The sequence below is a fragment of the Eschrichtius robustus genome, chromosome 16 (assembly GCF_028021215.1).
Source record: "Eschrichtius robustus isolate mEscRob2 chromosome 16, mEscRob2.pri, whole genome shotgun sequence".
NCBI classification, from domain to species: domain Eukaryota; kingdom Metazoa; phylum Chordata; class Mammalia; order Artiodactyla; family Eschrichtiidae; genus Eschrichtius; species Eschrichtius robustus.
In genome coordinates this window covers 62,900,445-63,188,802 of record NC_090839.1, presented here as the reverse complement: position 1 = coordinate 63,188,802, position 288,358 = coordinate 62,900,445, and the positions used below count along the sequence as shown (strand labels likewise).

The 288,358-nt window shown below is 43.8% G+C and overlaps 3 protein-coding genes, 1 long non-coding RNA gene and 1 other non-coding gene across 9 annotated transcripts; 2 read left to right on the top strand and 3 right to left on the bottom strand.

The window, feature by feature from the left end:
- The first annotated feature begins 2,869 nt into the window (after positions 1-2,869).
- On the top strand, positions 2,870-37,745 carry TEKT5 (tektin 5). Its single transcript, XM_068524879.1, has 7 exons — positions 2,870-3,445; positions 6,271-6,354; positions 7,003-7,073; positions 12,865-13,008; positions 16,850-17,072; positions 33,350-33,504; positions 37,529-37,745. The coding sequence occupies exons 1-7, from the start codon at positions 2,870-2,872 to the stop codon at positions 37,743-37,745; spliced, it is 1,470 nt and encodes a 489-aa protein (XP_068380980.1).
- Positions 37,746-85,622: 47,877 nt separating this feature from the next.
- EMP2 (epithelial membrane protein 2) lies at positions 85,623-124,310 on the top strand. The gene is made up of 5 exons (XM_068523919.1): positions 85,623-85,736; positions 113,089-113,220; positions 115,389-115,479; positions 119,647-119,793; positions 121,281-124,310. The coding sequence occupies exons 2-5, from the start codon at positions 113,143-113,145 to the stop codon at positions 121,466-121,468; spliced, it is 504 nt and encodes a 167-aa protein (XP_068380020.1). The 5' UTR covers positions 85,623-85,736; positions 113,089-113,142; the 3' UTR covers positions 121,469-124,310.
- Positions 98,047-98,124, bottom strand: LOC137750786 (small nucleolar RNA SNORD66). Its single transcript, XR_011070572.1, has one exon. It is a non-coding gene; the product is annotated as a small nucleolar RNA SNORD66 (small nucleolar RNA).
- Positions 124,311-146,521: 22,211 nt separating the features above from the next.
- ATF7IP2 (activating transcription factor 7 interacting protein 2) lies at positions 146,522-206,385 on the bottom strand. Of its 4 annotated transcripts, none has more exons than XM_068566089.1 (12): positions 206,270-206,302; positions 204,785-204,900; positions 193,654-194,510; positions 192,506-192,630; positions 188,541-188,675; positions 187,881-187,979; positions 184,402-184,562; positions 165,123-165,193; positions 163,963-164,024; positions 163,456-163,525; positions 147,742-147,827; positions 146,522-147,139 (listed from the first exon to the last, which is right to left on the bottom strand). In XM_068566089.1, exons 3-12 carry the CDS (start codon positions 194,498-194,500, stop codon positions 146,726-146,728), a joined length of 2,070 nt encoding a protein of 689 aa, XP_068422190.1. In that variant the 5' UTR covers positions 194,501-194,510; positions 204,785-204,900; positions 206,270-206,302; the 3' UTR covers positions 146,522-146,725. The 4 variants fall into 4 exon arrangements, with proteins under 4 accessions (XP_068422190.1, XP_068422188.1, XP_068422189.1 ...); XM_068566087.1 differs by lacking the exon at positions 206,270-206,302 and adding an exon at positions 204,988-205,060; XM_068566088.1 differs by lacking the exon at positions 204,785-204,900 and having other exon boundaries at positions 206,270-206,385.
- Positions 206,386-210,519: 4,134 nt separating this feature from the next.
- On the bottom strand, positions 210,520-286,410 carry LOC137749851 (uncharacterized). Of its 2 annotated transcripts, XR_011070300.1 has the most exons (4): positions 285,983-286,410; positions 279,577-279,686; positions 254,377-254,433; positions 210,520-210,723 (listed from the first exon to the last, which is right to left on the bottom strand). It is a non-coding gene; the product is annotated as an uncharacterized lncRNA (long non-coding RNA). The 2 variants fall into 2 exon arrangements; XR_011070301.1 differs by lacking the exons at positions 210,520-210,723; positions 254,377-254,433 and adding an exon at positions 267,508-267,790.
- Between the last annotated feature and the right edge of the window lie 1,948 nt (positions 286,411-288,358).

Sequence of the window (288,358 nt, the reverse complement as noted above, 5' to 3'; positions counted from 1 at the left end):
TTTGGGGTCTCCTTTTCGCAGGCTGCAGGTTTGTAGTTCCCATTGTTTTTGGTGTCTGCCCCGAGTGGGTATGGTTGGTTCAGTGGGTTGTGTAGGCTTCCTGGTAGAGGGGACTGGTGTCTGTGTTCTGGTGGATGAGGCTGGATCTTGTCTTTCTGGTGGGCAGGACCACATCCAGTGGTATGTTTCGAGGTGTCTGTGAACTTATTATGATTTTAGGCAGCCTCTCTGCTAATGGGTGGGGTTGTGTTCCTGTCTTGCTAGTTGTTTGGCATGGGGTGTCCAGCACTGTAACTTGCTGGTCGTTGAGTGGAGCTGGATCTTAGCGTTGAGACGGAGATCTCTGGGAGAGCTCTTGCCAATTGATATTATGTGAGGCCTGGAGGTCTCTGGTGGTCCAATGTCCTGAACTTGACTCTACCAATAACAGGAGTTTCTGACTGATGTCCGTTGGTGTCTGAATCGGAGGCCATGGCCTCAGAGCCCCACGGTTGGGAAAATCTTCAGGACAATATACATGCATATAAATAATATATATAAAGTATATATCCAGAGGCCCACGGGAGGCGGAAAGCCTTCAAGACAATATATATTCAAGTAAAAAAATGGATGCTCTTCCATCCTGTAACTTCTTCTAGAAGTTATGCTCAGACATGCCCAGAAATATATGTGGAAAGATGCTGATTGCATTTATGCAGAACTACTAAGGGAGAGAGGTCGGGCTTAAAGGACTGTATTCTACGTGACCTTGTTTGTATGGCATTCTGTGGGGACAGAGGGCCCGCTGGTGGTTGCCGGGTTAGAGGCAGAGGGAAGAGCACAGAGGTCTTCCTGGGTGATGGGGATGATCTCATCCTGGTGGTGGCGGCGGGCCTGTGTGCCTTCATCAGCACGCACAGGACTGCACTGAGAGGGTTAATTCCACTGTGTGAAAATTGTACCTCTGCGAACCTGACTTAAATAAATGCAAGTGGCAAGACATTTATTGCAGCGATGTTTGTACTAACAAAAGACTGGAAACAACTTAAATGCCCAGTCGTAGAGAATGATCAAATAAATAATACACCTCCATATAATGCAGCACTGCACAGCTACTAAATGGAAGAGAGAGATGTTTATGGACCGTAATGAGATGATCTCCAAGAGTTACAGTTATGTGGAAAATGGTGAGTATAGTGTTTACCGTTTATGTAAAAAAGATATAGATTGATATAAGCTTGTATGTGCATAGAATGTCTCTAGAAAAATACAAAAACCTGTTCATTGGAGTTATGTCTGGGAAGACTGGAAGTAGCTAGGAGTAATGAGAAAATCTAAATTTTACTTTATACCCTTAGATACCACATTAATATTTTTACTATGAACATTTAGTGCTTAAGAAATACCCTGAGTCTTTCCAGACCATTTCTTGGCTGCTCCAATGTGCAAGCACTTCCTGTGTAGGATGTCCCATCTTCAATGATCCAGCAAGGTGAGCATTGTAGGTACAGAGGGGCCCAGAGCCCACCCTATAAGGTGGGGAGGTCAAGCTTTCTTTATAGGTTTGCTGTGGAAATTAAATAGATGAGTATAGGTAAAGCCTCGGGTATACAGAAGGTGCTTAATACATGTTATTTCTCTCTGCCTTATTCCCCTCATACCCACTCCATTTTGCAGCCCTGGTTTTAGGCAATTGGGGAGAAAATTCACATTAGCCATCTTGCTCCACTAACAAGGACCATTTGAGGGTTAGAGTATTTTCTTTGCCATTTCAAAAAGGGGGAAAGGAGCCCACAAATCAAGCATCCCACTTGTTGAATACCTTGAGACTTTGTTGCCACTCCCACCAGCCAAGGAGGGGAGGAAGTTTCTTGTTGGGTTAAAAATATTGGTATAGAATAGAGGGTTGAACACTTTTTTCTGGAATAATGAAACCCTCAGTCTGGACACCCGTTCACCCCTTCAGTACTGTGCCGGGTGCTGGGACTTAGCGGTGAAGCCAAATGGACACAGTGGAGCCCCACATGGAGCTCACAATTCCCCCACCCTGCTTCCTTATTATGTTCAGCTTCATTGAAGTATGGTTTATGTACAGTAAATGTCCCCCTTTTAGTGGACAGTTCTATGGGTTTTGACAAATACAGATAGCTGTGTAACCCCTGCAACCATCAAGACACAGAGCAGTGCTGTCGCCATTCCCAAATTATCTCCTGCTCCTTTGTGGTCAATCTTTCCCCTACCCCCAGCCCTGGCAACCACTGACCTGCCTTCTGGCCATATGGATCTGCCTGAAAGTCATCCAGATGACATCCAGAATGTCATCTAGATGGACTCATACAGGATGTACGAGTCTAGGTGCTTCCATTTAGCTTAATGCATTTGAGATTCATTCCTGCTGTTTCGCGTGCCAAGAGCTCATTCTTCTTTACTGCTGAGTAGTAGCCCATGCTGTGCATGGACCACTTGGGTGCCATCCTGGGGACAAAGAGAGAAGGAAAACAACTAACCTTGACCAAATTGGCCCTGAGCTGATTGGGTTTACTGCAGTGGACCACATTAAATTTTCTCCCACAGGCAGAGTTAAGTTTGGAAAGGCAGATTCGATTATTATGAGAAATACATAAATGCCATTTCTTGCACCTCCAGCTCTGTAGATTGAAAAACTCATTCATTCTGTTGATTTTTTTGGTCTGTGTTTTGATTGTGATGCTATGGCCCCAGCTGGGGCAAGTGAGCAGGGGTCCCAGTAAGGCCCCACTTCCCCAGGCTTTATGACAACAGTGCCGAGTCATAGAGGTCCTGCCCGTCCCTCAGAGAAGCCCCTTCCCCTTCCTGTGGTGCCTTGGCCCCCTTAGGCACAGTTTTGCCCTAGCGGAGCTGACAGGGGAAGATGGAGTTTCTTGGAACCACTCAGACTGCCAGTTACTGTGGCCCCAAGAAAGCCTGTGACATCAGCGCGCTGCCCCCGGTTGCGCCGGCCCCGGTGATCCAGGAGTGTTACCAGCCCTATTACCTGCCTGGGTACCGCTACCTGAACTCATGGAGACCCAGCCTCTTCTACAAGGTCTCCAACACCCAGACCTGCCTGGACGAGGGAGCCACGTGCCGCAGTGCCCTGCGGCCGCCCACCATCCTGCCGGCCGTCCGCTCAGCGCTCTTCTGTCGCTACAGCCCCCATGACTGGGACCAGTCCAACCAGCTGCAGATCCGCGCAGCCGAGGCCTCGCGGCTGTGGGCTGGCCGGCTGATGGGCGACTCCATGCGGCTCATGCAGGACAAGGACCAGCTGACGCGCCAGATGCAGGAGGGGACCCGCCGGAACCTGGGCCAGAGGCTGTCGGACATCGGCTTCTGGAAGTCGGAGCTGAGCTATGAGCTGGAGAGGCTTCTGAACGAGAACCACAGCCTGGACGCAGTCAAGAGGCGGCTGGAGTGCATGGCTGAGGAACTGAACTGTCCACTGCAGGTGAGGGTGGCGTGCGGAGGGGGGGCCCGACGGCCGCTGGGATACCACCCCTGCAGCGCAGCCCCCCACACTCCCCTTGAGTGAAGGTCAAGGTGACGGGCGCCGTGCAGCTCAGTTTGAGCTGCATCATCATCTATAATCAGCTTTAAGCTTAAAAAAAAAATATATATATATATATATATATATAACTTAGTCAATTGACAATAATCCCAGTCCAATCAGGGTTCCTCAGACTGAATGGAATTTCCTTTTCTCCTTGGGGTTACATCGAAATCACAGGGATTTCATAAAGACATCACAAGCGTGTGTGTGCATGTGATGGTCTTTAGAAGATGTGCTTCAAATAACTGCTCTATTTTTCTCTGTAGCCCTCAAGACCTGCTAACATACTGTACAATTTACTTATTGTTTTGCTCCACACACTAGAATATAGGCACCATGAGGGCAGGGATTTCTGTCTGCTTTTTCACCAAGGACTGCTATGCAGCTGTGGGGACCGGTATGTCTATGCTGGTCCTCAGCGAGCAGTGTCTGTGCTGATTGCCTGTCATCTAGACCAATGTTCTGAGTGTCTCCCCATCCTGGCACAGTGTGTGGCACACAGCAGGCACTCAAGAAGTATTTGTTGAATAAATGAATAAATATCTGGACGTGGACATCCTCGACACTTTGGTTTCCCAGTCTCCAGCCATATCCTGGAGCAATTAGGATAGCTTTAGGCTGCATGTAAACAGCTATCTGACTACAGCAGCTCAGCCAAATAGGAGTTTCATTTTCTGTTATGAGAATTCCAGAGGAAAAGAGAGGAGGACGCTGCAGCCTCCACGTGATACCAGAAGGGACCCAGCCTCCTGTCTGCTTGGCCATCCTTAACACGGGGCTTTTGTCCTACTACTTTCAAGGATGTTTCGGATCTCATATTGCAAACTCCCGCTTGCCAGGAGCATTTGGATATTCTCAGTCGAGGCAGGAGGATGGGGTAGGGAAGGGGCAAAATGCCAACTGTGTCTGTCCCTTTTTATCAGGGAATATCACTTTTCCAGAAGGTCCGTTATGTGAGTCCATTTTTAGCCCATTTGCTAGAACTCACGTGGGCTCCCTGGGTGCAACGGAGTCTGGGTAAGTGAGCATTTATCACTGGGTCCTGGAGTGGACACTGGCTGAGGAACTGGCATTATCTGCCTTTGCTGTGGGAGATCATCGTGGCCACACAACATGATGTTCTGCTGCTCTCTGGAGTGTGTGCGAATGCAGAAACCCTGCCTGCAAACCTCCTGCAGCCGTGCCTGCTCCGTGGCAGGCGTGGGGGCTTCTGTAGGAGAGGCCCTGCCTCCATGTTTCCCCTGGAGACAAGGCACAGGTTCTGACCACTATGGGATGGGGGTCCCTACTGTTTCCCTATGTCCCCAGGTTCCCCCCCGGCAGGACAGTGGGCAGGGCTGCTGCTCAGAGACCCAAAGCAGAATCTGAAATCTAGTGCTCCTCCCCTCTCCCAGACTCTCTCCTCACTCCCCCAGCCTGTCTGGAAAGCCCAGCTCTGCCCCATCACGTGGCCCCCCTGTGACAGACACATGGGGGCACAGGGACCAGAGGCATCTCACTTCCATCCACTTGTCTCCAACTCCAAGGTTACCACCTCAGTCCAGGTGCCTCTCAGTGGACAACGGTGACGGCCTCCTTCCTGGCCTCCTGACCTCTGGCCCCTCCAACGCATTTTCCAGACAGCAGCCAGAGGGATGGTTTTAAATATTAAACTAGATCTCTGCACCTCCCCGCTAAAACCCCCTCAATGGCTTCCTAATGCATCCTAGTTGACATCTGAGTTCCTTGTCACAGGCCCAATGGCTTCCTGTCTGCTGCTCCTCCTACCCCAGGGCCTTTGCACTGGCTGTTCCCTCTTCCTGGTGCATTATTCCCATTCATTTCTGCTGCTTCTCATAATTCAGGTCTCGGTCTGCCACGTCCTTAGAGAAGTCCTCCCTGACCACCCTGCTGGTTATTCCCCACCCACCCACAGCTCGCTATTTTCATCACAGCCCTTATCACAGTCAGAAACGATTGAGTTTCTTTCTATGTTCATTTGTTTGTGTTCTCTCTCTTCTGTTAGAACTCCGTAAGAGCAGGGACCGTTTAGTTCACTGCAGTGTCCCCAGTGCCTTGATGGAGTGTGACACAGAGAAGGGGGCAGTGAATTCTTGTGGCATCAAGTGCTCCCCCTCCTTTCTGAGTTCCCGGATACATTTGCGTCCCAACACCAGGTGCCGTGCTCCCCTGCCTCCTTCTCACTGCCGCTGCTCCTTGTGACATCACAGGCCAGTGACCCATCACAATTCTTTGACAGTCTGCTGCTGCAGGAGCTCCACTGAGCAGCCGCTCCCCTGGCTTCTGTTCTGCTCTGTTCATGTCCCCATGACGGTTGTAAGGTCCATGTGGCAGGGTTGCCTGGGTCTCACTTGGCCTATGTCACTTTCCAAAGCTCTTCCCCCATTTAGAGATCTCCAAAAAAGGGTGTTCATATATATTCACAGGTAATTCTTATAGACAGTATTCTAAGCGCTTTACACTTGTCAAACTGACTTAACCAGCATGGCCAGCTTGAGATGTGCACCGATTTTGCACCCATCTACCATCTCAGCATCCCACAGCCCTCACTGATGGAGAAGGGGAGGCAGAAGCCCACCCAAACGCACAGTGATGGGGCCACATGAAGCATCCAGGTTTCCCAGGAATGAAACAGACCACGGCAAAGGTAGATGTGAGTCAGTTCTGCTCAGGGTCTACATACAGCTGCAGGGAGAATACATGATTCCCCACGCCCCCTACAGGTGGCCCTGGAGTGTCAGTACCAGCGAGAGAAAAGGATCGGGATTGACTTGGTCCATGACAACGTGGAGAAAAATCTTATCCGGGTAAGATGCCCCCTGGGTCTGGCCAGCCCCCTGAGGGAGGAGGGAAGTCCAGCTGGTCAGAGAGGTTTCTGAGCTGCCTGTCAGGAGCAGAAGCCACATGCGTCACCCGATGCAAAATTAGGGCTCAGAAAGCGTGGGTGGGGGCCTAGGTTGCAATTTAGAAACAGTGAGAAAGGAGATCATTTGACCCTCAGTCTTTTCCTCTCCAAAATGGGCATCATAATAGTAATACCAATAAATAACAAAAGTAACAGCCAGTGTTTATTGAGCACCTGCTATATGCCACACACTGTATCACTTCATATGCATTATTTAATTCAATGATAAAATATGAATGTATCATATTTTATGATAAAGGGTCTATGAATGAACCCTTGGTGCATAGTAGGTGCTGCATTTTCTTTCACTCTGGAAGTATATAAAAAGAAAGGACAGTAGGGCAAAGAATATGCAGCTTCCACAGTCGACCCTCAGGTGCCTGGCCCGGGGATCATGCTGGTCGAGTCAGGAAATGGACCCCACCCTGACATTTCACCTTGTGGGATGGAGGTTGGGCAGTGAGAGGTGAGGGGTGGAGCTCTGGCCTGGGAGACAGGAGGCTGTGAGTTTCTAAGGGGCCCACGCTCTTTCCGACATCTTTCATTGCAGGAAGTAGATTTGCTAAAATGTTGCCAAGAACAGATGAGAAAACTAGCTCAAAGGATTGACATCCAGATGAGGTAAGAGCTGCTTTCTCTCCCTTTTCTTGGAGTTTGTTTTGGGTCTCCCAGGTTTCAGGGGTCCCGTGTCTCCAGGTGGTTCTTTTGATCAGTGGTGTACTGGTAAGCTTTTAACAACCAGCTCTCCAGGAAAAGAAAGAAGTCCTGATCTGTCGCGTTTGTCAGTTTCAGCGATGTAAGTGCTACCACCATGGCTGATCTCAGTCTATCAGTATGATGTTACTGACATGCACACGATTGATTTCCATGAGTCAGCACAGCATCAGTGGTTCTTGTTTGCAGTGAGAGCCTTGGCAAAAGAAATTGGCCTCACTGAGGCTCCTCTTAGCCTGTGGCTTCCCCATGCGAGTCCTGAACTTTGGGACATGGCAGAGAGTGGGTGGCATTGGGCATCAAGGTGAGAGGCCCGGGCCTCTCCAGAGGGGAGCTAGTGGACACCTTGAGCCACTGTTCCTTTTAGTCTTCAAAGGAATCAGCTTTTTGTTCTTGGAAGATTATGTAACTGGTATCATGACAAGGCAGGAGGCTCCCCCATAATTAAAGGGAGGCTTGAGTTTTACCGGGCTTGGGACCCATAGATAAGCCCTTGGCACCCAGCTCCCCCGGTGGCAACAGCCTTCCCGCCTGGCCCTTGAGCTGGGCACTTGCCTTTAACTCTTGCAGGCAGGCTGCTCTGCTGGTTACTCCTTCTTGTTTACTCAGATATAGCTAACAAGAGACGGGCTGGCAACCTGGCCAGGGCTGCCCCTTCCCGCTGTGTGGAGGACGTAGGCAGCTTGCATGGGATGCTAAGGGGTGAGGAAGCTTGCAGAGAGGGTCTGGGGGCTTGGTGCCCTGGTTTGTTCTACCCCAGAAACAGCAGTCGCCCCTACTTCACACACACACACACACAAACACACACACACACACACACACACACACACACACACACAGCAGCCCCTCAACTCCACTGGGGCTGTAAGAATGGGTGGCAGAGGTAGGAGAGAATTATCCTGTAAAAATAAAATAAATAGCATCCAGGACAGTGTTGAAAAGCTGCCTGCAGATCTAAGGGTGTGGTCAGAGGCAGACGAGTTGGGAAAACCCAGGGAGACATCAGAGGTGGAGAAAAGTCGAAATGAGATGCAAATACAGCAGTGACTGAGGTGACAGTTGAATGGATGAAAGCACGGTTGAATTCCGTCATTATGTGCCTCTGGCTTGACTTCTGACATTTCGACCTACCACTTGGACTATGTTTGCCTAATATTCGTCTATACATTAATCCACTTTAAAAAACCCTTCAATACTTGTACTTAAACAGGAACGTTTTAACAAAGGGAGTTCTTCGGGCAGGCAAAGGCCTTTATTGTATTTTTCTTGCCCTATGTTTACAATCACCTATTTTTTGGCAAAAGAACATGGTTTTCCATTTGTGGTTGACATGGGGCTGTGACAAAACTTGGTGTTAGAGTGACGGGAGGGCTGAGGTTTGGGAAATCGGACAGTTTGAGCTGGAAGAGTGAACAAAAGCCCAGACTTGGAATTGGGGAGCTGGACCCCGGAAGGGAAATCTTGAAACTGGGGTGGGTGGAGCGCTGCTTGTGCAGGGAAAGTAGAAAGACCAAGACGGTCTCATCGACTGGGAGACACAGAATGAAAGACACAGTGAACTCTGATGTCAGAGGGAAAAAGAGACAGAAAGAGAAAGACCCGAAGCCGTAAACAGAGAGAGATGAGCAGAGAGACAGAGGGACAGAGAGGGACACAGACATGCCAGACAGAGAGAGAAATCAAGAGGTGAGAGAGATGAAGAGATGGAAAGGGACAGACACAGAGAAAGAGGAAAAGAGAGCAGGAGAGGCTGGGAGGAAAGCAGCGGAGGCAGTGTGGGTGGGGAGGGGATGAGAGCGGGTGGGAGGGACTCTCCTCTTTGCCAGGACCAGAGGCCCAGTCACCCTGGAGAGAGGCCCTTTGACCTTGGGCAGCGGCCCCTTTTCAGAGGACACCTGTCATCTTGCAGGGAGGAAGCCGGGGTAGGCTAATTAACCTAGAATTGGCCAGAGCCTCATCAACAGGGCAGAACTCAGTGCGACCTTGCCCTTGGGGAAGCTCTGCCGCTCACCTGCTAGGGTGGCCGCCCCGGCCCCGGGCAGCTGATGGGCTGTTGACTCGAGGTTTTCTGGGTGAGGCTTGAGGCCTGCATCTGCGCAGAGCCGAGTCCTCACCTCACCAGGTGCCCCAGCAAAGCAGAAAAGGCTTTCCTGACTGTGCAGGAGCCAGGTTCAGGATTTTCCTTGTGGGCTGACAGCTGGGCGAGTCTTGACACTGGCCAGGCTCTCCATCTGGGGGAGATGGGGCTGTCGTCTCCCTCCCCGGGCCTCATTAGCCAGGGCCAGGAGGCTGGACCAGCTGCCCCGGGATTCTGAGGCCCCAGGTTCCCCTCTGATGCTCTGGCATGTTTCTCTTCTGCATTCTGGTCTTTCTTCACACTCCACCTCATGAGGCAGGATGGGGCCCCATTTCCCCATGGCTCTGCCAATTCCAAAGGCCATAAGGGCCCCGGGATGGCTCTTCTTGCTCCAACATGACCCTCTGTGCATCCTGATGGGTGCAGACCCAGCATGAGGATTTAATTTCTTTGCTCCTGGCCTGTTTGAAAACTCTCACCAGCTTTCAGTATCCATAGCAGAAAAAGAACGTGGCAGAAAGATAGAGACAGGCAAGGGAGAGGTAGAGAGAGACACACTGAGGCCCCGAGACAGAGAGAAACCAAGCAAGAGGAGGCAGAAGGAGATAAAGATGAGAGAGACAGAGGGACAGAGACAGGGAGAGGAAGGGAGAGAAAGGGAGGGAGAAAATTAGATGCAGGAGGGGAAAGAGAGAGACCGACGTGAGACGTGCACCAATCACTTTAGTTGCGTCTGGACATCAAACTGCTCAAAGTTATTCCCTTCTCCAGTCTCTTTCAATTCCTTTAAGACATCAAGGGAATCTAAAAAAATGGTACAGGACTTCCCTGGTGGCGCAATGGTTAAGAATCCTCCTGCCAATGCAAGGGACATGGGTTAGAGCCCTGGTCCGGGAAGATCCCACATGCCGCAGAGCAACTAAGCCCGTGCGCCACAACTACTGAGCCTGCGTGCCACAACTATGAAAGCCCCTGCACCTACAGCCCATGCTCTGCAACAAGAGAAGCCCCTGCAGTGAGAAGCCTGCATACCGCAACGAAGAGTAGCCCCCGCTCGCCACAACTAGAGAAAGCTCGCGCGTAGCAGTGAAGACCCAATGCAGCCAAAAATAAAATAAATTAAAGAATTAAAAAATTTTTAAAAAAGAAAGTAAGAGAGAAACTAGAGCCTAATAAAAATAAATAAATAAATAAATGGTACAAATGAAATTATTTACAAAACAGAAGTAGAGTCACAGATGAAAAACAAACTTATGGTTACCAGGGGGGAAAGGGAGGGAGGGATAAATTGGGAAATTGGGACTGACATATACACACTACTATATATAAACTAGATAACTAGTAAAGACCTACTGTATAGCACAGGGAACTCTGCTCAATACTCTGTAATGACCTGTATGGGAAAAGAATTTAAAAAAGAGTGGATATATCTATATGTTTAACTGATTCACTTTGCTGTATAGCAGAAACTAATACAACATTGTAAATCATCTACACTCGAATAAAAATTTTAAAAAAATAATAAATTTTTTAAAAAAGAAAAAAAGAAGACATCAAGGCAAAACTCTCAATCAATGCTTACGCGTCTTTAATTTCCTTTTTTCAACCAAAAAAGAAACAGAAAAAGTTTCAGGCTTAGAACCTGCTGGAGACAACAGATTCTAGCTAGCATTCTGTTAGTGTTTACTTTGCATTTAGGTTGGGAAACAGTTACTGGTTTTCTTTTAAAGACAGTGATGTAGATTTTTCCTTTTGAAATACATTTATTTATTTATTTATTTATTTTTAAACATCTTTATTGGAGTATAATTGCTTTACAATGGTGTGTTAGGTTCTGCTTTATAACAAAGTGAATCAGCTATGCATATGCATATATCCCCATATCTCCTCCCTCTTTCGTCTCCCTCCCACCCTCCCTATCCCACCCCTCTAGGTGGTCACAAAGCACCGAACTGATCTCCCTGTGCTATGTGGCTGCTAGCTAGCTGTTTTACATTTGGTAGTGTGTATATGTCCATGCCACTCTCTCACTTCGTCCCAGCTTACCCTTTCCCCTCCCCATGTCCTCAAGTCCATTCTCTACGTCTGTGTCTTTATTCCTGTCCTGCCCCTAGGTTCTTCAGAACCATTTTTTGTTTTTAGATTCCATATATATGTGTTAGCATACGGTATTTGTTTTTCTCTTTCTGACTTAACTTCACTCTGTATGACAGACTCTAGGTCCATCCACCTCACTACAAATAACTCAATTTTGTTTCTTTTTATGGCTGAGTAATATTCCATTGTATATATGTGCCACATCTTCTTTATCCATTCATCTGTTGACGGACACTTAGGTTGGTTCCATGTCCTGGTTATTGTAAATAGAGCTGCAATGAGCATTGTGGTACATGACTCTTTTTGAATTAGAAATGCATTTATTTATGTATTTTATTTATTTATGATTGAAAAAAGAAAATTAGCAGGTAAATAATAATACAGGTACTTTGGGAATATGGCAAGAATCATGAAAGTGGGTCTCCAATGTCTGGAGTCTTGGCAAACAGTGACATTTAAGTCTAAACTTCTCAGCCAAATACCAGCCCTTCAGGCTCAAGTCCTGGCCCTGCCCCATTGTGTTCTCCTCACCTGGCTTAGTCCCAGACTCCACCCACTCCCTGGCTCCGCCCACTCCTTGACCCTGCCCAGGCCGTGACTCTGCCCAGTCTCTGTCTCCACCCATTCCCTGATTCTGCCAGCCTTTTGAGCTGCTTATGGGTCCCTAAATACCTGGATGTCTCTAGTTTCTCTGCTTTTGCACATGTGGTATCCTCAGCTTGGAATTCTCATCCCCCGCAACCCAACTTTGTCCATAATATCTACTCCTATTGTTATGAAAACCCAGCTCAGACACTTTCTGGGGAAGCCTTCCCTGACCACCCCTCACCCAGCGTTAATGGCTTCCTCCTCTGTGTTACTGTGTAGCCTTTCTGAACCTGCACTGTTGCTCTTTTCATTCTTTCTTTATTTTTTACTGTATTTATTTACACAAATCTGTGAGCAACTTGAAGGTAGTGACTGAGGCTTATTCATGTCTTTTCCCTCTGTGCCTGGCATAGCATCAGACACAAGGATTTGTGAACCAATTTAAATTGAAACCTGGCTTTGTCCAAAGTGTGAATTCATATCTACTATATTAGGTCAGCAAACTACAGCTGGAGGGCCAAATCTGGCCCACCACCTGTTTTTGTAAATAAAGTTTTATTGGAACACAGCCACACCATTCATTTACACATTATCTATGCTTGTTTTCCTACGTAGTTGAGTAGTTGCAAGAGAGACAATATGACCCACAAAACCTAAAATATGTAGTATCTGACCCTTTACAGTAAATGTTTTCTAAGTGACAACAGGTCTGCTTGGATTGCGGGGAGGGTGGGGTAGTGTAGGGAGGCCCTGGGTGTGTGTGGGGGGGCATCAAGGTGGGAAGAGGGCTGGAAGCCACGGGGGGTGGGCAGAGCACCCTCCTGGGGGTCCAGAGACTTGGCTTCCAGCAGTGGCTCTGCACCGACCTCCCCTGTGACCTTGGGTGAGGGACGCTGGGTGCGTGCACAATTCGGGGACATGTCCTTGCCCCCACAGGGATAACCGGGATGCTCAGCATGCCCTGGAGAGGGACCTCGAGGACAAAAACTCAGCCGAGTTCATCGATGGGAAGTGCCTTAACCTACGGAACACATCAGATTGCATCAGCTTCTTCCACGGCGTGGAGAAAATGGATGGCACGTAAGTACCGGGCTGTCAGTCCTCGCCTGGCCGTGCCCGAGGGCGGCAGGGGTTTCGGGGTCTGATCCTGCTAAGGAAACGTAAAGGGGCGTCGTGCGCCAGTCAAGTGTGAGGCCATGTGGTTGAGTGGGGATCCTGGGTTGCAAGCTACAGAATCCGATTCTGGCTAACTTAAGGTGGAATTTACTGGAAGGCTGTTGGGCAGCCACAGGCTCCAGGGGAAGGCTGGAGGGGAGGTTCTGGCAGCCTGAAGGAGCCAGCGAGAGAGAGCTCATCGGCCTTGTTGTTGGAGCGCCACTGCCTTTCCACGCTGGCCCCGCTTCACCCAAGATCCAAATTCCAGCAAGATATTGGCTTGTGAGGGTCCCACAGCTGCTGCTGCTGAGGCACCTGGATTGGCAAGTCCACCAAACAAATTCCAGAACAAAATGGCTGTAGCCAGAAGGAGGAGGAATTCAAGTTTGGCTGGGAGAGCCAACTGATGCCTGCCCATGCTGGCAGTGGCTTAAGAGTGGATTCTGGAGCCAGGCTGTCTGGCTTCCAATCCAGCCTCCACATTAACCCTCGGGACAAAGGACTTAATTTCTCTGGGCCCCGTTTCGTCACCTCTACCACTGGGATAAAAATAGCACCCACCTCCCAGAGTTGCTGTGAGTGTGGAAAGGTGGGCGTGTGAAGTGCTAGGCACAGAGCCTCGTGTCGGGGAATGACGACGGCTAACATTTATTGAGTGCTTGCTGTGTGACCTCATTTTCTCGTCACAACAGCTATGAGGATGGCACCTCCTGTCTGCCTGGCACTGCCATGGGCACGTCCTAGCATCACGGAATTGCGTGCAGAACGAAGGCATGCTTTCCCCATCGGCAGTCTGAGGTCTGGGATAATGAGGGCTGGAGAGAGATGCTCTGGGTACATGCAGAGGGTGGGGTCTATCTTGGTCCCTTTAAAAAAAATCGCTAGCGCATAGCATTGTGCTTGGTACATAGTAGGTGTGCAATAAATATTTCTTGAATGAAAGAATGAATGAAAGGGGGAAGGGAGGGAGAAGAGAGAAGGAAAGGGAAGGTCTTCTTGGCCCACACCAGGGTCACTTTCTGGATCGTAGTAAATATGCAGGTGTTGAAAGGACCCTTTGGGGTTTCCTTCAGTGACCGCTCCTGGGGACCCTTCTCCTCCTCCTGACAAGGTTGACTGCCCACGGCGCTGGCGAAGTGAGCAAGACCTCCAGGGGGCCTAGTCCTCTCAGCCACGGCTGCCCACCTGGACAGGGAGTCTGGAAGCTTCCCTTCCCAAACAGATGCCTTTCTGAAAGCCGGGCAGCCAGGCTGGCTGGCATAGACTCCGATTTCTGTGCCTAGGAGGGGTCTGCAGTTTACAGTCCTCAATCCAGCGACTCCAGCTGGAAAGCCAGAGCTGCCATTTGTGACTAATTGCTCCCCAGATGTGCTAGCTCAGGGCTTTGTATGTGAGGTTTTCTTAAAGCGGGGCCATGGCTGGGCAGGTAACAGGACGTTTGGAGACTGCGTTGCCGTATCTCTGTTCACCGAAGGTCTCATTGCCACGGATTAACCACTGATGATGAGGATGAGGATGAGAGCTGATGCCTTTTACCTGCCGTTTGCTATAGGCTGGGCACTGTGCTGAGTGTTTCCACGGTCTCGTGAATAATAAACATTTATCAAGTGCTTACTATTGTCAGGTGCCGCGATAGGGGTTTCACAGTTGGTCAACAACCCTGGGGGTAGGTACCATTTTTAGCCCCATTTTACAGAGGAGACTAAGACTCAGAGAGGTGCAGTGACTGGTCCAAGCTCACACAGCGAGTGGCAGAGCCACAATCTGAGCCCACGTTGGACACTGGGCCTGTGTTTTACCATAGCGCCTTCCTGCCTCCCCAGCAAAGCCTGCTGGGTCCTATGTTTTTAGAGGACACAGGCTCCAGAAAGCACGTTCCCCCTACTGAGGCACATCACCTGCGAGGAGACAGGCTGCCTCGGCAAATTCCCCCAGGGAGAGTGTGATGAAGCAGGTTATTTTCCCTGGGGAGCTCAGCTGTCTGCTCCAGGGGAGGGCTTAGCGGCTGCTGCCCTTGACACTGACAGTGTCCCATTGAGCAGTGGGAGGTACCCTCAGAGTAAATCTGCAGGTCACTCTCTGCTGTCCTTGGTGCTTCCTCCTTCCTCTATTGATGGTGAGTAGCTGTGTGACCTTGGAAAAGAAGACACTTCACCTCCCTGAGCCTCAGGTCTTCGTTGGATGAAAGCTCTGGATCAGACTCAGTGCCCTCTCACATCTTTAGAAGCCCAAGACCTCTCCAGAGGCTTGATTTTAACTCCTGCAAAAGCCAGACAAAACAACCACATTTTGTATGTTTTTAAAAATATTTCTATTCACTATGCAATCTCAGTGTGCTTTAAAATGTCCTAAAAGAGACTTCTATTGCAGATGATTGAATCTCTTTTTTTCCTACTGCCTGAGAATAAAAATCTGCTTTATTTTAAGAACTGGAGACTTCCCGGCTAGAAAAGACCTTGAAAAGTTATCTAATCTGGTTTATCCGGAGACTGAAGTCAGCTCAGAGAAGCATGTGTCTCTGTTTCTCAAAGGGTTCCCAGAGGAGAAGACTCCTGTCCAATAGTTGATTGCTTATTGCCTGAATTTACATACGCGGCCAGGAAGAACTTTCTGTTCCCTAAACTGAATCCCTTATGTGTCACTGCCTCCAAGAAGCCTTCCCAGTCTGCCCTTTCCCTCGGTTGCCCTTTCCAATATAGCCTGAGCTCCATTTGCCCTCCCAGATCCATTCTGTAGCTGCCCTGCTGTGAGTCCCATAGAGGAGGCTGCCCTCTACAAACTGCCCCTCCTGGGTCTTTGCCATCTGGTTCCCAGGTGGGTTCAGCCAATAGGAGGGTCACCAACAGGAGATGGAGGAGAAAGACGTTGGGGATTTATTCGACATGGCTCCCTCTCTTGCCTTTCACACCTGGGGTGGTGACAACTTCGTGCATTTGCTAGTCTATGAGCACCTCGGCGCTATCTGAGAATAAATTCCATTTATTTCCTTTTATGGCCCTGACTGACACGTAATGACCCACTCCATTTGTCTCTCTTCCAACATCCTGCGTCTAAATTCTTTCATAGAACATAACACAATGTGTGAACATCTTCTTTATTTATTGTCTATCTCCCCCGCCTCCCCTGGAAATTTATCACTGTGAGGACGGGGATGTTGCCGGCTCCATCCCAAGTGCCTAGGACAAGGCTCGGCATGTGGCAGGTGTTCAGAGAACATTTGTTGAAGGAATAAGTCAGTGCAAGCAGCATGGCCACAGGCTCGTCCCTGAATTGAAGGAACCCTGCGGCCAGCATCATGCCCGATGCCCGCTTCTTGGCCTGTCTCTGTGTTTTTGGTGATGGTGGAGGGAGTGTTAGAGAAAAGAGCTCTTTTGGGGAATCTCTCCTCTCCTACAACTCAGCAAGTGCCCTTTCGGGAAACCAGCTAGTCTGCAGTTGCCTCATCTGTAAATGGGGTGTTTGGATCAGCTCAGTGGCTCTCAACTGGGGGCAATTGTGCCCCCTCCCCCAAGGGACATTTGGTAACGTCTAGAGACATTTTTGATTGTCACAACTGGAGAAGCGTTACTACTGGCATCTAGTGGGTAGAGGCCAGGGATGCTGTTAAACATCCTACAGTGCACAGGACAGCCCCGTCCAACAGAGAATTATCCTGACCCAAATGTCAGAAGTGCCAAGGTTGGGAACCCCTGGATTCAGAGATCTCCAAGCCTGCCAGAGACCCCCGACTCCTCGCCTGGTAAGTTCGCTCTTGTGCCTCTTGCAGGATCTCCGTGCCCGAGACATGGGCCAAGTTCAGTAACGACAACATCAGGCACTCGCAGAACATGCGGGCCAACTCTGTCCGGCTGCGGGAGGAGGCCCAGAACCTCTTCGACGTGTTGTTGGATCAGATGTGGAAGCAGTTTACCAACACCAATCTGGCCTTCAATGCCCGCATCGCCGAGGTGACAGACGTGAAGAACAAGCTGCAGACGCAGCTGGCTAAGGTAAGCGAGGTGCCTGTGGGGACCACCGTCCATGAGGCCCCCAGCCCTCGCCCTTGGGTCTCAGCAGCTTCTGGTCAAGCTGCCCGCCCCGCTGCTGCTGCTGAAATGGTCCCAGCAACCCACGGTCTATGAGCCTGTCCACCCAAAAGGGGGCAGAGGCTGTGAGCTTCCTTTGGGGGATTCCAGCGTCTTGGGGGTAAATCTTCCTTGCTCACTGGATGATGGAGCTTGGAGCTTGGCCTGGTTGTCACAGCAACACCCAAAGGTGTTGCCGATGGCCCGCAGGTCTCTTTTCTCCATCTGAGCGCATGTGGCCAAGCGTGACCGACGAGGGTAGGTGCCAATATCAGAGCCCCAGGAAACGGGTCTGAGCAGGTCTTATGTGCCCACATCAGCATCTTTGGAAATGTAACCTCTTGACCTTCAAAGGCTTCAAGAGCATCAGGAGGGGTGGGGTGCTTTTTGAATTTGAGGAGCGGGAAGGACAGACTAATCCTGCCACCAAATCCTGCTGTTCCCACACTGACGTGCCCTTTTCCTGCTCCTGTATTTGAACACGTCATGCTGTTTCCCACCCCTGGGGGAGTCCTCTCTGCATGCAATTTATGCTCTCTGCTCAATTTAGAGCACCTACTGGGTGCCGGATGCTGTGCTAGGGACTGGAATGAAAAGAGGAGTCACACAAACAGTCCCCTGGTCCCTGTCCTCAGGGGATTTATGTTCTGGTCGGGGAGCAGTGGTGGCTGCAAAATTTATATGCAGGAAGGACGTAGGGATGACAATCTGGTTGGAAGGGGGTGGGGAGACAGGGGACTAGTCTTGAACCTGAACTTGCAAAACAGTACCCCTTTTTACTGTATATATATTTGGGGAGGTTTAGTGGGCTGCAGGCAGGGTTTAATGGAAGTTACAGGGGCAGTCTAAGCCCACCCACATAGGCCACCCTTTGGCCTGGGGTATGGAGAAACAGAAAAGGCAGAAGTTTCTCTAAAATAATTGCAAGGTTGTGATAAGTGTTAATGAGAGAGGAAGCAAGGAGATTCGCCAGAGATCCTCCTGGAGTTCTTACACCAGGTAGATCAGACAGGCAGTTGACATTTACATTAAGAGCTGATGGATAAGGAGTTAGGCAGCCAGAGGATGGGGTGGGGCGAGTGTTCCCAAGAGGATGAATGTGGGAGGAGGCTGGAGGAAGGAGCAAGCACAGGGACCTCCAGCGGGTTCTTTCTTTCTTCCCTCCTTCCTTCCTTCCTTCCTTTCTCTCTCTCTCCCTCCCTGCCTCCCTCCCTCCCTTCCTTCCTTTCCTTCCTTCCATCCTTTCCTCCCTTCCCTTCCCTCCTTCCCTTTCCTTCCTTCCTTCTTTCTTTCTTCCTTTCCTTGAAAAAATCATTCTATTATTGTGATAAAATATACATAACAAAACATTTGCCATTTCTTAGTCCGTTTGCACTGCTATAACAAAAATACCATAGACTGGGTGACTTATAAACAACGGAAATTTATTTCTCACACTTCTGAGGACTGGGAAGTCCAGGATCGAGGTGCTGGGAGATGTGGTGTCTGGTGAGAACCGCTTCTTGGTTCATGGATGCTGGCTGTCCTCTCCCTGTGTCCTCACATGGCAGAGAGGTGTGGGAGATCTCTGAGGTCTCTTTCATAAGGGCACTAATCCCATTGATGAGCTGATGACCTAATCACCTCCCTTAGACCCCCACCTCCTAATACTGTCACAGTGGGGGCTGGGTGTCAGTATCTGAATTTGGGGGGACACGGACATTCAGTCCATAGCAACCATTATTAAGTGTAGAGTTCTGTGTTATGTATCTTCACATGTGGCGCAAATGTCACCACCATCCATCTCTAGAACAATTTTTCATCTTCCCAAAGTGAAAAGAACCCTGTGTTTAAACTTTGTACCCATTAAACAATGACTCCCCATTCCCCTCTCCCCTGGCAACCACCAGTTCTACTTTCATTCCCCTCTCCCCTGGCAACCACCAGTTCTACTTTCTGTCTCTATGAATTGACTAGGTACCTCATATAAGTGGAATCATACAGTATTTGTCCTTTTGTGTCTGGCTTATTTTACTTAGCACAATGTCTTTAAGGTTCATCCGTGTTGTAGATTGCATCAGAATGTCCTTCCTTTGTAAGGCTGAACGATATTCCGTGGATGTATATACCGTGTATCCATTCATTCCTCGATGGACGCTTGGATTGCTTTCGCCTTTTGGCTGTTGTGCAAGTGTTTTCTTTTAATGAGGCATTTCCTATAGTGGATCAAATACAGTTCATTGTCAGGTTTTACCACATGAGTCTGAGGCCTGGAGGTGACTTGGGAACTCCTTTGCGAGCCCTTTGGTGGGACTTGGTGGCTGGTTTCTCATCCGTGAAACAAGGAGTAAGAATTCCTACTTGGTGACGATAGTGTAAGGATTAGTGAGTTGATCTCTGTGGAGTGCTTGGCACACAGTAAACACTCAGTAAAAGGTAACTAAGTATTAATATTACTGATGGAGAGAAAACGGATCTTCTGGGTGGGGTGGGGCGCATACCCTTTTCCCTATCCACATTTCTCCGCGGAAGTTTTGAATTATTACTACCAGCTTCATCACTGCTGATCACAGAGTTTTTGCTACCACGTGGATTTTTATTAATAGTCATTATTTAATAACCAGCTGCTTTGCAAATAAGTGAGCACCCACTTGAAATACACCAGACCCCAACATGACACGACTGACATTTCACTTGTCTTCTGGTTGGTGACCATCTCACATAGTCTTTTTCTAAGATAGTAAAGGAAAGAGTTGATATAATGAAAATAAATATACAGCAACCATTTCACCTTTCAACAGTTTGCTTTAGCTGGAGGATTTGAAATGCTCTCTTTAAAATTTCAACTGTTAATTGTTGAGCTTGGCCTGATTCCCCTTGGCAAGAGGCATTTCTGGAAAATTCTCGGCCCCCATCCCTACCTGTGCTGCAAAGCAATTATTGCCCAGGTGGTCATAGGAATCCACTTTGAAAGGCCAGGTCTCCACAGTTCCCCATGCAGACTTTGAATGCCCCAGTGGTTTAGGGCTGCGTAGACAGCCTTGGCTGTCTTGGTCATGTTCACCATGATCCTGGGGTTCTATCCCCAAGGCCATGCCCCAAGCCTTGTAACTTGTCCTGTGTCCTCACACTTTGGGGCCTTGGGGTATCGACCAGTCATATTGACCACCGCTTAAAGAAGGGCTGGTGACCTCTTTGGGCTGAAGCAGTTGATGGCCACAGAGTGGGTGGCTCCTGAGAACCAGGGGCCCAGTGGGGGGGTGGGAGGTGGGGGACGGACGTGTCTCCAGATAAGCATAAGCACCCTGCATCCAATTGCCCAGTCCAAGGTGCCTTTTAGCGGAAGACTCAATGTGGAGGGCAAGATGCAAGGACCTGGGGGGAGGGGGCATGGGGGCAGGGACGCTGCTATAGCACAGCGCTTATTCTACACTTGTGGGAACGAGGCCCCAGCAGGGGAAATGACAGTAGGTGTGTTACACGGACGCAGCGTTAATATCAACGAATCACACAGTGAGAAAGTTATTCCTTCTTCAGTCCTTTTTCAATCCTTGTGATGCTCTCAAGAGGAAAGTCTTGATCGGATACTAGACTGCCTTCCTCACCTCTTTAACCCTGTCTGCTCTCCCTTTTAAACAGAGAGCGCCGGCCTCAGGCTGAGAGCTTTGGGCAGGCAGCTGTATCCAGCCAGAGTTTCAATCACATGGTTTTACTTTCATCTTGTTCGTGCATTTTTATGGTTATTTCCATTATGGCAAATGATGCTGATTTTCCACTGATAATAGTGATATAAAGTTTTATTTTTAAACAAATGCATTTAAGGTTTTTTTTTTGTTTTTTAAAAAGCCAATTGACTTGAAAAGATTGTTAATCATGTCACAAGTGGTGTGAGGGGATATGGCCATAATGGTAAGGATGGTAGGTGAAAACCTGACTGTTGGAGAAGAGCAAAGTAGACCTCTGCATCTCAAATATTACTTTGTGTGCAGTAATCACCCATGTTACCTGGAGATTGCATCGAAATGCAGATTCTGATTGAGCAGGTCTGGGGTTGGGCCTGAGCATATGCATGTTGAACAGCCTCAGGAAGTTGCCAATACCACCGGTGAGAGGTAAGGCAGAGTGCAGGTTGTAAAGCGAGTTGGCTTTGACAAAGAAGCTGTCTCCTTCTCTTCTTTCCCTCCTTCTTCCTGCCTCTGTCTTCCAAACTCAAAATACTGGGGGAAACAAATCCTTCAAAAAGGCAAGCCACAGTCATCCAATTCTAATCAGATTTTCTCTAATTGCATTTTGCTTCCAAGCTTCCCAGCCAAGCCCAGCCATTCCTCCCTCGAGGGATCAGGCCCGCTCGGCCCATTGCACAGATCTTCCCCCGACTTCGAAGATGCAAACACCCCTCTGGGATTTCTGCCGCCCCTCCCGGATGCGTGCCCATGAATCAAAGTCTCATTTTTCCATCTTGGTTATTAATGTGGTCGGGGCAAATGACGTTAGGAGCTGGGGAGGATAAGCCAGAAGCGTGGCCTCGACTGGGTTGTTGGAGAGATGAGTCGGATTTCTCTGTTTCCTCTCAACAGCACACCGCCCCCTGCAAGCTGTAGTCTTTCTTGTAACAAACAGGAGCCAACTTTCACCCTCCTGCCTCCTCCACCTGGAGCTCCACCCCCATCTCAGTTGGTGGCTCTCACTTCCAGATGCTTCCAGAAGCTTCCAGGGGCTCAATCCCAAATTCTGGCGTCCACTTGGATGTTCCTCTTTCTCTCCCACCTCACATCCCCTCCACCAGCAAATCCTGTTGGTTCTTTCAGAATCTCCTCACTCCCCATTCCCTCCTCTGCTTCTGCCCTGCCCCAGGCCTCCACCGTCTCTTGCCTGGACCATTGCTGTGTTCTCCTAATGGCTCTGTTTGCTTTTGATGTAGCCAACTGTTTAGCTGGCAGCTTGTTGAGAGGGCATTCGATACTTGAATAGGCCGACTAGATTGACAGAGAGAAAAAGTTCAATTGCTTTAGATTTTTCAGAAAACCTTGAGAGTTTAGCTGGAGAATGCAGGTGACAGGCTCTCTCTGCTGGTGTCCCTGGGTCACCATCTTCACCGTGGCCAGGCCTGTCTGCACCACTGCTGTCATGAGAATTTCTCGGCACCCCTCACCTTTACAGTGGCAGCGCCTCCCGAAATGCATGGTGCTCAGTGAAGTCTAAGGTAATGCAGACGGACTGGTTTTTAAGTCAGGGGATAAACGCTTGTAGTCCAGGGGTTAAACTTGACCCACATATTATTTGGCCTCTCACATTTGTCTTTTAACAGCTCTGTTTTTACTTGACACATAATTAACTGTACGTATTTCAAGCGTAGAATCTGAGAAGCTTTAACACATATATGTCGTGAAGCCACCACCTCAATCAAGGTAGTGAACATATGAAAAGGTTTCCTTATGTCTTTCGTCATCTCTCCCTCCCTCGTTTCCAACACAGCCGCTGATCTGCTGTCACTGCAGATTAGTTTGCATTTTCTAGAATAATTACATAAAGGGCACCATACCCTAGCCATTCTTTTTTCATTAGTCTTCTTTCACTCAGCGTAGCCGAGATTCCTAGTTCGTTCCTTCTTATTCCTGTGTCTTGTATGTCTTGTATGGACCCCGCATTGTACGTATACACCCCTGGTATGTATCCTGTCCACACACCACCATTTATTTATCCATTCACTTGTCGATGGACATTAGGGTTGTTTCCAGTTTGGGGCTGTTACCAATAAAGCTACTATGAACATTCACGTACGTACCTCTCTATGCATTCTCAGGGTTTTTTTTTTTTCTTAATATCTTGGTAAAAAATGGAGATTTTATGTAGAAGTTCAGATTTCTAGAATCTCTGGAAACATGGGTGGCTCTAGCAACTCCGAGCCCACTTTCCTACAGGGGAGCAGCAAACAGGAGTTGAATGGCCACAGCCCCTCGTTGGACAGGGCCCGGGCTCTCCGATTGGCTCAGTCCCCACCGGCTTGCCTCACGGCCCCCTTTGCACATTTGCATCACCTGCCTGGTCCCAGCAGGCTTGTACCTTGGCACGTTCTGCTCTGTGCATCGGAGGAAATGCAAGAAAGCAGCCAGGCCTGGAAAGGATTGTAGAGAACCCAGAGGGGCTCTGAGTTTTCCCCTTGAAAGGTTTTGCTTTTACTCTGAAGTTTCTTTGGGGTTTCGACTTCCAATTGGTCATTAACACCAGCAGAACCTCTCCTGCCCCAGGAGGCAGCGCCAGGGCAGGAAGGCGTGTGTCTGTGGGGTGAGGGCCCGCGGTCGCCATCTGAGGGCCCCAGCGCCTGCCGCCAGCCCCTCTGTTTGTCCAACGAGGCCTGGAACCCGTGGTGGAGTGGGAAAAGCTTTTGTGCTTTGCAAGCAGCCGGATCCCTTCCAGCACCAGTGCCCGCAGACAAGCTCCTGACGGCTCGTTTCTAAAACCAGCCCAGCCCAGGGGATGTGGAGCCAGCCCGCCTGCCTCTGGTGAGGAGGGGCCGGGCCAGGGCTTAAACACCATTGCATCCTAGTGAGAAAGTTCTCGTTTCAAGTTCCCTCCATCAATCCTTCCACTGGTGTCGAGGAACAAGGCTTGATGTGACGCTAATCTGACTTTGCCATCTCTCTTTTGTTTGGGAATCCCCCTTTCCGGCCAGGCCTCAAGCCTCAAGCCGGCACTGAACCTTTGAAATACAACAGAACTTAGAATCAAGGTCTTTCTTTCCATCTTCTCTACTGTGATGGTACTTTCTATCAATGGCAAGAGATACTCATTTTCCACGTGTGGCAATGATATAAAGATGCCATTTCAAATACATTTGTTCAAGGCTGAAAAGGGAGTTGATTTAAAGAAGTAGACTAAATAATTGTTCAGACATGCTTGGGTATGTGGCTATGTAGAGGGTTTCCAAGGTAACCCTCAGGAAAGGCCTCGGGGCTGTGTTCAGTAGGTCTCTCTGCCTGATGCTCACCTTAGTACCAAGAGGAATCAAAGGCTCCCTGGTGTCATGTGGGCTCAGGTCTCATCACTGTACCTGGGAGGTATGGGCCTGGGGACACCCGGTTGAGGGGTCCACGAGAGCTCAGACACAGGCAGTTCTGAGGGCTGTGAAATGGCGAGATGATGGGGCGGGGGTGCTGGGTCACCGCTGTCTGTCCGCGGTGACGCTGTGCCAAGTGAGAGAGGAACGGCTGGGATCAGGGAAACAGGGCCAAGGTCCAGAGCTGGGAAGGCAGCCAACAAATGCAGGATGCTGGAGGGACCAGACAGCAGAGGGGGCCGAAAATGAGCATGGGTCAGCATGGCCTGGGTAGGAGCTGAGGACAGTGTAAATGAGGTAGTTTTGAGCTCACTTTGTGAACCACTGATACTCAAGGAAGCTATTACTGCCCTCTGCAGTTGGTGTTAGCCAATCATATGCTTTGGAAGCCCTGGGTGGGGCAATCACCGGGATTGGTTGCTGCTGAGACAAGAAGAATATAAGATGCAAGCCTGGCGGAGGCAGAGGGTTGCCTTGGCACCTCCTGGGTATGGGTGTGTCCCAGCAGTCTCCTAGTTTCTTCCAATTTGTGACTTGTTCACTTTTGGGTCCTCAGCTCCTTGCCTACTCAGGACCTGCTGCCCAGCCTCACCTGTACTCCTGGCTTTCACATATGCTTGCCTCATCCTGGTCCAGATTCCTCTTCCATCTTGACACTCTTCTCCCACATGTGAGCCCCATAGTGCAGTGCAGATGGCTGGGTTCAATTCTGGCTCTAGCATTTCCTGGCCATGTGACCAAGATCAGATTGCCCCACCTCTCTGTACCTCAGTTTCTCCCTCTGTCAAATGGGAGCAATAATGGTTGGCAAATATTTGCTCTGAGAATAAGAGCATCCACACTGGACTGGTCACCTTGTAAGTGCTCAATGACTATAAAAATGGTAAAAAAAACAAAAACAAAAACAAAAAAAACCAACAACAACCCAAAAAACAAAACTGTGGTCTGATTTATAACCTGCTGATGGGGAGGGACAAGCAAAGTGACTGAAAGAATATGGCCTCTGGAATCAAAAGACCAGGGTTGAATTTGGTAAAGTAACTCCTCTGATTCTCGGTTTCCTAATCTCTGAGAGAGGAATAATCCTGCGAGGATTGAAAGAAAAGGTACAGCTAAGCAGTTCTCGACCCTCGCACATTGGAATCACCCCGATCTCTAGGGATTCTGATTTAATTGGTTGGGGTGTGGCCTGGGCATCCAACCTTTTAAACTCCCCAGCCAAGGTTGAGAACTAAAGGTTCAGCGTTCAGACCAGTGGTTCTCGAGGTGTGGTCCCTGGTCTCAAGCAGGGTCAGCACCACCTGGGAACTTGTTAGAAGTGCACGTTCTTGGGCCCCATCCTGGACCTTCTGAATCAGAAACCCTGGGGTCCAGCCATCCGAATTTTAACCAGTTCTCCGGATGTGCCTCCCAGGCGTAGACGTGCAACAAATGTTTTCTAATCTCCTCCCTCCTCCCTCCCTCCCTGAGAGGTATTTACTAAGCACATCCTGTGTGCTAGACTCTGAATTAGGAGCTGGGGGTACAATGATCCCTGCCCTCAGGGGGGCTTATGTTCTAGTGGGAGAGACCAATTAAAAAAAAAATAAGTAAATACATGATTAATTAAAAATTGTGATAAGCATTTAGAAGAAGAGCCCCGGGGGCCTGAGCTAGTGGATTTCCATGAATTTTCACAGAATCATACAAGTGTCCTCTCTAGCAGGGAGCCCCCACCCCTCAAGGACTTTCCAGAGCCCTCCAGGACTTTCAGGACCCCTGACCCCAGATGGCCTCTGAGTGGCTGATGTTTGTATTGGCCCTGCCTTGTCTGAAGGCAGCTGGCCGCCTCTAGATGGAAACAACTGCGAGCAGGCTTGACTCAACATCTCTCCTCCAGAGCTGTAATCCTCACCCGGGCTGAATTTACTCCCCAGTGGCACTTGCCGATGTCTGGAGACATTTTGTTTGTTACAACTTGCGGGGGGCAGCGTGCTGCTACCAGATAGATAGTGGGTAGAGCCCGGGGACGCTGCTGAACACCGCAATGCATGAGACAGCTTCCCGCAACAAAGAAGTTGTGGCCCCAAATGTCAGGAGTGCCGAGTTTGACTATTAACTATAAAAATGGTAAAAAAAAAATGCTCTGGCACTCGCACGCCCTGCATTTCTGGCCAAGTCCCTCTGGAGCCCTCCTCAACTAGTTCTTGCCCCTGGGCTTGGCTGGGCTTGAAAATCTTCCACCGTTTGACCAAAAAAAAGGATTCCAAGCTGCCTTCCTAAGCTGGGGGAGCCTCACTGAGCCAGGCGTCTCCTTGGAAACCCCTTGGCTTCATGCAATTTGGAAAACAATAAATTTGCAAGGTTGCACAAAGCATCCAGAAGCCCAAAGCCGGCTGGAACTGCTAAATCTGTTTTTTCCCTCCACATCAAAAATAATTTCCTGGCCCTAGAGAAAGCCTAGAAGCTTTCTCTACTGTCACAAGACAAGATGCAGGCAGATAGTTTTACACGGCCAACAACTCTGCCAAACACATTCCCCCTTTCAAAGGCTTTGGGTGGATTTCTTCTCCAGCCAGGAATATCAGTGCCCTTTTCCACTGAGCCGAGGTTGGTTTCGTCCGAGGCAGATCTGGCAAGTGCTTTTCACACCCAATTCAAGACCAGAGACCATTTCCAGCTCAGACCCTACCCTTTCCCCACACTGGGGACCCCAACAAGGTCTGAGGGTGGATGATCACGGTCTAGTTTGCCATCCGATTACAAGTAGCAGGAGAGAGGAAAAAAATTCGCCATCACCACAAAAGACACATTAACCTTACTCTGTGCAGGCAGAGTTCTAAGTGCTTTTCTAACATTAACTCTTCCCTCCTACAACCCCATGAAGAAGGGATTACTATTAGCCCCATTTTACAGATGAGGAAACTGAAGACAAGTATTTTCCTAAAGCCCCCCACCCCCACCCACCGCAGCAAGTAAATGGCAGAACCAGGATTTGAATCTAGGTGTTCTGCTCTAGAGTTCATTCTTTAAGTTAATGTGAACATCTCCCCCATTCCCACCACCACAGCCTAACAACAACAACAATAATAATAACCACTAGATCGGTGGCCTTCCAATGGGCAGTTTTATACCCCGAGGACATCTGATAACGTCTATAGACATTTTTGGTTATTACAGCTTGGTAGGGGGTGCTACTGGCATCTAGTGGGTAGAGGCCAGGGATGCAGCTAAACATCCTACAGTGCATGGGACAGCCCCACAGTAGAGAATAACCCAGCCCCAAATGTCAATAGTGCCAAGACTGAGAAGCCTTGGTCTCCTGGCATTAAGGTTTGACTTAAAAAAAAAAAAAGAAAGGATAAAAGGTAGAAGATAGGTAGATGGATGGATACATGGATACATGGATGGAGGCATGGATGCATGGATGGATGGATGGGTATATGGATGGATGGATGGATGGATGGATGGATGGATGGATGGACAGATGGATGGACAGAAAGTGCTGAGGTCTATAGAGTGCCTGTTAGGTGCCAGCCAGTGTGCTAAACATGGGGTACCTAAATCAATCCTTGCAGTCACCCTCTGAGGTAGATACTGTTATTATCTCCATTATACAGATGGGGAAACTGAGGCTCTGAGAGGCTTGGCAATTTGCCAAGGCCACGTGCTCAGTCCTGTGGTGCTGGCACTTGAGCACAGGCTGGAGGCTCCTCCTGATTTTAGGGGCTGGCCCCTCCTCCCTTGGCACACTCCAGCCGTTACCAGTGCTCCCCACTTTGCCATCTGTATACTCCTGTGAACTCGTTCCTTCTGTGTCTCTCCATCCTGCCTTGGTGTGGGCCCTCTTGCCTCTCAGGTCCTCACTGGCCATCTTCTTCCCTCCTCTGTCCCCTCTGTCCACCCTCCAAATGGCAGCCGGAGAGATTTGCCTCAAACTACAAACATGACCATGTCCTTCTGCTTTAAAACTTTAATGTGCCTGTGATCACTTGAGCGTTTTGTTAAAATGCACAGGACCTTCGTAGGTCTGGAGTAGGGCCTGGGAGTCTGCATTTCTGCCAAGCGCTCAGAATCCAGTGATGCTGGTCTACAGACCACACCCTGTGTAGCAAGGAGCTAGAGAAACTGTTCTCTCTGAACGTGGGAAAGCTTGGAGGAGCTGCAGCCTTGTGTGCGATGGGCTGCTTAGCGGGGTCAGGACTTCCTCTGTGAGGGACTACAGCAGGGGCGCCAAACTACCAGCCCCAGAGCCAAATCCGCACCCTGCCCCCGCCTGTTTTTGTAAATAAAGTTTTACTGAAACACAGATCCCCCCATACATTTATGTATTGTCCGGGGCTACTTCTGCACTGCAGTGGCCAAGTTGAGCCGCTGTGACAGAAACCATATGGCTCCTAAAGCCTAAATCTCTACCACCCAGATCTTTACAGAAAGACGTGTCCACTGTCTACAGCATGTTCAAAAGGCTCCGGAAGGCTGCGTGTTTGGGACTCCCAGCCATCGGAGGGGGGTTGACTTGAAGACTTAAAAACAAAATCACACACACACACACACACACACACAGACACACACAGCCATACCTGCGGCTGACAGCTCTCAGGCTGGATCTCAGAGGCAGTGGCTCCGGGCACGCGGGGCTGATGGGTGATGGGTTAGAGCACGTACGTGGTCCGGGAGCACTTGCAGTGCCCTAGCCAGTGAGGAAGACAGGCCTCGAGTCCTCATTCACTGGATGAGGAAGTTGGGCCCCTCCCCACAGCCCAGGGCTCTGAGTGGGGTGTGAGCGCCACAGCTGGTTTGCACTGGGGCTTAGACAGGACCCTAGTCTCCTGACTTCCTGCCTGGGGCTCTTACCTCCAAGAGCCTGCGTGGAGGCCGCTGTGGCTGGGAATCTGCCTGGAGCAGAGCGGGTAGGGGTTGTTAACAGAAAGACCTTTGGTTCCCCAGGCCGGTGGGGGGGTGGGGGGATGTGGCCCACCTTCTGCCTTGAGCTGACTCCCCTCTGAGCCCCATTCCAGAGGCTGAGAAAGAGGACGCTCCTTCTCGATTGCACAGGTGACCCCTGCCTTGACCCCTTACGCCCAGAGAAGTGGGTTGATGGAGGTTGACCCTGAGCCCTGGACGGGAGGTCTGAGGGAACTGAAGCTGCCTGCAAAGACAAATTCTGTCAAACGAAACTGAGTTTCTTCAGATTGCCTGATGTTAAAAAGAAAAAAAAGACCAACGATCATAGAGGAAAAATCTCCTAACAGACTGAACATTGCAGGATGGGAGTTGGGGGTAGGGTGGGGAGGCAGGACAGCCCATGGCATATGCCAGCACCGGACTAAGCACTTCATACACGTTATTTCATTTAATCCGCACAGCAACCTGGGTGAGTTGTTATTGTCGTACTGGCTTTACAGACACGAGAACAAGCGCCCTGCACAGTGTCTGGCCCCATAGAAGGGGCTACTGAGTGAAGGGCTCAGTGGATATTGAATGCGTGATTGCATGAGGCACAGAGAGGTTAAGTGACCCATTGAAGGTCACACAGCGGGGAAAAGCACGAGCTGGAATTTGAACCTAGATCTGTGCGATCACGGAGGGACTCAGTGAGCTGAAGTGACCTGCCCTCCCCGCCCCCCCATGCACGGCATGTGGGAGGCTGAGAACAGTCTCACAGCCTTGACTGGCAGGCAGCCTGCAGCACACAGGGCCCAGAGCTAGGGCCTGGGGAGGGGAGTGAGGTGACCCTTCCACTCCCACCCCCTCCTTCCCAACTGAGTTCCAGCTTCCGGCCAAGGCTGCTGACACTCCTCCCATGGGGTGACCCCCCTGGGCCAATCCCACAGCGGCCCGCCCAGCTGCTCCGGTGAGCCAGCCTGCGTCCTGCCCCAGGAGCCGCTTTCCCCCTACTTCCTTAGTTTTGTGGGAGCAGAAAGGCTAACATCCCTGGGGACTCTGGGAGAGGGGGCTTCTGGGGCTCAGGGTAGCCCTTCCCCAGCTTAGGGACTGGGGAGAGAGGAAGAGAGGGAAGGAGGGAAAGAGATCTCCAGCTGGCCAAGGAAAGATGGGAGAAGGGGCAGGATGACTTCCTCGTGGCACTTTCCAGGGTGTGTTTGTGGGAGAAACACACACACACACAGGTACACGCTTGCTTTGGGAAGAGCAGGACTTGGTACCAATGCTTTTCAAGTTACTGCAAATGAGTGTGAGTGTCACCAGCTTTGTGTGCCCGCAGTGAAGGGGTTTATACACTTGCTAAGAGCTCCTTCTCCCAGGCCTGGCACTAATGGCCTCACCTCTACTCTATGGAGTGGGAATGGCTATGATCTCCGTTTTATTAGAAAGGCTCAGAGAGCCTAGGACACGCCTAAGGTCACCCAGCTTGGATGTGCTGGGGCTGGGATTTGGAGAGACTCAGGCCGTCTAGTGCCAACGTCTGTGCTCTCTTCTTAACCAAACACCCCGTGGTGTGTACTGGTCCATCCAGGGAAGAAGTGTTCATTAAGCACCTACTAATTGGTCGATATTCGCAAAGCCCTTAGCAAAATGCCTGGCACACAGTAAACACTATTTGAAGTGTTAGATGATATTGTTGTTGTTGTTGCTATTATTATTATTATTATTACTGTGTCCCAGGCATTGATAGGTTTAGGCACTGGGGATTCAGCAGTGAGTAAAACAAAAATCCCTCCCCACGTGGAGCTTACTCTCTGGTGGGGGATGATGAACAACATTAATGAGCAAAGCTCAGTATGTCAGAAGGTGTAAGGACTATAAAGAAAATAAAGCAGGGTTTGGACAATTGGGAGTGCTGGCCGGTTTGGGGGTTGTAATTTTAGGGTTTTTTTTTGGCCGCGCCACGAGGCTTGTGGGATCTTACTTCCCCAACCAGGGATTAAACCCGGGCCCTTGGGAGTGAAAGCGTGGAGTCCTAACCACTGGACTGCCAGGGAATTCCTGGGGGTTATAATTTTAAAGGAAATGATCAGGGAAGGCCTTCTGAGCATTTTAGCCACAACCGGAAGGGAGTGAAAGAATGAGCCTGACACCCAGGCTGCACCCCAGACCAATGAAATCTGAACCTTTTGCAGGGGGCGGGCATCCACAGTTTTAAAAACTCTCAGGGTAATGCTAATGCGCAAACAAATTTAAGAATTAATACCCTTTACTATTAGATAGTATTTTGTCCTTAATTGAATTTCTCCCTTAAAAAAAACTTAAAAAGTTATTTTAAAAGGAAACCTTAGATCTGGTAGGATTGTGGGGATTTTCTTCCCTTTTGACCCTGTTGAAGAGAGGTGAGCTTATCATACTCCTTGGTTCCTGGCACATATGTTTGTACAAAGCCCCTCGTTTCTTTACTCCCTTTTATCCCCACTCTTTGTGGTCACTCCCTTTCTCCCATAGATGACTTTCCATAGATGACCATTTTAATGAATGGTCATTAAAGGAGTGAATATGACCTCTTTAATTGAATGAATATGGACCTGTTGATTTAAATGTGTTCTTACAAAATGTGAATGACCGTTGTATGTGCATGGATTTTTAGTTTTCTCAAAAGGGATTGTATAAAATAGCTCATTGTTTCCTGGCTTTCTCACCTTGCATCATTTTAAAGACCCACCGTTGTTCCCATGTGAGGCTAATGCTCTCCATCTGTTGGCTGCCGAAATCCTCCATCTGTTCATTTGCCGTTTTATAATGTGTCTGTCTCCATGGTCATGGGCACCCAGATGCTGCCCGCTCACTGAACCTTCTTGACATGTGTATTCTTTAGTGGTCCTGGGCTCCTACAGTATATACCGGGAGTGGACATGCTGGGATGTGTGGGTCACCCTCAGACTTCAGGCTGTTCTCCTAGGGGCTATCATGGAATTTGGGGTCTAGGGACCAGGCTGTCCTGGAGCTCAGAGCTCGGTGTTGGCACTTCAGCTTCCTCCTGAGCATGAAGGTCAAGGCTATTCTGTCTCCAGCCCCTGCCTCTGGTCAGCCCATGTGGTCTCTGCCTCCTGGCCCTTGGGGGTCACACTCCTCAAACTTCTGGAGTGAGTCACTGCCCCCAGGGCTTTTGGAGGTTCACAGGCTGGCAGGACTGAGGTGGGCATCAGGGGCTGCCGCCATGACGGAGTGTGTGTGTGTGCGTGTGTGTGTGTGTGTGTGTGTGCGTCTTTTTTCTCCCTTCCAATGAAGAGGACCCTGGACAGCATGCCCAACCCAGCTAATATAGGCATCCCAGTACCTGTTATGATTTGTGAATATTTCATAGCCCATGGCAAAGAGAAAAACAACATGACTGTAAAGTCCCTGAAGGTGAGACAGGGTCTTAGACTTGCAGTGCCCACTCCATTCAGGAGCGCTGGCATACTCACGTGTAAGTACTGCTCCCCGTATTAAAATCTGAGATGGACAGGACCATTTAAGTTTCAGGGCACACTGTTCCCAAACTTCAGTGTGCATAAGGACCATTGGGGAGCTAGCTAAAAATCTAGACTTCTGGATCCCACTGTGTTTCATTCATTCATTCAATGAATATTTATTGAGCTCCTACTATGAGTTGCCAGATTTAGCAAATAAAAATGCAGGATGTCCAGCTAAACTTGAATTTCAAATCAACGACAAATGATTTTTTAGTGTAACTATGTCTCAGGCAGTAGTTGAGACATACGATAAAAACGCTTTGTTGTGAGTCTGAAATTCACATTTAATTGGGCGTCCTGTATTTTATCTGATAGCCCTCACTCTACACCAAGCTCTGTTCCTGGCAATGGGGGATACAGCAATGGACGAGGCAAAGCCCCTGACCTCTGGGAGCTTACATGCTAGTGAGGGAAATAGACAGCAAACGAATAGATTAGCCAAAGGAAGGATGTTGGGGGGCACCATGGCAGGGTACAGCTTCTAGGCTTGTCAGGAACAGAGCACAGGTTCTGCTGAGATTGGGCCCTGCCACTGGGCCCTGCTGAGTCTGAGAGGGGTGTTAACACAGCCCACCCACAAAGAGTCTTCTCTCAGGGGAGGGGCACCATGAAAACTAGAACTGCTCACAGATCTAGGGCGTCCAGTGATGAGAGGGAGGAGAACGCATGTTTCACCCACAGCGAGGTGACATCTATTGAGAACACTCGGCCCTGGGGGTACATATGGCTGGCTGAGTTCAAGATCAGGTTCCTTCTGATACCGCAAATGTTCTCTGCAGACGCTGCAGGAGATCTTCCAGACGGAGAACACCATCATGCTGCTGGAAAGGTCCATCATGGCCAAGGAGTGCCCACTGAAGGTGGCGCAGACAAGGCTGGAGTGCCGGACCCGGCGGCCCAGCGTGGAGCTGTGCAGGGACATGCCCCAGTTCAAGTGAGTGGTGGAGGCCGGCGGGGGAGGGGTGGGTCTCTGGAGCTGCCAGGAAGCCTGGGTCTGGAAAACGGACCCTCCACCAATCAGGACGTCCAGACCCACAACTCCACAGGGCACTGGGTGGGGGTCTGGGGCTCTGGGGGTGCCCTTGATGGCCTCCCCACCGCGGAGACCACCCCCCTGCACTGCAGCCCTCTCATCTAAGTGAGGATGGTTTCGTAGCTCTGTTCTGCTCCGGGAACCCTCCAGCTGTCCCCTAAAAGCCAGCAAGAGGGAGCCGCCCAGCCCAGAGATGTGGCCCTTGCCCTTGCGGGCGTCACCCTCTCTCTCTCCAGGCTCCCATGAAAGCGCGCCCAGCCCACACCTCAGTCAGCCTCCACCGCCCTTTCTGTGACGTTCTCAGCTGAGAGCCCTCAGAATAGCCTAACCCTGCCTGTCCTGCTTAGCTAAGGAGGGCTGCTTCTGTTGACAAAGGGCCTCCTCACAGGAGAGGGGCAAAACACTCACGCAGCCCCAGAGGCAGGATTTGTGAGTCTGGGGGAGGGGTTTGGAATGGGATGGTGACCGGGCAAGGAAGAAGTGGTCGTTGGACATGGGGGATTAGCTTCCCATGAACATGCTGTGTGACTTGGGGCTGGTCACTTGGCTGCTCTGTTCCCTCCATGCTGGGGGCACTGTCTTCATTCACTCTTGCTGCATAACAAATCCCCCCGCAACTCAGTGGCTTGTCTTCCTTCTGAGCTGAGATGTGGAGAAGAGCGCTGGAGAAGTAAGGAGGAGGGAAAGTATTTGGAGAGAAGACGCCAGGTGGTTCCACGCGCTGAGGTTTGCACGGCCTTGGTTACTGCCTGAGATAACCTTGTGGGACACAGAAAAGCCGGCTGTGTCGGGGGTGGGGTGCAAAGCGACGCCTGGCTTCGAGCTTGAAGGCCTGGCTACCTGCTCAGCCCGCTGCTGCCCTGGAAGGTCTTCACCCCAGAAGTGGGTGCCGTGTGGCCAGGGTCCTGCCCCACGTGGGCTGGGTGGGGTCCAGGTCCTGGGTGAGGGGTTGGGGAAGCTCTCCTGACCCCTCCTCCACCTGCCCCTGCGTCTTAGATGCTCAGGTTGGGCTCCAGCAACCCTGGGGCAGAGGCTCTGATCACCCATTTGTCCACCCCAGGGAGGCTTACACACAACCGAGCTTTAAGGGGAGGAACCAGATGTTGTCCCGGGGAACTTCCTGCTCTGGGACGCGCTCCCTGCCTCCCCGTCCACCAACTGCGCCACCAAGGGGTGCAGACAGAGAGCATGGGTGAGGCGTGTTTGGCTCAAGAGTCCTGGGCAGTGTATGTGTATGTGTGTGTGTGCACATGTGTGTGTACTATGTGTGTGTATGTGTGCACAACTATACGTACGTGTGTTGGGAAACGAGCAGACAACAGCACTCAAGCTGTCTGCCTTCTGCAGCAGCTGAATTGCCCCGTCCACGCATTACGTTCTTTGTCCCTCCATCCCCTCCCTTACCACCTCTGGGTCCTTCTCCTCTTCCTCCTACAGGTGGCCCCTCTTCTCCTGACCCTCTCTGAGCATGCAGGTCCCTTCCATGTCCAGTCCTCCATTCCTCAGAATGAAAGTCCCTTTAGATTTGCATTTAAATTAGTTCAAATGAAATAAAATTTAAAATTCAGGTCCTAACTCGCACAAACTGCATATCAAGTGGTCAGGAGCCATGTGGTGGCTGGGGGCACGGAACAGAATATTTCCATCGCTGGACAGCGCGGCTCAAGAGAGCCCCGAGGAAAGAAGGGTCTCCAGGCTGCTTCTGTTGCCTCTCTCTAGCTCAGGCGTGTCGTGGGGATGCTCATCCTTGGGATATCAACCCAAGTCCTCCCAGCAGCATGTCCTCCAGTCCTGAGCACAGTTTCACTGTCCCTCCCCACCACCCCCCCAGGTGGGTCCCAGGGCACAGCCCCAAAACCAACCCACCGTCACAGCTCACCAGGTATACTCCTGTCTTAGGGCTGCTGTGACCAATTACCAAAACTGGGTGGCTTACAGCAACAGAAATTTATTCTCTCAAACTTGCGGAGGCCAAGCATCTGAAATCAAGGTACCAACAGGGTTGGTTCTCTCTGGGGGCTCTGAGAGAGCCTTTCCCGGCCCCTCTCCTGGCTTCTGCTGGTGGCTGGCGGTCCTTGGCTTGTAGCTGCACCACTGCATCTGCCTCCGTCTTCACATGGCCTTCGTCCCTGTGTGTCTCTGTGTCTCAAATCTCCCCCTCCTTTCTCTTACAAGACCAGTCGTTGGATTTAGGGCCCATCCTAAATCGAGGATCATTTCTTCTCAAGATCCTTAACTCAGTTACATCTACAAAAACCCCTTCTTCCAAAGAGCATCACGTTCACAGGTACTGGGGTTCAGACTTGGACATATCTTTTGGGGGACACTCTTCAACCCACTCAATCTGGATATTGAAATAACCTTAATCTCTCTCCCGCCTCCACTCTTATCCCCGTCCAATCTAATCTTTACCCAGCAGCCTGGAGGTTATCCCAAATCTGAATCAGCACATCGTTCCCCATTTCAGCGCCCACCGCCCCACCAACGCCTTGCCATCGCACTGAGAACAAAATCCAGACCAATCGATTTTGCATGTGCTCTTCTCTGTAGAGCCACAGTGTCCAATTCAGTAGCCATCAGCTGGGGGTGGCTCTTCCATTTACATTTAAATGATTTCAAATGAAAAACGATGAAAAATCCAGCTCCTCAGTTGATCTTGCTGCATTGCAATTACTCATGAGCTCCGCGTGGCTAGTGGCCGCCGGATCCAACAGTGCAGATCTAGAACGTTACCAGCATCGCACAGAGTTCTCCAGATCACCGGCTGTAGAGTGCTTCCCTCTTGATCTTTACACAGCCAGCTCATTCGCATCTTTTTTCTCCGTTCGAACGGTCCCTCCTCAGAAAGGCTTTTCCTGGTGCCTGGGGAAGGTCCCACAGAAGCAGAGCTTCAGGATAGGGGAGCCCTGCTTCAGCCTGATCCCACAGGGAACTCTGGAGCATGAATTACACCACGGAGCTGGTTCCGCCCTGTGGCAGGGGATGGCCTTTTGTACCCACCCCCCTTGGTGAGCCATTGGCTTCCCTGGAGACGTGTGGCCCTAGCAGCCATTAGCAGCCAACACTCCCAGCAGCCGGGGCACAGGTGGGACCTGAGACGGGTGCCAAGAGCAGACATCACACCTGACCATCTTAGCTACATGAGGCGGGCCCTGTTATCTGGGTTTTTAAAAAAAAATTGTGATAAAATACGTACAACATAAAATCACATACCATTAGTGACACCTCGTGCATTTACAATGTGCAGCTAGCTCCAGAACATTTTCATTCATTTGACCCAAAAGGAAGTCCTATCCTCATTAGCAGTCACTCCCTATCCCTCTCCCTTCAGCCCCTGGCAACCCCTAATCTACTACCTCTTTTTATGGATTTGCCTGTTCTGGACATTTCATATAAATGGGATCGGACAATATATAAGCTTTGGTGTCGGTGTCTTTCACTCAGCATCGTGTCTTCAAGGTCCATCCATGTTGGAGCACGTACCACTGCTCCATTCCTTTTCATTACATCTCAGTAATACCCTAGCGTGGGGATAGACCATATTTTGTGTATCCATTCATCTGTCGATGGACATTTGGGCTGTGTCTACCTGTTGACTCTTGTTATTAGTGCCCCACGAGTATTTGTGCAAGTATTTGAGTGTCTGTTTTTAGTTCTTGTGGGTACCTACCCAGGAGTGGAATTGCTGGGTCCTTTGGCGAGTCCATGTTTAACTGAGGAACTGCCAGATTGTTTTCCTGAACATCGCCTCTACTTCTCCCTTTGCACTCATCGCCCTCAGCAGCTCTGCTGTGTGTTCACCTGTCTGCTTGCTCCACCTCTGTCTTCCCTGCCAGCCGAGCCCCGCCCACCCGGCTCCTGGCACAAGGGAGACCTGTGCTGCGCGGCTGGCTGAACCGTGCCTTCCCCTCTGCTCTCTCCCCAGGCTCGTGAACGAGGTGGTCACCATCGACGACACCCTGCAGACCCTCAAGCTGAGGCTGCGGGAGACGCAGGACACGCTGCAGCTGCTGGTCATGACCAAGTGCCGACTGGAGCACGAGCTGGCCGTGAAGGCCAACACCCTGTGCATTGACAAGGAGAAGTGCATGGGCATGAGGAAGACCTTCCCCAGCACCGCCTGCCTGGGGACCTGCCCCTGAGCCGCCGCTGCCCCTGGTGCCCCTGGTGCCCTGCTCCATGCACGTTCCTTACACAGCATAGAATTTGCAAAGTCAGAAAAACAAAATAAAAGAGGCATTTTCTTCCTTTCCTCCTATCATGGAAAAAATATATATATACATATATATCTATATAAAGAGCTTAAATAAATGTGCCATACCAGAGATCCTGGAGCTCGTTCCTTGTTGCAGAACCAGCTTCCTGGCTGATCCCAGGAGGAGACAGACTGTGACCCCTCTCGGTGACGGAGCATCGTAAGGGTGTCAGCCTCCCCAGGAATGGAAGAGGCCACCTTTTCTAAACCTGTTGTCCATTTAGGAGCACAGTAGAAACCATGGTGTCCAAAGATTGGACATCGGAGCTGAGAGTCCAGAGACCAGCTGTCACTCAGGAGCCGAGTGGCCTTGAACAAGCTCCCAGCCTGAACCTGTTCTATAAAACGTGGTCAGTCTGAGGTGGAAGTGACTGTCAGCCATGTGGGGCAGTGCAACAAAAATAGGATTTGGAGTCAAAAGTCCTGGGTTTGAATCCTGGCCTTGCTAGACATTTTTAGAAATTGTAGTGGGAGAAGGGGGCAGCAAAATTCATTCCGTGGTGGGGCAGGAGGAAGCAGGTCAGGGTTGAGGGAAAGCTCTGTGAAGAAGGGACATTGCTTCAGAAAGTTAAACACCATACGACCCAGCAATTCTACTCCTGGTTATACAACCAAGAGCATTGAAAACAGATAAATACTTGTCCACGAAAGTTCATAGCAGCACTAATCACAATAGTTACAAGGCAGAAACAACCCAAATGTCCATCAGTGGGTTCATAGATAGACAAAATGTGGTCTACCCACACAATAGAATGTTATTCAGCCATTAAAAATGAACAAAGCACTGATACCTGCTACAACCCGGATAAACCCTGAAGACATCATACTCAGTGAAAGAAACCAGACGCAAAAGGCCACATATTGTATGATTCCATTGATATGAAATGCCCAGAATAGGCACCTCCATAGAAACAGCAGATGGACGGTTGCCAGGGAGAGGGGATTGAAGTGACTGCTTAGCGGGTACAGAGTTTTATTTTGGGGTGGCGAGAAAGTTTGGGACTAGGTAGAAGTGGCTGGACAACATTGTCAATGGGCTAAATGCCATAGAAGGGTTCACTTTAGGTGGTTAACTTTATGTTACGTGAAATTCATCTCAAACAACAGAAAAAAGAACTTACTATTAGAGCTGAGTCCTGAATGATAAGGTTGAGGCAGAAGAGGGCAGTATTTCCGGTGAGAGGAATAGCGCGGGTTAAGGCAGGAAGTTTCGCCCTGGATGGAGAAGCCCTTGGAGAGGCTGTGAATCGTCTAGAAGGACTGCATGAGGCCAGATCGTGAAGGACAAATAGATTTGACTTTTTGCTGAGGTCAGTGTTTCCCAGGCTTCACTCTTCACATCGGTGCTTCCCAACCCTTAAAAAGCATGTGCGGATCACCTGGCGATCCTGTTAAAATGCGGATTCTGAGTCAGTAGGTCTCGGGTGGAGCCTGAGATTCTGAACTTCTAACAAGCTCCCTGACGATGCTGATAGTCTAGGGACCAGACTCTGAGCAGCAAGTAACACCTCCACAACTTTTGCCATGACCAAGTACAGGCATCCCTTGTTTTATTACACTTTGCTTTATTGTGGTTCGCCGATAATACGTTTTTTATAAATCGAGGGTTTGTGGCCACCCTGCATTGAGCAAGTCTATTGGTGCCATTTTTCCAATAGCATTTGCTCACTTTGTGTCTCTGTGTCACATTGTAGTAATTCTCACAATACTTCAAACTTTTTCATTATTATTATATTTGTTATGGTGACCTGTGATCAGTGATCTTTGACGTTACTACTACGGCTTGCTGAAGGCTCAGACGATGGTTAGCATTTTTTAGCAACAAGGTGTTTTTAAAATAAGGTATATACTTTTTAAAAGACATAGCACTCACACACTTAATAAACTACAGTATAATGTGAACATAACTTTGATATGCACTGGGAAACCAAAAAAATTCACATGACTCGCTTTATTGTGATATTGGCTTTATTGCAATGGTCTGGAACTGAACCCATGGTATCTCCGAGGTATGTCTGTACCATCTTTACTATTATTCACTCAATCTTTTAGATTGTTGCACTTTAAAAAAAAGACAAATTTATTTTAAAAGGCAGATTCATAGCGTGACTGCAAACAGGAAACCTGCTTTGCCAGGATTTGAAAAAAAAAAAAATATTGCTAATGGTGTCTGTTTTGGTAATATTGTCTGCCCAAGGTAATATTGTCTGAAGTCTTCTTTGGTTCAAAAGGGAGATCAGAGAGTCTTAAAGAGGTGTTAAAGGCTACTTAGCATCCAATAGAAACTCTGTGCTTGAGGAAATTTCGCTTGAAAGAGGATAGAAGAGTCAGTTTTCCTACAAATGAGTGGCAATGCTATTGGGTGACTTGAATGCATTGCACCCAAGGAGTCATGCCGATGGGCAGTAGGGATCCCATAGGATCTTTAAAGTGGGGATGTGAAAATGACCAGGTTAGTGTTTCAGAAATAATGCCTCATGAGGAGCAGAGGGATGCTGGAGGGAGGTGGGGAGACCAAGCTGTTAGAATTTCAGGCACAGGATGCAGAGGGTCTGGATCAGGACAGGCGCGTGAGGAACACTCATGTGGTTGAGGCCCAAATCCTTCGAGTATGGACTGAAAAGGGCAAGTGGGAGACTGGGATGGGGCAGAGATGGCTGGCTTGAGTGGCTGATGCTTGGGGATGCTGTGCCCTTGAGCAGTGGAGCGAGGGGGGTGATGGATAGAGGCAGAGGAAATGTAGACAACTTCCCTTTCGTGCGTGGAGTTTGAATCATCGCCTAAGGGATGTCCTGGTGGAACTATCTGAAAGGAGAGTGGAAATGTGAACTGAGAGCTCAAGAGAGAGGCTAGTGAGGCTGTGCCTGGGGATGCAGGAGATATCCGAAGCCTCAGGAATAGATGGACTGGTGCAGAAGATGCTGAAGCATGAAAGAGGTTCACCGGAGGAATGTGATGCTGGGGTGAACAGAGGACCCAGGAGGGAACAGAGAGAGCACAGAGAGAGGCAAACAGCCCAGAAGAAGCAACGTCAAGGGGACTGCAGAAAGAGGTGCAAGAGTGAGGATATTCAGATGAAGAATAAGGAAAGCCCTTTGGAAGCAGACATCCTAAACACACCACGGACCTGGATACCCATGGGTGTACACTTTTGGAAAGCAAATTGGCAATAAGTGTCAAGAGCCTTAAAAATATCCACACCCTTCAACTTATAAATGCCTTCCTTAAGACTCTATCATTAGAAAACTATCCCAAACGCAGACTCAGATTAAGCACTAAAGAGTTAGTTATCAAAGGAAACCTCTGAAAGTTATGTCCAACAGCAGGGAGAGCAGCTAAGTAAAATATAGCACGACCAAGTCATGGAATATTAAGTAGCTACCAAAATGATGCTTGCCAAATGCTTGAGTGCTGAAGGAATATGCTCGTGAGGCTAAAAGTGCAGAGTACATCAGGCATAAAAGAGAACGAAATAATGCCATTTGCAGCAACATGGATGGAAGTAGAGATTATCATACTACGTGAAGTAAGTCAGAAAGAGAAAGACAAATACCATATGATATCACTTATATGTGGAATCTAAAATATGGCACAGATGAACTTATCTACAAAACAGAAACTGACTCACATAGAGAAAACAGACCTGTGGTTGTCAAGGGGTAGGGGGATGGAGGAGGGATGGAGTGGGAATTTGGGGTTAGCAGATGCAAACTAGTATATATAGAATGGATAAACAACAAGGTCCTACTGTATATTCCATATGTTGTGATAAACCATAATGGAAAAGACTATTAAAAAGAATGTACATACGTGTATAACTGAATCACTTTGCTGTACAACAGAAATTAGCACCACATTGTAAATCAACTACACTTCAATTAAAAAAAAAAAGTGCAGAGAACAAAATTGTGCACAGGAAAGAAGACTGCATTGAAATACACCGGAATGTTAACAGAGTTGATGGTAAGTAACTGCTGGTTTCTTATTTGTTTATATTATGAATTATCTACAGTGAACCTGTGTTCCTTTTTAATCAGGAGGAAATGCTTTGTTAAATAGACTTTTTATTGTGCAATAGGTTTAGATTACAGAAAAGCTGCAAAGACAACACGGAGAGTTCCCATGTACCCTTCACCCACCTCCCCCTAATGTTAACATCTGATATAACTGCTTGTTATGGTGCATTTGTCAAAACTAAGAAATTAACATTTGTGCATTACTATTAGCTGAACTCCAGAATTTGTTTGTTTTTCCTGTTTATCTGTTCTAAGATCCAATCCAGGGTACCACGCTGCACTTAGCGATCAGCCTCCTCTGTCTATGACCATTTCTCCATCTTCCCTTGTTTTTCATGACCTTGACAGTTTTGAAGAGTCCCTGTATTTGCTGGTGTTTGTTAAATGTCCCTGAACTTGGGTTTGTCTGATGTTTTTCTCATGACTAGTCTGAGGTTACAGTTTTGTCAGGGAAGACCAGAGGTGCAGTATCCTTCTCGTCCCTTCCTATGAGGGCATTCATGATGTCTGCATGACATCCCTGCTGGTGTAAAACTGATCACGTGGTTAAGGTGGCATCTGCCAGGCTTCTCCTTTGTACAGTTATTGCTCTTCCCTTTCCATACTCCATTCTTCAGAAGTGAGTCATTAGTCCAGCCCACACTCAAGGATGGGGGGATTAAGCTCCACCTCTTAGAAGGGGAGTATTTTGTAATTCTTCTCTAAGAAAAATACGTCTCTTCACCCTTATTTATTCTATCATTTATTTGCATCAATATTACTCATGGATATATATTTTATACTTTGGATTATAATCCAATACTACTTTATTTATTGTGTTACTCAAATTGTTCCAGCTTTGGGCATTGGGAGCTCTTTTGGGTTGGTTCCTGTGTCTCTTTGACACCCCCCATCCTTTTATTTTTTGAGTATTTCCTTACTTTCTGGCCCTATAAGATGCCAGATAAAATTCAAGCCTCATCTTGAATTTTTTTTTCTGCTCCAGCCTTAGAATCAGCCATTTCTCCAAAGAGCCCTGTTTCCTTTCATTGGAGAATGGTATTTAGAAACCGAAGTCTGGGTGCTGGGGGTGCTCATTATTAAGATTTATTTTCAGTTTTTCTTATTGTGGTAAAATCCACGTAATGTAAAACTTATCATCTTAACCATTTTTAGGTGTACAGTTCATTGGTAATAAATACATTCATAATATTGTGCAGCCATCACCACCATCCATCGCCATAATTCTTTTCATCTTATAAAACTAAAAGTCTGTATCCATTAAACAATAACTCCCCATATTTCCACATGCCAACTCCATTCTACTTTCTGTCTCTATGATTTTTGAGTATTCTAAGTACCTCATATAAGTGGAATCACACAGTATTTGTCTCTTCTCTTTGTGACTGGCTTATTTCACTTACCATAATGTCCTCAAGGCTCATCCATGTTGTAGTATATTGCAAAACTCTTTCCCTTTTTAAAGCTGAATAATATTCCATTGTACTGCATTTTGCTTATCCATTCACCTATCAATGGGCACTCAGTTTGCTTCCACATTTTAGCTATTATGAATAATGCTACAATGAACACAGGCATACAAATATCTCGAGACCCTACTTTCAAATATTTTGAGCATATACCCAGAAGAGGAATTACTAGATAATACGATAATTCTGTTTGTAATTTTTTGAGGAACCACCATACTATTCCCACCAAAAAGGGGTCCTATTTCTTTATATGCTCGTCAAAACTTGTTATTTTCTGTTTTTTCTTTTTTATAGTAGCCATCCTAATGGGTGTGAGATGGTGTCTGTGAGATGGTAGTTTTGATTTGCATTTCCCTAATGATATTGGATGTGCTCATTGTTAAGAAAAAATTTTAATAAGAAAAACAGATTATTGGGTTTAGTGCCCAGGAGGCTTTGGATGAACTGTAAGAATAGGTTTTGGCAGAGTGATGGGGGAAGAAAGCAAAGTGGAGGGAATGGGGATGCCCTGAGATTTTAGTCAGCTCTGTACCCTCAGTCCCTGTACACAGTGGGTGTCCCATAAACTCTTTATTGGGCACATAGTAAATAGACAAACAAATATATACAAATGCATGTATATCCATCTTGGACAGGAGGGATGATTTCTGAGTTTTAGGAGGAAAAGGGTGTAGTTGCGTTATGATGTGGGGAAGGTAAGCCTCCTATCTGCTGTTTACAACTGAGGGACCAGTGTGTGATTCCCACTGTGGCTCTCAGAAGCTGGCACGCTGACCACAGCCTTACAGGATGTCTCCCCTGCTGCAGCCCAGGCAGGAAATCCTAGAGACAACCCCAAGTGCTGGTTCCCTGCCAGGCCTGAGAACAAATTGGGGGAAGTTGGAGGATCTCCCAGTTGACTTGCTTTCCCTGTGGGCTCACGAGGGATGCTGTCCAGCTGGCTCCAGGGAACACACCACGCCCTAAGCAGGGTGCGTGCGTGTGTGTGTGTGTGTGTGTGTGTGTGTGTGCGTGCGCACAAGCATGTGCTCACACTTGTATCCTTTCCTGCCTCCATGGCCTCACCCAGCATTTTAGCATTTCTCAGAAGACCAGACCTGTGCTAGAAATCCAGCAGGCTTTGGAGAAAAAGTGAGAAACCACAAGAAAGGAGATAGAGTTGAAAATGTAAGGCTGATGGGCATGGACCTGAGTCTTGACTAGTAGGAAGCCTTCAAAAATGTATTGAATTGAATTAATTGCTAACAACTAAATAATACATTCTGTGCCCACACACACAGTTGGCTTCTCTTAAAGACGGGATTATCTGGCTACCCTGCATGCACACTCCCCCTATAGCTGATATACTGAGCTTGCAGCATTCATTTTGCCACAGTCCCCACCACTCCCTATTGTCTCACACTAGTCCTGCTTCATTCACAAATAACGCCTGCTGACCCTTTAGGCAGCTGATTTTGTCACTCTGCCTTGTTGAGGCTCCTGAAAGACCCTCTAGAAGATCCAGCCTAGAAAATTGAGGCCCAGGGGTTGCGGAGGAGAAGGGGTCGCATTTCAAGTGGGGTCACATGACTACAGAGCAGGCAGATTTGGGGTGGGGACCAGTTTGCTTGACTCCTCTCTGGCTGACTTCCTATGACCCCAGGCTTCTCCTTGTGTGAATTGTTCAGAATTTATTATCATACCTAACACCAAAAGTGACTCTCTGACCTTGCTGTCAGTCTACTCCCCAGTAGGGGAGCACTAAAACAAGGGGCAAAAACAAAAAATTAAAAATTTAAAAATTTAAAAAAAAATAAAAGAAGGGGCATAGGGTCTGAGACATAAAGGCTGGAGCCATCGGGGGCCAGGACACTTATTAATTTGAATGCTATTGTATTCTCTTTCCCAATTCCATTTCACTAATTCAGCAAAACTGAGTCCAGGAAAAGTATAGTAAAACCTCAACAGCAATGCTCTAGGAATGTGAAAGCATTGGGGATTTTTTACTTTCTGGTTAACAAGGGTGATCTGGAGGTCCCTCTTTTTTGGTTTTAACCTTTAGAATCACAGGATGTTTCTTGAGTGAATGGATGAAGGAATAGATGGAGCTCATGAGGGCCTCAGGAGGTGATACTTTCAACCCCCCATTTTTTCAGAAGAGAAGGCCCAGAGAGGCACAGTGACTTGCTCACAGTCACACAGCAAGTTAGAGGTGGAGCCGGTGCCCTGTTCTCTTCAGAACTTCCAGATCTGTTGCAGGAAACCCTCAGCCCACTTTCTCCCCCTGGTTAAGGAGAGCTGAGGGGTCACACTGAACCTGTCTTTGCTGTTGATGACTTTGAAGGGCCGAGAGTCGTACGATCTGGTCTGGGAATGAAGGCGGCTATGGATTAGGACACACTGGAGGGTTGCCCTTTGAAGTTGTCTTACTCGATATAAGCTTTCATTCATTCATTCATGTCTTCATTTGAAATATTCACCGAGCACCGGGCACATGCCAACACCTGTGCTGGGCACTGTGGCCCCAGCAGGGACTCTGCCTGACTGAGTCCTGCCTTCACGGAACTCACAGCCACAGCTGTCTGTCAGACAACCCAGGGAAAACAATTCTGTTTCACTGAGGAGTGAAATGAGATTTTAATAAATGGGCTTCAAATGTTTACTCATCTCTTGAAAAGGTGAATTTGCAAGGTCTTCTTTTACTCAACAGCTGGATCAGAAGAGGTACCGGGGTCTGAAATTCCCTGAAGCTGAGCTCCGCCTGCTCCACGGGGACCCCTCCACCCTCCTCTCTACCTGAGCAGCTTCCCCAGGCCCTGCTGCAGCCCAGGCTTCTGCCCCAGGTCTGTTCGCTGAACCACATCATGTCCCCTCACCGCTGAAATCCACTAGCGGCTTCCCAAATCTTTCCCAGCTTCACTGACATGTAAGCGACATATCTAAGAAGTATGGTATGATCAGTTTTAACATTTGTGTCCACCCAAGAAACCACAGCCACCAATCAAGATAGTGAATGAATCCATCACCCCCAAAATTTCCTCGCCCCCTTGGTCATCCCTCCCTCAACCAGGCAAACACTGATTAGTTCGTGGTTTCTAGAATTTCATATAAATGGAATCATACACCATGCACCCCTTTTTTTGTCTTGCTTCTTACACTCAGCATATTTGTTCTGAGACTCGTCCATGTTGTCGCGTGCATCAATAGTTGGTTCCTTTGTATTGTTGAGTAGCCCACTGTCTTTCCCATTGTGATCTGAATAAAACCCAGGCCTCTGACTGGCGTTGCACAAGCCTGCACCGTCTGCCCTCTGCTCCCCTCCACAGCCTCAGCTCCTCCTCATTTCTCCACTCACTATGCGCTGACCGTCCTCTATTTTTCTCCATTCCTCAACACACCAAGCTCTGCCTGCCCCAGGGCCTTTGCACTCACTGTCCCCACTTCCTGGAATGCTCTGTGTGTGTGTGGCTCCAGCTTGTCGTTCAGGTCTGAACCCAAATACCACCTCCTCCGTGAAGCCTGCCGTGACTACTCTACCTCACCTCCCATCTCTGTGACTGTCCCGTTACCTTGTTTTACATACTTCACAGAACTTATCACCACCTGAAATCCACAAGAGCAGGATGAATGAATGAATGAAACTATAAACAACCCATTTCTGTCATGATGCTTAGGTGTAGGTTAAAAACTCCAGACAAAGACAAAATTATCCATCAACTACAGAGTTTGAAGAAACCTCAGAACATCTACTTAGATGTCCAGACTTGAGCCAGGTAGTGCATTTAATTCCCACTTCAGGAAGCAATAACAAAAGAGCAGAACCCTCCCCAGACTCAAACCCAGCTCTAGGGCTTTATTCACTCCTACTGCTTGCCGTCTTATACTCCGAAGGCCTGGCTTCATTCCATTGAGATGATCCCAGAAGTGCGACCCTTGTGCCTCCAGGATCCGTTTCCTTGGACCCTCACCCCCCCCAACTCTCCCTCAGCTGTAGGTTTGATGATGCCCACCTCGTGGCCCACACAGGTATCAATCAACGTGAAAAGACTCACTGCCCACTCTGGGGGCCGAAGCCAACCACTTGGGGAACAGGGACCCCAGATATTTAGAGTCTGTTCAGACACTTTCCCAGCCTCTGACAGCAGCAGGCCCTGGGGCTGCCGTCTCCTCCCTCTTACGCACCTTTTCTGTGGCAATCTCACCTAGATCCCTCCTTTAATTCCATTCACCCCCTACTGACCCCCAGAATTCACCCCCTACTGACCCCCAGATTCCTGTCTCCCAACCCCAGACTCCTGTGTCCCTGCCTGACAACATCTGCAGGTTCATTTGTCCGGAAATAGTGCCACCACCTGTCCTTCCCTAAGTAAACCACCCCCACTCACTGCCCCCAACCTGGGGGTCATCTTTGGCTCCTCCTCTCTCACACCCTACATTTAATCCATCAGCAAGTCCCCCCACCCCCCTCAGGGTAGTCTAAAGGAACAGAGGACTCCATAGCCTTACTCACCAAGCAGCTGACCTGGGGGGACAGCACTTCTCTGTTCTCTGCTAACAAATAGCAATACTACTACTACTACTACTAATAATAATAATAGGAGATAACATCTTGAAAGCTTGTGAGATGCCAAGTGCTTTACCCTCTTTCTCAGGTGATCCCACACTCCTCCTTTGAAGTAGCTGCTGTGCCTATCCCCATTTTACAGATGAGGAAGCTGAGGCACGGGGAGGCTTAGGAGGCTGTCCGAGGTTACAGAGATGGTGGAACCAGGATTCACACCCAGGCAGTAGGCTCAGAGTTCATGCTTCCAACCACACTGTTACGGAGTGTCCACAGTGGCACAGCTAGGATGAGCTGGCATTGACCCCCAGGTGGCTCCCCCCCATCCCCCCCCCCTCCCCCAGCCAGCGTCAGGCCACAAGGCGCTGGGAGGGAGGCGGCTGCATTTTTTGCCTTGCCCAGAAATGTCAGTGCGTCACCATCACACAAAGTCCTGGCTGTTTGCTCCTGTGGTTCCCGGGCGCTCTTGACAAGTGTCCCCTCACACAGGCTGAGGGGGGTGGGGCAGGAATGGGAGGCAGGTTCAAGGCATACAATTCAAATTCCTAAGGAACTATGAAGAGTCCTTCTATTCCTCCCCTGAAAACACAAAAAAACATTCTTGGTCTCTATATTGGGCTGGGGGCTGGGCTTTGAGCCTTTTGCTGCACCTTCTTTGGTCCCTTGTGACCGCAGACAGGCTCCGTGGAGGAATTCTCTGTGTCCCAGAGACAGCTGGTCCTTCCCTCCTCCCCGCCCAACTATGCTGCTTGGGATTCCTGGCGCTCCTCCGCGGGCAGGCCCGGGTGTGGGCACCCATGGGGAGTAGAGCCCAGGATAGCCTGGGTTGGGGGTGTCCGAGAGGCTGCTGGCATGGCCCCTCCCCTGCCACATGCCTAGTGGGTTTGAGCCTGGCAGTGTGTGTGTGCGTGTGCGCGTGTGTGTGTCTTGGGAGGGGGTCTCTGCAGCGCCCACAGCTCAGCCCCAGACTGCTGGTGGTCTCAGAAGATGAGGGAGACCCATCAGCGGAGGATGTGAGTCAGGGAACTGGCCTTTCCAAGGGGTGTCTGGCCTCCTGTCCTGATAAGGGGTCATCCTGATAGGGAACCGCAAGCAGGCAGTGAGCCCTCATGCCCTAGCAGGACGGGAGTATAAGGAGGTGCACCCGCTCAGGTTCACCTTACTTTGTAAAGGTCCGGGGGGAGGAGGGGATGCGGAGTGAGTGAGTGCTTAATGGGTATATGATCTCCTTTTTGAAACTAGAAAAGTGATGGCTGCACAACATTGTAAATGTACTAAACACCACTGAATTGTACACCTTTAAATGGTTAATTTTATGTTATGTGGATTTCACCTCAATTTAAAAAAGGAAAAGAAAAGAAAAGAAAAAGCAAATCAGCTACAACTGGCATGGCCCAACCCATTCCCTCCTTCTTCCAACCTTATTCTCGTACCTAAGTAAATATCTGTGTGGACTCTGGAACATTTCCTTTATATACAAGAAAACATATTAATTGAAAAATTGGAAAATATCTTGAAATCTTACATAATAAATCAATACACAGACATGTAAGGGGGCCCTCCCGCTCAGGTGCCTGCAAGTACAGGGCCCACACTCCCAGGAGCCCAAGGGCTTCCTCATGTTTGCTCCTTGCTTGCCTTACTTGTCCTGGTCCCGCCCCCAGTCACTTCCTGAGGTGCTCTGGGCTTCTGTCTCCTGTCACCACTTTTCCCTTTGGGTACAGGTGAGGAGGACAACTTTCACCTTCTCTGTGGGTCAGCATGAGGGTTAAAATCACCCATTTTGAGGGGTCTGAAGCCTCTCTGCAGGGGTTTAAATCCAGGCACTGCAGCTCACTCTCTAGGTGACTGTGGACAACTCACTTAACTATTCTGAGCCTCAGTTTCCTCATCTGTAAAATGGGAACAACAATAATAGTTTCTACTTACGGGGGGCTTAGTGAGTTATCTGGGGTAACGTCTATGAAATGCAGGCCACAGAGAGTGGAGCACAGCAGGGACACCTAGCTGGTGGGGATTGTTAATGGGGTCCTGCTTGCCCAGTATCTGTTAGGGACCTCAGCCAGGCAGAGAGCTGCAGGCCAGGGAGACCCTTCAGAGGCCTGGCTAGCCTAGGACTCGCTGATCCACACGCCGACTTAGTAAATCGTGGAGTGAGCTTGGTGACTGGGGTCCTCATGCTGCCCCAGAACAAAGGAGGGGGAGAGAGTTTGAGGCCCCCAGGAGGGAAATGAAGGGGATGCATCACCCTTGGAATGGAAGGATGCAGAAAAGGCTGGTTCAGCCTCACCCTGCCTCCCCATCCTGGTTTCTCATAAACCCCAGTGGGCTCAGTTTTTCCCAGAAATCTTCCCAGGAGCATTTTCATCAGTTTGAAGGATGTGCGTCTTTTCTCCCCTCCACCCTCCCTGGATACCAGGAACTGGTCCAGGAGCTTTAAATCCAGTCAAAGAGGAGATAAAGACACTGGGTGTGTGGGTGACAGTGTCCCCCAGGTTATGGGGGCGGTGGGCCTGGCCACTGTGGAGGTGGGGAGATGGCATCAAGAATTATGCCAGCTGCCTGGCCCCACCCCTCATGGTTGTATGCAACTAAGACCCAGCTTGTAGCCCTGCCCCATGAGCCGTGCCCCGCCCCCCAAGCCCCTGAGCTGATGTCAGGGCACCAAGGCAACTCCGTGCCAAGCGTGATTGGCAGCTCAACCTCCGTGGGCACTGCCTACCTTCTCCCACTGCCTCCTACCCACAACCTCTGCGGGACTGAGGAGAGGCTGAGAACCCTCCTCTCCTCCTCTGCCAGCCAGACTTCAGAGCGTGTGGGTGGTGGGAGAATGGCTCGCTCAGGTGCTGGGGAGGGGAGGAGAGTCCCCTGAGGGCCTGAATGTCTGCTCTTCTGCACTCTCTTGCTCCCATCTGTTAGCACCTTGGCAGGTGACCCCAGAGGGCAGAGGAGGTGGGTGGAATGGTGGGGAGGGGGGAAGAATGGGTCCTGGTGCCGCATTCTGAAGGGCAAGGAAGCCAGAGGTGGATCTTGGCAGTGGGGCTGGAAAACAGCTTCCCTCCCCCCGGAGCTGCCCCTGGCTGCTGGGCCCTAGGGGATGCAGAGGTGGGCACAGCTCATGAGAGCAGAAACCAAGTCCAGAGCCTCCTGTCTGCTGAGGTGGGCCTCCAGGCTACCTGTGCTCCTTCTCCTCCCTCTACCGGGGCCCCAGCAAGGAGGCAGCTGGGTGAGAAGCCTGATTCTGCCAGAAGCTGGATGGACCTGTAAGGCTCAGTGGATGTATCTGAAGAATGAAAAATCTTTTCAAAGCAGCAATCATGACAGCCCCTCTTGCACAAAACCCTTCCAGGGCTCCGCAGGGCCCTGGCTCCTAGGGCAGCCTCCACCCCGGCTTTAGCTCTGACCCACCTCTGCAGCTCCCTTCCCTCCTGTGCTCCAGCCACACTGGACTTTCACTTCCCACTGCAGGACCTTTGCACGTGCTGTTCTTGTTCCAGGAACATGAGTCCCTTCTGCACCCAGTGAACAGCCGTGTGCTTTAGTTCACAGCTCTCAGTCAGTTCCCTAGGAAGGCCTTACCTGATCTCTCTGAAGGGTCCTATCAGCTTCCTTTCCTTCCCAGCTCTGGGTATAAATCCTATTCCTTAGGGCAATGTTTCCAAACTCCCTTGATAATAAGAACCATATGACGTTCTTTTTAAAAATGCAGGTTCCTGGGCACTTCCCAGCCTTAGAGTCAGAAAGCCCAGGAGAGGGGGCTGGGCCCTGTTTAATGAGCCCCTCAGGTGATTCTTCCCTCACCACGGGTGGGTGGGCGGCTGATAGATGTGCACCCACCCCTGCTCGGCTCTGAGTGCCTGGAAGTGGGCACCATCCTCTTTACTCTTGCGACCCTACCTCCGGCACGGCATCTGGCACACGATAGGCCTCAAGAAATATTTATTAAATGAATGGATGACTATAGAATGAATAGAATTAGTTCCAGTGACTAACTTTAATTCAATTCCAAGTGTATTTATTTCCCTGCCTACACAAGACCAGCACACCAGGAGAATCCCAAGATGGATTGACATGTCCCTGAACTGAGTGAACAGGATAAGAATAAAGCCAAGGTGGGGACCCTGCCTGTGCTGTGAGCCCCGAGCAGAGGACAGAAGTGTCCTGGAGACCATCCTAAGGCAGCTAAACCCACCCCCTTCTCTGGGAAGGCAACGTCCCCCCAGTACAGGTGGAGGCAGAGACACTGTGTACACCTGTGGGGAACTGAGGCCCCAGAGAGAGGACAGGGTGACAACAAGAACAGCAGCAATAATAATAATAATAAGTAAGATACGCATTTTTGGCATCCCTGTAATGCTAGCCCTGCTCTGAGATTACACAAGTTAGCTCATGCAATCTGGTAGCTGTTTGGGCAGAGCCCGTACCTTGATTTCCCACCCTGCACCCTCTTCCTCTCCCTTTCCTCCCCCTCAACTCCCACCAAGTGTTAAGCTCTGAATTGGAAGAGATCCATCATCCCTCCTTCCACCCTGCCGGGTCCTGGATTTCAAACAGCCCCCCTCCCCCACCCCCATCTCTCCATGCAAGTATGACTGCTTCTAACACCACGCTCTTGCTTTCGGGTTCTGGAAACATCGCCACCGCCCTAGAATCGGGGTGTGGGTCGTGGTGGGGAGAGAGGCAAGAGTGGAGAGTGTAGGGGTTAGGGGAGGGGGGATCGGGTGCCGCAGAGGGAGCCAGCCTCACCCCAGCTCTTCCCATCCCGAAACCGGGCACCCACGAGGCAGCGGCTTGCGTTTCAAGATTTTGAGTTTGGCAGGACGCCTGCGAGGTTCATTTCTGAGGGGGCAGGAGATGGAAAGAGAGGGTGGGAGGAGCCAGAGGCTTTCCCCAGGCCCTGCCCAGGCTGCGATGGACAGGATCTTTGAGATAAAGAACCAGCTGGCCTGCACCCAGGTCTGCGGGGAATCCCTCCCCCTTGATGAAGCAGAGGATGGATGGGTATGTAAACTAGGGCTGGGAGGTGGCGGGTACCCTCCAGTCACTGGGCCCTGAGGGGTTACTATCAGGCCCCACCCCCAGAAGACAGAAAGACGTGTTTCAGAGCTGGGTGGGCTGTGCTGACACTGAAGGCTTGTTTGCCTGCTGCCCACGCTGGCTGGGAGTCGCCTGCATGACTGGCCACCACGGGGCTGCCGCTTACGCACTGCCTGTGCCAGTGGCTCCCCCTCCCCTGCCCGGCCTGTACCCCTGCATCTCTGGGGGCAGCTCCAAGTGCCCCAGAGGGCAAGGGCCTCTGGGTGGTGACCCTGGGGGCAGGGTAGGCAAGGACCAGAGTGCGCTGGAGCCCATGGACTTTACCAGGCCTGGTAAACAGAGCCCCTGAGAGGCCGAAATCTCCGAAGTCTCCACCAGCCTCACCCCCCCTGGAGAGGGCAGGGGGCTGTGCATGTCCAACTGGGTGACTGGGGGGTGGGGAGTGCGTGGACAGGCCAGGACGTGTTCCTTCCCAGGGCTCCCTGGAGCAGGCGTCCCCCTGAAACCAGGAACACTCAGCCCACCCCTGAGCAAGGCTTCCCAGAATCAGTATTAGCTCCCCAGTCCCCCTTCCCAAACCTGGGCCCCAGCTCTGCTCCGGTGGGCCTAGGAAGGAGGCCCCTTAGGAATCCTGGGTTTAGGATTCCAAAAGAAAGCAGGCAGCAAAGTGTTTCTTTGGCAAGGAGCACATCTGGGCCAGGGTTCCATCGGTCTGGAGGAGTGAGGTGCTCACAGCCAGGAGGTCACAGTGTTTCTGACCTGTCAGGGGGAGCAGGCTGGGGCAGGGGAGGGGGAGGGGCGGCATGGTTGGCCTCCCGGATTCTGACCTAGCCCTCTCGGTCTGTGGATCTTCAGCAGAGCCAGCTTCATGGGCGTGAGGCCTGTGCGGTCACACAGAAGTGCCCTGCCTTTGATTTAATGCTCTGCCAGGACCTACTTGGAGTTCTTAAATATTTTGAATAGGGGGTCCTGCACTTTCATTTTGCACTGGACCTTGAAAATTATGTAGGTGATCTTGGCTTAAAACTCAAGGAAAAAGTGGTGGTTCTAGAGTTTCTATTTAGGGAAAGCTTGGAAGTGAAAAGCTGATTGGAAGTTAAGAGCTGAGCAACTTGTCCTGAAGCTACACTTGATAACAACAACAACAACAACAACAACAAAAACAGCGTGCTCTTATTGTGCTTACTGTGTGCCAGTCACTATTCTAAATGCTTTATATGAATTAACTCATTGAATTCTCACAACACCTCTACACAATCATAACTAATACTGTCCCCATTTTACAGAAGGAAAAACTGAGTCTCAGCAAGTTTAAAGCAGCAGCCCAATCAATCCTGGGCAGTTTGGCTCCACGGCCTTTCACCTTCTGCTAGAGCTCCCACTCGTTCATATTTAAAGTGGGTTTCTTGTGGACATGTGGTTGAGTCTTGTTTTTTCATTCTACTCTGACAGTCTCTGTTTTTTCATTGGTGTATTTATACCATTCACATTTAATATAATGATATAGTTGCATTGATATCTACCATGTTTATAACTGTATTCAGCATACTTGTTCCTTTTTAAAAAACATCTTCCCCTCTCTTTATGCCTTCTGCTTTTAAATGTTTTATATGATTCTATTTCTTCTCCTCTGTTAGTCGATCAATTATATTTTAAAAAAATTTAGTGGTTGCCCTTGAGGCTTTACAGTATCCATCACAACTAATCTAAGTCCACTTTCAAATAGCACTACACAACTTCAGAGAGTTTTCCCAATTTCTCCCTCCTCTCCTTTACAATGTGGCTGCCACTCATTTCCTTGATCCAGGTGCTACAATCACTGAACACGTTGCTGCTGTTATTGGGCATTTATTGCAGTTATTTGTTTCTTGAATCCTCGTAATGACTTTGTAAGGTGTGGGGAGGAGTGTCCTCAGCCACATTATACAGAGGTGTTGACAAAGGCACGAATGTTTAACGTTGCCCAGGTCACAGCCAGTGAGCGGCAGAGCTGAGCTTTGAACACAGCCGTCCTCGCTGTATGTGGCAAGCAGCCTGCTTTCCTTTAGTTGTTCTATTCCATGTCGAACAATGCAGCCAAGTTTTCTAAAGAGACATTTATTCTTGTTTGCTATGGTGTTTTCATTTACTATTGTTCTGGTCAGTGTATTATTATTATGGGGGGCTTTGGAAGGGCTGATGGAGATGGGGAGCCACCAAAAGAGAACTGGGGTTCAGGCCTCGTCCACTGACTCCACCACAAATCACACCCCGCTCCCCGCAGGCTTAGAGCGAGAGGGAGGGGCTTGCAGTGCCGCCTTGTGGCTGAGGTGCGAGGGCTGGGGCGCCTTATGTAGAAACATGGTCATCAGCTCCCCAAGGTCAATATTCTGGTTTGTGCTGCAAAACCTCTTCACAGAAGAGCCTAGTCTCTGGATTCTCAGGCTGTTCCCTCGTGGCCTTCGGAGGGAGGCCAGAAGAGGCATTTTGGGGACCCTCCCTGCAGGAGCTCCATTGTCCGAGCCAGCCCAGACAGCCCCATTCTCAGGGGCGGGCAGGAAGGAGCACTTTCTGTTTGTAAACAGCAGCTACGTCCCGCGGGCATCCTTCCTTCCTCCTCCAACCCCACCCCCCAGCTCTCCCTCCTTTGGCAGGGAGGTGAAATCTGGCCAAGGGTCCTGGGGTAGGAGTGGGCAGGACAGTCCTCCCCAGCCTTGCTGGGCTGATTTCCCAGGCCACCGGGAATCCCCCTACAAGGGCACCTGGAGTCAGATCTGAATTCCTGGGGCAGACACAACCCTAGCTGGTCTTTTGAAGGGGAAGCAGGCTAGAACAGAGGGGATTGAGGACCCCTCTTCCCAAATGCCTACAGAGCTGGAGCAGTGGGTCACCCAGGGACAGGCTAGGAGGGTATACACTATGGTAGACAACTGTTTGTCTGACCAGCATTCCAATTTCCCTTTGAGGAAACGCCCTCCCCACTTTCTCAAGTGACCGTACCCCCCTCTTCCAGAAGGAGACAAGTGGGTCAGCCCTGGCCAGTCAGCGCACTCCCCGCTGCCGTGCTGGTTCAAGCTGCCCACTGAGAGTCAGCCCTGGGGTTTTCCTGGGACAGGTGGAGAAGAGGAGACCTCTATTTACTGAGCTTCTTTTTTTTTTTTTTAATTTTTTAATTTAATTTTATTTATTTTTTTATACATCAGATTCTTATTAGTCATCAATTTTATACACATCAGTGTATACGTGTCAATCCCAATCGCCCAATACTGATTTTCTTGAGCTGGTCAGATGTAAGTTTGGACCTGCTGGTGGCTGAGTTGTCAGGCAACAGAGGGAAAACAGAGCCTAAAGATGATTTTTTAAATGGCATTTCAAAGTGGTGGGGAAAGAATGAATTGTTCACTAAATGGGACAATTGGCTACACATTTAGGGGAAAACTAAATCAGATCCCTTCCACATATCACAGACAGAAACAGATACCAGTTGGATGAAATAAGAAAGTATTAAAAAGTGAATGTAGTGGAAGAAAATGCAAGAAAATACTTTTTCAGACATTTGGGAGTGGGCAAAATCTTCCTTAGTGTGACACAAAATCCAGAAACCCCAAAAGGAAACTGTTTGTGGATTGGCTGCATGAAAACAGAGCCTGTATAGTCAAAGATACAACAGAAAAAGTTGAAAGACTGACAATGACGGGGAGAAAATATTTGCAACATTGCAACAAGTATATATAAATACCTCTAATTACAAAGAGGTCTGACAGTGGGACAAAAGGAAAAACCACTCAAACCCAAACCCGGCAAAGGACGCGAACGAGCAAATCACAGGAGAACAGTCAGCCAGACAGTGTTCACTCCTAGAAGCACTGATCAAAAGGGGCACCTCCTGGAAGGGGTTAGAAATGACGTCATGCGTGAACGGTTGAAGGCAGGGAGAATATTTAGCCCAGAAGGAAATAGGTGAGGGCAGCACTGTCCAATAAAATATAATGCCAGCCGCATACGAAATTTAAAATTTTCGATAGCCACTTTTAAAAAAGCAAAAAGAAACAGGTGAAATTATTTTAATAATGTATTTTTCTTAACCAAAATAGTGTCATTTCAACATGTAATCAAGGTAAAAATTATTTATTGATTTTTGGTACTAAGCCTTAGAAATCTGGTGTGTATTTTACACTTATAGGCATACCTCATTTTATTGTGCTTTGCAGTTATTGCGTGTGTGTGTGTGTGTGTGTGTTTAACAGATTGAAGGGTTGGGGCCACCCTGCGGTAAGCAAATTTGGTGCCACTTTTCCAACAGCATTTGCTCACTTTTTGTCTCTTTGTCACATTTTGGTAATTCTTACAATGCTTCAAACTTTTTCATTACAATTTTATTTGTTATGGTGATCTGTGATGGATGATCTTTGATGTTACTCCCACAATTCACTGAAGGCTCAGATGATGGTTAACATTTTTTTTAGCAATAAAGTGTGTTTTAAACTAAGGTATTAAATTGCTTTTTTAGACATATGCCATTGCACACTTCACAGAGTACAGTGTCGTGTAAATATAATTTTTACATGCACTAGGAAACCAAAAATTTGTGTGACTCGCTTTATTGTGATGGTCTGGAACTGAACCTGCCACATCTCTGAGGGATGCTTGTGCAGTGCACCTCTGCTCCAGCCAGCTACATTTCAAGTGCTCAATAGTTACAAATGGTTGGCAGCTACCATATTGAACAGCACGGTGTTAGAGGCTGAGAGAATGGACCGCAGGCTTCGGGCCACGTCCTGGTTTTCTCATTTGCTGGCTGTGTGAACTTTTTGATCTCCCCTGTCTTCGTTTGAAGAATGGCACTACGGGCTGTGTGGGTTTTAAACGGAATCCACATAAGGCATTCGGCTCACTGGCTGGCACAGAGTTAAGAGCATAGCAAAGTTGTTTATTTGTCGTTACTAATTATTGTTTTTCTTTTTTTTTTTAACATCTTTATTGGAGTATAATTGCTTTACAATGGTGTGTTAGTTTCTGCTTTATAACATAGTGGATCAGCTATATATTTATATATATATCCCCATATCTCCTCCCTCTTGCGGCTCCCTTGTAGTTACTAATTATTAACCAATAGCTGATAACTCTGTAAGCACGGTGGACAAGACAAAAGCCAATGTGTAAAAATGGCAGGGTGGGGACTTCTCTGGTGGCGCAGTGGTTAAGAATCCGCCTGCCAAGGCAGGGGACACGGTTCGAGCCCTGGTCCGGGAAGATCCCACATGCCTCGGAGCAACTAAGCCCGTGTACCACAGCTACTGAGCCTGCGCTCTAGAGCCTGCGAGCCACAACTACTGAAGCCCACGTGCCTAGAGCCCATGCCCCGCAAAAAGAGAAGCCACCGTAATGAGAAGCCCGCGCACCGCAACGAAGACCCAACGCAGACAAAAATAAAATAAATAAATAAATAAAATAGTAATAAATAAATAAATAAAAAATGGCAGGGTGTTGGATTTGAATTCAGCATAAGAAAAAACTCCAGGGTTGAGAGCTGCACTGTCCAGTCCTATAGCCACTAGCCCCACGTGGCCATGGAGCATGGAAGTAGCTAGTCCGACCGAGAAATGGTGAAGTGTAAAATACACACTGGATTTCCAGGACTTGGTGCAAAACAAAAAAAGAATATGAAACATCTCACTAAATTGTTTAATGTTGATTACATGCTGATATCATATTTGGATGTATTGAGTTAAAGGAAATATATGGTTAAAATTATTATTATTATTATTATTGCTTTTAAAAATAATATGAATGTACTCATGTTATATTTCTGTTGGATAGCACTGATTTAGAACTCTGCAACAGTGGGATACAATGCTTGGTCGAGTGGTGAGTTTCCCATCCTGAGAGGGATTCAAGCTGAGGATGAGTGATGGGGAAGTAGGGGCGGCACACGATAACTTCAGAGTTGGGGACTTGAGGGTTTCTGCAGCCTGAGTCTCCTAGTCACCGAGGGGCTTCTGGGGCTGCAGCTGGGCGCCTGGCTGGCAGGCAGCTGACTGTCTGTCTGGAGGTGGCCTGGAAAGCAGCTGTCACTCCCACACTGCAGGGCTCAGCTCTTGCAAACAGGAGGCCAGCAGGACACTCTGTTGGCTCAGGGGCAGCCACTGGCCGGAGGAAGGACGGGGCCCTGCCTGCCTTCTGCATCCTTGTGGCTTGGACCAGCTCAAGGTCAGCCCATGAGGTCCCCTTTTCTCCCTGCTCCCAGACACTGTCTAGAGGGAGGCCCCCTCAGGCTCTCAGCTCAGCCCCAGATCCTGGGCAAAGCTCCCATGTGAGCGGGAGCTCTTGGTTCCTGGATGCATGGAGAGGCCCTTGGAGTAAGTATCTTAGCAGATGCGAAGCTGGGAGCAGCTGTTTCCTTTGCCCCAGTGGCCAGACAGCTTCCTCCTCAAGGCCTGTGTCTCATCGGGGAAGAGTCAACCCTGTACCCCAGAGTGGGCTTGCCTGATGCAAGCCCAGCAACCAAGAACTGGCGTGAATTTTGCTTAATAATTGAAACCTACAACCAGCAGGACAGTGTAGCCTGGAGGCTCTGTTCTAGTCATGATGCTCTCCCATTACCATGAGACCTTAGGCAAGTTCCTTCTCTCTTTGGGGTTTCCTTATTCATCAAACAAGGGAGGGGGACACCAAGTGGCCTTTCCAGATTTTTAAATTCAGGGATCCTTTGGTTCTCCCTGGCTATGGCATCCTCCTGTTTCTCACTGCTAAGTCCTGTCTGTCCCGACTGGATGATGATGGTGATAGCAACAATAAACAAGCTAGCATTTGTCGATTTCTGCTTCACGTGCATTTAATTTATTCAGTCCTCCCAACTACCTTATGAGGTAGGGACCATTATTATCTCCATTTTATGAAGGCAGAAGCAGAACTATAAGCCCCTTGTATTAGTCTGTTCGAGCTGCCGCAACAAAGAATCACAGGCTGGGAGGCTTAAATAAAAGAAATTTATCTTCTCAAGTTCTGGAGGCTGGAAGTGCAAGATCAAGGGTCGTCAGGGTTGGTTTCTTCTGAGGCCTCTCTCCTTGACTTGCAGGTGGCTGTCTTCTCCCTGTGTCTTCACATGGTCTTCCCTCTGTGTGTGTCTGTGTCCTAACTTCCTCTTCTCATAAAGACACTAGTCATATTGGAATTAGGACCCACCCACATGACCTCATTTTAACTTAATCACCTCTTCAAAGACCCCATCTCCAAATACAGTCACACTTTGAGGTACTGGGGGTTAGGAATTCGGGGGGCCACAATTCAGCTCATAACACCCCTCAAAGGCAGGAAGAGCCTCTTTCCCCCGTACCTCTCACAGGCTTGGCTCACAACAGAGACCCTCAGATAACCTTTGGTAAAGGGGGATGACTGGGGAGTAGAGGACAGAAGATGCCCCTCAGGGCCCTCCAGGTCCACCCTGACAGTACCCCATGTAGTGCTGATGGCCGAGATGGGGGAAACGGCCATGTGAACAGAAACTGTCCCCTCATCATAGAAGAGTGCTGACCTCACTGGGGAGGGTCAGGAAGGCTTCCTGGAGGAGGCATGGTAAGGAGGACAAGAATCCTAGCCAGGTGGAGAGGTTGGGGAAGAGCTTTCCAAGCAGAGAGAACAGGAGGTGCAAGCTGGTGGGCATCATGAGATGCGGTGTCTTGTGATGGGGGCTCTAAGTGTCAAGTTCAAAGCCGGGGGACAGAAGTGGCAAGGGAAAGGAGACAGCAGTCCAAGAAGGTCCTGAATGCTAAGGAATGTGGACTTAACCTGAGCGCTCCAGGAGTTACTGAATGATGTCAAGCAAGGGAGTGGAAGGATGATTTTCCTATATTCACCACAATGGCCAGTGGGCTCCAGGCCAAGCCCACTCTCTGGTCCCTGCCATGCCTCTAACTCACTCACAGTCCTTTCTTCCCTTCCTCTAGGAAGCCAGGGGCCCTCTCATCTATTGTTTAGCCTGAACCACGCTGAACAGTTCAGCCTCCCAATCATTAGTCTTGAACAATCGCTTTGCAAACACGACTTTTGGGCACAGAGTCTGGGAAGGCTGTGTCCTGACCACACCGAAAGCTGGATGTAATCTCTATCTTTACAAGGACTGTGCATGCCTTGCTGGGCTCCCCACAAATGCTACTGTGGCGGTGGGTCAGGAAGAAGGGTCTCCTCTCGCTGAGCCTCCAGATGGGGGTGGGTGGGTGGGTGGAGGAAAACCCAGGGACTCAGAGTGGGCTAAATTGGCCACATCCGGAGACACAGACATCCCCTCCTTCAAGCTGCTAGCGACAACAACAACAATAATAATAGAGCAAGTATTTACCAAGTGCCTACTCCATGCACACTTTACAAGATTCACTCATTTAATGTTCACAGCAACCCTTGAGGTAGGAACTATTATCTCTATTTTACAGATGAGGAAACTGAGGCACAAAGCGGCTAAGTCACTTGCCCGAGGTCACAGGTTGAACTGCTCAAATAAAAGAGAAAGGGGGCCTTTTGCTCGGTACAGATGAGGAAAGCTCCCTACGGCTTGGAAACAGTCATACCATCAATTTTGGGCCAAATGCTTCATAAAAATTCAAGAGTGCAAACTAGCATCTCCAGTTTTTCCACACTAAGCTTTAAAATTTAGAAATTGGATGCAGTATTACAATGGAGAGATTTCTAGAAAAATCTGGCTCCTGGCTCCCTCTCGGAAAATTGGAAGTGCTGGCACCCTGGGCCCACATTCCCGCATGGCAGCTGTTGTCAGGCAGAACAGCTGCTGGAAAGGTCTTCCCCCACTGGCTGCACGCTGTCTGGTCCCATACTCAGGGTGGCTGCCTACCCCGGGGCGGGGGGGGGCGTTGAGTTTCCCTCCCCACCCCCCCAACAAATGTAGCCATAAAAAGTAGTATTAGAAAGACCTTCAGAAATTGCCTTCAACACCTTTGTTTTACATACATGGAAACTGAGTCGCTGGAAGGCAACCACCCATGGTCACATAGCAAATTACACAGAATCTAAAAGACATACAGATGGCCAACAGGCACGTGAAAAGATGCTCAACATTCCTAATCATCAGGGAAATGCAAATCAAAACCTCAATGAGATATCACCTCACACCTTCAGAATGGCTATTATCAAAAAAACAAGAAATAATAAGTGTTAGTAATGATGTGGAGAAAAGGGAGCCCTCATGTACTGTTGGTAGGAATGTAACTTGGTGCAGCCACTATGGAAAACAGTATGCAGGTTTCTCAAAATATTAAAACTAGAACTACCATATGACCCAGCAATCCCGCTCCTGGTTATTTATCTGAAGAAAATGAAAATACTCATTCTTAAAGATATATGCATCCCAATGGCCATAGCAGCGTTATTTACAATAGCCAAGATACGGAAACCACCCAAGTGTCCATCAGCAGATGAATGGATAAAGAAGATATGGTTTATATACACAATGGAATATTACTCAGTCATAAAAAAAGAATGAAGTTTTGCCATTTGTGACAACTAGAATCAACCTGGAGGGTATTATGCTTAGTCATATAAGTCAGACAGAGAAAGATAAATACTGTATGCTTTCACTTACATGTGGAATCTAAAAAAACAAAACAAATGAATATAACAAAACAGAAATAGACCCACAGGTACAGAGAACAAACTAGTGGTTACCAGATGGGAGAGAGGTGGAGGAGGGGCACAATAGGTGAAAGGAATTAAGAGGTACAAACTCCTGGGTATAAAATAAGTGACAAGGATGTAGTGTACAGCACAGGGAATGAAGTCAATATTTTGTAATAACTTTGTATGGAGAATATTCTATAAAAATATCAAATTACTATGTTTTACATCTGAAACTAATATAATATTGTACATCAACTATACTTCCTTTTTAAAAAAAAAATGACACAGAATCTATGCATTTTCGTATGTGAACTGTCATTGTCTATAAAAATCACTTGGGGAAGTATTAAAATGCAGATTCCTCCTCAGCCACTTCCCCGGAGGTTGTGATTCATTAAGTCTTCCGGGAGGTCCAGGAATCTACGTTCTAACAAGCAGCACCCACGCCACCCCTGCCACACACTGAGGGATTCCCTCAAGGGTGATCCTGGGACCATACTTAGAGAAACGTTGCTTTAGTCCCTGGGCACTCGGAATTACTGGATGGCACGCTAGCATACAGGAGTCCAAAGGCTCAGGTTTTATCCTGAGTGACCATGGACAAATCCACCTTCAGCTTACTCAATGAAAAATGTCTTCTAACACCAAGGCCGTACATGGGGCTTCTCTTCATGGACCGTCCCGTCCAGGCTCCCACACTTGCATTTTCGGGCTTTAAGGGCTCCTCAGCCCCTCCCTGTCCTCCCACCTACAGCTGAAGGTGCCAGGTCCCTGTGGATCCTATTCCCCTTCTCATTGTGCAGGTTTGGATGAAACAGGCTTTGGGGTGGGATGGATTTTAGAGGAGGGGGCCTGGCTACAGAGCGCTCCAACGTCTAACGACACAAAGGGCTGGTGTGTGATCACGTACAAAGGCTCGCAGGTAAGCAGTCACACTTACCAGGCGGCCCCCCCCCCCCCAACCCCCCCCCCCCCCCCCCCGGTAGCTGGGGTGATCGCATAGACAAGCAATGGGTAAGGGAATTGTCCCATTCACCCCTGGACAAAACACACTGCGTTTACAACAAGGAATCAAATTGAGCCCAAGGGATCGCGTACTGCCAACTCCCTGAGAGGCCGGGCAGGGTTCTCACACACAATGTGCTCCCTAAAGGTCCAGATCAGCCCTCCGCATCAAGGTCCCAGCATGCGGTCACCACCCGTCACCAAGAGAAAAGCCTCTGTGGATGAGGAAGTGCTCTCTCGGGCGTGTGTTTTGGCCACCAGCTGCGAAGGAGAATGACAGTATCACAGGGCCACATCTCCTTAGCGCTTCTCTTGCTCTGGCTGCTCCGCATGGTCAGGCATAAATCCCACCGCAAATAAACCACATGTGTTCTGCTCCTTAGTGCTCAATACCCAAGTTCCACCTAATCCTAATCCCCACGTAAGCATCCCGAGAGAGTGCAATTAGCCTCGTCTCAGGACGAGGAAGTGGAGGCTCAGAGCTCACCAGAGGCCCCGCAGCGGGTGGCGCTGGCTCTTTAATTAAAGGAATGGAGACTCTTTTGTGTCTCAGTGAGACTCATTCTCCTCCTGGACACCCAGAATTGGTCAAACCACCCTGTATGTCTCAGCAGGTGTGAGTAACATTGAACTTAACAAGATGGTAGCTGCACTGTCCAATACAGGGCCACAGGCCAGAGGCGGCCACTGAGCGCCTGAAGTGTGGCTGGTGGGAACTGAGATGGGCTCTAAATGTAAAATACACACCAGGTTGCTTTTTATTATTTATTTATTTATTTAATTGGGGTATAGTTGTTTTACAATGTTGTGTTAGTTTCTACTGTACAGTGAAGTGGAGTTCCCTGTGCTATACAGCAGGTTCTTATTAGTTATCTGTGTTATACATATTAGCGTATATATGTCAATCCCAATCTCCCCATTCATCCCTCCCCACTACCCCCACCCCCGCTTTCCCCCCTTGGTGTCCATACGTTACACACCAGGTTTTGAAGATGTAATGCAAAAGGGGGGGGGGTGTGTGTAAAATATCTTTATTCATCTGTTTTATCTTGACTGCATGCTGCAATGATAATATTTGAAATACTAGGTTAAAGAAAATATTATTAAGATTACACTCATCTGTTTCTCCATTTTTTAACTATGTGGCTACTAGACAATATAAAAGTATATATATGACTCCCGTTTTATTTTCACTGGGCAGTGTCTCAATTGCTTCCCGTTCAGAAGACCCCTGCGTCTCTTATCAAAATTTCCTAACTGTATCCTAGCCACCTTTCAATTACAATCACCATGGGAGGAAGAGATGGGTGACATCTTCATTTGCCTACAGAGCCCAAGTCCGAAAAATATCACTAGCACTCTCTCTCTCATCCCCTCTTTTCTGCTCATAACCATATTAATAAAAAAAGGAACCGTATTAGTCTCCTAAGGCTACCATAACAAGTTATCACAATCTGGGTGGCTTAAAGCTACAGCAATTTATTGTCCCATTAGAAGAGAATAAAGGTGGAAGTCAGAAATCAAGGTGTCTGCAGGGGTGGTTTCCTTTGAGGCTCTGAGGGAGAATCTGTTCCCAGCCTCTGGGGGTGGCCAGCTTCCTTGGCATTCCTCAGCTTGCAGCTGCATCACTCCAATCTGCTTTCATCATCACATGGCCTTCCCCCTTCTGTGTGTGTGTCCAAACTTTCCCTTTTCTTATAAGGACACCAGCCATTGGATTGGGGCTCACCTTACTTCAGAGTGACCTCGTCTTAAATACTAACTACTTACAACTGCAAAGACCCTATTTCCTAATGAGATTACATTCTGAGGTTCCAGGTAGACCTGAATTGGAGGTGTGGGTGCTGTTCATTCCAGTACAGGGACCTACTCGATTGGGCAAAAGAGGTCTTCTTCGAGGTGACCTGTCTTGATGACTAAAGTAGGCAAAAGGGGGGGCAAATGAGACGGCATCATGGGTACAGCCCCTGATGTGGGTTTGCACCAAGTCTTTGAGCGACCAATAGGTTACTCTCAGGATGCTGGGGAAGCCAGCCCTGCCCCAGAGTGGCTGGGCGGGGGCAGCTCCCCATGAGTGGAAAGTTGGGAGACGTTAGTTCTGGGATTGCAAGGCAGTGGGTTCTGAGACCTGCCCCCACCAATCCCCCAACGGCTGAGCTTGCTGAGCCGGGGAAGTGACCCAGGGCATGGGAACCACAGCTAGGACTGGCTGAGTCACTAACTAGCTGGGACCCAGGGATCCCAGGTCTACTCCAGGATTACTAGTCAGCTGTTTCAGGGGCTGGGGACATGCCCCTGGGTCAGGAGCCTCCATGCCGCCCAACTTCCATCAAACTCCCCACGGGGACAGGGGTTGCTCCCGGCTGCAGGAGTCCCAGTATCCCTGTGGTAGACCTGTCATATTTCAATGCTGGACTCAGAGTGGGACCCTGGGGCATGTGGGTCAGACATCCAGGTTTTATCTCTGGGAGGTGAGTGTAGCTCAGAATGACCCTGGGACCTGGTGTGTTTCTTGGGTTTCTGAAGGGAGAGGAAAGGCTCGGGCTGGGGAAACCAGCTCGTCTGTGAGGAAGGTGTGCTTGGGGACACAGGCATAGCACACTGTCCCCAAACCATGGAGCTGGACACCCCAGATACAAGGAAGACACTCAAGTTGCTGGGCTGGTTTCCTCTGGAATTCCCACCAAGGCTGCAGGGGTATTTAATCCTCACAGCAACCCTCTGAGCTAGCTGTTAATATTACCCCATGAACTTATTAAAGGTCTTGGTTGCATAAAACAGAATCTACTCTGGCTAACTTAACTAGAAAATCTTTTTCTTAAAAAAATATTAGGTAGATAAACAACAAGGACCTACTGTATAGCACAGGGAACTATACTCAATATTTTGTAATAACCTGTAAGGAAAAAGAATTTGAAAAAGAATAGATATATATATATACATGTATAACTGAATCACTGTGCTGTACACCTGAAACTAACACATTGTAAATCAACTATACTTCAATAAAATGTACAGAATCTGCATTGTTAAATCAATAAAGTGTTGACAAAAAAAATATTAGGTTGTTCTCTATATTCAGGGTGGGAAACAAAACCGGGTTTGTACGGTAGATGGCTACAGATAACACATACTATGGAGGGAGGCATGCTTTAACAAACACGCAACTGCCCTGATACCAGAACTCCTGCAGACACAAGAGCCCTGCCATTGCATCTCCAAAGATCCAGTTGCCATTGCCACCATGAGCATCGAAAGCAGACAGTGCCTGCGTTGAACACCCCCATTCACATGGAAATCTTACATGGCTGCATCTGGTTTATAATCCAGGGCTTGGGTCCTAGATACAAGGGGCTGCAAAACTGAGTTTTTCGGGTTTTTTTTTTTTTGGTTTGTTTGTTTGTTTGTTTGCAAAACTGAGTTCTATTCCTACATTAACGAGTGTGGCTCATACCATGTGTACGTCTCCAAAGACAAGGTAATTGGAAGACGACGGGCAGCCACAAATGTGAAAAATGCCCCCAATACTCCACTTTACAGATGAGAAAACAGAGGCACAGAGAAGTTGAGTGACTCCCCCAAGGTAACACAGCTAAGAAATTGTAGCGGTCCGATTCACATCCAAGCTGTCTAACTATAGGGCTGAGCTCTCATACGGACAGGGAGGGTTTGGACAGGTGAAGATGGGCCGTGGAAGAGGTCATGTCCGATGCAGAGACCTGTGTGATCAAAGGCACAGAGGAGAGGGCTGCTCCTTGGAGGAGGACCCATCGTTCCTCATATCCTGCTGAAAAAGGCAACGAGAGAGGGGCTGGGAGTCTAGGTAGAGAGCTCTGAGGACCCGTGGAACTCCCGCTGCCTGACACCCATCAGGTTACTTGATACCAGGGCCCAGAGTGGCCACATGCCTGTGTTGGGGTCTCCAACACAGGGGACTGTGAAGGGGGCCTGGGGCTCCATGTGTGGCCTGCTCCCATCACTCAGCCCTGTGCCCCCCGCCCCGTCCCCGCCCCCCTCCCCCTTCCCTAGAGCCAGCAGGCCTCTCGGAGCTGGATGGTCTCCGAGCCAGGTTGACATTGATGGTAAACAGAGACATTCCAAACCTGGAGGAATCGTAACAATGTGTCACCAGGGGCTGAGAGCAGGGAGGTGACAGGAACCGGGCAGGGTGCCATCCAGGCCCAGCTGCAGTGGCCTTCGCAAATACTCCAAGTGCCTACTGTGTGCAAGACCTGGGGGGGGGCGCATTCCTGAGCTCCCTGCCCAGAAACCGCGGCAGCCGGCCCATGGGCGCAGGGTCAGCCTATGCTCGAAGGAGTGGGGAGAGTTTCTGTCTGGCCTCTCCTCTGCCTCTCCGGCTCCTGGAGAGCTCGGAGAGGGGCAGGGTGGGGCCGTCGGAGCTGCCGTCTCCTCGGAGGCTGGGCCGGGACTGCATCTCCTGCCACCCAACGTTGGCAGCAGGGCCTGCCGCCTGCGGACCGGAGCCAGCTGTCCCTCGACCCTATCGTTACTGTGCATTCTTCTCGGGCTGGCATCTGAGCCAGAAGGTATAAAACGAATATCTCGAGAGAAGTGTAAGGACCCCAGACCAAGGTGGTGTGGTGATGACGAGCGCAGAGCTGGGCAAAACTCTTCTCTCCCCCTGCAGAAAGTTCCCCTGAACTGTGGGAGGGCCCAGGAGATAGATCCTGGCCTGGGGGAGTCCTCCCCACCCCTGCCGTCCTTGCTGCTGGGGTTTTCTCCTGGTGCCCACCCCGGCTCTCTTCTGTCGGGGACACAGACTGTGTATGCCAGGGTCTCACCTGGCTGGCCCCCCATCACCCTAACACCGAGTCCCTGGTGGGTCTCCGGGGCCTTAGAACAGCCAACAGCCACCCACGCATCCCGTCCTCAGTGCGTCCAGAGCCACGCAGCTCAGAGTGTGGTCCGAAACGTGTTCCCGCCGCCCTTGCATTGCTGAGCCCAACACGGGGAATGAGGGTTTAGAGACCTTTCCAGACACAGCTGCAACCTGCAGGCATGTGATGATTATTGTCTCACGTTATGAAAGTATTGGCCCAGGATGAATCTGCAATCCAAAATAAGCCATCAAACTGGTCCCTCGCCGCGAATTTGACAAGCACCCAGTTCCGGGAACTGCAGAGCAGGAGAAAGCCTCCCTGGGCGCCAGCAGGACCATGAGCGTCACGCTCCTTCCCTTTGTCTCTCTGAGCTCAGACCCCTGAGGGCATCGGGGCCATCAGAGCTTCCCCCAGGGGGCAGGCAGTGGGCAGGGCTCGGCTAAAGTCTGGGGGAGCCAGGCTGAGCTGTGGGGGCCTGGGGCAGGACGCAGAGGGGACGTCCAGGAAGGCAGTTAGCTATGGGGTCTCCTCCTTACCAGTAGCCCCTTCCCCTCCCTCTGGAGCCTCATGGGGGCTCTCCCTGTAACGCCATCATTCAGTCCCACAGCTTTGCCCCAGGAGCTGCATCAGGCACCAGATTGATAAGGCCCCAGCCGTCACAGCTGCAGGAGGTGTTGGTGGCACTGACAGTGAACAAACCAGTAGATAAACCAGGCAATTTCAGGTGGAAATAAAACAGGACGATGTGATAGGGAGTGGATGGGGTGGGCTTGGGGGCGGTGCAGTATGTTAAATGGGGTGGTGGGATTGTAGACAGCTTAACCAGGCACAAGGAGTCATCCTAGAAACCCTCAAGGAAAGAGAGAAGAACAGAAGGGAGGAGCTGAGTGCTGGGGGCTTTGCCCTGCCCAAGTTCAAGGTCAGCCTGGCCTCTCTGCTTGCTCACAGGCTGGAGGGGCCCAGCCGCCTCTGTCAGGAGGGCTGCAGGCAGGGCAAGCAAGCACCCCCTCTACCTGCTCCCACCTTCGAAGTGCAAGAGGAGGCGACGTTCTGCCCGAAGGGGGTTACATTTCCAGGGTCCCCAGATCTCTCCAAGGCCTTGGGGGGGTTCTATGGAATGGTATTGATCTGTCCCAAACCCCACGCCATCCCCTCCTACCTGCAGATCATGGCATTCCTGAGCGCGTGCCCACGTGAGTTCTGAGATGCGCTGAACCGGGGATGGGCCAGCAGGGCCGTGCTCCCTGCCCACCTGTCGCACCATCTCCCTGGCTGCTCTGTCTGCCTGGCCTCTTGGGCAACAGACCTCCAACCTCATCCTCACTCTCTTCTTGGAGTTTCCGGTGTTCCTGGTGCTTTGGGGGAAGCCTGGCTGTGAGGGTCAGGACTCAGCCAGTGCTGGGAAGCACAGAATTGGAAACTTTCTAAAGTGGAGGTTCTCAACCCTGGTGACACATTAGGATCCCCAGTGCCCAGGCCCCAACCCAGAGCCTAACTGAATTGGTTGGAGGTGGGGTCCTGGCAGCTGCATCTTTTAAAATCTCCCCAGGGGTTGCCAAGTGCAGGCACGCGATTGTAATTTCCAACATCCTGTCTTCTCCCCCTTTACACTGGATGGGATGGAGGTGAGAAAATGCCAGAATGAAGGTGGAATGAGGGACAGGGAGGGGAAACCTGCATTCTGGGTCAGCCCCGAAGACCCCTCCTTGGGATCGTGATTTCCTCCTGAGCCCCCTTCACAGGATTGAGGGTTAAAAAGCCATCATGTCCCTGGTTGCTGAGCACAGTTGCTCCAAAAATGGTAATAATGAAAACTCCTGGGGGCTCCATGGGGCAAGGTGGAGCAGGTGCCTGACCGAATCAGACCTCCCCCGCCCCGGGAAGGCCTCCCGATTCCTCTGCCACTAGAATCTCAGCGCTTGTGCTCTCAGCTCAGCCCTGGAAGCAGGCCCCAACCCTATTTTCAGGGTGGCCACTGCCTCATTCTGCACCATTTCCTTCTAAACAAACAGCTTCCCCTTCGCAGAGGTCATCAGGGCATGTCCAGGGTGGGCAGGGCCGGATTTCTGCCCTGGGCACTCCCCGGAGGTGGGAAGGACCAGAGGATGCGGCCCTTGCAGGGCTGACTGGCCCTGGGCTGATTCAGGACCAGAGTTCCAGGCAGGGCTGCTGTAGGTCTAGCTGTCTGCTCAGGGCACCCGGGATGTAGGGAGCTCTCTTTCAGTCTTGGAATAACGCAGCCTTGTAAATAAGGACAAGCCTGCTGGCCGGTGAGCCGTGCTCTTCGACGGCGGCTGCCCAGGTACCTGTCTAAATGCTCTGCAGGGACCTGAGGATGGGTCCCTCAACAAAAGCCTCACAACTGGTCTCTCCCCTTCCAACCTGGCCCCTGCAATTTACCTTCCTCGCAGGGGCTAGAAGATCTTTGGAAAACATGGGTGGGATCAATCACTCTCCTGCTGAAACTTTTCATGGGTTTCCTGTCGCCCCGAAGAGCAAATTCAAACTCCTACCGTGTCCTGTGAGAGCTGATCAGTGTGGTCCCTGCCTCTCTGATCCCGCCCCCCCCCCACCCCCTCCCCACTCATTCCGGTCTCAACAGCCGCTCCTTTACTCAGACACACTCAGCGTTTTCCTCCCCGGGGCCTTTGCACTTACTCTTTATTCCCGTGGCTGGTCGGTCTTCTCTTCTACCTGTTACCCTTCACAGAGACCTTCCCCGATCACCCTGCCTAAAACAGCCCTCCCATCACTGTCTCTGTCACTCTGTTTTATTTCTCCCCAACATATATCACTATTAAAAGTGTCTTCTTTATTGAGTTGGTTTTTTTCTTCATGGTCTATCTCTGCCCCCAGAAAGTAAGTTCCTCAAGGACAGGGACCTTGTCTGGTCTGTTTGCTGTGAGTTCCTGGGCCTGGCAAATGCTCAGTAAGTGTTGGCTGAATGAATGAATGAAAGAAATTGACAAAGAGTTTCAAAGCACATAGTGGTTTAGAAATGAATACATCACCATCCCAAATGGAATACACGCCAAGGATTGTTCTACATGCTTTAAGTATATGAACTCACTTATCTTTCAACAACTCTATGAGGTAGGTAGTAGAAGTGTTATTCACATTTTACAGATGAGAAAATGAAGGCACAGAGATGTTAAGTGACGTGCCCAAGGTCACACAGCTGGTCAAACCCAGGCACATAACCAGCTCTCTATGCCTTACCATCTATGGGGTAACATGAGGTGTGATGCAAATTGCTTAGATGGGTTGCACAAGACAGAGAAAATCCATTTCGCTACATGTGGCCACCCCCACGTGGGTGTAATCCGGCTGCAGAGGGCAGGGGGCAGGGGAATGAGGGATTCCCTAAAAGAAGCAGAAGAATCCTATAGTGGGGTAAATCAGAAGCCCCACTGCTTCCTGCCACCCCAGACGTAGTTTCCCCATTTCCAAAGTGCAAAGAGGATGGGACAGGCGGGGGAGATGACAGTGAGTGGGGCGCAGGAGGCAGGGACAAGCATGAGGATCTAGGTCAGAACCTGGGAGGTGGAGTGCAGCGCACACCTGCAGTTTTTGCCTGCGCAGTGTTCAGGCCCCCTTCCTCTGCTAGCAGCACCCATTCTCTTTTGGGAACCACGCCCTGGCCCGGGGGAGGGGGCTGTCCAACAAGGTGCACGGGCTTCTCCTGGCCATGGGGTGGGCATGTGACGCAACTGAAGCCAATCAAATCCCGTCTCCAACCTGGGGAGTCCCAGCTCAGGGAAGCAGGAGGGAAGGAGGAAGGCGATGCCCATTCCAGACTCTGCCCAAAGCGTGCACATCCTCCGTGGCTGGGGAGCCCCTGCCACACTCATATTCCTCGGAAACCCCTGCCTGTCCGTCTGACCTCATTTCCTACCACTTCCGCAACACTTGCCACATTCCTGCGACACCATCACTTTTCTGTTCCCCAGACAAGGCAAACTCCTTCTCACCCCAGGACATTTGCACTTGCTGTTCCCTCTGCTTGGAACATTCAGCTCCAGACCTTCCTCTGCACGATTGGCTTCTTTTCATCATTTCAGCCTCCATCAGAAGTGTCCTCAGAGAGGCCTTCCAAGAACACCTGGCTGAACCCTGACCCACACAGCTGGCCAGTGTCTACCACATCCTCCTGTTGTGTTTTCTTCATGACGCACACCATCATAGCTCAGGTTATTTTGCTGATTTACCTGTTGGCTTATTTCTCTCTGCCTCCCCTCACTTGACATAAGCCCCACGAGAGCCCTTCTCTGAGTGTCTCACCTCCCACTGCCTCCCCCCTGGCAGAGCCCCAGGCACTTGGTTGGTGCTCAGTAAATAACATTTAAATGAACGAATGGGACAATGGATTAAGTCTAACCCCAGGGAATCCTCACAAGAATAATAATACTTCAAGGAGAGAGACAGTGAGGGAATTCTTTGTCCTATTTTCAAAGGGGAAAACTGGGGCACAGCAGGAGAAGAGGTGGCCACGTCAGAACTCACTCAACTTGTTCTCCCTTCCCTGTGGGAGCAGAATTTCTCCACCTCAATCCTTGGGCTTTGAGGTCACTTCCCACAATTACAAGCAGAGTCACCCGAGGGCAGGGAATCCCCATGTGGCCCGAGGAACCTTTGAACACCTGGACTTGAGGCACCTGGGAGGCGGGAGGATGGGAGGACAGGAGGCGGACAGGCTGGGTCCTGCCCTGTGCCCGTCCTAACGCATCGGCTGGCATGTGGGCCGTGTGGTCTGACTGGTTGGGCGAGGGTAGGGTGTGGGCCGGTGAGGGTGCCAGCCAGTAAACTCTAGGGAGACAGCTCGTCTCCCAGTCTCTCCAGCACCACGTCAGCACTGACTCTCGGTTTGGGACTCTCAACTCAAGAAGCCTCAAGATTCCTTGGCATCCTTCCAGGAGCCAGGGAGGTGCTGGGCCAAGGGCTATTACACTGTCATCTGTAGGGTAGCAGAATTTGCCCCCATAAAATATGTCTCTTTGGCATATTAATTATTTTAAGCTGGTTATTTTCTGTGAAAACGCAAACATGGGGGAAACTCTGAAAAGTAAGTGTTACCCTTTTGCAAGAAACGTTTATATTTGTAAGGGGAATTTTCGTTTGTAAGGGTGTCTCCCTCTCTGCATCTCGAAGAGGAGGATGACCAAATCTCTAGAAACTCTTACCAGTGGAGAAAGCAATGACTTGGATTTGCATAACAACCGTACTCTTGTCTGCTGTGCTTTTCCTGGTCACCTCCCAGCACTGACTCTCCCCACCTTAAACATCTTCTTTTGTCTTTAGCTGAAAACAGTATTTCAAGTGAGGGCTTTGGCCATTTTGGGGAGTAACACGGTTTTTCTGGGTCTCTCCCATGTATACATGTTATTAAACATTTGTTTGATTTTTTTCCTGTTGATCTGTCTCATGTCAGTTTAATTCTTAGACCAGCAAAAAGAATGTAGAAGGATAGAGCAAAATTTCCTCTTCCCTGACACATTCATGCAACAGATAATTGTTGAATCTTTCCTTGTGGGGCCTACTTGGTGCCAACTATTGTTCTAAGCATTTCATGTGCACTAATTTGTTCAACTCTCTCTATAGCCTATAAGGTGGGTACCATCATCCTCTTTTATAGGCAAACTGAGGTACAGAGAGGTTGAGAAATTTGTGAAAATTCCACAAGTAGCTAAATTGTATTCCCCCCAAATTCATATAGGTTAGGTTGAAGTCTTAATCCCCAGTACCTCAGAATGTGACTATTTGGAGATGGGGTCTTAAGAGAGGTAATTAAAATTAAAATGAGGTCTTTCGGGTTTCTTAGAAGAAGAGAAGATTAGGACACACATACAGAGGGAAGATGGTATGAGTACACAGGGAGAAGATGTCCATCTAAAAGCCAAGGAGAAAAGCCTCACAAGAGACTAACACTGCCGACACCTCGATCTTGGACTTCCAGCTTCCAGAATTGTGAGACAGTCAATTTCTGTTGTGTAAGCTGCCCATCTGTGTTCCTTTGTTATGGCAGCCTGAGAGCCTGGAAGTGGATCCAGGCAGCCTGGAATGCTTATCAATCACCAAGCTCCATCCAGAGGTGCTGCAGGCATCCTAGCACCCACATGAGCCTTTCTCCTTGTGATCATCAGAGAGACTGAATGGGACTTGGAAAGAGAAGAGCATCCTTAATCCATGATTTAGTGTTACTAATTACATGCCCATGTATCCGCTGAAACCATCTCCAGGACTGCCAGGGTGTATGTCCCTCACTTTGGGGAGTATAAACTGGACCAGTTAGGACCAGCCTGGGTCCCTGACAACCCATAGGCCCTAGTTGCCCACGGTCAGCTCTCCCAGGCCTTTGCAGGATAGCTGAGCATCCTCAGATTCTCCAGGCCAGCAATTAGCTCTACTGCTCTGCGTGGACTTGACCACCGTTAAGTCGTCTTCTGGGAGCCCAACATGCGGACAGACCCCTCTGTGACCCCATGGTGTAGGGCCAGGCTTCTCAGTTTAATGTTCATGCGCACCTTCTGGGGATCCTGTTAAAATGCAGATTCTGATTCAGTAGGTCTGGGCTGGGCCTAAGATGCTGCATTTCTAGCAAGCTGCCAGGCAATGCTGATGCTGCTGGAAGGGAGGGAGGGTGACTCAGGAGCTGGGGTCAGGGGAAGACTTCAACAGACGCTGTGGTCCCCGCCATGCATAGGAAGCCAGTGGTTGGAGAGGTGGTTAGTTTTCCTGACAGCAGGAATGTTTAGAGCCCATTTCAGGAAAAACCAAAATATCTCCCTACTTAATCTTTAGCCAAAGGCTCATTTGCCAGTTTTCTGGCCTCCAAATCTGGGATCTGCCCTGAAGGAGGTCCTGGGATAACTGTTTCTAAGCCATTGGACCAGTGTCTGGTAGACTTTCATGATCCTGGAGCAAAGAGTAAGCCCGGGAGCCTTGGCTTAGGCTCTGCAGTGCGATGCGGAATTGGGGTGAGTTGGGGAGGCCCCTATAGCTGCGTGGGGAGGGGGTGAACCAACTGATGAATGGTCAATGCCTTCTCCTTCTCCAGGGATCTTACAACCTGAGCTCTGACATTCTAGCCTCCAATTCACCATGTGATTCCGGACAAGACTTGGGCATTCTAAAATCTTCCAGCTCCTTTCTCAAGGATCATTTACCTTCCAAGCTCAAAAGATACCTCTTCAGAGAGGCCTTCCTCTTTTGAGCCCTGTGACTATTCTGTCTGCTACAACTCCCTCCCCCAGTCTGTTTTCAGACTGTCTTACAACATTTTTATACCGTGATCACTGATATTTTTTCACTTCCTTAATAGCCATTGCCACAACTTGTAATTATATGTTTGTTTGTTTCTTTACTTATTTATCTCATACCTCCTCCACCAAATTGTACCCTCCACTGGGTTGGGGACCATGTCATTTTCATTCATCTGTATTTCATTCATCTCCCAGCACTGCATAGATCCTGGCGCTTGGGAGGCCCTCGATAAATAGTTGTTGAAGAAACAAGGAGACCAGTGCTTCTGAACTTTAACATGCATGTGATTCACCTGGGGCTTTTTGTTAAAATGCAGATTCTGATTCAGTAAGTCTGGGTAGGGGGGAGCTAAGAGTCTGCATTTTTCACAGAAGATGTCAGGATGCTGAGAATGCTGGTCTGTGGACCAGCCCTAAGTAGCAATGACCTAGGGAAAGTCTGTCCTAATCAGCCAACCAGCCCAGCATCCACTGTCCCCTTCCTCATTGCTCAGTACCCAAGGAGAGGTCTCAAACATTTGAGAAGCTGGAAGGGGCTACCGAAACCCAAGAAAGGATTGATAAAGAAGTAGGAGAAATTGCAAGAAACACAGAACTAATGGTGCTGCAGAAGCTTAGCTGAGCATAGCACACTGGGCTTGCAGAGGTGTTGCAGCCTACATGACCCAGTTTGTCTAGACCTGGGGGAGCTAGACAAGGATGGTCCCACTCTGCCTGCCCAGGATCACTCCCAGCAAGGAGCTAGGCTGTTCCAGGGCTGGAAAACTTAAACCTTTCCTCACCAGCTTGTCAACATTCTCAAAGCCAAGTTCACCATGTATATCCCAGCAGTATCACACCCCTGGCCTGGGTATTCCAGTGGTGGGTACTCCACATTGTCTCGGTGACGATATCTGTCCCCCACCCACCCAAGCACTCTCACAAAGTGCTCTCTAGCAGCAGACAGATGCAACTGCAGGACACAGTGGTTCAAATGACGCTCTCCTGGGGCCCACCTCTGTGGGAAGATAAGATGGCCCTCCATCAGCCAAGAAAACCTTTCTCAAAAGGATGTCAACTCACACGTGCCTAGGGTGTCAGGAAATCCAATGTTAAATTAGGTGTTCAATGACTATAATCACGTTTGGTTAAAGGACTAACGCAGTGTTTCTCAAAACGTGGTCCGCGCACCACCGGCATCAGAAACACTTGGCAGTTGGGGGCTGGGGAAAGAGCTTGTTAAATATGCAGATTCCTAGAAAAATGGTACAGATGAACTTATTTGCAAAGCAGAAATAGAGTCACATATGTAGACAACAAACTTATGGTTACCAAGGGGGGAAGGGGGGGTAGGATGTGTTGGGAGATTGGGATTGACATATATACACTGCTGTGTATAAAACAGGTAACTAATGATAACCTACTGTACAGCACAGGGAACTCCATTCAGTGTTCTGTGGTGGTCTAAACGGGAAGGAAATCTAAAAAAGAGAGGATATATGTATCTGTATAATTGATTCACTTTGCTGCACAGCAGAAACTAACACAACATTGTAAAGCAACTAGACTCCAATAAAAAATTATTAAAAAATTAAAAAAATAAAAATAAATTAAATACTTGAAAAAACATGCAGATTCTTGGGTTCCACCCCAGACCTACTGTTCCAGCACTTCTGGCTCATATATTTGCTTCCTTGTCAGTCTGTGTAGTTTTTATTTCCTTTTGTGTCAGCTCTATTGTGTGCATGTCTTCGATGGTCAGCTGCCTTAAATCCCTTTGGGAGTCAGATAGTAAAGTAAATACTTGAGGCTTCAAATGTTACTGGGTGTCCTAGGGAAGCACACTGCCCCTTTGATGCTCTTCTTGTCATTGAATCCACCATCAAAGCACAGCTCACACAGAAGCTGCCCAATGACCCTTCCTTAATACATGAATTGAGCCAACTGGTCCCTGTATCTTTAGGAAACATCCCCAGCTCTTTAGGAAACATTGGCACCCTCGGACACACCAATGGACCAAATCAAGCCCTTCACAATGGGTCAAGAAAGGTGTCCATTACAAGTGAGCCCCAGAGCCCTCAGACCTCTGTATAAGGTTATTTCCTTTACACCTCTCCCTGAAGGGACTTCTGAGTCTCTTTTGGGTTATTCTTCTCCCAGACCCAGCATCATTCTAAAGTGTGAGTAGAATCTTGAATTCCAAGTTACTATTATTTCTCACCTCCTAATTTCTCTGCCTGAGCCCACGCTCACCCTCCCCAACCTTCCCACATGACGGTCTATCAGACCATGTCACTACGGCCTTAAAACTTCAACTGTGCTCCATCACTCTTGGAATGAAGTCCCCAACCTAACTTAGCCCAACTGCCTTCCCCAACTTCGTCCTCACGCTTCCCTTCCCAGCCACACTGGCTTCTTTCAGACCTTCCTACCTACCATGTTCCCACCCACAGGGCCTTTGAACATGCTGCTTCCTCCCTCCCCTTTTGCCAAGCCAACTCTTAGCTATCCTTCAGCACCATCTCCTCAGGGAAGCCCTCCCTGATGTCTCTGCCTGGGTCAAATCCCGTTACTGCAGGCTCAAAGAGCACCGGCTTCCTTGTCCTTCGTAGCACACTTGTCACATTTGGCTGAATGATTACTTAATTCATTAATTCACTATTGTTAGGGTGCTTGTGCACCCCAGTTTCCCCGGGACAGTTCCTATTTATGATTATTTTCCCACTGCAACTATTAATAGCACCCCTTTCACTCTTAAAAATGTCTTACTTTGGATGATAAATTATATGGCCATCCGCATGATAACCCACCCCACCAGGCTGTAAACCCCACGAGGACGCTGCTCATCTTTGCATTCCCAGCACCTGGCTCCAGAGAATGAGGCTGATCCTGCTTGGCTATTGATGACCTACCCTTGAAAGTGACATAGCATCACTTCCACCGTTTCCTGCTGGTCGACGGGACACCAGTTGATGAGCGCAAGCTCTCAGTGGGCTGAGTATCAAAGAATTTGCAGACATGTCTTAAAAAACCCACATATCCTCAAAGACTTGAATTTCATTCGTTAATTCATTCATCAAATATTTATTGATTCCTGTGCTCCTGCCTCTTGTCACATAGTTTGGGCACAAGAGTTCCCAGCTGAGAGGTAAGGGGTGACATCCAGCCATACGCCTGGCTTGGGGTTGTGTCTGCTTGGAGGAAGGGGCATTTTTTTTCCTTTGCAGGAAGGTGCCATCTTTATACCAAGCTGTATGCACTAAAAGGATGCTTTTCTTCTGAATAACAAGTTCGGAAGGGGTATTTTTTTTCTAATTTTCATAAAGGCACCCTAAAGACTAACAGACACCCTGACTGATCACCTGCTATGGCTCAGACGTGGATGAAAAAGTCCCGGCGAGACAGAGGCAGCCTCTGCTCTTGGGGACCTTGTGTTCTACTGGGGAGTGAAGACAATGAGTGAGAAAGCACACACATAAAAAATTAACAAATATAATTACAGATTGTAAATAACATGATGGGAGAAAAGGCCTGCCTCCGAGCACCTCCTCTGTGCTGGTCGCTGGAGGCTGAGGCTGCCTTATCCAGGGCTACCACCTCTCAGGGGCTGTCGTGCAGGGGAGCAAACAGAAATGGGCTGTGTCCAAAAGGATTCTAATCCCATATAAGGAGGGAGTTCCAGACTGTTCAGGTATTATAAGGACTTTAAGATCAAGAAATGCCCAGAATGGTTTAAATACCTTCTTGCCCAGAAGCACAGAACAGACAGGAATTTCTGGGTCTCCTGCCCCGTCACTCTTTGAATTTTAAACTGCGAGACCATGAGTGTAGTGTGTGTGTGTGTGTGTGTGTGTGTGTGTGTGTGTGTGTGTGTGTGTGTGTGTGTGTGTCTTCCATTGGAAATAGAAGACATCCGTATTTCCCTATACCCAAAGATTCTAAGGGTTTGTGAGTCTGGCCTGAGTCCTGAGGCTGGGGCTGCCTGGCTGGGCTGAGAGTTTACTCAGCTTAGGGGGTTGTTTCCCTGGTTTTATAGCCTAAGAGACAACCCACATACACAAACATATCCAGGAATCTTAGAAAGCAAAGCAAAACAAAACCTGTATCAGTATCAAGCAGGATAATGAGTAGAACTGACCAGTGGTGGCTGGTAAGTTCCAGAGAGCAAAGGTTTTTTCACTGCTGTTTTCCCAGTGCCTGGCACCCAGAAGAGTCCCAGTAAGTATACTTTAAGTGAATGATTGGAAAATTATTATTTCCCTGAGCAATTGTTTGGCAGAAAGGAAGGAAGGAAAGGATCTTTCTTTGAAAAAGTTAAAATATTTAGAAAAGTACAAAGGATGCTCTCATAGACTGGAGGAATAATATTTATGATTGTGCTTAAGATCCCAGGAAAACAAGAGCGCACCCCGGGACACTATTAACAACAGGAATTTTTTCTTCTCCTTCTCCTCCTCGGTGCCAAACTGTACTCCATCTTTTCAGAAGACGGGCCAAGAGAACTGGCCTCTACCCACCTTGCGTGCTGGGAGACACCTGGGGACTTTCTTCTGTGACTTGCCAAGAACATCCCATGGGCCATCCTGGGCGCCAGACGTTTGGGTGGTAATGACATTGGTGGTAGGAGCAAACTTCCCCGCTTCCTGTTACTCTTTCTGACTGTATTTCAGGGAGATTCAAATCTGGGAGTGCTCTGAAGCTCTGTCCCTGTGGTGCCAAAACTCCTGATGCAAACTGAGAACTGCAGTCAAGCAGCCAGATGTGTTGGGTCTCGATGCCAAACATTTCTATAATGGGAAAAACCCAGACTCACCCCTCAGGCTCTGCTCACGGTACACTTGTGTCATTACCTGGGCGGGGGGGAGGCGGGGGGAGGAAAAAAAGAAGTGAAAGCCCCAAACAGCATGGGCGTGGCTGGAATCTCCAGAGGTTTGGAAATTCTGTGGCTGTTGTCTTTGGTGATCAGTCATAAGTCAAATGGACAATATTTGTGCTGTGAATTCTTCTTGCACTGGCAGGAAATTCTGTGACAAAGAGAAGCGGTGATACCCCGAGCTCCAAGCATTAAGTGGGAGGACACGAGGGCTCGTTTCTCTGCTGGAAACCATTGTCTCCATCCTGCACCCCGACCCCATCTGTGGAGGTGGGCGACAGGGAGGAAATGGTCTCAAGAGAGCATATTTCTCAGCTCCCACTCTGGGAATTCAGATTTCTTGACTCTCCATACAGGAGGCGCTAAGGGCTCTCCCAGATGTCTCTCGATGGCAGGACGGGAAACCAGCTAAGCCCCGTCTCGACTTTAGATGTCCTTGCTATATCCCTACACCCAGAAGCACTTAGCACGGTAAGCAAAATGCAAAGATAGTGTTGGCCCCTGAGAGGTGAAGTGACTTGCCAAGATAACATGGCTAGTGGGCAATGTTTTTGCTGCTTGGCTTCATGACTTGCTTTGCCAATGAAATGGGAGCAAAGAGGCTTTTAATAGCCAGTGAGTGGTTCATCATCTTATCTTCCTAATTCCCTGAGACCAGCAATGGTCCATATAGAGTCTGCTCCACTAGCCTGCCTCCTGAAGTAAAGATGATATGGACACATGGTCAAAATCAACCCATAATGGACATATATTGTGAGCAAGATATATCAATACTTGTGTTGCAAGCCACAAAGGTCGTGGGATCATTTGTTATCATGCCATAACCTAGCCTATCCTGACTGATACAAAGTCTACAGTAGAACCAACCCCACCCCCCTCAAATTTAGCAGCTTAAAGCAACACACATTTAACACAGATTTTGTGAGTCAGGAAGCTGGGCATGGCTTAACTAGGCCCTCTGCTTCAGAGGGTGTGGCCATCAAGGTGTCGGCCACAGCTGGGGAAGGATCAACTGGGGAAGGATCTGCTTCCAAGATCACATGGTGGTTGGCAGCATTCTGGTCCTTGGGGGCTGTTGGACTGAAGATCTCTGTACCTGGCCAGCTGTTGGCCAGAATTTCCCTTGGTCCTTTGCCATGTGGGTCTCTCTAACATGGTAGTGTACTTCATGAAAGCATGCAAGCCTAGAGGGCCACAGAATGTGCTGGTGACACAGAAGTCATAGTTTTTAGCGCCTAACCATGGAAGTGACATCCCATCATTTTTTCATTTTGTTCTAGTCATGAAAAGTCATTACGTCCCACCCACTCTCAAGGGAGGAGGAGCGTACACAAGACTGTGAACACCAGGTGGCAGATCCCACGGGGCCATCTTATCTACCAGTTTGTTTTCAAAGGAAATGTTATTAAATGGAAGTTAGTAAAACCCTTGTCATCTGTGAAACTGACCCACCAACCAAAAGCAGTTTTTGCTGGTTGAATCACGTTCATATTTGATCCACTCCCATCATCGCTCTATGAATTTAGGTCACATTTTCTTTTAGATCTCCATCCTTTTTGACCAGAGCCCACATATTCTTCTCCATCAGCTCTTCTGCTACAACTCCAAGTTCTACTGGGCTGCCTTGAGGTTGGGGATCAGATTTGCCCCCAGGCATGGACATCCCAAGTCATTCCTTCTGAGAACAGAAAAGAGTCAACAGGAATAGGTTATAAGAAACTGGCAGAACCTTAAAACATTCAATCCAGAAAGGACACACAAGAGATCACTGAGTTCTCAACCAACTTCTCTTTCCAACCCTGAACGAACGCCCCAGCCTTCTCCATGGCCTCCCATGCCTTCAGATGCCTTCCTTACAGTTCTCTCTCCCCATATGAGATGATCCTTTTATCGACCAGCTACAGGTGTGAAACAGACAACCGTGATGCCTCAGTGACGCGCAAGAATAGACATCATTTCTTATTCATGTGTCTGCAGCTTGGCTGGAGCAGTCTGAGCCCCATATGGAAGTTCCGTGGGTCATGTAGGGAAGCTCTGCTCCCATGTCTCATTTTTTTTTTTTTTTTTTTAATTTATTTATTTATTTATTTTTAGTTGTGTTTGGTCTTCGTTTCTGTGCGGGGGCTTTCTCTAGTTGTGGCGAGCGGGGGCCACTCTTCATTGCGGTGCACGGGCCTCTCACTATCAGGGCCTCTCTTGCTGCGGAGCACAGGCTCCAGATGCGCAGGCTCAGTAGTTGTGGCTCACGGGCCCAGTTGCTCCACGGCATGTGGGATCTTCCCAGACCAGGGCTCGAACCCGTGTCCTCTGCATTGGCAGGCAGATTCTCAACCACTGCACCACCAGGGAAGCCCCCGTGTCTCATTTTTCTGGGGCCAATGGACTAGTGGAGGTTTATTCTGCTTATACAAGTGGCAAAAGCACGAGAGGGCAAGCCCTACCGCTCAAGCACATTCCCAGCCTTTGCATGGGTCAAGTCTGCTAATATCTCATTGGCCAAAACCAGTCACATGGCTTAACTCAAGGCCAAGGGGGTAAGTATGCTCTCCTAGCCAGGAGATTATAGTTGCAGTGTGGATATATACTACTATATAGTGGGGTGAAGAATTGGGACCCAGAACTCAGTTGAACACACTCTTACTTTTCCCCCACACCATGTTGAGGATTCAAACTTATTACTGAAACACCAGGAGTGGGGATACAGTGGGTATAAGGCAGGTTTCTGCCTCCAATCTTCCTGGAGAGACAGGTGTATATTTGAAGAGAGAAAACTAAGAGGTGCAAGTAGCAGGTGAATTGCACAGGTAGGTGGGGCTCCGGAGAAGGTTTGGAAACAAATGAGAGATGCAATCAATCATTCCTTTCTCTGGGTCCTAGAGAGGCATCTTGGTGTCTGGCCAGGTTCTTCCTCGTGTGAGGCATGCCCCACCAGAAGGCAAATGGGAGGTGATTTTTGGAGAAGGAGGCATTGCCCAGCCTTGAATCATGGAGTGAGAACGTAATTCCCTTTTCCAATGATCTTGCAATAGTTCTGATTAGAAGAAGGAGAAAGTCTCCTTCTGTGCTAGCGTGAGTCTAACACCCATCTTACACTGGCTGCTCTCCCTTTTTAATAGATCCTAAACCTCAGGTTCATGGACTCTTTCGAGCAACAGTATCTGGTTAGAATGTACTCACACTGTTTTCTCTGGGTAGTGTTTATATTTGTAAGTTTGTCTTCTATTTTTGGTGGTTGGAATTGGTTTCCTGTTTACCGTGATGATATAGGGCTTCCTTTTTAAAAATAAATATAGTTAAATAAATAGAGTTGATTTAAAGAAAAATATTAAGTGAATACTAGTTCAGGTGGCTGGTGGGTATGGTAGAAATTATGGCTTGACCCTGGTGAGCATTTTGTAAATAGGGATATAGTGGGAGGAGGAGAGCAGGGTTTGCTACAGTCAGTCTGACTTCGAATCCACACTCCATCCCTTGAATAGGGCCTTTGGGCGAGTTACTTAGGTAGCTTCTCTGAAACTTAGTTCCTTCATGAACTGTTGTGTTATATTGATGACAGTATTTGTAAACTAACTGGCACAGAGTGAGGGCTCAGCAAACGGCAGAAATCTACCTGCTCCAGCCTCTACCTGGACTGTCCATTCTGGGATAGCCTTTTGGGTTTTCTCTGTCTTCCAGGTGGCCATGGGACAGGCAGGCGTCACCATCCCTGCTGGTGGGTGGGCCCTGCATGGCCCTCCTCGGCAGCAGCCAGACCCCACTCTCCTCCCCTTTTATGTGGGACCTCAGTTCAAATGAACACCTTCCTACCCCCTCTCCAGCCCTACAAAGAATCTCTTGCTTGGGAGATGAAAGTCTTGATTAGCCATAGAATTTCAAAATTAAAAGAGATGTGGCAGGTCAGACACTAGGCCAGCTGGGGAACCTCAAGATGGGGCGTGGGGTGGCCCTTTGGAAGGGGCCTCAAATCGCCTAAGGATTTCTAATTTAGACCCAAGGAGGCTCTCCCCTTGCAGACTTCCCCAACAGGATTGAAAAAAGACGCATCAGAAAGTTTAAGCATGGCGTCCCAGCCAGACCAGCTACTGCACAATAAGTTAGCATTTCTTAAAAGGGTTTCTAATTCTTTTGTTAGTGTCACAAGTCCATTGCCTTACATTTCGGGGTGTGTGCAAATAACATTAATGTGTTCAGTTAAAAGCTTAAAATATACTGTAACACGCTGTGGTCCTGTTTTGGAATTGCTTCAGTGTTTCAATACAGTAAATCCTCCCTCCCTACTCCACAGCCCCACAGATGGGGCTCCGGCCCCTCTGGCCTTTTTCCCCATCACATAAGAACCTCCAGGGCAGAGCAGCCCTCTCAGTTCCCAGATGGGGAAACTGAGGCTGGAGAGAAAGACAGTTCCTTGTCTTTTGATGTCATTGCCAGGGACAGTAAATTCCAGGACTGCGGGGTCAAAAGATATGGGTGGTGGTTTGTGCGAGGCAGACTCTGGAGGAGTCCTAAGACTGCGTCCCTGGTTGCCCTGCCACCTCCTACCAGGGCCAGGGACTCTATGTCAGAAAATAAAAATAACCATAGCTAAGATTAACTGAGCACTTACTATGTACCAGGCACTGCGCAGGTATGACACTTTCAGGTCTTACAACAACCCAAGGAAAGAGGTCCTATTGTGACTTCCACTTCCAGAAGGGGATATTGAGGCAGGCAAAATTAAGGAGATCACTAAGTTAAGAAAAGCGCCAGGGAAGGGGTTCTAAAGTAGGGAGTCGGATTCCAGAACACTCGTCCTTAACCCTTACCGGAAGGGAAGAGAAGAACGGGGGAGAAGAAGGGCAGGAGAGGAGGGGGAGCTGGAAACCCGTAAGGGCGAGCGCAGCGCGGAGAGCCTTCCAGCTGCGAGGAAGCTCGGATTTCTCCCTCTTTCCCCCGAACTGCGCTACCAGCTCTGCCCTAAACTTGGCCAAAGTAGCGCAGGGAGGCGGGCTGGGGCTGGGGGCGCTCCCCAGGCTCCGGCCTTTCTCCCCAGTGTCCCCCACCCGCTTCCCGCGGTCCCTCCCACTCTGCTCTCCGGGCTCCTGACATCACGACCCGGGAGGCGGGGTCGGGGAAGGAGGGGGGGACGTGGGGAGGCGGCTCGGCGCCACGGAGAGGGAGGAGGGAGGGCGCGCAGTCCCAGCCCAGAGCTTCAAAACAGTCCGGCGGCCTCGCCTCGCGCCCCAGCCCGACTGTCTGTCCAGCCGCCAGCGTTCGGTGAGTCGGGGTCTCGCCCGGGAGCCGCGCGCAGGTAGCGGGGGGCTCCGGGCTGCGGGCGACGGGGCAGCGGGGTCGCCAGCCCCTGCACGTACCGGACCCAGAGAGGTCCCTGCAATTGGTGGGGGACAGGGAGGGGCCGAGGCCCCTCCCTGCCGAAAATCCACTGTTCCTCTGCCAGATTGCGAGGGCGCGGACTTCCCGCCTGCGCCGAGCTCGCTCGGGACCCCGAATTCCACCTCCCCACCCCCGGACTGCTTCCTTTGCCTTTTGCGTCGAGGCGGGCGGGAAAAGTTTGGGGAGGAGTCAGGGCGACTCCCCTCGCCCCCGCCAGCTCCACTCCCAGGGTTCTCGGAGTCCCGGGCAGCCCCCCTCTCGTCGTGTGAAGGCCCCCGGCGCCTTGGCGCACGGTCCCCCGCCTCACGGAGCGCGCGGGACCCGCTGCGCCCTGGCTGGGTCATTGGGGCCCCTCTCGGCCCCGGCGGCGGCTCCGTTGCGCCCCCCAGCGGCAGGGAGCAACTGCCTTAGGTTGGACGAGTGGAGGAGCTGGAGGCACTGCTTGCATGACGCCTGTCCCCTCTCCACTCCGGTTGGGCTTGGGGGGCTACGAGGGCCCCACCCATGGGTCCGGAGAAGGGGGAGCCTAGAGCTCGTATACAGGAGGACTATACACTCTCCCCAAATCCAGCGTCCTAAATATACCCCAGGGAGGCCCTAATTTGGGACTGACATGGGAAGCTCGTAAATGGGGGTTAGTTGGGGGCACCTGTGCCTGAGCGAGACTACAGGGAGCAAAGCCCTCCCTCCAGACCACAGGACCCACCTCTTGCTTTGGAACAAGAATGACAGCCCCGTTTCAGGTTTGGGAAAAGGGGCAGTGCCCCCTCCCGAGCTGCAAAGATGTGTATGTGGGGTGAGGTGGGGCGATCTTTTAACTGAGTTGTGTCTGAACTGCAGAGGCCAGTCTAAAAAGTGCCAGGCAGAGTGAGGTGTAAGGTGACGGGCTTGGAGAGGGTCTTAAGAAGCCGGTAGCCCCGATATTGTATGATTTCACTGACAGGAAGCACTTAGAATAGGCAAATTCAGAGGGACAGAAAGTGGAGCAGAGGTACCCGGGGCTGGCAGAGAGGGATGGGGAGTTATTGCTAATGGGTACAGGGCTGGGGAGGATGGAAACATTTTGGGTATAGGGAGTGGTGATGGTTCCACGACACTGTAAGTGTATTTAATGCCACTGGATTCTACACTTAAAAGTGGTTAAAATGATCAATATCCTGTGATGTATATTTTACCACAATTAAACAGAGAGTCTGCAGCCTCCTCTGTGCTTCAGTGTCATTCAGTTAGAAATTCCAGAATCCGCTCACGGTTGCTGGCCACCTCTCCCCAGAATTTGGCCTCAGTAAGGAAGTGGACGGCGGATGAGGAAGGGACACGAGCCGGGTTTCCCCAGGAGCCTGGAAGGGACAAGGAAGGGAAGAGAAGCTGATGGAGCCTCTGATGGAGCTGCCGCAGCTGCTGGAGCTGCCACAGGGGCCTGTGGCCGCTGATTGTAAATACAGGGCACAACCATGCAGCCCTCCCCGCCACTCCCCTGCACGCACAGGTAATGTCTAAGGCCCTTTGTTTCTGGAATGGAAGTGAGTGTTTCACCTAGATTTCCTTTCTCTGCCCTGCGCATGATATCTGCAGGGCAGGAGCTGAAACCACAAGCGTGTGCGCACAGACTCTCCATTTTCCAGCAACAGGTGATTCACGGGGAGGCTCAACTGGCCAATTTCTCTTCCCAGGCCCGTGCTGACTCTCCGTCAGCCTCTGATGGAGCGCGCTGCCCCGTGCCCTCCAGGGCTCCTGGAAGCCTCCCCCTGCGCCGGCCCATCCCCACTCCTGGGCTGCAGGTGGGGAGAGCCAGGTCAGAGACCTTAGGTCAGTTTCTCAAGGTCCCTGAGCGAGTTAAGTGCCAAGAGCCAGGCTCTGAACCTCCGTCCGCTTCCCTGCAAGCCCTCCCCTTTTTTCCACCCGGAGATGCCCTGGTGGGTTTTGGAGAGTCAGGGGGAGACCCTCCTGGGGAAATCAGGGCCCAGACACCCACGGGGGCCTTGGCAGATACCAAGGCCACAGCAGAGGGAGGGGCGTGGGGAACCTGTTTTCCCACTGAGGGTTTTTGGATCAGCTGCCTCCAGCCCCGCCGGGAATGGGGGAGGGGAGGCCGGGCGTGGGCCGCATAGCCTGTAGCCGCCTCTGTCCCTCCAGTGGGGAAACTGAGATTCACCTGAAATCTGGGGACAGGTGTTCGTGTTGGAAGCCGCAGAGGTGTCCCACGGTGGGGGGTGGTGAGGGCAGGGCCAGCCGGGTGGGGCTGACGCTGCACTGCCCCACCCAGAGGGGAGGGGCCGAGCCCTATTCTGGCTTCCCGGCCCCAGTTTAGGGCACAGCTCTTGAGGGGCTGAGGGGTCTGTGGCCGCTGATTGTAAATACAGGGCACAACCATGCAGCCCTCCCCGCCACTCCCCTGCACACACAAGTAATGTCTAAGGCCCTTTGTTTCTGGAATGGAAGTGAGTGTTTCACCTAGATTTCCTTTCTCTGCCTTGTGCATAATATCTGCAGGGCAGGAGCTGAAACCACGAGCGTGTGCGCACGGACTCTCCATTTTCCAGCAACAGGTGATTCACGGGGAGGCTCAACAGGCTAATTTCTCATCCCAGGCCCGTGCTGACTCTCCTGCCCTCTGCGGCCTTCCTGGTTGACGGGGGCACAGCTGAGGCCGCCTCTTTGTCATAGTAAACTCTGCCAGACGTGACCAGGAAGGGAAGTCTGTCGAGACAAAAATACATGAATGCCTTCCCAGGCCAGATGGGGTGGCGGTAGATTGCTGGCTGCTTGGCGGGATTTGTCTGGAAGGCAGGAGTGCAGCCACTGTCCTGTGGAGGTGCAGATAGCTGTGTGTGTGTGTGTGTGTGTGTGTGTGTGTGTGTGTGTGTGTCGCAACATGCGGCCGCTGCCCAGCTCTGTGGACAAGTGAGGCCTCTGACATGGGCTTCGGGGGCTAAGGCGGGATGGGGGTGGGCTCTCCAGCCACGGGGTGGTGGCAGCCATCCCCCAAAGGTGGGGTGCGGTCCCAGGCGTTGGGGACTGCGGAGCAGAGTCCTTCCAGAAGAGGCAGTTAAAGGTCGGCGACAGGACTCCAGTGCAGGAGGATGGGCTCCGGGGACGTCTTACTGGGCGTAGGCGATTGGCAGCAGCAGCTGGAACAGGGAGCGAGGGCAGCTGGCACCTTAGACAGAACTGGGGCCTGACCCTTGAATGTTGGCTTCATCTTGTCCAGGGAAGGATGGGGGTAGGGGTAGGGGTGGTGGGAAGAGGAGGCTCCCTTTCTCACCCCAGGAGCGATGGAGTCTGGCTCCCTGCAGGAGTGACCCAAAAGTGCAGTTTTGGCAGGACTGACCCATGGGGCGAATTGTCAGATGTATCTGGCTCTTGTTAGGGACAGGCTGAGGGGGGAGTCTAAAAATATCCGAGGCAGAGCTGCTACCCAGGGAGAGTGCCGGCCTGGTAACCCAACACCCATGGCAGCACTAGCTCTGCTCTGCTCCAGTCACTGGGACTCTTCCAGGCAGCCAAGCCTTGGGCAGAGGGTGGGAGGGGTGAGAGCGCTCTGCATTCAGGGCAGCCATGGACTAAGACTTTCAGGGACCTAAGGGCCTTAGAAAGTCCCAGTTTGCCAGCTAAGGATGCTCAGAGAGGTGGAGTGACTCACCCGAGGTCACTCAGCAAGTTGGCGGCAGTACCTGGACGAGATCTGGGTCTGGGGACTCACTGCTGAGGCGCTTGATGGCTGGGAGTGGTCAGTGGGTTTCCAGGCCAGGTCCCCAGGGTCAGGGACCCTTATGGCGTGTGTCATCCATCTGGGATGCTGATCGGAGGAAGGTGGGTCAGGAGCCATGCTCAGGCAGTGGGTCACTTCCCACTGGCATTGGGTCGCTCCCGGCCACAGCTGTCGGGCTCTGGGGATGTCGTCCATCCTGGGGGTGGGGGTGAGTAGGAAGACGGAGGCTGGAGGAGGACCGTCTTCCCATCTGAAGACACTTGGTTTGTTCACATGGTATCTCAAGGGTTTAACAAGGAGTTGTTGACCTGAATAGTTGAATTTCTAGGGCTCTCACTTTCCTGGGGAGGCTGGGTTTCTGTTGATCCAAAAGGGAACTGAGGGTGAAGAGATTGCCCAGCTTCCTGCCCTCCTCGGACAGGTTGGATGACATCAGCTTCTAGAAGCTTCCTAGCACTCCTGGGTCTAGAGCTGAGGGAGCGGTCGCCGGTGTGATGTTTGGCGTCAAGATTGTTCTGAGAAATTTGGATGTGAAACATCTATCACCCTGCAGGATGCAGAGAGGGACAAGTTAAGTCCCTCAGTGAAAACTGCTTGTAGCCTAAGACCAAGTAAGTTTGCCTGATAGAGAACTCTCTTTGAAGATTTCTCTTTCTGGTGCTTCTGATCACAAACTTCTCTGGAGGGCTCTCTTTCCTTAAAATGAAATTAGTTTAAAAATTTTGCAGTGAATAAATATGACCCAAAGTCTCATTCATCTTATTCTAATGAACGTTTCCCAAAGCGTGTTATCACTGGCGGTAACCAAGATCGTTTTTAAAAGTTCACAGCTGAACATGAAACGAAAAAGAGTAATTATGTCTTTTTCTCAGTTGGTAGTTGGGAAAAAAACACAAACAGCACACAGACCCATAGTTTCAGTACTGTGCAGGGTGAAACTTAAGTTGATATTTTAAACTTTAAAGCATTTTTTTAAATAATGGAAGGATATAATTAATAAGCACAGGTGATCCTTGGATTTGGCACAAATCTTAGTGCAGGAGTGACTGCCTTTTGGGAGATCGCATAACTGGGGCTGAGATGTTCATCCTTTTGACATGACTAAACCTGAAATAACTGTAAGCTCCCCACCCAAGCTCGTCTTCTGCAAAGAGGCCCCGATGTTCAGCTTCAGACCAAACCCGCCACTCAGTTTCCAAGGGGGTCCTCCCCATCTTTGATGAGGGTCATCGTGCCGCCTGGATGACCTTGGCCGGTTGTTGCAGGGACTGGAGGAGTCGGTATATTGATGTATTATACATGGAAGTGGCTTGAGATGTTTGTGGTTTGCTTGAACCAAAGGAAAGCCGAGGGAGGGGCTGGCTTGCCCACTTTCATCTTGATGGCTCTTGTTAAGTGACTCTGGGCAGTGAGCTGTGTAGGCAAAGGGGGATTGCCCTCTCTTCAAAGCAGGTTACAGTCTAGCGAAGAGGATGGTGGGTCCAAGGGTGTACGCGCCAGGACTGGGGTCACGAGATGGGGTTTCAGGGAAGCTCATGTCGTGGTGTTCAAGAGTTTCCTTAAGGCTGTAGGACTGGAGATGGACTCGGAAGAGTCCCTAGAATTTCCCTGGGCACTGATGATTCCGGGTTTGCAGAAGGGAGGGAAAGAAAAGGCAGAGGTTGCAGGCAGGAGCCCTGCTTGAGAAGCCTTGAGCGTCCAGTTAGCCTGCAGTGCGAGGTGCGGGAAGGGAGGGCAGGGCTGGGGGGTAGAGCTGGGAGGGCGAAGGTGAAGGGGGCTTCCCTCCACATCCCAATGAACCTGGCTAGGGAGGCAGGCATGATGATGTTCCCACAGCAATGTTGGGATGAAAAAGAGAGAGAGAAAAAGGAAAAAAGTGGAAATAACCTAGAAGCAACTAAATATCCATCAGTCATGTTACAGAAGTTTAAAAGAACAAGGTTCAAGGTGGGTGGGAGGGGCAAAATAGGTGAAGGGGATTAAGAGGTACAAACCTCCAGTTATTAAATAAGCCATGGGATGTAATATATTGAACTACTAGACTTATGGAGATTATTTCAAAATGTGTGCAAATGTCAAATCACTATGTAGCACACCTGAAACTAACATATCGTATGTCAACTATATTTTCAATAAAAATTTTTTTAAAAATTTGGATCGCAGAGAAAAAAATCTCGAGGTTCATCTCTGTGTACCAATATAGAAAAATCTATAAGACACTATTGAGCTAAAAAAAAAAAAAAAAGAGCAAGTAGCAAAACAATATGTGGAAAAATAGGCTATTTATAAATGTCGCTGCATTCTTATGGCCTCATACCTATTACGTGTATGCAAGAAAAGTGTCTGGAAGGATACATCCGAATCGATCAGTGTGGCTGGCGTGGGGAGAGGGGAGAGGAAGGAATGGGCCACGGGACTCCGGTCTTGTCTGTAACAGAGAGAATATATTCATGGGTTACGTGTGTACATGAAGTTCAATAATGATGAAATAGTCTTCCCTGAATTCAGTAAGCAGTGCGAGCTTTGTAGGTTTTGGGGTGGGGAACTTTAGGAGATGGGGGGGCATGGTAGACAGACTAGGTGGCAGCAGTGCAGTAATTCAGGGGCAAGGTAACCGGGACGTGTGCCATCCAGCCCCCATGGAACATGCCCCTTGAAACATCCCTCTGTGGCCCCCTCACAGGCGTGATGGGTTTCCCGTCTGGGTGCTGTTAACAGACAAGTGGTGGTTTGGGGAGGGAGCAACGTGGTACATTTAAGGTGTGCTAATAGGGCCATTATGAGATCCCTGGAAAGGTATCGAGGAGACCATTGGGAATGGGAGTCTGGGCCTTTGAAGAGAATTCAGAGAGACACATAAAGACCTGGGTCGGGAACTGTGCTTTAGGTTGGTGTTTGAGAATAGGAGAAAATGACTTTCATTTTGCCAGTCTTAGTAGCAATAATTTACCATTGCTATTAGTATAGCATTTATAGGGTGCAGGGTAGCTTGGGCCATGTGCATTACATCCTCTATCTCATTTAAGATGAACAACAACCCTATGAGGTAAGGACTATCCCTGCCCTATAGATGAAGAAATGGAGTCTTAAAAATTCGGGGTTAGGATTGAACCCAAGTCTCATGGACCCCACAGACCCTGCTCTATTGGATGGATATATCCCATCAACATCCCTCTTTTTCAGTACAGATGTATGCGTCCTCTTGAAACAATCCTGCCCCTTTGGGCCAACAAAGTGCCTTTGCTGCAGATGTGCCGGTGGGTGTCTTGGACACCAGTGTTCTTCCTCCAAAGTCAGCTTTGTCAGTCCTAAGGGTGCTGGACCACATGAGGGTCCTGTGCCCTTAACAGCCTGGTCACAGAGAACAGAACTCACGCCCACCCCTCCCCTGGGCAAAACCATTTTGATTCCTGTATTTCACATGTGTGTGGAATGGAGAAGGGTGTTCTGGGAACCCTGCTTTGGACAGGAACCCTCTGTCTAATCGGTAATCACTTCCATTACTTCTGATGGTCTTTGTTTGAGGGACCAGATCTGTTGAGTTCCCTGGGATGACACCAGCATCCAGCACAGAGCTAAGTGCGCCGTAGGTGCTCAATAAATCTGTTGCATGAATAGCTGAGAGAGGGTGTCCTCCCGGCCTCCTGCTTTTTAGCCCACCCCAGGGACGGGTGGCAGGGGTGGAGTGGGGGACGAGAGGGGCTCAGGGCTCGGGCAGCGGCTCCCTCCCCCTCCTGCAGTTGGTCTTGCCTGGAGGGCATCAGACCCAAGTGGCATGGTCAGCGTCCCTTTATGTCAGCGTGACACGGGGTCACATTCTTCTAGGCTGGAGCCCAAAAGAGACTTAATCATCCTCCCGCCCAGAGTGTGGTCTGCACGCCCACAGGCATTTGGAGATGATTTCTGTAGCATACAGGCAAGGTTACAAACTGTAATACGCTCATATTTTTTTTAAAGTGTATTAGTAAAATGTCAGTTGCTTGGCAAGTGATACTGATTTTCCATTTATGGTATAATACACATTGAAAAACTAATCAAGTGAGACTCGTGGTTTTTTTTTTTTTTGGCTGCATTGGGTCTCCGTTGCTGCGCCTGGGCTTTCTCTAGTTGCGGCCAGCGGGGGCTACTCTTCGTTGCGGTGCGCGGGCTTCTCATTGCGGTGGCTTCTCTTGTTGCGAAGCACGGGCTCTAGGCACTCGGGCTTCAGCAGTTGCGGCACACGGGCTCAGTTGCTCCACGCATGGGATCTTCCCAGACCAGGGATCGAACCCGTGTCCCCCGCATTGGCAGGCAGATTCTTAACCACTGTGCCACCAGGAAAGTCCGAGACTCGTGTTTTAAAGACAGTGTGGGTCATGAATAGTACAGGTGGGACGCAGGGCAGAATGATGGTGGTGGTGTTGACACCATTGGTGACCCATCCAGGTCCCCTTTCCTGGGTGATGTGCCCACCCCCAGCTGCGGTGAGTATTGGCTGCTAAGGACTCGCAGCTTCCCCTTCTCCCCAGGAATTTCGAGAAGTCTGGAGATGCCTGGCAAGTTATGCTCCCCATTCCCTGGGCTCATGGCCCCAGGTGTGTCCCGGAGCCTGGCCTGAGCCCCTCTCAACCTCACCTGTGTTGTCCCAGGTGCTTTTTCTGCAGTTTCCAGGCAGGGGAAGAGGAGCCTTGGAATTTTCGTGCTCCTGCGCTCAGAGGCGAGCAGGAGGCCGTGACAATCCCAAGGGATAGGAGGATGCTGAGCTGTCATCACCAGTGAGGGCCCCGCACCGGACACTCTCCCGGTCGTCACCTCCTCGCTGCTCTGGGCGTTCCGGGTGAGGCCTGAGTTGGGAGGAGAGCGCCTGACAGGTCACCATCCCTCGAGCCACCGTGTGACAGGCACTGTCCTGGGCACTGGGGACACAGCAGGGACAAAACAGACATAAGCCCCTGCCTGCAGTCTAGAGGGACGAGACAGAACAAAAGAAGGGACTAGAGGTCAAGAAGAAAACAGCAGATGATGTGCAGTGATTTAAGGAAAATAAAACAGGGTCACTTATCTTGGATGGTCTCGGAAGGCTTCTCTGAGGACGGGTCTTTGGAGTTGAGGCTGAATAAAGGGAAGGAGCCATTCACCCCCAGATCTAAGAACTTTCTAGACAGGGAATGGCTCGTGCAAACATCCTGGTGCCCTGGGTGCGGGGGGGGGGAAGCAAGCTCAGTCTTCTTCCCCCCGCCCCTCGCCTTGGGGAAGGAAGGGCACAGCTTGGGGTCCTGACTCATCCCGCTGGTTCTTTGGGGCGCTCTGTGAGGGTCAGGACTGAGTGAGTGGTCCATGTCCTCATGTCCTCGAGTAGCACCTACTGTATGCTCGGGACAGATGGCTGGGAAATGGGGTCACATGCTCCCCACCTCTTGGGGTGTCCTGGAAAGTGAGGGGCTGGCTCAGTTCCAGCCCTAGGGGGTGGGTGGTCAGTTGTAGGTGTGGGATGGTCACCTTTGGGCGCCATGGTGGGTGGGGCGGGACTTCTCGCTCAGACCAACTCAAGGCCTGGGGTCCTGACCCATGGTTTCTACCCTCCCTCCCACCTCAGGGGCCACCGAGGGCTCTTAGGTGTCCTTGTATCAGACCCAGGGGGTTGGGGGTGTTGAGATACCAGCCTCCAGTGAACTCAGAGCTCTCTCATTGTATTTTTTAAAATCGCTTTCTTAATGAGTTTTTAAAAGTGTACAGTTCAGTGTATATTAGTATATCCACAGATATGTGCAACCATCACCACGGTCAATTTTGGAACATTTCACCACGGCCAAAAGAACCCCCCCATACCCTTTAGAGATCACCCTCCTATTTTCCCATCCCCCTCAGCCCTAATTAACCACAAATCTGCTTTCTGTCTCTATTGATTTGCCTATTCTGGACATTTTGTATAAATGGAATCGTACTCTGTGTGATCTTTTGGGTCTGGTTTCTTCGACTTCGCATAATGTCTTCAAGGTTCATCCATGTTGTGGAGTCTATCAGTACTTCATTTCTTTTTATGGCCTAATAATACTCTGTTGTGTGGATATAACCCGTTTGGTTTATCCATTCATGAGTTGATGGACATTTTGGTGGTTTCCACCCCTTGGCTATTGTGAATAACGCTGCTGTAAACCTTCCTGTACGTTTCTGTTGCTCATGTGTTTTCATTTCCTTTTTAAAACATTTTTATTGAAATACAGTTGATTTACAATGTTGTGTTAGTTTCAGGTGTATAGCAAAGTGATTCAGTTACTGTGTGTATATATATGTGTGTGTGTGTGTGTGTGTGTGTGTGTGTGTGTGTGTATATATATATATATTATTTTTTAGATTCTTTTCCATTATAGGTTATTACAAGATAGTGAGTATAGTTCTCTGTGCGAGTGTTTTCATTTCTCTTGGGTATTTACCCAGGAGTGGAATTGCTGGCTCCTATGATAACTCTATGTTTAATCGTTTGAGGACCGGCCAGACTGTTTCGCAAAGTGGGTGCACCGTTTTACACTCCCAGCAGCGGTGGATGAGGGCTCCAGTTTCTCTGCTTCCCCAGGTTTGAATTCAGTGTCCAGTCCTGTCCTAGTTTCTGGCTCCTAAGAAACTTCCACTGGTGAAATTCCTATGGATCTGGAGCAGGTTGCTGGGGGCCAGGGCCCCTGGGGCTAAGCGAGGCTTCTAGGTCTGGGACAGGCTGGGCCCACCTGAGTAGGCTGGGGGATGGTGGGAAGGACTGAAGGGCACACGGGGACCACCTGAGAGAGAATTGGAATCCGTGGAAGGCAGAGCCCTCCGTAAGGCTGTTTTCTGCACGATGCTAGAGTGATTTTAGGTGCTGCTGGATAGGACATTAAATGACATTAAATCACTCAATGACAAAGTGGTTCCCTTTTCAATGGTCTTTCAGCTCTTGTGATTCCATCAAGGGGAAGATACCTCTTCAACTCTAGTTTTCCTTTTTCTTTTTTTTTTTTTAAAGCTATATTTTTTATTATAAGTCACAATGTCACAGGCAGTATGCACTCTGTGTGTCTGGCGTCTTTCACTCAGCATAAGGTTTTATGAATCATCCATGGCGTTGTACATGTAGTATGTTGTTCCTTTTGTTCCTTTTTCATTGCTGAGTAGTATTCCATCTTACGGCTGTCACACTGTGTTGTTTTTTTTCCTTTTTCTTGTGGGGGCAGGGGCATGCCACATGGCTTGTGGGATCTTAGTTCCCTGACCAGGGATCGAACCCAGGTCCATGGCAGTGAAAACACTGAGTCCTAACCACTGGCCGCCAGGGATTCCATCAAGGAGAAGACATCTCTTCAACTCTAGTTTTCCTCCTTTAACCAGACAGAGCAGGTCTTCACTCAGCCCTTTGGTGGACAACAGCATTGAACCGGAACTTGTGAACTTTTTTGCGGGGGGTGGCTCTTAATTTTCACGATCAGTCTCTGTGGCAGGTCATGCTGATTCTCCATTCCCAGGAGCAAAATATTTCTTCCTGAAATACATGTATTTCTGTTAGAGAGTGGGTTTATTTAATGACCAATATGAAGTAAAATCTCACGGTGGTACTCAGGAAGGAGGTAAGCCAGTGACTGAAGTTTGGGAAACCTTCTTCTAATGTTTAGGGCCCAATTATCAGGTGCCGTGTCAGGAAGTGGTGAGGTCTCCATTCCTGGGGCCCATACAAATGGAAACTGGTTGCTATAAAAATAATCCAGGCAGAGGCTGGGGCAGGGGTGGTTCTGCATGATCACACAGCGCCTTTCAGCTAAGACTGCATGAGTCTGCAGTTCTCATTGTGTGGGGTCTGTTTCCCAGCTCCACGGCTGGACTGTGTCATAGCTGCAGGCGCACGTCATCAGAGGTTCCCCACTCGGAAGGGCAAGAGGTTTGGGGGCCTGCCTTTCTTTCCAGCAGGGCAACCTCACAGTCCCCCGGGTCATGCTGGTGGGGAAATGTTAGAGTGTCATTTCAAGTTCATGGGGATGGCTCCCCAGCTGGCTCAGCATCTGCCTGATCTTGGGTGTTTAATAGAGGGCATCCCTTCCTGTTATTGCCCCCAAACCCCTAGTTAAAGGATATGACCTGCCAGCTCTCAGGTTAGTGAGTCTGTATGGGCTGGGTACCCCAATGGAGAGATGCTGTGTTAGGCAGGGTTCTCCCAGAAATAGAACCAATAGGATGTGTGTGTGTGTGTGTGTGTGTGTGTGTGTGTGTGTGTGTGTGTTTATAGAGAGAGAGAGAGAGGTTTATTTTAAGGAATTGGCTCATGCAGTTACGAAGGCTAACAAGTCCAAAATCAGCAGGCTAGGCTGGTAGGCTGGGGACCCAGGGAAGAGGTGATGGTGCAATTCAAGTCCGAAGGCTGCTCACGGGTGAGGGGGATGTCAGTGTTTTGTTCTATTTGGACCTTCACCCGATCAGATGAGGCCCACCCACATTATGGAGGGCAATCTGCTTTACTCAAAGCCCACTGATTTAAATCTTCATCTCATCCACAAAGGCACCCTCACAGAAACTCTGTGGCCCAGCCAAGCTGACACAGAAAATTAATGATCACAGATACTTCAGGTGGACTAGATACACAGCATTAAATAAGATAGAATCCCTTTTAAGTCATCCTCTATTAAATTCCCTCCCAACCCTCCAAGGAGAAAATCTCAGTTTTGTGCTAATATGTCTTTAATAAAACTTCCCAAACACACGTGACATCCTGCTTCAGCAAAGGGAAAGGAAGCTGGCCTTGGACTCAGAGTCTTGAGCAGCAACAGTTTCTAGCTGGAATTGAATAATATTGTTCTGTTTTCCTTGTATTTCTTTCTTCCCAGCACCCTCTATTTATGGCAGGCGACTGCTAACTTTCCATTTCGGTTGTGATATAAGGTTTCTTTTTATAAAAATGTAAGTTTAAAAAGTGAGTAGGCTACTAGTAACACAGGTGGTACACGGATATACCTGAGATTCTGCAGGTGGTGCAGGAATGGCTGATTGGGGGAACATTGACGCAAGCACAGTGAGGGTGGTGCCTGAAATATCCCCTAACTGTCCACATGCCTTGAGCTGCCTGTTGTCTGTTTGCCCTTCTTCCCCTCTGGAGACAGCTGGGTGGTTTATTTCCACTTGATGACTGCCACCTGAAAGTGGCAGTGGACAAGGAGAGAACTCTGTGGGGAGGGGAAAGGTCTGGGGGTGGCAGTTCTAAGAAACTCCTTGACCGTGTTGCTGGTCGTGATCGGTGCATGTACAAAGCACTTGCTTTGTGCCAGATGCTGTTCTAAGCACTTTCACTCTGTTATCTCCCAATGGTCCTAGGAGGTGGGCATACCATGGTCATCCCCATTGTACAGATGAGGAAACTGAGGCACTGAGTTGTTAGGCTGCTAGACTGCAGTCCAGTCTGGCTCTGTCTGTGCTCTTCTGTGTTTTGCACGTATTACTTCCTGTTGGTCTTCTCGCCTTTGTCCCCTTCATGGGTTAACTTACCTGGAGGTGGAGGCCTGGCTTCCTGGTCCTGGGGCTCCTTGGGTCTGGCTGAGTTGTAGGCAATGATTCCCAGTCGCTAACTTGCTGGCAAAATTCACCCACAGAAATGACAGTTTAGGAAAGATGAAAAGGCTGCTGAAGTGAGTGCCACTGATCTCCTGAGGGTTACTTGAAAGTCACTAATACGAGATGCTCTGTGAAGGGAAGAACATTCCTAACCTAATGGCTGTGAGGACGGCAAACACCCTGAGTCTGACACCTGCCTCACCTCAGCCACCTAATCTGAATGACATGTTGAGTGCCTGCAGGTCCCAGCCTTCTCTGGGCCTGGGGTTTAGTGGGTTTAGTGGGTGGCATAATTATCGGGAGCTCCTTGGATGACAGCAGCCGGCAGGGAGCTCTTTAATTGAGGGGGTCAGACAGCAGTCATTGGCAGAATGGCGGTTATTAGGTCTTCCGCCAAAGCCGTGCAAACTAGCAGACATTCACCAAGTGTTTGCTGAGTAACCTTGGGCACTGGGGATGAGTAAGACATGGTTTCTGTCTTTGAGGAACTCTGAATCTAACAATGCAGAGTTTCCCCTGTATCAGTTAGCTCTTGCTGTGTAACAAACCATCCTGAAATGCACAGGCACATTTTGTTTTATTGCCCTTCTCTTGATTGCACTTTGCAGATACTGCGTTTTTTACAAATTAAAGGTTGTGGCCACTCTGCGTTGAGCAAGTCTACTGGCACCATTTTTCTGACAGCATTTGCTCACTTTATGTCTGTCACATTTTGGTAATTCTCACAATATTTCAAACTTTTTCATTATTATTATATTTGTTATGTGATCTGTGGTCTTTGATGTTACTACTGCAATTCGCTGAAGGCTCAGATGACGGTTAGCAATTTTTATAGTAAAGTATTTTAAAATTAAGGTATGTACATTGTTTTTTTAGACATAATGCTATTGCACACTTCATAGACTACAGTGTAGTGTAAACATAACTTTTATATGCACTGGGAAACCAAAAAAGTCACATGACTCACTTTATTGTGATATTCGCTTTATTGCAGTGGTCTGGAACTGAGCCTGCAGTATCTCCGAGGCTGTAATGGCTTAAAAGAGAAAACATTTAGTTCATGATTCTGTAGGTGGGCAATATGGGCTGGGCTCAGCTGGTCTCTCTCACGTCTCTGTGGCCAGCAGGTGGGTTAGCTGGGGGCTGGCTGGTCTTAGGTGGCCCTTGCTGGAGAAAAGCTCGTCTATGCTCCATGTAATCTCCTACCATCCAGCAGGCCAGGCTGGGCTCATTTGCGTGGTAGCCGAGCAGACAGGAAGTGTGTGAGGCGTCCTGAGGCCTGGGCTCAGAATTGGCACTTTTGCTGCCTTCTATTGATAAAAAGAAATCACAAGGGCAGCCAGGTTCAGTGGGTGGGGAAATAGATTCCATTTCTTAATAAGAGGATTCGATTTGCTGATAACACTTTGTTAAAACCTTTTGCATGTATGAATATAAGAAATACTGGTCTGTATTTTTCCTGTCTTTGGAATGCCGTGCCTGGTTTGGGGATCAGGGTGATCGTAGGATGATCATAGGATCATAGGATGGGTTGGGAGCCATTCCCTCCTCTTCGATTTTCTGGAAGAGTGTGTGTAGAGTTGGTATTATTCTTCCTTAAATGTTTGGCAGAATTCACCAGTGAGGCCATCTGGGCCTGGAGTTCTCTCTTTGGGAAGGGACTCCAGAGCCTTGATAAATATTTCTTTCTTCTTGTATTGCCAAACTGGAAGGAAAAGTCTGGCTCCATTTCTTGACTCCTTTTTAATTTATTTTTCAATATTTTTAAAAAATGAAGTATAGTTGATTTACAATGTTCGTTAACATTTCTTGACTTCTTAGCGCTTTAGCCCCTTGAAATCTGGCTCTTTTCCTCCCTCCCTCCCTTCTTTCCTTCCTTCCTTCTTTGCTTCATTCATTCAGCACATTTGTTGAGCACCATCTATAAACTAGACACTGTTGTAAGTGCTGAGACTACCGACCTGCAGAACCTGCCAGGTGCCTGACACTGTGGCCGGGGGGAAAGTTAACCCCCAAATGACAACTACAACATAACATCGGCGAAAGAGGAGAAATATAAAGAAGGGCTTTAGTTTACTTCACTAAAATTGTTATTACCAAGTTTGCCAGTGAGCGAATTTTCCATCCTGATTCCGTTTTCCTACTCTGTCTCTCTCTCTCTCGGCTTTGGGGTCCCACCATCCGCTCTTGGTTTTCCCCCGACCCCTCCTCTCTCCCAGCCCTTTCTCCCTGGTGCTGTTTCATAGTTACTAGCGGCTGTATCTCCCATCCACACACCCACGACACAGGGATTTCTGTGCCCAGCTCCTGTCTCCTCCTGGGTGACAGTGCCACCCATGTTTCCAGTTGCCCGGGAGCATCTCCGCCGTTGGTAACCAGACATTTCTAACACCGGTGAACTGTTTCCCTCACCCTTCAAATGTGCTTCTCCTGCTCTAAGCCAAGCACGTGAGCGGAACCAGCGGCCACTCTGAGCCCCCAGAATCCTTTGCCCGACGCCCCACCCGTCCCCGGGTCCTGCTGATTCTCCTTCTGCAGAGTCTCCCTCCCTCCCTCCTGCTCACCTCCCAGTTTTTACCTTCATCTGGACCCTCTCCTTTTCTCACCAGGGCTTCTCTGACAGCTTCCCCCAATTCGTCTCCTTCTAATCCGTCCCCCTGATTGTGGGATGTTTTTCTTCTAGAGGCAGATCTTATTCCTTTCCTGCTTCAAAGCCTTCCCCCTCTCCCCACTGCCCCCAGGATAACACTCAAACTTCCAAGCCCCATCGAGCTTCTCACCCGGCGTAGAGTTCTGGCTCAGCCCCGGGCCCTGCCCAGCTCACCCCCTGCTCACACTGGTAATGCTTCTGTACCTCGGAGCGTCCCGTTCCCTTTGCCTGCAACACCCTGTCCCCACGGCTCTGCCTGGCAAACCGCCCATCGTTTGAGACCCAGCCCAGATGTCGCTTCCTCTGTGAAGCCTCTGATGCTTCCCCGACCCCAGCACGGGGCTAGTCACACTTTCCTTTACGTTCTCATAGCACGCATGTCATCACGTCATGTTTATTTATGTATACGCCCTTGTTCTTTATGTACCTGGCAGCTCCCACGGGACGTGGAGCCTGCCTTACTCACCCGCGTGTCACCAGGGACCAGTAAGCGGTGGGTGCTCAATGAACGCTTGTTGCCTGACATGTAACGATGGCCAGCATCCAAAGCCACACGTGGCCCCAGGACTTTGGACCCATCTCCTGATCAGGCTGGAGGATGACAGGATCACAAAAGGGAAGAGAAATTCAGATTTAAGGTGGGCAACATGGTGGCTTCTCAGATGGCAGATTGTCTAACTTCAAATCCCAGCTCCAGCCTTTACTAGCTGTGTGATCTTAGAGAAGTTGCTTAACCTCTCTGAGCCTCATTTTCTTTACCTATAAAATGAGGCTAACTATAGCACCTATAGCACAGTGTTTTTGTGAGGAATGCATAAGTTAATACATGTGCCTGGCACATACTAGGCAATAAATGTTGGCTATCATTCTTGCTGATATAGTAGTTATTATTATTACAGTGGATTGAAAGACTCAGGCAGAATCGTCCTCAGTGGCTTCTGCCCTGGAGCACTGCCAAATCCCAGTGTTCATTTCCGGACAGAGGCAAGCGTTGGCTCTGTGCCTAGAAGCCCCAGACCCAGTGAGCACAAAGCTGGGCCACCCAGGGCGAAGGGCTTCCATCATCCCCAGGGCATCTTGGACGCCTGGCCGTTCGGGCTGGTTGGTGTCCAGATACCAGGGCAGGAAGGAGGCTGAGCTGACCTCTGCCTTCCTGAAAACAGGCCAAAGCCACTGTCCCTTCTGAGTGCTGTGGGTGGTATGTGGGGGAGGGGCGGGGTCTCAGCCAGCCTGGGGCAGAACCGCCAGCTCCAGAGTGGGCCTTGGAGTCCCTCTGGCCGTGGGGCCCGGGAGACTGCTTACCAGCTGGCCTTCCCCGGGGCCCAGCGCCCAGAGCCTCCCTGGCCTTCTGAGCGGGGCCCGTGGGTGGAGCCCTTCTGGGCTGGGGAAACCTCAGACACCAAACATCTCAGGTCTGTTTTGAAAGGTTCTAGACCTCAGGATTGTCCTTTCGCTTACAATTCCGGGAAGAGGCTCCGACTCAGCTGAGAATGGGCCGTGGTTTAAGTTGTAGGGAGAACTCCCGAGGGTGGGGTTAGAATCAGGTGGTCGAGTGGTCATCCTAACAGCCGCGGGTAGCCGCTGGCTCACTCTCTCGCTCCCCTGCACGTAATGGAACGTGGCCAAAGCAGCTTCCTTTTCGCAACAGCAGGCGGGGGCCGGGGCTCCCTGTGGTGGGGATTTGTGTTTTTCTGAAGGGAAGGAGAGGAGGGGACACTCACATCACCCGTGGGAAGGTCCCTTGGCCTTCTCTTCACCTGGAAGACCCTGCTGGTGATGTCCCACCATCAACGACAGATCAAAAGTTGCTTCTGGGGGAAGGAGGGCCGGTGAGTCACCAGCAGGACTTTCTCCACACCCAGTGCTAGATGTGCAGCACACACACGCACACGCACACACGCGCACACACATTTCAAGCAAACATTGGACCAAGGTGTAGTAGGACGGCACCGCTACTTAGGAGGCCGCGAGGAGATGCCAGTTCTTGGCATATCCTATTTGTCATCGGAGGTCTGGATGGACATTTCTGGGAGTACCATCCCTTATCCCAAACCATCAGCCTTTAGAACTTGAAGTTCACTGAACCACGAACACTGCATTCTGTGTGCAGAATTTCCATAGCCCCACCGACACCTCCCAGTGCCTCGCCCCCTCCTCCCCCCCTCCCTACTCGCTCCAGGTCTGAGCCCCAGGGGATTCTTGCTCCTGCGCAAGGAAACCCATTTGTTGCTCCTTCTATTCCAGCTACTGATTCTTCTGCCTTAAAAAGAAATCTTAAGTTCTAATATTCTGTGTTCTCTATTATTTTATGTGATTATTGTTATGGGTATTTTATAGAATAGGGAGTATTTAGGCCTTCAGTCTGAAAATGCTTTACCATGATTCCTACAATGCACCTAAATCAAGGTGGCGAGATCCACCTGAGTTTCTGGGTGGAAAGGGGGCTCATTGTGATAAATTTAGAAAACAGAACTGAGTTCATTCTACTGTGTCTGAATAAATCCTTTTAGTGATCAGGGAAAAACTCTATCCAAAGTCCAAACCAATCTCAGAGTAAATAAAGACAACACATGCTTCAGCTGGGCCGGTGAGCTAATAGGATTAAAAATGCAAGAAATTCTATTTTTAGTACAAATGATGACTAAAGCATAGATTTTAATGAAGTCCTCTCTTAATTAGCCCAGTCATATCTCAACTTTAGCTAATGGCCAGGGCAGAGAGACGCTGCCTTCCCAAATGCCCCCTGCCTGGTGCAAAGCTTGAGGGAAATCCAGCCAAAGGTGAAGCATACAAAGATGACTTGATGCTGCCTGTGCCCTCTCGCCTGATTTTCATTAGGCTCTAAGCATGGGAGCAGGAAGGTGGGTAGTATAAAAATGTCCTGGATTTGGAGTTGGAAAACCAGAGGTTAGAGTCCCAACTCTGTGAACTTTGGCAAATCATGTGATGCCTTTGTGAGCCTCAGTTTTTCATCTGTAAAATGGGGATAAGGATACCTTGCCCTGCCAGCTTCACAGGGTTGACACGAAGCTCCAACACAAGATACGCTGTGTAAACTGCAACTCGACCTTTAATCATGAGGAGTCTCATTTCATGTGGGATGACCCCCTCTGAGCACACCCCCTCCCCAGGGATCTGCTTTGTCTCCTACATGTCTTGAGGTTATGCTGGCATCCTGTGCCCCGGTCACAGTTAGGAGCAGACTTGCTGGTCTTGCCTGAAGAATATTTGTCTTGCTTGTCCTGTGACAGCAGCAGTTGCTGAGGCTGCGCCTGGCAGAGAGCAGGGGAGGACAGAGTTGGAAGAGAGGGACTGGCTTGAGACAGTACACTGCAAAGGAGGAGTCTAATTACAGACTTGCAACTGAAACTGTGCATTGCTTTGCATCTGGGGTTCTGCAGTAGAAGTCTTGGAGTGATAAGAAGTTTGGAAAGAACTGAAGAAATGGGGAAAATAGACAGAGCCGCAGAGAGAGCAGGGAAAAGACAATTAGTAATGCTAGGGAAGAGAAGAGTTTTTAAGAAAAAAGTGCAATCATAGGACACTATTTGGCCCTGCAGTGTGCAACATTTGCATGGTCATAGCGTAAAGGAGAATTATCGATGTGTGATAAGACTGTAATGGGGTGGTGGGAGTAGGGAGATGACACTGATGATGGTGAAAGAAACTCTTCCTTAGGCAGGAAGTCAGTAATGTTTATAACAGATGAATCAGGGAAGAGAAATGTATGAATATTGTTTGGACATATGGCACTATGGGGAAAATAAACAGCTGAAAGTGTTAAGAGAGGTTGCTTCCGGGGATCGGGACTGGGGTAGGGCAGAGGCTGTGGTTTTCATCATATGCCTTTGATTCTATTACCTTCTTTTTTCTTAATCATCACATGTATTATGTAGATCAAAACATATTTTTAAAAGAGAAGTTCTGCAAATCATAAGACTTTGATTTCTCGACAGGAACTTAAAGCTCATCTAGTACAGTCTCCCACCTTCAGACAGGTAAACACCCCAGCCCAGGTGGCCTCTCAGAATGTCCTGCTCAGCCCCTGAAGAAATCACCAAAGGAAAAACAACGTGATTTGGACTGCTCGGTGAAAGTTGTGCTTGAAAGTGACAGAGGCTTTTGGGAAATGGTTGTTGACTATTGAAAGGTTGCTGTGCACCCTGTGAGGGGTCTCCCACTGAGGTCAAAAGGGCAACTGGAGTGGGGGCCAGGAGACCCCCTAGTCCTTCTCTTGCTCCCGCTTTGCTGTGGGATCTGAGCGTGTCATGGCCGTTTCTGGCCTCAGTTCCTGCCTCTGGACAATCAGGGCTTTGAGTTTTCCCAGAGCCTTTATAGTTCTACATTCCTAGAACTAGAAATGACAGCAAATAGCTTTCTGTGCACCCAGCACAGCAGAGAAAGAGGGGGAATGGATAATAATCAAGTGAACAAATAAGATGCTTTCTGACAGTGAAAATCTTCCAGAGGAAATAAGCCAGGGGGATGGGATAGATACTGATGGGATACACAGTACCGGAGGGGCGCGGCTACTGGGTGATCAGGGCCGCTTCTCTGAGGAGGGGATGGATGCTCGAGTCAAGACCCGGGCAGCGCGCGAGAGAGCCGGCTGAGGGTGCTCCGGAAGCTCTGCTCCAAGGAGCTGAGGCCGGACCTGGCTGGCAGAGCGCTGAAGCCCACAGGGACAAGGGGAGGCCAGAGGGATCAGCGTCCAGTATGACATTTTTGGAAGGGAAAATAAATTTCTGTGAATGGCAAAGACGAATGTGATGCCACCCTGGGTTTGTTGGGCTGGCCTTCATGCAACATCTATAGCCCAGGGAACTGTCTGTTCTTCAGTGTCTCCAGAGAGGGAGAGTCCCAGAGTCCCAGTGCAGGAGAAAACATGGGAAGGAGAGAGCACCGCTGGGAAGAGCCTCGGGGACGGCAGAGGCTAGTCTGTATAGGCCAGGATTATACTTCTGGGGGAACTAAGGGATGTTATTAACTCAAAAAACATGACATCAAGGCTTGTCTACCTACCCAGTCCGTACATAACAGTTGGTCCAGTACTTTATACCCTTTGAAAACCCTCTGCAGATCAAGGCTGGCACAGCACTAACGGTGTCCAGTATGCTTTGCAGTAAATTAAGTTTGAATTGAAGTGAAAAATTAAAAGTAAAGTAAATTAAATGTACTTATCCTTTGACCCAGCACCTCTACTTCTTGGAATCTGCCCCTCAGAAATACTAACACAGGGCTTCTTCCCTGGTGGCGCAGTGGTTGAGAGTTTGCCTGCCAATGCAGGGGACATGGGTTCGAGCCCTGGTCTGGGAAGATCCCACATGCCGCGGAGCAACTGGGCCCGTGAGCCACAATTACTGAGCCCGCGCGTCTGGAGCCTGTGCTCCGCAACAAGAGAGGCCGCGATGGTGAGAGGCCCGCGCACCGCGACGAAGAGTGGCCCCAGCTTGCCGCAACTAGAGAAAGCCCTCGCGCAGAAACGAAGACGCAACACACCCATAAATTTAAAAAAAAAAGAAAAAGAAATACTAGCACAAGCGTGCAAAGAAATAAGTGCAAGGATGCTCACTGCAGTGCAGTTTGGAGTAGCAAAAAGTCTGGAAACGCCCTAAATGGCCATCAGTGGGGACCTAGTGGAGTAGATGGTGGCATAGCCACCCAACCGAACACCAGGCGACCATTGCGAGAATGAGGTGGATCCATATGCTGGAAAAGAATGATCTCTAGGGATATTATCAAGTGAGAAAAGCTGGGTTGGAGGATGGGCTCTTAGCTCCACACCCCTGCCCCCCATGAGCCCCTGGACCCCTAAGCCAAGGGAAATTGGGGCTCTGGGGGACAGACACACCCACTCACTGTCTAGGGAGGAGGTGTGGGGAAGGACAAAGAAAAAGCGCTGCAAGGTGGCCTCTCAGTGATTGAGCTCCACCAATCCAGAAAGTGGACACTGATGCACCCTCCAATCAGGATCAAAGGAGTGAGTGAGGGGCGGGACCTGAGGCCAGGAGTGTTCCCCTGGGGCAGCTCCCTCCACATGGAAACCTGAAGAGTGTGGAGTAAGTGTTCCCACCTAACAAATATTTCTGGAAAAACGCACAGGAAGCTGGGAAGAGTGGGTCACTAAGGGAAAGGAACTTGAAGAGTGAGTCAGGGATAGTGATGAAAGGGAACTTCTTTCGGTATAGAGATGCAAGGGTAGAGGATCATTTTTAGTCTCTTAAAAGTTCATGGGGTCTTCTCTATTTGTGAATAATTGACTCCAAAGCCTCTGGTGAGGTTACCAAGCAATGCCTTAGGTCTGAAAGTTCTGTCACTGATTTACCTCATTTTGTTTTTCACTGGGGATCTGAATTCCAGACACCAACATGGGAGAGTACTAAGTAGGTGACATGTCTGTTTTCCCTAATTTTCCTGGACTCCTAATGGTTCAAACCAAGCCATAGCCACCCTTGTATGCCTCCAGACTTTTCTCTTACACTGGGCTCAAGACCTTACTTGACCTCTTGTAAAAACTTACTCTTTTCTCTGCAGGAGTTTATTTCTAATGCCTGGAATTCCAACTGAAATCACTCCCAGGTGTGAAAGCAGTGTTGCCCAGACACTAGGCACTTGAGAACCACCTTCAGGATTTTTGCTGACCTTGAAGACCACCTGCCCTTTTATTTACATAATATTTTCCTTAAATGACTTTTAAAACCTCAATAAAGTTGTTTTAAAAGGCGACTTTCTATCACTACTATAAATGGTATTACTTCTTATAAAAAGAAAGAACCTCAAAAAGAAATATAATAAAATCTAAACAACGTTGTTAAATTCTGGCTATGCACTGTGGCCCATCCAGAGTTCTGCTTTTTCTTTTTGTTTGAAAGAAAATTGCTAAGTGTTAGAGACAGTCGAGCACCCCAGGGTCTTTTTCCTTGATGGACTTGGAAGGATTAGGATGGGGACTTTCTTACTACATGGTTCACTGTTCAGTGGTTCACTTATTTAATGCCATAGCAATGCACCATCCAAAATCATGCCCTATAACATTTGAATTCCACACTTTAGGAAAGAGTTAGTTAAAGCCTTTCTTTCCTTTTCTAGAAAGTTTTAGTTATGTGTCCTTACGTATTTGTGTCATCTGAGCTGGACAATATGTAAAGCTATTATCACCCTGTAGTTATTGGCACTGCCTGTGATGCTGGCACTTTGGCATTCCAGCTGATATTAAAGTAACGTGGCATTCAGTGTGGTAATGCACCTTTTTTTGTGAGGGTCAGAAACGCATCGATTTGGAGGCAGCATGGCATGGAAGCTAAGAATGATGCAGGCCTAAACAAAGGGGAATTTGTCCTTTTTAAAAGAATTGGAAGAATCTCTGAGCTGATTCACTGGGTTCTTCCAAATGATGCGCAGAATTGCGGCTGGGACCGCCCAGGCTGAGCTCTGAAGCCACATGGCTCCTGGCTCATTGTTAATGAGTCCCGGGTCTCAAAGAGGGCCCCCTGTGTGAGCTCACGAGCCTTGTTCAGTCTCACGAGGGAATAATGCGTCCCACGAGTGAGACTGAGCCTGGTCAGAGAAAGGGTGGAGGGTTTGGAGGGTTTTGTGCAGTGCAGCTCTCTAAGTGGGAGAGTTGGTATCAGAAAAAGGCTATTTTATTCTTTTTTTAAAAAATGTATTGAAGTATAGTTGATTTACAATGCTGTGTGAATTTCTGCTGTACAGCAAAGTGATTCAGTTATACATACACATATATGTTCTTTTTCATATTCTTTTCCACTATGGTTTATCACAGGATATTGAATATAGTTCCCTGTGCTATACAGCAGGACCTTGTTGTTTATCCATTCTGTACATTATAGTTTGCACCTGCTAATCCCAAACTCCCAATCCGTCCCTCCCCCACCAACCCCCTTGGCAACCACAAGTCTGTTCTCTATGTCTGTGAGTCTGTTTCTGTTTCATAGATATGTTCATTTGTGTCATATTTTGGATTCCACATATAAGTGGTATCATATGGTATTTGTCCAAAAAGTCTATTTTTAAATGATTCTATTTCAGAAATATCAGTGGATGCTCAAACTATTGGGGTGACATTTTGATGAGAGATTAGATCTTTACATCATCTCAAAATATCTCCCTACATGTGCTGAACCTTGAAAACACTGCTAAATAAAAGAAGGCAGACACAGAAGGACAAATCTTGTGTTGTTCCATTTCTATGAAATATCCAGAATACGCAAATCCATAGAAGGAAAGCAGATTAGTGGTTGCCAGGGGCCGAGTGGAGGGAGGAATGGGGAGCTTAATGAGTACAAGGTTTCCTTTCAAGGTGAGGAAGTGTTCTGGAACTAGATAGTGGTGATGGATGTACAACATTGTGAATGTACTAATTGTCATTAATAGTACATTTTAAAATTATGTGCATTTTATCACACTTTAAAAAATACCTCCCCAGAGATTACTCTTTAATTACAAAGGAAAAATGCACAATGGAGAAATCTGGTGAACCTTAAACCCTTAATCAAAGTTAACATCACCAATAATGGACAACCTGACATCCTATGCCCCCTGGTGGGACACACTAAGGACACATGAGTATTGAGTATTCTTGCCAAGAAAGCATACCCTGAATCTAATCGTTAGGAAGCATTAAACAAATGGAGGGACTTTCTACAAAATAAATGGTCAGTACTCTTACATAATATCAATGCCAGGAAAGGCCAAGAAAGGCTAAGGAACCATTCTAGATTAGATTAGATTAGATTAGAATCTAATATGATGTGATAACAAAATGCAATGCATTATCTTGGATTTTTCCTGGACCAAAAACATAGCTAAGGCCGTTACTGAGATTATTGGAGAAATTTGAATATGGACTGTAGGTGAGATAAAATATTGTAAAATGTGAAATTTTTGTGATTATCATGCTGTGGTTATGTACGGGAATGTCCTTGTTTTTCAGAGATGCATACAGAAATATTTAGACATAAATTATGGCATAGGCAACTTACTCTCAAATGGTTCAGAAAAAATGTGTGTGGGGGAGTGGAGTATTTGGAGGGAGAGAAAGAGACTGTTAACAAATAAAATCAATCCACTTAAAACTGGTGCTATAATGTTATCATAAATAGTGAAAACAAGGTCTGATTTGGTTTTTAAAAGTGAAACTAAAACTTAATTTTATGTTACACAAAATTTTAGTAATAGTAACTGGTCACAAATTATTGGAATGAAAGAAGAATGAATCAAGTGTTGATTTGGGGAGTTAGTAGCATTCACTCGTCCAACAGGATTGGTTGATGTGACATTTTTGCTTGACATTTGCGTGTCGTTTGACCAAGACGATGGTCATTTTTGCAAAAATGTTCAAAGACTTCATCAGTTTTCCCAAGTGTCGCTGTTTATCCTTTGATATTCAAAGCATTCTTTTGAATGCTTTCTTTCTTTGCTTTCTTCCTCTTCTTCTTCTCCTCCTCCTTCTTCTTCACTCCTCCTTCTCCTTTTTCTTCTTCTTCCACATCATTCAAGTTTATCTTTTTCCTCTTTTATTGCTAACTAGTTCAGCTTGGACAGGTCTTCATGTATTAACCCCTTTGGTGCCTTTTGACCAGTTCTTCAGTGTCACTTTCATCAACTTGATACAACCCTAGTTCTTTTGCAAGATTTCCAATGTCACTTTGTCATTGCTTTCTGTTTTCTATGATTAAGACTGTCCAACCATAGTAAAAAAAGTTTACCCTGGAATCTCAGTGGTTTAACTTCCAAAGGCTTATTTCCCAATCACAGTATCTGTCCAAAGTGTGAGGCTTCAACATATCACGGCTCCACCATCCCAGCTACTTTATCAAGGAGATGGAGCATGGAGAACTCACACCTGCTCTTCAGCCCGGAAATGCTTCAGCCTGGATATGACATAAGCCAATGTTGCTTACAGCCCATTGGCCAGAATTAGTCACAAGGCTCCGACCTAACTGCAGGCGAGGCTGGGAAATGCAGTCTTTTCATGTGCAGAGAGAGGAAAATGAAACTGCGGCTGTCGGCCACACATTGTGTTTGCCTTTTGTGGTTGGATGTTATTCAGATGGGGTTAGATATTGAGGGGTGTTTGAGTGGGGATTAATTTTTTAATTTTTTATTGAAGTATAGTTGATTTACAGTGTTGTGCTAGTTTCTGGTGTACAGCAAAGTGATTCAGTTTTTTATATATATATATATATATATATATACACACACATATACATATATTTTCTTTTTCATATTCTTTTCCACTATGGTTTATTACAGGATAATGAATGTAGTTCCCTGTGCTATACCTTGTTGTTTATCTATTTTATATGTAGTAGTTTGTATCTGCTAATCTCAAACTCCTAATTTATCCCTCCCCCACCCTCTTTCCCCTTTGGTAACCATAAGTTTGTTTTCTGTGTCTGTGAGTCTTTCTGTTTTGTAAATAAATTCATTTGTGTCATATTTTAGATTCCACATTGAGTGATAGCATATGATATTTGTCTTTGACTTACTTCACTCAGTATGTTAATCTCTAGGTCCATCCATGTTGCTGCAAATGGCATTATTTCATTCTTTTTTATGGCTGAGTAGTATTCCATTATGTATACATATATACCACAACTTCTTTATCCGTTCATCTGTCAGTGGACATTTAGGTTGATTCTATGTCTTGGCTATTGTGAATAGTGCTGCTATGAACATTGGGGTGCATGTATCTTTTCAAATTAGAATTTTCTGTGGATATATGCCCAGGGCTGGGATTGCTGGATCATATGGCAATTCTATTTTTAGTTTTTTCAGGAACCTCCATACTGTTTTCCATAGTGGCTGCACCAACTTACATTGGGATTAATTTTATAAATGGTCAGATCCTTAGGAAATATTTTCCTGTTTGATCACGTTTGCTTTGTTACGCGGCAGGGCAGCAGGGACTGTGTTAATGACTACTCAGACATTGGGCTTACTCTGGTGCTGTGAAATCCCCAGGGCACTGCCTGGTGGCTGGGGGATCCGGAACAGCATTTTAGCACACACACAGCTACTCTTTCCTGCCCTGGTGCCCGCCGTGTGCTGCTTCGAAGACTTGCCATGCTTTTCTAAATGAGGGATTTTAATTGGTCCTCACCCCTCCTCCTCCACAAAGGATATCTGGCATCTGGATGCAACAGAGAAGAGCTTCTCCTGCCAGACTTTGTCCAGTAAAGTCTCTAGGCAAAGGAAAGATGGGGAGAGCTGTTTAAGATTTTCTAAAACCCCATGAAAAGTTGCTTATTTTTCATTTTCCTCGTGCTTTGTCACTGACAAATTTGAATTTCTTTCACCCTCTTTAGCACATCTCCTCTGGGCTTTAAACGCTACTCCGTGCGCCACCGTGCCCCGTGAAAATGTTGGTGCTTCTGGCTTTCATCATCCTCTTCCACATCACGTCTGCGGCGTTGCTTTTCATTGCCACCATCGACAACGTAAGTTCCCTTTCCTTTTGACCATCCCAGAACCCCTGGATCCTAAGAGTCGGTAGAAGTAGGATTGAGAACTCCCCCAAGGTGATTATAACTTGGGGTTCTCCTCCCTACCAAGAACACCCATCCCCTCAGCCCGGGCCCAAGGACTCTTGGCCTAAGTGTGGCGGTTCGAAGCATCACATGTGTCTGGACGGGCAGGGACCTTGGTCCTCTCATCCCTGAGTGCCCCACAGAGCCTGGCAAGATGCCTTGGCTGTAGGAAGCCCTATGAGGATGTGGCTTAAATTCAGCTCTCTGCAGGTCATTTTCTTAACCATGGCGCGGTTGTCATTTGGGGCTGGATCATTCTTTTTGTAGATGTTTAGCAGCATCCTCGGTCTCTACCCACGTGATGCCAGCAGCACTCTAGCCCCTAGTTGTAATGCCCAAAAATGTCTTCAGATATTGCCAAGTGTCCCATGAGAGGCAAAATCACCCTTGGTTGAGGACCATTGCCCTAGATCTCCCAGATGACCCATCCCAGGTGATCTTTGCCCCCTCCTGTCTCTGACATCTCCTTACTGACAGGATCCCTTGTTGCCAGCCCACCCGGCCATGCCCTTCCCAGCAGAGCTCATGCTTGGAACTTTCCCCATTCTGCCCATGAGCCCATGGAAAATTTAGTTCTTTCCTTGAGTGTCCAGCTCACAGCCGTATAGCATTTGATAAATAACCTATGGGCATAGATTAACATCCCTCCTGGCAGGAAATGAAGCTTTTTACCAGAGATGCCCTATGGCCCACACCCTGATCCAAAGGCCTGGCTTCAATCCTGATGGTTTCAGACTGTGGAGACATTTAGAGTCAGAAAGTCTGCTCAGAAAGCCAAAAAGTGCACCTACAAGCAACCATCCAGTCTGGCTGCATATAGACTCCTGTCAATTAATCATCAAAATAACAACAGCACGGACCAGGACAACACCTGTCACTTAGGGAGTACTTACTCTGGCAGCGCGTATGCGCGGCCCTTTTATGTGCGTCACCTCATCTGATCCCCCCCTCAGGTCTACAAGGTAGGTCCTCTCCTGGCACTATTTTATGATGAGGAAACTGGGCCTCAGGGCGTTTAGGGAGCCTGCTGGAATTGACATGGCAGGAAGTGGCAGAGCTGGGATTTGAAGCGTTCCAGAGGCTCCTGGCTCTACATCCTGTAAGGATCCTGTAAGGAGTGCAGTGATTGGGTTTGGGTTCCTGGAGGTTCTGGAAGAGCTGTCATGAGTGGCCAGGGCAGGGACCACATTGATGCTGTAAGTTAAAGTCCCGGGGACCTACCATTATTAAGTGGTTTTGCATGTGCTTTTAGAATCTTTTTCTATTGCTTTCATCTAGTCCCTCGGGATCCTGAAAAGGTCCCCGACATAGTGAAAGGGATAGATTAACATTAAGGGCAGAAAAGCCATCAGCCACAGCACCAGGTAATCCTGTGGGTGTTTCTGTTACCATGGCCCTTACTGAGAAGACACAGGTGGGCATTCTGGCCAGTCGGTGAGTCATGCGGTTCTTCGTTGTGAGTTAGGAATTGCGCTTGGCACTGTCCTTAGGCACGTAGTGGGAGCTCAGTGACCGACTGTTGCCTGAATGGGCGTGGGGTGGGGGGGAGATTCCAGTCTTCTGGTGGACGGAAAGCAGAAGCAGGCCCATCTGGGGGCAAAAGAGCGGCAGGAACACAGAGAGAAACGGAAGTCTTTGGATGGGAAGCAGGAGGGTCTTTTGTCTGATTATTTCACCCGTAACAGGCTCTCCCCCCTAGATCTCATCCTTTCCCTCCTCCCCTCCGGCATCGCCCCTGCAGTTCTGGTGGAATTCACCACCGGCTGCTCTTATCACCACCAGCTGAGCCTCACCTCCTCGCCCACATCCTGGGAGGGCCTGGACCTTCCCTTTCAGCAGACTAGTGGAGTGGGTGTCACCTGGGAGCCTGTTAGAAATGCAGACTCTCAAGCCCCACCCCAGACCTCTTGAATCAGAATCCGCATTCTAACCAGATCCCCAGGTGACCTGCGTGCACACCGCAGGTTGAGAAGCACCGGTCCCGAATTTTCATTTACTCCTGTGCCTCACCTGATTAGGGGCTCGTGTTTTCATAATGAACGAACAGCCTTTCCCTGTGTTTCCATTTCGTGTTACAGGCCTGGTGGGTAGGAGAGGAGTTTTTTGCAGATATCTGGAGAGTATGCGTCAACAACACGAATTGTACAGAAATCGATGACTCCATTCAAGGTGGGTGTGAAGCTGATGGGAAAGCACTGAGTGACAAAAGATCCCTTGGGAGAAAGGCTTCCCTGTTGTCTGACTCCTCACCCCTCCTTCAACACAGCCTGTGCAGAGAGGGGCCTGGCTGCTGCTCAGGGCATGCTGAGCAGGGGTCAGCATAAGCTGGGGACAGGAGGGGGTGGGGAAGCCAGAGGCCAGAGGGCACCAACTCCAGGAATGCTGGGCCCCACCCTTCTCTTCTCTCTTTCTTGGCCAAGCAGAGCTTCCCTCCCTCACCCCTTCTCAGCTTCTGCCCTCATCTAAAATCTCCCCACACATTTAAATAGGCTCAGAGACATCTGTGTTACTTCTCTGCATCTGAGCAGCCTAATGGGCAGAAACCTGAGAGCTGGCTCCTTTAAGAGCTGTGTGACCTTACCTTGGGCAGGTCACATGAGTGCTCAGACTCTCAATTGCCTCAGCTGTACATGCAGGTGACAGCAATGCACCTGCCATGCCTGCCCCTGTACAGGAGCCACAGTAGACAAAAGGGCTTTGCAAATACAGAAAATCGCACCTAAAAACATGCCAACCCCTCTCCTTCACTGTGGAGTGAATGGGTTGGTTTTCTGTTGTAGAACTGATAGAAGACGCATTTTGGCTCCCAGTGCCTGATAAAATACTGGATGCCCAGTTAAATTTGATATCTCACATAAACAACTAATAATTTAGTATAAGTATGTCCCAAATATTACGTAGGACATACTTACACTAAAAAAAATTGTTTTTGTTTACCTGATAGTCAAATTTAACGAGCATCCTGTTTTTATGGTTTTTTCCTGGAATCCTATTTAGAGAGCAAGGGACCTTGATCACTGGGTCCTAAAGTCTCGCTATTCCATCAATAACAATGTCAACATTCATAATAAAAGCAAAAATACCAATAGAAGGCATCATTTATTGAAGGTTTACTGGGAGGCATTGGGCTAAGTCCTTTACATAAGTGACTGTTGGCCCTGTTTTAAGATGGGGAAACTGAGACACAGAGAAGAAACCCAAGTTCACAGAGTCAGGAGTAAATGATGGAGTTAGGATTCCAGTCTAGACATGACCAACTCTGAAGCCTGCATTCTAAAACACATAATGCAATCCACGCCACCTCCGCTCTGGGTCTGTTTCTCTGCTGTGCTAACCCTTGACCCTGGAAACAGCCATTCTTCCCTGTTGGAGCCCCATCGTTGCCAGGGTGCCTGGTCAGCTGGGGGCACTGGCTGTGCTCTGAGGCCATGTTTCCAAGCTTCTGTCATTTGCATACAACATCCCCTATGTGCATTTCTTACCTCTTATTTTTCTTTATTTTTTTAAATTGAAAAAATTTTTTTTTGGCTGCGCCATGCGGCTTGCAGTTCCCTGACCAGGGGTTGAACCTGGGCCCCCTGCAGTGGAAGCGCGGAGTCCTAACCACTGGACCACCAGGGAATTCCCTTATTTTCCTTTAAAATAACTAGCTGGCAAACTACCAGCCAGATTCAGTCCAATGAGCTAAGAATGGTTTTTATATTTTTAAAGCATTGTAAAAAGAAACAAGCAAAAAACCCCCAAAATAAGACAATGAACAAGGGACTGTATGGCCACAAAGCCTAGAATATTTACTGTCTGGCCTTTACAGAAAAACCATGCCAACACCTGCTTTCAAACAGTTCACTTTTTCCCTACATAAATTTATTTTAAAGGGAACTTTATCTGCCTATTGTAAGTGATACACTGGTATGACTTACCATAAAAGAAAGAAAACATTAAAAAAAAAAAAACACTACATTGAAAACCAAATGATGTTATTAAATTCTGAACAGATGCACTTGCCTTTTGATGCCTTTGAATCTGTTTCTGATTCTTTCCTGGTTAAAAACCAAAACCACCACCAACACCCAGATACTGGCAGGTGTTACAAAAGTGCAAAAGCACCAGGTATAGAGCTCCTCCTCCTCCTTGGGGTCCTTGGACGAATTTAAACACGAGCAAAGGGAACATTCCTCTCTTTAGGTGAGGTTTGGTTGTTCGGTGACCTGGTTAGGTTCCACCTACGTTCATCTCATCAGCCAACAGTGGTACATGCTGCACCCACCCCCCAGCTTTAAGAAACTCTGCTCTAAAAAAAATGAATCCATCTTTTTCTCTAAAGCCTTTGTCTTAGTCCATTCGGGCTGCTAAGACAATACCATAGATGGGGTGGCTTGAACAACAGATACTTATTTCTCACAAGGTGCCAGCAGATCCAGTGTCTTGTGAGGCCTCCCTTCCTGGTTTGCACACAGCCACCTTCTTGTTGTGTCCTCACCATGCAGAGAGCAGAGAGCAAGACAAGCTATTGTGTCTCTTATAAGGGCACTCATCCCATTAATGAGGGCTCCACCCTCATGACCTAATCACCTCCCAAAGGCCCCCACCTCCTAATACCATCCCATTGGGGGTTAGGATTTCAACATATGAATTTGGGGGGGGGATACAAACATTCAGTCTACAGCAGCAGCCATGTTTTCCATATTTGCCCCATCACCTGGGGTACTTGCTAAAAATACAGATTCCTGGTGCCCATCCCAGAATGACTGTATCATAATCTCAGAGGAAGAGGCCCAGGAATCTATTTTAAGAAGCCCCTAGGTGATTCCTGGGATTGGGCAAAGTTGGGAAGCTCTGCTCTAAGCCAGAGGGTCACAACCTTGGCCCCACGTTGGAATTCCCTGGAGGACTTTACATGCCCTGTCCCCCTTCTTGTCTGATCCCAACACCAGAGATTCTGATGTATTTCACCTCAGGGTAGCCTGCAGGACTTTTATTTTTAATGGAGCTATAATTTACAAACAAGGAAATGCACACTTGTTAAGGGCTCAATTCAAAGTTTTGACAATTATATATACACCCATGTAACTATCATCCAAAGCAAGATAGAGAACATTCCCATCACCTCAGAAAGTTTCCTCGAGCCCTTTTCCACTCACTTCCCACCACCCCCTGCCCCAAGGAGCAGGGTTTCTGACTTCTGTCACCATGGTTCTCTCTCTCCTGCTCGTGGGCTTCATATGAAATCATATGGGGTGTGTGTGTGTCGGGGGGGTGGGTCTGGCTTCTGTTCTCACCGTAGGGAATGGCGAGGGGGCTAGATGCTCTCTGAGAGATCCAATGGACCAGGATCCATTGCTGTAAATGTTGGATTAAGTACTTACAAATCATGCTTCCCTCCAGTCAGTTTCAGGTAAAATTGAAAAAAGAAAAAAAAGGATTTGTCCTTAGGTTTTCCTCTGCAGCTTTGGGCGCTGTTCCCTCACCTGTCTTAGCTGCATCCTGGCGATAACATCCAGCCCTTACACAGGACTCCCTTTTTGCTAGCACTGCCTGAAATCCTTACATAGTTGAGTTCATTCCATGTTCCCCCACCGATGAGGTGGGAGCTATTACTATCCCCATTTTACAGGTGAGGAAACTGAGACCCACACAAGGTGGCTCCAGTCCCTGCACTTGACCCCTTCATAGCCTCACCTGTGTCCTTCCCACATGCAGTGCCCTCCACCCAAGACCAGCTCCTTTCTTCCCTGAAAATTCCCGGTGCTGAGCCCCAAGCTCTCATGCCCCACTCACTAAAGCTAATCTGAAAAAGCCCTCACTTTCCCTTTTCCTAAATAACAATCACAAGGCTCACTCTCTTAGAGGGTATTTTGTGTCCACAGAACACTTCCAGAAGGTCCCTCAGCCCCGTGAGCCCTGTATCTCCAAGAATCCCTTTGGAGGTCTTTATACGGTGCAGACCCCCAATCCTGACGCAACCCATCCCATTCCAGCCTCTTGATCCAGAATCTGCCAGGTTGGAACCTGAGGATTTGTACTTTAAATAAAAAACCTGACCATGAGCCAGGCACTTGGGGGCAATACCCAAACCAGGAAGACTGCAGAGTGGGTGGTTCTTGCTCCATTTTCTAGATAAGGATGTTGGAGATCATCTGGTCAATTGCACAAGTGGACACTGGAGGGAGGGGGTGTCAGGAAGACTCCTTGGCTGCCCTTGTGCTCATTCTGTGCAGATGAAAGCCTGGTGCCCTTTTGCTTCCCATCATCCCTGCTCTGGAGCTGTCACTGTGCACCCCAGGGGCCCGGGTGGTCTGTGGTCCTCAGTCATGAGCTCTTGCCCTTTCCCCACAGAATTCTCCACGGTGCAGGCGGTCCAGGCCACCATGATCCTGTCCACCATTCTCTGCTGCATTGCCTTTCTGATCTTCGTGCTCCAGCTCTTCCGCCTCAAGCAGGGAGAGAGATTTGTTTTAACCTCCATCATCCAGCTTATGTCATGTAAGTAAAATGATGGACTTCCTGGAGTAAACACTCTCTTCCCAGCCAATCATGAGTAGAAGCCGGGAGGAGTGTGGCAGGTGAGGACTTGGAAAGGAGAGGTTGGCAGCTGTGCCACGGTGGGATGTTTTATACTTCAGACTTCAGATTTAGTTAGGGGGTCAAGAAAGGCGTCCTGAAGACATGACGCCTGAGCTGGGATCTCTAGGGTAAGTAGGAGTTGCTGTCTTGGTACAGAGAAGCATAGGTCCCCCAAGGAAAATCTGGGTACTTAACCTCATCCTACCACTAATATCTGTGAGTGTTGGTGATTCAGTGAGGATGCTTTTGGCTGCAAGTAAGAGAAAAATCCAATAACAATGACTTCTGCCACAAAAACCTTTACTTTTTTTATATAACAAATCGCTTAAAGGTGGAAGGTGTCAGAGTTGGTTTGGCAGCTCAGCATCATCATCAAGAAGCCCCACTCCTTCCATCCTTCCATGCTGTCATCTTCAGAGTGTCAGTGATGACCTCATGGCCCCCAAAAGGCTGCTGCAGCTCCAGACATTCATCCTGGCCTAACAGTTTCTAAAACAGTAAGCAAGGGAAAATACAGCAACAAAAAAAATGCTTTCTCCTCCCACATCTCCCTCTTTTCAGGGTATTATATTTTTCTTTTTTTTTTTTTTAGATTTTTAGAAATTTCACGTAATGTCTGAAACATTTATATTAACATATTTCCATACAAATAACCCAATGAAAGTTTAGTATTAGTTGTTTTGTTTGTTTGTTTTTTTATACTGCAGGTTCTTATTAGGCATCAATTTTATACACATCAGTGTATACATGTCAATCCCAATCGCCCAATTCAGCACACCACCATCCCCACCCCACCGCGGTTTTCCCCCCTTGGTGTCCATGGACATATGGACACCAAGGGTATTATATTTTTCACTGAAGGATTTTCTGTGGCCAGAACTGGGACACATGGAACCATAAACTATAGCAAGTAAACAGGAACAGGATTGCCAAGAGGGGTTGGCAGACTATGGCCCATGGGCCAAATCTGGCCCACTGCCTGTTTTCGCAAATAAAATGTTATTGAAACACAGCCCCGCCCACTCATTTATGTATCACCCATAGCTGCTTTCACGCTGCGACAGCAGAGTTGAGTAGTTGCAACAGAGACCGTACGTGGCCTGCAAAGCAGACTACTTCCTGCCTGGCTGACCGATGGCTTGGACCAATTATGACCCTCTGGGCTGGGTAGCTGGCTGCCCAAACAACATTGAGTTCAGCTAGCAAGAATGGGAAGCAAAATGGCTACAGGGTGGGCAGCAATATTCTGCTACAAAATATTAGTTGTAATCTTTCCAAGAGACTAAAATAAATACCTACTAATAACAAAAACTGAAGTTTGTCTTCAGCTCTGACCATAGTCCCCTCAGGTCCCTGGTGCATGCTGTGGTCTGTGATTTATTTGGACCCTGGCTTTCTTCCGACAGGCCTGTGTGTCATGATTGCAGCTTCCATTTATACAGACCGGCGCGAAGACATTCACAAGAACAACTCAAGACTGTACGCCCTGACCTCGGACGGCAGCTACGGCTACTCCTTCGTCCTGGCCTGGGTGGCATTTGCTTTCACCTTCATCAGCGGCCTCATGTACCTGATACTGAGGAAGCGCAAATAGAGCCCAGGAGCTGGCTTGCTTTCGCTGCAGTACAGAATCCACGTTCAGATAACCGTTTTGTATATAATCAATTTTTTTTGTGGTTTTTCTAGCAAACACATTGTTTCCTTTAAAAGCCAAAAGAAGAGAAGAATTTTTGCATTCTTGAGATCAGAGAATAGACTATGAAGGCTGGAATTCAGAAATCCTGCCCATCCGAAAGACTCAACACAACAAAGCCAAAAATCCAGCAATGCTCAAATCCAAAAGTGTTCAGCAGGATCTTTCTTAACCATGGGGATGTCATGTGATGTGACAAGAGGCCAAGAAAGCCAGGTCTCGGGGGACATCTTCCCCTAGGTTTGGGCTACGCTGAGCCCCCCTCACCTCAGCTTCCCTTCCTGAATCTCTCTGTGTTAGTGGTAGAAGGTGGAGTGAGGGGGGTCAGGTAAGGGAGGAAACCTCCTCAGATGTTTAGCCACGTTCTACATGAGAAACAGGTATAGCCCCTGGTGTTCTGTCTACATCCAGACCAGAGCCCCGACCCTCCTGTAATGGGCTGGGTCCAGAAAGTGCCACCAGATTTGCTGACAAAGTCACCTGCTTGCCTTAGGGAAGGTGAGTTTTAACCTGGGTTTCAGATTTAGGCTCACCCTAATCTCAGCATGTGACCCCTAGGGCACCTTGTAAAATGCAGGCTATCACGGTCCCTCCCTAGACCTACAGAATCAGTCTTCAGGGATGGGGCCGGGGAACCTGCATTTCTAACAAGCTCCTTGGTGATGCTCAGGTGCCTTAAGATTGAAGACCACGGTCCCAGGGCCAGGTGAGCAGAGCTGCCCCACAAATGTTAAAGATCTCATCATGTCGAGATGGGGAGGTGGGTCTAGACGCCACTGGAGGCCCAAACCTTGGCCTCCATCAGCTATTCATTCTTCACTGTCTCTTGCACCGCTGCTCACATCTGGACCACCCAAACTCCAGTCCCAGGCCTTGATCCCGATAGCCAGACACCCTGGGATGGGGGTGCAGCCTCCTCCCTACCCGAATTCAGAAGGCCTTTTCCTTCTCTCCCTGGCCTGCCTTCAAGACTGCCTGGCCTCTACTAACCCCCATTTCTGGAGCCTCAGAGGACCATTCACCATTCCTTCGTTCATCCGTCAACATAAATGATGGGATGCTTGTGCCAGGCACAGGGGAAACCATGTCGAGACAGTCTCTCTCCTCGTGGGGCTCATTGTCTAGCGGAGGAGACAGATTAAAAACCAATTAGGAAAACGAATTACAAAGAGCAGTCAAGGCTGCAGAGGACACAACCAAGGATTCAGAAGAGAGGCCCGTGGGGTGGGCGGGAGGGAACCTGCCCTCTGCCTGCCTGTTAAAAGCATTTAGGATTTAGATCAGCCTAAATATCACTCCACTCAGCCCGAGCAAGGTGGCACTGATGGGGCGGTGCTGTGTGCGTTACACCTGGAGAACACTTCCTTCCCTGGAGGGGCCCAGGGTCCTGACAGCGAACGAAGCCCTGGGAGGGTCCCAGATTGCCGTGGTTCTCAAACTTCAGTGGGTACAAGTGCCTTTCGGGAGATGCTGCCTGCTAGGGTCTGGGTAAGTGCTGCCAGGGATTCAGAGACTGTACTGAGGGGTAGGGCTCTGGGGAGCTGGTCCTCAGTGCTGTGAGGTGTGTGGCCATGCGGGGACCTCGGGAAGTGCCTACGGGAGAAGCTCTTTGCACCTCACTGTCTTTTCCCTTGTGTGTCGTGAGCCTGCTGCGGGGAGGTGCGCCTGGGACCCGTCTGCGCATGTCAGCACTGGCACCATGTAAATGACCTTCTGCTACGTGGGGCAGTGGTTTGCCCTCAGTGCAGTTCCAGTGGAGCTGGGGAAATGCCTGCTTTGAGTCGTTTAGGGCCACCGTGGATACCTCTTTAGTGCAGGATTGGGTTTTCTCTCCATCTACCCATTCACTCATTCATTCATTCGGCTTCAACAGAATATTAAATGCTTACTGTGTTCCAAGCACTGTGCAAGGCTCTGAAAACACAGGGGCAAGCAAATCCAGACATCTTGCCTGAGACAGGGCCCCTCCCACAGGGAGGCCACCAGCACAGTACAGGGGGACATGGGGCCAGAGGCAGGACAAATGGTCACTTCTTGCCTCAATGGAAAACTGTCATTAGTCCTGTTTTGGGTAGGAGTGCGGGTCACACCCCTGGGGTTGGCAGGATGCTTCGTATACCTCGTGGAGGAAGGTGGGTCCAAGTGCCCCAAGCTTTCTGCTCAGGCGGCTTTTCTATAATTCCCTGGTAGTCACAATGGAAACAAACAAAACCCCTTAGAACCAGAAATCTGGAAAGCCTTATCCCCAAGCAATGCATGAATTTCCTTCCCCAAAAAACTTCAGGACTGGGTATCTGAAATGACCCATGGATTTTCCTGGCTGGTCTCCACTACTGTTTAGCATTCAGCGCCCACGTCCATCTGTGATGCCGGGGCTTTTTGCGAAACAGGAGTGCTGCCTTTCCCCCTGTGGTGTGACGTGCCCTGGGGAGGTGGGAAAGAGGGGATGGCATGAGTGAGAAAGTACCCAGCCTTCTTACCCGTCAGTAGGTTCAGCCCTTACTTGGTGCTTATGATCAGTTATTCACAGACAACAACAAAGACAATTAGCTAAGATATCCAAGAAGCGAATATTAGGACCAAATATATTACTGGTAACAACTGCATTTGAGGGAACTATAGTTTGCATATTTTAGGACATTTTTATAAAGTACTGTAATTCGTTCATTGAGGGGCTATGGATGGAGACAGACTAACTCATTTTTGTTACTTGCATTAAAATTACTTCGGGTCTCTGTTCAAATGAGTTTGGAGAATGCTTGATTTGTTGCTCTGCGTGAATGTTGCGCATACCCGAATACAGGGAAATTGGAGACATCCCCCCACCCTGCCACACACTCTGTGCTATGGGTTGTGTGCCTGTGCGCATCCCTAATCAGGCTGAAGTCCTAGGATGCTCTATATTCACTGGTGATGAAGAAACCTAGACCCCCAAACCCATACGTAAGCACACTAAACACGGTAGCTTGAATAGAAGCTGTAGCATCATTTAAAATCTGCCTGGGTGGGAATTACTAAACTTGCTAATAGTTGAAAGGTTACTTGCAATACAGCAAGTTGGATAGTTTTGTATATTGGGGGGCAGTGGTGATGGGGAGATGCTAGGGAAAGGCGTAGAGATTAAGTTTGAATCTTGGTCGGGGGACAAATGTGATTTTAGGGTAGTTAGATATTTTCTACTTAATGTGCCTTTAAAGTAGTCCATTTTCTATGTTTCGTATAATCTGAAACTGTACATTGAAAAATAAAGTTTAAAACCAAATTGCCCGGAGCAACAGACTCTAATGTTCCCAGCGGTGCCAGTATCTAGAGGAATAAGCTGCTGTCTGGAGTGGCAAGGGGTCATTTGATTTCTCCTCAAGATCATAACATGTGGCTTTTACAGTGAGCCAGGGATGTCTGACGATTGGTCATAGGACAATTTCCCACTCCCTCTGCGGTTTTCATGGGCCAGCTTCCTGGACGAATGAGTGGCAGTGGCACAGGAGCCAACACCTTGAAGGGCCCCCATGCTTGGTTAATGATCTGCTAGCCCTGTCTTAAAATTCTTAATGATATTTGGACAAAAACAGCCCCACATTTTCATTTTGTGATGGTCTCCGCACGTTATGTAGCCGGTCCTGTTCTTCAGTTTGTATTTAATAAGACTTTTGCTTTAAAGAGTTTGGTGATGATGAAAATAAGACTATTGTAATAGCGCACTCTCCAGAAAAAAGAAAGAGAGAGAGAGGAAGGAAGGAAGGAAGGAAGGAAGGAAGGAAGGAAGGAAGGAAGGAAGGAAGGAAGGAAGGAAGAAAAATTCAACCAGAGAGAGAGCGCTTTCATTTTAACCTAAGGAATGCCCAAAGTAGTAAAAGCGCTCTATCTCGGGAACCCACATTTCCTTGTCTCCACACAGGGGTTGCTGTCTATATTCTTCGTGTTTCTAGATTTTTTTGTTTTTTTTCCATGTGGCAAGTGGATAGTGTTCACCCCAGAGCACTCAGTTTTATGTTTCTTCCAGTCGGGAAATCAACCTATCATTCATTCACCAAATATTCGTGGCATAACATATGGTTTACCCAGGAGAATGTTCCATGTACACTCGAGAGGAAAGTGTATCCTGCTGCTGTGGGATGGAATGTTCTATCAGGTCCATTTGCTCTCAAGTGTAGCTCAAATCCAATGTTTCCATATTGATTTTCTGTCTAGATGATCTATCCATTGTTGAAAGTGGGGTATGGAAGTCCCCTACTGTTACTGTATTGCTGTCTAATTTCTCCCTTCACATCTATTAATATTGGCTTTGTATAGGTGCTTCGATGTTGGGTACATAAATATTTATAATGATAAAGGGGTCAATTCATCACAAGGATTTTGTAAATATTTATTCACCAAACATTTGTGTACAAATTATGGCATAAGCACTGGGCTAGTTGTCAGGTACATCATGATAAACTTAGTCCCTGCTCTGATCTAGACTATTTTAGTCCCAATTTCCCCCCCAAAAAAGTGACAAGAAAAATAGTAGTTGGTGACACATGAAAATTATATGCAATTGAAATGTCAGTGTCCATAAAGAAGGTTTTGTTGGAACACAGACGCGCCTGTTTAGATACTGGGTATGGATGCCTTCAAGCTATAGTGGCAGAGTTACCACACAATTCACATGGCCTGCAAAGCCTTCAGTACTCTCTGGCTAGTAGAAAATGTTGCCATCCATCCCCTGGTTTAATCAGGTAAGAAGGAACTGTCTTTTTTCTAGGTCTTTTTTTAGGAACAAGAAGAGATTTCCCAGAAGCCCTTTAGCAAACTCTCCCTGGTGTCATTGGCTTGAGGAGTCCGGTTTTCACGCTTAACCCAATCACTGGCAGAGGTAATTAAATTACCACGCTTAGCATTGGCCTCCGAGCTGGGGGTCAGATTCCTTCAGTGAGGGATAGACTTACGAACCACACTATTAGGAAAGAAAAGAGGGGATTGACTGTGAGCTGGGCAACCAAATTATCTGCTCAAGTCCATCCCTTTGCTGTCTAAATCCATGCACAACGTTATAAGAGGTTTAAAAATTCTTATACATTCATGAAATGAACCAACCCCTTCCTGGGAGGTACACACCCTGAAGTCACAAGCACTCCAGGGTCACTTGGTGATGTGCTAATATCCTCTCATCAGGCCCAGTGTGTCTCCTCATGGCCCAGCAACCTCTGAGTAAAAGTTGTCATATACTCCCAAAGGCACCCAATATAGAATGGAGGAAAAGGACCAGGATCCCTACCATAAATGTCCCCCTTTGGAAACCGGATGAGCAGAATGAACATCAATGCCCAGTGGCGCACATTTAGTGCTGGTTACCAACACCAAGAACGCCCTTCCCTGGTGGGGAGTAAGATCCGGGTGTGGTCAATGCAGGGCCCTTGGTTCCGCTCAGAGGGACCATCTCTCTAGTCCGCAGTCCTCCAGGGTTGTATCTAAGACGGGCAGTGGGGAGGACGCCCTTCCCTCCTTCCTGTGGGCATGAAGCCTAGGGTCTCAGAAGCACCTCAGGGTTGGATAGTCACAGGAGGTTCTCGGTTCCTTTGGCCATGGAAGGCCAAGCCAGCCAGAGCTCTTATCTGGACTTTTTTTTTGTTAAAACAACAAACATTTATTTTCACACGAATTTTTTTTTTTTTTAAAGATTGATTGATTGATTGATTGATTGCTATGTTGGGTCTTCATTTCTGTGCGAGGGCTTTCTCTAGTTGCGGCAAGCGGGGGCCACTCTTCATTGCGGTGCGCGGGCCTCTCTCCATCGTGGCCTCTCTTGTTGTGGAGCACAGGTTCCAGACGCGCAGGCTCAGTAATTGTGGCTCACGGGCCTAGTTGCTCCGCGGCACGTGGGATCTTCCCAGACCAGGGCGCGAACCCGTGTCCCCTGCATTGGCAGGCAGATTCTCAACCACTGCGCCACCAGGGAAGCCCCTTCACACGAATTTTGACAGTCAGGAATCCAGTAGCAGTGTATTAGGGTGGTTTTGCTTTACAGTCTTATATGAATGAGGTGGACCTCATCTTTGAGCCTGAGAATTCCTGCCTCCCAGTCTTTTTTTTTTTTTTTTAATTTATTTTATTGAAGTATAGTTGATTTACAATGTTGTGTTAATTCCTGCTGTACAGCAAAGTGATTTAGTTATACATATATATACGTTCCTTTTCATATTCTTTTCCATTATGATTTATCACGGAGTATTGCATATAGTTCCATGTGCTACAGGGTAGGACCTTGTTGTTTATCCGTCCTATATATACTATTTGCATCTGCTAATCCCAAACTCCCACTCCACCCCTCCCCCACCCACCCCTCTCCCTTGGTAACCACAAGTCTGTTCTCTCTGTCTGCCTCCCAGTCTTATGACTCTGTCTCTTCAAGCCCTCGATCCAAGCTATGTCCCCAGGCTTGTCCTTTGTCTGGTGAAGAATGCTTGAGGATCTGGCATATCTTTTCCTGTCATCCCATATGTCTTTGCTAAGCTTTTTGCCTCCACACCATGGACCCTTAGTCTAGAGCAGGGCTTAGCAAACTCCTGGCTTGCTAGCCAAAGCCCTGCCTTTTTTATGGCCCTCAAGCCAAGAATGCTTTTTCATTCTTTAAGAGTTATTTTTAAAAATGCAAAGAAGAATATGCAACAAAAACCTTATGTGGCCTGTAACAGTTAAAATATTTACTGTCTGGCCCTCTACAAATAAAGTTTACCAGCCCCTGCTTCAGAATTTGACTTGCTTACCCCTGCAAATCTCCAAATCATTGGATTCTCCACCAATTTAGATTGCAGGCCTCAGGCAGAAAGAGTTTCAATAAAGCCATATTTTCTTCCATTTTTGTTGTTAAATGGACCATCTTTGACCCAAGATTGACTTTTTCTTGTAGGAACTTACTCAAGGCTCTAAGGAGCTGAACATGGCAACATCCTGATGTGTTTCTACAAGTTTTTCTGATGCTTACAACATCCATGCGTACATGGTTGGTGTAAAACAGGTGACAGTTTAAACCAGGGTTAAACCATGGCCCAAGGGCCAAACCCAGCCCACCACCTGATTTTGTAAACAAAGGTTTATTGGCACACAGCCACAACCACTGATTTATATATTGTTCAAGGCTGCTTTCAAAGGCAGAGCTGAGTAGCGGCAGAAGAGACCATATGACCTAAGCATGAAACATTTACTAGCTGAACCTTTACAGAAAGTTTGCCAAACCTTGGTGTAAATCAAAAGTTTTGCAATAGCAATGTCAGGGCCACTGCTTCCCAGCATGGGAAGCGGGTCACAGCTGCCCTCTGCTCTGCCACCTGTGTCTGTTGCTCGTAGCACCACATTCTGTATAAATCAGGGTTCTTAGTTGCAAGCAATAGCGACTGGTCGATTTAAATAGAAAAGGAATTCATTAAAAGGAAATCAGGTAGCCATCCCCCCGACAGAGCACAGTTTGCTGAGGAAACCACTGCTGTCACCACAACATGACACCAAGTTCTTGCACCAAGAACTTGATCTTATGGAAAGTATCTGTGCTACCCCTACTTCTTTAGATTCGGAGCCGGATATGGTGCATCTGATTGGTGAAGGCTGGGTCACGTGACCATGGCTTTACTGCAAGGGAGGCTGGGAATGATTAGCAAGCATCTTCAGTTTCTACAGTGGGAGGTAAGTTCTGCAGCCCACCGAGACTCAGAAGGAAGGGAATGCCCCAAACGAAGGAAGGAAACTCAGATACTGGGCAAACAGAAAGGCCAATGCTTGCTAAATCCCATCAGAAGCCCAGTTCCCTATTGACCCACAGCCAAGCTAGTGCTTCCCAAACTTTATTGATCCATATCCCATCCACATGCTCTTTGCTCATATGTATGTATGTACATACTACATTATTATTCGCTGAACATTTTTCCTTAAATCAACTCTTTTTATGTAAATACATTTATTCAGAAGAAAAACTAAATTTATGATTTTTTGAAATTTCAGAGTTCTAGAGTAAGTTGGAGATTAGCATCCGTTGTCATTAGTGACCCAGTTTAAAAATGAGATACGATTAAAGACAAGAATGTTATTAAATGCATATTGTAAATGGTTGTTTGCAGGATTTTTTGAGCCTGAGGACTGCTCTTTCTTAATTCAGAAAGGAGGTTAGTAGCAGATGTGTAGGTGTTAAAAATGCTCAGGACCATACGTACTTGACCTAATCAGAAAGCTAGTCAGAGAACGGAGAAGACGATCACTTCCTCATTTTTTTTTTAATTGAAGTATAATTGCTTTACAATGTTGTGTTAGTTTCTGCGGTACAATGAAGTGAATCAGCTATATGTATACCTATATCCCCTCCCTCTTGCACCTCCCTCCCACGCCCCCTGCCATCCCACCCATCTAGGTTGTCACAGAGCACCGAGCTGAGCTTCCTATGCTTTATAGCAGGTTCCCACTAGCTAGCTATTTTACACATGGTAGTGTATAAATGTCAACCCTACTCTCCCAATTCGTCCCACCCTCCCCTTCCCCACCACGTCCACATGTCTGTTCTCTACATCTACGTCTCTATTCCTGTCCTGCAAATAGATTCATCTGTACCATTTTTCTAGATTCCACATATATGCGTTAATACGCAATATTTGTTTTTCTCTTGCTGGCTTACTTCACTCTGTATGACAGACTCTAGGTCCATCCACATCTCTACAAATGACCCAATTTCATTCCTTTTTATGGCTAATATTCCTCTTACGTGATATGACTTCAGGTACCACGTGAATCAGTTGTGTACCACTGGGAGTATTTGCCTTGCAGTTTACTTTTAACCCTGTAGTAGTTTCCTGATGCTGCTTTAAGAGATGACCACAAACTCAGTGGCTTAAAACAACGTGAATTTATTATCTCACATTTCTTCAGGTTGGAAGTCTCAGATTAGTTTCACTGGGCTTTGGCAGGGCTGGTTCCTTCTACAGGCTCCAGGAGAAGAATTCATTTCTTTCCTTTGGGAGTATGTGCCTTTTCCACCTACATTCCTTGGTGTATGGTCCCTCCTTCCATCTTCAAAGCATCTTCTCTCTGACTTCCCGCCTCCCTGTTAGAAGGGCCCTGTGATTACACTGGGCTCACCATGATGATCCAGGATAATCTTCCCATCTCAAGATTCTTAACTTAATCACATCTTCAAAGTCCTTTTGCCATGTAGAGTAACACATCACAGCTTCTGGGGATGAGAATATGGACATCTCGGGGGGCCGTGATTCCACTTACCACAACCCCCGCCAATCTTGTCTTTCTTATATGGGTGCATTGGGGGAGGATATATGTAATACAAGAAAGCGTGAACGCTGATGTCCTCACTGGTGCAAGGGAATTCACATGTGTGCTTCGTTCCTCCCGTGTCAGATTTCCCCTGAGTCTCCTCTCTCTGAACTGGGTTTCCTCTCTCAAGATGACCTTGTAGGACATCCCAATCCAACAGGAGATTAGAAATATATACTTTGGTTTAGCCACACCTGGGTGTATCATCAGATGCTTCCAGCTTCCAAGAAAGCCCATCATGCCCCATCCTCTCACCCCGTTCTGAGCACAATTCCCACTTGAGCTTCTGGGCTTGCAGGGACCCGGGTGGAAGGGGCTGGATGAGGTGCGTTGTGTAACCCCACACAGCGGCGTCTCTGCCAGGTGTCTGGATCACGCTAATTACAGAGCCTGCCTGGCTTTAAGAAGCTGAGGTTTCTGACTCATCGCCCAGGGGGAAGGAGCTTTCATTTGCCTTTTTCTGTTCTGATCGCTGCTTTTCTTGCCCCCACCCAAGGCCGTGACCCAGGACTTCTGCGACCAACCAAACCCTCCCTGGGAGGCAGTGTAAACCACAGTTCCAATCCAACTCTGCAATTAGGAGCCAAGAGGCTTGAGTAAGCTACTTAGACTCTTTAAACGTCGTGTCCTAGTCTGCAAAACCAGGGTCATGCTTACTCCATTGGTCTCCCCTTCACCCAATGTTTGTTGAGCACCTACTATGTGCCACACATTGGGCTAGGCACCAGAGACACAAAGATGTACCAGACAGAAGAGTCCCATGTGCTCACGGAGCTTACATTATAGTGGGGGAGAGGAGCAGACAATAGGCAAGAAAAAAGATAAATAAAATTACAAATTGGCATATAATCTGCGAAGGAAATACTGTCATGTAAAGAGAGCAACCTAGGCCATGTGGGACAGAGTCACTGATGAAATGACGTTTAAGCTAAGACCTGTATCAGGAGGGCTGAGGGCAGGAAGGACTGGGCAGCAGGGCCAGTTAGGATACACGGTTGTAAGGATTAAATAAGGTAATGCATATACAGGACCTGGCACCACGTAGGGAACATTGTGCTTCCAGAGATACCCAGAACTCCAGTTTACAAAGCACCTTCATATGAATTGTATCATTGAATTTGATTCTCATGACCACTCACCAAATAGAGAGAGCAGACACTGGTGTGCCCAGTTTATTGGTGGGAATGTGATGGGAAGAACGGTTAAGTAGAGCAAGGAGGCAAAGCCTTTTCCTTTGGTATCTCGGATCCCCAAAAGTTGCCTCCTTTGATCTACAGTGGATGCTTGCAAGACAGCACCTGGTGAGTTAGCTACTGCTGGGTAACAAATAGCCACAATGCATGGTGGCATACAACAATCAGTGTTCATTGTTCATGTGTTTGGGATCAGCTGGAGTTTGGATGGGCAGCCCTGCTGACCTTGGCTGGATGTGCTCACAGGTCTGGGTGTTGGCTGATAATGCCCTTGACTGAAGTGGCTGGGGCAACTCAACCTTGTTCATATGTCTCCTGTCCTGTATCAGACTGACTCAGGTATAGTCTCATATGATGGCAGAGATGCAGGAGAGCAAGCGGAAACATAAGGCCTCTTAAGGGCTAGGCTTGCAATTAAGATACCATTACTTCTCTGCCTTCTACTGGCCAAGCAGTTTACAAATCTTACCCAGGTTCACAGGAGGGGAAATCAACTCCCTCCTTCAGTGAGAGGAATACAAGGATGAGGATGGGGAGGTGAGGGTGGGAGCAGATTGGGGCCATTGATGTAATCTATTACTGCAGGCTTCCAATTAGGGCCATGCAATAGAGAACAGTGTGTGTGTGTACATGTGTGTGTGAAACAGTTGAACCATTTAGGGCACAGATGGAATACTTGTGAAAGTGCAGATTTTAAACCTGTTAAATCTCTAAGGGCATGACCCAGAATCTGAATTTTATAAGCCTTTCAGTTTATTCTGATGATCACAAAAGTTTGCAAACCATTTTTAAGGGATCAGACCTATGTACAGATGGGTTTTCATTTTACATTTGGAGGTAAACACTGGAACAAGAAGTATATTATGTATAGACATGAATATGAATCTCTACTCCTCCCTCCAAAACATATGTGTCCAAAAATTATCCTGCTTCCAATGCATTTGCTTTACGGGCATCGACAGGCCAAGTGGCCAGGGAGTGAAATAGAAGGTAATACTACCACCTCCTAGTGGTGGTGTGTGGCAACACAACAGAGCAATAAAGCACCGTAGCAAAGATTTTTTTCTTTCACATACAATTCAGCCAAATACAAGACAGCTGATAAAAGCCAATGTGAGTTATTCCTCACTGCTTTACAGTTTAATCTATTACTACCAGACATGGCTATGTAGCTATTTTCATTGAGCTCAATTTATTAATTTTCAGCTCAGTTTTAAAATTTGTACTCTTGTTTTCAGCTAGTAGAATATTACAACATTGAGAGGGATTTACAGTTTGCAGCTGGATGTCAGCGTAGAATTTACTATTCTTGCCTGAGAAGAAGAATATATTTTAAGTGCAAAACCACTTTGAAGGCATTTTGAATAATTGTATTATGAAAAGTACTTGTGAACGTTTTTTCTCAAAATTTTTCCTTGAAAGAGCTTCATATTATCTGTCAGGGTTTCTCAACGCTGCCACAATTGACACGGGGGGGCAGATAGTTTTCAGCTGTGGGGGCCCGTCCTGTGCACTGCAGGATGTTTAGCAGCATCCTGGCCTCCACCCACTAGATGCCAACTGCACCCCTCGAGTGTGACAACCCAAAATGTCTCTAGGCATTGCCAAATGTCCCCTGGGGAGGGGAGGCAAAATTGCCCCCAGCTGGGAACCTCCACTGGTAGGGCTTTATATACCAGGAAATACAGTGATTGGCAACCATGAGGAGGCCACCAGGGTCCAGAGCAGGTCAGGCCACTGGGAGAGGAAACAGGGAGAAGCCAGTGCCAGCCCACCCCACCGTGGCCCCTGGCCCGTCTCTGAACAGCACAGGATGTTCCTGGTCCAAAGCTTAAACTGCATATTAGCTCAATATTTGTCATCAGCTAGAACAAACAGAGACCGGAGGAACCAGGAAAGACTTGCCTCTCCGCGTTTGTAGAAGGACAACAGTGTAATTTCACGGGGGACTTGGACACATGTGAGGAAAGAGAGGTGTGACTTGACCTTGGCACAGGGTTCCCTTAAATAACAGCTTTCTTTTTTTTTTTTTTTCTTTTTTGCCAGGAGGGGAAGTCAAATTGCGGTGACGTGCTGCTGCCTCGTCCGGAGATGAGTGCTGCTGGAGAGGAGAGCCCGGCCAGGAAAGCATCCACATGCCTAGTCTGACGCTGAGATGGTGATGGGGAACGGGGTGTAACAAGGTGGCCGCCATGCCTCTGTCCTCTTAGTTGTGCTTAGGTGTGCATTTTCCTGAAGCCCGCTTTCCTTCTTTGTTACCCTCTGTCTCCTGGGGTGGATGGTCTTTTGTCCTGAGAAAAAGGACCCTGAAAGGTCCCCAGACATTCTCAGAATAAGGTGTGATGTCTGGAAATATCTCACTAGGACCAATGAGACCTGCACGCCAGGGCTAACTCTGTTGCTGTATGACCTCAGGCAAGCTGCTTGATTTCTCTGGGCCTCTGCTGCCTATAAAATGGGAACAGCTGTGACAGCAACAGCAGGGGGCCTACACCCAGCGCTCGGTGAGGGCTATTCATCTTTTATTATCATCAAGTCACTGGGCCCAGCCCACCTACCAAATAAGCGGCAAACTTGAGGATTAAAATTAGATTTTCTGACTCCAAATCTTGGGTTCTCAACCTTGCCACATGCTGGAATCACTTGGGAGGCTTCTGAAGGCTGGATCCTGCAGAGGTTGCCATCTCCTTGGTCTGGGGAGCAGCCAGGTGTGGAGATTGTTGAGGGTCTCCAGGTGATTCTAATGTGCCGCCTTATAACTCAGGTGAACGACACTCAGGCTCAGGCAGAAGTTGACCTGCCAGGGCTGGCTTCTCTCACTGAACATAATGTCCATCCACGTTGTAGCGTGCAACAGGATTTCCTTCTTCTTCGTGCCTGAATAATATCCCATCCTATGTACGTATCACGTTTTCTTTCTCCACTCATCTGTCATTTCTTTCTCCACATCATCTGATACCGCTTACATGAGGTATTTAAAGTGGTCAAATTCATAGGAACAGAAAGTAGAAGGATGGTTGCCAGGGGCTTGGGGAGGGGGGATGGGAGTTGCTGTTCAATGGGTTCAGCATTTCAGTCCTGCAAGATGGAAAAGTTCTAGAGAGGCTGTGCAACATAGTCCTTATAAGTAACGGTATAGTTCCATACACTTAAACTTTGTTAAGAGGGTAATCTCATGTTATGTCATGAAAAAAATAAAATTTTTTACCACAACTTAAAAAAAAAAAAAAAAAAGACAGGCTCAAACGGGTGGTTCAGGGAAGTGCTGAAGGCTCCAGGGTGGGCAGAGGCTGAAAACAGGGGGACTGACTCAGAAGGGCTTCCTGGAGGAGGAGCCTCCAGGCTCTTCCAGGAAGAGGCGGAAAGTGTGGACCCAACATGCAGAGCAGCTGCTGGAGCGGAAGGCTTTCCCAAGGGATTAATGGGAGAGATGGGCTGATAGGAGTTCCAAGCCGGGATCTGGAGCCTTCAGTGTGAACTGCAGACAGCCAGCCTCGGAGAATTGCCTCCGCTTGTTAGCAAGGTGTGGCCTGCAGCCTCCCTGCCCCTGGCTGAGTTGACGCAGTAACCAGAGTGCTTATTTAAAGGATGGATGACTCAGCCTCCAGTTCCAGCCTCCGTCTTGCTTGGCTTGTTTTCTGGCAAAGGAGGCAGAGAGCCAGTGAGCAAAATGTGTGATTTGCCAGATTTTGCCAGCAGCTCAACTGATTTCAAATTCAGCCTAAATTTCTGTCTCCTTGTACGTGAAAAAGTCTTTATAATTTGCTGGTGGGGAAGGGGTGGGGTAGGGGGCTGATTCTTAAAGTCTAGTCCAAGGACTTGCTGCCTTGGAATTCCCTGGGCAGCATGTTGAGAATACAGATTCCTGGGTCACACCCCAGACTTGTGGAGTGGGACCCTCAAGGGGTGGGGCCCTGGAATCGGCCATCTTATCGAGCTCTCCAGGGATTTGGACCAAACGATGTTGGTGGATCACAGCTGGGAGTATTTCATGGGATGCTTAACACTGAAAACCAGGCCAGACAGCCCAAATTAAGAGGTGGTCCTGGCCCATCCAACCTGAACTTCCTTTCTTCTCTGCTGGTTCTCTTCTTTGTCTCACTGAGCAGGATAAACAGACCTCAGAGGTGGTTTGGAAATGCAGTGACCTGCAGTCCAATCAAAAATGATAAATTTTAAAAAGAAAGGAAATCTCACTTCATGGTCTACGGGTTTTCAAAATACCTGTGAATCATGTTCACACGATTGCTTTCTTTCTGGTCACCTAATATGCAGTTCCCCTTGCTTTGGTAGCAACACCCCAAATTCCTTTTGGAATCATCTCTCCCTCCCAGTGGGTGGGCAGGTCGATCCATCAGGGTGTCTGGTGGCACGTGACCCAAACCAAGTCAATCAACATTTCTCTCCTAGGCTTGTGAGGGTAGAAAACCCAGCCCTCAAGCAGCTGCATCTTATTCTCTCCATTAGCTCCTGTCCCTTTGATTATTCTCTGTGCCCCTTTCTGAGCCTTCTCTAGCCTACATCACAATTCTGTGGGCTACCCCAGGCCCCTCCCATAAACCCCCCTGCTGCTAAAATTCTGGTCCACTAGACAACTCTGGGAACTAAGGTTCTCTCTCTTTTTTTTTTTAAACAGATGCTAATATTTTGCCTTCTTTTCTTTTTAAATTATTTTTGGCTGCATTGGGTCTTTGTTGCTGTGCACGGGCTTTCTCTCGTTGCGGCGAGCGGGGGCTACTTCTCGTTGCGGTGCGCAGGCTTCTCATTGCGGTGGCTTCTCTTGTTGCGGAGCACGGGCTCTAGGCGCGCGGGCTTCAGTAGTTGTGGCTCACGAGCTTAGTTGCTCCGCAGCATGTGGGATCTTCCCGGACCAGGGCTCGAACCCACGTCCCCTGCATTGGCAGGTGGATTCTTAACCATTGTGCCACCAGGGAAGTCCCAGGCTCTCTCTTAATCTATGTCCGCATGCTGCTGCAGAGTTCTGGAAAGCTTTGTCCTGTTTTGACTTGTCATGGGGAGAGGGGAGGAGCGGAGATGGGGCGGTAATGTGAGTCGTTTCTATGCTATACATTTTGCCACTTTCAATCCAGTCCCTCAGAAAAGCTTTACATTTTCATCACAGACAACTAAGGGTAAGTTGCTTCCAAAGTCTCATTGAGATCTGAGTCTTTTTTGACTTGCATTGGATTTTCAGCTTAAACTAATTGCCTCTAATCTACATCAATTCCAATTTGATGAAATGAAGTGAGGATGATAAAATCCACCTGCAAGGGCTTTTGTTTCTAAATGGAACTGAAGCTCTGGAGCAGAGAACACAGTCAAGGAAGAGCTTCTGACTCAAAGTTTAGAGAAGCAATTCCAGTTAAAAATTTTGACTCAAGACTCAAAATCAACTGAGAATCAATGTGGAGGTCTGGGAAGAAAGGACTGTGCTATACCTAAATATTAGCTAAAGTCTCACTACACTGGCACCGTATTTCAAATATGTTGTTTGGTAGTTTTGTGACAATCGATTGGTTTCAACACCAAACATGACAAAAAGCAGGTTTATTTTCAATTTCAGAAAGGTGGAGAATGGGCATTACTGCCACCTGGTGGCCAATTTTCCAAACTGTTCGTTCAGGTCTTGTAGGGATGAGATTTGTGACGTTGAAGGCAGGCAGTAAACCGCAAACATTCCAAAGCCTCAACATTTGGCTACTGACCTGGATATTATACATTTCTATATTCAATTACAATCCCAATCATAAACCAAAACAATTTGGTTTGGTCTGGTCAGATAAAATTTCCATCTTTTTTTTTTTTTTTTTTCCAAATCGGATATTCCCCAAAGAAGAGAAATCATTACAGTGATTCCTTTTGTGGTCATTCTACACTTCCTTCTGCCATGTTATTTTTTTCCCCGGAGGAAGAAGGGTGTGCACATTTATTCTGGCTTCCTTAGTGGCATCGGGACAGAATAACTGGACCTTGGGGTCTGGGGCTGGTATGTGCATTGATGTTTCCCTGGAAAGGATTTGTTCTTCAGTTCCCCTGACTCTGGACATGACTTCCACAAACCCAGTCCCAGCTGCTGTTGTGTCACCCTGACCATTGCGATGGACTTGTAATTTGTCATCCTGGTTCCCCCCTACCCATCGCCCCCACCCCAGCCCCCAGCCCATTTTCTACGTGGCAGCCAGAGTGACCACAGCCTCCACTCTGGTCCTGTCACCCATCGGGCCTGAAGGCTTCAATGGCTCTCTGTTACTCCCAAGATGATGACCAAACTTCCTAACATGGACAACAGTCTCTAGCAGTGTCCCAGGTGCTGTTGTTGCCTCATAAACAAACCCCAAACATAGTGGCTTAAAATAACTTATTTTGCCTACAGTTTTGTGGGTCCAGATCTGGGTAGGACTCAGTTGGGCTATTCGTCTGCTCCACGTGGCTTCAGCTGGGGCATTTGCAATTCAGGATCTGCTCCAAAGATGGTTTCTTCACTCACGGGTCTGCCATCTTAGTGCTCCCTGGCCTGTCTCTTTCTTTCTCCCTCTCTCCATGTGGCATCTTGTCCTCCAGGGTCTCATGGCCTGGGCTTCCCACAGCCTGGTAATCTCAGGGTGGCTGCACTTCTTAAGTGGTGGCTGGTGTCCAAGAGGCAGGAAGTAGAAGCCGCCTGGCCGGCTCCCAGAGCTGGCCCAGCATTGCTTTCATTGTATTCTATTGGTCAAAGCAATCATAGATCTCCCCAGAATCAAGGAGGTGGAGAGAGAGACTCCACCTCCAGGCAGGGGAGAGAGGCAAGTGGCCTGGGAGGTACTAGGAGGTCTAGCCTCCTCCCACAGGCCCCAAACCAGACTGTCCAGAACCACCTGCCTCTTGCAAGTGTCCTTCCCTGTGTACTTAACCTGGTGAGTTCTACCCATTCTGCAGATTTCAGCTAAATCAGGATTTCTAGAGGGTAGTCTCACCTGACCCTACATGGACTCTAAGAGTCCATGATCCATTGTTTTGTCCCCCCACTGCTTATTTTGAAAATTTTCAACCTGCAGAAATGTTGCAAGAATAACATTACTTAGATTCACTGACTATTAACATTTTTGTCACATTTGCTTTTATCTCTTTGTATGTGTGTATGTGTATAAATATTTTATGAGCCATTTGCGTGTCAGCTGCAGACATCAAGACACTTTGCCTCCAAGGACGTTGGCAGTATCTCCTAAGAACAAGACTGTCCTCCCACGTAAGCCCAATGCGATGAATATGATGATCACTTTCAGGTGATTTAACACTATTATCCATAGAGTTCACCAAGGTCCAAATAATATCCTCTAAATCCAGGATCCACTGTGGGTCATGCATTGCATTTCATTGTCCTGTGGGATCCGCTCTTACACCCAAATCCTTTTCCTTCAGAGGACTTTCCCCATGTGCATTAAGCTTCTTGGTCAGGCACAAGTCCTTCCCCCAGGCACTCTCATGCCTTTCTCTTTATCATCCCTCAGCTTAAGTGCTTCCTCGTCCAGGAAGCTCTTCTTAGCCGGCCTGTCTCACATAACCCCACTGCCCCCATCATGCCCCATCATATCTCCCTCCTTATTTTCATATGGACCACATCACATTGCTCCCTGAAAATCTCATGTGTGTACTTTCCATTTGTCTCCTGTGCCCCCAACTAGGTCAGCTCCAAGAGGGCAGAGACAGTGATAAGCCTTGTTCTCCATGTTAGCACCTGGCCCGGTGTGTGGAATCTGGTAGATCCCTTGATGAATGAACACATGAATATTTCACTGTGAAATTGTAACCAATGGGTGAAAATAGAGTTTTGGGTTGCCGGGGCTGATGTCTTTACCAAACTTTTACCATGTCGTAAACCTCTTAACACAGCTGCTAAGAATTTCTCCTGTGTCTTGGGGCTACAATCCAGCCTACCTAAGCTTGGCCTCTGTTTCGCTCAGACGAATAACCCCTGCCCACAAATTTACCAAATTGCATTTATACAGAGCCTATGTGGCCTGAAACAGGGCCCTCAATCTTACTACTTAAACTACCCCAAATCTCTCTGCTTGCTGCACATGGGTCCCAGTCTGTGAGCAAGACATGGGTGAGTATCCCCAGGCTAAGGGATAATTTTTTTTCATGGAGAGAGAAGTGGTAGATAAGTACAATTAGCTCAAAAGGAACTGACCTCAAGCTGTGGAGGTGATGGGGGCAATTTGTGGGTAGTTCACACTCCCCATGATCCTTACCACCATGTGTGGTTTCCATGGTGGCAGAGTTTGCCATGGCCAGAATTGGCCGTTTGCTATCTTTACAGAACCAGCTGTGCTGCATCTGTATCCTTCCTTCACAGGCACTCTGGACATCCATCCCACAGATTACTCAGATCTTTAGGAACCCCCCAAAACTCAATACTCTCTTTAATGTGAATAGTTAAAACTCTGTATGGCAAAAATCAAATATGATCTGCCTTTTGTACTATCTTGGCCCAAATTCCATCCGAACCTGTCCAACTGCATTTAATATATTCCTCTACAGCCAAAATCCAGGGAAACATAATTGGGTTAGAAATCGTTTTAAATAAATCTTGAGTGTAGAAATATTTTCTTCATACATCAGACGTCACTTCCCTCTATCAAAGTAAGGAAAAGAAACTTCAGGTGTCTTTGCCCCTGTGGTCAGTCATAGCATCTACAGATATGTTTTCTGATATCATCTTTATTGATCCAACTTACTGCAATCTTTAAGGTGTTTTATTTCACTGGCATTGACAAACAGTTGTCCATCTTGTTACTGAACTGAACTCGGGTTCACTTGCCAGACACACAGCAAAGCCAATCTACCGACACCAGGTTGTGGTGCATTGCACAGTGCCAAGCAAGAAGAACAGGCAGCTTATGCTCAAAAGACCTAAGCTCTTCGATGGCTTTTAGTGAAGGATTTTTAAAGGCAACGTTAGGGGTGAGGGTTGCAGGGTACATGATCAGCTCATGGATGTTCTTCTGATTAGTCGGTGGTGAGGTAACAGGGAGGTGTTTGGGCAATCTTAACCATCAGCCTTCTGACTCCAACCAATCTGGGGTCTACGTGTTTGTGGTCAGCAATTTCTATCCAGTGAGGCCCTGGTTTCTGTAAAACAACTCAAGGATATGTGTCCGATTGTTATCTATATCCCTTGAGGAGGAACTGGGGTCCTGTGACTCTGTTTTATGGCTGACCTATCGTTTAAACTATCATTACTTTTCTTGCTGGACTGCTTTTCCTTTGTTTCTGCATTCCCTTACTTCTCTAATTAGTAACTGCTTGAGTCTGCTTTTTGGATCCTGGGGAAGGCCTAGGAGACTGAAGCCTTTCTCCTACAAACAAGAAACAGGGGACACAGAGGGATCTGCCACCAGGAAGGCCCTGCAGGGTCCTGCTCGCTTTCAATCTCACAAAACCCTGGCCCTAGTTTTAAAATTATAAGAAATTTTCCTTTCAAAGAAATTTGAGAAAAACATCCTGGTATATGGATGATTAATTCATTGTCTATGTATAAGAGTTGTTGCTTGTTGACCAGTGATGGTGTGAGTTTTAACTAATGTTTGTTCTTTTCCACCATCTAAATAGCTAATCTATTAAGCTCTCCCACCACCCATCGTAATTCCCGTGGTCTCTGTCGTCTCAGACTTTGCTTGTGCATTTGGAGGATTAGATCCCAGTGGGTGGGACTCTTTACCCCAACACAGTTCTACCACCCATAGTTCACATTGTAGAGGAAGAAAACTTCCTCTTCCCTTCTAGGGGCTATGAATGGAGCCTGTGAATTAAACTGACAAAAGACAGATTAACAGGAGAAAAGGAATACAAATTTTAATATTTTTACATGCACAGAGGTTTCAGAGAAAACATGTGAAACCCCAAAGAAGTGGTTAGACCTGGAGGGCTTTAACAAAGGGCGATTAAATTATGGGGAAGTGACAAAGGAAAGGGATTTGGGGCTCCTAGAGGTGGTAAATTGTGGGAAGTTGACTAGGAAATATATAGCAGATAAAGGTTTGCTTAATAGGGTTTGTTATGCAGATTCATCTCAGGTCTTCCAGGTACTGGAGAGGGAAACCCCTTTACAGAGGGAAATTTAGGTCACCTTTACAAGTGGAAATTTATGCCTTGATTTTAGGCAGAAAGGGGGAGTGAAGCGAGCTCTTCCTGTGTCTTCGGTTTTCTCAAATGCGTTCAGCTCAACATAATCCTTACGCCAAAGTGGCATATTTTGTGGTGGCATGTTTTGATCCCTTTCAACACGGATAAAAAAAATCAAATAGCCACATCCTCCCCGAGAAAATCTCAGGAGGCTGAAAGGTAGGAACTGACTGAATTAGATTTGTCTGCATTATAGGACTCCTGATTTTTAAAATTCAATGATTTAACTCTATCCTCTGGATTTGTGGTAACAGGTAATGTAAGTCTATCTATCTCTGAGCATTTGCCACTTCAGCTGTGTCAAAGGAAAATAAGATGGAGTGAGTATTGCTAAGAGAGCTCTCTGAAAAGGAGCCAGGAGGCTGTTGAGGAAGTGGGACTCACGCACGTCTCATTCCGGGTGGAATCTGACCTTTGACCACTTAGTATCTTAACGCGGGCATCCAGAACATCTGCACAATGTTCCAGAAGCTCAAGATACCTATTAGACCCTTACCCTAAATAACTCGTTTCAGCCTATCCCTTAAAGACAAATATTTCCTTTTTGCGTCAGTCATAATTCTCGCCAGACAATAATCTAGTGGCTTTTGCCTTTATAAGCCCCTGACTCCCTCTTCCCCAGAACAGTCTTTTGGTTTTACCTGAATCTGTGACTCCCGAATTGCAATCCTTAGGACCCCAAATAAGGCTCTTTGTTCTCTGAAGCCTTGATACTGATTATTCTTCAACAGCTGCCATCTACCAGTTAAAGCCACCATCTGATTTCACGATGTCGGGCACATCTCACTGACAGAAGACATTGTGAAATGATTGGCAGAGGCTTTGCATCTTCCATGTTGGGGGCATAAAACCACCCCCCGGCCAACATGAGTGTCTAGGAACACACAGGAGGCCCCACCTCCGCAGCATATGGGGTAAGGGCCAGGTGTCCACGTTTTGAACAAATCGTGGTCCCAGGGAAGAGTGCTTGTGTTAGTTTCCCTAGGGCTGTTGTAACAAATTACCACAAACTTGGTGGCTCAGAACAACAGAAATGTATTTTCTCATAGCTCTAGAGACGTCTGAAATCCAGGTGTTGGCCGGGCTGTGCTCCCTCCAGAGGCTCTTCCAGCTTCTGGTGGCTCCGGTGTTCCTTGGCTTGTGGCTGCTTCACTCCAATCTCTGCCTCTATCTCCATATTGGAAACGTGTTCACATTATGATTTTTAGAAGAATTTTCTTCTATCTCCATGGCCACCTCTGAGTGACATGCCATCTCCTGCTGACCCTTTGGCCCAGTAAATTAGCAGTTACCTCGGAAACAAGGTATTTCTAATTTACCCATCCCCAGCAAAGGTTTTATGTTTTCGCTTTCTACCATTTACTAATAAAGGACTTGCTTCATCCTAGGTATTCTATGTTACATCGTTAACTCCTTACAATGACCCTGAATCAGGGCTCTTGAGCTCAGGCAGCAGAACCAGTTAAACAAGGAAAGAGAGGGAGAAAGAGGCAGAAGGAAGGAGTCAGCACTGCATTCTACACATTGAGAAAAAGGAGGCTCAGAGAGATGCCGACCTCACAGTAAGTGTTGGAACTGGCTTTCAGACTCAGGGTCTGTCTGTGAATTCCTTATCCCACGAGAACAACATATGAGACATTCAGTGTCCAGGACAGTTGGACAAGCTACTGCCCTGATACTCAACTCCCGGGGTGAGTATGCGCCTCCTCTGTCTGGGGGCCCTGTGGTCTTGGTGAGGAAGCCATCAAAACTATAGAACTTGGAACTGATTAGAGGGGCTAGACTTGGCCCAGTGTGGGAGAGCTGGTGGAGAAGCCTATGCAAACTGTTCCCTCTGGGTCTAGTGTTGAGTCTGGAGTCGCGCGAGGTCAGCCAGGTGGCCGTCAGGAAGGAAGGAAGGAAGCGGACAAGAGCAAGTACAAACTGGAAGCACGTCTGTGTGTGACTACCTCCAGCCTCGAAGCCACAGGAAACATGGCCTATAGGAAAGGCACAGAGCAGCAAACAGAGGTGCCCTTCACTTAGCCAGGAACTTGGCAGGAGCTGTGGGTCTATGAGCCAGCAGAGCATGGAAGCCTCCACGCTCTGATGCCCTGTATCTATCTTCAGAACATAAAACACAGAACTGATCTTTTGCTTCTGCTCCAAATTGCATGCAGTGTCTCGTGACCAACGCTAAACTCTAACCAGCCAGGGAAGGACATCCTGGGAAAGGTAGTTCCAGCTTGGCGACATGGACATCATCCAAAGCCACTACACCTACCCTGAGTGTCAAGAGTAGCGGAGTATACCTCTCACTGACCAAAAATGCCAGAGGTTTGCTTTCTTGTTCACCTTGCAGCTTTGACACATGCCCTAGGATAAGCCAATCTGATGTCGGGGTTTTGATTCTGGAACCACAAGGCAGCAAGGACAGTGGGGAAGGCTTTCTGTTCTGCCCATTGTCCCCACGAGGCCGCACAGCCTGTGTGTACAGCCGGAACCCAGGACCAGGGTGCCGTGTGTGAATGGGCTGGGTCTCTGTGACTCGGGCAAGCCAACCAAGCTCCCTGGACCTGTTTCCACATCTTTAAAATGGGCAGAAAATATCTTAACATATCATTATGGGGTATAAATTGCATAAACTGTCCCAGGTTTGAATCCTCATGGGAATTTGTTGCAAAGTATCTTTTTTTCCCCTTTCCTGTTTTCCAAGCCAGAGTCTCTCAGCTCCCTGCTGATTCCAGGCACCGCCCCACAGCCTTTTCTCAATATATTCAATTTTAGCTCATCAATCAAGAGTTTGGTTCTGTTGCTTAAAGGAGGCATAAAGGTTTCCCACCAAAAGCGCATGAAACGTTTCCTGGGTGGAGGTGGGGGGTTCACCTTGTACTATGTAACTGTACAGTCCTGGGTCTTGTTCTCAGGCCGCTTCTCTTCTGGTGTCCCTGACAGTTAACAGTTGAAGACCTTGCTCCTGCCCCTCCAAAAGGCAAGAAACATTAATGCTTTCTGGGCCACCAGCTGTGAGATGCTTGCTCGCTATCAGCATTCCTCCTCATTCTACTATTGTGAAGAGCTCTTTTGCTTAAGACTTGTGTACCTACCAACATTCCAGAAGATCTGCTGGTTGGGATGCAGTTTCGCTCTGCTGATGCACACCGAAGTCTTGTTGTGGCGTCAAGGCTTTGGGCTTCGCTTAGTGAGTGAATGGCTAGTTGACGGCAGCCCACGGGTGCAGGTGTCCTCAAGTGACGCCTCGTCCTGTGCTGCAGAACACGCTCCACGGCTCCGAGCCTGAAACAGGGCCTCACAGAGGGCGGCTCATCTCTGCAAATTCAGCTCAGAATTTGGCTCTTTCAGTCATAGTGTTTTAAAAGGTAGACACAGGAGACTGAAAAATAACATCTTCATTGATGACTGAAGATGTGACAGCATTCACAAAATGCCAAGGAAAGCCATTCCTGTTCAATTTTTTAAATCTCAGAGCCTCTGAGGCCTGAACTTTCACTATATACCAGAAAAGAATGCCTCTCTTGAACAGACGTTCACACTAACAGTTATTTTTCTGTTTTCTCAGTGTCCTAGTATTACTTATCCACGGTTTGTCCCATCAGGGCCTGACTTACACTTACCCAGTCTGCTCACCCGTCAAGTTTCTTGGGCTACTTGTAGGAGCCACAGCTCACATCAGTGTTCCCTCAGACAGAGGTAAGCAGGACATCTATGGGAGCCCCTTAGTGTTATGTTGTAAGTAATGATGGTAGCCAGGAAATAAGCAAAGGGTCTCATTAGGGAATCAGCAAATTAAAGCCTTAAATCTAAGGCAGACAACTCCATTTTCCTCAACTGAAATAGCAGGTTGGGTAATTTTTTATTTTACAAGAGATACTGAATTATTTGTGTACACAGCACACAACGTTTAACTAGTTTTATTATGTATGTAAGTATACAAACCGATTTCGGGAAAACCTAGACTATTTCCCTAAATGATTGACATGGCCTAAAAAAAAGGGGAGTAGGGAGGGGCACAAATTAATAGCCCTTAGAATTTGAACAGAATGGGAAGACATCTATTTTCATAAAATCTTGGTGGAGATGCACCCCAAGGATGATCTGGCCTCAGTAAAGAGCTGAATTTTCCCGTACCTATACTGACCACAAGCAGGTCACCAAAAGCTGATTTTCAAGAGAGGAAATGGTGGTTGCTTACATCCTAGGGCTTCTGATAGAAGCAGTAGCTCCACAGTCACCAAACGTATTGTACCTAACACAGCTTAGCGACATGGGTCCATGATAGTGTATTTCTTAGAACATATCCATTGGAAGTATTTATTGAATGCAAATCAGAAATTCATGAAACTACAGGCCACTTACAACATAGGGAAGAGGACTGTCCCCGTATAAAGGGTTCACAATCTGAACTGGCCCTTTAAGACATCGAATAGCGTTAGAGAAACATTGTAAACAACTGAAGTATGAAAAAACAAAATGTAGTACAATATATAATTATCAAATACTTTTCATACTTTTAGGTAAGATTTTCAGAAAACCCAGGAACAGATTTTATATCACAAAATGGTCCATATCGCCCAAAAATGTCTTTTGACTGGACAGTAAAATAATATTTGTTGGAAGCTAAAAACTGAGATAAAGTACAGGCCATTGGGAGTGGAAAAGCTTTAATTTCTCCAATTTTCTTCCAGATCAGCTTATTATTAGGGTTCTCATGGCACAGGAAGAGGTGGTAGCTTTCCACGGGGGCACACTTGGGATTGATTTTGGTTATGTTCCAAGTCAGGGCAATGCCCCTGGGTCTCAGCACCCGTTTTACTCTGAGCTCAGGCTTCTGGGGAGGAAGTGTGTCTCGGATTTTGTCTACCAGTTCGGGTAGTAGTGGTGGTGGTTCTGGGAGAGGTGGCAGGTGCTCAAAGGACTCAAGAACCTAAAACACATTTATAAAAAGTTTAGCAAGCTGAATCGGTGGGGTCTGATTTTTTTTAAGTGGTCAACTGCAGTTCTACAATGTATATTTCCCATTCCTCAATCCATTTATCAAAATCATAAGAACAAAAGGATGCTTCAAGGACACGTGAGGCTGGATCCAGTTTCTTTCAAGCATAAGCTTCTTTTAGAGTTAAGATCTCTACACTCTGGAATATCACTAATCCAGAATGGGTTAGGCCCCAGACATTCTGGAGAAATATTCCATCTCATTTCCAAACCTGTGTTCCCAAACATGAAAAGTGTGAGTGTAGGAGAACACCCATTTCCATCCACCTTCATCAACAATGGTTATTACTCTTAAAAATCTTTTCCAATTTGTTGGCCTAAAAAAATGTAGTTGTTTTAATTCTGTAGCTTCTGGAAAATTCAATTAAATTAGTTTAATTGAGTAAATAAGTAGACTCACAATAGCACATTTAAAAAAGCATATTATAGTGCTTTCTAAGATGAAATGTAACCCAAATGTTTCTTTATTAGTAAAATGGGTACTTCCACTCAATTTGGAATGAATATCCCTTACAGAACATTTCATATCAGTACCTGGGCTGCATTTTGTGCCACTGGGGTTGTCTCTTTTGAGATTGAAATAGCTTTCGTAGGTAACTCAAGCGTGGATACTGGACTTTCTGTGAACAACAGAAGGTTTAAAAGTAAAATGTATCTGCAATAATCAATCCCATAGCCTTTACAGCAAACAGTAGTTTACATCTTGGGTAGTAATTAAATGTGAACTAAAATTATAAAACTGTGAAATAAGAAGACAACTTTTGATATGCAAATGTATCAAATATAGAGAATTTTTCTTTAATGTGACAAAAATTCCTCACTTAAGGTAAACACTAATGTCATGATGCAACTGGGAACTAGGAAAAATTACCCATGGGAGAGGGAATTCCTGCTTAGCAGTCTCAGAGGCAGATTTTGTTCTGTTAGGTCAACAAGGATGTTTGCAAACACAGAACTGTTTACAATCCTATAAGAATGTGTGATACCAACAAGGCCTGGGCATTCAAACTAAAACTCATGCAGGCTGGGGTTGGAGGTATCTCATGGTAGCCTAGAGGGAATTAGACATCAATTGTGGACTGTTGAAAGGGAGGGGGAGGGAGGAGAGACAGAAGAGAGAATGGAAGAAAGAGAGATGGTTAGAAGAAGAAAAGGAGGAAAATAGAGAAAATGTGGGTGTGAGGGAGAGAAAGAAGGTTTAGTAGGTGCAAGAATGGTTTGAGGACAACTGGGGAAAGTATCATGGGGGTGGTAAGAAAAGGGGCTCCATGTTGGAAAGTAATAGGGCCAGACAGCTAAAAATTTCAGAAGTTTGAACATATCTAACAAGCAGCAAAAATCATTTTTAATCCACTGTGTGTGCAGTGATATAACTGTTTAACATACTTTATGAATCTCCCCCAATAAAATTTTTTATTTGTATTTTTCTTTTAACTGACAAGGATAATTAAATTCTGCACTGTGTTTCAAAGATAACTTATTAATCGCTTTATTTACTGGTGTTAAAAAACATTTTTGTAAAGGTAATGATTTTACGCTTTTAATTGTAAGAGAATCGATGCATGAGAGATTGGTTCAAGATGGCAGGGTAGAAGGATGTGTGCTCACTCCCTCTTGCGAGAGCAGCGGAATCACAACTAACTGCTGAACACTCATCGACAGAGAGACACTGGAACTCACCAAAAAAGATACCCCACATCCAAAGACAAAGGAGAAGCCACAATGAGACGGTAGGAGGGGCGCGATCACAATAAAATCAAATCTCATAACCGCTGGGTGGGTGACTCACAAACTGGAGGACAATTATACCACAGGAGACCACCCACTGGAGTGAAGGTTCTGAGCCCCACGTCAGGCTTCCCAACCTGGGGGTCCGGCAATGGGAGGAGGAATTCCTAGAGAATCAGACTTTGAAGGCTAGTGGGATTTGACTGCAGAACTTCAACAGGACTGGGGGAAACAGAGACTCCCCTCTTGGAGGGCACACACAAAGTAGTGTGCACATCAGGACCCAGGGGAAGGAGCAGTGACCCCACAGAAGACTGAACTAGACCTACCTGCTAGTGTTGAAGGGTCTCCTGGAGAGGCGGGGGGTGGCTGTGGCTCACCGTGGGGACAAGGACACTGGCAGCAGAAGTTCTGGGAAATACTCCTTGGCATGAGCCCTCCCAGAGTCCACCATTAGCCCCATCAAAGAGCCGGGTAGGCTCCAGTGCTGGGTTGCCTCAGGACAAACAACCAACAGTGAGGAAACCCGGCCCCACCCATCAGCAGACAAGCAGATTAAAGTTTTACTGAGCTCTGCCCACCAGAGCAACACCCAGCTCTACCCACCACCAGCCCCTTCCATCAGGAAGCTTGCACAAGCCTCTTAGATAGCCTCATCCACCAGAGGGCAGACAGCAGAAGAAAGAAGAATTACAATTCAGCAGCCTGTGGAACGAAAACCATATTCACAGAAAGACAGACAAAACGAAAAGGCAGAGGACTATGTACCAGATGAAGAAACAAGATAAAACCCCAGAAAAACAACTAAATGAAGTGGAGATAGGCAACCTTCCAGAAAAAGAATTCAGAATAATGAGAGTGAAGATGATCCAGGACCTCGGAATAAGAATGGAGGCAAAGATCGAGAAGATGCAAGAAACGTTTAACAAAGACCTAGAAGAATTAAAGAACAAACAAACAGAGATGAACAATACAATAAGTGAAATGAAAAATAAACTAGAAAGAATCAATAGCAGAATAACTGAGGCAGAAGAACAGATAAGTGACCTGGGAGACGAATGGTGGAATTCACTGCCATGGAACAAAATAAAGAAAAAAGAATGAAAAGAAATGAAGACAGCCTAAGAGACCTCTGGGACAACATTAAATGCACCAACATTCGCATTATAGGGGTCCCAGAAGGAGAAGACAGAAAGGACCCGAGAAACTGTTTGAAGAGATTACATTCGAAAACTTCCCTAACATGGGAAAGGAAATAGCCACCCAAGTCCAGGAAGCACAGAGAGTCCCAGGCAGGATAGACCCAAGGAGAAACATGCTGAGACACATAGTAATCAAACTGACAAAAATTAAAGACAAAGAAAAATTATTGAAAGCAACAAGGGAAAAATGACAAATAACATACAAGGGAACTCCCATAAGGTTAACAGCTGATTTCTCAGCAGAAACTCTACAAGCCAAAAGGGAGTGGCATGATATATTTAAAGTGATGAAAGGGAAGAACCTACAACCAAGATTACTCTACCCGGCTAGGATCTCTTTCAGATTCGATGGAGAAATCAAAAGCTTTACAGACAAGCAAAAGCTAAGAGAATTCAGCACCACCAAACCAGCTCTACAACAAATGCTAAAGGAACTTCTCTAAGTGGGAAACACAAGAGAAGAAAAGGACCTACAAAAACAAACCCATAACAATTAAGAAAATGGTAATAGGAACATACATATCAATAATTACCTTAAACGTGAATGGATTAAATGCTCCAACCAAAAGACACAGGGTCACTGAATGGATACAAAAACAAGACCCATATATATGCTGTCTACAAGAGACCCACTTCAGACCTAGGGACACATACAGACTGAAAGTGAGGGGATGGAAAAAGATATTCCATGCAAATGGAAATCAAAAGAAAGCTGGAGCAGCAATACTCATATCAGATAAAACAGACTTTAAAATAAAGAATGTTACAAGCGACAAGGAAGGACACTACATAACGATCAAGGGATTAATCCAAGAAGAAGATATAACAATTATAAATATATATGCACCCAACATAGGAGCACCTCAATACATAAGGCAACTGCTAACACCTATAAAAGAGGAAATTGACAGTAACACAATAATAGTGAGGGACTTTAACACCTCACTTACACCAATGGACAGATAATCCAGACAGAAAATTAATAAGGAAACACAAGCTTTACATGACACATTAGACCAGATAGATTTAATTGATATTTATAGGACATTCCATCCAAAAACAGCAGATTACACTTTCTTCTCAAGTGCGCACGGAACATTCTCCAGGATAGATCACATCTTGGGTCACAAATCAAGGCTCGGTAAATTTAAGAAAACTGAAATCATACCAAACATCTTTTCCAACCACAATGCTTTGAGATTAGAAATAAATTACAGGGAAAAAAACGTAAAATAACACAAACACATGGAGGCTAAACAATACGTTACTAAATAACCAAGAGATCACTGAAGAAATCAAAGAGGAAATCAAAAAATACCTAGAGACAAATGACAATGAAAACATGACGATCCAAAACCTATGGGATGCAGCAAAAGCAGTTCTAAGAGGGAAGTTTATAGCAATACAATCCTACCTCAAGAAACAAGAAAAAATCTCAATCTAACCTTACACCTAAAGGAACTAGAGAAAGAAGAACAAACAAAACACAAAATTAGTAGAAGGAAAGAAATCATAAAGATCAGAGCAGAAATAAATGAAATAGAAACAAAGAAAACAATAGCAAAGATCAATAAAACTAAAAGCTGGTTCTTTGAGAAGATAAATAAAATTGATAAACCTTTAGCCAGACTCAACAAGAAAAAGAGGGAGAGGACTCAAATCAATAAAATTAGAAATGAAAAAGGAGAAGTTACAACGGACATCGCAGAAATATAAAGCATCATAAGCGACTATTACAAGCAACTCTATGCCAATAAAATGGACAACGTGGAAGAAATGGACAAATTCTTAGAAAGATATAACCTTCCACAACCGAACCAGGAAGAACTAGAAAATATGAACAGACCAATCACAAGTAATGAAATTGAAACTGTGATTAAAACTCTTCCAACAAACCAAAGTCCAGGACTGTCCAGGACCAGATGGCTTCACAGGTGAATTCTATCCAACATTTAGAGAAGAGCTAAGACCCATCCTTCTCAAACTCTTCCAAAAAACTGCAGGGGAAGGAACACTCCCAAACTCATTCTACAAGGCCACCATCACCCTGATACCAAAACCAGAGATACTACAAAAAAGGAAAATTACAGACCAATATCACTGATGAACACAGATGCAAAAATCCTCAACAAAACACTAGCAAACAGAATCCAACAACAAATTAAAAGGATCATACACCACGATCAAGTGGGATTTATCGCAGGGATGCAAGGATTCTTCAATATAGGCATATCAACCAGTGTGATACACCATATTAACAAATTGAATAAAAACCATATGATCTCAATAGATGCAGAAAAAGCTTTTGACAAAATTCAACACCCATTTATGATAAAAACTCTCCAGAAAGTGGGCATAGAAGGAAACTCAACATAATAAAGGCCATATACAACAAACCCACAGCAAACGTCATTCTCAGTGGTGAAAAACTGAAAGCATTTCCTCTAAGATGAGGAACAAGAAATGTATGTCCACTCTTGCCACTATTATTCAACATAGTTTTGGAAGTCCTAGACACAGCAATCAGAGAAGAAAAATAAATAAAAGGAATACAAATTGGAAGAAAAAAGTAAAACTGTCACTGCCTGCAGATGACATGATACTAACATAGAGAATCCTAATGATGCCACCAGAAAACTACTAGAGCTAATCAATGAATTTGGTAAAGTTGCAGGATACAAAATTAATGCAAAGAAATCTCTTGCATTCCTATACACTAACAACAAGAGATCAGAAAGAGAAATTAAGGAAACAATCCCGTTCACCATTGCAACAAAAAGGATAAAATACCTAGGAATAAACCTACCTAAGGAGGTAAAAGACCTGTACTCAGAAAACTATAAGACACTGATGAAAGAAATCAAAGATGACACAAACAGATGGAGAGCTATATACCATGTGCTTGGATTGGAAGAATCAATAGTGTGAAAATGACTATACTACTCAAAGCAATCTACAGAATCAATGCAATCCCTATCAAATTACCAGTGACATTTTTTACAGAACTAGAACAAAAAATCTTAAAATGTGTATGGAGACACAAAGGACCCTGAATAGCCAAAGCAGTCTTGAGGGAATAAAATGTAGCAGGAGGAATCAGACTCCCTGACTTCAGATTATACTACAAAGCTACAGTAATCAAGACAATATGGTACTGGCACAAAAACAGAAATATAGTTCAATGGAACAGGATAGAAAGCCCAGAGATAAACCCACGCACCGATGGTCAACTCATCTATGACAAAGGAGGCAAGGATATACAACTGAGAAAAGACAGCCTCTTCAATAAGTGGTGCTGGGAAAACTGGACAGCTACATGTAAAAGAATGAAATTAGAACACTGCCTAACACCATACACAAAAATAAACTCAAAATGGATTAAAGACCTAAATGTAAGACTGGACACTATAAAACTCTTAGAGGAAAACATAGGAAGAACACTCTTTGACATAAATCACGGCAAGATCTTTTTTGACCCACTTCCTAGAGTAATGGAAATAAAAACAAAAATAAACAAATGGGACCTAATGAAACTTAAAAGCTTTTGCACAGCAAAGGGAACTATAAACAAAATGAAAAGACAACCCTCAGAGTAGGAGAAAATATTTGAAAACGAACCAACGGACGAAGGATTAATCTCCAAAATATATAAACAGCTCATGCAGCTCAATGTTAAAAAAACAAACAACCCAATAAAAAAATGGGCAGAAGACCTAAATAGACATCTCTTCAAAGAAGACATACAGATGGCCAAGAGGCACATGAAAAGCTGCTCAACATCACTAATCATTAGAGAAATGCAAATCAAAACTACAGTGAGGTATCACCTCCACCAGTTAGAATGGGCATCATCAGAAAATCTACGAACAACAAATGCTGGAGAGGGTGTGGAGGAAAGGGAACCCTCTTGCACTGTTGGTGGGAATGTAAATTGATAGAGCCACTATGGAGAACAATATGGAGGTTCCTTAAAAAACTAAAAATAGAATTACCATATGACCCAGCAATCCCAGGTCACAGAAGCAACCTAAATGCCCATCAACAGATGAATGGATAAAGAAGATGTGGTACATATATACAATGGAATATTACTCAGCCATAAAAAGGAATGAAATTGGGTCATTTGTAGAGACATGGATGGACCTAGAGACTGTCATACAGAGTGAAGTAAGTCAGAAAGAGAAAAACAAATATCATATATTAACGCATATATGTGGAATCTAGAAAAATGGTACAGATGAACCTGTTTGCAAGACAGAAATAGAGACACAGATGTAGAGAACAAACCTATGGACACCAAGGGGGGAAAGTGGGGGGGGTGCTGGTGGGATGAACTGGGAGATTGGGATTGACATATATACACTAACATGTATAAAACAGATAACTAATAAGAACCTGCTGTATAAAAAATAAATTTTAAAAATTACAAATTATAAGAGAATCTATACACCCTTTTAAACTGGTTTGTTAATTAGACCTAGATTTGTGAAATCATAATCTGCAGGTTAATCAATGCACAAGAGCTGATACAAATAACCTCCTTTAAATTTTCAAGTGAACAGTTTCATACAAAAAAAATTCTAATAGATATAACTTCCCATAACTAACATTCCTTCTTTCAAGGTAGTAAGTCAACAAGCCCTTGGCAAATTAAAACAGGCTAAGACAGAAACTCAACTTTATGATGAGAGACAAAACAGGACTTTTATCCCAAACCAGTTTACGTTTAGATCCTTTGTGTCACCAATGTTAATGTCTTGTAAATACTCTGCAGCTTTTATCCTTATCTATATAAAAATGAGTAATTGTTACATTTTTAAAATTTTTATTTTTTTGGCTGTGTTGGGTCTTGGTTGCTGCACGCAGGCTTTCTCTAGCTGCAGCGAGTGGGGGCTACTCTTTGTTGTGGTGCGCGGGCTTCTCATTACGGTGGCTTCTCTTGTTGTGAAGCACAGGCTCTAGGCGCGCAGGCTTCAGTAGCTGCAGCACGTGGGCTCAGTAGTTGTGACACACGGGCTCTAGAACACAGGCTCAGTAGTTGTGGTGCACAGGCTTAGTTGCTCCGCGGCAATGTGGGATCTTCCCGGACCAGGGATCAAACCCGTGTCCCCAGCATTGGCAGGTGGATTCTTAACCACTGCACCACCAGGGAAGTCCCAGGAATGGTTACTTTAGCACTTTGTATTCTCAAAGCAACAGGAGCCAGTACCCGATTATTTTAAGGTTCCTCCTCATTAAACTGCTATGTGAGAATTGTGGCCTCTGGTCTCAACTTACCACTTCGGTGTTTGACCTTTCAGATCCTTTGCTGCATGTATATGCACATGTAGACGCACGTTCACTTATGTAAATACTTACATTATAGACATGATTTTTAAAGTTTGTATTTAAAAATTAACTATTCAGATATAACTTACATACAATAAAATGTACCCATTTTATTTTTTTAGATTTTTTTGGTGTGGACCTTTTTTTTTTTAAACATCTTTATTGGAGTATAATTGCTTTACAATGGTGTGTTAGTTTCTGCTGTATAACAAAGTGAGTCAGCTATACATATACATATATCCCCATATCTCCTCCCTCTTTTGTCTCCCTCCCACCCTCCCTATCCCAGCCCTCTAGGTGGACACAAAGCAACGAGCTGATCTCCCTGTGCTATGTGGCTGCTTCCCACTAGCTAGCTATTTTACATTTGGTAGTGTATATATGTCCATGCCACTCTCTCACTTTGTCACAGCTTACCCTTCCCCCTCCCCATGTCCTCAAGTTCACTCTCTACGTCTGCATCTTTATTCCTGTCTTGCCCCTAATTTCTTCAGAACCATTTTTTGTTTTTTTTTAGATTCCATATATATGTGTTAGCATGCGGTATTTGTTTTTCTCTTTCTGACTTACTTCACTCTGTATCAGACTCTAGGTCCATCCACCTCACTACAAATAACTCAATTTCGTTTCTTTTTATGGCTAATATTCCATTGTATATATGTGCCACATCTTTATCCATTCATCTGTCGATGGACACTTAGGTTGCTTCCATGATGTGGACCATTTTTAAAGTCTTTATTGAATTTGTTACAATATTGCTTCTGTTTTATGTTTTGGTTTTTTGGCCCCAAGGCATGTGGGATCTTAGCTCCCCAACCAGAGATCGAACCCACACCCCCTGCATTGGAAGGTGAAGTCTTAACCACTGGACCACCAGGGAAGTCCCCCAAATGTACCCATTTTAAATGTGCCATTCTTTGGGTTTTGACAAATGTACAGTTGTGATACCACCACCAAAATCAAGACAGAATGTTTTTATTACCCCAAATAGTGTCCCTTCTGGTAATATGGAAGAACAAATCTGACTCCACATTGGATCTGTTTGTTTTACTTTAACCTTTGTATTCTATTGCTTTTGCTACAAGTTAAAAATGTTGCCGGTAGCCTGAAATACACAGGATAGCTCATTCTCAAGGCCCTGACCTTAAAAGGTATAATACTTATCCATTTAAATAGAGATAAAAAGTTGTAGAACAGACAATAACATTTGTCTTGTTGGAGGTTTATAGCAACATTGTGAAATGACCTACGTGGACAGCTAGCTGCCAAGAAAAAAGGATTCCAGCCCCAAGAAGTTTGCAGCAACCACCCACACACCCTTCCTCTTTTAAGTATAAAAGGAGCCTGAATTCTAATTCGGAGAAGATGGTTCTTTGGGACACTAGTCCACCATCTTCTCCATTCCTTGACCCAACAACTCATCTCTCGATTTATTGGCCTGTTGTGCAGCGAGCAGTATGAACTTGGTCTTCGTAACATTCTCAATCCCTCTCTTACCGCTGGCCCCATGAAACCACAGGTCTGTTGTCACTAAAGATTAGATTGGCCTTTTCTAGAATTTGACATAAAGCAAATCACACAGTATGTACAATTCTTTTGCCCAACATTTGTTTCTGAGATTCATCAATGTTGTTGCATATAATAATATTTTGTTCATTTTTATTGTTGAGTAGTACTTAGCTGTAGAGATAGATATGCCACAACCTATTTAGCTATTGATGGACATTTGGACTGTTTATAGTTCAGTGCTATTATGAATAAAGTTGCTATGAACATTTGTGTAAAAGTCTTTGTGTAGATGTAGGTTTTCATTTGTCTTGGATAAATACCTAAAGGTGGAATAATAGTGTCATTTGCTAAGAGTATAGCTAATGTTTTGAGAAACTGCCAGACCACTTCCAAAGTGGTTTCACCATTTTACACTCCTACCAGCAAAACATGAGAATTCCAGGTCACTCCACATCCTCACCGACACTTTGTATATTTTCAGTTGTTTTCATTTTAGCCATTTTAGTGGATGTGTTGTGGTATCTCATTGTGGTCTTAACTTCTCTAATGAATAACAATGTTGAGGATGTCTTGTGTTTATTTGCCATCCCCATATCTTCTCTAGTGAAGTGTCATCTACTTGCTCTGGGTTTAATTTGTTCTTTTTATCCTAGCATCTTAATGCAGAATTTTAGATTATTCATTTTAGACTTTCCATTTTTCCTACTATAAACATTTAATGCTAGCAACTGCCTTCTAAGCGCGGCTTTAGCTGCATTCCTCAGATTTTGATATGCTGTGTTTTCATTTTCATTCAGTTCAAAATATTTTTAAACTTTCCTTTTGATTTCTTCTTTGACTCATGGGTTATCTAGAAATGTAATCTTTAGCTTCCAAATATCTAGGGATTTCCCAACTAGCTTTCTGTTATTACTAATTTAATTGTATCTGTAATCATACAGAGTATGTTCTCTAAACTTTTACATATAGTGAGACTAGTTTTATGGTCCAGAACCTGATATGTTTCATATGCACTTAAAATGAATGTGTATTCTTCTGTGGCTGGGTTTGAGTGTTCTATAAATGTCAAGTAGGTTAAGTTGGTTGATAGTATTGCCCAGGCTTCCAAAACTTTACTGACTACATATTATATCGATTACTGAGAAGGGAGTGTTGGAACCTCCAATTATAATTGTTTGTCCACTTATAATTTCAGTCCGATCAGTTTTTATATCAGGAATTTTGAAGTTCTACTATTATATGCATAAACGTAGGTTTAGTGTGTCTTTCTGATGAAATGATTGCTTTACTGTTATGAAACAGCCTTCTTTATCCCTGGTAATATTTCTTGTTCTGAAGTCTATCTGATAATAATATAGTCACTCTAGCTTTCTTATGATTAGTGTTTGTATGTTTTTGCATGGCTTATCTTCTTACATCCTTTTAACTTTAACCTATCCATATATTTATATTTAACGTACATCATGTAGTTGTCACATAGTTGGGTCTTGTTTTGTTATCCAGTCCAACAATGTGTGCTTATTTTTTTTTTTTAAACTTTGTTCTCATAGAATTTTTTTTTTAATTAATTAATTTATTTTTGGCTGTGTTGGGTCTTCGTTTCTGCGCGAGGGCTTTCTCCAGTTGCGGCGAGCGGGGGCCACTCCTCATCACGGTGTGCGGGCCTCTCACTGTAGCGGCCTCTCCCGTTGCGGAGCACAGGCTCCAGACACGCAGGCTCAGTAATTGTGGCTCATGGGCCCAGCCACTCCGCGACATGCGGGATCTTCCCAGACCAGGGCTCGAACCTGTGTCCCCTGCATTGGCAGGCAGACTCTCAACCACTGTGCCACCAGGAAAGCCCAATGTGTGCTTTTTAATGGAGTGTTTAGACCCTTCTATACTTATTCTAGCTATCAATATGGTTGGGTTTAAATCTACCATCCTGTAATTTGTTCTCTAGTGTCATTTGTTCTTTGCACCTTCTCTTGGATTGAGTATTTTAAAAATTCCATTTTACCTCCACCATTGGTCTATCAGCCATACTTACACTTAAAAAAATATTGCTCTAGGCACTGCCGTATGTACGTATCTAGTATCTTTAATAACGTATAGTCTATCCTCAAGTAACATTATACTACTCATGATGTAACACCCTTATAGCCAGCATACTTCCATTCCTCTGACCATCTTTCACACTACTGTTGGCATACATTAGCGTCTACATAAATTATAAACTCCACAACATACTGTTACATTCCTCTGTGTAGATCCACTTTCCATCTGATATTTTCCCTTTGCTTGAAGAACTTCCTTTATTTTTGACAGTGAAGGTCTGCTGGCAACAACTTTTGTTTATCTTAATAAACAGAAGTCTTAATTTTGCTTTCATGTTTGTAAGATATATTAGCTGGATATAGAATTCTAGGTTGACAGTTATTTCCCCCCAGCCTTTTAATAATGCCATTTGATTTGTTTTGCATAGTTCCAATTGAGAAAACTGTGCATTCCTTGTTCTTCCCTATATATCCTATATATATGGTGTCTTTCTGATTGCTCTAAAGTTGTTGCTGTTAATCACTGGTTTTCAGGAACTGATTATGATGTTCCTTGATATGGTTTTCTTTGTATTTATCCTGCATGCAGAGTACTGAAGTTCTTGGTTATGGTGGGCTCGTACTTTTCATTAAATTTGTAAAACTTTTGACCATACATCTATCTTAGACCACTTGATATTGTCCCACAGTTTACTAAAGGTCTGATTCCTTTTTCCCAGTCTTTTTTCTTTTCTTTTCATATTCTTTCTTTAATTTGTATAGCTTCTTTCCAAATTATATGGTCAGGTACTATTTATCCCAGTATACCAACTTGTTTTTCTTTCTCTGGTGTTTAATAAGCTATTTATTCCATCCACTGAACTTCAAGTATTTTTATTTCATTTGGTTCTCTTTTATATCTTTTATTTCTCTTATTATGTTCATGTTTTCCTTTAAATCTCTGAGTGTACTTCTATCAGTTCTTTTAAGGTCCTTGTCTGTTAATTCTGTCATCTGTCATTTCTAAGTTTGTTTCTTTTGACTGATTTTTCTCCTGGTTATGGATTCCATTTTTCTTCCTCATATCTCGAGTGACTTTTTAAAATTGGATGATGGATATTATGAATTTTACATGGTTGTGAGTTGAATTCTGAGTTCGGTTTTATTAGGGCAATGCTAGAGTTGCCTTTGCTCTAAGATGAGTTTACACCCGTATATTCAGTAAGAATCTACCATGATGGCTGGTCAGACCTGAAACATTTCCCACTGCTGTTTGAGCTCTGGAAATTGTTTAGTGTAAAGGTCCTTGGTCATTCTTTGCCCAGACTCATGCAATTTCACTCTGCATGTGTGACTTAATATTTCAGCAAAGACTCAAAAGGACTCCTATGCTAACCTCTTGGAGCTCTTTCTCTGAGTGGCTTCCTCATCTGATAGTACTCTTCCCCTCATTCCAGTTGCCTCAGCCTCTCTGAATGCCAATCTCTCTTACCTCAGCAAGACAGCCATTCTCTGCTTGGGATCTCCATCAGTGCACCGCAATCTAGGAAGAAAGCTGGGGCAGCCCATAGGGCTCATCTCATGCATTTCCCGTCTCTCAGGGACTGCAGTCCTGTACTGCAATATCTAAAAATTTTTTTCTTATATCTTGTTTAGTCTTCTACTTGTTTACTGAAGAAAAGTTAAGTCTGAGCCCATTTACTCCACCATGACTCTACATATATACTTTTATAACTTCTCTTGTTATATTATTAACATGTTTACATCAATACATATACTTCCTCAACATTATTTTTAATGGTTGAATATGGTTGTACCATATAAATCTAATTTTTGTAATTAATTCCTTATTCCTAGAAATTTAAGGGCTTCCAAAGTTTTATATTTCATGAATAGTACTGCAATAAACATTTTCATATTTCCCCTATACTTTATTTTCTTCAGGTAACTATTCAAAGAATTGAGTCACAAGGCTTGCATATTTGTAAAGTTTTGATATTGACAGAATGTCTTCCAGAAAGGTTAATTTACACTCCCATTCACAGTATATAAATTTACATTTCTTTTAAAACTATTTAGTAGAAAATCTGCATTAATTCAACCTTTTTTTTTTGGAACGTATGTTGTGTGCCAAGCACTGTGCTAAAAAGATGAAAACATACAGATTAATAAAGACATTAATGCTGCTGAAACGAATTTCAAGTCCTTTTAGGAAAACAGACATGTACAGAAACAATAAAATAAAGGTATAATATAGGCATGCACAAAATACCAAGGGTAAGGAGAGCAAAGATGACAATTTCTGCCAGAACAGTTTGTCACAAGTGTCTAAACTGAATATTGAAGGATGAGAAGTTGGGTCATCAGACAAGCCTGGGGAGGTACAGAGGGGAGAGCATTCCTGGCAAAGAGAACAGGATATGTGGTGATGGCAAGGAGAGAAGAAGCACTACCTACTGAGAAGCCATTAAGGAAGAGGTAAGGAATCTGTAGAAGATAAACCTAGAAACGTTTTCAGGGTCTAAGTCATTAAGAATTTTGTATATCTTGTTAAAGAATTTGGATTTTATCCTAAAGACAAAAACATAACCAGATTTCTATAATGAAATCATATTTTAGTGTCAACTTAGAAGATTCATTAAAAGCAGTAAGTTAGGGCTTCCCTGGTGGCGCAGTGGTTGAGAGTCTGCCCGCCAATGCAGGGCACACGGGTTCGAGCCCTGGTCTGGGAGGATCCCACATGCCGCGGAGCAACTAGGCCCGTGAGCCACAATTACTGAGCCTGCGTGTCTGGAGCCTGTGCTCCGCAGCAGGAGGGGCCGCGACGGTGAGAGGCCCGCGCACCGCGATGAAGAGTGGCCCCCGCTTGCCGCAACTGGAGAAAGCCCTCGCACAGAAACGAAGACCCAACACAGCCATAAATAAATAAATAAATAAATAAATAAAATTTTAAAAAAAGCAGTAAGTTAGGGCAGAAATATTAGTTATTAAGTTATGGCAATAGACTAAAGATAACAGAATTCTGAAATAAGGAAATATATGGACTACATCTGTTAGCTTTTTGGGAGACAACTGATGAGCTTGGAAGCTGACTACATAGTGGAATGAGGCATATCTATGAGTCAAAAGTGACTCTTACTTCTGGCTTGAGAAACTGGATGAGTTGGTGATACCATTCATCAAGCCTGGGAATATGAGAAACAGTCCAAGTTTCATCTGACTAACTATACCCTTATTCAGAACTGAACATTTTACAAGACAGATTCACATTCACATTATCGTGAGTTAACATCATGAATTGGCATGATCTACCTTTCCAACTGCTCGATTTCAAAGTGAAGCCCCCCCTCAACCGCATTACAGGTGTAACTTATTTTATCAAGCACTGAATGAATCTGTGTTTTTATTTTACTGCAACTCGAATCCTGTATCGTGTAGTTTAAAAAATATTTAGTAATCTTAATCCTTAAAATTAATGTTAAAATTGTTAATCATTAATGATACTTCATTACGGACTCCAATTTCATTTTTTAATTCATTCTAATCTTCATGAAATTGGAAACTGAAGGGTTTTTTGATTCTATCATGGGGTGCCTAAAGATTCCAGTGGTTCCAACCTTTGTTTGGATCCACAGCTGAGATCGGAGAATGAACTGGACTATATAGTTCCTGTAGTAATCTTTAATAATAGTAATGTAGTAATTTTTAATATTAATTTACTAATGCTAATAAGTGGAATCAAATATTTCATCAAAAGAGTACCATAAACATTCAAGTGCAATTAAGAGATGAAACCTTATGATTGATTACCAGCCCCAGAAGACTCTATTTTACTTCTTTTTGTTTAAATCTGAGAAACAGGGCACTGCTGTCACTCTCCCTCTGCATTTTCATGTTATGCCCTAGCATCCTGTCACAGCCAGTATTGCTATGGTTAAGGAAAAAAGGTGTGTCTCACAGGTAGAAAAGAGATTTCTAATAGTCCCAAGCAACCCAGATGTCTTTCAGTGAGCGAATGGATAAACTATTACACATCCACACCATGGAATGCTACTCAGCAATAAAAAGGAATAGTTACTAAACAACTTGGATGACCCTTGGGGGAAATTAAGCTAAGGGAAAGAAGCCAATATCAGAAGGATACATATTATATCACATTTATATAACATCCATGAAAAAACATATAATTATAATAGTGGAGAACAGATTAGTGGTTGCCAGGGTTTAGGGACTGGGAGCAAACTCTAAAAAACATCCTATAAAGGGGTAGCATGAGGGAACCTTGTAGTGATAGGACAGTTGTATAATTTGAGTGTGGTGGCAGTTACATAAATCTACACACGTGATAAAACTGCATAGAGCTACTAAATACACACACTAACACACACAAAAAAACTTCATAAATGCGTCAAATGTATTTTGAGTTGTTACCCTTCCCTCTTTCTTGAAAAAGACAAATCCTTTACCTGTGTCGCAGTTTGACAGGCCTTCGTTCGTTAGATCAATCACAGAATCAAGTTTCTTCTTCTTTTTAGCCTGAAAAGTTGTTAAAAAAATAAGACTGCCTCAACAGAAAATGTTTTTTAAAAATAAAACACATATCATTTAAAATTACCATTTAGAAGCTAGAGACTGAACATTCTAAAAGTCTTACAGCTTAATTTAACTCTACCATGAAAGAGAAGCTCGTGAAATGCTATATGGTTTCTGTGAATATAACTAAGCAGAGTCTAAATGAGTTAATTTGGTAATAAATATGGTTGTGAAATATGTTTATCATTAGCTGTTTGCTTTTTAATGTTTAAGCTGGACTGGAACCTGGTCACGCTAACTAGGAGACATTAATCTCTCAGAGAATGAATCTCCCAAAGAATGAATGACAAAGATGAGTCATCCAACAGGTAGCAACACTAAAGTTCCTAGAACTAACATATTCAAATAAACAATATTCAGAGACAATATTTAGAACCTACCATAGCTTCAGTTTCAGCATCAGGTGAACTGTTAGAATTTCCTGATGTAATTTTTCCAGTATCTGAAAGAAAATTATTAAAATATGAACATTTGACAAGTTTATTAACTATTAAATATTTATGGACTTTGTAATATGTGAATGCTGAAACAATAATAATGGGGATGCTAATTAACCATTATATAATCATAAAAAATGTAACTCAATCGACTTTACTTATTCCAAAAACCAATGAACCAGTCCAAAAAAAGCAAACTCTAATTTTGGTTCAAAAGATTTTTTCGTTCTGTAACTTTACAGCTATATTAGTAACTCTTTTTTGAGTATCTATCGGTAAACTACTATAGCATTTGAGGAAATAACTTGGAAATTTACACATTTTTTATTCATAGTATCTTTAGACTAGACCACCTGAGATGGCTGAGGAGGATTCTTCACAGAACCAGTAAAAGCCTCAGATAAATGCTTAATATCCCTTAACTATCTGATTTACAATGTTAACAGCCCAAATCATGGCGGCAATTAAGTAGCTATATAAGTGCAGACAAAGCTTTCTGAAATTAAGATGCAAATTAAACTCCCTAGTATATAGTAAAAATGAAAAGGAAATGGGGAACTTTGAAGGAGAAATTATGAGCCAAAAAAGATAGCTATTTTAAGGGAAAGGAAATTTATTGGAAATCTAAGGTTAAAGATTTTTACATTAAGTGTAATGAGAAACTCTAAAGAGTAACAGAAGTATTATTTTTAAAAGTTAAAAAAAATCAAAGATACTAAAGATTAGCCAAACTTTAAATCTTAAGTAGACTTTAACTCGATAAAACAAAAGACAAACAAAAAATAAACCATCACTATCAGCAACAAGACCAGAGTAAACAAGTACAAATAACGGATATGAAAGGTAAGTAGTTTTATAATTTACAAAGCCATTAAACACAGTAAAGAAACAAAAGGCCATAAATTGATAAACACAAGGTTAATAAGAAACCTCAATTTTATTAAGCAATCACTGATTTACTCAGGTAATATTAATCACAGATATAAATTAAACATTTTTGAGAGTAGAATTAAAACTTTTATTAAAAGATAATATTCAATTCTCTATTTTAAACAAATACTGATTTGAGGCTTTCTGATTTGATAGGTCATATTTTAAGATACCTGTTGGATCTGATGTAATTGGAGTTGTCAAATTAGGACCTTCCACAGAAATCAACATGACATCATCATTACTGAAATAAATAAATAAATTAATTAATTAAATAAATGTGATTATGCTGAGACGTGCAATCAATGGTTTTAATTCTTCTAATTTAACATTTCATAACTGATATGTTTTAATCTAACAATGGGGAGGATGTGGAATGAAAATGATAAAACCAAGTACCCAAGAAACCCTGTGTATAGCCAATTATTTATATGACCAAAAGTTCATGATATACAATAAACACAGACCCTTAAAACTTAGTAGAGGGCTTCCCTGGTGGCGCAGTGGTTAAGAATCCACCTGCCAATGCAGGGGACACAGGTTCGAGCCCTGGTCCGGGAAGATTCCACATGCTGCGGAGCAACTAGGCCCATGTGCCACAACTACTGAAGCCTGCACACCTAGAGCCCGTGCTTCACAACAAGAGAAGCCACTGCAATGAGAAGCCCGTGCACTGCAACGAAGAGTAGCCCCCACTCGCCGCAACTAGAGAAAGCCCGCGCACAGCAACGAAAGACCCAATGCAGCCAAAAATAAATTTATTAAAAAAAAACTTAATAGAAATCCATTTACAATAAATCCAAATGTATGAACTGTAAGTATTCAACATATATAAATGTACAAAATATACAAAAGTCACTCTAGCACATATACTTGCCTTCTTGAAAATGAAACAATGTATAAAAGAAACTGATTAAAACTTTGTTACTGATGTAGAACTATAAAAAATAAAGATATTAAAAAATTAATTCTGCCACTACTCTACATTATATCACTATAGTAGCAATATTTACTATGCATTTACTAAACTGAGGCAATGATGATAAATGATGCTGATTATGGTTACAGAATATTCTGAGTCATGAGACCGTCTTTTGCTCCCATTTGACCCCGACTCCACTTTTTTGAATTTGACATTTAAAATCAGAATTTTTGTTAAGAAAACATTGACACAAATTTCAGTAAGCCCATTTAATTTGCTACATGAATTTTCTATACACAGGGTTGTACCATTTTCTTATAGATGTTTTTAATTTTTAGCCTTTGTATTTGGTCTATGATCCATTTCAAGTTATTTTTGTGTATGGTGTAAGAGTTGAGGTTCACTTTTCCCCTCTGGTTATTCCAGCAACAGTTGTTGAAACAACTCTCTCTTCCCCATTAAATTACCTTGGCATCTTTGCTGAAAACCAATGGACTCTATATATACTCTCTAATTTGTCCATTGATTTATATTTCTATCCTTATGCCAACACCATTCTCTTAATTACTATAGCTTTTATAGTAAGTCTTGAACTCAGGTAGTGTATGTCTTCCAACGTTGTTCTTTTATAACACTGTTTTCACCTTCTAGGTCTTTTGCATTTCATACAAGTTTATGATCAGTTTGTTACTTTCTACAGAAAGGATGCCATGATTTTGTTTAAGGGTGCATTAAATATACAAAACAATTTGGGTGAAGTGACATTAACAATGAATTTTCTGATTTGTAAACATGGCATATCTCACCATATATTTGTATCTCCATTAATTTTTCTCAGCAATATTTTGTACTTTTAAAAATTATTAAATAAGTGGGGTTTTTTTTACAGCAGCTTTAGGTTTACAGCAAAATTGACTACAGCGTTTTCCCATATACCCCCTATCCCTCCCACACACAACCTCCCACAAAATCCTTTACCAGTGGGTACTCGTTACAACTGATGAAACTACGTTAACAACATCATTACCCCCAAAGTTCATAGTTTACAATAACATTCACTCTTAGTGTTAGGACATTCTGTGGATTTTGACAAACATGTAATGACATGTATCCACCATTACAGTATAATATAAAATAGTTTCACTGCCTTAAAAATCCCCAGTGCTCTGCCTATTCATCCCTCCCCACCAACCTCTGGCAACATTTGATCTTTTTACTATTTCCACAGTTTTGCCTTTTCTAGAATGTCATATAGTTGAAATCATACAGTATACAGCCTTCTCAGATTGGCTTCTTTCCCTTAATAATATGCACTTAAGTTTCCTCCATGTCTTTTCATAGCTTGATAGCTCATTTCTTTTTTTAGCACTAAACAGTATTCCATTGCCTGAATGTACTGGGTTGGCCAAAACGTTTGTTCGTTTTTTTCTGTAAGATGGATCTAGTAGTGCTTAGCTGTCTTTAACTTCATTCAAAACAATTTTGTTAGACTGTATTGTGTCAGCTGCCATATCAGCATGAATTTTAAAAAACTTATCAAAATTGGTAAATTTATGTGAAGCCATTTTGATATTGAGGATGGAAGAAAAAGCAACATTTTCGACACATTATGCTTTATTATTTGCAACTGAAATGCAAAAAAAGATTTGTGCAGTGTATGGAGAAGGTGCTATGACTGATCGAACACGTCAAAAGTGGTTTGCAAAGTTTCGTGCTGGAGATTTTCTTGCTGCACGATGCTCCACGGTCGGGTAGACCAGTTGAAGTTGATAGAGACCAAATCAAGACATTAATTGAGAATAATTAACATTATGCCAGGCAAGAGATAGCCGACACACTCAAAATATATCAAGCGTTGAAAATCATCTGCACCAGCTTGGTTATGTTAATCGCTTTGATGTTTGGGTTCCACATAAGTTAAGCAAAAAAAAAAACTTCTTGACCGCATTTCCACATGCAATTCTCTACTGAAACATAATGAAAACATTCCATTTTAAAAACAAACTGTGACGGGTGATGAAAAGTGGATACTGTACAACAATGCGGATGGAAGAGATCATGGGGCAAATGAAATGAACCACGACCAACCACACCAAAGGCCAGTCTTCAACCAAAGAATGTGACGTTGTGTATATGGTAGGATTGGAAGGGAGTCCTCTATTGTGAGCTCCTTCCGGAAAACCAAACAATTAATTCCAACAAGTACTGCTCCCAATTAGACCAAATGAAAGCAGCACTCGATGAAAAGCATCCGGAATTAGTCAACAGAAAATGCATAATCTTCCATCAGGGTAACGCAAGTCCACATGTTTCTTTGATGACCAGGCAAAAACTGTTACAGCCTGGCTGGGAAGTTCTGATTCATCTGCTGTATTCACCAGACATTGCACCTTTGGATTTCCATTTATTTCAGTCTTTACAAAATTCTCTTAATGGAAAAAATTTCAATTCCCTGGAAGACTGTAAAAGGCACCTGGAACAGTTCTTTGCTCAAAAAGGTAACAAGTTTTGGGAAGATGGAATTATGAAGTTGCCTGAAAAATGTCAGAAGGTAGTGGAACAAAACGGTGAATATGTTGTTCAACAAAGTTCTTGGTGAATATGAAAAATGTTTCTTTTATTTTTACTTAAAAACCGATGGAAACTTTGGCCAACCCTCTACCACATTTGTTTACCCATTCACTTACTGAAGGACATCCTGGTTGCTTCCAAGTTTTGGCAATTATGAATAAAACTACATTTTATATGATTCCATTTTCTCTCCTTTCTTAGCAAACTATACTTCTGTATTTAGTGGTTGCCCCAGAGTTTGCAATATACATTGATAACTAATCCAAGTCAATTGTCAGATAATACTATACTGCTTCACAAGTAGTACAAGTACCTTATAATAACAAAATATTCCTAACTCCTCTTTCCTGTTCCTTTTCAATCATTGCTACCATTCATTTCACTTATATATAAGTGCGTGAATGCAGCACGCGCACACACACACACACACAAGCATACATAATCAAATACATTGTTGCTATTAATTTGAACAAACTCTTGTCAGTTAAATCAATTAATAATAAGAAAGATAAAACATTCTATTTTATCTTCACTCATTCCTTCTCTGGTGATCTTCCTTTTCTTTATGTAGATCTGATTTTCTGACATACTATTTTCCTTCTCCGTGAAGAATTTTTAACATTTCCTGCAAGGCAGATCTACTGGCAACTAATATCCTAAATTTTTGTTTGCCTGAGAAAGTCTTTATTTTTCCTTCACCTTTGAAAGATAATTTCACAGTGTAAAGAATTTTAGGTTGGTAAGATTTGTTCTCTCAACACTTCAAATATTTCACTCTACTTTCTTCTTGTTTGCATAGTTTCTAAGGAGAAGTTGAATGTAAGTCTTACCTTTGCTCCTCTACAGGTATGGTGTTTTTCCTTGGCTTCTTTCAAGATTTTAGCTTTGATTTTCTGAAGTTTAAATATGATATGTCTAGGTGTACTCTTTTGGGTATTTATCCTGCTTGGTGTTCTCTGAGCTTCCTGGATCTGTGGCTTGGTGTCTAACATTAATTTGGGAGAAATTCTTAGTCACTGTTACTTTAAATATTGCTTTTGTTCCTTTCTTTTTTCTTTCTGGAATTCCCATTATGCATATATAACTCCCTTTGTAGTTGGCCTAAGTTTTTGGATATTCTGGGTTGTTTTTGTTTTGTCTTTTATTTTCTCTTTGCTTTTCCATTTTGGAAGTTTCTATTGTCATATTCTTAAGGTTGGTGATTCTTTCCTCAGCCATGTCTATTCTACTAATGAGCCCATCAAAGGCTTTCTCCATTCTGTTAGTAGTTTTGATCTCAAGCATTTCTTTTTCTTAGAATTTCCATCTCTCTTCTTACATTACCTAACAGTTCTTGCATTCTGTCTACTTTTTCCATTAAAGCATATTAATCATAGTTTAAAAAAATTCCTGGTCTAGTAACTTGAACATTCCTGCCATATCTGACTCTGGTTCTGATGCTTGCTCAGTCTCTTCAAATTGTGTTTTCTGGTTTTTAATATATCTTGTAACATTTTGTTGAAAGGTAGACATGAGGTACTGGGTAAAAGGAACTATGGTAAACAGGCCTTGAGTAATGCAGTGGTAAAATGTGGCAGAAGGGGAAGCATTCTACTAGTCCTATGATTAGGTCTCAGTCTTTTAATGAGCCTGTGCCCCTAGAGCATGAAATTCACTAATGCCTCTCAGTCCCCATACCCCTCTTAGGTGGGACAGGATGGCTAGAGGGGGCTAGAGTTGGGTATTTCTCTTCCTCCAAGTGGGAGGCTGGAGGGCATAGGTATTAGATATTTCCTTTCTCCCAGGTAGGTTAATCTCTGGTAATACTTTCTCCGGAGGACAGGCCTGTTAAGAACACAGTGCTCTGGTGTATTTCAAAAGCTTCTTTTTACCTTGCACCCTCCTGGAAGCATGAGAGGATTTTTCTTCAATATTCACTGTGAAGATCAGTAGAGCTCTAGAGGTAAAACTCACAAAATTGTGCCCTGCCCTTACCTGGACCGCCCCCCACCCCTTGGAGTTTTTGTCTCTGAGATTTATTTACTCTGAGCCTCCAGCAATTACAATTTAGGTTTCCCTACCCCAGCAGTGGTTGCCACGGAGGTTTTTGCTCCACTTCCAGGACGTTTTGATTCTGTTTCCGCCTGTTTCTCTCTCCAATTTGGGTGGCAGTAGTTTGCTCTATGACCTTACTTCTCTGGTGGATCAAAGAAGAGCGGTTTTTTTCAGTCTGTTCAGCTTTTACTTGTTAGTATGGAGTGATGACACCTTACAGGCTGGACCAGAAAACTTAAGTCTACTTTGTAGTTTTGAAGTTAGGTCTTATATGTATTTTGGTAATTTACCCCTATGAATATCATACTCTTTGATATTACTGTAAATGGTATTAATTTAAAATTCCAACTGTTTGTTGCCTGTACACAGAAATACTATAGACAACCAGTGTTATATATATAACATATATATACACACCACATAGTACAAAGGAATAGTGTGATATATACACACATATATTCCCTATATAGAAACAATAAAATATTTTATATTTATCCACATATTTATAATTTCCAGCACCCTTCATAATTTTACCTTTGCATAGATCCAAATTTCCATCTGATATTATTTTCCTTCTACCTGAAGAAACTCCTTTAGCATTCCCTGTAGTGCAAGTTTGCTGCTGATGTATTCTTTCACTTTTTTTGAGTATGAAAAAGTCCGTTTTCTTGTAAACGTCTGAAAGATATTTTCACTGAGTGTAGAACTGCAGAAACTGTAGACAGTTCTTCTTTTAATAATTTAGAGATGTCTCTCCATTTCAGTACTTCAGAGGTGTCTCCTTTTTGACATCTCTAAAGTTTGAATAGTTTACAGTGAGAATTCTCATCTTATTTTTTGTTCCTTTCTATGTAATGTGTCTTTTCTCTCTGGCTGTTTTTAAGATTTTCTTGTCACCATTGATTTTTAGCAATCTGGTTATGATGTGCTTTTCCTTTATGCTTCTTCTGCTTAGCTTTGTTAACCTTTCTTTCTTCCTTTCTATTTATGGGTTTAGAATTGGACAGATTTTAGATATCATATTTTCCTGCCCCCTGCCTAGTGATGACTTCAATGATATATACATATATTAGACTGCTTGATACTGTTCTACAAGTCTCTGATGCTCCATTCATTTTTTTGTTAGTCTTTTTTCTCCCCATGCTTTTGTTTGAACAGTTTCTGCTATGTCACTGATATTTAAAAAGCCAGTAATTATTCTGTTATTAATCCTATCCAACGACTTTTCACTTTATTGTCTTTCTTATCTCTAGAAGTACAATTTGGGTCTTTTTTTTTACATCTTCCATTTCTATCATGTTGACCTTCTCCTCTATGTTGTTGGATATGAAGAATATACTGATAATTGCTATTTTATGTTGTCTGCTAAGTCCAACAACCATATTAATTCTAGGTCTGTTTCTATCATTTTGGTTTTCTCCTTGTTATGGGTTACTTTTCATATTTTGCATGCTTGGTAATTTTTTTTTAGATGTCAGACATTGTAAAATTCACACTGTTGGATGATGTTTCATTCCATCAGAGTGTTGGACTTTGTTCTGGCATACAGTTAAATTACCCATGATTAGTTTTGACTCCTTTGAGTCCTTTTAGCTTTCTGGGGTAGGTCCACTGGAGTCTTTTAGTCCAGAATTAATTTAGCCTCACTACAGCTATACCCATCCAAGGACTCTACCTGTTGGTGCATGCTAAGTCTCTTCATTATAGCCAGTGAGAAAGCAAAATGTTCCCAGCCCTGTGCAACCTCCCCAAAAATGTATGGCCTTCTTCTTTTCAGTGGTTCTTGCCCCAGCCTCTTGTAGTTTCATGCTTTGCACATATAGATCTGTATTCAGCCAATGATTCAAGGGGTTCCCTTTGCAGATCTCCAGAGCTCTACCTTTATGCAATTACCTCTCTTCATTGCTCTGCCTCACAAATTCTAGATAATTCATATTCTCCAATATCTGATCTAAATGCACCAAGACCACCAGGCTGTTTGGGCTCCTCCCACCCCTGCTTTTCAACTTGGGAAATGCCTCCAGGCAGAACTGGCACAATGGTAGGGTGCATTTCTTTTGTTTCTTTTCTCACAGGGATCATAATTGTGTGCTCCCTGTTGAACAATGTCTAAACACAATTTCTTTTCTTTAGTCGTTTTCTGGTTGTTTACAGCAAAAGAACAATTCCTGCGCAGTTAATACTTCATGAGCAGAAGGATACATTTCCCACACACTGATTTCCATTTTGTGAAATCAACTGTTTTTCATGTGCACTTTTAAACAGATTTAATTCAATAATATTTTCCATATCAAATTTATCAATAAAAGATTCTGACAAAAGCTATTATTTCTAAGTTCAATTAACAAAAAAAAGTTCAGATCTAAATTTTATCAATAATATTTTACTCTTCTACTCATTTTTGGCCTTTAACACAACTTACAAAGTTTATTTTGTATATACTTTCTTCTACTAGTATTCAATAAGAGTCATATAGTGGATGAAACACTAATAGCTGTATTTATTTTGTTGCTTAACTACAAGACAACTATAAGCAATTCTTTTCATTACACTATAGTCAAAATCTCTTATCAATCTCAAAATTCTTCATTTAATATTTCTAATGTTTTTAATATATTTGCTGCTACAGTATATCAAATATAATGTTATTAAGGAGTCTAAGACATTAAGCAGAAAGACTTTACAAATCAGAGTGAAATTTTTGGCAATCTCATTGGAACTTTGGGCTGAGGAGGTAACGTAAAGATTTAGAAGCCACCAAGGCAGAGAGGCCCTGGTGAACACTCCAAGCTTTCAGCTGGAATCCATTAAGGGCTACATCTTAAAAGCCAGAGTGAAGTAGATATAGAAGGAGACTTACCAAAATAACAACAGGCCTGAATTTATATCATTACCTGAGCAGATTAGGTGACCAGGCCCTACTCTACCTGCCAGAGAACAGAATAAATCTTGTCTATAGAAAGATATTATTCAGAGCCTCACCAATTCTTCAGAAACTATCAAGCACACTAACAGACAGAATCAAATGACTAGGAACAGAGAAAAACAATAAAAACATATGTACAGATGATTGAGGTACTGGAGTTATAAAACAAGGACATTAAAAAAAAAAAACTATGATGAATAGTTTTAAGAATACTGAGGAAAGATGGAGAAAATAGTCAAAACCAGATGGAACATTCATCAGAAAAGCAAAATCTATGAAAAAAAGATTACACTGAAATTAAGAAGAGTCAATACATATAAAGGCACTATTATGAAAGTGGAAAGACTTGGAATGGGAAAAGATACTTGTGGTCAATATATCTGATAAAAAACTTAAGACAGGCAACTCAAAAGAAAAACATGCAAAAGTCTTAGAGAAACTTTATGAAAGAAGATATCCAAATGACTAACAAATATAAAAAAGGGCTTAATTTCATTGTTAGAAGGAAACAAATTAAAACAAATACAGGCATACCTCAGAGATATTGCAGGTTTGATTCCAGACCGCAACAATATTAAGCGAATATGTCAATAAAGTGAATCACTTGAATTTTTTGATTTCCCAGTGCATATAAAAGTTATGTTTACTATACTATACTGTGCTGTATACTGTACAGTAGTCTATTAAGTGTGCAATAGCATTATGTCTAAAAAACAATACATACCTTAATTTTAAAATATTTCATTGCTAAAAAATGCTAACCATCATCTGAGCCTTCAGTAAGTTGTAATCTTTTTGTTGACGGATGGTCTTGTGTTGATGCTGATGGCTGCTGACTGATCAGGGTGGTGGTTGCTGAAGGCTGGGGTGGCTCTGGTAATTTCTTAAAATAAAACAATGAAATTTGCTGCATGAATTAACTCATCCTTTCACAAGTGATTGGTTTTCTGCAGCATGCAATGCTGTTTGATAGCATTTTACCCACAGTAAAACTTCTTTCAGAGTTGGAGTCAGTCTTCTTAAACCCAACCACTGCTTTATCAACTAAGTTTATGTAATGTTCTAAATCCTCTGTTGTCACTTCAAGTCTTCACAGGATCTTCATCAAGAATAGATTCCATCTCAAGAAACCACTTTCTTTGCTCATCCGTTAAAGTTTATCATGAGATTACAGCAATTCAGTCACCTTCAGGCTCCACTTCTAATTCTAGTTCTCTTGCTATTTCTACCACATCTGCAGTTACTTCCTCCACTGAAGTCTTGAACCTCTCAAAGTCATCCATGAAGGTTGGAGTAAACCTCTTCCAAACTTCTGTTAATGTTTATCTTTTGACCTCTTGCCACAAATCATGAATGTTCTTAATGTATCTAGAATGGTGAATCCTTTCCAGAAGGTTTTCAAATTACTTTGCTCAGATCCATTGAAGCAATCACTATCTATGGCAGCAACAGCTTTACAAAGTATTTAAAATAATAGGCTTGAAAGTTGACATTACTCCTTGATCCATGGGCTGCAGAAAGGATGCTGTGTTAGCAGGCATGAAAACAACAATAATCTCATTGTCTATCTCCATCAGAGCTCTTGGGTGGCCAGGTGCATTGTCAATGAGCAGTAAATTTTTTTTTAAATAAATTTATTTATTTTTGGCTGCACTGGGTCTTTGTTGCTGTGCATGGGCTTTCTCTAGTTGTGGCAAGTGGGGGCTACTCTCCGTTGTGGTGTGCGGTCTTCTCATTTCGGTGGCTTCTTCTGTTGCGGAGCATGGGCTCTGGGCTCTAGGCACGCGGGCTTCAGTAGTTGCGGGACACGAGCTTAGTTGCTCCGCGGCATGTGGGATCTTCCCAGACCAGAGATCGAACCCATGTCCCCTGCACTGGCAGGCGGATTCTTAACCACTGCGCCACCAGGGAAGTCCCGTTTGAGCAGTAAATTTTGAGAGGAATCTTTTTTCTGAGCAGTAGGTCTCAAACATTCAACTGAGTAAAATATTCAGTAATTCAAGCCTGGATATGCTGTCAGCCAGGCATTGTTGTTCTACTTATATAGCACAGGCAAAGTAGATTTAGCATAATTCTTAAGGGCCCTAAGATTTTTGGAATGGTAAATGAGTACTGGCTTCAACCTAAAAGTCACCAGCTGCACTAGCCCTCAAAAAGAGAGTCAGCGTGTTCTTTGAAGTTCTGAAGCCAGGCATTGACTTCTATGTAGCTATGAAAGTCCTAGATGGTATCTTCTTGCTATGTAAGGTTGTTTCTTCTGCACTAAAAATCTTTTGTTTAATGTAACCACTTTCATTAATTATCTTTGGTAGATCTTCTGAATAGCTTGCTGCAGCTTCTACATCAGCATTTGCTGCGTTACATTGCACTTTTATGTTATGGAGATGGCTTTTTACCTTAAACCTCATGAACCAACCTCTGCAAACTTTTTTTTCAGCAGCTTCCTCCTCATCACTCTAAGCCCTCACAGAATTGAAGAGTTAGAGCCTTGCTCTGGATTAAGCTTTGGCTTAAGGGAATGCTGTGCCTGGTTTGACCTTAAACTTCCTCTATATCAATAATAAGGCTATTTCGCTTTCTTATCATTCACATGTTCTGGAGTAGCACTTTTAATTTCCTTCAAGAACTTTTCCTTTGCATTCACAAGTTGGCTAACTATTTGGTGCAAGAGGCCTAGCTTTTGGCCTATCTCAGCTTTCAATATGCCCTCCTCACTAAGCTTAATTTCTAGCTTTTGACTTAAAGTGAGAGACATGTAGGTCTTCTTTCACTTAAACATTTAGAGACCATTGTAAGGTTATTAACTGGCCTAATTTCAATATTGTTATGTCTCAGGGAGTAGGGAGGCCTGAAGAAAGGGAGACACAGATGGGGTCAGTGGAGCAGTCAGAATGCACACATTTATTAAGTTTGCTGTCTTATATGGGTGTGGTTTGTGGCAACCCCCCCAAAATACAATAGTGACATCAAAGATCACTGATCACAGATCACCATGACAAATCATAATGGAAAAGTTTGAAATATTGTGAGGAAAAAAAAATACTGTGAGAATTGCCAAACTGTGACACAAAGTGAGCAAATGCTATTGGAAAAATGGTGCCAACAGAACTGATGCAGGGTTGCCATAAACCTTCAATTTGTATAAAACCACAATATCTGTGAAGCAAAATAAAGCAAAGCACTAAGAAACAAGGCATGCCTGTATGTGATGCTATAAACACGCCAGTGTGGCTAAAGTGAAAAAGGCAGATAACACCAAGTGTTGGCAAGGATACAGAATAACAAAAACCTCATATACTCTCATTGGAAGTGTAACTTGGTACAACTTCTTTGGTAAAGTATTTAGTAGTATCTATTAAACCTGAAAATACACATACCCTATGACCTACCAATTCCACTTCCAGTCAAAGGTCCAACAGAAATGTATCTATGTACATTCACCAACAAACACATAAAGGAATGTTCATAGCAGCACTAATCATAATTTCCCCAATCTGCAAATAACTCAGATGTCCATCAACAGTTGTGAATGGAATAAGTTGTGGTATATTCATATGATGGACATTATATAGCAATGAGAATGATCAAATTATTGTTGCTAAGCAACAGCATGGATGAATCTCTCAACACATAAAGTTGGGCAAAAGAGGCAAGACACCACAGAGTTCATTGAGTATGATTCCATTTATATAAAGGTGAAAAGTAAACAAAAACAACTTACGGTGTTAGAGGTTAGGATGATGTTTACTGAAGTCAGTGTGGTAGGGGTGGGACTCGTGACTGGCATGAGGCAGAACAGATGCCATTGGTGTTGTTTTTTGATCTGTGTGACATTTACAAAATGTGTTTACTTTGTCAAAATTCACCAGACTATACATTTACTGTTTGTGCAGTTTTCAGTAGGTATTATAGGTCAATTGACTTTATTTTAAAAATTATGTGTCTGTGTATGTATGTATGTAAAGCTGCTAATGCTTATCCTGAGAAATTCATTTATACATCTACACACTAAAGATTGGAATTCCACGAGCATTTAATGATACGTAACTTTCATGAAACTGTTCCACTGACTGCTTCCAATGATGGCTCTTTTTTTAATGAACCATATCTGGGAGGAAAACTGAGGACACTGATGATTTTCATGGTCTTCTAGATGCACCTATATTTCTACTTGTATTCTACTTTGGAGAAAAACTTCTGTGTCTAAAATCAGTAATTAAAATTCTCCAGGTAACGTTATAATGTAGTACATAGTTCAATACATGGGATCTGGAGACAAAACTGTCTAGGTCTAAATCCTGGCTCTGCCATTTACTAGCTCAGTGTTTGGGGGGCAGGAAACTTGGTTTCCTGATCTGTTAAAGAGGGATATGTAATAAACATAAGATTAAATAAGTGTTAATAATGAGTAGGAAGGAGCACATGAAAAACAGTGGAAAATTTCTTATAATACTATGGCTGGTAAGTACTTTTTTCTCCTTTGTATCTCTGTAAACATTTCTTCACATGAAATTCAATGCAAGACTTATTTTTCAGACAATATTAATGTTTCATTCCATCAACACTGGTGAAGTGGCCTGTTCTTGGGTGCCTTAGACCTTGATGCTTACTTTTCCTCTTTGGAAAAGATTGCATATGAAAGCATTTTCTTTCTATTTAAGCAAGTTCCTTCTTCATCAAATATGTGTTCTGGTCCACAGGCCTTCTCTTCTATGAGCTTCTTCAGCTCAGCTGTTACTGCCTTTCCCATTTTCTTCACATTCTAAAAAGAAAATGCTTAAACTTCTAAATCGAACCATGACTATAGACATAGAAAGTTAGTAGTGGCACTAATTCCTTCAACACTTGGGGTATCAGAAGACACAATTATAAAGCCTCCTGGCTTTCTCTAGAGTTATAATAATGGAGAGAAAATGGATCCAATGAAAAGAGGAGACTGGAAAATTAAAAAAACTGAAACTAAGAACTAAACACATGAGTTTAACAGCCACTTTGTTACAGTTAAAGAGAGAATAAACTAGAAAATTGTAGAAAATATCCAGACAAAAGCATGGAGAACAAAATAGATGGAGTGTACACAGAAGAGTATAATTGGAATACCAGAAGGGGAGAAGAGAGAGAATGGTGCAGAAGCAATATCTAAAAAGATAATAGCCAAGAATTTTCCAAAGATAATGAAAGACATGAAGTCACAGATTCAAGAAAAACCATGAGCCCCAATTAGGATAAATTAATCCCCCCCACCACCAGCATCATAGAATATACTGATGAAAAACAAAAATATATAGACTATCTTGAAAGCAGCTAGAGAAATAGACACCATCCTCAAAGAAGGAACAAGAAGATGGATATCTAACTTTTCAACAGAAATTGTAAAAGTCAGAAAACAATGTAATGACATCTTGAAAGTGCTAAAAATAACTGCCAACCTATAATTCAATACCCATGTTGAAATATCCTTTAAAAATAAAGACAAAATGAAGTTATTTCCAGACAAATAAAAACAAACAGTTTATCCTGAGCAGAATTTAAAAAATAAATAATAAATGGAATTCTTCAGGCAGATGAAAAATTATCCCAGATGGAAATACAGGAAGAAATAAAGAGCAACAGAAAGGGTAAATACACTTGACCCTTGCACAATGAGGGCATTAGAAAATCCAAGTATAACTTTTGACTCACCCCAAAACTAGTAATAGCCTACTGTTGACCAGAAGGCTTACTGGTAACATAAACAGTCGATTAACACATACTTTGTATGTTATATATATTATATACTGTGTTCTTACAATAAAGGTAGAAAAAAAATTAAGAAAATCATAAGGAAAATACAGTTACAGTAGTGTCCTGTATTTATTGATACTGTAAGTTTATGTTGTCTGTTTACAAGATGAATTGTCTGTCAGTACCTACATCAATATTGTCCTAATGATACAAATACCATAGATGTTATATGTATTACAAACATCAGACATCAAAAATGAAAAGAAAATGTGAAAAAGAAATTATTTGTTTATAGGTACTATATTTATTGAAAAAACTCCATGTATACGAGTAGACTCGAGTAGTTCAAACCCTTGTTGTTCAAGAGTCAACTGTATTTGGGTAACTCTAAATGAATGACTGTACAAAGTAATGATATTGTCTTATGAGATTTAAAATAATGTAAAACTTAAACGCGTGAAACAAACAATGGGAGGGCGCACTAAATGGAGTTAAAAGTGTTCTAAGGTCAAGCATTGCCTATAAAATGGTAAAAGTAGCAATTCATATTAGACTCTAATGTTAGAGTCAAGAATCCATATCATGATCTTTAGGGTAGCTTCAAAAGGTACAATGAAAGATGTATAATTAATGAGGTAATGGGGAATGGGAAAAAGAAATCTAAAAGAAGGCTAAAATAAGTAGAGAAAAAACAGACACAGATAAGGGAAAAGGACCATAAAATAATGCGACAAATAGAAAACAAGTATTAAGATTATAGTTATGAACCCACATATATCAGTAAGATTAATTAAACATAATCTAAAATTTCCAATTAATAATTATTTTCAAATAGGATTAAAAATACATGTTCAGCTTAATAAATAATTATAAAGCTAGCATCCATGTAGCCACTACTCAGATAAATACATTTTAAATTATCAGCACTTCAGAAACCCACATGCCTCCATCCTGAATCATTAATCTCCTTCATAAATAGCATTTGTGGTACTAATCCCCTTGTTTTACTCTTTAGATTTACCATCTAGCTTTGAATGAATAAATAATGTACTTTTTGCTGGCTATTTTTGAACTTCATTTGAATGGAATCATACTATTTCTTGTGTCTGCCTTTCAATGTTTTTTGTGGGAGCAACATACTGTTACATGTGACTGTAGTTCCTTCACTTTCATTAATGTACAAAATTCTACCATATGGATTTACAGCAATTATTTTTCTTTTCAGCTGTAGATGGACTTTTTTCCTTCTGGTTTTTGGCTATTATGGAAAATGCTGCTAATAAACATTCCTCTAGATATGTCCTATTGCACATGTGAACATGTCTCTAGCTAGGGTATATACGAAGGGATAGGACTGCTAGGTAAAAGGATATTCAGATCTTCAATATTTCTAGATAATGCTAAATTTTTTATAAAGTACTATACCAATTTACTCACCCAACAAAATATTAAATAAAACCAATTCCCTTTATTTCAAAACCTCACCAATACCTGGTATTGTCAGATTTTAAAATGTGTTACTTTTCCTTACCTGATATGAAATGGTATCTCATTGTGGTTTTATTTACTATTTATTTTTGCTGTGTTGGGTCTTCGTTTCTGTGCGAGGGCCTTCTCCAGTTGAGGCGAGCGGGGGCCACTCTTCATTGCGGTGCACGGGCCTCTTACCGTCGCGGCCTCTCCTGTTCCGGAGGACAGGCTCCAGACGCGCAGGCTCAGTAGTTGTGGCTCACAGGCTCAGCTGCTCCGCGGCATGTGGGATCCTCCCAGACCAGGGCTCGAACCCGTGTTCCCTGCACTGGCAGGCGGACTCCCAACCACTGCGCCACCAGGGAAGCCCTCATTGTGGTTTTAATTTGCATTTCCCTGATTACTAGTGAAGATGAGCACCTTTTCATATATTTATTGGCCATTTGGAATTCTTCTTTTGTGAAGTAGATGTACAAGTCTTTTGCCCATTTTTCTTTTGCATTATCTGGCTTTTACTCATTGATTTGTTGAAGTTCTTTATATATATTCTGGGTACTAGTGTCCTCTATAGGTTATATGTGCTGCGAGTATCTTCTCCCACTTGATGGCCTGTCTTCTATCTTTATAGTGCCTTTTGAGAAAAGAAGTTTCTAACTTTAATGTGGTAAAATTGATCATTTTTTTCCTTTTATGGCAAGGGTATTTGTGTCTTAAGATATCTTTCCTTATCCGAAGTTCATGAAGACATTTTATGTTACCTTCTAAAAGCTTCATAATTTTCCTTTAGATATTTAGTTCCTTAATTCACTTGAGACTGATGTACAGTGATTGGACTCAGGGATCCAATTTCTTTTATATTTCTCACAATATGAATAGCAATATGAATTTACTAAAGTCAATCATTTCCCAAATGATCTGCCATACAATCTCCAACACAAATCACATATACATATAGGTATAGGTTTCCGGACTCTCTGTTACACAGCTTTATTGTCTAGCATTTGCCAGTATCACATTATCCTAATTACTGCAGTTTCATAATGTCCTGACATCTGATGGCAAATTCCTTCCATTCTGTTTCTCTACTTAAAGGGTATCTTGGCCTCTTAACCCACTGCATTTATATATACATTTTCGAGTGAAATCAGCTTGTCAAGTTCCATAAAATTGCACACTGGGAAAGTGATTGAAACTGTCCTCTATAAATTAATTTGAACAAAAGTAAAAGCATTTTATAATACTGTATTGTCCAAACCATAAACATAGTACATTTCTCCAATGAATTCTTCTTCGATATCTCAAAGTTTCGTAATTTTCTTCAGTTATTACATGCCTCGTTAATTGTATTTCTAGGTACTTGATACGTTTAATACTATTATATGTTTAAAAATTTTTCATTTCCTAATTTTTTATATCTTATAGGAATACAATTGATTTCTTATATGTTTGAATTTAGCAATCTTGCTAAACTCTCATTAATCCTAATAAATTATCTGTAAATTCCTTTGGATTTCCTACATACCCCCAATCATCTAGGAATAGTAATAATATTTATTGTTTCTTCTTTTTGAATCTTTTATATTTTCCTTTCGTTTTTTTGCATTTTTGCATTAGGTAAGATATCCAGTACAACCTTAAAGTGGTAACAGCAGGCATCCTTCTATTTTTATCTCAAAGGGAATATTTCCAATATTTCACTATCAGATTTGTTTTAGGGTTTTTATAGATACTCTTTATCAGATTAAGGAAGGTACCTCCTATCCCAAGTTTTCCAAGAATTTCTTTTTAATCATAAACATATATTTTCTAAAATCCTACATCTATTTTGAGCTAATGATGACTATTCTCCTGGCACATCACGTAAGTTGACTTGCTGTTGTTAAACCAATGTTGCAGCATTCCTGGAACTAATTCAACTTTTATAGACTGTTGAATTTGGTTTACTAGTTTCTGTTTAGGATATCTGCATCTATTTTGTGGGTAAAAGTAAACTGTAATTTTCCATTTCTGTAAAATTTTTAAATTGATTTTATTATCAAAGTATCAGAGTTATATCAAATTTCAGCATCTAGTCTCATAAAATGAAGAATATTCCCTCTTTTTTTTATTCTTTGGGATAGTTTGTTTAAAACTGGTATTCTTTCTTAAATGTTTTATAAAATTCACCACTGAACCTACTCATCAGGGTCAAGTTACACAATTGTTACACCTATTCTCACACTCACCATCGGCTGACAGTGCTGCCTGAAACAGTTTCTTAATTGCACATTCTTCCTTCATTATAGAGCATGAGGTGAATTGTTCATATCATGGGTATAAGCCACTGATAAAGTTAACATATCAGTCTATAAAATGTTATTTTAATGGCGTCTTCACTTTTTCACTTCCATCAACAGCATTTTTCTTTTTTGTCACTTTATGAGTTTCAGCATAGGCATCAAGAAGTGGTAACAACAAACACTCACTGAAATGTGACTCTTTCCCTTGTCAACTAAATAAATGCCTTCTTCACAGCAGCTTCCTGGCTCAAAACTAAAATGCAGGGGCTTCCCTGGTGGCACAGTGGTTAGGAATCCGCCTGCCAATGCAGGGGACACGGGTTCGTGCCCCGGTCCGGGAAGATCCCACATGCCACGGAGTGGCTAGGCCCGTGAGCCACAACTACTGAGCCTGCACGTCTGGAGCCTGTGCTCCGCAATGGGAGAGGCCGCGACAGTGAGAGGCCCGCGCACCACGATGAAGAGTGGCCCCCGCTCGCCGCAACTGGAGAAAGCCCTTGCACAGAAACGAAGACCCAACACAGCCAAAAATAAATAAATTAATTAATTTAAAAAACAAAAACAAAAAAACTAAAATGCAGGCCTCAATATCATGGAATATTAGGGTTTCTTCTGAAGAGCCAGAACTACATGTGAATTCCCAAATACCAAGAATCTCCTGTAAATGGTGTAGATCTGTAATGCTTCTCTTTCGTTTTATAGCATCCTTGAGTATGCATAGTTATTTGGGGGAAAGAGTGGTGTTCTTCAAACAATGGCCATCATTTAATTCACTTATTTTTGGTTATAAATTTTCCTCTTTTTAAAAGCTGACGTATAATTTAACACATAAAAGCAAAACCATAGGACATTTTAAGGAGTGAAATGTTAAGAATAAATAAATAATATTATAAAGCTCCAAAACTGTTGAGAATCACCAGTCAAGAGAATTCATTAAAATGTCCCCATCCCCCTATCCTTGAACATCAATCCAGGCCAGGATCACCAATCAAGCGTCTTTGTTAAACTAAATTACTTCTTCCCTACCAGCCCCAAATCTTCTATTAGACTAGATTGGAGATCAGGTGTCTCAGCTGCTTTGTGATCAATCAGACAAATAAGTTAACCTATTCACTCTAGTTTGAAGTTATCATGATACTACTTTCAACATGCAGGGAACTAATTTTAGACACTTTTCTCCTAGTCTTACTCCTCTGTGTAATTCTTTAAAACCACTGTTTCACAGGGCCTTGATTCTTCCATGTGTAGAAGTGGAAACTACTGGAGTGATCCAGCTGATCACTCCAGTTGCCATACCAATGATGGAAAGCATCACAATGAAGAACCTGATCGCCTAACCAATTCAAAATTTTATTTAGTACAGTTAAAACAACAATAAAAGCTTTTAAGAACCAATTTCTTCATAATGGACAAAAATAGCATTCATATAAATATGAAGCGTTAAGCTATTTTATGCTTAATTGAGTATATGTGTTTACAAACATATTTAGATAAGTAAGTTTATGCATTTTTATAGAAATGCCTACCTTTCAGAAACAGCCTCATTATGTTCCCGTGACAAATTAATCTTTTCACTTGCTTTTTCTGAAGGGTTAGAAGGTTCAGAGTTCACAGAAGTTTTTCTTTCCTGTGGACTATTAACTGACTCTGGATTCTTATCCAAATTCATAGTCTCTGAATTTGCAACCTGTTAGTTGGATGAGGAAAAAGCAGTTGAGGGGAGGGTTACCAATTGTGCTCTTCCAACAAAATTGATAATTGGTTAAAATTCCACTTGGAAAGTGTTCTCAAAATATTCTTGCATACACACAATAAAACATATATTAAATTATATATATATCAATGGCTGATGACCATGATTGCAGTTACTCTGCCAAAATGAATTTTAAAAAATACTTCAAAAGAAATAAAAATAATGACAGCACAAATCAACTTCCTAGCTTGAACGAAAAGAAGGAGAAACAAATACCTAAGTACTTAGACAACATTTTATTCCTATTATACTAAATTTTAGGAATTAATAAACATTAGACTTTAACAAGGAAACTTTTACTTTTGTTATACTTCTAATATGAGTGAAGACCAGAAATAAATCAATTTTCCAACTTGCTCTTCTAGGTGATGAGTTTTGGATAGGCTAAGAATTTCCCAAATCAAATCCTGGTTCCTTTTTGCTAAACAGTTTCTCCTTCAATTTATTTCTTCTCTCTCACATTTTACTGTAAGAAGCAAGAAACCAAGCCAAACCTTCAACACTTTGCTCAAAAATCTCATCAGCCTAATAAACGTGCAAGTTTATCACTTACAAATTCTGCTTTCCATATCACTTAGGTCACATTTCAGCTAAGCTTCCTGCCACTATGTAACAAGAACCCCCTCCCCTCCCCAATTTCCAATAACATGTTCCTCCTTTGAGTCCTCACCAACAGTGCTTTTAAATGTCCGTATTTCTACCAACAGTTTATGAAGATTTAGGTATTCTCTTAAGACTATACAGGGTTTCTCTACGATGTTCCTCATTTCCTCCTGAGCCCTCACTTGCAGACTTTACCATCTATATTTCTATAATACTAAGAGTCTGTTCAAGGCAATCCAGGCTTTTGAAAAATCATGCTCCTTAATATTCTTCCAGCCTCTACCATTCCAAATCCACTTCCACATTTTTAGGTATTTGTTACAACAGCATGCCATACTTCCTGGTACCACATTCTATATTAGTTTCCCGAGGCTGCGATAACAAATTACCACAAACTGGGTGGTTTAAAACAACAGAAATTTATTCCGTCACACTTCTGAAGGCCAAAAGTTTGAAATCAGTTTCATTAAGATCAAGTTGTTAGCAGGGCTGCATCCCTTCTGGAGGCTTCAGGGGAAAAATCTGTTTCCTTTTTTCCAGCTTCTAGAAGCTGCCAGCATTCCTTGGCTTGTAGCCCTTGCCTCAATCTTCAGTGCAATCATCCAACCTCTGCTTTCATTGTCCCATTTCCATCTTCTGTCTTTAACCTTCTTGACTCCTTTTTATAAGGACCCTTGTGATTATATTGAGCCCACCAGGATAATCTTCCCATCTATAAGCTTCTTTTAGCACATTAAGTAACATACTCACAGGTTCTGGGGATTAGGTCGTGGACATCTTTTGGGGGCCATGATTCACCACTATCAACCATCTTGACACAATTAGCACAGAAGTGACATTTATAGAATATTATACCCAATATTCTTTTCAAGTGTACATGAAACATTCACCAAGGGAAAGCATACCTTGGGCTATAAAATAAGTGTCAGTAACTCTCAATGTTGCAATTTTACACAGTATGTTCTCCGACCAAAATGAAATTAGAGGGGCTTCCCTGGTGGCGCAGTGGTTGAGAATCTGCTTGCCAATGCAGGGGACACGGGTTCGAGCCCTGGTCTGGGAAGATCCCACATGCCGCGGAGCAACTAGGCCCGTGAGCCACAACTACCGAGCCTGCGCGTCTGAAGCTTGTGCTCCGCAACAAGAGAGGCCGCGATAGTGAGAGGCCCGCGCACTGCGATGAAGAGTGGCCCCCGCTTGCCGCAACTAGAGAAAGCCCTTGCACAGAAACGAAGACCCAACACAGCCAAAAATAAAAATAAATAAATAAAAAATAAAAATAAAGGAATTCCTTTAAAAAAAATGAAATTAGATATCAATAAAAATAAGATACCTAGAAATGTTTGGAAATTAAACATATCCTTCTAAATAACCCATGGGTCAAAGAACAATACCATAAGGGAAACTGGAAATTATTTTGAACTGATGGAAAACAAAAATACAATATAATACAGATTATATTATACTCTCTACACTGAGAAGTACATAATATAAGCATTAAGAAGATGCTTAGAAGGTGCTTAGAAAGAGCAGTGCTTAGAAGAAAATTTATACCTTTAAATGTTTTCTAGTAGAAAAGGTTAAAAATTAATGCTCTTTCTCTCTTAAGAAGCTGGAAAAAGAAGAACAAATTACATCCAAAGTCAGACTGATCAAGAAAAAAAGAAAACATAGATTACACTAGTATCAGAAATGAAATAGAGTATATCACTACAGATCTACAAAGATTAAAAGGACAAGGGAATTTTATCAATAACTTTATGCCAACAAAATCATCAACTTAGATAAAATGGACAAATTCCTTGCTAAGATAACTTACAAAACTAATACACAAAACGAAATAGGAAAATCTGAGTTGCTTTATACCTATGAAAGAATTACATTTGCAGGAAAAAGTCTTCCTACAAAGAAAGGTCCTTGCCCAGATAGTTTTCAGAGGTGGATTCTATCAAACATTTAAGGAAGTAATAAAAATCTTACACAAACTTTCAGAAAACAGGGAAGGAAATGCTTCCCAATTGATTTATTGAGGCTAGCGCAAATATGATACTAAAGGGAATAAAGACACAAGAAAAAATTCAGTGAATGTATACTTATGATTATTTTAAATTTTACGTAAAAAATATAAACAGATACTAAACTCTACTTAATGATACCCATGCTGAAATATTTTGGAAGTGTACACTGCAAAGTGTATTTTGATACAAAATACATTAGTACTTATGAATGTACCAAATATAAAGATGGCTTAGGGGATGAGTAGACTGACAGATACATGACAAAAATAAATATATTAAAATAGTAAAAGTAGAAGTTAGACGTTGATTATACAAGCGTTCACTGTAAAATTCTCTCAGTTTTTCTGTGTATGTTTGAAATTTTTCATCATGATAAAATGGTGGGGAGGGAGGCAGTATAGGCAATCACAAATCACCTCTCTACTCACTTTATGAAAGAAATACAGGTGGCATTTACTTTTGGCTATCTGAGGGTATCTTCTCCAGAGATAGAGTCAGAGGAACATTCTAAGTATAAATTTACTGTCTTTTAAACCTGTGTCTTCGTTGGAAGCATATTCTGCTCTTACAATCCAACTACTTATAATGTGGGGCAAGTAAGTTATTAAAACTCCTATACATTTATACCAACCTTACAAGCTGTATTGCTGGATACCACGTTTGGTTCCACACAATTCCTTTGAGGTAACATTACCGTTTTAATACGTCTTTGAAGTTTTGTTATTTTTGTCTAGAAGAGAAAAACAAATAAATACAAAACCAGAGTACCAAATAATATATCATATAGAGATGGAGAGAAAACTATTTGCCAATGTAATTTTGTGAGACTTAGGCATCCACCAAATAAATGAGAAATTCTTATGTAATCCAAACATTTAAATCAGGTTTGATCTAGTATTAAGATGTTCAAGAATAGAAGATTAAAAAAATCAACCTTCTAATTGGTTCACAATAAAATTAATGTTGGTAGAAACACCAATTAGCAAGTAACCCTAGAAGAGTAAAACAAAACAAAAAACCTAAAGAAAGTTTGAAACAGGTTATACAAGCTCTAATACAGAATATATTTTGAACTGACACAGAATGGCTGATAGTTCTACAAGTATTTCTCAAGGGCCAATACAGCTGAGATATAATAACTTATATTACCGATGGTATAGCACATGAGGGTTGTGGCCAGGGATCAGATTTGGGTCCACCTTTACTGTTTTCCTTTCCTAATATGTAAAATATCATTAAATTCTACTTTTTAAAAGGACTCAAACGAAATAAAATGAAATTAGAAACTTACAAAGAGTTCATCAGCTATTGCTTCATGTTTACTCCTGCACTGTGTCTTCCCAATGCGTTCAGTCAATTCTTTCAGTTTGTTATCAAATAGTTTGTAATTTATACTACAGATCTCCTGTCGAATCAAATGTCTGACCTAGAATTTTAAAATAAAAACCAAAACACTCCACGTTTCAAATTTAAAAGCAATTTTATTTTCTACTTCTTAAAAACAGCTTTGCTCTTTTCTGGATTTAGTGTAACTAATAAAAGGTACTTTAATTATATATTTATATTACTATGTCAATAAGGTTTATAAAAGTTAAATAGCAAATTCAGCAGAACACATCTAATATTTAAATATATGGGTAAGTCAGAAATTAAATTTATTCTCCTAGTGCTAATTTTAGTTTCCTACAGTTTTGGTTGAATTCCATAATACAAATTAAAGGAATAGTAAAAGTCTATATATATACCCCATTTATACTTTTTAATGACCGTAACTGAAACCTAGTATTCCATAAAAACGGACTCCACTTATCTGAAAACCAGAGCCCAGTGAAAATGGCTGGTTGATCTGTAGTAGACAGAAAGGAAATTATGAAAATTTGGGCCTTGACCCCACCATTAACAAGCTATATGACCTTCGGGAAGTCACAACATCTCTGAGCTTCATTTGCCTGGTCCACAAATGGGCAGATGTCATACAATGTTGAACAAGTGATGCTCATAGGATTTCCATAAGAACATAAAAAGATAATATGCATAAGAGCTCCATAAAGTGGAAAATACTGAATTGAAATTAAAGAAATAAATATGCAAGATAATCTCCTTTACTTAGTTTTTTTTTGCAGGGGAAGGGGATGACTTATTGTTAAAATTGAAAAAAGCAATTATGTGACTAATGCTATCTGGCATAATGCATGCTATTCTATCAGATTATAGTAGTTAGCACATGAAACATTAATGAATTTCATTACCTGGCTAGTTTTCAGAAAATAGGTTGGCCTATTTTCAGGGAGCATAATTAATCTCAATGCCTACTGATATGAACGGCTCTGCTGAGCCATACATTCCGAAATATCCACTGCAGGTGTTTGCTCAATGTATATGCCCCTTTTAGCAATTTTCACAACACAGTACATAGTCTCTCTTAATAACAAAATCTGTCATGATATATTTAAGGTATTTATTAGTAATATTTATATCTTCCCATAATATCTTGTTTCTTAGTGCTCAAAACTGGAACACATAGTTTCTATGTTAAACTCTTTTATACTGATGTCACTTAGATGATTAGTCATATTCAGTAATTTTATTTGATTATTCCCAAGGTTTTTCCTTTTCATTCCCAATTGTTCTTGATCTTCAACATTATCATCTATTCGATTTCTTCTGTAACGCTTCATTAACATTTCTTCAGTGGTTTCTCAACATTATTAGACATGACTGTCATTTGTACTCTCACAACTTTTAAATATCTGATTAATAACTGCTCAAAACATATGTATTATGTAAATAAGTGCTCAGAAAATCATACTATTTTTACCGACAGCCATTACCTGTCCCCATGTGTGTTTTTATGGATTATTGCATGCTTGCCAGTTCACTGGCTGAGGTCAATACGTGAAGTTCATACCCTGATGAATCTTGGAATACATACTTAACTGTTCTGAATATGGAAATACTGTTTTGCTAAGAAGCAAAAGCCATACAGTGTTCGTCAAACTTCCCTGGTAAGGAAGAATCATATGGAATACTTGTTAAATTCACAAATTCCTAGGACCTACCCTGATTCACCAATTTCCTGAAAAGAGGCCTGGCAAGAGGCCTGGCAAGAGGCCTGGCACCACTAATGATTCTTATCAGGTAAGTCTGAGAAAAGAGAACCTTAAAACAATTAGTAGTGAGCTGAAGACACCACAATTTAAACAAGTACTCCTGGTGATTCAGATGGAGGCAGACTCTTAAAACTTGGTTACTTTGGACTAACTGCCCACCAAGGCATGAGTCCTCTAGTGTAGAGTACACATTTGTTCTCATTTAGTGGTTATGTTCTTCATACAGAAGGAAGACACAATAACCTCCACCAAATACCTCATAAATATCTTCTGCAGATGGTAATGTGTCAAAAATTATGGAATCACATGAAGTCCTAGCTACAATTTGCAGATGGTAGGCAAAGCGGCCTGAAGATTGGCAAAAAACTGGAAATTCTGTGTGTGTGTATGTGTGTGTGTGTGTGTGTATATATGTGTGTGTGTGTGTATATATATATATATATATATATATATATATATATATATCTCCCTTATCTGCCTCAACTTTCTGCAATGATGGGTAGGGTGAACAACTTGGACTTCAGAAGAAAAACCCCTCTACTTCAGTAATTTAATTGGAATCAAACAGGCCAAGATCCTTCTGAAACCTCAAAAGATAAAGAGTCAACAGCTCTGGGACTCTCTCAGTAGGGAAGAACAATGTCAGAATGGGAGGCCCTATTCCACTGGGATTCAAACAAGAAAAACAAACAGATGTGGTTTAGAGAGTTAACTGTTCAGACAGGAATTAAAATATCAAGTGAGGGAGAGCTAGTTACTGAGAGATAGATAAAAGATAGGAATTAGCTAAAACCCACCGGACAATGTAAGAAACTTCTGGTGGCAGTGGTGAGGGAAGATAACAAATAAACTGCATTCCTTAAACCTCACTGGGAAGGACCATATTCTGCGTCAACTTGGACCAAGTATTTTGTGAGGTACATAATAGTAGTGAATGAAAACCCTGATTTTTCTGTGCCAGTGAAATTAAAATGTTCAAAGATTAAATTTTGTATTTATATGTCAATATCAGAACTTATTTCTGAATTCAGCTACTAATCACTGGGAGTAACACAGCTGCAATCCCCAACCTCTTAAGCTAGATCCATGCTTAACATAATTCCGCTACCCTATCCTGCAAACAATAGAATATTTACATATTTTTTATTAATGTCTCCTTTGGTCTTGCAGAAGAAAATAAGAGGTAGAAAGGGGAAGTGTTGACTCACCTTTTAAGCTGATTCTGCATGAGTCTTTCAATGGTTTCCATTTATTATGTGAATATATGTTCATATAACATGTAACTATGTAATTGTAATGGCCTGTTTTAGAAACAGTGTTTTTGTTTCTGAAACAGCAGGATAGTTTGGATTGGGACATTTTTTGGTCCATTATAGCTGACGACAGACATTAATCTATCACATAATGACTTTTAGTTGTGGCATTTCAGTGGTAATAAAATAGCAAAACATGATCATCAAAACAAGTCCTGATACAGGACCTACTAAAATTGAAGCTCATTACACTTAAACTCAGAGTTGATCAGACATTAATGGAAACTGTAGTACAATGAGATGAAATGGGGCAAAAAGAAAAGTACACTTGACGCTATAAAAGCAAAACGTCAGATAATGCACCATATCTGTGTAAATTAGGGTAAGTAAACCTTTCCCTAATTTCTTGGAAATTAGGGCAAGTAAACCTGAATGTAGCAGGACTTTGTAATGAACTTCCGGGTTGCCTGGGTCTATGAAGTAGTGGTCAATTGTGATAATTAACAGCTATAGCTGCAGATCAAGAACCCCATGACCAGTACAAAACAGACAAAATTGTTCACAAAGCTCAAGGTCATGTAGTGTCTGACTTGAAGAGATTTGAGCATAATATTGACTAAAAAGCCCATTCTCTTTCTACCACAGCACTCTACCTTCACGTGATTCTGTAGGTTACACTGCATAGGATCATTTTCAAGGATCTAGAGATGTTTTGGTGATGTAAGCAATTATTTTTCCCTAATACCTCCACCTGCTAATAATTCAGTTTTCATATACCTGCCCTGCATCATGAAAGTTATCTGTACTCATTGTTTAGATCAATTAACTTTTGCCATTTTTTACTAATCAAAAGTAAAAGTTTCTGAAGCAAATATTTAAGTCCAATATTTTACCTGTTCCAGCAATGCTGTTTGCTTTCCCAGAGCTAGAGAAATATTTTCATTAATTTGCTCTGAAGTTTTCACACGCTTAACATTTTCTTTGTTTTCTGAAAACATCCTCTTCTTTTGATTATGGCCTTGGGGAGATGGAAAGATCAGAGAGAAAAATATTCCTTCTAATGAAGGAAAGAGGGGAATTCTCTAATTTAGGGACCCCAAAGCAAATTAAAAAACTAAAATGTGACCATGGCAGCATTTTTTAGAAAATGTAATTGTATAAAAAATTCTGACAAACTAATCCTTAAAAAAAAGAATATCTTAGTCCTGGTCTCAGATATACTTTCCTTCCACCGTATTTAATACACATTTAATACTTATTTAATACTAACAAAAACAATAAATTACAGCATTTGATCTTCTGTTTACAGTTATTTACTTGGTGGTCTTACATTATTTTTAGAGTTACTTAGGCAGTCCTACATATTTTTAATAGGTGATCCTACTATTATTTTTAAGCAACTTAAAATTCACCTTGTTAAATGATCACTCTGTAGCATACACAAGAAAACAAACAATTTATCCTAGTAAATCAAGTTTTTCTTATATTTCATTAACCTACAAAAACACCCTTTTAATGAAATTTACTTGTGCTATTTTAATAACTTTATAACCCTAGAACTTCATTGGTTATTTGATGTGTTTCTCACTCTACACACAAACCTGTATGTATTCTTATTATCTATCCGCTTACACTTGGCATGTGATATACAGGCCAATTCTATGGAAAGAAATGGGTTCACCAACTATTTAAAAAACCCACTCTCTCTTTCAACTAGCCTCATTAACTTAATAAAACTTCAAAAAAAAGAAAAGGTGTAAATGAAATAAACCAAGCAATTTCCATAAACCACCTTTTGATTTTGTTGTACTTTCAAGGGAAAGTGATTGATTCCTTCTTTGCCAGAATTTACTTCCCTTTGGACATAGAGGATACCATTCCCCCTCCCCGCCAAGAATGGTTCAGAAATAAGATACTCTGAAATAATTATCATTTACTGTTTTCCTGTCTATGTGTACTCTACTGTTTCTGAGATTATGAAACCGCCCAAAGCAAAATAACTATTTTAACTTCTCCAAGAGATACGTAAGTATGCACTTACTGTTATTACTATCAGTGTCAAATGAGGACAGCCACTTTGCATCTGTACTTTCACAACTTAAAATGCTGGAATGACAGGTTCTACAGGATTCTTCACTTTTCAAAATGTCAGCAGCACAGTTACTAGAAATGACTGAATTTACCAACTTAGGTATTTTATCAACAGGCACAAAAGAGGTATCTGAACTTAAAATTAAAGTGTTATTTTGTCTTTTATCATGTAACTCAGAATTGGAGTTTATTTCTAAATAGGAAACTATCTTGTCAATTCTCTTATCATCCAAGGTATTGGTTATTGTAGACTTTGACATTTGAACTACACCACTCAATACACTGGATGGAGAGCAAATGGATTTCAGATTACCATCCTCTTCATGTTCAAAAAAGGATCGTGTTACACTTGCCTGACATTCAAAATGGTTTTCAGAAGTGTTTCGTGAATCTTTTGCGTCTTGTGTAAAGAGTTTCCTGGGAGATACTACTGTTTTACTTGGCTTTTCATAAGGGTACACAACTTGTTCTTCAGTGTATTCTAATCTTGTTTTGGAATCAACAATTTCTAGTGGTTTTATTAAATTCTGAGAAAATACTTTACTTTTGGGTGCACATACTGAATTTTTGATAGAGTCCAAAGAGGAAGCATCATTTTCAGAATGTCTACATTTGCTACTTATGACATCAGTACTTGAATTCTGATTACCACTTGATACATTATTCCCAATTGCTGCTGTTTTTAGTGCTTCAACATTCTTTGACTTATTCAGGATCTCTGCTTGCTTCCGGCAACTTGGAGGCATTGTTTTTTTCGCCTTTAAAATCTTCCGTTTACTTCTATCTGGACTTGCCATCTTTCATATCCTAGAATTTAAGATACCATATTTAAATGAATATCTCTAGCAGACAAAAGTTAACATTTACTTACAATATTAAAATAATGTTGAGACTAATCTTTCCAGATTTAGATAATTATTTTTATTGAAAAATATACCCATTTTCATCTGTCATTGATAATTTTAATTTTGTTCTATAACTCTATATAAAGTCAAAATTTATACTGTCAGTAAGCCTCTATTTGATACTAAGTCTGATAATTTATCTGGTCACTTTTTGTTATATCACATCACTACTATAACCATTAAGTTCTGATTTAAATAATCCAAGTAGGCCATACTTTAGATAATCTAAAGATTAAGTTGCATTTCTTCATAAAAACAAAAAACAATGTTTTGTGTGGAATACTCCAGTTTCTACGTACCGTGGCATCTTTTTAAAGCCCTCCTAATGTTCAAATTTCCAAATTAATGGTACTGCACAAGTAATTCTCAACAATCATCAGTATGAAATGAGCACTAAAATACACAACGTGATGCTAGTTCAAATAAGAAAGCCAAGTTAGGTTTCAATACATCCTTAATTCTGAATTATTTCTGTTAATTTAAGAAAAATCTACTACATAGCAGGGAAAAATATTTTAGTATTTATCTCTCAGTATCCACATCAAGCCTGATCTGAACCATAGGTAAGTAAATGGTTTAAAAGAAAGAAAAACTGCCAAATTACAAGGCAATTAAAGGCATAATACAAGCAAAAAAAAAAAAAAATTATATAATACATGATAGACCAGTTACCTAACAAACTATAGAGCACTTATTAAACTCGAAGACAGAATCTAAGACCTTTTAAGGTGCAAATAACCCGGTCAAAGCTACCTGAATAATTTGATTTATCCTTATCTATTTTCTTACTTAGTTTTCATTTACTGTATTTTTTTCATTCACTGTATCATTTGATCAGGAACAGTTCCAGGATTTGTTAGACCTGAAGGCTGAGTGAATATTTATTTAGAAGAAGAAAAAAAATCACAAACTCAAATTGCAAAAACCTGTCGTGTATACATAAAAATCAGGAAATCCAGAAAAATAGCACATTCTCATTAAGGGCCTGATACAAGATAGAACTCTATTTTCCCTATATGACTACATATTTGATAGCCTTTTCATGAATACAATATTTGTAATATTCCCCAAAGACAAACCAAATCTTTTCTCTAGCAAGGTTGATCAATTTTTAATTTTTTTATTTTTTGGGTTTTTTTTTTTTTTCAAACGTTTTACTGAAGTACCTACAGAAAAGTGCACATATCATGTGTTCAGTTAAAAGAATTTTCACAAACTGAATACACCCATTTAACCAGAATCAAGATCAAGAAGAGAATGATCCATAGATTCATCAATCGTAACAAATATACCGCTCTGGTGGGGGATATTCATAATGGGAGAGGTTATGCATGTGGGGGTCAGGGGATACATGAGAAATCTCTGTATCTTCTTCTTAATTTTGCTGTGAGTTTAAAACTACTCTAAAAAAAATGAAGTCTGAAAAAAAAGAGCTATAGAAATAAAAGAATACCAAAAAAAGAGAGAATAATTCCAAGGGTCAACTGTACTGGTAACTGCCTAAAAGGTGAAGAAATAATTTACATGTTGTAGAGAGGGTGAGTGAAATTTATCACTGGGAGCATAAAAAGCAACAACTCAGTCTAATTGGGGGATCACTGGCATCACCATCCTGACATTTAGGCTTGAATCCTTTGCTGCAAATAAGCCACATTTCACAGAGGTCTTTGGAATCATGGTACTGTCCTGCAGCACAAGGTCAGAAAGACAGGTCATCTACGTTTTCTCAAGTCTTAAAGATTTGTCATTTATAATTTACATCCTCAATCCATCTAGATTTTAGGATATAGTTATAGGAAGGGATCTAATTTTGCTTTCCCTCAGATGTATACTGGCATACCTAGGAGATACTGCAGGTTAGGTTCCAGACACTGCAAATATTACAATAAAGTGAATCACATGAATTTTTTGGTTCCCAGGGCATATACAAGCTATTTATGCTGCAGTGTAGTGTACAACAGACTAAAAAAACAATGTACATACCTTAATTTGAAAATAATTTATTGTCCAAAAAATGCCAAAACAAGTCCAATAGGAACGTCAAAGACCACTGATCACAGATCACCATAGCAATATAATAATGAAAAGGTTTGAAATATTGTAAGAATTACCAAAATGTGACAGAGACACAAATGAGCAAAGGCTGTTAGATAAATGTTGCCCACACACTTGCTCAACACAGGGCTGCCACAACCCTTCAATCTGTAAAAAACACACTATCTGCGAAGCACAATAAAGAGAAGCACAATGAAACAAGGTATGCCTGTAATTGTTTGAAAGCATCCTATTAATTTTAACCTTTAAAAACATAATCTAATCTGTCCCTTTTATTCTATTTTATCTGGTGATGTAACTCATGCTGAATATACTGTTGTCCATCCCACCAACTTTTTTTAGATGTCTCTTGTAAAACCTATTGAAAATATTTTAAACTAATGAATGTCTTTTAATAAGAGAATTTAATCCAATTACATTTATTGTAAACAACTCATTAAAGCTTTAGTTTACATTTGGTTTTATGCCCCCTGATTTTTATAACTTGTTGTTATGTTTTACATTTTGTTATTTATGTTTATCTCCATGTCATTTTAGTATGAAAATGTCCTATTTTTTAAGGTCTACAAAAGCTTTACAATTCCGTGGAGCCTAGTATATTTAAACATTCCCTAAAAGCATTTTTCAGCCAACACTTCATTAACTACTGAGGTCAAGAGATTTCTTTTCACTGAATTTAGAATTTTATATCCCAGGTTTTACTTTACTCTTACATTTACACACACACACACACACACACACACACACACACACACAGTTGATCCTTGAACAACACAGGGGTTGGGGTTCAACTCTTCGTGCAGTTGAAAAGCCACGTATAACTTACAGTTGGCCTTCCACATATGTGGTTATGATGCTTTCATATCCACAGTTCTCCATCAGCAGATTCAACAACTGCAGATCATGTAGTACTATAATATTTACTACTGAAAAATACCCACATAAGTGAATCTGCATAGTTCAAACTCATGTTGTTCAAGGGTAAACTGTACTTTCAAGAATAACTTTGGATATTTGCATCTTGCTAAAGAACCAGATTTCGCTATTATCAATAATGCTATGAACATTCACGTATAAATTTTTGTGTGAACAGGTTTTCATTTCTCTTGGGTATATGCCCAAGGATGGAATTACTGATCACACAGTAACTCTACATTTAACGTTCTAAGAAATAGACTGTTTTCCAAAGGGTCTGGACCAATTTACATTCACACCAGGAAAGTATGAGGGATCCAATTTTAGCACCTCTTCAACCATCAATACTCATTATCTGTTTTAGTATTGCATCTTGGTGTGAGTGATGACTTCACTGTCATTTTAATTTGCACTGCCCTTATGGCTAATGATGATGAGCATCATTTCATGAGCTTATTGGCCACTGGTATATTGTTTTTGGAGAAATGACTATTCAGCTCATCTGTCCACTTCAAAATTGGGTTATCTGACTTTTCATGGTTGACTTGTAAGAGATCTTCATATATTCCAGATCTAAGTCCCTATAGACATGATTTCCAAACTTTTCCTCACATTTTGTGGGTGTCTTTTCAATTTCTTGATGGTATACTTTGAGAAACTAAAGTTTTAAATTTTGATAATGCCCAATTTACTTTTTCATTTGTTGCTTGTGCTTTTAGTGTCATATCTAAAAAAAAAAAATCACTGCCTAATCCAAGGTCATGAAGATTTATCTCTGTTTAAAAATTTTATCATTTTACCTCTTGGATACATTTGGAGTTAATTTTTATGTGTGTTAATAATAAAGTGAGGGAGAAGGTCCACATTTATTCTTTTGCATGTGGACACAGAGCTGCTCCAGCACCTTTTGAAAAGGCCATTCCTTCTCCCCCATTGAATTGTTTTGTTTCTCTCATCAAAAACCAATTGCCTACATAAATGTGAAGGTTTATTTCTGGATTCTCAATTTTATCCCACTGATACATAGGTATGTCCTTATGCCAGTACCACACTGTCTTGATTACTATAGCTTTCTAAGTTTTGAATTCAGGATGTGTGAGTGCTCAATGTTCAAGACTGTTTTGGCTAGTCTGAGTTCTCAGAATATCTATATGAATTTTAGGACCAGATTAACAATTTCTGCAAAGAAGCCAGCTGGGACTTTAATAGGGATTGTGTTGAATCTTTAGATCAACTTAGGGAGCAATTACCTTCATTCTATCAAGTGTTCTGATCCATGAACATGGGATATCTTTCCATTTATTTAGATATTTAATTTCTTTCAATAATGTTTACTTTTCAGAGTTAAAGTTTTACACTTCTTTTTGATACTATTGTTAATGAAACTTCAAAATTTTTCACTGCAAGTACATGGAAATACAATAGAATTTTGTATATTTATCTTGTATCCTGCAACTATATTGATCTTGTTCTCATCTCAGAAGTTTTTTGCAGATTCTTTAGGATTTCCTCCATACAAAATCATGTCATTTGTCAATAGCTTTATTTCTTCCTTTCCAATCTATTCCATTTTCTTGCCTAATTGTCCTAACTACAACCTCCTGTACAATGTAGACTAGAAGTGGCAAGAGTGGACATCCTTGTCTTGCTCCCTATTTAGGAGGAAAACCTTCAGTCTTTAATCATTATGCATGATGTTAACTGTGGATTTTTCACAGGTGCCTTTTATCAGGTTAAAAAATTTCCCAACTAACCCTACTTCTTTGATTTTTTGTTTTTTTTTTTTTACCATGAAGGGACCTTGGATTTTTGTCAGAATATGCCTTTTCAGCATTAACATGACCATATGGCTTTGTTCTCTATTCTATTGATATGGTACATTCATTAATATATTTTTGGATGTGAAACCAACCTTGCATTCCTGGGATAAATCCTACATGGTCATGACATCGCTGGATTCAACTTGCTAGTATTTTGTTGACAATTTTTGCACCTATATTCATAAGAGATATTGTTCTATCATTTCCTTACAGTGTCTTTGATTTTGCTACCAGGATAATACTGGCCTCACAGAATGATCAGGGCAGTGTGCCTTCCTCTTCTATTTCTCTGAAGAATTTGTAAGAAATTGGTATTTTTACACGTTTGGTAGAATTCAACAATAAAAACCATCTGAGTTTTTCTTTGTGTTCTAATTCAATCTCTTTACTTGCTTTCAGATTTTCTATTTCTTCCTGAGTCCGTTTTGTTCATTTTGGTCTTGTTAAGAATTTGTCTAGTTCATCTATAAAACTGATCGGTATATAAGTGAATCGATCTATAGGATCTCTTATTATCTTTTTAACTTCTGCAAGATCAGTAGTAATGCACCCTTTCATTCCAAATTTCAGTAATTTGAGACTTTTTCATGGTCACTCTAGGTAAAGGTTTGTCAATTTTGTTGATCTTTCTGAAAAACAACTTTGATTTTATCTTTTTCTTTCTTGATTTTATTAATCATTTCCACTCTAATTCTTATTATTTCCTTCATTCTGCATAGGTTTCCTCTTTCTGCATTAAGATTAAAAGTCAGTTTATTGATTTGAAGTCTTCTTTTTAAATATAGGCATTTATCACTACAAATTTCCTAAGAAAAGCTTTAACTGCGCCCAAAATGTTTTGTATGTTATGTCTTCATTTCCATTAACGTTAAAGTATTTTCTAACTTCCCTCATGATTTCTTCTTTGACTTCTTCGTTATTTAGGAGTGTGTTGTTTAATTTCCACATAGCTGTGAATTTCTCAAATTTCTTCTTCTTAGGTTCTAATTTCATTCCACTGTGGTCAGAGAATGTAGTTTGTTGTGGTTTCAGTCCTTTAAAATGTGTTGAGGTTTGTTTTGTGGCCTAGCATAATGTCTATTTTGGAAATTTTTCTATGTACATTTAAGAAGAATATAATCTGCTTTTGTTTGGTTGAGTGTTCAAAAGATGTTTCTTAGGTCTAGTTGATTTACAGTGTTATTCAAGTTTTTCTAATTGATCTTTCACCTAGTTTTCCGTTATGAAAGTGTTGTATTGAAGTCTCCAACTACTATTGTTGAAATTTTCTATTTCTCTGTTCAATTCTTGTCAATATTTGCTTCATATATTTTGGTGCTAGTTAGTGACATGTTTGTAATTGTTATAACTTCCTAAGGGACTGCACCTTTTATTTAAAAACGTCCTTCTTTACCTCTAATATTTAAAGTCTATTTTGTCTAAAATTAGTATAGCCACTCTAGTTTTCTTATGGTTGCTGTTCACATGATTTTTTCTATGCTTTTACTTTCAACATAATTGTATCTTTCAATCTACGTGTGTCTCCTACAGACAGCATATAGCTGGATGCTATTTTTCCTCTGGTCTGACAATCTGGTATTTGACTGGATTGTTTAATCCATTCACACTTGACATTAATATTGATATAGTTGGATTTCTGGCTACCATTTTAGTTTGTTTTATATGTTTCGTGTCTTTTGTTCCTCTATTCCATTACTGACATAGGTATTCATTTTTTAATACTTTCTATGTGGTATCACTTTAAAATTTCATTTTTCTGCCTAGTATCATATAGAAATACAATCAGTGCTTTTTTATTGATCATATCTCCAACTAATTCATTAAATTCACTTATTAAACCAAATAAGTTCCTTTGAACTTTCTACGTAGTGTCATAATTTTCTTGCTAATCCTTATTTATTTTTCTTATTGCACTAGTTAGAACCTCCAGTATGCTATGAATGGGTATACTGTTAGCAGGCATCCTTCACTCATTACCAATCTTGAAAGGGGTGTGGGGTTTTACTAACACAACTAAGTATGATTTTTGCTATACGTTTTACAAATGCTCTATATTAGATTAATAAAATACCCTTCTATTCCCAGATTTTATCATTAATGCATTTTCAATTTTATCCTTTTCATGTATATTTAGATGATAATATAATCTCATTTTTTCAATTAACTTCTATCATATTGGTTGATCTCTTAGAATATTAAACCTAGCTTATTTCTGAAAGAAACTTCAGTCAGTCATAATATGCCCATTTTTTTTGCTTCATGTTTCTGTATTCAACTTGCTAACATTTCGTTTAGGACTTTGTATCAATGTTATGAGAAAGATGAGTCCATCTTTTCCTTTATCAGGTTTTGAAATCAGGGTTATTCTGGCTTCATATAAAAAACTGGAAAAAGTCTTTTTCCATTCTCTGAAGAGTTTTTGTTTGCAAATAGTATTACTCCTTCCTTAAATGTTAGAAATAATTCATCATTATGCCATCTGGGCTTGGAGTTAACTTAGTGATAAAGGTTTTCAATTATGATTGAATTTTTAAAAATAGATACAGGAATCATTCATATTTTATTTTTCTTTTTTTTTCACACAAAGTTTCAAAATTTAACAGAATTTCAAGTTCATAAAGTTCTTCATAATATTCTCTAATTACATGTGTAATATATGCAGGATCTGTAGTGATGTCTCTTTTTATTCTTGATATTACTGACGTGTTTTGTTTTTCTTTCTCTTGGTCACTCTTACTAGAAATTTATCCATTTAATCAATACTGTCAAAGCACTGACATTCTGACTTCCCTGACTCTCTATTGTATGTAGTGTTCTATTTCATCATTTCCTGTTAGTTTTATGATTCAATTTTCTTCAGGCTTGATTTTTGTTCCAGCTTGAGATAAAACTCAAATCTTTAACTTTCAGTCCCTTTTTTGTTTTTTTGCATTTAAAGCTACAAAATTTCCTCTAAGTCCCGTCTTTGTCAAGTCTCACAAATTCTGATAAGCCCTCTTGATTATTACTTGGTTCAAAATACTTTTCTAATTTCCATTGTAATTCCTTCTATGATCTGTGCATTATTTAGAAATACATTTATTTCCAGGCAATTGCAGATTTCCAAGTTGCAGTTTTGTTGTTGAAGGTTAGCTTAATTTAATTCCACTGTAATCAGAGAATATCCTCTGAATAATTTCCAACTTGTATTAGCTGTTGAGGCTAGTTTCACAGCCAATTTTTTCAAAAGCTCCATGTGTATTTGAGCAAAACCTGTATTCCAACACTGTTGGGTACAGTGTTATTCTATGTCGACGCCAACTAGTTCAAATTTCTTAGCTGTTTATAATCTTCCAGCTATTAAAACAGGAGTGTGTTCAGAGTGATCCACTATGATTCCACAACTTGTCTATTTCTTTTAACTGAATCACTGTCTCTCCCCCCTTACAGTATATAGTTTGAAGCCATGGGTACATACTGATTGAGTTTATTTTCTCTATTCCTGGTGGTGGACTGGTTTTTCTCATTACAAAATATCTCTATCTCTAGTGATGCTTGTTGCTGAGATATTACCTTAATACATTATAAATATCAATACTAAATAAAGCACAATTCCTGTTATATTTTACATTTACACCAAAACAAACCTAAGCTAGGTTGTATAACTTGTTCAAAAAAACACAGTTTAGAGCCAGTATTTAAACCCAGGATCTTAAGACTCAAAGAAATCTCATATCACAAGTACAAATCAGATATTATGATGTAACAAGGTTACCTTTAAGGGATATATAGTGGTCAACAAAAGGACAAAACATGACCAACTTATGCCAGGTGACAATCTTATAATGAGCACGAACTAATCCTTACTACTCTAAGTGTGGTCCATGGACCAGCAGCATTAGCATCTTCTAAGTGCTAGTAGAGTTTTGCTTTCACTTAAAAAAATTTTATCGATGTAATGGTATAAAATTAAGCAGCATAAAATGCTCACAGTGAAATAAAGTAGTTGCTTGTCAACACTCAATGCCTAGTAACAATCATTTTTAACTTTTTTTAAAAATCTCAGTACTTTAAAATACATTCACAGTAGTATTTCTTGAATTACAAATTTTAGCCACTATCAAGGTCCTATACATACAGATGAGGATTTAGCTCTTTTCTATACCCTATACACCTTTTCATCACGTTTGTAATTAAATCAATACTTGAGTTGTTACAAGCAAATACATAACCAGAGAATCACGACTGCATTATCTTTTTTATATTTCCTTTTTCCTGAAGCTATCAAATTTTATCTCCAAATTTCCTATAAACCTATCCTTCACTTTTTTTTCCAATTCATCAGAACGGTCATATACCAACATTTTCCCTTATTCTCCACTCCTTCAAGGTCACGTTTAAAGATCATCTCTTCACAGAAAGCCTTCCCCCAAGAGAACTACTTCCTTATCTGAATTTCCCATTAGAAATTTATATTTTAGTCATGATATTTGTGGGCAGAGACTTGTCTTACTTTTATATCCTCAGTGAGATGCTTTTCATGTAGAAGTTTTATTAAATGCTGCTTAAATGAATACTCAACTTATAAAAATGAACCTCTGGAAAGCCACCCAGGGTTATTTTTTCCTTAATAAAGAGTACCAGAACAGGCCTCAGCAATTTTTGCCATAGCTTTAACATAAGCTATTTCATATCAGCAGCACTATACACAGTAGAACCTCAAAGGTATACTAATGATACCACATTTAGTAGATACATATAGTGCCTCTAATATAATTAATGGTTAAATTTAATAAGATCTGTATACAAATGCCCCTTATATCCCTAGAAATTTAATCAGAAGTTCAAAAATTCACATTATATCCAGTTATCTCCCCTACCCAAACAGTTATGTTTACTTCCCTCTAGATATTGCCTGACTACAATCTTTCTGTCCTACTTAGATTGGTAAAGATAAAAAAGGGATACGACATTACCTGAGTCTATAGTAATGCATTTTAAAGGTATGGGTCAAGGTTTAATTAAGCCTCAGAGAACAGAATAAGTATTTAAACAATGTAAGGATATGAGACAAAATATGATAGAAGAATATGTTTCTTTGTATTTGAATATAATCTCACTCAACTTAATGAGAACTAGTACTCTTGTGCATTTAAAATCATAGTTTATTTTTATTTTTAACAAGTATCCAATATATTATTTAAAATTTGATTATATCAAATGAAATACATCTGTACACACCCACTATAAGAGAACTACATGATTTGCACAGGCAAAGATGCAGGGATCATGCAATATTTTCATACCAGAATTCAAGATATTAAGTAGCAAGGAAATACAGTAGAACTGAAGGTTGAGGTGAAGTACAAGCGTCAATAAGATAAACAGCTGAAAATTCAAGATGTACCTAGATACACCAGTTCTTAAAAGACGCAAATCATTTCCATTAAGACACTGTTCATGCATTTCTGTTGAGGCAGAAGTCAATCTTAGGATGTAGTCTGTACAAATCTGCAGATAAGACTGAGAGTTAAGTAGATTAATTTGATTAGGATCAGACTCAACATTTCCAAAAATGTATTGAAGGATTAACAAACTAAGAAGACATACTTCACAAGAGCTGAACTCAGTGTAATCAGTCCTTCAGCCGGACGCTTCGTTTTGTATTTTCAATAGCTTTCCTGTGATATAAATTATTTTTATCTTGAATGTTCTTCCCCATTTGTTTTGCAAATAGTTTTTTGCAAATAGTCATTTACTGGCTACAATATATGACAAAATCATAATGAAAAGAGTATTAAATTCCAATCTAGCGTGACAGCCCGTTTAAGCGGGTTTCACATAATTCTTCTATTTTTTAACATTGTATTCCTAATGAATTACTCAGTACGATCATCTTTTTCTAGGTCTTGACCATCTATGAGTCTTCAGAGCAGTAAATACCGGCTCGTCACAAAGCAAGCAACATGTGCTGGCTTACAATGTTGGAAACTTCATCTTCAACACAGTATCACGGAAAGGTGGAAGTCAGTTTTCCAAGCACAGCAAGGTTGTAATCAGAGAGACAAAGCAAAATAATTGCTTCCTCTGTACAGGACACATTCTTGAGCTTGCCAAAATTGAAAGTAGGTGGGGGAAGGGCGACAAGCAGGAAATGGTTTTTTTTTTAACTTCCTCAAAAATAAACTGTGTTAAAGAACCACGCCTGCCGGTACACGGCTTTCATCCTTCAATCAGAGCATCCCTACACCGGTGAGCTCCACAGGTGTACATTACACGTTTGTGCTCCAGGCGCTTTCCTTTAAAAAGGCATGTGGTCGTTAAAGGCTCGGAATTTTCTATTTTCCCTGATGTTCTAGTGCCTTCTGCATAAAATGTACATCAAGGAAAGCCTCCCCACCGCCTGATGAAGATCACTTAACTGTTCTGGCACCTGGTTTCCTCAGACAAATTATAACTGAAACTCCTGGAAATTTGGCGACGGAATCCCAAAGTTGAGGGGAGGACTACATATTCTCCGTTAGTTTGTAAAAGCAGTACGGTCGGGCCCCACACTTCCACTTACTTACTCGGCGAGTACCAAACCCTGAGGCAACGTCCCTCCGCGGCCCCGACTCGCCCGCGCCGCCGCCCACCACTCCCGCTTCGCCCGCCGCCCGCTCGGACAGCGGGCGGAGACACGTCCTTTCGCCCTTCGCCGTTGTCTTGCCGGCCGGGTCAGAGCCCCAACGACTCCGCGGACACCTTTGAATCAACCCCGCCGCAACCGCCCGGCTCGCGCAGCGCTCCGAGGCCTCCGGGGGCCGGCCCTCAGAGAGGCGCGCGGCGCGCGAGAAACCTCCGTCCCGGCCAACCGTCGCTCGCGCGGGGTTCTCGCCCGGCCCCAACGTACCTAGAGCGGCGCCGCGCCGGCCGCTTCTCTCTCCACTACCCTCGAGAACGCTGCCGCCGATCACAATAGCGCTTCCGCGCGGACCAGCTGAGGTAAGTATCCCTTGCGCCCAGCCCCGATGGACTTCCGGCCAATGGCAGCGCGCACTTGCGGCAGCCCAGCCAATCAGAGACGACCGGGTGGAGGGGGCGGGGAGAACGCGGCGGGGAAGTGGAAGTCCGCTGTGGGGTGCGGAAAGTTCGCGTTTCCGCGCTACTCTCTTGTCAGGCCGTTAGACCTACCCAGCGGGTCACGCGACCAAGCGCCTGAGCTGGGCCTCTCCTTTGAGCGCCTGAGTGGGCCTCTCCGTTGAGCGACTGAAAGTTTTCCGAAAATCACTATTAAAAAAACTGTATTTACAAAAACAGGCGGCCCGTCCGCAAGCACTGGCTAGCCCATTTGAATTTTTAAAACACTACAATAAAATATAATTGATCTTGGTTTCGGAGGTTTGTGACAACTCCTTAAATTTTGCGAGCCAGGCGAGTGGTCACGGCCCCATTGTGTTCTCTCGAGTTTCCTAAATCGACCCAGGGATCTGCCACGCTAGGCTGCATCAGACTTCATGAGACCTACTCTGCGACCTAATGACCACACTTTTGGTGATTATCCTGCGTTCGTTGAATAGTTAAGTACCCTCACTGTAGCCGGTGCAGGAAATATCACCATCAGCTAGTTCGATTAAGGCCTCCTCACCATGGAGGGTGGAGCTGCCTGCTTGTAACTACTGGCTACTAGAAAAATGAGCCAAGGCCGGACGATCTAGGAGTAGGTCATTAACAGAAAAACATACTCTAACCCAGTCTGTTCCCAAAATATGGTCCAGGGATCCCTGGAGGTCTACAAGGTCACTCTATTTTCATAACAATAGGAAGATGTTATTGGCCTTTTTCATTCTCATAGTCTCAAGTGTTCAATGGAATTTTCCAGAAGCTTCTAGAAAATTGACGTCTTTTGCAACAGATTGAATGCAGAAACAGATGTGAGAATCCAGCTGTTTTACATCAAACACTAGGGAAAATGTAAAATGTTGCCAATCTTTGCACAATTTTTTTGTTTCATAAAAATTTTTTCTCCCAGTTTTACTGAGATATCATTGGCATACAGCACTGTATAAGTTTAAGGTGTACAGCATACAGCACTGTATAAGTTTAAGGTGTACAGCATAATGATTTGACTTACATACATCATGAAATGATTATCACAATAAGTTTAGTGAACATTCATCATATATAAATACGAAGTTAAAGAAGCAGAAAAAAAATTTTGTGTGTAATGAGAAATCTTAGGATTTACACTCTTAACGTTCACATATAACATACAGCAGTGTTAACTGTGTTTAACGTGTTGTTATGTTACATTCCTAGTACTTATTAATCTTATAACTGAAAGTTTGCACCTTTTGACCGGCTTCATCTGATTTCCACTGCTTCCCTCCGTGCTCAGCGCCCCCCCCCCCCCACACCTCTCGTAACCACAAATCTGATCTCTTGAGAAAATAACAATTTTGAATATAATTGAAGGGTATGTATAGGGTTGCTGAGAGAGAAGGATGGTATGGGAGGGAGTGTGAGGCAAGTAAATTGGAGCCAGATAAGGAATTTAGACTTAATTCAGTCAATAGTGAGTAAGTAGCCTTTAGAAATATCATGTCTATTTAGGGTGATTGGGTATCTTGTGTGCCATTTTAATAACAATCGATATTTACCGGGCATTATGTCAATTAAGTTCATTACATGCATTTTTTCCCATTTATTTCCACGTTTGAAATTGGAAAATCTGTATTCAAAATTGCGCTGGGTCACTTATTAACCATGTAGTCTTGGACAAGTTAGGTCACCTCTCAGAGCCACAGTGATCTTGTCTCTAAAATGGGAATAATAACAACAAAGGATTTATTGAGTTCTTAATTGTCCCGGACACTGCACAAAGCACTTATCCATGTTATTTAAATTAATTATCATAACTCAATATATGAAGTACTATGAAGTCTCTCAATTTGCTATTTGATTTTTATATTATTTATTATTATTGACGTATAGTTGATTTACAGTATTAAATGTTACAGGTGTACAACATAGTGATTCACAATCTTTAAAGGTTATACTCCATTTACAGTTCTTATAAAATATTGTCTATATTTGATTTAAAAAAATACATGGGATAGTAGGGAGACACCTCCTTGCATATTTCCAGACTTATAGTAGACACTTGGTACATTGTAGGTATTATTATTAAAATTGATAAAGCTGAATAACATGGATGATCTTGAGCAAATCTCTTAGCCTTTTGTGTTGGACTTTTTTTGGTTGATAGTTTCTTCCAGTGAGAATTGTGGTAGGCAGAATTTTGACTCCCATGATCTTTGTCCCCTGGTATTCCTCTCATGGTTATGTTACATCTTTGGCAAAAGGGATTTTGCAAATATAATTAAGCTTACTAATCAACTCACCTTAAGATGGAGGGATTAGCCTGGGTTTTTCAGGTGAACCCAATATAATCACATGAACCCCTAAAGGCAAAATAGTAGGTCAGAGAGATGCAGCAGAAAGGAAATTCATAAAGATTTCATACATAAGAAGGACCCAAACCACGGGTGCTGGGTTGAAGACGGAAGGAACCACATGAAAACCACACTAAAGAAATGAATTCGCCCACAACCTGGAACAAGCCTGGAAGCAGATTCTTCCCCAGAGTGTTGGCTGGCTGACACCTCGATTCCAGTCTTATGAGACCCTAAACAGTGCTCCCAGCTGAGTCCACTAGGCTTCTGACTTAAAGAGCTGTGAGATAATAAGTGGGTTTTTTTTTTTAATTTTTTATTTATTATTTATTTATTATTTTTATTTTTGGCTGTGTTGGGTCTTCGTTTCTGTGCGAGGGCTTTCTCCAGTTGCGGCGAGTGGGGGCCACTCTTCATCGCGGTGCGCGGGCCTCTCACTATCGCGGCCTCTCTTGTTGCGGAGCAGAGGCTCCAGACGCTCAGGCTCAGTAGTTGTGGCTCACGGGCCCAGTTGCTCCGCGGCATGTGGGATCTTCCCAGACCAGGGCTCGAACCCGTGTCCCCTGCATTGGCAGTCAGATTCTCAACCACTGCGCCACCAGGGAAGCCCCGTGGGTATTGTTTTAAGCCACTAAGTTTGTGGTAACTTTATGGCAACAATAGAAAACTAATAATAGCATTCATTCTCATATCCTTCTCAGCTCTCCCCAAGGCATACTGGAATCCTGGGAACTACATTTCCCAGATGCCCTTACCACCAGTGTTCTGGATTCATTTACATTTTGTCAAGTGGGATGTATTTCCTGAGATCTGGAAAGTGGCAGAAAGACATAAATTATTGCTTGGTGTTTTTTGCTTGGGCTTTGGCTTGCTTGCCTGCCAGTTTCTGCCTCAGTAGACAGTCAACAGTGCTTTTCTGAACTTTTCTGGCTTTTGGGTGGCAGCAGCAGCAACTTCTCTATTCTCTGGGCCAACCATAGAAGCAGTGGCACAAATGAAAATTAATGTGACATTAGCTCCTTCAGCCCTTCCAAAGGCTTTTAAGCACCTAATTCTCTGTCCTAAATACCATTATGCTTGAAATACCTGGAGCAGTTTCTATTTTCATGATTGAACCCACGTACAGACTTCTCCATGCCTCAGTTCCCTCATCTATAAAGTGAAATTACCAATAATGCATGACAGAGTAAAAAGTAGCCTCTTAGAATTGCTGTGTGGATTAAATTACATTGATAAATCCATTTTAAGTGCTGAACATTGAACACACAGTACGTGCTCAATAAATGCTTTTCACTATTTTATCTAAAGGGTTATTCATATGATTAACAAAATTGACACTACCAAATGCCAATTTATTGTACCTTTTTCCAAGCCTATCATCAACATTCCTATCTTGAAAACACATACACATTGTCACTACTTTACCTATTGAGGAGTTTTAGCAGCTACAAAGTACCTTATAACATAAGAACTCAGGATTATATATAGTTCTCAGCACTGTCAACTGTGAAAAACAACTCTGGGGTTAGACAGTTTATTTTTATTTTTTTTAATAATTTTTTTAAAAATTTATTTATTTATTTATGGCTGTGTTGGGTCTTCGTTTCTGTGCGAGGGCTTTCTCTAGTTGCGGCAAGCGGGGGCCACTCTTCATCGCGATGCGCGGGCCTCCCAGCATCACGGCCTCTCTCGTTGCGGAGCACAGGCTGCAGACGCGCAGGCTCAGCAGTTGTGGCTCACGGGCCCAGCTGCTCCGCGGCATGTGGGATCCTCCCAGACCAGGGCCCGAACCCGTGTCCCCTGCGTCGGCAGGCAGATTCTCAACCACTGCGCCACCAGGGAAGCCTGACAGTTTATTTTATACCAGTCTTTACTGGATCTTTTTCAAAAGCCATAGGAGAAGTCTGGAATCCTGCAATGGCAGAGAGAAAAAAGACTTTTGTGGTAACTTTCCAGGGAAGTAACCCCTGCCTAGCTAACCATTCTTATTTCTATCCCCTTGATCTCCAGCCTTTCCAGAGGCTATATTATTATTGAGATAATAATACCATATTAAATCAAGACTTGGGAATTTGCATTTGTTGCATAGTTGCTCCAACTATTTGGAAAAGTCTTTTTCCTCTTCTTCAGCTGGCTAATGTCTATTCACATGTTGTCAGGTGGTTCCATCTTTATCTACAGCATAACGCTTATTATACTGTGTTGTCTCTTTTTTCATTTGTCTTTTCCCACTGCTTATGAGCACCTTGAGATCAGTGACCGATCTTTTATGTATTATATTAAATAAGATGTGCCTGACCCATAGTATGTACTTAATAAAAGTTTAAAACTACTATTACTAATAAAATCATCATTGCCACCCTCTCATTATCATTATATATTCCTATTTCCATTATCTGGTACATAATAAGTGCTCATTTAAAGTCCATAAAATGAAAGCAAATGAATGAATTCATTCAGAAGGAATTTTTCAGCATATCATTTATAGTATCATTTCTGTTAGCATAAATCAAAACAGAACAACTAAATTTTATTTAAGGGAAAATGGCAGATTAAAACATTATTGCTGATTATGAATACAACATTAAGTTATAGGATACAACTATTATTATCTTGAATAATTTTTTGTTGGTGTGATTGTTGTGATGGTTAAATTTTATGTGTCAACTTGGCAAGGCTATGGTACCCAGTTGTTTGGTCAAACACTATAAAAGATGTTCCTGTGAAGGTATTTTGTAGATATGATTAACAGCTACAAATAAGTTGACTTTAAGTGAAGTCAGTGTGTAAAGATGAAATTTGTGATAACAGCAACAGACAGGGGGAGGGAAAGAGCTGTAAAAGAGCAGGGTGTCTGTATACCATTGAAGTTAAAGTGGTATTAATACAAAATAGATTGTTATAAGTGTAAGAGTCTAATTGTAATCCCTCAAGGTAACCACTAAGAAAATAACTTTTAAAATTTGCACAGAAAAGGAAATGAGAAGGGAATAAAAATGGTACACCATTAAAAAAAAAAAAAGTAAAGACAGAAGAAGGGAGTAATGGAAAAATTGAGGCACAACCAGAAAAAAAAAAGACAGAGAAGACAAATATCAAAATAATAGAGTAAGGAGTTCCTTATCAATAACTACTTTCAGTGTAAATGGATTAAACTCTCAATTAAAAACAGAGAGTGATGGGCTTCCCTGGTGGCGCAGTGGTTGAGAGTCTGCCTGCCAATGCAGGGGACACGGGTTCGAGCCCTGGTCTGGGAAGATCCCACATGCCACGAAGCGACTAGGCCCGTGAGCCACAACTACTGAGCCTGCGCGTCTGGAGCCTGTGCTCCGCAACAAGAGAGGCCACGATAGTGAGAGGCCCGCGCACCGCGATGAAGAGTGGCCCCCGCTTGCCACAACCAGAGAAGGCCCTCGCACAGAAACGAAGACCCAACACAGCCAAAAATAATAAATAAAAAATAAACTGAAAAAAAAAAAAAAAAGAACTGTTTAGTAAGGCGTTTAAAAAAAAAAAAAAAAAACAGAGAGTGACAAGATAGATTAAAAATAACAACAACAACCATGATCTCACTATATCCTCTCTATAAGAGACTCACTTTAGGACTTCCCTGGTGGTGCAGTGGTTAAGAATCCGCCTGCCAATGCAGGAGACATGGGTTCGAGCCCTGGTCCGGGAAGATCCCACGTGCTGTGGAGAAACTAAACCTGTGCACCACAACTACTGAGCCTGCATGCCACACCTACTGAAGCCCGCATGCCTAGAGCCCGTGCTCCGCAACAAGAGAAGCCCGCACACCGCAACAAAGACCCAACACAGCCAAAAATAAATTAATTAATTAATTAAAAAAATAATAAAAGAGACTCACTTTAGATCCAAGGACTCAAGTAAGTTGAAAATGAAAAAGATAAAAATAAATATTTCATGCCAATAGTAACCAAAAGAGAGTTGGTGTGGCTATACTAATGTCAGACAAATAGTTTTTAAGTCAAAAACTGTTGCAAGAGAAAAAGAAGGCCATTGTATATTGACGAAAGGGTCAATCCTTCAAGAATATATAACAATTATAAACATATTCACACCTAACAACAGAGCTAAAAATATATGAAGCAGAAATTGACAGTATTGAAGGAAGAAACAGATAATTCTACAATAATTGTCGAAGGCTTTGCTACCCCACTTTCAACATGGATAGAACAACTAATCTGAAAAGCAATGGGGAAATAGAGGACTTGAACCATAGTATAAACCAACCAGATCTAACAGACACATACAGGACATTTCCCACCAAAACAGCAGACTAGACATTTTTCTCAAGTGCATCTGGAACAATTCTCCAGGGTAGACCATATGTTAGGCCACAATACAAGTCTCAAAACATTTAAAAAGATTGAAATCACAGAAAGTATATGCTCTGGACACATGGAATAAAATTAGAAATCAGTAACAGAAGGAAAACTGGAAAATTCAGAAGTATGTTGAATTTAAACAACATGTTCTTAAACAACCAGTGGGCCAAAGAAGAAATCACAAGGGAAATCAGAAAATACTTTGAGACAAATGAAAATGAAAACACTATATACCAAAACTTATGGGAGGCAGCAAAAACAATGCTGCAAGAGAAATCTATAGCTGTAAATGTCTATATTAAAAGAGATAAAATGTTTTGAATAAATAACCAAACTTTATACCTTAAGGAACTAGAGAAAGTTCCTAAAACTAATCAAAAGCCAGCAGAAGGGAGGGAATAATAAAAATTGGAGCAGAGATAGAGGAAATAGAGAATAGAAAACCAACAGAAAATAGAGAAAATCAACAGAGTAAAAAAAAATTGGTTACTTGAAAAGATCAACAACATTGACAAATCTTTAGCTAAACTGACCAAGGGAAAAATAGAGAACACTCACATTACTAAAGTCAGGGATGATTGTGGGAACATTACTACTACCCTTATAGATGTCAACTGAAAAAAATGTACAACCTGAAAGTTGAGAAGTATGTTTTATTTGGAGCTTTACTGAGGACTTAAGCCTGGATACATCCTCTCAGGTAGCTCTGGGGGACTTTTCCAAAGAGGTAAGGGAAGAGCCAGGATACATAGGAGTTTTTACAAAAAACCAAATAGTCAAACATCAAAAGATTACTGTTAATTAAGGAAAAAACAGACAGCTCAAGTTAATGAATTTAGCACTTTCCAAGTATGGGAAGATGCAAGAGTCTGGGCTTAATGAAATTATTCCTTTGATATCCACCTTAACTATCTAGGGCCAGTATCCTATTTTTCTCCATCCTAAACCCCCTCAGGGTACACCTTCTGGGGTGCCTGTAGTGGCTGATGGCTTGATGGTCACAACATCCTTTGTTTACTGATAAGACTGGCAACATTCTTTGTCCACATAGAGATAAAAAGGATTATAAGAGAACACTATGAAAAACTGTATGCCAACAAATTAGATAACCTAGATGAAATGGAAAACTTCATAGAAATCCACAAACTACCAAAACTGACTCAAGAAGAAATAGAACATCTGAACAGGCCTATAAGAAGTAAATAAATTGAATCGATAATCAAAAACCTCCCAACAGAGAAAAGACCAGGACTAGATAGATTCAGCGATGAATTCTACCAGTTATTTAAAGAAGAATTAACACCAATCTTTCTTAAACCCTTCCCCCCAAATAGATGTGGAACATGCTCTAACTCATGTTAAGCTAGAATTACTGTGATACCAAAGCCAGATAAAGACAGCACAGGAAAATAAAACTACAGGCCAATATACCTTATTAATGTAAATGCAAAATCCTCAACAAAATAGAAGCAAACCAAATCTAGCAGCATATTGAAAGGATGAGACACCATAACCAATTGGCATTTATCCCAGGAATGCAAAGATGGTTCAACATAAGAAAATCAGTGAATGTAAAGCATCACATTTACAGAATGAAGAAAAAACAAACAACCACTTGATCACTTAATTGATGCAGAAAAGCCATTTGAAAAAAAATCCATCACCCTCTCATCATAAAAACTCTTACAAACTAAGAATAGTAGAGTACATCCTCAACATGATAAAGAGCATTTATATAACAATCCCCAGAGGGCTCTCTCTCACTCTTTCTGCTTTGTAAGGATACAGTGAGAAGATAGCCAACTATGAACCAGGAAACAGGACTTTGCCAGACACCAAATCTTCTGGTGCTTTGATCTTGGACTTCCCAGCCTGCAGAACTGTGAGAAAACAGAGGCTGGTGAGGGCTATTACGACCATGACATTGCCCTACTTTAGGCTCTCCCGACGAATTTGCAGACAAGGAAGCATACATGTTTCAAGTCTAATCTTGATAAAGGATGATGTGTCTGTTTAGCAATTGAAATATTAAGAGCTAATATACATTAGAATGCACTCAGTCCGCCAACTCTGAAATTATTCCACTTTTGTCAAAGGCTTAGTTTTGGGGGATTCACACCACATGGGTATCAGATTTGGGGACTGTGATGTGGTTAAAAGATGCCCACAGATAGTGTTACAGGATATAAGGCGTCATTGATGGCAAAATTGTAGAGCAGGCAGTTAGCCAGATATGCGCAGAGAAGGGAGGCACGAGTCATGTGACAGGAAACCATACATCTTGTGATGACAGGGGTCCTAGAGGCAAACAAAGAACGGCGGGAATCTCTAGCATCGGAAAGTAACCTTTTGCTCTTTATGCCCTTATTTCAATAGAATTCGCATTGCAACCAGAGCAGTACCCGTCATGCACTGACACCATGACAGATCCGAGCAAGACCGACTAAGGACAAAAACTCCTCCTCCCCTCGGGAAGGTGGAGCTGGGACAAAACCCAGGAAATTACCCCCCAAACCCTCCTCAGTGAATATTCTGCCCAGTCATTTTCACACCCCATATAACCAGCTTGCCAGAAGGAACTCAGCCTGCCCACTCTCCCTCCTGAGAGCATTCCGTCTGTTAATAAATGCTTGCTTTGCCTACTTGGTCTCCATGTCTTATCTCTGAATACCTTCTGTAATGAAACAAGAACCTACACTCTGGTAACAAAGTTTATGGAAACATCCACAGGGTGGTAATATGTAAACAGGTAAAGGTACCAGGATCTGGTTCCCTGGACGTCCCCAGTGGTTGTATGGCTGTGGGTGATAAGGCCCAACTAGAGTGAGGGCTCTGCAGGCTACAGATGCTTTTCCCCCTCCTGATTTGAGGGTCTGTATACATTTATGGCCCCTCCGTAGAGGGAAGACTTACATTATATGTCTGCTCGTTTACCATATGCTTATCACAAGTCTCTGGTCTCCAGCGTGTTGATGGGAAATCTATACAGCGCAACGCAACACATTTACATTATTTTATGCTTGTCAGTTGGTAACAAGCACAAACCAACTCAGCACATTCCTGACCATTTACTTAACGGGATCAAGGGTTAGTCTCCAAGGTGCTTATGTCAATAGTAGGCTTCAAACCTGTGGTCCATTTCTACATAGATTATTTCAACATTGTCCTAAAGTGAGACTTTGCTTTACTATTTGTTTCTATTTTATGAGTTCAAGTTTGATTCATTAAAAATCTTTTTCAGGACTTCCCTAGTGGTCCAGTGGCTAAGACTCCACGCTCCCAATACAGGGGGCCCGGTTTTGATCCCTAGCCAGGGAACTAGATCCCTCATGCTGCAACTAAGAGTTTGCATGTAACAACTAAAAAAAAAAAGAAAAAAGATCCTGTATGCCACAATGAAGATCCAGCACGTGGCAACAAAGATCCAGCGTGCCACACCTAAGACCTGGTGCGGCCAAGTAAATAATAAAATAAATAAATAAACATCTAAAAAAATAATTTTCTTTTTTACTTTGAAATCGACTTCATGGGTATAAAAATTGCCTAAAATGAAATGCACACGTTTTAAGCAAACAATGAGTTCTGCATAATGTAACTACCACCATGGTCAAGATCACCCCCCCAAAATTCCCTGTTCCCTTTGTAATCACCCCCAACCTCTGATTCTCAGCCCCAAGAAACTCCTGATCTGATTTTAATCAAGATATATTAGTTGTGCCTATTCTAGAATTTCATATAAATGGAATTATACAGCATATGCTCCTTTATATCTTTCATTCAGCACAGCGTTTTTGAGATCCATTCATGTTGCTTTGTGTTCAGTAGTTTTTTCCTTTTGAATGGGGAGTAGAGTTTTATCGTATAGATGGACCACACTTTGTTTATCCATTCACCTGCTGGTGGGCATTTTGGTTATTTCCAGTTTTGTCTATTATGTCTATAAAGTTGCTCTGAACATTTGTGCAGAAGTCTTTCAGAGATCGTATGTTTCTCTTCCAACTGGGAAGGCACGTAATAAGCATATGCTTAACTTCAAGGCTTGGCATACGTTTTCTCTCGCCAGAAAGTAAATAATTTAGGCTTTGTGGGCCATAGGGTCTCTGTTACAGTTACTCAGGTCAGCTACTGTAGTATGAAAGCAACCATAGGTGATACATAATTGAACGAGCATGTCTGTATAAACTTTATTCACAAAAACAGGTAGTGGCTCAGATTTGGTCAGCAGCCCATAGTTTGCTGAACCCTGGCAACCAACTTTGCAATGATTCACACCCATGTTTTCTTTTAGGCATTTTATAGCTATAGCTTTTATATTTAGGTCTAGATCAATGTTGAGTTAATTTTGGTAGGTGGTGTGAAGTTAGGATCAAGGTTCATTTTTTTGTTCATACTGTTTTTCTTGTTGTTTCAGTAACATTTGTTGAAAAGACAGTTCTTTCCCTCTTTGAATTACTTGGCATATTTATCAAAAAGCAATTTAACCATATGCATATCTATTTCTGGACTCACTATTTGTTTCTATTGATTTATATATTTATCCTCATGCCAATATTCCATGGCTTTGATTACTGTGGCTTTATAGTAGGCCTCTAATTCAGAGGGTATAAATCCTCCAACTTTGTTCTTCTTTTTCTAATTGTTTTGCCTATTCTAGTCCTTCTCGTTTCCATATAAATTATAGAATCCACTTGTCACTTTACGTAAAAAAACTGCAGTGATGTTGATTTTGACTGTATTGCATACCTAGACAATTGGCACCATAACAATATTGAGTCTTCCAATCCATGAGCAGGTAACACTCTGACATGTATATGTATAATTTTTATTAAAAACATTAATAGTAATCCTCTGAAGGCTGAGATTATAAAATATTTTTGTTCTTTTTACTTTTCTGTCTCAAAAATATTATTTTAAAAATATTTAGCTAGACCCAAAAAGATACTAATTTTGGTTATGCAACAGCTCAATTTAATTTGAATGATTCAGAGACAAGTAACTATATTAGAAAAAGAGAAGATAATTGTTTCTGTCTTTCTAACTAAAATAGAAGATTCATTACCAAAAGAAAAAATTATCTGATGGTGTGTCCTTAGCAACTAAATTTAAAAAAGGCAATTGAAAAAAAAGAGAATGGGAAACTGCATATTCATCTACACCATGAAAGCACCTTCATCCAAATAACTCTTTTTTCGTACACTGTGAATTCATAGTCGATTTTCTCTTTTGCAAACAAAAGAAATATGTATTTCTAACTTTACCCACTGAAAAAGCCAAGAAATAATGACCAATCTAATGGTAATGGACCCCCCCCAGGGTTCAGTCTACGTGTTATTTCCCACTCCAAGAAACTAGAGCTTCTTAGAAAAATAGTTGATTCCAGTTCTGAGCAGGAAAGTACAACTTAACCTGCAGCATCCCACATTCAAGAGGGGGGGAATTAAATTTTACCTTTTTTTTTTTTAAGATTTTTTTTTTTTTTTTTTTTTGGATGTGGACCATTTTTAAAGTCTTATTGAATCTGTTGCAATATTGCTTCTGTTTTACATTTTGTTTTTTTGGCTGGGAGGCATGTGGGATCTTAGCTCCCCGACTAGGGATCGAACCCTCACCCCCTGCATTGGAAGGTGAAGTCTTAACCACTGGACAGTCTGGGAAGTCCGTAAATTTTACCTCTTAAATGGAGGAATATTCTAGAATTTATGGACTGATTTTAAAACCACCACCACCAATCCATTAAATGATTTTGATTTTTTTAAATGTACCCAATGATTATCTGTATGCATCCTTATGAAACACAAACCATATATAAGCATATTCTTCTCAGTAAAAATTGAAATCCCCTCTTCACAACTAAACTTAACCATACTCCCACTCTACCCTTCCTACCATGACTCTACAGCTGTTTTCCTATATACTTACACATACACACACATCTATACATATGCACGTATAATTTTAGAGTTTTTATTATTACACAAATGGGCCCATCCTACCATTCTCTTTATCAATCAAGACATAATATCTTGAAGCTCTTTCCATGTGAGCATAGACCCAGCTCATTCTTCTTAAAAACTGCACCACATTCTGTTGTGTAGATGTACAGTAACTTATTTAGCCAATTCCCAACTGGAAGACATAGCATGATGCTCCTTCCTATTTTCTTTTATAAACGTTGTGCAGTGAATATCTTTCTGTCTTGTTCCCTAGTTCTATAAACTAAGGAACCAGAAGTGAAAAAAGTACTTTGTTAAATGGTATCTATATATCAAATTTTGATACGAATTGCCAAATGGTGGCTTCACAGGGAAGTTGGTCTAGAAGGGAAGTTGTTCCAGGAAGAAAGGAGAGACTTTTATCCGTTTGGATATTTTGCAAATAACAGAAAACCCAAAGTAGCCCAAACATTTAGGAAAACGTAGTAGTTGCAAAATAGTGTTTCCTTTCACCTCCCCAGTGCCGTGACTAAGATCCTGTGGATTCAGAGTAACCTGAAATTTTGAGGTGGAAACACAAGGTTCTTTAGTGCTAACAACCTCAGCTGATTGTGTTAGCTCTGTTGCGGTTTAAAAGGGGGAAAACTGTTGCCCCAATTTCTGGCAGACCACAGGTAAGAAGCCTGGCAACAACTAGAGCCACAGCTCCTCCCACCCCCCCACTCTCCCCCTACCCTACCCCCCACACCCGTGATCCCTCCTCCCTCCACCCCCATGACCTGATGGCCGTAGGCCTGTCTGAGCCCGGCCCCAGCCATACAGGCTGCCCTGTCTGGGTTGGGCCGCGGTGAACCCCCACCAGGCTGCAGAGGACGCGTGGCCTTGGGGTGGCTTGCATGGCGGGGCAAGGGCAACGGTGACCAATGAAAGGGTAAGCAGGGCAGAGAAGGCTGGTGTAGGCTGGCCTGAGCTTGGCCACCTCAGCGTCAGGCCAAGTTGTCGCATAGATCCAGCACCTGGCGCGACCGATTGGTCCCAAACAACGTGGATGAAGGCTGTCAGGGCCGGAAAGTGAACGGATCGCATGACAACTAAGGTTGGGGCGGTGGCCCTCAGGACTTGACACTGGAAGCCAGAAATGGTAGAATAACGTACTACATTGGGCCAAGAGGAAGTGCCCACCGTGCTTGAGGAAGATTTGCTGGCCATTTATGGAAGGCCTGTACATAGATCACGGAAAAGCTGCTCTTCACTTCCCTCCCAACCTTTCAAAGGAAACCTTCTGCTACATCTAGGCCTTCTGGCTGTAAAGCAGTTGCCCAAAATCACATGACTTGTACAGAACCATTTGTTTAAAACAGTCATAAGAATGTCTTCCGGAATGACCTGTTGCAATGGAATTGTTAGATGACCTCTGGAAGCCACACCATGCGCCACACACATCCATGTTTGTTCTGTAGTTTGGAGGACATAGAGCAGAAGGTACGAGGAGGAAGAGAAGAAGCTTCTATGCCAGACCGGCCACGTTGAGAAGATATTTTCATAGTAAAACCACTGTTCCATGTGTGCATTTTATTCCTCACTATATATAGTTGACAATGCTAAGTGCTTTTTTGAAATATATAGTCTTTCTAGATGTTCTGAAGTGCCTGATATATATTAAAAGTAGAGGTAGTGAAATAACACATTTCATAAATATCTTTCTGTTCAAATCAACAAGAAATATTGCTTGTTTGTTTGGCATGGCCAAACCACTTCTTTGAGCACACATTGTGTGTGTTTGTGCATTGGTTTGGGGGAGGAGAGAGGAGATGCAAATGCAAAGGGGTCTAAGCAAGTGTGTTTATTCTTGGGCAAGATTAACCATTGTCCTCTAGGGTCATATATTTAGTTTTACGTTGCTGTGTATGTAATAGTGCATGTAATGAACAAATGATTCCTGGTTTACAGCATCTAGTCTTTCTAGATGTTAAAGAGGTTGCCAGTCTGTTACCGACCAGGGTTCTTGGCCTCCTTAGTCAATAGAAATTGATAAGAGGCCAGACAAGAAATTCAGGCAAGGCTTTACTGGGGCTCCTGCTGCAGCAGAGGGGAGCAAAAACAAATAACAGTTTCCTCTGCTTGCTCCCTGAGGGGGAGCGAACTGGTTCTTTATATGGGGTGAGGGTGGAGGTTGGTCCAGGGTCAGGCTTATTATTTATTTATTTTTTTAATAGATCTTTATTGGAGTATAATTGCTTCACAGTACTGTGTTAGCTTCTGTTGTACACCAAAGTGAATCAGCCATATGCATACACATGTCCCCATATCCCCTCCCTCTTGAGCCTCCCTCCCCTCCTCCCTATCCCACCCCTCTAGGTCATCGCAAAGCACCGAGCCCATCTCCCTGTGCTATGCTGCTGCTTCCCACTAGCCAACTATTTTGTGTATAGTGTATATATGTCGATGCTACTCTCACTTCGCCACAGCTTTCCCCTCCTACCCCGTGTCCTCAAGTCCATTCTCTATGTCTACATTTTTATTCCTGCCCCGTAACTAGGTTCATCAGTACCATTTTTTTTTTTTAGATTCCATATATATGTGTCAGATTCCATGTATATGCATATTTGTTTTTCTCTTTCTGACTTACTTCACTCTGTATGACAGACTCTTCTTTCTTTTTTTTTTTTTAATTTTGCACTTTATTTATTTATTTATTTTTGGCTGTATTGGGCCTTCGTTTCTGCGCGTGGGCTCTCTCCAGTTGTGGCAAGCGGGGGCCACTCCTCATCACGGTGCGTGGGCCTCCCACTGTCGCGGCCTCTCCTATTGCGGAGCACAGGCTCCAGACGCGCAGGCTCAGTAGTTGTGGCTCACAGGCCCAGACGCTCCGCGGCATGTGGGATCCTCCCAGAGCAGGGCCCGAACCCGTGTCCCCTGCACTGGCAGGCAGATTCTCAACCACTGCGCCACCAGGGAAGCCTTGTATGACAGACTCTAGGTCCATCCACCTCACTACAAATAACTCGATTTCGTTTCTTTTTATTTCTGAGTAATATTCCATTGTGACGCGGTTATTTTTAATCCCTTATAGTTTCTTTGCATTTTGTTGTCAAGGAGACGTTTGTCCAGGTGCAAGCACTGCAGCAAAGGGTCCCAGGTCCCAGGTTCCAGCCTGTCTCAAATTTATGACAAAAACATAGATGTTAAATTAATACATTTTGTATGCTTTGTGTTAAAATTCCTAGGAAAGATTGTCTCCTGAAAATTTGAGTGTTATAGTTCACTGGGTCAGTGGAGGACAGAGAGAAGAAAGAAGGCTTCTAGGCCAGAATGTTCATATTTAGAAGATACTTTTAGATCATAACTGTTGTCATATGTGTGCAGTTTATTCAGGACTACTGTGTATATAGTGGGCAAAGTCCTTATTTGAAACATCTAGTCTATCTAGATGTTTTGAAGTGCCCGACATATGTTTAAAGTAGAGGGAGTGAAATATCACTTTGTAAATATCTTTGTGCTAAAGTTCATAGAAAGTACTGTCTTTTGGAAACGGAATTGCTAAACCACCTCTGTGAGCAGTGTCAACCAAAAAACACAGAAGTCTGCATGTAAGAAAAGAGTTTATTTGGAGTCTTAAAATTTGCAATTTGGAAGACACAGATTTGGGTAAAACTGAAAGAGTGTTCCAGGGAAGAGAAAGGATCAGGGGCTTATAAAGGCAAAAGGCTGTACTCTGACACAAGAAAGGAAATAATTGTCCTTAAGAGATAGGCTATCATGAGTTATTTTGGGTGAGGGTCTGATAAGTATCTTGAGTTTCTGGAACATTGGGCAGATGTTCTGGATGCCTTCGTTAAGACAATAAGTGGTTCAAAGGTCAGATTCCATCAGGCTAGATGTACGTAAGTCACACTTCTTCAATGGCCTCCCAGCTCCATTTTAGAGAGGTCTCTTAGCAATACCAACTCCATTTTGATTTTTCCTTTGTCAGGAGTATACTACTGTCTATATCGTTCAATGGTTTGGAGGAGCTGGGAGGGAAGGAAATGCAAAAGGTAATATGGTAATATGTTCATATTTGCATAATTCCAGACAAAACCACTTTTGGTGAGCTTTATGCATTTTGTTTTGCTGTGTATATAGTGTATATAATAGATAAATGAATCCTAATTTGATAACATCAAGTCTCTAGATGGTTAAGAGGTTGCCAATGTATGACAAATAGAGTTAGTAAAAATTATCATATTTTACACAGTTCGTGTTGAAATTCATAGGAAAGCTTGCCTTCTATATGGGACTTTTGAATATTAATTTGTTCAACCACCTCTAAGCATTATACGTGCCCATACTTGCCCACTGTATTGTGGTAGAGAGAAGGAAGTAAGGAGGGAATGGTTCAAGGCCAAAATGGTCATATTTAGAAGATACCTCAATTATAACCAGTGCTATGTGTGTGTGTGTGTGTGTGTGTGTGTGCAGTTTTATTTAATAGTATTGTATATATAGTAGACAATTAAGTTCTTATTTGAAATTTCTAATCTTTCAGGATGTTTAGAAGTGCTTGGTATATCTAAAATTAGAGATAGAATGACATTTTGTAAAGAGCTTTTAAAAATTGATGGGAATATTGTATGACTCCACTTATATGAGGTACTTAGAATAGTCAAATTCTTAGAGACAGAAGGTAGAATACTGGTTATCAGGGGCTTGGGGGAGTGTTCTAACGGGGAGTTAATGTTTAATGGGTACAGAGTTTCACTTTGGGATGATAAAAAGTTCTGGAGATGGATGGTGGTGATGGTTGCACAAGAATGTGAATGTAATTAATGCCACTGAACTGTAGACTTAAAAGTGGTTAAGTGGTAAATTTTATGACATGTATATTTTACCATATAAACGGTTTTTAGAAATTTATGGGAAATACCATCTTTGCAAATGGAATTGTTAATCATCTCTACAGTATACTTTTTGTACTCATTCATTGGGTTGAAGGAGATGGGAGGAAAAAATTACAAAAGGTGTTTTGCTGGCATGTACTGGAAGATTTCATATTACACATTGCCTGGTATATTATGTGCATTTCATTTAACTTTAGCTGTACTGTATATAAATCCAGGAGTATCTTTTTCAAGGGTATGGGAGCCATCTCTTTGAAGTATAATTATCAAGGAGTATAACCCCTGTCCCCCAGCTTCTGTGAGGGAGTAGGAGCCTAGGTTCAGTGTGATCCTACTAAGTTGCAAAACTACCTTTCATCATGAATACTCAAAATAAGTTTATTTTTCCTTTGGATAAAGCCAATTAGCAAACACTGATGTCTACCTCAATTACCAGGTGAACTTAAGATGGATGATGTGTGATGATGAATGGTGCTGTCAAGTCCTTGCACTTGCACACTAGTGATCACTTATCTTGAGAACATGGGTAATAGGTTGTATCTGCTTGGCATGAGGAAGGATGCCCTGAAGAAAGGCTGAGGTTTCTTCCTGGCTTTCCAGTCTCTTGGTGGCTTCCCTGTGACGACCATCACATTCTGGTTTAATCCTTATCCGATAATAAAACTGTTTTCTTTCTCTATTATATTTGTGGAGAGGATTTCTGGGTTGGGAGAAGATTTTGTTCTTCAGTATATTTCCCCAACAGTGACAAAAGTAGAGCTAGCAAACGAACACATATTGTTCACTTCGTGTTAAAATTCAGAGAAAGATTGTCTTCTGAAAATGGCTTTGGGAATGAAATCATAAAACCACATCTCATTCAGCTGGTCATTTTTGGAGAGAAGAAGTCGAGAGAAATGAAGGATCCTAGACTATAATGTTCCTAACCAGAAGTCACATTCAGATACAACTGTTGTTACACGAGTATAATTTATTCCACACTACTGTGTATATGAGGGACAAACTTAAGTTCTTATTGGAAACATCTGGCTTTTCTAGATGTTTAGAAGTACATAAAATCTATTAAAAGTGGAGGTAGTGAAATAACACATTTTGCACATATCCTTTTGTTAAAATTCATTTGAAATCATGTATTTTGTAAATGGAGTGGTCAAACTACCTCTCTGAGCAGAACACGTGGTGTTTGTGCTGGTTCAGGGAGGAGGGAGGAGAACAAAGGGCAAAGGGCTTGAAGCCAGTCTGTTTATAGTTAGGCAAGATTAACCATCATCCTCTTACGCTCTGTGCATCTGGCTTTATTTCGTGGTGTCTATGGCGTATATAAAGGACAAACAAGTTAAAATTGTATAACATCTAGTCTTTCTAGATGTTAAAGAGTTGCTAGTGTATGACAAGAGTAGAGTTAGTATAACCCCAATTAACTCACATCTTAAGTTCAAGCCTTCTGGTTTACTAACACGAATCAATACTTTATCAGTTATGTAAAAGCAAGCCAATGACATTCCTTGACAGTTTTTGGAATTAGTATTAAAATCCTGCCAAGAGAGGTGTCATTCAGAGCCAGATAATGCTCCTGTCAAGAGATGTTGCAGGTTGATCATATTTTGTTTTTGTTTGTTTGTTTGTTTGTTTGTAAAGTTGAATAAAAAAAATCCTTAGACGGTTTACTGAAAGTGGGAAGAAGACAGGAAAAAAAAAAAGGAGTAGTTAGTAAATAAGCTTTTTGTTCATTTACATTCTTTTTTCAATTGCGAATGTTCCATAATTTATTAAACTAGTTATTAACTATTTCCAACCTTTTGCTACTACAAACCATGTTTTAATGAGTAGCCTTGTACATGTAGGTTTATTCTATCAGATAAATTCCCAGAAGTGAGATTGCCAGGTCAAAGGGTTGAATACAATTCATAAACTTGATCCTTTTGGTGGGATTATAGATAGTATCATTTTGTATTTCCACTGGTGCTGCATGAGAGTGCTTTTCCTCCACAGCTTCTCCCATAGAAATATGTGGTTCACTTTTGGATTTTGGCAACTGATAGGTAAAAATTAGTATTTTATGTAGTTTACGTCTGTAATTATCTTAACTATGAGAGAGGTTGAACATTTTTTTCGTGCATCTAAAAGGTGTCTTGTTTTTATATTTCTGGGAACTATCTGTTCATATCTTTTGCCCATTTTGCTCTTAGGTTACTGACTTTTTTCTTTTTTTCAGTGTCTGGTTAGCTCTTTGTATATTAGGGATACGAATGCTTGTCTTTTATATGAGTTACAAAATATTATTTTCTGTTATATCATTTGTCTTTTGATGATTGCTCATGGTTTTTTTTTTTTTCCCCATGCAGGTATTCTGCTTCAGGATACCACATTTCACTTAGTCATCATGTTTCCTTAGGCTCCCCTTGGCTGTGAAAGTTTCTCAGACTTTCCTTGTTTTTGATGACCTTGTCGGTTTTGAGGAGTACAAGACAGGTGTTTTGTAGAATGTCTCTCACTTGGGAATTGTCTGCTGTTTTTCTCGTGATTATATTGGGGCAATTGTTTTCTTGGAGAAAGACCACAGAGGTAAAATGCCATTTGGTAACGTCTTACCAGGGTAAATGCTCTCCACGTGACTTTTCATTTCTCAACAGATGATGAATCACTGTCGATCACGTGCCTGAGGTCATGTGGTCAACTTTCTCCATTGTAAAATTATTCTTTTTTCCTCTGTTTTCATACTGTACCCTTTGGAAGAAAGTGGGGAGTTATGCTACACCTCCTTCATGGTGGAGTATCCACATATACTATTAGGAATTCTGCACAGGAGATTGGTCTATTTGTTAACTCGGTCAATGTTTAATATCAATATGAACTAATGGCTAGTTATTTTTTACTTTGTTTATAGTCCAATACTACCTTGTTTATTTTGTTGCTCAAATCGTTTCAGCTTGGTTATTAAATAGAGCACTTTCAACTGGTTCCTGTGTCCTGATGTACCCCATTATTGTGTTTTTGTTTGAGTACTTCTTCTATACTTTCTGGTAGTAGAAGATATTCCAGGCTCATCTTATATTTCCTGCCCTAGAATTAGCCATTTTTCCCTAAAGAGCTCTGGTTCCTTTTATTGGAGCATGGTATTAGAAACCAAGATTGGGGGGCTGGATTGCTACTGGTTTCTAATTCCTTAGAGACCCTCTCAGCTGACTGAACAAGAAAATATATATGTATACTAACTCACATATATACACATATCTATAAATATTTCAGTATGTAACCATCTGTGTTTGCATTAAGCTAAGTATTATTTCACACTGATGTCCCCTGCTGTAATCATTATCACATGGAACATTCTAGCCTTCTCCCCTTGCTTGTCTGTAACTCCCACTCTAGCAATCTGGCTACCACCATTCTGTACTTGGTCATTGAAACGGTGGGAGAGGGAGGGGTCTCTGCTAGCGTCTCCATATCTGGAAAATAGTCTTGGCTTATATCCATAGTTCTATATGTGCATTTTTTTATAAAGCACCTGTGTTTATCTAAGCTTTATGGATGTCTTGAGCTAACACTGTATGATAAAGAGTAGAGTTAGTGATTTAACCAAATTGTAAATATCTTAAAAGAAGTAATTAATACAAAAGAAGCATCTTGGGCATGGCATTGTTAAACCACCTCTGAGCAGTGAATGTCAGGACTTGTACATTAGGTTGTTGGTGGGGAGGGATGTAGGCAAATGTGTTCATATTTACATTTTGATGATAGCAATTTATGTATATATACAATTCTTTTGGCTGTACTGTAGGAATGTATTGTTAAATAATTCAGTGGAAACATACCTTCTTGATAATGTTTTAAGAGAATATATCTGATAATGAATTCTCTTAAAAGCATTGTACTCATCACTTTTTGTCTCATTTAATATTGAGCATAAGGGAATGTAGTATTTTAATTACAATTCTTTCAATATCTTTATGTAAGAGTCCTGTTGCCATTTTTGTCTTTTATGACATTTTTGTCCCCAAATGTATTAGTCAAGGTTCTCCAGAGGAACAGAAACAGTAGGATTGATTGATTAGAATTAGCTCCAGAAATAATGTTTAGTCTGGGTACCCCATGACCAGTCGAGTTAACACAAAAAATTAACCATCACACCAAGAGAATAAGGATTTTATTTTATTTTTTTCCTGATTGAGTTGGTGTAGGGTATTTTTGGTTATCAAAATACTCATGGTTTTTGGACTTTGAATTGGTAAATATGCATGATCATGATGTGTGGAAATGCATGATACATACTGTATAATCTCAACTACATAAAAATATTTGCTTAGTTCTATGTATACAAACATAGGACCTAGAAGGACACATCAAGCTATAAAGTGAGTATGATTGTGGATGATGTTTGTATACTTTGCTTCCTGTGTTTTTCAGTTTTCCATAATGCACATATTACCTTTTAACCATTTAAAAAATGACGCCAACATCTCAGTGATTTCCAATAACAAAGGTTTGTTACTCACTTGCTCATGTTTACATTGGCCGCTATAGAGAGCTACCAAAACAAAGTACCACGAGCTGGGTGGCTAAACAATATATGTATTCTCTCACGGTTCTGGAGGCCAGAAGTCTAAAACCAAGATGTTGATAGGGTTGGTTTCTTCTGGAGGTACTGAGGAAGAATCCATTCTGTTCCCCTCTCCTGGCTTCCGATGGATGCCAGCAGTCCTTGGAGTTCTTATCTTGTAGCTACATCACTAACCTCTGCCTCTCTTGTCACATGGCCTTCTTCCCTGTGTTCTCTCTTCTTCTTATAAGGACAGCGGTCATATTGGGTTGACAGCACACCCTAATCTAGTATGACCTCATTTTAACTAATTACATCTGCAAAGACCCTATCTCCAAATAAGGTCCCATTTGCAGTTACAGGGGGCTAGGACTTATCTTTTCAGGGGACACAATTCAACCCACAACAGTTGCAGGTCAGTGGTGGCTCTACTGCCGCCAGATGTGTCTTTCCATTCTTGGACCCAGACTGAAGGAGTGGCCCCTACTTAGCATGTGTCATTCCTGTGGCAGGAATAAACGGTAGCTCTCAAAGCATCCATTCAGGTGAGGCATGTATCAAGTTCAATTACATGGCAAGTTTGATCATGCCATAACTTGCTCTGCATCACAGGTTCCTGCCTCAGGCTTGTGTTTGTCCAAAACCTGCAACATTTGGCAGTCATGGAGTTCCTGTTAAGAATCAATCTGTTGCAATTCCTGTTTTCTTTTGGTTTTAGTTGATTTATAACCATTCCTCTTTCTATAACAAAAGTATCCTCTCTTCTATCAATCCAACCAAAGCCCGCTTCTTTGAAGACATTTGAAATTTTTCTTAAGAATTCAGATGTATCTTCAAATCTTTAACCGTGGTCATTCTTACGTCTTTTGTCATTTACAGACAGTTCTGGGTGTACTCTGATGATTTTGCAAAAATGTTCCTATAAAAGGGTTTCATCTTCAAGGAATTCATGGAAAAGATTCTGACAAGTACAGGTTTCTGGTAACTGACTGTACTGCTGAACTGAATAAATAAGCATTTTCAGAACTCTAATGGAAAACTGATGAATTCATAAAAGTGCTAACAAAAGATCAAGATGAAAAAAAATTAATTACATGGGACTGAATGAACTGATGAGGATGATTATAATTTTTATGACTTTCTGTTTGAAACATTGTTGGTTCTTCTGTGCTTTGTTTTTCCAGATTTAAGAAAACCCTTTCTCTTTTCTCTTAAAAAATAAATAATAATAATTCGGATGTATCTTCAGCCAATTAAATGCAAGAAGCACATGAAAAAAAAATCCCAGCACTTAAGTTTCTCTCAAGAAAAGATATCAGTTTCTGAAATAAAATTAGTGAAGTATTTTCACAACGTCCACATCAATGGGACAAACTCCAGAGGTTGCTTTCAAGTCTTGGTCTACATGGTAGTGAGGCAGCAGGACAAGAACAAGGGAGTTGTTTCCTCTACATCTGGTTTCATTTTGCTAAGCAACTTGGGTGCAGGACCGTAGCAGTACCATAGTGTTATCTGAATGGTGGAAGATACACAGTCATTTCTAAGAATGGCGGAAGCAGGAAGGGGTTCACCACACCTCTGAACTTCAGGAAGTGGGCGAAGCTATTAGAGGCAAGTGACCTTTAAACCCATTGGTTAGAGGTTTCGGGGACACGAGTTGGAAACTTGTGTTTTCTTGTTTGTTCCTTTTTTGCCTTCGGGTTGAAGTTCACATATGCCATTTCACCTAGGAATTGTTACCCATCAGGGTTCTTGGCCTCCTTAATTAATAGAAATTGATAAGAGGCCAGACAAGAAATTCAGGCAAGGCTTTATTGGGACACCTGTGGCAGCAGGAGGGAGTGAAAACAAGTAAAAGGCTCCCTTGCTCGCTCCCCATGGAGGGATGAGCTGAATCCTTATATGGGGTGAGGGTAGGGGCGGGTCCAGAGGTCAGGCCAGAGGGGCGGCTTAGGTGGCTTGCCAACCCCTTTGGTGGTGGTGTGTGCGGGGTGCATATGCAGTACCCTGCTTTTGCTCCCAGGCCCCTGTTTTTCTCCTGGCTCTGCAGAATTGGCTGTTGGGCTTTTTTGGTCTTTCTGTATCTTGTTGTCCATAATTTGCCCCAATTGATCATGTATGCAGTTATTTTCAGTCCCTATGGTTTCTTTGTATTTTGTTGCTCAAGGAAACATTTGTCCAGGTGCAAGCACTGCAGCAAAGGGTCTCAGGTCCCAGGTACAGCCTGTTTCAGAATGATCTTTAAACACATGAAAAGGTTCTCAACATAGTTGGTCATCAGGGAAATGCCACATAGAACCATGATAAGATGTCATTTTATACCCTCTAGAATGTCGAAAACGTAAAAGATACAGAAAACAACAAGTACCTACTGTATAGCACAGGGAACTATATTCAATATCTTGTAATACCGTGTAGTGGAAAAGAATCTGAAAAAGAATATATACATATATGTATAACTGAAGCACTTTGCTGTACATGTGAAATATTGTAAATCAACTATACTTCAAATAAAAAGAAGAGATGCACAATACCAAGGGTTGGTGAGTCTGTGCAGCAACTGGATTCTTACATATTGCTGGTGGGAGTATAAAATGGTACAACCACTTTGGAAAACAGCTTGGCAGTATTATATATACACATAAAATTAAACGTGTTTATCATACCACTCAATAATTCCACTTCCAGATATTTAGATATCTGGCCAAGGGACCAAAAGTTGATTATTAAGAGATGAAAAAATACCTTACCAACTATCTGGGTATCCCTTAGCCCAGTCAAACTGACACATAAAATTAACCATCACGAGTAGCAACTAGAGTAAGAGACCAGCAAGGAAACTGTAAAGATTCTTGTTAGGAAGTAACTCAAAATCTCAATCAGTGACAGTGGCTTCTCACATTATACTGCTCAGTTTTAGAATTATAGGTTTTGATGGAAGAAATTTTCAGATATTGAGGTATGGGGAAGTCATTCTGGCTTATACATGATTTGGCCTGAACTTTGTGTGAACTTCAACAGCCTGACTTATGTCCTGTCAAACATACATTGCACATCTGCCTTAACCATTAAGGTAAAGAATTTCCTCTTTGAAGATAAGAATAAATGACTCCCTTCCTATGCGTCCAATATTAGGGCTCCCTTGAAGATAAGGTTCGCTTCTCAGACCCCAGGGTCATACTGACCCTCTGTGTACCTACAAATCTATCTCTTTTGCAATCTTGAAGGAATGTACCCCTGTCACATTTGATGTATGTTCTTTGTTCTGATATAAAACTGTGCTGAAAACCATGCTTCAGCAGAGCAGTTTCTCAGAGCTACTGAAAGACCGCCTCCAGGGCTATAGTCCTCAGTTTGGCTCAAATAAAACTCTCTTCTGTTCCTTATTATAGATCGATTATTGATTATTTGTATCAACAGTTTTATTCATTTATTTCTTCAGTCATTCAATATATATTTAATGAGCATATCTGTGGTGTGCCAGGGTCATGGTAAACAAGAAACAGTTCATGTCCTCCAAGGGATATGTCATCTGAAATTAAGGTGGACAAGTAAATCAGTAATTTAAAAACTGTAATGATCAATGCTACAATCACATGTTTTGTCACAAATTTGATTTCACTAACAGAGTGCCACCAAGGATCCTTAGCCCTAAGATACAGCTTACTGCTAAAACACACAGGAGAGGAACACTGTAGACAAGGGGCATGAGATCCAGATCTTTCTACGTTCCCTGTTCAGATATGGAGTGGTTTCATATTGATATTGTGATATGCAAGGGAATGTATTCGGGTCAGGAATTTAGGGACAGCTTCTCTGAGGAGGTGACATTGAAAAGATCTATCTGATTGCCAAAAAAGGGGGAACAGCTAGTGCAAAGGCCCTGAGGTAGGAACACACTGAGTTAGAGGAACTGAAGGAAGGCCATGTGACCATAGCATAGAGAGTCCCAGAGGCCAGATCACAGTGGTGTCATCTGGGGCAAGGGGATTAAATTTCATTCTAAAGGCAGCATGAAGCCATTGGAGCACCTTAGGCAGAAATGAGATATGATGTGCCTTGTGCCTGTGGAGGTGGGGACTTAGTTGTCATTACTCACTTTACCCAACTTCCTTAGTGAGGCAAAGCATAGCAATGCTTGGAACTACCAAACTTTTGTGGCTAGCAGTAGCTGACAAATGTGTCGTTCCATCTACTTCCCTTAATTCAGAAGAGTAGACTCTAATCATAGATTTTCTTAACTCTCACTTCCCCTTTGCACAGCTCAAACCAACCAACCAACCAACCAACCAACCAACCAACCAACCAACCAACCAAATAAACAAACAAAAAAAGAGCAGCAGCAAAAACAAGAACAACGAAAGTCTCAACAGAGCTCTTCAAGAAATCTTTCGGGTGGAGGGAACTTTTTAGCGTAATGGAAATATTCTATGTCTTGATTGTGGTGGTGATTACACAGGTGTATACGTTCGTCAAAACCCGATCAAACGATAGCCTTACAAAAGGGGAATATTAATGTATGTAAATTATGCCTCAGTAAAGTTGATTTTAAAAAGGAAATTCTCTACACACTGTAGGTGAATACAAAGGACGAGCATTTTGCACTCTTCCAAGAAGTGCAGGAAACTTCTCAAAGGGGATGGTATTGGAACTGCTACTTGAAGAATGAGGAGGAGAATTGTGGCTGTTTAAAACATTTCAAAATTCTGTGACACTCCTCCCATCAAGGTCTGTGACTAGTACCCTGTAACTACATGATCACAGAATAGGTGGAAGTGATGCTGTGCTTTAGAAATGGACAGCCTCCACTTCCTGTCCCTCAGTCCCTTTCTTGGAACCCAGCCGCCATGTTGTGAGGAAGCCTGTGCAGCCCGTGGAGAGGGTCTGGTGGAGAAGCTCATGTGGAAAGGAACTGAGTCGTCCCCTCCCTCGCCCCGTCCTCAGCCTCGACTGAGCTCCCAGCCGACAGCCAGCCCACCTTGCTGGCCGTGTAAGTGGGCCGTCCTGGAAATGGGCCCTCCAGTCCCCAGTCACGCCACCCCAGCTGAGCTGGTGGAGAAGAGACCAGCTCTGGTGAGATCCATGTGGGATCTCTCAACTGCTGAACCCTGACCAAACTGCAGGTGTGTGAGCGAAATCAATGACTGTTGTTTCATCCACCAAGTTTTGGCATGGTTTGTGAAGCAGCAATAACAACCGATCAATTAGCTGGATAAAAAGGGTGGTGACAGGGTGAGTATTCCGGGCCCAAGACAATTCCAGTATCTGCCACAGGTCCACACTCACTTATTCAACATCCTGAAGGTGAGCTATATTTTAGAATTCAGAGTTTTTAATTTTAGAATGGTAATACAGTACCTATACATATTTTCATAACTTCTCAGTGGGTAATGCAAAATATTAATTCATCTGTAGGGAAAATGTATAAATACGTGCACTAAGCATGACAAATTAAGACCATAAATAGCCACCAGTCAGTCATTTGCTACCAAATGAATTTGCTGTGAAAGAAAAGAAAATGTTTAGTCGTCAAAACTATTTTGGATTTTAATTTTTGGAATTGCACTGAAAGGATGATGGATGGACCTGTAGTTTGGTGTGCCTAGAAAGTAGAGGAAGAAGGGAACGGGGTGGGGGAGAGAGAAGGCAGGGAAGATTAGTGTGTTGCAGGAAGGGAGACCCCCTTCCAGGATCCGAGAATGGGCTCTTGTCTAACACTCAGAAATGAATTGTCCGAGGAGACATATGTGCTGATAAAGCAAGAGACTTTATTGGGAAGGGGCACCTGGGCGGAGAGCAGCAGGGTAAGGGAACCCGGGAGAACTGCTCTGCCACGTGGCTCGCAGTCTTGGGTTTTATGGTGATGGGATTCGTTTCTGGGCTGTCTCTGGCCAATCATTCTGACTCAGGGTCCTTCCTGGTGGCATGCACATTGCTCAGCCAAGACGGATTCCAGTGAGAAGGATTCTGGGAGGTTGGTAGGACATATGGACTGGTGTCTCCTTTTGACCTTTCCCAAATTCTTCTGGTTGGTGGTGGCTTGTTAGTTCTGTGTTCCTTCCCAGGACCTCCTATTGTAAAATAACTCCTGCAAATGGTTTCTGTGGTGCCTGGCCAGGGTGGGCGGTTTCAGTCAGTGTTTCCCCTAACAACTGGGTACAGAAGAGTCCTATAGCCTGATTTACTGGGCTATGAGCCTGAAGTTTATCCTGCAGATGGCAGGGAAGCAGGGAAGTGTATCGTCAGGGGAAGATTGTTGGTTCTGGTGTGGCGCATGGAGTGGACGGGCAGGCTTGAAGCAGAGAGATGACACACGGTGGGGACCACAGTCATGGTGGCCGTGGAGATGGAGAGGAGAGGACCCAAGTGGCAGAACACACAGAAAAGTAATGCTATTCATCCTGTGCACTGGTGCACTGGGAGGGCTCTGCTCACAGATTGAGGCACTGGCCCTGGGGATCCGCCCCTCACCTCCTCCAGCTGCCCCGCAGGTAGCTCAGCCCACCCTAACCAGGTCTGGGGCACAGCAGTGTGCAGGGCCCGCTGGTTGGGAAGCTCTGGATTTAAGAACTAAGCAAGAAGGTAGAAGCCACTGGGCTTGGCGTTCGATTTGATGTGGGGGACAGGAAAGAGGGTGAAATCAGGGGGTGATGCTCAGGTTTCTGTTTGGACATTGGGCTGGATGGTGGAGCCACTCTTGGCTGCCCGTCTTGCTAAGACACATCTGGATGCTCTTGGCTGTAGGTTGGGTCCCTGCGGAGAGCTTCAGAGTTATTCTAATGAAGGTGGTAATTGAAGACTTTGGCAGGTGTGTGATAGGCCAGGAAGGATGTTTCCAGAGAGAAGGAAGGGAAGGGGAGGGAGAGAGGAAAGAAGAGGGAGAAGAGGCACTCTTAATATCTTTCCTTTTTTTTTTTTTCTTTTTCTTGGCCACGCTGCGTGGCTTGCAGAATCTTAGTTACTCAACCAGCGATTGAACCCAGGCCACGGCAGTGAAAGCGCCGAATCCTAACCACTGGACCACCAGGAATTCCCAGTGTCTTTTAATTTGTCGAAATTCATCGATACAAGCCCAGAAATCTTAATCAGACCGGGCCTCCGTCACAGATCTTCTAGATTCATTGATCAAGCTGTCAAGGGTAATGTCTGGCAAGGTTTAACTTTCAGATAAAATTCCTTATAAATAAATGACAAACCTCATACAATAAATGGTCTTCAGTGCCCCAGACTTTGCTCTGAGGGCCATGACATCTTTGAGGTGCGAAAGACCCAAGAAGACAGAGGATCCACCCAACCAGTCAGACCACTTCTGTCCTTGTTTCTTGATATACATAAAAAAAGGTCAGAGTCACTTCTGAAGGGAGGAGTGGGGGCAGGGTGGGCTGTGGGTGGAGGGTGGAGGAGGAAGAAAATTTTACCTTTTAATTCTATATACTTCTGTCTTTTTCGAAAAACCTTACAGGAATGTGTTTGCATATTACTTCTGTAAGTATATAAAGACGTATACAATGTAAAATAGGTCCCGGCAGTTTTCCTGTGATTTGTTCTAAAAGATGATTAATAGCAGTTGCAGGAAAGGCAGGAGCAGGCCAAGTCAGGGTGACATGGTCAAGTTTCCTTTGTTTAAAAAAAAGGAGGGAGGTGATTGCCTCTGATGGGTTCAGGACACGCTATCTTAAAACATGGCACCTTGACATATTGAATATTTTAAGCTGAAGAAGTTTGAGAAAACAGCAGAAGGGAAATCGCTCTGACCTCCTTCCCCCTCTGGCCCTCCTTTCCAGAAACAGGCCATAAAACCCTCAGGTGAGAGGTGCCCTCCCTATACCTGGGAAAGGAGCATTCTTATCTCTGAAAATAAAGGGACACCAAGAAGAATCCTAACCAACCAGCCTTGCTAAGTTTCCTCCAATTTACTTGTTAGACCTCACACTCCTTAACTTGTCCCCCATGACTGTCCACTCTTCCTCAAACCCAGCATAAAAGTACACTAGTCTAACTGTCTCTTTGGGTCTTCATTTCCTTATGAAGGCTCCTGTGTCACGGAAAACTTGTACTAAATCAATTTGTATGCTCTTCGCCTGTTAATCTGTCTGTGTTGGTTAAATTTTTAGACCTAGAGTCTCTAAGAAGGTCCAGGAAACCTTTCCCTCCCTGACACCTCATCCTCTTCTCCTTGGGATGTCTCCTGGAAACAGAATAGGCCCCATAGGAGGGCCAACCTTTTGATTTTGCAGTGCAAATCTGTGCTTTCTGATCCTTTGAGCTCTAAACACACATGCCTCCGGGGCTAACTTTGACGGTATATGGAGACAATCCCAGAGATGAGAGTAGTTTTAATTATTTTTGCCTCTACTTTTCTATATACAGTGGTGTGAAATTCTGTTCAGACTGTAGACACTTTTGTGCTACCTTGCATGCGCGTAAATACTGTAAGGCTTACTTCATATTAAACTGGTATGGAAGTTTCTTTGGTTGGCAAGATTGTTTTATTTCTCCCTGAATTTATAGACAAACTGCAAAATAAGCTAATTACACACACACAAAACAGACTGTCAGGTAAAGTCACGTGATAGATACTCAATTTAAATGAATAAAGCTCAGGAGAGAGAGCAACTGATACCAGCAAAAATACTATAACTGTTGCCCATGATTCTGCCCCACTTTGCACTCAATGGCCTGTGTCCCTGTCCATCCTGAGCTTGAATGGGAGACAGGAAGCTACTGAAATTCCCAGACCTCACTTTGGAAGTGGTGCTTGTCATAGAATGAATATCTATCTCATCGACATGAATGTGATTCTAGTATGTGAAAAGCAGCCGTTTCTGTTTGGCATGCTTCCAAACACAAGCCGAGTACTTAGTCTGGTGTTCGTGAAGGTACAACCTAATCTAAAGTTGGAGAAAAGGCTCACTACGTTGATTGTTTTGAGAAGAGAGCAAAACTTGTAAGGGAGCAAAACTTGCCACCCCAAAATGTCTCTTCGGCATGTGGATTATTTAGAACTGAAAACATCCAAGGCCCGAAAGACTCAGGAAGAAACTTTGACCTTTTCCCTAACTGCCTAAAAGAATTTAGATAGAAGGCCTATTCCCAGAGTAGAGCTCTCACCAGAGATATCTGAAAAGAATATGGAGTAGGTGTTATGGGGGAAACTCTTCGAGACCAGAATCCACTCTGTGTCCCATTGACTGCCTGGCCCAGCAAACATTTGTTTAAGCAAACATTTGCTTTTCCATCTCAATGTCAATTGCCTTCCTCACTTTTGAAGTCCTAAACCACTACCCCTAAAATTCTCTTCCGTCTCTAATCTCTTCTTTTGCATTTAAGGTGAGGTTTTTAACCCTTTTGGTGATTTACTCAGTTTTCCTGGGTCTCTCCCAGGTATACATGTTATTAAACTTTTCTTTGATTTTCTCCTGTTAATCTGTCTCATGTCATTTTAATTCTTAGACCAGCCAGAAGAACCTAGAAGGGTAGAGGAAACTTTCTTCATCCCTGATAGTCTCCAAGGTGGGACATTAGTCTAGAATCAGATGTGGAGGGGAGAGTGGTCACAATGCCACATCTGCTCCCAGCACTCCTGGCCCCTTGGCATACTCTATTGTGTTACCCTACCCAATGCCTGCCAGTGAAACCACCAAGAAAAGACCCAGGTCCCAGGGCCTACAAAGCACCTTGTCTTCTCTCCAGGCCATGCACACTCCCCAGTCACAGCTACAGATTCAGTCTTATTTAATTACTCAAGGCTTATGCCTACCAGTAGAAACACCTCTGACAATGACCATGAATGACTATGACCCCTTGGAATAGACTGTGTGTCCTTGGGCTATTCTAACTGTCTAAACAGATAGCCATCTCTTGTTTGCCTTTAGTGAATATGATCTTCACTCTGGGGTAGCCATCCACGTTTTCCAGGACTCCCAGGATGCATACCAGCCTTGGGCCTGGAAGTGGTTGTTGTACATAGTACATGAAACTACAGCTTCACATGGGGCTTCATTTCTGGGTTGGGGGATTAATGAACTGGTGAGATCCATATGGGATCTCTCAACTGCTAGACCAAATAGCAAGTGAAGTGGCTCAAGTCCCAGTGTCCTAGCAAACCAGATAAGGGATGGATTGTACCCTGACCAAACTGTGTTGTTTAGATTCACACTGGTGGCAAGGTAGAACAATCAGACTCCTGTATATAGAAACAGGTAGCATGGCTGAGTAATGTGCCCTGACCAGCAGCTTAGAACCTCTTCTCTTGTCTGCTCTGGCATCCCTTGGTCCCTGGTTTTGGGGAGGACTTCAGGTGTTATTCTTGACCTTCCTTTTTCTGCTCGCTGTTCTAACCATCCTTCAGTGTCTACTACAGCAAAGCCAGAGACTAGCTTTACAATCCTATGGGTTCAACGGGTACAGGTACAAGTCTGCTAGTGGAACAGACTATGACACATAGAAGCTATCCTTCAAAATCAAGGGGTGGACCGAGAGGCAAGGATTAACTTGTCCAGATGTTGCTTCCCTGCAGACTGGCCTCCTAAGGAGGAACTTGGCTTCCTCTGGAAAGAGTCTGTTTCAGTTACAGAAACTAGTTAAAGCTCAGAGTGAAAAGAAAAACCTTTCTGGAAGCATGCTGATGTGGTGGAAAAGAGCTGAGGTGGTATGTCATATCAAACGACTGTATCTGAAAGACTTGGACCACAGACCAAGGTCACATGGAAGGGAGGCTGTTGCAACCTTAGCTGTGGACCTGGTGAGCCCAGAGGTTAGGTTCATCTCCTGGACTCTCATCTGACTCTGCAAAGTCTGTTTTCTGCCCCTTATGAAAAGGGACGTTGGAGGGGAGTGGAGTCACACACCTGCTACTGTTCTATCTCTATTATTTCCTCCAATAAACACTGTTCCAGGCTTGGTGTGTGTACTGTCATCCCATGTGCTTTATTGAAGTATAGCTGATTTACAATATTATATTACTTTCAGGTGTACAACGTAGTGATTCAATATTTTTATAGATTAAACTCCATTTAAAGTTATTACAAAATAATGGTTATATTTCCCTGTGCTGTTGCTCATCTATTTTAAACATAATAGTTTGTGTCTCTTAATCCCATACCCCTGTATTGCCCCTCCCCGCTTCCCGCTCTCCATTGGTAACCACTGGTTTGTTCTCTGTATCCGTGAGTCTGTTTCTGTTTTGTCATATATATTAGTTTGTTTTACTTTTTAGATTCCACATGTAAGTGATAACATAGAGTATTTGTCTTTCTCTTGACTTATTTCACTAAGTGTAATACTCTCTACGTCCATCCACGTTGTTGTAAATGGTAGAATTTCATTCTTTTTTAGCATTCCATTGTATATATATATATACCACATTTTCTGTATCCATTCATCTCTTGATGGATGCTTAGGCTGCTTCCATATCTTGGCTATTGTCAATAATGCTGCTATGAACATCGGGGTGCATGTATCTTTTTGAGTTAGTGTTTTCATTTTCTTTGGCTATATACACAGGAGTGGAATTGCTGGATCATAGGGTAGTTCTATTTTTAGTTTTTTGAGGAACCTCCATACTGTTTTTGAACAGAAGCACTTTTACAAACGTTTCCACCAACGTTTAAATCTTTTATCCCAATATGTTTTAGAAGGTAGAGATACAGTCTACAGAATTTTCACAAGTGAAAATTAAGCCATCATAATTGAACCTTATTGCTTGCCGCCTAGCACCCATTCCTTTTCATTGGCATCAGTCCACTGGATTTCCTTGAACAAAATTAGCCAAACAATTTAGGTAGGATTGACCCCACCTATAGACTTGGAGGTGGCACCTGAGCAACTTAAGGCAATCAGCAAACACAGTTTCATTTCTCAGGACCCACAATTGTCTTAAGAATGTTTGTCCACGTGACCATATTTGGGCAGAGAAGTGACAATGAGATGCTGGTAAATTCTGGGAAAGAAGTTTCCTTCCTTTTCTGAGAAAAATTCTGGGAAAGATGTTGTTTCATCTAATAGGAAAAGAAGTATGTAGCCCTGGGGCTCCTGGCAGGCATCCTTGGACCACATTGGGAGGCAGATGTAGGGTAGAAAAACCTCCTTCTACCCTCTTAGGTCCTGTAGCTGAGCCTAAGAACTAAACTCACTAAGACAGGTTAACAGGAGAAAAGCATAGAGAATTTATGTAATATTTTTATGTGAACATGGGAATCTTTAGAAGGAAAATGAAGACCCGAAGAATCCGATAGACCCAAAAGCTTACAAATGACGATAAATTGTGGGGTTGAGAAAAGAGACAAAGGAGCCTGGGCTAGGGTCAGTAAATTGTGGGGCAGTGACTAGGAAATATATGGGGAAACTAATGGAAGATAAGGGTTATGACAGTAGGTTGGTTTGCACAGGTCCATTTTGGTGTCGACTCCCTGTCTCTGGTAATAAGAATGTTCTTCTCTCCCTGGTGCAGGGAGGGCACCATTCTCATGGGAAATTTTATGACCTGCTTTTAGGTAGAAAGGGGAGGTCAGAGAGCCCTTCCTGCATCTGCTGTTTCTCAAGTGCCGGCAACTCAAGATAATCGATACGTCAAAGCGGCGTATTTGGGGTTGGCATGTTCCGCGCCTCTTCACAGCCTTAGTTTGAAGCCAATTTTAGAGAAATCGAAGGATAACCAAGAGAAACTAGGTCATTGGTGACATGGCTGAGCTGCTGAAGTCTGCTCTGTTGCTGGGCTTATTAATTTTGCGGGGTGATACATTCTCATTACTGTTCAAGACAGTGAACATGGATCTCCATTGCTTGCTACTCAGAGGATCGTAACAGATATTGCCATTACGACTGATGTGATGACAAGAAAACCATTCAAAACAGACCAAGAAAGAGGCCAGAAAGGCAAGGATATTATGATTCAAATTTTGATGTGTGTAATATTTATATCTGTGTGATATTAAGGGTCAAGAAATACTGCAAATTGAGTTTCTTGGTAAGAAAATTTTATGTGTTACGTGTTCAGCAGGCTTTAATTTTCAGAATGGTATCTTTATCCAAGAAGCTAGGGTGTGGGAAGTGGATGGGGATGTAAAGAGGATTATGTGTGGAGAAGATAAAAGTTGTCCAAAAATTGAGACAAGGCCAAGTTCCACTGTGCAGATAACTGCTAACAAACTTGAGCAACTTGTCGATAGAAGAGGAATTTTGTTGTTTGATGTCTTTGTTTATTGGTGGTTATATCTGATTAATGGCCCAGTCTATGAAATTAACATTTACCCCAAACAACTTAGTCATGAGTTTTATTACCTAACACTCTTTAACCAGTTTGTGACGAGACTCACAATCTTTAACCAGGTATTTCTTTCTAGAACCTAATCTTGCAATATAATCCTCCCCCTTTTTTTGTATCAAGACCTCCTTCTTGAAAAGCACTGTGTCAACTTCTTCTTGCTTTTGTTGGTTCCTTCTGTTAAAAAGTTGACATGTGATTTGTGGTAGTTTGTAAGAGTAGCTGCAGCTACTCCTTCCCCCTCATCCCGTATATATGCACATTTGCAGCAGGATTCTCTCTGCATCTAAAGGTGGAGTCTATTTCTCCACCTGCCCCTGAGTTTGGACTGGCCTCTGACTTGCCTGGGTCAATAGAATATGGTTCTGAAACCACACAACTCAGATTGGGACTTGAACCCAATGTCTTTTAATTGAAATCACACACCTGCTCTCAGGATTTAATGAAGCTCAGGTTCTTTATGTCACATCGCAGAGAGAATTCAGTGAGAGACAAAGTAAGAGATAAGAAGTGGCTTTATTTAGAGAGACACACACTCCACAGACAGAATGCGGTCTGTCTCAAAAGGCAAGAGCAGCCCCCAGGGCATGGGGTCGTCTCAGAAAGTGAGAGCAGTCCCGAAATATGGGGTGGTTAGTTTTTATGGGCTGGGTAACCTCACAGGCTAATAAGTGGGAGGATTATTCCAACTATTTTAGGGAAAGGGCAGCGATTTCCAGGAATTGGGCCACCACCCAGTTTTTGGCCTTTTATGGTCAGCCTTGGAGCTGTCATGGCGCCTGTGGATGTGTCTCGTTTAGCATATGCTAATGAATACAATGAGCGTATAGTGAGGCTCAAGGTCTACTGGAAGTTGAATCTTCCACCATCTTGGGAGTAATCGGTTCTAACCACTTTTTATTGTGTCCTCAACAGCTCTGTCATTCTTTAAGGGTTGTTCCCTGCCCCCTTCCCTCCTGTTTCAGTTCTAGAGATGTTGTGCAACTTCTGGGCCCAGGCCTCAAGGGTCTTGTAGCTTCTGCCTTTGCTGTCTTGGAACGCTGCCTGAGCCCACCATGTAAGGAAGCCCATGGAGCCCGTGGATGAGAGGCCATGTGAAACCACACAGGGAAGGTGACCCGGCCAATAGTAGCACCAATTGCCCGACATGTGAGTGAGGCCGTTGTGGACCATCCAGCCCGGTTGACCCCCCAGCTGAATGCAGCCACATGAGTGACCCCAGCTGAGACCAGCAGAAAGAATTGCCCACCCATCTCACAGAATCATGAAAAATCATACATCAATGGCTGTTTTAAGCCACTACGTTTTGGTGTGACTTGTTAGACATAAGAAATAACTAAGACAATTCTCCAGATCAGTTCTGCTGAGAAGTCTGTTTAAAATGTAAAGGCAGGGGACTTCCCTGGTGGTCCAGTGGTTAGGACTCTGCGCTTCCACTGCAGGGAGCATGGGTTCGATCCCTGGTTGGGGAATTAAGATCCTGCATGCCATCTGGCACGGCCAAAAAAAAAAGCAAAGGCATTGTAAAGTTTGGATACCAGATGCTATTAAAATCTGAAGAAATGGGGACTTCCCTTGTGGTGCAATGGTTAAGAATCTGCCTGCCAATGTAGGGGACACAGGTTCGATCCCTGGTCCGGGAAGATCCCACATGCTGCGGAGCAACTGAGCCCATGTGCCACAGCTACTGAGGCTGTGCTCTAGAGCCCGCGTGCCACAACTACTGAAGCCCGCGTGCCTAGAGCTTGTGCTTTGCAACAAGAGAAGCCACTGCAATGAGAAGCCTGCGCGCCGCAATGAAGAGTAGCACCGGCTCGTTGCAACTAAAGAAAGCCCGCGCAGCCAAAAATAAATAAATAAACAAATAAATTTATATTAAAAAAATCTGAAGAAAGAAACTGCATACTCTCCAGTATAATGCATTCTCCCAACCCTTTAGGCTCCAAACCTCAGAGTGGAGACATCAGGAAATGTGACCACACCACGAGAGTGGTCTTCTGTATAAACAGAACCAGGTGTCAAATTATTTGTTGCTTCACCATGCAAAAAAAGACTGGATGGAGGGAGGGTGTGCTTAAGACCATCTGAATTGTGTAGGGGAAGAAAAAAATCTTTTCCCTCTACCCATCTTAAGAGTCTTCAGCTGGGGCCCTATGAACGAGCCCAACAAAAGACCAATTAACAAGGGAAAATCAAACAGAAGTCTGCTAGCATGTGCATCGCACATATACATGGAAGAGAGGTAAGTAGGTCAAAGGGGGTGGTTAGAATTTGAGATCTATACTCCTAACTTAGTAGGGGAAACAGAAGTGGGAGAAAGAGTATTTATAGAAAAGCAAACAATGTTTTGGAAAGCTCAGTGAGCCCTTGAAAGACTAGATGGGAGATAGGAGAGTCTTGTGACAATGTTTGTCTGGGTGGGGTAGTGACGTCTCACCTCAGGAGATTAGAGCAGCTCCTGGAGAGGGGACTTAGGACAGCTGTGCTCTTTCAGGAGGTTCTGCTTTTAGGTAGATAACGGATTTCAGGAATGCACATGCCTTCAGCTCAAAATGATTCTTATGCCACAGTGGTATATTTTGGGGTGGCCTATCCTGATCCCCTTCACTTGAAAAATGTGGATTTCATTTCGGGAGGCCTTGGAGCATTACCTAGAAGAGGTAATTAGTCATTCTGCAAGGAGCTGAAATTGAGGTACAAGGAAAGGATCTTGTGACCGCTGATTGGAAAGAAGTAGCCACGTGTGCAGCAGATTAACGTATCCACACCGTGCCCTCCGTAAAGTACGCTGCCTAAGTACGGAGTGCTGAATCCATGGCTGGCCGGACTCTCTATACCTGTGTTCTCATTTGTAAACGGGAATAATACTATCTATCTCATAGAGTTGTTTTAGGGTTGACAAAGGCCCTCTCCTTAACCAAACTTTAATCCGGCTTCTCTGAACTCTCTTCCCAGCTAGGGCTCAGCTTTTGGGCTTCCACGCTTTTCTTCGCATGGCCCAGTTTTAGCGAGAATCCTGTCAAGTCAGCTTAGCCAGAATCCCTGACCCTCAACCTCTGATCACCATCAATGTCTGACCAAATTCCTCACCGCCTCCACCGTCCCTCAGGTGATGTCTGATCAGCTCGGCCCACTTGCAGTGAGAATCCTGTTAGGCTGGTTTAGCCAGAATCCCCAATGTTTCCTCTTAGTGATTTTCCATCCCCCAACCCTCAACTTTCTCCTGGGCTATGAATCCCCACCTGTCCTTGTTGTATTCCGAATTGAACCCGGTTCCACCCAGAAGTCTCTTTCCCCCTGCTGTGATAGTTCTGAGTAAATCTGCTTTTGCCACTTTACTGTCCAGCTCTGAGTTTTCTTTGACAGGGTTAAATGGTTTAATGTACGAAAAACACTTAGAATGGTACCTGGCACACAGTCCTAGCTTTATTATGAATTTTTCAGCCTTTTCCATCAGTTTCCCAACCGATGGGAATAAAGACACATCCCTGCTACTGAGGTCCAAGAAGCAGCTGCAGACTTGGGTTACAGCTCCCTGACCCCCCCTCCCTTCTCTCTCTAAGCTCTTCTTCCCTGGGCCATTCAGACCCACCACCTCCTCCTCTCCCTGCCCAAAGGTTGAGGGGTCCTGTTTTCTATCGCAACACAGGCTCGGAGTGTTTACTTATCTTGTTCTATAATGATCTCTTACTTTCCCAGAGACACGTGATATTTTTCAGCTCCTTATTCGTCTTTTAAGGACCTTTATCTGCTCCACTCCCTTCCACCCAAGGCCAACCACACTTGTTATCCTCAGAGACATGCTTGTTTTCCATTTTCCTTGGGCAGAGCAGCTGGCCCCTAAATAAAGTAACTAAATTCTCATGCAGCTTTAAGGAAAGAGGCGTGAGAAAAGGGGGGACTGAGAAAATATAAAATTGGGGACCCCTTCAAATACATCTTCAAAATCCGGGGTCACATGGAAAGCCAAGAACTTGTAACAATTCTGTATTCCTTTTTGAGTTTTCAGGGCCGACAGGGTCACTGATTTCTCTCCCCTCACCAGAGTGCCACCCTCCGCTCCCCCAGCAACCCCTGTTCTTGACTATAGGTGTATTTGTACAGAGGACATCAGAATTAACAAAAATCTGTAGTTATGACCATTATCAATAACCAGTTCTGGAGAGTCTCTGTGGAAAGACCGTATTACCAGACAAAACACTTGCCTGCACATAGAAATTTAGTAGTGGCCATTTCAAAAACAAAGTCTATACAAAGATATTCAAATAGAAGGGTATACACCATCACCACCACCACCACCACCAAGCATATTTGAAGTGATTTTTCAATGGAAAAGGACAGAAACACAAGCCAGACTGGCGTAAGCAATACATATAGAACTTTTGACTCACATAATTGAAAAGTCTATTTAGTGTAATCAGGCACAGCTGGATCTAGGTGCTCAAATGGTGTGATCAGATGTCTTTCTTCCTTCCTCCCTCCTTTCTCCATTCATTTCTTGGCTGGCTTGACCTTTATGGTTCATTTTACTCAACAAATATCTATTGAGTTTAGATGTACCAGGCACTGGGGATATTTCAATGAACAAAACTGACAGGGTCCCTATTCTCGTGGGAGTCATGTTCTATTAGAAAGAAGGACAGCAGATTAGTGAATGGACAGAGACCTAATATACTTAAAATTTGGGGTAATTATGATGAAAACAAATGAGGAGCTGAGAGTTAAAAGGGACAGGGCTGGGAAGACTTGTGGTATTCAGGGTAGCAAGGAAGGTCTTTCTGTAGGTAAGATTTTCTGCCACCTGAGGAAGGATTAGAAGTCAGCCATGTAGGGATCTGGGGGGAGAGCATTCCAAGTGGAAGGAGCAGCTATGCAGAGGTAGACAAAAGCCTTCCAAAGATGAGAAACTGGTTTTGGGGAGACTGGTACCAGGTAAAATTGTTGAAAGAGCCAGGGGGCAGGTATGGAGTTAAGGCTGATACAGGAAGATGGCATTGATGGGTTTTGTATACAGGGGTGTGATGGTGCCTGTTGCTGTGTGAAGAATGGAATAGAGCAGGGTGGGAGTAGAAGGCCTTCCTGATCATATCAGCAAAAGGAGGCTGATTTCCACCTACCTCAGCTTGTTATGGCATTGGCTGAACTCACCAAATCATGGTGCAGCTGTCCATCTTACAAAGGGAAATGATTGTCATGGCAACAAAGAAAACACTCACAGTCCATCATCTTATCCCTGTCAATAGACAACCAAAAATATGTCACATCACACAATTTTCTTCTCACAGACCATGCCTTTTCACGTTTATTCACTTGGTACAATATGGCCGTTTTTCAAAATGTCAGAGGCCATTATCTTAAACATTTGGGTCCCAGGAAAGCTACTTGTTCTTGTGAACAGTGCATGAAGTTTTTCTAATTATAGCACTTCTGGATTCCTTGTCCTTTCCTTTAAATAAAGCGTCTAGCCATATGTTCAGTGAGTAGTATTCTAAGTTTTATATCTTGCCTTATTTTCTTCGGAATCCGTCAATGTCAGAGCTTTTTACAGTGTTATGTTCTGAACGTTGGTTGAGAAAACTAGCTTTACTGAAGATAAAGTGATTTTTAAAAGAGGTTGTGTGGGAGTCTGTGTCCTGCTTGCAAAAATAGTGAAATCAGGCCTTTCAATTAATTCCCTACCTAGAATTGAGCTAGCTTTTTCAGTGTTGTGTTGACTGTTTTGCCTGGATTTAAACACACTTTGTTTGCAGTTCAAAATCATTTCATACTTCTAAGAAGTAAGGTCATGGAACATTTCACCCAGAGACAGCTGGTGTTGGAGAAAAGGAGGGGATAAATAAAACAAGTTGAATATATATGAGAACGGAAACTGACATAATTTCCTGTGTCTGAATTAAACCATACTGGGACCAGAAATATGTTTCCATGCTTATATTAAATAACACAGAAACCAGGCCTAAAACAGTTAGCTGTTGATTTCAGGAAATACTTGCTCTTAGAAGATAAGACTGTGAACCAGCTAAAATAAGGTGGTCATCAAGATCTGCTCTTAAGACTTTAGAATCACTGGGCCCACTTACCCAAAGCTATTATATCATAAGCTATGCCCAATCCTAGATGGTCCCCTACCTTGCAAAACCCACATTAAAATCACCCAGCCTAGGCCTTAAAGTCCTATAAATACTCTCTGCTAATAAAGGGGATCAGAATATGCCACCCCAAAACATCCCACTTTGGTTTAAGGATTACTTTGCCCTGAAGACAGTTAAGAGTCAATAGATGCGGGAAGAGTTCTCTGCCCTCCCCTTATCTGACTGAAAGCAGGACAAAAATTATCCTTTGAGGATGGCGCCCTCCCCCTCTCCCCACTACTAACAAGAGAAAAGTGACTCTTGTCATTGAATGTGGGAAGTCTGTACCAAAATGAGTTTGCATACATAGACCTTACTAAAATGACTCCCATTCTCCCATTAGTTCTCTCCATATATTTTCTAGTAATTTCCCCATAATTTATTGTCTCTTGAAGCCCAAGCCCTCTTTCCTTTGTTAGAAGGGTACATAAACCCCTGAACAACTTTTCCAAGTTTTCATTTCTTTTCTATGAACTCCCATGCACTTAAATATTAGTAAAAATTGTGTGACTTTTTCCCCGCTAAATTTGTCTTTTGCTAGCGTAATTCATGGGGCCTGAGATAAACAGCCTAAGAGGACAGAGGAAAAGTTTTTCCTCCCCAACACTAATTTCCCCATTTTAAGATACTACCAAGACTCTGTTAAGATGATGCTCTCCTCTACTGTAGTACATCCAATCAACAGCTTTGCTTGGTCAACAGGTTTTATCAGAGGTCCTTGGAGAGTCAATCACCAACTTATATATACTGTGTGTCTGTGGTGTGTAAATGCGATAAAATCCCCGCCAAAATGCAATGGTCCAAATGATCTGATGGCATAAAATGTGAGGTTGTGTGATTGCAAGGATAATGAAATTCCCTTTTGTATGATCAATTTTTCCATCTCAGTTGTGATCCGTCTACACTTACAAACATGATCTAGCCTTACAAGCATGCTCAAAGTTTACTCGATACTAAAAACGTGTGGCAGCTTGATTGCAAAAACAATAACTCTTTATCTCTTCCTGTAACAACACCCCTTATAATGTGACTCTGCAGCTCCTCCCATCAAGAAATAGAACCGTTTGTTTCCCCAGCCCTTCAGTCTGGGCTGGCCTGATGACTTGTTCAGGCCAAAGGAATGCAGCAGAATTGAAGGTGTGTCAGTTTTGAGCCTAGGCCTTAAGAGGACCTTCCAGCTTTTGCTGCTTCTCCTGGAATCCCAACTCTGTCATATGAACAAGCCCAAGTTAGCCTGATGAAGAATGAAAGACCATGTTGGGAAATTAGTCAAGCCACCTCAGCCTACAGCCAGCCTACCTTTTATCATGTGAGAAAGCCCAGCCTAGATCAGCAGAGCCACCTACCCAAACCACACCTAACACTGATGTATGTATGAGCCCACTAAGACCAACAGAACCACCCAGCTGACCTACAGACTCCAAATACCTATTGTTTTAAGTCATTGAGTTTTGGACTAGTTTGTTATGCAGCAATAGCTAACTGATACTGTGGCTGAACCACACTGACTCCATTCTGTCAGCTCCATCTTAAGCCCTCAGTCCTACCCCTCCCCTTTCTGCATGACTGAGCTTTAGCCTACTCATAAGGAATGTGCCCAAGCCAGATAAGTTCCCTATCAGCTTTTACCCTTACCTTCATCTGATGTGAAAACTGCAAGAATGTCTTTGTTGACACAGAGGGTTAATGGTCATGAGACCCCTGGGGTAGGAAAAAAAATCCCTGATTCCCATCGTTGTGTATGTGCTTCTCCCTTAGTGGTCAGAATGTATCTTCAGCTTTGGCCCCTTTTAATCTCCCTGTACCCCTTTTGGTGGCTCGGAGCGCAGCTGTGAATGCCTCTGGATTGTCATCTGCCTGGTCCTGCCTGTATGTAAGTTACCCGTGATAAACCTCATAATTGTACTTCATGGAGTTGCCTGCTTGGTTTTTTGGTCTCAAAGTTCCTTCTCAGTTCATAGGATATTATTCAATATCCCCGCCATTCAATGGATACATATACTGTGGCAGACATTGTTTATTGCCTAAAAACATATCTCCCTCTCTTCTTCCCAGCTAACAGAGTGTAAATTTTTTTCAGATTCCTTGACCTGGGAAAAGGTAGGCAGTGGCCAATTACATTATGCCACATTGCTGGCTACAAATAGAGATGGCACATGAGCCATCCTGGCTCCTCATGAGACATTGCTATGGTCATTATGATGAGTCAAAGATGAGCATCTGAGTCAAGAAACGTGTCTTAGTCTGTTTGGGTTGTCAAAACAGAATACCATAGACTGAATGGCTTAAAAAAACAAACATTTATTTCTCATGGTTTTGGAGGCTGGGAAGTCCATCTAAGTTCAAGGCAGATTCAGTGTCTGGTAAGAGTCAGCTTCCTCATCCATGAACAGCTGTGTCCCCATATGGCAGAAGGGCGCTCTTTGGGGTGCTCTTTTATAAGGGCACTAATCCCAACCCGAAGTTCCCACATCCTAATACCTTTATATTGAGGTTAAGATCTCAACGTATGGGGGGATATAAACATTCAGTCCATAACAGTATCCCCATCAGAATTCTTCGCTACAGTTTTATATATGGAGGTTAGAAATGAGAAAAATGTGCCTGAGATGGGGGCTAAGACCGATTGATCTGTTTTAGAATAAAGCATGAGAGATGAATTTTACGTCTGAATATTTTAGACAAAATTCATTTCTGTGTAATAAATTTACCAGAACAGTGAATTTATATGTCACCTCCCTCAACATACAAATTGCGTGACAAGTTATGGTCAGCCTTTGGACTTCTGGAAAGACAAATGCCACACTAAAACAAGATGATACATAATCATTTTTAGGACTCCCACCGAAAGTTTCTTTTTTGCCTGGCTGAAAACAGCTGAAGCAATGGATGTTTATAATAGGTGGGAGAATCAGGTCAAATGAACTCATCTCCAAGGAGATTTTAAATGCTTTTGAAACTAAAAATAGAACTACCATATGACCCAGCAATCCCACTACTGGGCATATACCTGAGAAAACCATAATTCAAAAAGAGTCATGTACCACAGTGTTCACTGCAGTTCTATTTACAATAGTCAAGACATGGAAGCAACCTAAGTGTCCATCGACAGATGAATGGATAAAGAAGATGTGGCACATATATACAATGGAATACTACTCAGCCATAAAAAGAAACAAAATTGAGTTATTTGTAGTGAGGTGGCTGGACCTAGATTCTGTCACACAGAGTGACGTTAAGTCGGAAAGAGAAAAACAAATACCATATGCTAACACATATATATGGAATCTAAAAAGAAAAAAAAATGGTTATGAAGAACCTAGGGGCAGGGCAGGAACAAAGACGCAGACGAAGAGAATGGACTTGAGGACACGGGGAGGGGGAAGGGTAAGCTGGGACGAAGTGAGAGAGTGGCATGGACTTATATACACTACCAAATGTAAAATCGATAGCTAGTGGGAAGCAGCCTCATAGCACAGGGAGATCAGCTCGGTGCTTTGTGACCACCTGGAGGGGTGGAATAAGGAGGGTGGGAGGGAGACGCAAGAGGGAGGAGATATGGGAATATATGTATATGTATAGCTGATTCACTTTGTTATAAAAGCAGAAACTTACACACCATTGTAAAGCAATTATACTCCAATAAAGATGTAAAAAAAATTAAAAATAAAATAAAATGCTTTTGAAACCCTCTGTGATACGGACCCAATTTTATTCATTTTCTTTGAACTCTATCATTCTGGACCCTGTTTGCCAACTTGTCTTTGCATTCATGTTTTAGACTAAAGCTCCATCTTCTGGAGAAGAAATGACATATAACCACTGCTTGGCACATTGACTAACCGTCAAACTTGATTTGGAAGTTTCTGAGAAGGTGTCTTTCTTAGTTATCCAAACGATTTCTCATTGGCAGCTCATTTTTCCCCTTTGGGAAGAGTGTCATCTCAGTGGGGCAGTGAAACTAGGTGCATGCTATTGATCACCTCCCCTTTCTCAAAGAGAGATTCATGGCATAGTTTCATCTTTATATTTATGGTTTCTGCAGCGGGAGACTGATTGGAATAATTTCCCTTCCCTCAGCTTGTTCTTCCTTTGATCACTTGTATCATTGAATACCTGGGTATTATCTTCTTATTCTCTGGAGAAATCAATTTTGCTGTATTTTATTCATGTGGTCTATTCTGAAGCTCCTTCTTGAATGCAAATATTTTAAGAAATATTATACATTAACATTATATTTTTGAGAGATTGAAAACTGGTCAATTTTTTGTTTTAAAATAAAATTAATTTTTTAAGAATAGTTTTAGATTTAAAGAAAAACTGTGAGGATAGTACAGAGAATTCCCATAAACCCTGCATTCAGTTTTCCCTGTTAGTATCTTACATTAGTATGGTATATCTGTTACAACTAATGAACTAATATTGATGCATTATTATTAATTAAAGTCCATACGTTATTCAGTTTCCCTTAGTTTTTACATAGTGTCCTTTTTCTGTTCCAGGATCCCACACTGCCTTTAATTGTCATGTCTCCTTAGGCTCCTCTTGACTGTGACAGTTTCTTAGATTTTCTTTGTTTTTGATGACAGCTTTGAGAAGTACTGGTCAGGTATTTTGTAGAATGTCCCTCTGTTGGGATTTGTCTCATGTTTCTCTCATGATTAGACTAGGGTTTTGGGCTTGGGGAGAGGAGGACTGCAGGGATAAAGTACCATTTTTATCACGTCTTATCACTGTGGATGCTGACCTTGAAACAGGGTTTGTCAGGTTTCTCACTGTAAAGTTACTCTGGTAACTTTAAAGTCACCCACTGTAAAGGCTCTCTGTGACCTTGAGCGGCTGTTTTTCGGGGAAGGAGAAGCATAGTGCTTTGCTGGCTGTCTTCGCTCAGCTGGTGCCGCACAGCCGGGCTGCTCCTGGCCCCAGCAGAGAGAAGCAGCGTGAATGATGGGGTCCATCTGATTCAATCTATTTTATGCAGCCATGGGGAAAGGATGACCTAGGAGGACAATATGAAAAGGGAGTCAGGAAGCCAGAGTTGAGATCTGTCTCTAGACTTGGAAATTCTTTTGTTTCCATCACCAATACGTTACTGAATGCAAGTTTGTGTGCCCAACACACAGTGAGGCCAAACATTACTGAAACATCAGAGTTTGGAGCAGAGAAAGGTTTATAGCAGGGCCATGCGAGGAGAACAGGTGGCTCAAGCCCCCCCAAACCCCTAACTCCCTGAAAGTTTTCAGCAAAGCGTTTTTAAAGGCCAGGTGAGGGAGGGGCGTCCCAGGGTATGTGATCAGCTTATGCACAGTTCTCTGATTGGTTGATGTTGAGGTAACAGGGCGGTGTCACAGAGGTTAACATTATCAATCCTTAGGTGCCAGAAGGTCTGGGGACTACGTGCTCATGGTCAAGTAGTTAATTTCTCCCATTTGGTGGTGGTTTTTAGCATCTGAAAAATTCAGGAAAAATGCATGAGGTACTATTATCTGGGTACTTCAGAGAGGAGCTACAGCAGAGGATATGGTGGAAATGAAACCATGCAACTCAGATTGGGACTTGAACCCATGTGCTGGGCCTTGAACCCAGCCTAAACCCAGATTGGGACTTGAACCACGTCTTTTAACTGAGATCACACACCTGGTCTCAGGACTTAATGAAGCTCAGGTTCTTGATGTCTCATGGCAGAAAAAATTCAGTGAGAGACAAAGTGATGGGTAAGAAGTGGATTTATTTAGAGAGAAACACGCTCCACAGACAGAGTGTGGGCCATCTCAGGAGGTGAGAGGCCCCAAAATATGGGGTGGTTAGTTTTTATGGGCTGGGTAATTTCATATGCTAATGAGTGGGAGGATTATTCCAACTATTTTGGGGATGGGTCCCAGGAATTGGGCCACCGCCCACTTTTTGATCTTTGATGGTCGGTCTCAGAAGTGTCATGGCGCTGGTGGGTGTGACATTTAGCATATGCTAAAGTATTACAACGAGCATATAATGAGGCTCAAGGTCTACTGGAAGTCAAATCTTCCACCATCTTGGACCTAGTTGGTTCTAACCAGTTTTTGTCATGTCCTATGGCTATGTTATTCTTCTAAAGTTGTGCCCTGTCCCCTTCCCTCCTGTTTCAGAAGGGTCTGTCCCAGGAAGGCCCCACAGGTTCCTGCTCAGTTACAATTATGCTAAAGGGCTCTTGGTGTATCTTTGAGGATGGAATGGAAAGAACACTCCAGAAACAGGAAACTTAAGTTCTATTCTAAAGAGTTAAGTTGCCTTGGACAAGACAGTAGCCTTCTCTGGACTTAGGGGGAGGGGATACTGAAAAATATTCATTAAATCATCCACTCAATGACTTTACACAGCTCATGTCACTGAATGAGCTAGGTGACTCTATGAGGTAGATGTTACACTGTAACAAAACAACAACCATAATGACAAGATTAATAAAACCAGCCATTGTGTATTGACTCTTACCATGTGCCAATCAGTAGGAATTCGAAGTGACTAGACCTATCCTTGGGCAGTCCAAATCTAAGGGGGAAAGAGAACAAATAGACAAGTTGTGGTATAATAAGAAAAGTGTTTGTTTTTTGTCTTTGCCCCCCACCCCACCAGCTCCTAAAACCCTTGGAATTTCCTGAGTGACAGGAGTGTCTTTTGTTATACATAATGAACTCCTCACCAACACATCTGAGTTTATGCTAATGAGGTGACTTAGGTTGGGGCCCCAGACAGCCTGAGGATGGGGCTGGTCACCAGAAAGACCAAGTGATTAGAAGGTTGGAACTTTCAGCCTCAACTACAGACCTCCAGGGAGGGGAGTCAAACTGGAGATTGTGGAAGCTTCTGGGTTGATGAACACATCAAGGTGCTGGGAGGGTGACATGCCCAGAGGGGTCCTGGAAGCTCTGTGCTCCTCTCTCTCACATGTTCCCCTAAGCATTTCTTCCATTTTGCTGTTCCTAAGTTGTATCCTTTATAATAAACCCATAAACATAAGTAAAATTCTGTGAGTCATTCTAGCAAATTATCAAACCTGAGGACGGGTCATGGGAACCTCTTGATTTATAGGCAATTGGTCAGAAGTACAGGTGGCCCAGGATTTGTGACTGTCATCTGCAACATCTGCAAGGGGAGCAGTCTTGTGGGATTGAGCCCCTTTAACTTGTGGGATCTGACACTAATTCCAAATAGTGTCAGAATTGATTTGAATTGTTGGACACCTATTTGGTGCCAGAGAGTTGGTTGGTGTCAGAAAGAATCTTGCACAAGTACAAGAGAGTTGTGAGAGTTGTGAGGTGGGCAGTCCAGAAAGCCAGGAGAACTCAGAGGAGTTGAAATTTATAGGTCAAGTAATGAGTTATTCCATTCAAGAATGTGGAGGAAGGGTACTGCAGTAAAAGGAAGCAGTGTAGACAACACTTGTAGACAATACTATTACTGTTAATAATAATAGTATATTAATGCTTAATTAATATCAATTAATTAATATTATTGATATTTAATAATTTACTAATTATTAACAACATAATAGCTACTCCATTTCTCACTTACTATGTGCCAGGTATTGAAATTAATGGCTTATAGCCATTTTCTCATTTAGTCACCAAAGGAACCCTATGAAGTTTGTATTAGTTACCTGGGTTTTTCAGATGCAAAAGTTGAGGCACGGAGAGGTTGTGTTAGTTAGCAAGTAAGTGGCACTACTCTTAGTTGAAACCATAATGGAAAGGGCAGTAGCTTTGGAGTCAGATAAACTTGGGTTTATTTCCTAGTTCTTCAAGCCTCTTGGGAACTTCTGAGCCTCAGTTTCCTGATTTATAAAAGGGAGAAATAATAATATTCATCCCCTAAAATGAGGATTAAATAAGATTAAGCAATCTATGCAGTGCCTGATAATAAAATCAAGGCACAGCAGAGATACTATTAAAAAATAATGATGTTGTTTGTGTCAGTCAGCAATTGCCGAGTAACAAACAGCTACAAAGTCTCAGTGGCATTCAGTGGTAAGCATTTATCTCTCAGGCATCTGAAGGTTTGACTGGGGGTTGGTGAACTTAACTGGGTGGCTCTGCTTCAGGCTGCAGGGCTGGTCTAGCTGGGCCTGGCTCCTAGCTGAGACTTGGTCTCAGGTCTGCTTCATGTGTGTTCATTCTGGGGCCCAGGCAGAAGTGGCAACAGCTACTCATGAGAAGCCCTCTCAGGTGTTGGCAGAACTGCAAGAGGGTGAGCCCAATGGTGCAACTGCCTTTGAAATATTTTCTGACGTGTTTTTTCAACATAACCAAGCAAGTCCCCATTTCTTAGCAGGCTCTGACTGGATGTCCTACAATTTAACTCAATTCTGACATTATTTATCTGGAAATAGCATCAGATCCCACAGGTTAAGGGTTCAGACCCACAAGATTCACGCCCCCCACCCCACCCCCAAAAACTCTGATCACAAGTCCAGGTTGTTACCTGTGCTCACCAACTGCCTATTTTGACTGAATGTCCATGCTACATCACTATGTATGCACCAATCCAGAAGCTCTGCAAACCCCACAATTTGGGGATTCATTACATAAGCATGATTGATTAAATCATTGGCCATTGGTGATTGATTCAACCTCCCACTCTTCTCCCTTCCCCATGTGTGGGGAGGGGGGTGTGGGACTGAAAGTTCTAACTTTCTAATCCAGGTTGGTCCCCCTGGCAACCAGCCCTCATCCTTAGGGGCTTTCTAGAAGTTATCTCATTAAAAAAAAGTCAGGTGAGGTTGGAAGGGGCTTGTTATGAATAACAAAAGACAGTTTTATGGCTTTTATAGCTTAGGAAATTGCAAGAGTTTTAGGAGCTCTGTGCCAGAAATGAGGATGATGACCACAATATGTATTTCTTATTAGAAATCACAATATCACACTTTTGTGTACATTGATCGTATTTACTGACATCTCATAAGCCAAAGCAAGTCATTTAGCCAAGCATCAATGGAACTGGGAAATATACTCCACCAATGGGAATGGTGGAGAGGGAGAGAATATTTTTATTTTACTTACTTATTTATTTATTTTTTTAATTTGAATTTTTAAAATTAAAAAAATTTTTAAACATCTTTATTGGAGTATAATTGCTTTACATTGTTGTGTTAGTTGCTGCTGTATAACAAAATGAATCAGCTATACGTATACATATATCCCCATATACCCTCCCTCTTGCATCTGCCTCCCACCCTCCCTATCCCACCCCTCTAGGTGGTCACAAAGCACCGAGCTGATCTCCCTGTGCTATGCAGCTACTTCCCACTAGCTATCTATTTGATATTTGGTAGTGTATATATGTCCATGCCACTCTCTCACTTCATCTCAGCTTACGCTTCCCCCTCCCCGTGTCCTCAAGTCCATTCTCTACGTCTGCGTCTTTATTCCTGTCCTGCCCCTAGGTTCATAAGAATCTTTTTTTTTTTTTTAGATTCCATATATATGTGATAGCATACGGTATTTGTTTTTCTCTTTCTGACTTACTTCACTCTGTATGACAGACTCTAGGTCCAGCCACCTCACTACAAATAACTCAGTTTCGTTTCTTTTTATGGCTGAGTAATATTCCATTGTATATATGTGCCATATCTACTTTATCCATTCATCTGTCAGTGGACACTTAGGTTGCTTCCATGTCCTGGCTATTGTAAATAGTGCTGCAATGAACATTGTGGTACATGTCTCTTCTTGAATTATGGTTTTCTCAGGGTATATGCCCAGGAGTGGGATTGCTGGGTCATATGGTAGTTCTATTGGTAGTTTTTTAAGGAACCTCCATACTGTTCTCCATAGTGCCTGTATCAATTTACATTCCCACTGACAGTGCAAGAGGGTTCCTTTTTCTCCACACCCTCTCCAGCATTTATTGTGTGTAGATTTTTTGATGATGGCCATTCTGACCGGTGTGAGGAGACACCTCATTGTAGTTCTGATTTGCATTTCTCTAATGATTAGTGATGTTGAGCATCCTTTCATGTGTTTGTTGGCAATCTGTATATCTTCTTTGGAGAAATGTCTATTTAGGTCTTCTGCCCAATTTTCGATGGGTTGTTTGTTTTTTTGTTATTGAGCTGCATGAGCTGCCTGTATATTTTGGAGATTAATCCTTTGTCAGTTGCTGCATTTGCAAATATTTTCTCCCATTCTAAGGGTTGTCTTTTCATCTTGTTTATGGTTTCCTTTGCTGTGCAAAAGCTTTTAAGTTTCATTAGGTCCCATTTGTTTTTGTTTTTATTTCCATTACTCTAGCAGGTGGGTCAAAAAGGATCTTGATGTGATTTATGCCATAGGGTGTTCTGCCTACGTTTTCCTCTAAGAGTTTTATAGCGTCTGGCCTTACATTTAGGTCTTTGATCCATTTTGAGTTTATTTTTGTGTATGGTGTTAGGGAGTGTTCTGATTTCATTCTTTTACATGTAGCTGTCCAGTTTTCCCAGCACCACATATTGAAGAAGCTGTCTTTTCTCTATTGTATATTCTTGCCTCCTTTATCAAAGATAAGGTGACCATATGTGCATGTGTTTATCTCTGGGCTTTCTATCCTGTTCCATTGATTTTTTTTCTGTTTCTGTGCCAGTACCGTACTGTCTTGATTACTGTAGCTTTGTAGTATAGTCTGAAGTCAGGGAGCCTGATTCCTCCACCTCCCTTTTTCTTTCTCAAGATTGCTTTGGCTATTCGGGGTCTTTTGTGTTTCCATACAAATTGTGAAATTTTTTGTTCTGGTTCTGTGAAAAATGCCATTGGTAGTTTGATAGGGATTGCACTGAATCTGTAGAGTGCTTTGGGTAGTATAGTCATTTTCACAATAATGATTCTTCCAATCCAAGAATATGGTATATCTCTCCATCTGTTTGTATCATCTTTAATTCCTTTCATCAGTGTCTTACAGTTTTCTGCATACAGGTCTTTTGTCTCCTTGAGTAGGTTTATTCTTAGGTATTTTATTCTTTTTGTTGCAATGGTAAATGGGAGTGTTTCCTTAATTTCTCTTTCAGAATTTTCATCATTAGTGTATAGGAATGCAAGAGATTTCTGTGCATTAATTTTGTATCCTGCTACTTTACCAACTTCATTGATTAGCTCCAGTAGTTTTCTGGTAGCATCTTTAGGATTCTCTATGTATAGTATCATGTCATCTGCAAACAGTGACAGTTTTACTTCTTCTTTTCTGGTTTGCGTTCCTTTTATTTCTTTTTCGTCTCTGATTGCTGTGGCTAAAACTTCCAAAACTATGCTGAATAATAGTGGTGAGAGTGGGCAGTCTTGTCTTATTCCTGATCTTAGTGGAAATGATTTCAGTTTTTCACCATTGAGAACGATATTGGCTATGGGTTTGTCATATATGGTCTTTATTATGTTGAGGTAGGTTCCCTCTATGCCTACTTTCTAGAGAGTTTTTATCATAAATGGGTGTGAATTTTGTCAAAAGCTTTTTCTGCATCAATTGAGATTATCATATGGTTTTTATCATTCAGTTTGTTAATATGGTGTATCACATTGAGTGATTTGTGTATATTGAAGATTCCTTGCATTCCTGGGATAAACCCCACTTGATCATGGTGTATGATCCTTTTATTGTGCTGCTGGATTCTGTTTGCTAGTATTTTGTTGAGGATTTTTGCATCTATGTTAATCAGGAATATTGGCCTGTAGTTTTCTTTTTCTGTAACATCTTTGTTTGGTTTTGGTATCAGGGTGATGGTGGCCTCATGGGATGAGTTTGGGAGTGTTCCTCACTCTGCTATGTTTTGAAAGAGTTTGAGAAGGATAGGTGTTAATTTTTTTCTAAATGTTTGATAGAATTTGCCTGTGAATCCATCTGGTCCTGGGCTTTTGTTTGTTGGAAGATTTTTAATCGGTTTCAATTTCAGTGCTTGTGATTGGTCTGTTTATATTTTCTATTTCTTCCTGGTTCAGCCTCAGAAGGTTGTGCTTTTCTAGGAATTTGTCCATTTCTTCCAGTTTGTCCATTTTATTGGCGTATAGTTACTTGTGGTAATCTCTCATGATCCTTCATATTTCTGCAGTGTCAGTTGTTACTTCTCCTTTTTCGTCTCTAATTCTGTTGATTTGAGTCTTCTCCGTTTTTTTCTTGATGAGTCTGGCTAATGGTTTATCAATTTTGTTTATCTTCTCCAAGAACCAGCTTTTAGTTTTATTGATCTTTGCTATTGTTTCCTTCATTTCTTTTTCATTTATTTCTGATCTGATCTTTATTATGTCTTTCCTTCTGCTAACTTTGGGGTTTTTTTTAATTGTTCTTCTTCTTTCTCTAATTGCTTTAGGTGTAAGGTTAGGTTGTTTATTTGAGATTTTTCTTGTTTCTTGAGGTAGGATTGTATTGCTATAAACTTCCCTCTTAGAACTGCTTTTGCTGCATCTCATAGGTTTTGGGCCGTCGTGTTTTCATTGTCATTTGTTTCTAGGTATTTTTTTATTTCCTCTTTGATTTCTTCAGTGATCTCTTGGTTATTTAGTAGTGTATTGTTGAGCCTCCATGTGTTTGTATTTTTTACAGTTTTTTTCCTGTGACTGATATCTTGTCTCATAACATTGTGGTCGGAAAAGATACTTGATACGATTTCAATTTTCTTAAATTTACCAAGGCTTGATTTGTGACCCAAGATATGATCTTTCCTGGAGAATGTTCCATGAGCACTTGAGAAGAAAGTCTATTCTGTTGTTTTTGGATGGAATGTCCTATAAATATCAGTTAAGTCCATCTTCTTTAATGTATCATTTAAGGCTTGTGTTTCCTTGTTTATTTTCATTTTGGTTGATCTGTCCATTGGTGAGAGTGGGGTGTTAAAGTCCCCTACTATTATTGTGTTACTGTCCATTTCCCCTTTTATGGCTGTTAGCATTTGCCTTATGTATTGAGGTGCTCCTATGCTGGGTGCATAAATATTTACAATCGCTGTATTTTCTTCTTGGATTGATCCCTTGATCATTATGTAGTGTCCTTCTTTGTCTCTTGTAATAGTCTTTATTTTAAAGTCTATTTTGTCTGATATGAGAATTGCTACTCCAGCTTTCTTTTGATTTCCATTTGCATGGAATATCTTTTTCTATCCCCTCACTTTCAGTCTGTGTGTGTCCCTAGGTCTGAAGTGGGTCTCTTGTAGACAGCATATGTACGGGTCTTGTTTTTATATCCATTCAGCCAGTCTATGTGTTTTGGTTGGAGCATTTAATCCATTTACATTTAAGGTAGTTATCCATATGGGTGTTCCTATTGCCATTTTCTTAATCGTTTTGGGTTTGTTATTGTAGGTGTTTTCCTGCTCTTGTGTTTCCTGCCTAGAGAAGTTCCTTTAGCATTTGTTGTAAAGCTGGTTTGGTGGTGCTGAATTCTCTTAGCTTTTGCTCATCTGTAAAGGTTTTAATTTCTCCGTCGAATCTGAATAAGATCCTTGCTGGGTAGAGTAATCTTGGTTGTAGTTTTTTCTCTTTCATCACTTTAAATATGTCCTGCCACTCCCTTCTGGCTTTCAGAGGTTCTGCTGAAAGATCAGCTGTTAACCTTATGGGGATTCCCTTGTATGTTATTTGTTGCTTTTCCCTTGCTGCTTTTAATATTTTTTCTTTGTATTTAATTTTTGATAGTTTGATTAATATGTGTCTTGGCGTGTTTCTCCTTGGATTTATCCTGTATGGGACTCCCTGTGCTTCCTGGAGTTGATTGACTATTTCCTTTCCCATACTGGGAAGTTTTCAACTATAATCTCTTCAAATATTTTCTCAGTCCCTTTCTTTTTCTCTTCTTCTTCTGGGACCCCTATAATTCAACTGTTGGTGTGTTTAATGTTGTTCCAGAGGTCTCTGAGACTGTCCTCAATTCTTTTCATGCTTTTTTCTTTATTCTGCTCTGTGGTAGTTATTTCCACTATTTTATCTTCCAGGTCACTTATCTATTCTTCTGTCTCAGTTATTCTGCTATTGATTCCTTCTAGAGAATTTTAAATTTCATTTATTGTGTTGTTCATCATTGTTTGTTTGCTCTTTAGTTCTTCTAGGTCCTTGTTAAACGTTTCTTGTATTTTCTCCATTCTATTTCCAAGATTTTGGATCATCTTTACTGTCATTACTCTGAATTCTTTTTCTGGTAGAGTGCCTATTTCCTCTTCATTTGTTTGGTCTGGTGGGTTTTTACCTTGCTCCGTCATCTGCTGTGTATTTCTCTATCTTCTCATTTTGCTTAACTTACTGTGTTTGGGGTCTCCTTTTTGCAGTCTGCAGGTTCGTAGTTCCTGTTGTTTTAGGTGTCTGCCCCCAGTGGGTAAGGTTGGTGCAGTGGGTTGTGTAAGCTTCCTGGTGGAGGGGACTGGTGCCTGTGTTCTGATGGATGAAGCTGGATCTTGTCTTTCTGGTGGGTAGGACCGCATCCGGTGGTGTGTTGGGGTGTCTGTGAACTTATTATGATTTTAGGCAGCCTCTCTGCTAACGGGTGGGGTTGTGTTCCTGTCTAGCTAGTAGTTGGCATGGGGTGTCCCGCGTTGGAGCTTTCTGGTCGTTGAGTGGAGCTGGGTCTTAGTGTTGAGATGGAGAACTCTGGGAGAGCTCTCGCTGATTGATATTACGTGGGGCCGGGAGGTCTCTGGTGGTCCAGTGTCCTGGACTTGGCTCTCCCACCTCAGAGGCTCAGGCCTGACACCAGGTCAGAACACCAAGGCCCTGTCAGCTGCATGGCAGTGAATGTGGCAGTTTCCATTATGAAGTCAGATTATTAGGGTCTACAATAGCTAGTACAGGTTGAATTGGTAGCACTTTGTGTATGAGGCTGTCTGCAGCAGCCAGTGGCTGAAAGAGTAGGTCTCCTCATGTGCTGCCAGAATCTTAAATGTTTATATAGAGGTCTTCACTGGGTTCAGTCATGGATTCTATACAGATGGTCTCAAGAACACCTTACTCTCTCAAGGCTGTGTTCTTGAAACAGCTCCTAAGCCTGAGGGTCTACAAGCTGCAGGAAGATGAGACCTCTTGGGGCAGCCTGCAAGCCGTGATTTGTGCCACGAACCCTGCTGCTGCCATCATGGAATCTGGCTTCCCCCGCCCACTCTGCAGTGAGTTTTTAGTGAAGATTTCTCCCTGTGCTGATGAGATTCATGCTACCTGAGTTGCCCAAACCCATAGAGCGCTTAAATGTTGGGGCTGGGGTACAAATCCAGCAAATCTGGCCCCAGGGTCTGTGTTACCTCACCCTAAACGCCTCACCCCCGCGAGCAGCCTCCTCAAACCCTCACTGCCGCAGGAGAGAATATTTTTAAACAATAATATACCGATAACTGATCGCAGAGGTCGATATACTATGGCCTGTGGGCCAGATCTGACCTGCCACCTGTTTTTGTATGGCCCATGAACTAAGAATGGTTTTACTTTTTTGGGAGGGGGCATGGTTTGAAAAGAAGAAGAAGGATATTTCATGACATGTGAAAATTATATGACATTCAAATTTCTGTGTCCACGAATGAGGTTTCAAAGGACATAGCCATGCCCGTTTTGTAGGCATATTATATTTGGAGGTTTGGGGTCACAAGAGCAGAGCTGAGTAGTTGTGACAGAGACTGCATGGCTTGCAAAGCCTAAAATATTATTTACCATCTTTACAGAAAAAGGTTTGGTGACCCTTGTTCTATCACATTGTTGACGATGATGAAGTCACACACAAATATGAAATCAAGGGCTTCCCTGGTGGTGCAGCGGTTGAGAATCGGCCTGCCAATGCAGGGGACACGGGTTCGAGCCCTGGTCTGGGAAGATCCCACATGCCGCGGAGCAACTCGGCCTGTGAACCACAACGACTGAGCCTGCGCATCTGGAGCCTGTGCTCCGCAACAAGAGAGGCTGCAATAGTGAGAGGCCTGCACACCGCGATGAAGAGGGGCCCCCACTTGCCGCAACTAGAGAGGGCCCTCGCACAGAAACGAAGACCCAGCACAGCCATAAATAAATAAATTAATTTAACAAAAAAAAATATGAAATCAAAACATTTTTCATAAAAAAAAAAATCAAAGCTACCTGCGTTCTCTCATTTCATCCTTAAGAGAGCCTGTGTGGAGTCTGACTGCAGTTTTTGATGTTTGATTGCTAATCTCTTTTGACCTCATCTTCCCTTTCCCCTTTGGCCCCACTTCAGGGCAGGCTGATAAGAAAGCCCACATGTTCTTCCTTCTCTGTGCTGGTGGGAAATTCAAAGGTCACAAATCTCTAGCCTCACCCCTTAGCCACTATAAAGCTCCACCCACTCTCCCTGCCTCCCTCTAGCCAGTCTAGACCTGTCTGTGCCCACCCTACTTTCCCCAGGAGTCCTTTATGTGAGTAATAAATGTTCTCTTAATTTCTCTTGGTGTTTGGAGGGTCAGCAGCCTAGACATCCCAGCTAACATAGTATCTTCAGAAGTTCTATATTATTGACTAGATTGGATGATCTAAGAACCTTCATACTTGATCCCTATAACTATACTGTAAGCCAAGGATAGAAGATAAAAATTGGATATATAAGGACTTGTTTTTCCCAGTAAATCCATTTATTCATTTATCCATTCATCCATCCATCCATCTATCCAACCATCCATCCATTCAATAAATATTTTTGAATAGCTACTGTCTATCAGGTACTACATATATAAGGGCAGAACATTTATGCAGTCTTCAACTTTCAAAAGTCCACTGGTTCAGAGTTGATTTCCAAGACTCTGGGGTGGTCTGACCTTCCTACCTAGTGTATGACCTTGGAAACATCCCTTTACAGGGAACTCCAAGGTCCTCATTAAGTTCTGGGTTAGTCAGGACACTTTGGGATGAAAAAGACTGAGAAAAAGTAAGGATGGTTGAGGGTAGAGCTGGCCTCAGGGGCTTGAAAATGTTTTTACTGTCTCTCACATACCAATTTGATGCAGATGTTTGAATAAAAATGTTTGGATCAGAATTCTATCAACACGGATGAATTGTGAATGAGAATGCATTATCCAAAGTGAACCCTATTGAGCCAGTTTAATTCCATGACCAATTATCTTCATGAGTCAATTAAACTCTTCTAATTTTCCCTGAAACTTTTCTTTTTATAATTTTGATAAAATTAGTGGCACGGGAATCAATTGTTTTCCACTTAAATTTTGCAACAAATTTTATTTAATGTACTATTTTCCCCATATTGCATATCTTGATTATAACTTACTATTGATTCCATTTTGCCACCATTATTTCTGCCAAGTCCTATTTTCCTGGGATAAATTTAGCAAAGATACACATTTTGTGGAGAAAAATTAGATTCTTTTGTCAATTTTTCACCAGAAGTAAACTTGACCCTCTGTGATGTTTAGTTGTTCTCAGTGTTATTTGCATTGATAATTAGAGCTGTAATGTTCATTATTAATTGAATGAAAGAAGGATAGTTGCTTTTATTTGTTACTCCATGAGGAAATTGTAAGCTATTTTATAAGGTGGAGAGATAGAGATGGGGGAAGACAGGGAAGCATTGGGGAGAGGGGAGTGAAGAGAAGGAAAGACACAGAGTGGGGAGAGATGAAGAGAGGGAGTAGAAGACCCAAGAATTCACCTTGTCTCTGATTTGTCATCAGTTTTCAAGGTGTCTCAGGATCAAGTAAGCCTTGGTGGTTCTAATACTCTTAAGAAGAGAAAGAACAGAGAATTCAGACAGACAGACTTGGACTCCAATCCTGGCTTTGCTGCTTACTCCCTGTGTTGCCTTTGTCAAGTCACCTAACCTATATGAACCTCTGTTTTCTCATCTGTGAAGTGGGGATATTGAGAGTACCAATCTCATAGGATTGCTGGTGAGGATTAAAACAGAACCTCCGTGTTGAGCAACGAACACACCATTGGCACATGGCAAGAGCTTGGTAAATGTTTGGTGGTAGAATGATCATAATTCATAATAGTAATCATGTGTTTCTCATACATAGACCCTTAAAATGATCTTCTGCTTGATGAGAAACCCTATTTGCCAAGTTTCTTCTTGTGGCAAACCTACGACCAGTGGTGTGTTAGGGAAAATAAAGCCTTGGTTTGTATCATCTGCCAGTTTCTGTGGTGTAAATATTTTACCACAGCCAATTTCAAGCTACCTACGTGCTGTCATGCAATGTGGAGTTGGGAAGAAATGTGTAATAGAGGTCCATTTTATAGTATTTCCACAACGTAGACACTATAGGTTTTGTGAGATAATAGAAAATATACATTGGTCTCTATCACTGGTTCCTGGCACAGAGCTCCTAAAATTCTTGTAACTTCCTAAGTGATAAGAGCAGTAGGAGCATCTCCTGTTCTAATATTGATCTTTGACCTCTGATACTGACACAGAGCTCCTGAAACCCCTTGTAATTTCCTGGGTGATAGGAGTGTCTTTTGTTCTAGTGAGGCAACTCTGGGTGGGCTCCTGGGTGGCTCCTGGACGGGGTCTGGACACCAGAAAGACCAACTTATGATTAGAAGCTTGGAATTTTCAGCTCCACACTGCATTCACTTGAGAGGGAGAAGGGCTGAAAATGGAGTTAATGATTGATCATGCTTACATGATGATGCCTCCATAAATCCCAAAAATACAGGATTCAGGGAGCTTCTGGGTTGATGAACACGTGGAGATTTGGGGACAGTGGTGCTCCTGGAGACAGCATGGAAGTTCTGCACCCTTTCCCTGTAACTTGCTCTATGCATCTTTTCCATCTGGCTGTTCCTGTGTTATACTTTTTATAATAAACCAGTGATCTAAGTAAGTAAAATGTTTCTCTGAGTTCTGTGAGCTGCTCTAGAAAATTAATTGAACCCAAGGAGGGGGTCATTGGAACCCCCAATCTATAGCTGGTTGGTCAGAAGTGCAGGTGATAACCTGGGTTTGTGACTGGCGTCTGAAGCCTGGGTGGGAGCAGTCTTATAGGATTGAGCCCTTAACCTGTGGAATCTGCTGCTGTCTACAGGTAGTTAGTATCAGAATTGAATTGAATTCTTGGACACCCTGCTGGTGTCTGAGAATTGCTTGGTGGTGTAGGGGAAAACCTCCACACATTTGGTGACCAGAAATGAAGTGTTTTGTGTGAATAGTATAGGAGACTCACAGGAAAGACAGATATAGTAGGAAAGAACTGGGTTTTTCACTACTTAAGAAGGAAAAAAGCTGAGTTTTTCCATTAGAGGTATAAATAATCTTGAAAGAATAGATAATAATAAAATGTAGTGAAGCAACTAGAAAGTGATAAATTTTGATATTATCTTTGTTTTTTAATGTGACATGTAATTTTTATAATTTTATAATATCTAATAGTGACTATGTTTAACCATGTTGCAAAATTTCTGATAATTTAACAATCAGCTCTGTGAACCAATTTGAATCAGCTCCAGCAAACAATTGCTTATGACACCTCCCTCTCCCTCACTTCCATATCCAATCCATCACCCAGTCCTATTGATTTTACCTCCTAAATATTTCCTCTAACCAGGAAATATTTCTCTCCATCTTCATGACCAACTTCCTGGCCCAAGACTGTTACCAAACTCTGGTTTGCTTGCCTGATGCACAGCAAAGCCAATCTAGTGACACTGGATTCTGGTAAGGGAGAATACAGTGTTTATTTGCAGGGCACCATGCAAGGAGAATGGGCAGCTAATGCTCAAAGGACCCAAACTCCCTGTTGGCTTACATGCAAGTGTTTTTAAAGACAACATTAGGGGTAAGGGTTGCTGGGTACATGATCAGCTTATGGACAGTCTTCTGATTGGTTGGTGATGAGGTGACAGGGTGATATTCCAGGAATTTCAATCATCAATTTTCTGGCTTCAACCATTTTGGGGTCTATGTGCTTGTGGTCAGCATGTAGTCCACACCCTCAAACTGGTGGGGGTCTTAGTTTCTGTAAAACAACCCAAGGATATAGGTCAAGATATTATCTATAGCCCTTGAGGAGGAACTAAGTGTCCTGTGAATGATTTATGGCTGAATTGCTATTCAGGCTATTATTACTTTCTTTGCTTGACTGCTTTTGCTTTGTTTCTACATTTTCTCATTTCTCTAATTATTAACTGCTTGAGTCTGCTCTTTGGAACTTGGGGATGGCCTAGGAGACTAAAGCTTTTTTCTACAAACAAGAAGCGGGGGACATGGGGGAGCTTATACCTGGAAAGGCCCTGCAGGGTCCTGCTCGGTTTTAAGACATGGCCATCTCCTGCCTGGATTGCTTTAGATACCCTTCTAACTTTCATTCTGCACATGCCCCCCACCCCCTGCCATCCTCTCTTTCTTGTGAAGCTAGAGATATATTTTAAAAATATTTTTTAGAGCAGTTTTATTTATTTTTTAATATTTTTTAGAGCAGTTTAAAAAATATTTTTTAGACTATTTTTTAGAGCAGTTTTATGTTCACAGCAAAATTGAGGAGAAGGTACAGAGGTTTCCTGTACCCTTCCTCCACAAATATACATATACAGCCTCCCCCATTATCAACATCCCCCCCAGAGTAGTACATTTGTTACAGCTGATGAACTTACATTGACACAGCATCATCACCCAAAGTCCTTAGTTTACATTAGGGTCCACTCCTGGCGTTGTACATTCTACGGGTTTGGACAAATGTATAATGACCGTGTCCACCATTAAAGTATCATACAGGGACTTCCCTGGTGTGCAGTGGTTAAGACTCCACCCTCCCAATGCAGAGGGCCTGGGTTTGATCTCTGGTCAGGAAACTAGATCCCACATGCATGCTGCAACTAAGAGTTTGCATGCCACAACTAAGGAGCTGGTGAGCCTCAAATAAGGAGCCTCCCTGCCACAATTAAGACCCAGCACAACCAAATAACTAACTAAATATATATATATATATATATATATATATATATATATATATATATATATATTTTATCCTCAATTTCCTCACCTTTTTGTTTGTTTGTTTGTTTGGTTTTTTTTTTTTTTACATCTTTATTGTAGTATAATTGCTTTACAATGTTGTGTTAGTTTCTACTGTGTAACAAAATGAACCAGCTATATGTATACATATATCCCCATATCCCCTCCCTCTTGCATCTCCCTCCCACCCTCCCTATCCCACCCCTCCAGGTGGTCACAAAGCACCGAGCTGATCTCCCCATGCTATGCAGCTGCTTCCCACTAGCTATCTTTTTTACATTTGGTAGTGTATATATGTCAATGCTACTCTCTCACTACGTCCCAGCTTACCCTTCCCCCTCCCCGTGTCCTCAAGTCCATTCTCTACGTCTGCGTCTTTATTCCTGTCCTGCCCCTAGGTTCATCAGAACCATTTTATTTTTTATTTTTTTTTTAGATTCCATATATATGTGTTAGCATACGGTATTTGTTTTTCTCTTTCTGAGTTACTTCACTCTGTATGACAGACTCTAGGTCCAGCCACCTCACTACAAATAACTCAATTTCGTTTCTTTTTATGGCTGAGTAATATTCCATTGTATATATGTGCCACATCTTCTTTATCCATTCATCTGTCGAAGGACACTTATGTTGCTTCCATATCCTGGCTATTGTAAATAGTGCTGCAATGAACATTGTGGTACATGACTCCTTTTGAATTATGGTTTTCTCAGGGTATATGCCCAGGAGTGGGATTGCTGGGTCATATGGTAGTTCTATTGGTAGTTTTTTAAGGAACCTCCATACTGTTCTCCATAGTGCCTGTATCAATTTACATTCCCACCGACAGTGCAAGAGGGTTCCCTTTTCTCCACACCCTCTCCAGCATTCATTGTTTGTAGATTTTTTGATGATGGCCATTCTGACCAGTGTGAGGTGACACCTCATTGTAGTTCTGATTTACGTTTCTCTAATGATTAGTGATGTTGAGCATCCTTTCATGTGTTTGTTGGCAATCTGTATATCTTCTTTGGAGTAATGTCTATTTAGGTCTTCTGCCCATTTTTGGATTGGTTGTTTGTTTTTTTGATATTGAGCTACCTGTATATTTTAGAGATTAATCCTTTGTCAGTTGCTGCATTTGCAAATATTTTCTCCCATTCTGAGGGTTGTCTTTTCGTCTTGTTTATGGTTTCCTTTGTTGTGCAAAAGCTTTTAAGTTTTGTTAGGTCTCATTTGTTTTTGTTTTTATTTCCATTATTCTAGCAGGTGGGTCAAAAAGGATCTTGATGTGATTTATGTCATAGAGTGTTCTGCCTAGGTTTTCCTCTAAGAGTTTTATAGTGTCCAGTCTTACATTTAGGTCTTTGATCCATTTTGAGTTTATTTTTGTGTATGGTGTTAGGGAGTGTTCTAATTTCATTCTTTTACATGTAGCTGTCCAGTTTTCCCAGCACCACTTATTGAAGAGGCTGTCTTTTCTCCATTGTATAGTCTTGCCTGCTTTATCAAAGATAAGGTGACCATATGTGCATGGTTTATCTCTGGGCTTTCTATCCTGTTCCATTGATCTATATTTCTGTTTTTGCGGCAGTACTGTACTGTCTTGATTACTGTAGCTTCGTAGTATAGTCTGAAGTCAGGGAGCCTGATTCCTCCAGCTCCATTTTTCTTTCTCAAGATTGCTTTGGCTATTTGGAGTCTTTTGTGTTTACATACAAATTGTGAAATTTTTTGTTCTAGTTCTGTGAAAAATGCCATTGGTAGTTTGATAGGGATTGCACTGAATCTGTAGATTGCTTTGAGTAGTGTAGTCATTTTCACAATGTTGATTCTTCCCATCCAAGAACATGGTATATCTCTCCATCTGTTTGTATCATCTTTAATTCCTTTCATCAGTGTCTTATAGTTTTCTGCATACAGGTCTTTTGTCTCCTTGGGTAGGTTTATTCCTAGGTATTTTATTTTTTTTGTTGCAGTGGTAAATGGGAGTGTTTCCTTAATTTCTCTTTCAGATTTTTCATTGTTAGTGTATAGGAATGCAAGAGATTTCTGTGCATTAATTTTGTATCCTGCTATTTTACCAAATTCATTGATTAGACCTGGCACAACCAAATAAACAAATAAATAAATAATTTTTTTTTAAGTATCATACAGAATAATTTAATTGCCTTAGGAATCCTCTGTGCTCCACCTAGTCATCCGTCCCTCCCCCCAACCCCTGGCAACCACTGATCTTTCTACTGTCTCCATAGTTTTGCCTTTTCCTGTACATCATATAGTTGGAATCATACAGTATATATGTAGCCTTTTTAAAAAATTATTTATTTATTTATTTTTGGCTGTGTTGGGTCCTCGTTGCTGCACGCGGGCTTTCTCCAGTTGCGGCGAGCGGGGGCTACTCTTCGTTGCAGTGCACAGGCTTCTCATTGCAGTGGCTTCTCTTGTTGTGGAACACAGGCTCTAGGCACGTGGGCTTCAGTAGTTGTGGCTCATGGGCTCAGTCATTGTGGCTCGCAGGCTCTAGAGCACAGGCTCAGTAGTTGTGGTGCACAGTTGTTGCTCCACGGCACGTGGGATCTTCCAGACCAGGGCTCGAACCCGTGTCCCCTGCATTTGCTGGCAGATTCTTTACCACTGTGCCACCAGGGAAGTCCCCTATGTAGCCTTTTCTGATTGGCTTCTTTCACTTAGCCTTTATGTTTCCTCCATGTCTTTTCATAGTTTTATAGCTCATTTGAGATGTCTTTTTAAGATGCAAATCGGATGCCCTTTTCCTCCTTCATCTCTTTCTGCTCTGCCCATGCCTGTGTTCCTTCTGTTCCGGATACTTGCCCCTCTCCCTCTGGCCAAGACTTGTGCACATGCCAGTTCCCTCTTCCTAATCACTCTTCCTTCCTCTCTGTACTCTCATCTTTCTTAAGCATCATTTCATCAGGGGAGCCTCCTCTGCTCCCTCTGGGTTAAAACCACCTATCTGAGACCCTTTCATTCAGTACATATGAGGTGAAACGTTTGTTTTTGTGTGTCTGATAAATATCTGTCTTCTTTATTTGACAATATACTCCTTGAGGAAAGGTATCATGTCTGGTTTTGCGCCAGCACCAAGCACATGCTTAATAAATATTTGTTGAATGCATACATGCTGCCCAAATCTAATTAACTCTGAATCTTATAGACCTGGTATTTCTTTGACATTATTCCAGATATCACTGTCCAGTGACATCCAAGGCCTGGTCTGCTCCCCATCCCAGGACAACTCTGAGTCTTCCTCTTTGGTTAAGATGCATCTTACCTCACTCTTTGCATTGGAGTTTATTCCTTTGGCCAACTTATATTCTTTATTTACAAAGACCACTAAACTGAGATAAGAGATAAAAAAATTAAGAAACTATGTTTCTTTTGTATTTGTTTTCTCCTAGATTGAATTTTCCAGAAACACGATGTATATTTATAACACCATTAACCAGCTCACCTGTCACCAAGTACCAGCTTTGCAGTCATGGCCTGGATGATGCTACACTTCACTCTTCCTTTTTGAGTCATTTGGCCAATAATTTCCATCTAGGGTTTTGGACAAGAAAGAAAAACTGCCATCTTATTTTGGCATAAAGCCCTCGTTTACTCAGTGTATTCAAAAAGCCATTTTCCAGAGTAGGAGGATACGTTAGAGTTGCTCAGACACTCCAAGGCATACTTTTTGCATCAGTTGTCTGTGGTGCTTTGGGGCAGACATTAATCAAATTCTTGGCAGAGGTTTGTAGGATGTTCATGTTGGTTGTGGATTTGATCCATTGTCTCCTTGAAGTGGGAGGAAAAGATAGCAGACAGGAGACAGGCTGCCCAGCAAAGGCTGAATGAATCTCAGAGCAATTTAAATGGAAAGGATTAACCAGTTCCCCTTTCCGGAGGATGAAATGGAAGAGCTTTGAGAGCTAATCCCTGAGGGTCTTTTCCAACTGCTTCTCAGTGCTTGAGCTGAGACTACACTTTAAGGCTCCCAGTTCAGATTTAGGAAATCTCAGCTGCAGGGCTTCCCTGGCTTGGCCTGAAAGATCCAACTTCTAGATGCAAAGTAGAGAATCCCATCCATATCCAGATGGCACTGAGGATATGGGAGTTTGATGGTATATTGAGGGGCCGAAGAGTTGTCTTTTATTTGGATTAATTGTGATGGCACTGGGCTTCCCTGAGTGCACTGAAAAGTTAGACTTCTCTATCCCCTCCTGCTAGCTCCCAGATAAGGTGCCCTCAGTGACAGGGAGGCTGGGATATTATCTTTTCAGAAGTTTACATTTCAAAAGGGAAAAATCCCAGACCTTTGAAAAATATTTCTGGGTTGTAAAACTGGCCAGAGGCTTAGTTCCCTCTAGAGATTATAGACACAACAAAAGGTTAGGGAGAGGAGTTACAACCACTAAGTTTCTCCTGGCACTGTTCTGGCAAGGGGAAGGGAGAAATGATCTCTTTTCATTTCAACAGTCTGGAAAATTCTCCCCTCTCCTACCTCCACACTGGCCCCTTACAGGTAATTTTCAATGCCGCTAAAATTTTGGAATGATTAGAAGAAATAAAATTTATTGTTGTTTTACTTATTTTTGGTCTATTGTTTCCCCCAGAAAGTATTATTATAAAGGTAACACAGTTTCACTGTAAAGAAATTGCAGAAGTAAAGAACATTATAAGGAAACTCAAAATCACCCTTTGAGGTTCACTATGAAAGGATGAACTAAATTTGAGACTGCTTGGGAATTATGTAAATATTCCGTTATAATTAACAGTGAACTCTTTTGTATTTTTGCATCATCAAAGCCAGCTCAGTATAATTGAATAAAATGTATACCAAACGAAATATATCTAGACTAATGGCAGGAGAACCAAAGGAAGCGATTATAATTATCATTAACTTTCTAATCATCATACCAGCACAACACCTTCATTTATATAACAAAATGCCAATGAGTGGAAGGTACAGGAGGAAGATGTCACAGAAGAAAGGGTAGCCTAAGGATTAGACTCTTTTAATTCCCTTTTTCAGAGATCCAATTCTGCGCTCCCTGCACCCCACCACTAATGGACCATCACAACTGCCTTAGTTTATCCTATCTCTGAATCTTAATTACACTGCTGATAGAACTGTTCCATCTGACAAGTCAGATTGTTTGCCATTTCTTCCTCCTCTGCTACTCATTTGCTCCACAAATATTTGCTGAGCATTTTTCTGTGCCATCCCCTGAAACCGAGAAGGACCCTGTGAGGCTCCTTCAAAAGACTTTCCACAAAAGACTTTCTGTGTATCCCCCAATCTTGATTACAGGAAATAGGTTTCATCCAGCCTCCATGACCTTCCCTGAGTTCCAACCAACAGGTTCAAACAGTTGCTAATCAGGGAAGGGAGGAGATGGGGAGACAAAGGAGGAGCAAGCAGTCAGGAAACAATAGTGCAGCCTTTGGGCAGAGTCCTGGTTCCCCCTCAAGGGACACACATAATATCCTTGAGTTGTTTTGCAGATACTGAAACCCCCACCAGGTGGGAGAAGTTAACTATATGCTGGCCACAAGCACGTAGACCCCAGACCTATTGGAACCAGAAGGTTGATGATGCTGACTCCCACTTACCTCACCACCAACCAATCAGAAGAAAGTCCATGAGCTGATCACACCCTCCTCTTTGAACCATTACTATAAAACCCCTCACTACCCCCTCCAGGTCGGGACACTCAGTTTTGAGGGCATTAGCCTGCTGTGGCCCCCTTTGCCTGGCAAAGCAATAAAGCTACTCTTTTCTGCTTCACCCAAAACTCTGTTTCTGAGATTTAATTCAGTGTCAGTGTACAGAGGCCAGTTTTGGCATCACCACTAGTCTAGGAGCTGGGGCTACAAGTGAAACAGCAGGGAAGGGGGCAGGGCACAACCTTTAAAAGAATGACATAGCCTGAGGAAATGGCATAAACTTGTTAGAACCAACTAGGTCCAAGATGGCTGACAAATCGACTTCCACTAGACATTGAGTCTCAGTATAGGCTCACTGTAACACATCAGCACACTAAATGACACACCCACAGGTGCCGTGACAGTTCCAAGGCCAACCATAAAAGGTCAACAAGTGGGCAGTTGCCCAATTCCTGGAAATCCCCACCCCTTCCCCAATATAGCTGAATACACCTCCCACTCATTAGCCTATGAAATTACTCACCCCTATAAAAACTGACAACCCTGTACCTTGGTGCCTCTCACCAGTGTGTGAGATGGCCCACACTCTGTCTGTGGAGTGTGTCTCTCTAATAAATCACTTCTTACCCATCACTTTGTCTCTCACTGAATTCTCTCTGCGACTAGACATCAAGAACCTGAGCTTCATTAAGTCCTGAGACCAGGTGTGTGATCTCAGTTAAAAGACTGTGGGTTCAAGTCCCAATCTGAGTTGCATGGTTTCGCAACCATGAACAAGCCTGGCAGGATCCATCCTAACAATGTTCTCCTCTTCCCTTATTGCCAAATGCAAGTTCATGTGCCCAGTGCACAGTGAGGCCAAACAAACTGAAATGTCAGAGTTTGGAGCAGAGAGAGATTTATTGCAGGGCCACACATGGGGAACGGGTGGCTTGGGCTCAAAAGACCCAAACTCCCTGATGGTTTTCAGAGAAAAGTTTTATAGGCAAAATTTGGAGTGAGGGCTGCAGGGCGTGTGGCTTTCTTCTGATTGCTTGCTGTTAAGGTAACAGGGTGGTGTTTCAGAAATCGTGTGCTCAGCCTGAAATTACCATCCTCCACCTGGGTGGGGGCATTAGTTCCTGTAAAAGAACTCAAAGATATATTGTTATATATATTCCTTGAGGAGAAAACAGGCCCCATTGCTGCACTATTGTTTCTTGACTGCTCCTCCTTTGTTTCTGCATTCCCTCCCTTCCCAGATAAGCAAACTGTTTGGATCTGCCCTCTGGTACTCAGGGAAGGTCTAGGAGGCTGAAGCCTTTTTCCTACAAACTAGAAATGGGGGACACAGAAAGGCTTTTGTACCCAGGAGCGCCGGACAGGTTCCTGCTCAGTTTCACCCTCTCCTATATTCTGCTTCTCTCCTCTTCCATCCTTACCCTCATTTCACTACTTGGGGCTCCAATGAGAAGACCTTTCTAGATTTATTTCATCTTTGTATTCCTAGGGCTCAGCACAGTGGGCCATATTTCATACATTTTTCTGTAATGAATAAATGAATTCTCCTTCACTAGAATTAATCAGAGCCTGGATGGTAGAGCTGTGGCAGAAGGAATTTTAAAACTCCTTGGAATTTTTAGGGGAGCAGAATTTGCCAACCCAAAATATATCTCTTTGGCATATTACTTATTTTAAGCTGATTATTTTCTAAGAAATAGCAGCCATGGGAAAAATTCTGAAAACCAAGTAGGAGTTACCCTTTTGTTAGAAACATTTACATTTGCAAGGGAAATTTCCAATTGTAAGGGTGTCTCCCTCTCTGTACCTGGAAGAGGAGGATGACCAAATCTCTAGAAACTCTTATCAGTGGAGAAGGCAAGGACTTGAATTTCCATAACAACCTTACCCTTGTTTATTGTGCTTTTCCTGGTCACCTCCCAAAACTGTGTCTCCTACCTTTAACAACCTCTTGTCTTTAGCTGAGGTTGGTGTTTAAGGTGAGGGTTTTGCCTATTTGGAAGAGTTACTCAGTTTTCCTGGGTCTCTCCCATGTATACGTGTTATTCAATTTTTGTTTGATTTTCTCCTGTTAATCTGTCTCATATCAGTTTAATTCTTAGAACAGCCAGAAGAACCTGGAGGGTAGAGGAAAATGTCTTCCTTCCCAGCAGAATCTTTCCATTTTTATCTTTTTTTTTTTTTCCTGCTAAAAAAGGAGTCAAATGAGTCAACATAATAATAAAATCACTCCACAAATAAATAAAATAGAAAGTGAAACTCCTTCACATCCCTAATCTCTAGAGATAAATGGAGTTCACAATATGATGTGTACTTCTCCAATTTGTTTCTTTTTTTATGTAGCTCTATCTATCCATATACACACCTACATGTGTATATTTATATCCTATTGCCAATGAAGAAATTAATAGTCAATCTAAGAGAGAAGTGGAAAATTTTATTCAAGCCAACCTGTGGGTTATAACCTGGGAGACAGTCTTTTAGAAAGCTCTGAGGACTGTTCTGAAGAGGTAAACAAAGAGGCCAGGATATATGTGATTTTGGCAAAGGGGTACGTGCAGTCAAGCACACATCTTGGTAAAAGGTTACTGCTATTCACAAGGAACAGATAGCTTAGTTAATGGCTCTAGTGCTTTTCTAAGTATGAGAAGATGTGAGAAACTGGATTCAAAAAATTTTCTCCTGAAAATATCTGACGATCTGAGGGCCAGTTCTGCCAGTTTTCCTAGAGCACAAAGTGCCTCATCCTGACTTTTGCCCTGAATTCCTTTCAGGGTTTATTGTAGGTCAGTGACTGCAGTGGCTACAGACTTGACTCGTGTCGAACTGGATAGTGGGCAACATTATTTTACAAACCATTCCCTTTTGGTCTTAATTTTTATAAAGGTTTGGGAGGCATTTAGGGACCAGTTTGTCCTGTGATGCTAAGAATGGTCATCCCCAGGTCAAGGAGGATTTTGTTGATAGGTCACTAAATGTGCTGTTACAGGACTGGACCCTGTTAACAGTAGCCAGAACCTCTGGACCACCTGTCTTACTAGTCTGTTATGGTCCAGGAAATAGTTCCTTCTTGTTGCTTCTTCCCATATCTAGAGTTACACTGTTACAATCATTGATCTTTCAAGTTGCTTAATCATCACTAATTTTATCTAAGACTCAGTCACACATTTGGTAATGCAAGAAACAATAGTCTTGTAAAATAGGCAGAATACAAGTAATACAGCTAGTAACATTAATAAGGTCATAAGTATTTAAGCTAAGAACTTCCATTTCGTGTGGCCCAGTATCTCCCCAGGTTGTCTGACCAGTCTGTTCTGCACCAATCGCTGTCTTTAAGAGAAATGATATATTAGCATTGTACATAAAGTTCACCAAAGATGTCTGCACATATAAGGCAAGTGGCGGGTCATCATGACCCCTTACAGGGTTGAGAAAGGAATGTTGTCTTCTAAGGATAACTGGTGCCAGGAGAAGAAAAATTGATCTTTATGGTTGATCAGGTATTTTTGCCATTGGGGAGGCTTGGTTAATGCATAATGCAGATGCACAATGCACACTAGAGGGGAGGGAAGAGGCCAAAGGGCAGAGAAAAAGTTTTATGTTTAAATTTTTCTTGTGTTGCCTTAAAATGTGAATTTTTTATTACATCATTATATATAATTTAAAAAACCCAAACAGGATCATAGTAGTCAAAGGAATCTTCAACTGCCTTTTTTTTCTTTCTTATTTGATAGTATATCTTGACTTGAATTTCCTCTAAATTCCTTTCCAACTTTAAATTGTATGCTTTTGAATCAAAGCCAGAATCTCCCTTATTTTAATTAACTAGCTCTCATTATTATATATGTACATGGTAAGTGTATTTAACAATACAGAAAGGAATAAAATGAAATGTAAAGCCTCCCTCCTCTTCACAACCTGTTCTACTCTTCAAAGTTAATTATTTATAACAGTTTTCTGAGTATCCTTGAAGAAATTTCCAGGGCAAATAAATATATATATTTAAATAGATAAACATATATGTCCACCCACACACATATATATCCACAAAAGGAACTCACATTTTTCACTTGTTACATAATTCAATGGAAAGAATTCCAAGTATTTAATAACTCTGTCTTGGATAAATGTCTCTTAAAGGAGCCTCTGACAAAAAAACCAGTAAAATCATCAATCAGGTCTGTAAATTGTCAAATACTTGGCTATCTAGCGATGGTACAAACTGCTTTCTATTCTCTAAAAGCCATTCTCCTTTTCTCTATTAAGAGATCCAGAAGTTGTTTTTTTTTTTTTCTGTACAGTCTTCCCAGTATGAAAACTACATTTCCCAGCCTCCTTTGTAATAAAGTATGTCCATAAGACTGCACTTTGTCCAAAGGACTGTGAGAGGAAGTGTTGTGGACAGCTTCTAAATTATGCTTTATAATGTAATGTGTGGTCCTTCCTTTTGTCATTTTCCCCTTTCTACTGGTTGGAATGTGGACCTTGGACCATGGGAACAAGGACAACATCTTAGAGATGAAAACACCATAAAGTGAAAGGCTCCTGGGCTCCTGACAGCTTTGCAAAGCAGAACCACCAAAACTACTTGCATTTTAGGGGGAGAAAGAGAAATATATTATTGTCTTTGCTCTTATAAGACACCGTTATTTGGAGTTTCTTCTGTACACAGGCGAGTGTCTGTACTTATTATAAGACATTATTTCAAGATATTTTAAAAGTTATTATTTCCCTGTCCAAAGGCCCATTTTTCTGAAACAAAGGACCAGGATTACGTTATGAATGTTTTACCATGTTGGTTAAAATTATTCTGGGGAAATTAATTACAAGGGAAAAAATGTGAACATCAACAAGGGGAGAAAGAGAGACATGTAAGCAATCTTTCCCCCCAACGTCATCTTTAGTTTCCTCCCCTGAAAACAAGGGCAGGACCACAGGGTCCCCTTTGAAGAGAAGACTTTTTGCTCATGGTACATTTCCCAATTAGCCAGAAGCAGATTTTCTGCTCATTTGCCTCTGAACACCATGACTTTCCTTGGAGGCATTTGACTTTCCAACAGAAACTGAGGTTAATAAAGAAAGGCAGTGAGAAGAAGACATTTTAAATACAAGAGTGGCAAAAGAGGAGAGTGAAGTTACCTGGAACCTAAGTATTCTGTTGTCTGTTTGCATCAGGAGTCATGTCCTTGAAAGCTGATAGGAAGCTCTCTCGCGGTCTCCAGCTCCTGACCAAGCATCAGACTTATTGCCTGAGGATGAAAGAAAATTCATATTGTATGGCAAGGCAAGAAGAATTTAAACATAAAACTTTTCTCTGCCCATTGGGTCTCCTGCATTTACCAGACCTCCCTAGGAGATAATGAAACCACTAAGTGGCATTTTGGGGGGCTCCAAGGAGCTCCAGTTCTTTATGTCTCAGTGCAGAAAGAATTCAGCGAGAAGCAAAGTGATTTATTAGAATAGGACACTTATGAGGCTTACAGGTGGGAGGGCGAGAGGATGCCATGCCCCAAGAACTTAGTGGGCCACAGTTTTATAATCAAAGGAAAAGTGGGGAGGGGGAGAAGACCACCTTCTTCCTCATTCTTGAGTAGATGTCACACTTCCATCATCAGTTCCTCCTCCATGTCAGGTGGGGGAGTTTTCTTGTCTCTACACAGTCAAGCTGGGACTGTCATGGCACTATGGAAAAATTATTTCAGGTCTCAGTACAATGAGGGTCTTTCACTTTGAAAGAGGGTCTTTCACCTTTCCATAAATTATTATTATTTTTTTAATGTGTGCAGAGAGTGTGTCCTAGGGGTCATTAATTTACTGAGCTCACTGGGCAGGATGTGGGTCTCATGCCACAATTGTTTTATTGTTTTGCGGCATGTCTCATGCTTCTGTTGCATGGTTTTGTTGCTAAGCAAGCCTGCTTGGTTTTGTGGTTAAGCAAACCTGCTTTCTTGAGTGATCATTAACTTACAGGTGTCTCCCATGCTTTTTTTTTCTTTACTTACAATCCCCTAGTGGGATTAGCTATTTACCTACTTTGTCCCTTTACTCTGTCCCTATCAATAACATTCCTTCTTAATCTTGTAAGGGGTCAAGATGACTCATTACTTGCTTTGCACATGCGGATCTGGATTGTGTAAACCATCAATATGTCATTTAATGTATAACCCTTTATCTCAAAAATGTATATAACTGTGCTTTGACTTCTAATAGGCGGAACAGTCCTTAGAGCTTTCTGAAAGACTGTCTCCCAGGTTATAATCCTCAGATTGGCTCAAATAAAAATTTCTATTTCTTTCTTAAATTGACTATTTTTTAAAATTTATTTATTATATTTTTATTTATTTTTGGCTGCGTTGGGTCTTTGTTGCTGCACGCGGGCTTTCTCAAGTTGCGGCGAGTGGGGCCTACTCTTCGTTGCAGTGCGCAGGCTTCTAATTGCGGTGGCTTCTCTTGTTGCAGAGCACGGGCTCTAGGCACGTGGGCTTCAGTAGTTGTGGCTCATGGGCTCTAGAGCGCAGACTCAGTAGTTGTGGTGCACGGGCTTAGTTGCTCTGCAGCATGTGGGATCTTCCCGGACCAGGGCTTGAACCCGTGTCCCCTGCGTTGGCAGGCGGATTCTTTTTTTTTTTTTTTAACTTTGGGTTTATTTATTTATTTATTTATTTATTTATGGCTGTATTGGGTCCTCGTTTCTGTGCGAGGGCTTTCTCTAGTTGCGGCAAGTGGGGGCCACTCCTCATCGCGGTGCACGGGCCTCTCATTATCGCGGCCTCTCTTGTTGCGGAGCACAGGCTCCAGACGCGCAGGCTCAGTAATTGTGGCTCACGGGCCTAGTTGCTCCGCGGCATGTGGGATCCTCCCAGACCAGGGCTTGAACCCATGTCCCCTGCATCAGCAGGCAGATCCTTAACCACTGCGCCACCAGGGAAGCCCTGGCAGGCGGATTCTTAACCACTGTGCCACCAGGGAAGCCCTTAAATGGACTATTAATTAATTTTTCAGTGACACTGGGGTGATAGGTCAACATCTTGATCCTGAACAGACTTGGTAGCAGCAGGGAAAAGGGACCACAGAAAAGGCCCAGGATAGGGATAGTTGGGGATTCTGATGCCAAAAGTTTGGCCTCTGTGCACCAGTGGTGAATCAAATCTTGGAGACAGAGTGCTGGGTGAAGTAGAAAAGAATAACTTTATTGCTTTGCCAGGCAAAGGGGGACAAAGCGGACTCCTGCCCCAGAAACTGTGTGTCCCAACCCAGGAGAATTTGATGAGGAGTTTTATAGCAGCGGTTCAAGGGTGGGGTTTCTGGTAAGATTAGGGTGTGTGCAGGGTCTGCACTCCTTTAATCTCGTCTCAGGTGGTCCATCTCCTAATCTTGATGAGCTTCTCTGGTCTCTCTCTTTTTTTTTTTTTTTTGTAAATGCTATAGTCTAGTTTTTTGGGTTTTTTTTGGCTGTGTTGGGTCTTCGTTTCGTGCGGGGGCTTTCTCTAGTTTCGGCAAGCGGGGTCCACTCTTCATCGCGGTGGGTGGGCCTTTCACTATCGCGGCCTCTCTTGTTGCGGGGCACAGGCTCCAGACGCGCAGGCTCAGTAGTTGTGGCACACGGGCTTAGTTGCTCTGCGGCATGTGGGATCTTCCCAGCCCAGGGCTCGAACCCGTGTCCCCTGAATTGGCAGGCAGACTCTCAACCACTGCGCCACCAGGGAAGCCCTTCTCTGGTCTCTTTAATCTTACCTCAGGTGGTTTCTTGGCTGCTTCTCCCTTGATTAGCAACTGTTTGAACCTGCCCTTTGGAACTCAACGGAGGTCATGGAGGCTGTTCCCTATAAACAGGAAGTGGGGGACAGAAAGTCTTCTCTGTCCAGGAGCCCCACAGGGTCCTGCTTGGTTTTAACTCCTTGAGAGGACCAAGGAACAGGGCCTCATCACCATCTACAAAAACAACATAATAATATGAAGGGTAAGACTTGCTAGGGAGAACCATCTAAAACTAGGAAATAAGGCAGAAATATGATCATGTAGGGGAGCAGAATTTGCCACCCCAAAATATGTCTCTTTGGCATCTTAACTATTTTAAGCTGGTTATTTTCTAAGAAGCAGCAGCCATGGGAAAAACTCTGAAAACCAAGTAGGAGTTACCCTTTTGTAACAAATATTTACATTTGCAAGGGAAAAATCTCTATTTGTAAGGGTGTCTCCCTCCCAGTACCTGGGAGAGGAGGATGACCAAATCTCTAGGAACTCTTACTAAGGAGAGGGCAATGGCTTAAAAATCATCACAACCTTACCCTTGTTTACGGTGCTTTTCCTGCTCACCTCCTAGAACTGACTCCCCCACCCTCAGCATCTTCTTTTGTCTTTAGCTGAAGATGGTATATAAGGTGATGGCGGGTTCTGGGGATGGTAAGCATCGGATGGAGAAGCCACTGCAGGGCTGAGAAGGACCCAAGAGGGTTGATGCCTGGATCACTTGAGAGGTGAAATGATGGAGGTGTATCTCACATAACCTGTTGCCATTGAGTTTTAGCCGTGCTTCTTGCCATCAGTGGTTTGTACTCAGGGCTCTGACAGGCAGCGCAGCCTGTTGGAAAGAGCTTGCAGTGGGAGGTGGGAGACCTGGGTTCTACTACTTGTTTTATCACCAGCTTGCTGTATCATCTCAGGCTCTGTTTCAGGGAAGCAATTTCACCATCTGTGAAGTGGAGCTGATATTGCCAGGAAAGAAAATGAATATTAAGGTAACAAAGGATCATAATTAGTATTTAGTGATTGAGTGAAGCTTTGTCATCATTAATCTTAGTCCTTCTTCCCTCATTTAGGCATTTTTATTTATGACTCATTGAATCAGTCTCATTTATTCACTCAGATGCTAGGCAACCATGCACCCCAGTTTCTCTGCCTGCCCCCAGTTATGACCCTCATGCCCAGCTCCCACCCAGGTCTTTTCCTTGATCTTGAGCCAAAGTAAAACCATCCCTGGCTCCAGGGGTGGTAACAGAGGCTGTGGCTCTGCTGGAACCTTGACTTTCAAGGAGCCAGGATCCATAAGGAGATGAGGTAGACCACTGGATCACCACTGGAGCTGGCCCAGGCCCCAGCTGGAATGTAGGAAAGCCTTTCCCTGGACTAGTCTTGCCTTTGAAAAGTGCAGTGCAGGAGAGTGTAGTGGGTAAAAAGCAAGCATAAATATTCCTGGCTATCTAACTTTATTTGGGAAATAAATGTTTGTATAGCAGGGATATCAGTAATCTGAAGTCAGACCGGGCTGTGTTAGAATCCCGCTCTCCCACTTCTAACTGAGTGATCTTGGACACCTTATTTACCTTAGCTTCTTCATCTATAAAATGGGAATAATAGCCACCTCAAGGAGCTATTGCCATGAGACAACGCACCTGAAGGGCCTGAGAAGTTTTCAATAAATGTTAACAATGCGTGTCTGGCTACAAACTCCAATACGCCTACTACACAGGGCCGGCTTTGGAGGGTAGCTAAGGCTCTGATGAAGTACGAGCTGCTGGCTATTGGGAGGCTCTTCTCCATGGGCCTCTTTTTCATACCTTATGAAGAAGACACTAACTGCCTTTTGCTCTGGACTTTTCAAGCATGTTTGTGTAATGAAGATAGAGATGGTATGTCCCCTCAGGTCAAAGGGCAGGCATGCTTACTGTCCAACATAATTAAGATAATGCCTCTCTCTGGAGCAAAGGGCTGGCTTGCTTACTGCCTCTTATAATAGGTTCAGGCTCCCTAAGCTAAGGGGTCCTCTCCTATATTGCAACCCACCGTGTGTGCAGCTGTAATCTGACCCTCTTCATGATGCCCTGTCAGAGTGGGGGTTGGGGGAACCAGCACCAAAAATGTTCATACTCTGGCTACTTCTGTGAGGAATAAACTGTCCTTTTTTTCTGATGCAGGAGTCTCATGTCTTTTACCAATACCAATAAAACTATGGTTGACTAACTTGTTAGCATGCAAGAGGGCTAAAATCTCTGACCCTCTGCAGTTCTTGACACTGTCCTGGTCTCAGATGTCTGCTGTCATCTAGAGAGGAGAGAAGAGGTGGAAGCAGGAGGGCAAATCTTCCGCTTCCCGAATCTTGAGTGTGTGCCAGGGGCCTCCCTGGGAGTGCCTTCTTTCTGCTCCAAGGCCTGCAAGTCTGTCTGCAGAAAAAGCATTTCTGGAACAATTGGTGAGGCGGAGAACGAGAGACAACATAGGACGATACGTCAGGTTTCGCCTTTTGCACAGAAAAACATTCCCCAAACTCCAGACGTTTGAGTACCACCTTGATGTTTATTTTAGTCATATCTGTCTACAGACTCCATAACTGCTTTCATAATGTTACTTCTAATTGACTTGCCCTTTTATTTATTCAGATAATTCTTTTAGCAAGAAACTTGATCTCACTATGATAAATGGAAAATCCAGGATTGCTTGGTATAAACGGAAGACAACTTGGCAAATAAATACGATGAAAACAGAAATAACATTATCAAGTAATAACCAGATACAGTTGCCCCCGAAGACCTTGGTCCTGTTCCCACGGTTACAAAGGGATATGAGCCAGGATTAGAGAGGGTTTAAAGATAGACTTTCACCAAACAGACTTTTCCCTTGATGGAACAAGCGGCACTGGGAGATGAGTGAAGAGGGAGGTTGTCTGATGCCATGGGAACTTGCTACCCCAAATTGTCCAAGTGCTGGCAGAGGTTTGGGTGCTGCACTTTGGGAAACACTGGCCAGAAGGGATGCTTTACCAAAAGGGCCTCCTGCTCCTTGAGTGTCCTCCTTGCTTCCACCGCAGTGCTGGCCCTGCCTCCAGTCTCTACCTTCCCCCAGAACAGCCAGAGGAGGCTTTGCAAGCTCCAGCCGGACTGTCACTCACCTCTCAGGACTCCCTGTATCCCGTAAGATCATGTCCAAGCTTTTTAACCAGCAGTCAAGGTCATCCACTAGTTCTTCTCTATCCAACGCTTGTCCTGCTTTCCGGTCAAACAGGACCACTTACAGTTGACTCCTTCATTCAGCAGTTTATTGAGTTTTGCCAACTCGTGTGCTGTTCTAGATACTGGGGCCGTGGGGCCCTTACCACTTTATGGGTTCTAGGCACTTTTGCCATCATGGGCCTCTTCCTCCATAAAAAAATATAAAAATAATATTTTATAGCTCTGTTGGTATAGAGGTGAATAAAACCCAGGCTGGAATCATTGTTGTCATATTCATTTGTTTCTTCTGATTTTAAAATAAAATTAAAAAATGATACTTAGGAATTCCCTGGCTGTCCAGTGGTTAGGACTGGGTGTTTTCACTGCCATGGCCCAGATTCAATCCCTGATCCCTGGTTGGGGAACTAAGATCCCGCAAGCCGTGCAGCACAGCCAAAAAAAAAAAAAAAGATACTTAAAGAGTCATGGGCCCTAGGTATTGTGCCCACTGTGCCTAATGGGAATTCTGCCCTGACCGGGACATGAAGAGTGAACACACATGTACACAGACAAACAGAGACAGACAGACAGACAGACACACACACAAAGTACTTACATACCTGAAGCTACTATCCAGTTCCGTGAGAGTTTTCTGCTTTTTCACCTCTCTAAGCTGTTGTCCCCTCTTGCTTACTCCATTTCTTCCCTTCTCTGCTTGGCTGATAATGCTCAAGCATACTCTTTACAATGTGCGGGCTGAGTTCTTGGACGTACGTGTGCTGCCAGGTGGATCAGCGCTGGGTCCTCCAGCCCCTGGAGTTGGCTTTTCACCGGAATTCATTCACTTTGATCAACACAATTAGGGGGGTCACTGGTCGATGCCTCTACCTTCTCAGCTTCCTTTGGAATTGTTCTAGGATAGCTGTAGCCAGGCTCAGAGCACACCCCAACTCCCAGCCTTCACTCTTCAAGCCTTCAAAAATCCTAGACTATAACATCTAGAACCTGAGTTTTGCCCTAAAGCAATCCTGTGTTTGTTTATCTTGTGCAAAACTCTCTGACTAATTGCTAGGAGTCAGGAGCCTACTGCCCTGAAAATAGGATGTTAATGATCCACGGAGAGACCACAGCTGAGTAAGCTAAGCGAGCACGTTGGCAGCCCCTCTCAGGCTGATGGAGTGCCCTTTGGAAAGAGCTGCGGGGGCAGCGTCCAAGGAGGCAGATCCAAGGTCCCGAAAGGCCCAGGTGTCATCCCAGCTTGTTCGTTGCATAGGAAATATTTACAGAGCAATCACTTTGTGATAGACACTGTGCTAGGGCTAGAAATAATGTGCTGCGCCCAGAGGAAGCCTCTCCTGGCGGCTGTCTCCCTCCCCAGAGGTTAGGTGTCCAAGAAATGTTTTCATTTTATTACTTACCTTTCTGCTGTGTAACAGTTTTATTACTTATCTCTTCCTGAAGTTGTAAATTCTTTGAGAGAAGAGAACACTTGTATATTTTTGTGTCACAGCATCTTGTCTGGCACATGGTAGGTGCGCAATAATTCTATATTACATGTCTTAGTCTGTTTGGGCTGCTATAACAAAAATACCATAGCCTGGGCGGCTTAAGCAACAAACATTTCTTTCTTACAGTTCTGGAGGCTGGGGAGTCCAAAATTAAGGTGCCAGCAGATTCGGTGTCTGGTGAGGACTTGCTTCCTCGTTCATAGATGGCATCTTCTTGCTGTAGCTTCACATGATGGATAATGGAAAGGGAGCTTTGTGGGGGTCTCTTTTATGACGGCACCAATCCCATTAATGAGGGCTCCACCCTCATGACCTAATCATATCCCAAAGGCCTCACCTCCTGATACTATCACATCAGGAGTTAGGATCTCAGCATATGAATTTGGGTGGACATAAACATTCAGTTCATTGTATTAGATGAACACCTGAAGTTCCACCATTATTAGTTTATTCCACTGGGTTTTGCATCACCTTCTTTCAAGGTGCCTCTTAATATGCAAATCATTTGTATTTGACAAAAATACATTCAGGTCCTGGGTCCTTAGTTATTTAGTTTTGTTAATTTATTTAAAATAGGTGGTATATTCCTATGCTTCAAAGTTGTGAATGGTACATAACCCAGCATCCTGATAATATCGGGTGACTATATAAACGGAGCCTGGAAACAGAGAGGGATGGAACAGGGAAAGTGTCAGCTGGGGTACAAATGTGGCTGTCTTTGTCATTTTGCTGTCTTGTGTTTTTCTTCTTACTCTGTGTCTATGTTATATTATGTGGTTAATCAAAAAGCAAACAAAACACCTTTACTACCAAAAAGTCATTGGTATCACTACATGATTAGACATGGTAGAACACCTTTATACTAGACTTTTTTGTTTGTTTCCAAGTGATAAACTTAATATTAACACACACACACACAAATAGCATTGAATGACCTAACTGAAAAGTTTAGAGATCTTCAGGCTTGGCTGGATCTAGGTGCTTAAGTGGTGAAATAAACAACTATTAGCCCAAGTCTTTCCTTTCCAGGCTAGCAAACCTGGGAAAAAATATGTATTTCCCAATAATTTCCCAAATGTTTTCAGTCCTGGGACTAATGCTGAGTATTTCTGGTTGGCCAAGTCTGGGTCTTATACTCCCTCTTGGGAGTCAGGACAGAGCAGGGGAGTCAGGATGCTGTTATCAGAAGAAGGAGGGATTGATGCTGGGAAGGCAAAACTACATTCTTCCATGACACCTGCATACTCATTAGACTCATCCAAGGCCTGGGACACAGCCTAACAATCCATTTGGCTTTATATTTACTTTCTGAGAGCTCGCAGGTCAGAGATGGCTAAACATTTCTGGCACATCATTAGGATAATTGAATCACAAATTCAGGACAGAGAGAAGCATTGATTAGTTATGTTGACTGATTACCAATGAGCCTGACTTCTGCTCAAATCAGAAAATGGAAAAGAGGGTGAAGATACCCTGGTCAGATTTGCT

Excerpts from the sequence above, each read along its gene's own strand:
- TEKT5 (XM_068524879.1), top strand. The coding sequence starts at position 2,870 with ATGGAGTTTCTTGGAACCACTCAGACTGCCAGTTACTGTGGCCCCAAG. Across the intron at positions 13,009-16,849 it reads GTGGAGAAAATGGATGGCAC|GATCTCCGTGCCCGAGACAT; the intron begins GTAAGTACCGGG and ends TGCCTCTTGCAG. Across the intron at positions 17,073-33,349 it reads TGCAGACGCAGCTGGCTAAG|ACGCTGCAGGAGATCTTCCA; the intron begins GTAAGCGAGGTG and ends TGTTCTCTGCAG.
- EMP2 (XM_068523919.1), top strand. The coding sequence starts at position 113,143 with ATGTTGGTGCTTCTGGCTTTCATCATCCTCTTCCACATCACGTCTGCG. Across the intron at positions 113,221-115,388 it reads TCATTGCCACCATCGACAAC|GCCTGGTGGGTAGGAGAGGA; the intron begins GTAAGTTCCCTT and ends TTCGTGTTACAG. Across the intron at positions 119,794-121,280 it reads CATCATCCAGCTTATGTCAT|GCCTGTGTGTCATGATTGCA; the intron begins GTAAGTAAAATG and ends TTCTTCCGACAG.
- ATF7IP2 (XM_068566088.1), bottom strand. The coding sequence starts at position 194,500 with ATGGCAAGTCCAGATAGAAGTAAACGGAAGATTTTAAAGGCGAAAAAA. Across the intron at positions 188,676-192,505 it reads AAACAGCATTGCTGGAACAG|GTCAGACATTTGATTCGACA; the intron begins GTAAAATATTGG and ends TTAAAATTCTAG. Across the intron at positions 164,025-165,122 it reads AATTACATCAGATCCAACAG|ATACTGGAAAAATTACATCA; the intron begins GTATCTTAAAAT and ends ATTTTCTTTCAG.